This window comes from Periophthalmus magnuspinnatus, chromosome 22 (assembly GCF_009829125.3).
Source record: "Periophthalmus magnuspinnatus isolate fPerMag1 chromosome 22, fPerMag1.2.pri, whole genome shotgun sequence".
Lineage (NCBI taxonomy): Eukaryota > Metazoa > Chordata > Actinopteri > Gobiiformes > Gobiidae > Periophthalmus > Periophthalmus magnuspinnatus.
Window position 1 is genome coordinate 23,404,758 of NC_047147.1, and position 280,479 is coordinate 23,685,236.

At 45.4% G+C, this 280,479-nt stretch overlaps 17 protein-coding genes, 1 long non-coding RNA gene and 3 other non-coding genes across 28 annotated transcripts; 12 read left to right on the top strand and 9 right to left on the bottom strand.

Moving 5' to 3' along the window:
* The first annotated feature begins 2,348 nt into the window (after window positions 1–2,348).
* snx6 (sorting nexin 6) lies at window positions 2,349–12,400 on the top strand. Its single transcript, XM_033987899.2, has 14 exons — window positions 2,349–2,401; window positions 2,567–2,617; window positions 3,692–3,796; window positions 3,997–4,107; window positions 4,313–4,434; window positions 5,614–5,737; window positions 6,442–6,537; window positions 6,993–7,098; window positions 7,159–7,234; window positions 7,454–7,493; window positions 8,267–8,353; window positions 10,358–10,517; window positions 10,675–10,760; window positions 11,144–12,400. The coding sequence occupies exons 1-14, from the start codon at window positions 2,396–2,398 to the stop codon at window positions 11,195–11,197; spliced, it is 1,224 nt and encodes a 407-aa protein (XP_033843790.1). The 5' UTR covers window positions 2,349–2,395; the 3' UTR covers window positions 11,198–12,400.
* Window positions 12,401–12,661: 261 nt separating this feature from the next.
* On the top strand, window positions 12,662–37,945 carry psma3 (proteasome 20S subunit alpha 3). Its single transcript, XM_033988061.2, has 12 exons — window positions 12,662–12,743; window positions 13,338–13,420; window positions 13,952–14,075; window positions 14,403–14,504; window positions 15,335–15,408; window positions 16,072–16,144; window positions 18,997–19,062; window positions 19,331–19,377; window positions 20,788–20,855; window positions 20,922–20,986; window positions 21,259–21,306; window positions 37,935–37,945. The coding sequence occupies exons 1-11, from the start codon at window positions 12,723–12,725 to the stop codon at window positions 21,301–21,303; spliced, it is 768 nt and encodes a 255-aa protein (XP_033843952.1). The 5' UTR covers window positions 12,662–12,722; the 3' UTR covers window positions 21,304–21,306; window positions 37,935–37,945.
* On the top strand, window positions 23,094–44,888 carry arid4a (AT rich interactive domain 4A (RBP1-like)). Of its 2 annotated transcripts, none has more exons than XM_033987779.2 (25): window positions 23,094–23,188; window positions 24,531–24,583; window positions 25,011–25,121; window positions 26,241–26,306; window positions 27,445–27,535; window positions 28,465–28,544; window positions 29,174–29,268; window positions 29,454–29,571; window positions 29,893–29,972; window positions 30,062–30,138; window positions 32,020–32,180; window positions 32,378–32,450; window positions 32,538–32,730; window positions 33,432–33,708; window positions 35,219–35,457; window positions 35,716–35,871; window positions 37,483–37,564; window positions 37,705–37,858; window positions 38,019–38,081; window positions 39,720–39,985; window positions 41,356–43,018; window positions 43,889–43,984; window positions 44,096–44,179; window positions 44,293–44,439; window positions 44,564–44,888. In XM_033987779.2, exons 2-25 carry the CDS (start codon window positions 24,578–24,580, stop codon window positions 44,659–44,661), a joined length of 4,476 nt encoding a protein of 1,491 aa, XP_033843670.1. In that variant the 5' UTR covers window positions 23,094–23,188; window positions 24,531–24,577; the 3' UTR covers window positions 44,662–44,888. The 2 variants fall into 2 exon arrangements, with proteins under 2 accessions (XP_033843670.1, XP_055087033.1); XM_055231058.1 differs by having other exon boundaries at window positions 41,359–43,018.
* Window positions 44,821–48,749, bottom strand: zgc:109986 (uncharacterized protein LOC553566 homolog). The gene is made up of 8 exons (XM_033988554.2): window positions 48,646–48,749; window positions 47,995–48,116; window positions 47,622–47,760; window positions 47,433–47,554; window positions 47,080–47,190; window positions 46,854–46,960; window positions 46,645–46,735; window positions 44,821–46,025 (listed from the first exon to the last, which is right to left on the bottom strand). Exons 1-8 carry the CDS (start codon window positions 48,740–48,742, stop codon window positions 45,909–45,911), a joined length of 906 nt encoding a protein of 301 aa, XP_033844445.1. The 5' UTR covers window positions 48,743–48,749; the 3' UTR covers window positions 44,821–45,908.
* A 201-nt stretch (window positions 48,750–48,950) lies between these two features.
* On the top strand, window positions 48,951–64,056 carry srp54 (signal recognition particle 54). The gene is made up of 17 exons (XM_033988327.2): window positions 48,951–49,025; window positions 49,623–49,689; window positions 49,777–49,873; window positions 50,224–50,315; window positions 50,451–50,535; window positions 55,228–55,332; window positions 55,702–55,768; window positions 57,113–57,170; window positions 57,494–57,644; window positions 58,316–58,464; window positions 58,834–58,934; window positions 59,433–59,519; window positions 59,663–59,736; window positions 59,939–60,047; window positions 61,079–61,249; window positions 62,715–62,810; window positions 63,299–64,056. The coding sequence occupies exons 3-17, from the start codon at window positions 49,796–49,798 to the stop codon at window positions 63,388–63,390; spliced, it is 1,515 nt and encodes a 504-aa protein (XP_033844218.1). The 5' UTR covers window positions 48,951–49,025; window positions 49,623–49,689; window positions 49,777–49,795; the 3' UTR covers window positions 63,391–64,056.
* Window positions 64,057–64,823: 767 nt separating this feature from the next.
* sec23a (Sec23 homolog A, coat complex II component) lies at window positions 64,824–83,108 on the top strand. Of its 2 annotated transcripts, XM_055230909.1 has the most exons (21): window positions 64,854–64,962; window positions 66,257–66,481; window positions 67,543–67,600; window positions 67,929–68,015; window positions 68,243–68,293; window positions 69,260–69,496; window positions 69,626–69,699; window positions 69,987–70,131; window positions 71,113–71,271; window positions 71,453–71,568; window positions 71,655–71,778; window positions 73,657–73,737; window positions 73,978–74,067; window positions 79,302–79,408; window positions 79,703–79,856; window positions 79,925–80,002; window positions 80,100–80,261; window positions 80,457–80,543; window positions 80,735–80,890; window positions 82,160–82,225; window positions 82,297–83,108. In XM_055230909.1, exons 2-21 carry the CDS (start codon window positions 66,261–66,263, stop codon window positions 82,384–82,386), a joined length of 2,343 nt encoding a protein of 780 aa, XP_055086884.1. In that variant the 5' UTR covers window positions 64,854–64,962; window positions 66,257–66,260; the 3' UTR covers window positions 82,387–83,108. The 2 variants fall into 2 exon arrangements, with proteins under 2 accessions (XP_033844090.1, XP_055086884.1); XM_033988199.2 differs by lacking the exon at window positions 68,243–68,293 and having other exon boundaries at window positions 64,824–64,962.
* A 377-nt stretch (window positions 83,109–83,485) lies between these two features.
* Window positions 83,486–96,632, bottom strand: znf839 (zinc finger protein 839). Of its 2 annotated transcripts, none has more exons than XM_055230908.1 (16): window positions 95,965–96,632; window positions 94,914–95,126; window positions 94,215–94,361; window positions 93,379–93,447; window positions 92,982–93,299; window positions 90,716–91,426; window positions 89,217–89,479; window positions 87,734–87,941; window positions 87,476–87,592; window positions 87,311–87,406; window positions 87,098–87,190; window positions 86,265–86,432; window positions 85,998–86,087; window positions 85,775–85,859; window positions 85,628–85,706; window positions 83,486–83,958 (listed from the first exon to the last, which is right to left on the bottom strand). In XM_055230908.1, exons 1-16 carry the CDS (start codon window positions 96,256–96,258, stop codon window positions 83,673–83,675), a joined length of 3,237 nt encoding a protein of 1,078 aa, XP_055086883.1. In that variant the 5' UTR covers window positions 96,259–96,632; the 3' UTR covers window positions 83,486–83,672. The 2 variants fall into 2 exon arrangements, with proteins under 2 accessions (XP_055086883.1, XP_033843671.1); XM_033987780.2 differs by having other exon boundaries at window positions 87,476–87,595.
* A 256-nt stretch (window positions 96,633–96,888) lies between these two features.
* Window positions 96,889–128,957, top strand: tecpr2 (tectonin beta-propeller repeat containing 2). 2 transcript variants are annotated; one of them, XM_055230906.1, is made up of 26 exons: window positions 96,889–97,124; window positions 97,975–98,061; window positions 98,261–98,401; window positions 99,447–99,575; window positions 100,942–101,073; window positions 101,407–101,597; window positions 102,913–103,066; window positions 103,289–103,438; window positions 105,114–105,243; window positions 105,480–105,655; window positions 106,705–106,912; window positions 107,101–107,233; window positions 107,835–108,117; window positions 108,776–109,038; window positions 109,798–109,913; window positions 110,328–110,498; window positions 110,572–110,752; window positions 111,324–111,462; window positions 112,379–112,637; window positions 112,856–112,948; window positions 119,806–119,903; window positions 121,656–121,791; window positions 124,815–124,963; window positions 125,332–125,473; window positions 126,176–126,325; window positions 127,667–128,957. In XM_055230906.1, exons 2-26 carry the CDS (start codon window positions 97,987–97,989, stop codon window positions 127,831–127,833), a joined length of 3,966 nt encoding a protein of 1,321 aa, XP_055086881.1. In that variant the 5' UTR covers window positions 96,889–97,124; window positions 97,975–97,986; the 3' UTR covers window positions 127,834–128,957. The 2 variants fall into 2 exon arrangements, with proteins under 2 accessions (XP_055086881.1, XP_055086882.1); XM_055230907.1 differs by having other exon boundaries at window positions 102,916–103,066.
* A 756-nt stretch (window positions 128,958–129,713) lies between these two features.
* Window positions 129,714–131,242, bottom strand: LOC117390129 (ankyrin repeat domain-containing protein 9-like). Its single transcript, XM_033987783.2, has 2 exons — window positions 130,610–131,242; window positions 129,714–130,372 (listed from the first exon to the last, which is right to left on the bottom strand). Exons 1-2 carry the CDS (start codon window positions 131,009–131,011, stop codon window positions 129,959–129,961), a joined length of 816 nt encoding a protein of 271 aa, XP_033843674.1. The 5' UTR covers window positions 131,012–131,242; the 3' UTR covers window positions 129,714–129,958.
* Window positions 131,243–131,325: 83 nt separating this feature from the next.
* Window positions 131,326–147,725, bottom strand: cinp (cyclin-dependent kinase 2 interacting protein). 2 transcript variants are annotated; one of them, XM_055231129.1, is made up of 8 exons: window positions 147,698–147,725; window positions 147,585–147,626; window positions 147,429–147,485; window positions 147,159–147,287; window positions 132,573–132,714; window positions 132,284–132,413; window positions 132,076–132,199; window positions 131,326–131,999 (listed from the first exon to the last, which is right to left on the bottom strand). In XM_055231129.1, exons 3-8 carry the CDS (start codon window positions 147,445–147,447, stop codon window positions 131,797–131,799), a joined length of 747 nt encoding a protein of 248 aa, XP_055087104.1. In that variant the 5' UTR covers window positions 147,448–147,485; window positions 147,585–147,626; window positions 147,698–147,725; the 3' UTR covers window positions 131,326–131,796. The 2 variants fall into 2 exon arrangements, with proteins under 2 accessions (XP_055087104.1, XP_033844220.1); XM_033988329.2 differs by lacking the exons at window positions 147,159–147,287; window positions 147,429–147,485; window positions 147,585–147,626; window positions 147,698–147,725 and adding an exon at window positions 133,053–133,202.
* Window positions 133,416–140,381, top strand: dkc1 (dyskeratosis congenita 1, dyskerin). The gene is made up of 15 exons (XM_033988527.2): window positions 133,416–133,504; window positions 134,172–134,218; window positions 134,291–134,377; window positions 135,072–135,163; window positions 135,645–135,829; window positions 135,990–136,054; window positions 136,656–136,782; window positions 136,890–137,020; window positions 137,365–137,508; window positions 137,610–137,730; window positions 138,323–138,441; window positions 138,617–138,720; window positions 139,433–139,472; window positions 139,577–139,741; window positions 140,196–140,381. The coding sequence occupies exons 1-15, from the start codon at window positions 133,489–133,491 to the stop codon at window positions 140,244–140,246; spliced, it is 1,494 nt and encodes a 497-aa protein (XP_033844418.1). The 5' UTR covers window positions 133,416–133,488; the 3' UTR covers window positions 140,247–140,381.
* Window positions 134,673–134,874, top strand: LOC117391101 (small nucleolar RNA SNORD17). Its single transcript, XR_004542989.1, has one exon. It is a non-coding gene; the product is annotated as a small nucleolar RNA SNORD17 (small nucleolar RNA).
* On the top strand, window positions 138,203–138,275 carry LOC117391097 (small nucleolar RNA SNORD83). The gene has a single exon (XR_004542985.1). It is a non-coding gene; the product is annotated as a small nucleolar RNA SNORD83 (small nucleolar RNA).
* LOC117391100 (small nucleolar RNA SNORD53/SNORD92) lies at window positions 139,824–139,901 on the top strand. The gene has a single exon (XR_004542988.1). It is a non-coding gene; the product is annotated as a small nucleolar RNA SNORD53/SNORD92 (small nucleolar RNA).
* A 2,733-nt stretch (window positions 147,726–150,458) lies between the features above and the next one.
* On the bottom strand, window positions 150,459–150,768 carry LOC129457349 (uncharacterized). The gene is made up of 3 exons (XR_008649202.1): window positions 150,710–150,768; window positions 150,588–150,641; window positions 150,459–150,518 (listed from the first exon to the last, which is right to left on the bottom strand). It is a non-coding gene; the product is annotated as an uncharacterized LOC129457349 (long non-coding RNA).
* Window positions 150,769–170,537: 19,769 nt separating this feature from the next.
* Window positions 170,538–177,879, bottom strand: atg14 (autophagy related 14). The gene is made up of 11 exons (XM_033988798.2): window positions 177,302–177,879; window positions 176,342–176,404; window positions 176,211–176,253; window positions 174,921–175,002; window positions 173,892–174,129; window positions 173,322–173,539; window positions 172,990–173,107; window positions 172,644–172,734; window positions 172,141–172,226; window positions 171,792–171,963; window positions 170,538–171,654 (listed from the first exon to the last, which is right to left on the bottom strand). The coding sequence occupies exons 1-11, from the start codon at window positions 177,637–177,639 to the stop codon at window positions 171,532–171,534; spliced, it is 1,572 nt and encodes a 523-aa protein (XP_033844689.1). The 5' UTR covers window positions 177,640–177,879; the 3' UTR covers window positions 170,538–171,531.
* A 205-nt stretch (window positions 177,880–178,084) lies between these two features.
* tbpl2 (TATA box binding protein like 2) lies at window positions 178,085–181,902 on the bottom strand. Its single transcript, XM_055231046.1, has 8 exons — window positions 181,775–181,902; window positions 181,255–181,384; window positions 180,675–180,927; window positions 179,789–179,876; window positions 179,461–179,552; window positions 179,174–179,341; window positions 178,962–179,056; window positions 178,085–178,246 (listed from the first exon to the last, which is right to left on the bottom strand). Exons 1-8 carry the CDS (start codon window positions 181,820–181,822, stop codon window positions 178,170–178,172), a joined length of 951 nt encoding a protein of 316 aa, XP_055087021.1. The 5' UTR covers window positions 181,823–181,902; the 3' UTR covers window positions 178,085–178,169.
* A 923-nt stretch (window positions 181,903–182,825) lies between these two features.
* Window positions 182,826–188,187, top strand: jmjd7 (jumonji domain containing 7). The gene is made up of 9 exons (XM_033988323.2): window positions 182,826–183,004; window positions 183,396–183,549; window positions 184,509–184,647; window positions 184,905–185,028; window positions 186,023–186,079; window positions 186,210–186,305; window positions 186,923–186,999; window positions 187,421–187,580; window positions 188,027–188,187. The coding sequence occupies exons 1-9, from the start codon at window positions 182,938–182,940 to the stop codon at window positions 188,110–188,112; spliced, it is 960 nt and encodes a 319-aa protein (XP_033844214.1). The 5' UTR covers window positions 182,826–182,937; the 3' UTR covers window positions 188,113–188,187.
* A 454-nt stretch (window positions 188,188–188,641) lies between these two features.
* On the bottom strand, window positions 188,642–226,291 carry mapkbp1 (mitogen-activated protein kinase binding protein 1). 3 transcript variants are annotated; one of them, XM_055231151.1, is made up of 29 exons: window positions 225,941–226,291; window positions 222,044–222,135; window positions 216,307–216,369; window positions 215,671–215,728; window positions 213,224–213,394; window positions 211,040–211,177; window positions 210,365–210,547; window positions 208,279–208,439; window positions 206,299–206,545; window positions 205,531–205,653; window positions 204,936–205,114; window positions 203,987–204,078; window positions 202,050–202,175; window positions 200,782–200,852; window positions 200,121–200,242; window positions 199,882–199,957; window positions 199,664–199,775; window positions 199,423–199,486; window positions 198,364–198,572; window positions 198,255–198,295; window positions 196,426–196,554; window positions 195,857–196,083; window positions 195,378–195,487; window positions 193,649–193,825; window positions 193,493–193,574; window positions 192,954–193,408; window positions 191,105–191,815; window positions 190,891–190,982; window positions 188,642–190,440 (listed from the first exon to the last, which is right to left on the bottom strand). In XM_055231151.1, exons 1-29 carry the CDS (start codon window positions 226,067–226,069, stop codon window positions 190,192–190,194), a joined length of 4,689 nt encoding a protein of 1,562 aa, XP_055087126.1. In that variant the 5' UTR covers window positions 226,070–226,291; the 3' UTR covers window positions 188,642–190,191. The 3 variants fall into 3 exon arrangements, with proteins under 3 accessions (XP_055087126.1, XP_055087127.1, XP_055087128.1); XM_055231152.1 differs by having other exon boundaries at window positions 198,255–198,292; window positions 225,941–226,285; XM_055231153.1 differs by having other exon boundaries at window positions 196,426–196,542; window positions 225,941–226,285.
* Window positions 226,292–234,725: 8,434 nt separating this feature from the next.
* mgaa (MAX dimerization protein MGA a) lies at window positions 234,726–267,990 on the top strand. Its single transcript, XM_055230938.1, has 30 exons — window positions 234,726–235,227; window positions 240,600–241,702; window positions 242,739–244,632; window positions 246,264–246,402; window positions 247,159–247,551; window positions 247,661–247,765; window positions 247,839–247,955; window positions 248,856–248,963; window positions 249,777–250,867; window positions 251,345–251,618; window positions 251,978–252,123; window positions 252,470–252,532; window positions 252,851–252,881; window positions 253,323–253,372; window positions 253,467–253,526; window positions 253,770–253,809; window positions 254,486–255,192; window positions 255,869–256,120; window positions 256,995–257,304; window positions 257,832–258,325; window positions 260,301–260,523; window positions 261,289–261,818; window positions 261,910–262,026; window positions 262,257–262,368; window positions 262,859–262,989; window positions 263,065–263,129; window positions 263,571–263,962; window positions 264,295–264,480; window positions 265,346–265,459; window positions 266,919–267,990. Exons 2-30 carry the CDS (start codon window positions 240,666–240,668, stop codon window positions 267,797–267,799), a joined length of 10,062 nt encoding a protein of 3,353 aa, XP_055086913.1. The 5' UTR covers window positions 234,726–235,227; window positions 240,600–240,665; the 3' UTR covers window positions 267,800–267,990.
* An 8,906-nt stretch (window positions 267,991–276,896) lies between these two features.
* On the bottom strand, window positions 276,897–280,246 carry hikeshi (heat shock protein nuclear import factor hikeshi). Its single transcript, XM_033988373.2, has 2 exons — window positions 279,288–280,246; window positions 276,897–278,815 (listed from the first exon to the last, which is right to left on the bottom strand). Exons 1-2 carry the CDS (start codon window positions 279,618–279,620, stop codon window positions 278,552–278,554), a joined length of 597 nt encoding a protein of 198 aa, XP_033844264.1. The 5' UTR covers window positions 279,621–280,246; the 3' UTR covers window positions 276,897–278,551.
* Window positions 280,247–280,479: the final 233 nt, after the last annotated feature.

The following is a 280,479-nucleotide window of genomic DNA, read 5'->3' on the forward strand; positions in this document are numbered from 1 at the left end:
TCGTTTCTGATGCAGCTGTTTGTCTAATGTCACTTTGGGCCCAGGAAGTCTCACCCCTCACCAAAGTCTACACCAATCACAGCCCTCAAAAGTTAGTTTCACGTTTAAACCCATCTCTCCTTACTCAACTGTTCTAGCGCCCCTCGCTGGAGTTCAGTGGAACCTCTGTGTTTAAATGAAGGACTGAAATCTACCCCAAAAGAGAAACTGACAAAGTGTAACAAAAACAGCCAAAGTTTTGCCAAAAGTGTCAAAGTGAAGCTTATTTATTGTGTATGGTTTTCACACTACTACTCTTGAAGTACAAATACTACAGAATACTACAGATATGTACTCTCCTAAAGTACAGAATCCTACAGATGTGTACTCTCCTACAGACACTACACTGCATGTGTGAGTGCAGTCGTGGACTCAGACTGGATATTTAAACCCAATTTACACATGATTTCATCTCCACAATTTGAACCAAAACTCTAAAAGCCAATGCAGAGTCACCAGGTGGGACCAACGTCCAAGGTCGTAATAATCAAAAGTGAAATGGCTCAAATTAAACCACACGGGAGCTGATTGGTTTAAAGTCCTCTGAGTCACAGCTGCAGTCCCCACATCTGGATCTTGGTTTTGTACATTTCAGTTTGAGTCTTGTTTTCAGTTTGAGTCCTGTTCTGTCACTGTTCCTCGTGTAACTCCAAACTCTGTTCACAAAAGCGCCACCTGAGGGGTTCTGGGTCGAAAGTGAAAGTTTCACTTCAGAGCGACAAACCATTTTCTCCAAATGTCTCAAGTGTTTTTGTGAATGGAGTCTGCTGTCCTCCTCTACTTCCAGATTTCACTCTGTTTGGATGAGACCTGGTCTGGTCCTGGTCTTGATCTTGGTCTGGGTCCTGGTCCGGTCCTGGTCCGGTCCTGGTCAGGTCCTGGGCGAATGTCGTTGGATCTTGGTCAGAGCCTTAAAGCGACGCCACAATAAACCTGAGTGGCACCAGAGCCCCGCCTCCTGTTGTCATTTCTACGCTGCTATTACTGCTACTACTATTACAGCTACTGCTACTACTGCTACTACTGCTGAGGAAAACAGACTTTTCCTTTTCTGTTTGTTTCTGATAAAACAAACACAGATAAAGAATACACTTGAAACAGAAATAAAGTCCAGAGAATTGACTTGATACTTGAGTAATACTTGTACAAGAGTCTGTGTGGACATCCCTAGCAGTAGTTCTTGTCCTATTTAGTTTAGTTTTATTGGATAGATTGGAATATCTTGTGTTGACATATATCTGAGTCTCACAGCTGTGGTCACAGTCCTGATCTTCACATGACCTCGCTACAATAATGCCGGTAGTGGCTAAAAAATAGCTAGCAGTAATTTATCCTAACATTACTGCTGCTGCTGCTGCTGCTGCTGCTACTGCCACTGTTACTGCTATGTCTACTGCTGCTTCTGCTGCTACTACTGTTACTATGACCATTACTTGTACTGCTACTATTACTACTGCCAGGATGATCAAATGCTAGTATCATGACTGCTGTTATCACTAGGCCTACCGCTATTACTACTTATGTGTTTTCCAGTGGAAGAGATGTTGGCTTTGCTTTGGGGTCCAGGCTGGCTGGTCCTGAGGGTCAGACAATGGACCACAGCAGCAGAGGGTAAAGGTCATTACGGGGACCACTGAGGGGTCATCAAGGGTCATGAAGTCAAAAGTTCAGGTGAGGGTTCAGAGTGTCCTCTGGACCCTGACCCCAGGGCTCTGCACATGTGACTGTCTCATACTGGTATAAACAGCAGGTTATGTTTATAAAGCCTTTATATGTCACTGATTATAAGAACAATGGACATGAGCTATGTGTGTAGAGGGGAAGAACACGACAAATGTACTTAGTTACATAATATGGAATACTCAAATTCAACTGTATTAAGTGTTCTGTTTCATGGTCCAACCAGAGTACTGTATTCTGAATACGTCATAATGGTGTTTCGTCATCACAAACATACCTGGAGTATTAGTTTCATTCACATGCACATCCTCTGTTCCATCTAGTGATGACATGTTGTAATACAGGAAGTCCTCCACTGTGTTTTTTACTCTACTTAACTAAGTGTAAAAGGACCTCTAACTTGAAAACTTCCACTTCATGACATCACAATGTGGAACAGAGCATTTTGAGCTTTGGAGATGTAGACAGATAATTAAACTTACTCAAACATGAGTGATTGAAACAAAACAGCATTAGAACATGGAGCTCACAAGAGTCAGTTTCGCGTAATATAGGATATTTAAACATTGCTAATATATAAATCTAATAAATATATAAAAGATCATTCTCCTTGGCGGTGCGGTGCGTCGCGGGGCGTGATGACGCCGCGGCGCTTCCGCTCTGCTCGCTGGCGGCCATGATGGTGAGAGCTGTTTTTCTCATTCTATTTATTTCATCTTTTAATGTCTTAATGTGTGTTTTGTCGCGTGTCCGCGGGTCCCGGGCCTGTTCACGCTCTATCCCAGCCCTGCCCCTTGTCCTCCCTCTAAGCCCCGAATAACGCGCTTTTCTCCGGTTTGTTTCGCAGCAGGAGGGGCTGGACGACGGACCCGACTTCCTCAGCGAAGAGGACCGAGGGGTGAGTGTCTTCCGCTGGGTGAGAGCCCAGAGCCCCGCGGCGAGAGCTCCAGGGCCCGCTGTGCCTCCACACGGCCCCGCTGCCCGCTCCTGGGGCCTGGAGCCGCCTGTTCCGCCCTGTCTGCCCGGCTTCGAATCGCTTTAGCCCCGTTAGCTTTAGCATTAGCTCACTGTTAGCTGCTAAATCTATTTAGACGCTTGGCTAGGACATGGACGCGTCTGACCTGCGCCCCCCCCGAGTCCCCCGGTCTCTGGGACAGACTCGGGTCCTATTGGACCTTTGTCCGTCTGAGAAATTGAGACTTTAGTTTAAAAAGTTTGAAATAAACGAGACTGAGCCGGTCCTTCGTCTGTGACAGTCACATGACTGAGATTACAGCTGATGCCTCCTTTACACCGCTGTCCCTCCTCTGTACCATACTGACCATGTTTACTCTGTACCATACTGCCCATTCTTCCTCTGCTCCTCCTCTGCACTGCTGTCCCTCCTCTGTACCATACTGACCATTTTTACTCTGTACCATACTGCCCATTCTTCCTCTGCTCCTCCTCTGCACTGCTGTCCCTCCTCTGTACCATACTGACCAATCCTCCTCTGCACCGCTGCTCCTTCTGTGTACCATCCTGACAGTCCCTCCTCTGTACCATACTGACCATGTTTACTCTGTACCATACTGCCCATTCTTCCTCTGCTCCTCCTCTGCACTGCTGTCCCTCCTCTGTACCATACTGCCCATTCTTCCTCTGCTCCTCCTCTGCACTGCTGTCCCTCCTCTGTACCATACTGACCACTGACTCCTCAGCCACATGCTGTGAACGTGGATCTTCAGACTTATGCTCGTCCTCTGTACTGACTCCTCTATGTTGACCCATGTACTCCTCTTCTCTACTGAGTCGTCCTCCGTACTGACTTTTCCTCGGTACTGACTCCTCTAGACTGACTCCTCGTTTGCAGTGACTCCTCCTGTTTCTCCTTTGTACTGACTCTCCTGTACCTCGTGTTTCTCGTCTGTACCTCCTCGGTACTGACTCCTGCTCTGTACCACACTGACGACTCCTCTCTCCCGCTCCTCAGCCTCGTGCTGTGAATGTGGATCTTCAGACTGATGCTACTCTTCAGGTGGACATTTCAGATGCCCTAAGTGAGAGAGACAAGGTCAAGTTCACCGTCCACACCAAGGTGAGGTCAAAGGTCACTACAGGTCATTACAGGTCACAATTGGTCACTATTATAAAGTATATCTGTCTTCTCTTTAGAGTGCGTTGTGTACATGTCTTAAGCGTGTATGAAGTATATATGTGTGTGTGAGAATGTATGTTATATTCTATTCTATTTTGTATTGTATTGTATTGTATTATATTATAAAATGTCCCTTCCAGAGCACGTTGCCAAACTTTAAGCAGAATGAGTTCTCTGTGGTGCGACAGCATGAAGAGTTCATCTGGCTCCACGACTCATTTGTGGAGAACGAAGAATATGCGGGATATATCGTGAGTACTGCTACTGTAAATATACTGTAAATATTGTAATATACAGAAAGTAAGGGTACATAGGATATATCGTGATTACTACTGCTACTATTGTAAATACACTGTGAATGCTGTAATACTGTAGAGTATGCCAGGTACGTTGTAAGACATGGTTCAGTCCTGTTTTAGACCCAGGTCAAGACCCAGTTCAATCTGTTATGTCCAGATCCCTCCTGCTCCTCCCAGGCCGGACTTTGATGCCTCCAGAGAGAAGCTGCAGAAACTAGGAGAAGGAGAAGGCTCCATGACCAAAGAGGAGTTCACCAAAATGAAGCAGGAGTTGGAGGCGTGAGTCACACATACACGCATATACACGCACACACACGCACGCACGCGCGCGCACGCACGCACACTGAACATGAGCATGTATGTATGTATGCATGTATACATCCATTTGAACAAATTGGGAAAACCCAGATGATAATATCATGTGTTTGGAAGCTTCTGATCAAAAGACCTTGTGAAGATGCAGCTGAAGCTGGTAAGAGTGTGTCATTATCCACAGTGAAATGAGTACTGTTCCGACATGGGCTGAAAGGACACTCTGCCAGGAAGAAGCCATTACTCCAAAAGAAACAAAAAAGCCAGATTACAGTTTGCGAATGCACACACTTCATTTTTGAAACAATTTGACCATAATGATCGTTATGTTTGGAGGAAAAAGGGGGAAGCTTGCAGGCCTGAGAACACCATCGTAATTGTGAAATACGGGGGTGGCAGCATCATGTTGTGGGGTTGTTTTGCTGCAGGAGGGACTGGTGCACTTCACAAAATAGATGGCATCATGTGTTGAAATACTGAAGAAACATCTAAAGACATCAGCCAGGAAATTAAAGCTTAGGCTCAACTGGGTCTTCCAAATGGACAATGATCTGGAGCATACTGCCAAACTGGTCACAAAGTGGCTTAAGGATAACAAAGTCAATGTTTTGGAGTGGCCACCACAAAGCCCTGATCTCAATCCTACTGAAAATGTATGGGCAAGGTGGGCTACAAACCTGACTCAGTTGCAACAGTTTAGGAGGAACTATTGTTAGGAGCTTGAGGAAGGATATCCAAAACATTTGACCCAAGTCATACAGTTTAAAGGCAATGGTACCAAATACTAATGAAATGTATGTAAACTTCTGACTTTGAAGAAAGTCATGAAAAATCTCTCTCTCATTATTATTATTATTATTATTATTATTATTATTATTATTATTATTATTATGATTTAGCAAATAAGCCTAATTGATCTAAAATAGGAAAAGTTTTGTCTGATTTTATGCTAATGACAAAAGTGCATGCATCTTTTTATATAGTTTATGTTAATGGTTTTAATATATAGTTGAGAAACACTTGCTCTGTCTGATCCATCTCTCTCTCGTCTGATCCATCTCTCTCTCTCGCTCTCTCTCACTTGACTCTCTTGACTCCCCCTCCCCCCCTTTCTCTCCTGATACTTCCCCTGACCCCTCCCTTCAGAGAGTACCTGGCGATCTTTAAGAAGACGGTGGCAATGCACGAGGTCTTCCTGTGCAGAGTGGCAGCTCACCCTGTCCTCAGCAAAGACCTCAACTTCCACGTGTTCCTGGAGTACGGACAGGACGTAAGTCACATAACCCTCTGTCACATGACAGACCTGAGCAGAGAGAATGTCATGTTCTCATTGGAGAAAGAGTTTAACTGTAGATTTTATCATTTTAACGACTTAAGAGGAACAGACATTAGGAGGTTTTCATTTAATGTGTCCTCCCTCTCTTCTCTCTCCCTCTCTTCCCTCTCTCCTCTTCTCTCTCCCTCTCTTCCCTCTCTCCTCTTCTCTCTCTATCTCCTCTCCTTCTCTTTCTATCTCCTCCTCTTCTTTTTCCTCTTTCTTCTCTCTCCTTGTGCTTTCTGTCTCCTCTCCTTTCTCTGTCTTTGGTTCTTTCTCTCTTTTATCTTATTTTTTCCTTTCCTCCCTCTCCTCTCCTTTCTCTTTTTTTCTCTCTCAAGTCCTTTCTCTCTTTCTCTTTCCTCTCTCGTCGCTCTCCCTTTCCTTAGTGCTACACCTATAGGGAGGGGCAGTTAGTGCTACACTTATAGAAGGGGCTGGAACATGTGATGGATGTGCAATTGTGTAAAATGTATTGTTAAAAGTCAAAGTCTTATCCTCTTTCTCTCTTCCTCTCCTCTCCATTCCTTTCTCTCTCTCTTTCTCCATTCTGTTCTCTCTCTCTGTCTCTGCCTCTCTCCCTCTCTCTCTCTCTCTCTCTCTCTCTGCCTCTGTCTCTCTCTCTCTCTGCCTCTCTCTCTCTCTCTGCCTCTCTGCAGCTGAGCGTTCGGGGGAAGAACAAAAAGGAGAAACTGGAGGATTTCTTTAAGAATGTGGTGAAGTCAGCGGATGGCGTTCTGGTGGCGGGAGTCAAGGTGATCATGTGACCAGGGGGTGGAGCCTGTATTACCCAATGGGAAATATCTAAACTTGTGCTCCACAAACTTTGACCCTTCTCATTAGTTTGGGAACTCGTCATCCTGCTTTAGCCCTGCTTTAGCTGCAATGGTGCCAATGGTGGCAGTGGTGGTGGTGGTTTTAACCCGCACTACACGATCCTGCGGCTTTTATTTCACTATTTTTCTCCTGAAATCAAGATATGAACACTAATAACAGACAGATCAGACGTCTTCTCTCCCCAAGACCGCTTCCGATAACGTAATACAACGTAAACAACATTGCTAATCTCTTGACCCCTGCTAAATGCTTCATTAGGAGATGAACACTGAGGGTGATGTCACATGCCCTCAGAACACTTCTTTATACAGACTATGGTTTTATCTTTACACAGACCCTGGTTTGAGTGTAAATCATGTGTGCTTGTGTGCAGGATGTAGACGACTTCTTTGAGCATGAGAAGACATTCCTTTTGGAGTATCACACTAGAGTGAAAGACGCCTCAGCCAAATCCGACCGCATGATCCGCTCCCACAAAAGTAAGACCCCTGAGCCCTGAGCATCATGGGAAGTGTAGTGTGACGCTCTGTGTGTTTCAGACGCTGCAGATGACATCAACAGAATCGCCTCCACGCTGTACACGCTGGGCACACAGGACGGGACTGAGCTGTGCAAGTACGAGCCTAGAGACTCTTGTAACTGTAGGCCTACACATTATTTTACATACACATTCTCACAACTGTTTATAAGGATCAGGACTGAGCGGTGCAAGTACAAGTCTTATTACTTCACACACATGCACGTGGGGTATATGTGATCTGTGTGTACATAGTGTGTGTTTGTGTGTGTAATCTGTGTGTTTGTGAGATATCTAACCCTGTGTTTTTGTTTCAGGTTTTTCCTCAAAGTTTCAGAGCTGTTTGAGAAGACCAGGGTCAGTGTCATGTTTCAATTAGTTTTACATCAGCACAGGGCCGGCCTATAAGCAGACTAAGCAAAGCATGTACTGCATTAAAAAGCAAACCCTCCAATGTGGCTGATTTAAAACAAAGAAAAGTGGGCCAAAATTCCTCCACAGCGATGTGAAAGACTCATTGCCAGTTATTGCAAATGCTTGACTGCAGTTTTTGTTGCTAAGGTTGGTTCAACCAGTTATTAGGTTTAGGGGGCATTTACTCTTTTCACATGGGCCATGTAGGTTCAGATGGCTCTTTTTACCTTACTAAATAAAATGTATGTGAGTCACATGAAGGACATGAGCAGAGCATGGCGAGTCAGATTATTGCATTGTCTACTTTTAATTGTTTTTTTCACAATCAGCCATTAGCTAGGCTTTTGTGAATGTTTCGGCTCCTGCAGGTTTCTGCTTTATTCTTGATAAATAGTATTCAGTACACTACATTTACTTGAGTAACCCTTTTTAAAATCAAACTGAGTACAAGTTTTGGTTGAAGCTCTGCTTTGTACTTCTACGTGAGTAGCCATTATTATTTTGAGGTGTACTATTACTAGTACAACTTTTTTCTTTTGGCCTATCCACCTCTGCATTTTATAATGTAAATGTAAGCCCACTAAAGCCACATTTGTGTCCCCCCCCCCCCCCCCCCCCCCACACACACACACACATTTGGTCTACTGTTATTGTCTTATTTTACATGATTCATATAAATGTGACAAACCTCCAGACTCTGACGTTTTGTTTTGTAGAAAATTGAAGCTCGAGTTGCTGCTGACGAGGATCTCAAACTGGCTGATCTGCTCAAATACTATCTGAGAGAGTCCCAAGCTGCCAAGGTACGGGAGTGCATGTCGTGTAATCTTGTATATATTCCATTAGGTGCTTCTCTACAGGAGAAACAGAGCTCTGGTGGATTATGATGGCAGGGCATCAACAATGTAATTGTATGTTTATGTATATGTCCTGTTATATTGTAGAAGCAGAGCTCTGGCAGGAAGGCATCGTGTGTGTGTGTGTGTGGGTGTGTGTGTGTGTGGGGGTGTGTGTGGGGGGGTGTGTAAGTGTGTGTGTAATCTGTCTATGCAAGTTGTTTATGGTGGGAAGGCATCAGGTTTAATAGTATATGCCGTTGAAACCAGAAGTTTACATAGACTATAAAAAAGACACATGCGCTTTTTTTCCTCACTGTCTGACATGAAATCAGACTAAACTTTTCCTGTTTTAGGTCAATTAGGATTACCAAAATTATTTCTATTTGCTAATGCCAGAATAATGAGGGATTTTTCATGACTTTCTTCAAAGTCTGAAGTTTACATACATTTCTTTAGTATTGCCTTTAAACTGTATAACTTGGGTCAAATGTTTTGGATTTCCTTCCATAAGCTCCTCACAACAGTTGGCAGGAATTTTGGCCCAAACCCCCTGACAGAACTGGTGTAACTAAGCCAAGTTTGCAGCCTGCCTTTTACACATGCCTTTTCAGGTCTGCCCATACATTTTCAATACAATTGAAATCAGGTCTTTGTGATGGCCTCTCCAAAACATTGACTTTGTTATCCTTAAGCCACTTTGTGACCAGTTTGGCATTATGCTTTGGGTCATTGTCCATTTGGAAGACCCATTTGATTCCAAGCTTTAATTTCCTGGCTGATGTCTTTAGATGTTTCTTCAGTATTTCAACACATGTAGTCATGATGCCATCTATTTTGTGAAGTGCACCAGTCCCTCCTGCAGCAAAACAACCCCACAGCATGATGCTGCCACCCCCGTATTTCACAGTTGGGATGGTGTTCTCAGGCCTGCCAACTTGCCCCTTTTTCCTCCAAACATAACGATCATTATGACCAAACAGTTCAGTTTTAGTTTTGTCAGACCACAGGAAATGTCTGCAAAAATGAAGGTTTTTGTCTCTGTGTGCTTTTGCAAACTAATCTGGCTTTTTTTAATGTTTCTTTTGGAGTAATTGAGTAATTCTTTTGATCAGAAGTGTCCAAAGACATGACATAATCATCTGGGTATTCCCAAATATTTTAAAGTCATAGTACTCTCACTGTATGTAAACTTCTGACTTAAATTTTGTTGCCATAAATTTCTGACTATAAGCCGCTACTTTTTTTCCACGCTTTGAACCCTGCGGCCTATAGAACGGCACAGCCTATTTATAGATTTTTACAGGCTAACACCGGGGGGCACTCTCTAGCAGTAGATGCAAAAGGGAGACAAACATGGGGAAAGTTTTGATTTTGAACTGTAATTTTGCATATCATGCACACACCCTCATGGAAAACACAAAGAAATGTATATGATGCAGCTTTTAAATTAAAGGCAATGGATCTGGCCGCTGCAGTAAGCTTGGCATTAATGAATCGATGGTGCGATGTTGGAGGCAACAAAGCTTTCAGTGGAAATAAAAGCAGTGTTGGTGCTGTTTGTTTTTTTGGGGATTTTTTTCTAAACATGCAGGTATGTTCATCCCGTGTTGATGGCGTCTTGGTGCCATACTGCAGATTTTCATTCACAGTTTGAGAAAAAATGTGTCTTAAATCAAAACAAAAAAAACCCCTCTGTGTACCGTCTTTCTGTGTTAACATCTCATGTAACAACATGAAAACCTGCGGCTTATATTCAAGTGCAGCCTATATATGTACAAAGTTTATTTTCTTTTTAAAGTTAGCTGGTGCGACCTATATTCAGGTGCACTTGGTAGTACAAAATTTACGGTAATCCTAATTAACTTAAAAAAGGCAAAGTTTAGTCTGATTTCATGTCAGGTAGTGAGAAAGAAAGTGTACTTACAAAGTGTATGTAAACTTCTGGTTTACACTATATGTTGTATACAGGACCTCCTTTACAGGAGGAGCAGGGCGTTGGTGGATTATGAAAACACAAACAAAGCTCTGGACAGAGCTCGGGCAAAGAACAGAGATGTGCTTCAAGCTGAAACGAGCCAACAGCTCTGCTGCCACAAGTTTGAGAAGATCTCTGACAGCGCCAAGCAAGGTCAGAAGACTCACAGGGGTCACAGGGGTCACGGGGTCAGCAGCAAGCATAGTCAGAGTTTGAACAATTTTTAAAACTTGGAGAGGTGTGTTCGTGTGTGTGTGTGCGTGCGCGCGCGCGCATGCGTTCATGTGTTTGATTTTATATTTGTGTTCAGAGCTGATCGACTTTAAAACTCGGAGAGTCGCTGCATTCCGGAAGAACCTGGTGGAACTGGCAGAACTGGAGCTCAAACATGCAAAGGTACAAGCGCCTCCTCTTTCCTCCTCTCTCCTCCTCGTCCTCACTCCTCATCCTCTTCTCTCTTCCTCTCCTTCTCGTCCTCCTCTTCGACCTCCTTGTCCTCCTCTCTCCTCCTCGACCTCCTTTCTCCTCCTCACTTCTCTCTCCCCCTCCTCTCTCCTTCTCCTCTCTCCTCCTTGTCCTCTCTTCCCCTCTCTCCTCCTTGCTCCTCCTTGTCCTTCTCTCTTCACCTCCTCATGTTTTACCTGTCCTGAGATCAGCCTCATCAGTTCCTCCTCCTGATCCTCGCCTGTTTACCTGTTTCTCTTTCATGTTTTTGCCTTACATTTGACTCTTCTCATTTTTTGTTTTTGCATTTGACCCTCTTTCTTTCTGTGTTCCAGGGGAGCCTGCAGCTGCTGCAGAGCTGTTTGGGAGTTTTAAAAGGAAACACTTAGAACCAGTGGCTCCAAACTCTGCAATACCAGTCTGCTCAGACCGGGTTTAGACCGGTTTGGACCAGGGTTTGGACCAGGTTTGGATGGAGTTTAGACCTTGGTTTGGACCGGGTTTAGAATGGTTCAGACCAGGGTTTGGACCAGGTTTGGACCGGATTGGGACCGGGTTTGGTCAAGGGTTTCAGGACTGGGCCTTCACAGAGCTGTGTCAGACTCACCATGATCCAGGTCAGATCCAGACCGTTACCCGAGAGACTCGATGAAGTAAAGTATAACAAGCCAACCGGACTAAACCCTGGTCCAAGTCCAAATTCATGTCCAAACAAGAACTAAACCAGGGACCAATCCAGGACTTAACCAGGTCCAAACCAGGTCCAAACTTAGGACTGAACTTAGGTCCTAAACCACAATCTAAATCGGGTCCAAATGAGATCTAAACCAGGACTAAACCAGGACTAAACCAGGACTAAACCAGGACTAAACCAGGACTAAACCAGGACTAAACCAGGACTAAACCAGGACTAAACCAGGACTAAACCAGGACTAAACCAGGACTAAACCAGGACTGACTTGTTTAGGTTGGGAGTAAACGGTTTCCCTGAGGTTTTAGTCTGGTTCTGGCTCGGTCCTGGCTCTGGTCTAGTTCTGGTCCGGTTCTAGCTTGGCTCTGTCCTGGCTCTGGCTTGGCTCTGTTCTGGTTCAGATCTAGTTCTGTTCTGTCGCTGTGCTGTCGTGTGTAAAATAAACCACAGAAACATGAGTCTTTTACACTTTATTATTTCTCATTTTTACTTTGTGTAAATTTTAAACTTGATTAAAATCATTTGACTTTAGACTTTCATGTTTGGTTCATTTATGTGATCTTACTTTTTTGATTAATTGTTTAAAAGAATCTGAGTGTAGACCTGGTGTAGACCTGGTGTAGACCTGGTGTAGACCTGGTGTAGACCTGGTGTAGACCTGGTGTAGACCTGGTGTAGACCTGGTGTAGACCTGGTGTAGACCTGGTGTAGACCTGGTGTAGACCTGGTGTAGACCTGGTGTAGACCTGGTGTAGACCTGGTGTAGACCTGGTGTAGACCTGTACATTTGCTGATTTTCTTGTTTATGTTTTGACCAAAGACTATAAACTGTCACTGATCTGAAATAAAATGAGTCAAACACAATTTTAATTTAGGAAATAAATCTACAAAAGTCAAATCTACAAATGTTTTCCCTCGTTTCTACCACAACATCTGGGAGAGCATCTCTCACACTGGAACATCTGGGACGGCATCTGGCGCACAGGGATACAGGATAATGGTAGGGCATCTGACACGGGGATATAGGATAATGGGAGGGCATCTGACGCACAGGGGATATAGGAGCATGGGAGGGCATCTGACGCACAGGGATACAGGATAATGGTAGGGCATCTGACAGGGATACAGGATAATGGGAGGGCATCAGGTGCAGTCCCGGAGCTGTCCGCGCTGATCCCGTTTGTTTGACGTACGGTGTGCGCCTGCGCAGTGACACAGCGAGGATGAGTTCCATCGGCACCGGGGTGAGTGTGTCCCGGCTCTGTTTCTGTTTTTTCCCGTTAAATCGGCTCAGACTCGGCTTGGGTGGCTCTGCTCCGGGTGCAGCTCTTTTACACCTGAACATCTCTTTAACTGAGCCAGATGTGCCATTTGGACCGTTTTTTTCTCGGACTGAGCGCTGCTGCTGAGTCAGAGAGCTAACAGGCTAAAGCTAACCGTAGAAAGCTAACAGGCTAATGCTAAATGAAAACGAAACAAACTTGAACTGTTTAATCTGACGCTTTTTAAAGTTAAATAAAAAGTTGAAAATCTCCTCCCGTCTCAGATTGAAGCCGCTCATATTTTTGTGAAAGCCGAGACAAAAAGGAGCAGTTTTGTTTCTGGAACATTTCTTACTAAACCTGTGTGTGTGTGTGTGTGTGTGTGTATATATATATATATATATATATATATATTTGTGTGCGTATACACACTTCTATGGCTCACACCCTACAGCTAGATGAGTGGACACTAAAAACACATTGACATCTCTGATATTTTGAAGTAATAATCTCTGTATAATCAATCTTTAGTGTTTTTATTTTTAAATACTGAACACGTTTTAACCTGTTTTTCAGTACGATCTTTCGGCCTCCACCTTCTCCCCCGATGGGCGGGTGTTCCAGGTGGAGTATGCCATGAAGGCCGTGGAGAACAGCAGGTACACGTGCCTGTCATCTGTCTCTGCTGAGTGCTGTTCACATTAATTTTCCAGGAATTGAAGGATTGAAAATAAGATACTAATCAATTCTAAAGCTAGTATCAAAACTAGGTCCTCATTGTTCACAGGTATCGATACTAAAAAGTTCCATCCACAGGACAGAAATTAACCTTTACTGAATAGCTTCAGAATGATCTTGAGCAGTATCCACAGAACAAGTATAAATCCACACGGATTAGTATACACTCATGGACCACTATGGAACCTACCTGGGCAACTGAAGGATTACACAGATATAAGGCCACATGGGAATAGAAAAGAAAGTACTACCATTTAATGCTGAAAATCACATTATATTGTCTAAAGAAACTGTTTTTATTGTCATGGTGATGTCACTACGGAGTATCGAGTCTATTCTGTAGTATCGCAATCATGTTTGAAATTTTATTATTATGACCACACTAGCGTGGAATCCATGATACTTTGTATTTGAAGTATTTCTGAAGTACTTTGCATGTACTTTGTCCTCAGTACTGCGATCGGGATACGCTGTAAGGATGGAGTGGTGTTCGGGGTGGAGAAGCTGGTTTTGTCCAAACTTTACGAAGAGGGGTCAAACAAACGCATCTTCAACATTGACAGACATGTCGGCATGGTAACCGCACACCCCATTTCCATGATAACCTTGTCCAGGGAAACACACTACCGCACATTTCACATTCTCATAAGTTGAAGCTCCCAAAGGAAAGTTGAACAGGGAAACACAAAAACCAGGGGACTAATTCATGTATGTTATTTGTATATAGATCCAAACTTAATGTTTGTACAAATACGCACTTTATAAACGATAGCCAGTTTGAATCGGTTTAGACTGTAGGTACATCTGTGTTTATCTTCCCATGTTTATTATTATTATTCCCATGTTTCAGGCAGTTGTAGGTTTTACGTGTATATTTTCACATGTTTATTCTTTATGTTCCAGGCCGTTGCTGGGTTATTAGCAGACGCTCGTTCTTTGGCAGAAGTGGCACGAGACGAAGCTTCAAATTTCAGATCCAACTATGGACACGACATTCCACTTAAGGTTAGGGTTATTGTTGATCATACAGGGCTCACCTGTACCATCGATCGATCAATCACACGACACCTGTACCATCGGCCAACCAATCGCGCAACACCTGTAACATGGACCAGTCGCACTACACCTGTACCCTCAATCAATCGCACAACACTTGTACCAATCACAGTATTACTATGTAATATTATTTAAAATAATTTAATAATTTTATATAATAATAAATAATTGTTGACATTTTTAATGCTTTGGGACATTATGAAGAATTATGACATTTTTACTGTACATGTGTGATCCGGAGTCTAAATTGTTTGGAAAAAAAAAAAAAACGCAAGCTAGTGGGAAATTGGGTGGAGATAGTGGGTGGGTGAAAACAGACATTTTCTGGGCTCTCAAGCCTCAAATGCAAGACACTGGATACTTTGCTGAACATTCTACCATAGAGATTCAAATAGAACACCCCTCAGTGTTGTGCAGTTACCATGGTGACACAAAGCCCACATTAGCAAACACTGTAAAAAATGTTTTTAGATCAAAGTCTGAAAACTAAAGAAAAAATCCAAATTGGATTTAAACAGCTCTGTTTCAGGAGCCTGTGGTCAATATTAGTGTTTATGGTTCAGACAGAGCAGTGCTTACAGTTAGCATCACACCCCAAAGGGAATGTTGACGACATCAGCTGCAAAATATCAATACCCAAACATACTCACTACTCAAACCATGCAGCAATCAGACCATTGAAATAATGACTGGGGAACTCTGCTAGAACAGTACAGTTTGCACAATACAGCTCCTGTCATAAACTTTGTGGTCATTTGCTGTTGTGTGTGTGTCTGCAGCACCTGTCTGAGCGTGTGGCCATGTACGTGCACGCCTACACCCTGTACAGCGCCGTCAGACCCTTCGGATGCAGGTCAGACTCTCCACACTGTAAGAACCATGTACAAAGTTCAGAGAGGAGACGAGAGTGCTCACTCTGTCGCACATATACAGGTTAATGCTGTTTCAGACATTACCACATTGTACAGACCAGTCATATTTAACGCAGATGACATCACACATTCTACAGACCAATCATATTTAACACAGATGACATCACACATTGTACAGACCAATCATATTTAACACAGATGGAGCAGCTCAAGTGAATCTTGTTCAAACAGATGTGTGCTGTGACTTTAGTTTTTGGATATGTGTATGTAAAAAAATAGTCTCTTTTGTCCCCTCCTCGTCCCTTCTCCTCACTCTTTGTCCCTCCTCCTCCGTCCTCTTCCCTCATCATCCCTCCGTCCCTCCTCTTACCTCCTCCTCGTCCCTCCTTGTCCCACCTCTTCATCCCTCCTCCTTCCTCCTTGTGCCTCCTCCTCGTGCCTCCTCCTGCCTCCTCGTCTCTTCTCCTCATGCCTCCTTGTTCCTTCTCCTTGTGCGTCCTCGTCCCTCCTCCTCATGCCTACTTGTTCCTCCTTGTCGCTTCATGTCCCTCCTTGTCCCACCTCTTCATCCTTCGTCCTCATGCTTACTCGTTCCTCCTTGTGCATCTTCGTGCCTCCTCATCCCTCCTCTTGTTACATTGCAGTTTTATCCTGGGTTCCTTTGACAAAGACGACGGTGCTCAGCTGTACATGGTGGATCCCTCTGGCATCTCCTACGTGAGTTTCCTCCTCTGTGGGGGTCAGGGTTTAGATTTGTTGACCATTCCTGGACACTATATATTTTTTAAATTGACTTTAATAGGCAATAGGCTCTGTGTCCATCACTTTTATTAAAATCTGCAAACATGAAATAAGCAACCTTGTTTTTAAATGTAGAATACTTCAGTTTGTGGTGTTGTTTTAATTATTATGCCTCAAAATTAGCATTAGCATTAGCACTGAGGCACAAACATCTCTAAACACAGAAGTGTCCTCCAGGGAAACACTGATCTGAAGGTTGGTGGTTCTAGTCCTACTCAAAATAAACACAGGTTGATGTTGCGATTCCAGCTCCCACAGATGAATGGTGTTGTTGTGTCCTTGGGCAAAACACTTAATTTTGCTCCCAGTGTCTGTACACTGGTGTATGAATGTGTGTGAATGGGTGAGTGGTTTCTTGATGTTGAGCCTTGAAGATGGAAAAGTGCTGTATAAAAATGTTTTCTTTGTATAGTGTTGAACATGTGGTCAGTGATATCCACCTGCCTCACCTGCAGCTCCCTGTCCTCTGCCTCACCTGCAGCTCTCTGTCCTCTGCCTCACCTGCAGCTCTCTGTCCTCTGCCTCACCTGCAGCTCTGTCCTCTGCCTCACCTGCAGCTCTCTGTCCTCTGCCTCACCTGCAGCTCTCTGTCCTCTGCCTCACCTGCAGCTCCCTGTCCTCTGCCTCACCTGCAGCTCCCTGTCCTCTGCCTCACCTGCAGCTCCCTGTCCTCTGCCTCACCTGCAGCTCTCTGTCCTCTGCCTCACCTGCAGCTCTCTGTCCTCTGCCTCACCTGCAGCTCTCTGTCCTCTGCCTCACCTGCAGCTCCCTGTCCTCTGCCTCACCTGCAGCTCCCTGTCCTCTGCCTCACCTGCAGCTCCCTGTCCTCTGCCTCACCTGCAGCTCCCTGTCCTCTGCCTCACCTGCAGCTCCCTGTCCTCTGCCTCACCTGCAGCTCCCTGTCCTCTGCCTCACCTGCAGCTCTCTGTCCTCTGCCTCACCTGCAGCTCCCTGTCCTCAACCTCACCTGCAGCTCCCTGTCCTCAGCCTCACCTGCAGCTCCCTGTCCACTGCCTCACCTGCAGCTCTCTGTCCTCTTCCTCACCTGCAGTTCTCTGTTCTCTGCCTCACCTGCAGTTCTCTGTCCTCTGCCTCACCTGCAGCTCTCTGCCCTCAGCCTTACCTGCAGCTCTCTGTCCTCTGCCTCACCTGCAGCTCTCTGTCCTCTTCCTCACCTGCAGTTCTCTGTCCTCTGCCTCACCTGCAGCTCCCTGTCCTCTGCCTCACCTGCAGCTCCCTGTCCTCTGCCTCGTGTCTTCGCAAAAACGTCATAGATGCAATTGTACAGGACGTAGTGAAGCTAATGGTCAGTGTTCTCATTTTAATACAGCACTTTTCCACCTTCAAGGCTCAAAGCACTTTACATCAAGGACCATTCATTCACACACATTCATACACCAGTGTACACAGAGAGTCATTCTTCTGTGGGAGCTTGCAACCTGTGGGTCAGTGGCTCTGACCACTCAACCAATGATGTTTATGTTGAGAGCGGGACTCTAACTCTAGCCACTGTCGCCCCAATTGGGTAATTTATTTTAAAAAATCCGAGACCATGAACAGACATTTTATCCTAAAGGCAAATTACAATAACAACAATAAATAGAGAACAACAGGCTGAATAGCAGTACAGCACGCTAACATAACACATAGATGGCAAACTGAATAGTGTCTGGTATGTTTATGTAAGATATTAACACTTAATCAGATAACCAATCTAACATAACATGCTGGCTTGTCCACATACACAAGACACACATACACGAGGGATCTTTTCACTGATGTTTACTGTGGTCTTAGTTCTTCATTACAGTAGAAGTAGCAAACACAAAATATAACATAAGCTCTGGCTCATATTACATAAATACATAAAATTACATATGAATGCAATAATTTTACATATAAGTTGCACCCCTGGCCAAACTATGAAAAAAGGTGTGACATAGTCTGGAAAATAGGGTACTTCATATAGAGTCATTTATCTCGGGGATTATGTTTTAAAAATAACCAGCAATAGGCGAAATCCGAAGTACTCAGCCTTATTTTTTATAATTATATATATTTTAAGGCTGTAAAACCCCTCACCACACACTTTATACACTTTTCTCAGACAGTCATTTTTCACATTTCTCTCTTGTTTATCTACTATACTATGCTATACTAAATCAAAGTTTATCTCCCTTCCGCGATGATTGCTTTAAATTTGTTGTTCACATATGCCTCTGCTCCAGCGGTATCCGCAGAGGCAGCCCCTTCGTGCAGAGAAACACTTTTGAGTCCAAAGCGTTTCTGAAATTTGTCAAACTAGCCCTTGCTGGCATTAAATGGGCTTGGTACTGCGTGAAAAGTGCTTGTCGATGGCCTGAGCTCCGCATCATCCTGCTCCTCGCTGTCATGAATGTCATTGCTGTCAGCAAAGGTTTCAGGAGTCCAGAGTCACACTGTTGGCGATCAAACATTTATGTAAATTTGGCAAGCTGGACACATTCTGTACTGTACAGGACACACGGCACAGAGGAGATTGATTGACAATGGTCTATAGTCTCTTAGCCACAATGCACATTCATGCGCTGAAAAAAAAAGCATGCAAAGTTGCACTAAAAAATCTGCGAGACAGCGAAAGGTAAACCTTGTTATGGTGAGGGACAACTGTACTGCATATACTTCATATACTGCACATCCTGCTCATACACTTCACACACTTCACACACTTCACGTACTTGATGTACTTGATGTACTTCTTTTTAAAGTGTTTGATGTCTGTGCTGCAGGGATACTGGGGCTGTGCCATTGGAAAGGCCAAACAGGCAGCAAAGACCGAGATTGAGAAACTCCAGGTGAGAAATGTACTTAAACAGAGCACAGTACATGTAAAAGTACATGTAGAAGACTGTTACCGTCAACGTGAAAAACCGGACCAGTTCATTATAAAGTTATTCCTCACTTCGTTTTTTGCATTCTGAGCATCCTAATTACTCACCATGTGTTTCTAAGCACTTTTCACCACATAAATGTAATGTGTCATAGTGGTGTGTCGTATAATGTAAAACACTGGTCGTCTGTGATTTTGTAAAGCCAATAGAACATGAGGTGTCTTTCTTTCAGATGAAGGACATGACGTGCCGAGAGCTGGTCAAAGAAGTGGCCAAAATGTGAGTCACACAACAGTTTAATATTTTTAAAGTGCCTGAGGTTTGGGTCATTCTCTCATTTTGGTTTATTTTGGTTTGATAAAACCTGTTATAAATATTGTTATAGTTTTACATAAATCAAGAAATAGTTTGTGAAGAAAAGTTTAAAATGTTTGAAATGACGGGAAGTAGTGATGAAGCCACACCGAAGATGCCACACTGATGATATCCAAAAGTTCAGCACAATTTACACACTACACACTTTTCTAACACGTTACAATATTTTCCCTGTTTGGTCATTTTTTTGGAATTAAAATTTTACTTCCTGGTTTTAAATCATGACATCACACTAGGAAATTCCATAAGTGTTACCTAGCAACGGTCCAAAACTCCTAATGTCACAGATATACATGTACCACCAACACATACCAACACACATTTTTTGTAGCATGTTTTGTAGAACCATGTTTAAATTGTAAGAAAAACGCTATGTAAATCGTTTCCAAACTTTTGGACAGAATTCTCTGTGTGACGTCGTCAGTGTGATGTCATCAGTGTGGGACTGTCTAAAACAATTGTTTTAGAAAAAAAAAGTTTGAATGTGTAAATGTTGATTTATAATTATTTTTTACTTACAAATATAATTTTACACTTTTGTTTAATACTTACCACTTTGTAATTTTACAACTGATTTGAACCTTAAGACAGCAAAGGCGGGGCTAGAGGGGACTGGGGTTGCTGTGGCAACAGCTAAACTGGTTTATATAAAGTAAAGGAGTAGCTAACGCGAATTCAGACAGTGCATCACTTTTATGTGATATTATGATGTGCATTATTAACCTTTTAAAAAGTTGTATACAAAGGTAAATTGCGTAGATAACTTTTGTAGCCACACTGGCTTTAACGAGTTTTTTCAGAAAACGAGATGTTACCATTAATCAGTGCCTTATGCTAGCGGACTTTTCCCCGGCTTTTTCCTGCTAATAAGGCTAGTGTGGCATTATGAGTGGTCACATTGGCTCAAACATTTATAGCAACAACGCCACTCCAGTTAACACCTGGAGAAAGGATTACAAATTTGTAAGCGTAAAACGAAATTTGTAAGTGTGAAACGATATTTGTAAGTTAAAAAACAAAATGTTTAAGTGTAAAAAATATATATATATTTGTAATTTATCAGTGTACAAATCAACATTTACACATTCAAATTTTTTGGAACAATTGTACCTTCATAACTTCCTCTCATTTTGTAAACATGTGCAATTTTCACACAAATCTAGAAGCAGTTTGTGAAGATTATTTATATTCACAACAGGTTTTATCCACCAATTTGGGTCAAAAATTGAGAATCATAACTTGCCATTCACGCTTAAACCGCAGTGCATTCTGGTAGCTGTAGTCCTGACTCTCCCGTGTTTTGTCTTTTTTCAGAATCTACATAGTTCATGACGAGGTGAAGGACAAAGCGTTTGAGCTGGAGCTGAGTTGGGTGGGAGAAGGTCAGCGTCTCTCTCTGTTTCTTTGGTTTTATGAATGAAATCTGACCTTTCCTGTTTATGTCTCAGTGACAAACGGACGACACGAACTGGTCCCAAAAGACGTCAGAGAAGAGGCAGAGAAATACGCAAAGGTGTGACCCCCCTCCTCTGCTGCATCTGCTCCTCTGCTCTGCTCGCCTGATACTCTCCTCTGCATTCTCCAACCCTCTCCTCTTCATTCTCTGCTCTCCCCTCTGACCTTCTCCTCTGCACCCTCTGCTTATCTGACCCTCTCCTCTGAATCCTCTCCTCCTCTGACCCTCTCGTCTGCATCCTCTGCTCCTCTGAATCCGCTGCTTTTCAGCATCTTCTCTGAATTCTCTCCTCTCCTCTGTTCCATTGTTTAATTGTTTCTTTTCCACAGGACTCTCTGGAGGAGGAGGATGATTCGGATGAGGACAACATGTAAAAAGTCTGCTGGTTTTTTTTTATTCTGAAATATTTGTTTATTCCAATATTAAAATGAAAAAATAAAACACCTGCTTCTTAATTTAACAAAACAAGATCTTAAATGCAATACCAGTTTTTCCCTTAGTTTTGATAGTGAACAGAAGATGCAGTTCTAACCTACAACTTCTTATAAGGTTTATATTTTAGATATTCTACTTAAAAACAGGAAGACATTTTGTGTGAGAACGTTTGGGGTTGAAATGGTGAATAGTTTTACAGAAAACAGCTGTTATGTTGCTTTGTCAGCTGTCCATCACTGGACCATCACACCTTTTAACCTGCATTTGTAAAAACTGTTTTAATATCATCCGCTCTATCCTCTGGCCCGGGTCTCACTGTTTAAATCAGTCTGCAGCGGAGGTTACGCAGAGAAAGCGCATCTTTTCACAAACCCGTGAGAATCCGGATCAGAACACACTGTCCACACCGCCTCGTGAACTGACATATATGGTCACGTCGTCGCTCGCTTCCTGTGACGCAAACACGCACACCCCGCCACTATTCCGCTGCTGTTTGTCTCGTCAAAATCCTCCACAAAACACGCCGAAAACTTGACTTTTCAATCCAGAACACCCTCCACACGTTGAGTTTTAGCCTCAGCTCCGGCGTTCGTGTCGCTTCTACTCAGAAATACGGCGCTTGTAACTCGTATTCAAGCGTCAGCGCCGAACCCCTATCATGAGTGAGCCCATTGTAAAGATTATAAGCGTTTATGAAGTGAAAGAAACGTGATTCATTACTATAACGGACCGTAAATAAACGCGTGACTAGTTATTTACAATTCGGCAGAAATGACAAAGGAGGAAAGGCTTTACTTTAGACACAAACTAAATATGACCCCGTTCTTTGGTGAATTCGGTTAGAAAGCGGGGATTTTGGCTTTAGAACCTGTCCAAACATCGGTCTTTTTGGACATTAAAGCTCTTACAAAGGTGCGCAGTGGTTCTTTATGTACTTAGTCCAGTTTTGTCAGAGAAATCGTGTTTTTTTTCTCGCGTTTCTGACCTGATCCAGCGCAGTGTTTTGAACAGTTTTGGTTCAGCACGTACAAGGGCGGGATTCTCACCCTGACGCAGCGCACGAGGAAGCGACCTCAGCCAATCGGCGCACAGAACAAACCGCGCGCGACCAATGGTGAGGCGCAGTCTCGAGCTTTCCTCTGCGCGCGGCGGTGATTGGGTGCACTCTTAAATCCCAGGCATTTCACCCGCTGCACCAGGACTTTTCTCATATCCAGTCAATGCTCTCAGCTCAGGGGCGAGAATGAGAGGATATACCACAGAAACAACGATTAAGCTGAAGGAACAGGAAGAAGGAACAGAACCAAACATCTGATGTTACTGCCATTTTGTACATGAACTTATAAAAGACTATTCATAAGACATATTCCAAAGCGCCCCATTTTCTTCTAAACATGTCAATTATTACTTCCAAAGTTATGTTTAAGCACAGTAGCTAGGGTTTAGTCGTTTTGACAGAATAGTACTGTAACAGCAAAACAAACTGTTTTCAGAAGCAGACCCTGAGGTAGATAGTTTTCACTGTTTGTTAATATTAAAATCTATATTTAGAGTTATAATCTGCAGAAATATGTCCTGAATCCCAGATGTCCACAATACCCGCCGCACTCGGGGCAAACGCCTGGGTTCGGAGCTTCCTCTGCTTCCTCTGGAGCCGCTGTGATTGGCTCCAGCCCCCCGGAGCCTATCGGAATGTCCGCCGCGCTCAGCCACTCACACTCGGGCTCCGGGGCCGCAGCCAATGGGGCGGCGGGAAACACAGCTCCGGGCTCAGACGCCTGTTGTTCGCTTCGAGGCAGAGAGGAAGCTACTCCGTCGATGAATGTGAGTATAATGTCAATATTTCTGCCCCGGATCCAGCTCCAACTTTACCCGGCTTTAGACACGGCTCCGTGAGCTTGTGTTGCCGGCTCTGGAGGCTCGGGGGGCGGGTAAACGGGCGGTTACGGGGCGCTGTTACATCGCGTTGAATGGCAGTTGTTTTTGAGAAAATGTGAAGCCGCCGTGTCTTTGTGAATCCGCCGCGAAATAAATAAATAAATGCGTTTCTAACATTGTTTCAGGGTTAGAACCGGGCTGATGGCACCAGGGACCGCTTCTGGACCAGTTTAACCCACACAAGGAGCACCAGTGTCGGTGTGAGGTCGGTTTAAATCGCCGTGTGACACAAACTAGAGCTGGCTACGCTAAAACGAAGCTAAAATTAGCCCCGAGAGTGAACCGCCGCTTCTGACGCCGCTTTTCACCGAACTCCGTCAGTCTGGGGGAGTATTTCAGCTTTGTGACGCTGTTGGGACCCAGTTTGTGGCTGTTGTGAGCGGCCAGGCTGGTTTGGAGCTGGAGGGGGAGCACAAAGTTGGCCTGAGCGGAGCTGACACAGAGCCGTGATGGCGACAAAGCAGCGGGAAGAAAAGCTGCTCTCCCCGGACCTCCGCACTCCTTTGCCCGCGGAGCCCTCTTCAAACACCGAGCACACCGAGCGCACGGCACTTTAGCGGGACTGGAGCCGGACAGAGGCCAGTTTGGACGGTGACCGCGGGAGAGGAGGGGAGGGGAGGGGGGGTCACAGCCGAAGAATGCGCCCAACGTGACGTTTTACTCGCGTATTTAACCGCAGCAGCCGCAAAGTCCATTTAAAAGTCCAGTCTAATCCCGCTGTGCGTTCTGCCTCAGAAAACAACACGAACCACCGGGACGTAACAGAACCGACACAGCACTGACACAGGGTCACAAACTCCGCTTTTTACGCGTTTAAATCCACCAAAACTGTTAAATTTGACACAAACTGTTCCTCGTACCTGGCCTCCACAGAGCTCCCTCACATCAGCCATCTCACGACTCATATTTTTCTTGTTTTAGTCGTTCCTTGTAACCAGTACAACTTGGTGTCGATAAATATGACCGAAATGCCATGTTTTGACTCCATTTTTATATGGTAGAGGAGATGTCAACAGTCTACAGTAGTTTTAGTTGTACATTTTGATTCCTGTTATTACCCAAAGTGTCCTCTGTAAAAGCATCACTGAACTCTGGGCGTCCATCTTGTGCCTGTCCACTGCTCCTAAACTTCTTTGCACTATCCTCTTCCTCTCAAACTCATTCAGACTTGTGATTATAGCTTCATAGATCTTTGTGAGTGTTAACCTTGTCTCTGTGTCTCTTACAGTGAGTTCCACTGCGATTTCGAGCTGGACTTCCTCAAATAACAACAACATGAAGGTTAGTATCACAATGGCAAAAACACCCCAACATGTACAGGAGGAGAAGGTACAGATCGGTCCTGGATTGGTCCAAGTTTAATCCTGCTTCAGACCTTGTTAAGTCCTGGTTTAGTCCTGGTTTAGTCCTGGTTTAGTCCTGGTTTAGTCCTGGTTTAGTCCTGGTTTAGTCCTGGTTATTTATAACACAAAATGAGCTGGCTCCACATGTGATTAAAAATGTAATATAAAGCACATCAGAAAAGTGCTCTGAATATTCAAATCATCTGTGGTAAAAATGGGATCATGATTAGAGCTGCTCACTGTCAAGAGACGCCATCTTTGTCTTACTAAAGGAATGAAATGTTATTGAGTACAGTCGTACCTCCTCCCTCCAACCCCTCTTTACACCTGAATGCTAATACATTATATTATATTATTGTTCATAGGCAGTGGAGGAGCCTGCCTACCTGACAGTGGGGACAGATGTGAGTGCCAAGTACAGAGGAGCGTTTTGTGAGGCTAAAATCAAAACGGTCAAACGTCTGGTCAAAGTCAAGGTGAGTCTCTGTCTCCTCTACTCTGCTACAGTCGGTCTAACAGGTCTAACACTTCATTTTAACAACTCTGAAGTACAATTATGCAAAGCTGTATTCAACTAAATAAACTCTTGTTGGACTAAAGATGTGCTGCCAATCAATTAGTTGACTAAAAAAGGGGCGGGGGAAAAGCTGTCAAAACTATTCCATATCTCCGTATCTATTCCGTGTATCTGACCCAAACTGCACTCATAGGACTTTATCTGAAGGGGGATATCATGCAAAAACTACTATTTATGCAGAAGGGCCATGTCTGGTGGTCTCTGGTGGTTTTTGGTGTACTTTGGTGGTTTCTTGTATTATTTTCTCTGGTGCTGTGGTCTCTGGCGTTCTCTGGTGCTGTGGTCTCAGGTCTTTGGTGTTCTCTGGGGGTCTCTGGCGGTGTGGTGTCTGGTGTTCTCTGGGGGTCTCTCGTGGTCTCTTGGGGCCTGTGGTGATCTCTGGTGGATGCTGGTTTTAAAAACGGGTAAAGTCCAGATAACGATCATGATTATCAAAATACAACTAGGATTTTTGGTTCTTTCATTTATTTCATGTGTATTTATTTGAAAAGGGAGAGCACCAGACTCTTTCATGAGAGCCCTGTTCAAACACAGAACAATCCAAACCAAGACAAACCAAACACCCGCACAGGTCCATTTAAACCATTAAAACAGGAGCAGGTTGATTATAAATGTTTATTTCCACTTTATTAAAGTGCTGCAGTGGCACCAATCTATCCAGTTTTACATGTCCTTCAAATGTATTCTGTTTTTCGGAACCAAAATAACCAAAAGCTTTTTATCCCATTTCAGTTCTAGTGCACCAGTTTTTAGACTGAGATCTTGTATTAAAAGTTCAGTTTTATACAGTGTTGTTCTAGTCGACTGTAAATATCCCTGTGTTTCTGACCGGCGTCGTCTCTTTTAAAAGTTTATGATAAAACGATGAGCTCAAAGTCTAATTTTGTTCTGTCGATGTATAGCCCTATTTTAGACTCTGGGGGGCGCCATAGTCTCCTGTATTTACACTGTACAGTATTTACTAACACTCCATATAATGTGTGGTATGATCCATGTTCTTAAACTCCTGTTGTTCCAGGTGACCCTGAAGGGGGAGGGAACATCTCAGGTGGTGCATGACGACCAGGTCAAAGGTCAGCTCAGGGTAAGTCTCTGTCTGCTCCTAACCTCTCTCCCCTCCTCCTCTCTTCTCCTCTTTCCTCCCCCTCTCCCCTCCCCTCCTCCTCTCTTCTCTCCTAACCCTCTCTTTCTCTCTCTCTCATCCTCTCTCGCTCTCTCTCATCCTCTCTTTCTCTCTCTCTCCCTCTCTCTCATCCACTCTTCCTCTCTCGCTCTCTCTCATCCGCTCTTTCTCTCTCTCGCTCTCTCTCATCCGCTCTTTCTCTCTCTCTCTCTCTCATCCGCTCTTTCTCTCTCTCGCTCTCTCTCATCCGCTCTTTCTCTCTGTCTCTCATCCTCTCTTTCACTCTTGTCTCTCATCCTCTCTTTCACTCTTGTCTCTCATCCCCTCTTTCACTCTGTCTCTCTCATCCTCTCTTTCACTCTGTCTCTCTCATCCTCTCTTTCACTCTTGTCTCTCTCATCCTCTCTTTCACTCTTGTCTCTCTCATCCCCTTTCACTCTGTCTCTCTCATCCTCTCTTTCACTTTCTCATCCTTTCTTTCACTCTGTCTCTCTCATCCTGTCTTTCACTCTGTCTCTCTCATCCTGTCTTTCACTCTGTCTCTCTCATCCTCTTTCACTCTTTCACTATGTCTCTCTCATCCTCTCTTTCACTCTGTCTCTCTCATCCTCTTTCACTCTTTCACTATGTCTCTCTCATCCTCTTTCACTCTTTCACTATGTCTCTCTCATCCTCTCTTTCACTCTGTCTCTCTCATCCTCTTTCAGTCTTTCACTATGTCTCTCTCATCCTCTCTTTCACTATGTCTCTCTCATCCTCTCTTTCACTATGTCTCTCTCATCCTCTCTTTCACTCTGTCTCTGTCATCCTCTTTCACTCTGTCTCTCTCATCCTCTTTCACTATGTCTCTCATCCTCTCTTTCACTATGTCTCTCTCATCCTCTCTTTCACTGTCTCTCTCATCCTCTCTTTCACTCTGTCTCTTTCATCCTCTCTTTCACTCTGTCTCTTTCATCCTGTCTTTCACTCTGTCTCTCTCTTTAAATAAAACTGCGGTTCATGTTCTCTACTGTAGAGTCTAGAGAAGACACACGTTCTCTGTAGTCCTCTAAGTTTAACCTGTGATATTGATGTGTGTCTGCCCCTGTTTGATCTGCAGGTGGGGTCTGTGGTGGAGGTGAAGACCAACGAAGGAGGAAACTCTGAGGCAGTCATCAGCAAACTCACTGATGCCTCCCTCTACACTGTGGGTACGTACATCCCATAATGCTCTACAGTACTATAGATCCATGGGTTTCGGTCATGTGTGTTGTTGTTGTTGTTGTTGTTGTTGTTGGCCATTTTGAGGACCTCACAGTTGTAGCCTGTCTGTGCTGTTGTACAGTCATGACACGACATCAGAAAAGTGCTGAACATGGAACAATCCAAACAAATTAAATACCTGCACAGGTCCATTAAAAACATTAAAACAGGACCAGGTTGATTATAAATGTTTATCTCCACATTATTAAAGTGCTGAAGTGGCACCAATCTGTTCAGTTTTACATGTCCTTCAAATGTATTCCATTTTTCAGAAACAAAATAACCATACGTTTTTTTTTCCATTTCAGTTCTAGAGTGGCCAATTTTTAGATGGAGACAATCATGAGGTCTTGTATTAAAAGTTCAAAAAACAAGTAAGATACTGAGTCAGTCTGTTGCCATAGTCCCTTTTTATAAATGCATTTAATAAATAAATTTTATGAATACATTTATACAGTGTTGTTCTCTTGAGATCTACAGTGATGGGTTTAAACTCATCACTTGTTATGAAACAAAGGTCTGAGTGAAAGCGTGAATCTAAAGGGTTAAAGTAGAGGAGAAGTCTATATGTAGAAACAAACGTTACTTCAACAATTTTTTTGTCTGAATTTTCAACAGGACACAAGATTTGTTTATATAATAAAATGATAATTTTGACTTTAAACTGTTAGACAATTCTGAGATGTTTTCTAAAGGATAAGTTTTCATCAAAACACAAGATACTTGCAGGAGGTAACACCTTCAACAGAAGATAGATTTGGTGCATAAAGATCTGCACTTTACTTAAATGTTTTTTAATTATATAGTTTATAATGATGTTTTAAGTGTGTAGTTCTTCTGGTGTACCCAGCTAATAACATGTTTGTGTGTGTTTCAGTGTTTGACGACGGGGACGAGAAAACTTTGCGAAGGACGTCTTTGTGTCTCAAAGGAGAAAGGCACTTCGCCGAGAGTGAGGTGAGTCCCTCTGATCCTATTTCTGACCCTATAGTTGACCCTGTAGCTGTCCCTTTGTCACTGTATCTGACCCTTCTGTCCCCTATTCTGTATCTGAACCCTCTGTTCCCTCGTCACTGTATCTGTCCCCTCTGACGCAGTATCTTACCCCCCCCCCCGTCCCCTATTCATTATACCTGACCCCTCTGACACTATATTTGTTCCCTCGGACTCTATATCTGACCCCCGTCCCCTATTCACCATATCAGTCCCCTCGTCAGCATATTTGGCCCCCCGTTCCCTCTGACACATCTGACCCCTCCGTTCCCTCTGACACTATATCTGACTCCTCTGTCGTCCCTGAAACTATCTGACCCGTCTGTCCCCCTCTGACAGTATATCTGACCCCTCTCTCAGTCACTCAGCGTTTTTGATACTGATATCATCAACATTCCCTGGGGGTGTGATGCTAACTGTAGGCACTGCTCTGTCTGAAGCTCTGAGTTTTGTTTCTCAATCTGACCAGAAAAAAACAACTTATCTAGAAAGTATCAATGTTCAGTCTTACCCTCATTATACTTTTTTAAACTACCCGTCTTGTATATTCTCTTGATTCTGTGTTGTTGTTTTTTTTTTTTTCTATGAGACAGACTCTGGACCAGCTCCCTCTCACAAACCCCGAGCACTTTGGGACGCCTGTGATCGGCAAGAAGTCCAACAGAGGGCGCCGCTCCTCACAGGCCGTGTAAGTCCTCTTATATTCTTGTATTCCCCAGGGAAATGTACTGAAACTTAGTCCCTGGTTTTAGTCCTGGTCTGACCGTTCTGTCTCTCTCTGTCTCTCACTCTCTCTATCTCTCACTCCCCTGTCTCTCTGTCTCTCTCTCTGTTTCTCTCTCTGTCTGTCTTTCTCTGTCTCTCTCTGTCCAGCCCTGATGAGGAGAATGAGTCTTCATCCTCGGAGGAGGAGGAGGAGGAGAGCAGAGTCTCTGATGAGCTGCTGGGGACAGTGTGCTCTGTGGAGGGACCAGAGCCCGGCCTGGTCCTGGTGAGTCCTGCTTTAGCTGTGTGCCAGTGTAAGGGCTTCTAAAGGAAGGGCATCTGGGTTTATTCACTGTGGCGAGTTACTTTCCATTTTAAGGGCTTTCCAGAGGAGTCACATTGTAGATCCATTTCACTGAGGCCTGAGATATTTTGACTTTAAGAGCTGCTTATACAATATAAGTCCACTGTACTGTCTGCATCCAATTATAATGTCAGAGAATTAATAAGTGCAAGTTGACTTTCTAGATATGGTAGCCTGTCTCTCCTGCCTCTGTCTCGCCTGCCTCTGTCTCATCTGTCTCTCTCTCACCTGTCTGTCCATCAGGTGCTGTCTCCAGTGTGTAATGAGGAGCTGGTAGTGAAGAAGGACCACTGTTTGGTTCGCTCTTTTGGAGATGGAAAGTTGTGAGTTTTATTTTCATGAATGGTCATTTTTATAAATCACACATTAGAGTCTGTGCGAGGATCTGACCCTCTCTGACCTTTGCCCTCAGCTCCACTGTGCTCCGTAGACACCTGCACACGCTAAACTCTGCCTCCATCTGCAAACCGGAGCTCGCCAATAGACAAGGTACAGCTGCCATTTTGTTCCCTCCAGATTATGACTCAAGCTCAAAGACAGCTTCAGTTTTACCAACAAGATCACTCTATGAAATGCTCACACCTAAACTAGGGCTGCAGAAGTGTCAAAAATCACATCATTTTTGGCAGGTATTGATACTGAAAAAGTTCCATTGACCATGGACCACTGAGGGATTACACAGACATAAGGCCACATGGGAAAAGAAAGTAATACCATTTAATGTTTGATGATAAAAATTTCTTTAGACAATATACCGTGTTTTTCATAGTTTTCATAGTTTGGCCAGGATTGCGGCTTATACTCAGATGCGACTTATATGTGAAATTATTAAAATATATACTTTCTCGTCTTTGTTATTGTCACACTGACAACTGCGCAAGGGCACTCTAGGCTTGTGTACCAGTAACACAACCACCCGGAAGTGGCGCTTTGTCTACTTCCGGAGCAGGCGGAGTTGTTCAGAAGCGACTCTGAGGATGAAGAATTTAATGGATTTAGTGATTTGGAGTGAGATCGAGAGTAAACTAGCTTGTTTTTTATGCTTTAGTTATCTGATCAACTGTTAAATTCTTACGTTAACATACCAGACACATTCAGTTTGCCGTCTATGCCTCATGTACCTGTGTAGGTATCTTATGTAACGGTTGATTTATATGTTACAGTTCACCCCACTAGATGGGGCTGTTGTGTTTGTAATACATGTAAGAAAATTTACTTTACTCATTTTCTTTTATACATTTCATATTTTATTTCCCCTTATTTATTCCCCTTCATTTATTAGACCATAAATCATTTCCATTTGGAACAAAATTGTAAATGTTTAGTTTATGTTAAGTCTAGTTAAAGGTCACGAAAACTACTTCCTGTTTTCTGGTTCAGCCTTTTTTGTGCTAATGCGAAGTCTTACCTGACAGCAACAGTTGAGATTGTTGAGAAAAAATTGAAGATAAATATAAAGTTCTCAGTTCACCAGTTTGTTTACTAGCAGAACAAAGTGATATGTATATTTTCCATGCGTTCATATGCAGTTTTGTGTGTATATGTAATATGAGCCAGAGTTTGATATATTTTGTGTGTTTGCTAGTTCTACGGTGTGAACTGTGATGAAAAAGTAAGACCACAGTAAACATCAGTGAAAAGGACTCTCATGTCTATCATGTTTGTGGACAAGCCGGCAGATGTTACGTTAGCGTAGTTAGCGTCTAATTAAGTGTTAATATCGTACGTAAACATACCAGACACATATTCATGTCATTGTCTATGTGTACTGCTATTCAGCCTGTTGTTCTCTATTTTATTATTATTATAACTTACCTTTAAAAATAAAATCTATTCTTGGTCTCGGATTTTGTATAATAAATTTCCCCAAAAAATGTGACATAGTCCAGTGCGCCTTATGTATGTTTTTCTTCATTATTACATATTTATTTGCTGGTGCGATTTATACTCTGGAGCGATGTATAGTCCTGAAAATAGGATACTGTGATTTTCCACATTAAATGGTAGTACTTTCTTTTCTATTCCCATGTGGCCTTATATTTGTGTAATCCCTCAGTGTCCAGGTAGGTTCCACAGTGGCCCATGGGTGTATACTAGTCTGTGTCTTATACTTGTTCGGATACAGCTCAAGATCATTCTAAAGCTATTGAGGAAACACTAATTTCTCTTCTGTGAATGTGACATTTTTAGTATCGATACCTGCGGACAATTTATTTTTATTTTTATTTAACCTTTATTTTACCAGGCAAAACATTAAGAACAAATTCTTAAACAATGAACATCTGGTTTTGATACTAGAGTATTGATTAGTATCTGATTTTTGATACCTCTGACAGACATATTCTAAAGGGATGTTTTGTTCCTGTGCAGGTGTGAGTGCAGCCCAGGCCTTCCTCAGGACCAGAGCAGTCCCTGAGGTCTGGAAAATGGACCTGAGTCAGATCCTGGAGTCTTCATCTGACAGTGACGATAAACACAGCGATGAAGACCAAGAGGAGCAAGAGAGACGCAAGAAACGGCTTGAAGAAGAGGTCAGACTCAACTACAGCAAATGCACAAATATTACAGAACAAATACAAGATTACACCATAGACTATATATTTAAATGAGCGTTGCTAACACGCTAGCCACCGCGTTCCAATGTTCCATATGTGGTATACACACATACATTTCACAGAGTAAATACACATTAGACACAAGACAGTCAATAACCCATACTCCCCCACAGCCCGAGGAGGAGCCCGACCCCGAGGAGAGGGACCACTTCTTGCAGCAGCTCTACAAGTTCATGGAGGACAGAGGTACAACTTCACACTGCTCTTGAGCAAGATACTTCCCCATATGTCTGAGGCCAGTATTCTTATGTGTCTGTCCTCTGCTCTGCTCAGGGACCCCCATAAACAAACCCCCGGTGCTGGGTTATAAGGGCCTGAACCTGTTTAAGCTCTTCAGACTGGTTACACTCCAGGGCGGCTGCAGTGGCATCGAGTCTGGCACCGTGTGGAAGCAGATCTACATGGACCTGGGTATCCCTGTGCTCAACTCTGCAGCAGCGTACAATGTCAAGACTGCCTACAAGAAGTGAGTACGGCATATGTGTGCGGTATGCATGTGTGGTAGATACGTGTGGTATATACAGTATATACGTGCGGTATATGTGTTATACAGTGGTCCCTCATTTATCGCGGGGGTTATGTTCTAAAAATAACCCGCAATAGGTGAAATCTGCAAAGTAGTCAACTTTATTTTTTATTATTATATATGTTTTAAGGCTGTAAAACTCCACACCACACACATTATACACTTTTCTCAGACAGGCATTAACATTTTCTCACATTTCTCTCTTGTTTAATTAATTAATAGTGACACTCACGCCTATTTCATTGTTCCTCTGACTGTGCCTCTTCGTCCTGGCACCTCTTCGCTGTATTGTCGATCGAACATTTATGTAAATTTGGCTGAACACATTCTGTATTGTGCAGGAGACACGGCACGGAGGAGATTAACAATGGTCTACAGTCCCTCAGCCAATCACGACGCAGAACACAATGCACGTTCATACACTGTAAAAAAAAGCATGCAGTGTATACGATATATATACTGTTTATATAGACCCTGTGCCAGGACATTTTAGTAGGGATGGGCATATATTGTTTCAGTATCAGCTGATATTAGCATTACTAAAAAAAATCTGTAAAACGTCGAGGTGGCACAGTAAAGAGAGCATTTTGGACTTTGAAAAAATCAACTCAAATTCTTTATATATTTGTTTGTTTCCATAGATACCTTTTTGGGTTCGAGGAGTTCTGCCGCTCGGCGCTCATCACCTTCAGAACCATCCACCACAACAACCCCTGCCCTCCTCCCTCCCCAACCAATCAGAGAGCAGCCTCAGAAACCAAGACAAGCCCCCCGTCGAATCACACAGCGCTGCCAGAGCCCAAGAGCAACCCTGTGCCAAATCAGAGAACGGCAGGGGCAGAGCTTAAAGACACGGTGAAAACTGAGACTGATTCAGAGAGCGACAGTGACCACGAGGAGCGCCACACCTCCCCCAGAGTAAGTTCTCAATCAGAACTGTCATATTGATCTAATGGCCAATCAGAACAGCCTTCTTCAGCAATAACTGCACATTCCTTTATTCCATGTAACTCCCCTCCTTTTTAATCATCAAACACATGGCCTGTACATATCTTTATTCAGATTTAACAGTTTCATGTCGCACTGTTGTAAATGAGGTAAACCAGTACGAACATTTGAACGTGTATTGCGCAGCGGACTCCATTTTCTTCTTTTTTGCGTAGTCGTGGTTCATGGTGGGATATAGCAGTGCGCGAAGTCTGCATGGATGCACGCTTCGGTTATGTCCGATCTCCGTGGAAATGCTGGAAACGTGGGGCACATTTTGTCTTGCTCGTTCGTCGGGTGCATTGAAATGGGACAGCCCTTGTCGCGCTGGAAATTACGTATCTGCCCTTCGATGCACACTTCCAATGGTGATTCTAAGGCCATTTTGGCAAATTGAGACACGGCCACTGAAGCTGCTCTCCAGGGCAGACAAAGCGTCCTGCAGGGGGTGAGACTTATGGCCCGGCATAGAAAAGACCTTAGCCAGGACCCTTCTGCCCCCCCACCTCCTGCAGTGAGTCCAGAGGACAGCCCAGGAAGGAGCTGGACTTCTTGATGATCTTGTCCATCTTCTTCCTCTCCCTCTCTGTGAAGCTGCTGTTCCAACAGACCACACCGTACAGGATGGCTGATGCCACCACAGAGTCATAGAAGGTCTTCAGGAGTGGCCCTCTCACTCCAAAAGACCTGAGTCTCCTCAGGAGATGGAGCCTGCTCTGGCCCTTCCTGTACAGTGCATCTGTGTTGTGAGTCCAGTCCAGTTTGTTGTTCAGATGAACACCAACGTACTTGTGTGAGTCCACTCTCTCAATGTCCCTTCCCTAGATGTTCACTGAGGGGACAGTAGAGTGGCGTCTGCGGAAGTCCACCACCATCTCCTTGGTCTTCCCTGCATTGATGATGAGGTGGTTCTGCCTACACCAGTCCACAAAGTCCTGCACTAGTCCTCTGTACTCCACATCATCGTCATCCTTCATGAGGCCAATGATGGCAGAGTCATCAGAGAACTTCTGCAGGATGCAGCTGTCCGTGTTGTGTCTGAAGTCTGCAGTGTAAAGGGTGAAAAGAAAGGGCGGACAGTGCCCTGGGGCGCCCCCACACTACAGGTCATGAGATCAGACATGCAGTTCTTGGCTCTCGCAAACTGGGGCCGGTTTGTGAGATAGTCATATAGACATGAGACCTGTACTTTTATTTCAATTTGATTGTGAAACTTTATAAACCACTGAGGTATTAAAGCATTTCACAGATTCTTTTCTTTTAAATTGGCTTTTTGAACTTAAAAAAGTTACCCCATGGAAGTCAAATACGCCCCCTTTAAATAAATGTTCATTTGAAAACTCATTTATGGACCATATGTGTGTAAATGTGTGAAAATGTGTGTAAAGATGCCAACACAGCATACAAACACTAACCCAAACACACGTAACTGTGTTCTCAGGGCCGGCGCCGCTGTGTGCTCCCCCTAAAGGACAAACGAGGCACTGACTCAGACGAACAGAGAGAGCCACGCAAACGCACGCCCAGACAAACCGACCAATCAGAGCGCACGCCCAGGCTCACAGACCAATCAGAGAGTGGGGGCAGGCTGTCCGACCAATCAGAAAGAGGCTCAGATGACGAGGAAGATGATGACGATGAGGAAGAAGAGGATGAGCTTCCGCACCAGCCCACAGAAAGGTGAGTAAAAAGGAGGAGAGAGACGGGAGGAAATGGGAGAGGGGGCAGATGAGGGGACAAAATGGGAGAGGGGGACTGGAGAGGGGACAAAATGGGAGAGGGTGAGAGAGGGGATGAACCAGGGAGACAAGAGTGGGGACGAGAGGAGACAAAATGGAAGAGGGGGACAACAGGGGACGGGAGAGGGGAGGGGATCTGGTCTGATCCTGGTCTGATCCCGGTCTGATCCCGGTCTGATCCTGGTCTGGTTCTTCACAGGTCAGAGGAGGACCCTGACGGAGTGACTGGGACCAGAGTCCGGGTCAAGTATGGTCGAGGAAAAACTCAGAAGATTTATGAGGCTCACATCAAAAAGACTGACGTGGACAACGGGGAGAACTTCTATCTGGTGCACTACTACGGCTGGAACGTCAGGTACACGCCACACCTGTCTGCCTGTACGCACCTGTAAACTGCAAAAGGAGGACGTAGACATTTTAATCTTGTTTAACTTGTTCCTTGCGCTCACAAACTCTTGTGCTTTAAACTGGGAAATGAAACTGAGGAGGGGCGAACATAGCACACGACTGGTCAGACATTTGGACTTTACACATGACCGGTCGGATGTTTGGACTCGTCAGTTCTATGATTATTCACACTGTAGTGTGTCTCTAGTAGAATTGGGGATTAGATTGTGACGAGCAGTTGAAGGTTTATCATTACAATGATTTAATAAAGGTGGGACACCGGAATTCCTACAAATTTAAAACGAAACCATAAGAATCAAAACCCCTGACTTCAGTCTGAACAGTAAATGTCACTGGTCAGGGACTCTCTCATAACTTAAGAAATCACTAAAACTACAACTGTGGTGTATATTTATGAAACAGCCAAAATTAAATTAAACAACATTAGAACCTCAAATTATGACATTCAATCAAACGGCGTAGGTGGCCTCGTCGGCGGGTAATCTGGTGGGGGCGATGACGCAGATCTGGGGTTAATCAGTGCATTGCATTGGTGGAATATCTCGTCCCTGGCCTGATCTCGAGGAGAACGCTATATCAGTTGCGGACGAGGGCGTGGCCTGGGTACGGTGGTGCTCGCGGAGGTGCAGAGGAGACGTGGGTCATAGAAGATATATGGGCTTTTGGGCGTGGCCACTGGGTCCAAGTTATGGCAATGCGGCCCCCACAGAGAGATGGAGGATACAGAGGATAGCTTCTCAATCCAGGTCCCAGCTGGAGTCTGCCGTCTGCATTTAAGAGGGAATTTACTGAGAACTATCATATTGTTTACTTGTGCAGCCTTTAGCAAAAGAAAAGTACCTAGAAGTTTAAGAAAGTATAGCCATTAAATATTTTGAGCCAAAGAAAAATAAAGATTAGAGTTTTTGCAGCATCAGCACTCTTTCCTCAGTCCTTAGAGACGAGAGGGCAGGGGTCTCAGAAGACAGGGAAAAGGCGAAGAAGTGAAACAAAGGGACTAGTATGCACAGGCTGTCTGCGCAGTGGTTTTCTACAGCGGCCTCTGCGGGTGTTAATTATGCAAATTTGGATCCTCGCGCTTTGGGTTTGCTTTTTTTGATGTTTTATTCTATGGCTTTAGGTTGAATCCTGTCACATTAACACACTAATTAGAGATTACACCAGAATCACAGGTGGAATTAACCAATTCTCCTGTAATGAGAGCCCAGTGTTAGGATGGAAGATGCAATTTAGGTACAACCATGCTAACACTGACTCTGACAAGAACCGTCACTGTCTCACACATGGACTGAAGATACAGTGTCTCTCCCCCTACAGCATCTGAATTATGAATGACAGTGAACAAAGCACTCAAAATAAACAAAACACTCTAAATAATCTAAAACTTGTTTTTTTCTTTACTACATAATTGCATATATCTGCTTAATATATTTGAGGTCTTCTGTGTGTAAGTAAAATATATAAAGTATACATGTGGTGTAAAGTGAATACAAACGCTCACCTTCAGTGTGGACAGACGGCAGAGGGTGCTATCATGACATCTGTGCTCCGATTTCAGGTACGATGAGTGGGTGAAGGCGGACCGCATCATCTGGCCCTCAGAGAAGGGGTCCAAGAAGAAGAGGAGGGGCAAACTCAAGGTCAAAGGACACACACACCTGCTCCACGCATAGTACATGTACACACGTACACACACATGCATATTCCCATGTACACTCATACATTTGCACGCACACACAAACATACACACACTCTCATGATGGCTCTGTTTCTGCTCCAGAATAAGGAGGAGGGGCCCCCAGAAGAGGAGAGGCCCCCACCAATGAGAACCTCAGGGGCTCGCAGGGGTCGACCTCTGGGCAGCAAGAACAAAACCAATGGCCGAGCTCCAGAGACCAGACCTGACTCTGGACCCAACATGTCCAACGGAGATAGTGAGTCGTCCTCTAACCCTTCCACTGACCCTAAAGTTCTGGTTCCAGGACTAAACTTGGTCTCTGGTACTGGTACCTGCTCTGTGTAGTGTGTCCTCTCCCCCACCAATCTGATCTCTGGGAGAGCTTTGGGCCCAGTTTAAACTCTGTGTTTCCTCAGACACTCCACGCAGAAGAACCCGGAGGACCTCAGGGATGTTCGACTCAGACCGGGCCTCAAACGGTCAGTGTGGTATCTCAGACTCTAATAAGACTTAGGGACCAATGTGGTACTACTCTAGGCCTCATGATCTGACCCTGCACTGGTCTATCCAGCCACTCTGGGACACATGCATCAGAAGCAGTCATAGTAATAATACAGTCAAGTAATACAGCACCGACTTTAGTAACAAGGTCATAGTTCACATTCTAGAATGTGATTAGGTCTCAGAGGGAAGGTGGGGCCTATATAACTCTATAACTCAAAAAAAATATTGTTACTCTAACTCAAAACACCTCAAACGACACTCATATCTTTGGGCGGAATAATCACTCCACTTTATAAAGAGAACCAGGACTAAACCAGGTCACACATCTGTAATCTGACAGTTACACTAACTGTACCTGAGAGTTCTGACCTGCCTCAGGTTAAACTAGAGCCGTTCTACAGTGTGATGTCCTGATGTGATGATGTCATGTTAAACTACAGCTGCATGCGTAGTCCCTCAGTCACCCTGGTCTGATCCCCATGGTACAAGCCAAACGTTAAGTCTGTCAACTGGACAAAAAGTCTCCAAGCCTCTTCTTCAATTTTGGTCAGATTGCTGGTAGACACCACCTTATATCTATCTGAAGGGAAAGGGCTAACTAAACTGACACGGGAAGTGGCTGTTGTGTAGTTTCTGTATGCAGGCTAGAGTGCACTGTGCCTGAGACATACTTAACATATTCATTACACCCCTTAATGGGTGTTTTTCACCTACTGGCATCCTGGCCAGCTCTGTTAGCTTCCTGTGTTTACTTGGGAGTTGAGGCAGATGTGTCTGAAAAGCTTCAGAGAATTTTCAGATAGTATGAAATTGCAGTCTATTTCAAACCTGCAAACACTTTAAGACAGAAACTGGTTCATCCAAAGGGCAAAACTCCGAGCCATGAATAAAGTAATGTAGTCTACTCCATTCAGTGTAGTAGAAAGTGCAGTGAGCGTTACATTGGAGAAACTAAACAGCCACTCTTTAAGAAAATGTACCAAGACCAGCGCGAAAGCTCCTCTGGACCCCAGTCTGCCGTACATCTCCATCTCAAAGCCACTAACCACTCCTTTGGCTAAGATCTGTACCTCACTGTCTACAGAGAAAAGAAATTGTTTTAAAAGGGTGTTAAAGAAGCCTTTTTTGTTAGGAAAGGCAATCCTTCCAAGAATGGGGGCCTTAGATGTCACCTTTCCACCATATATAACTCCATCCTCAGTCCCAAAGCAAAACAAAAGAAACAAAGAGAACAATAGAGCTATCCAGGCTGCGAATATGTGTGAAAAACACCTATTAAGGGGTGTATGTATATGTTAAGTGTGTCTCAGGCGTAGTGCACACTTGGTGTAGCTCAATAAGCCTAGCCTACATACAGAAACTGTACACAAAAGCTGTTTCCAGCTCCTCCCTTCTGATGGATATAAGGTAGTGTCCACCAGCAATCTGACCAGAACTGAAGAAGCAGCTTGGATGAGCAGCCAAACGTCGTCACTCCTACAACTTTTTGTCCAGCTGACAGATTTAACTTTTGGCTTTTACTATTTACTATTAAATTAGAGCCGTTCCACAGTGTGATGATGTCATGGAAACGTAAACCTGTTGTGATGTCACTGATCTGTGTGTCTGTGCAGAGGATTCTGGGAACTCGTCGGACGACAGCGAATCAGAAGACTCGACGGAGAAGAAGCAGTTTCCGTGGCGACGGAAGGAAGCGGGTCCCAAACAGGAAGCAGAGCTGTGTCTGAAACAGGAAGAGGAGGAGCCGAGCTGCGAGGATACCCCTGACACCGTCCCCAAGCCCACAGACACTACAGCTCCCAGCATGCATCAGGACACTGCCCACAGCCAATCTGTGCAGGGTGCGGGGCAGGAGCAGCTGCCCGTCACTCCAGAGAAGGTTTGTGTTTGTCACAGGAGTTCCCACTGAGCCTGTAGTAATCTGCTTTATTTTACATGAATTAATTAGTTATTAACCCTCAAAAGACTCATAAATGAATCTAAAATGGCTCCTAAGGATCCAAGCAGCTTAATCCATGTTGTCCATGTTCTGCAGCGATGGAACCCCTCTCTAACGTGTTTAGAGATGTATAGAGCTATCTCACTCTGGCTGTACTTGCCTCAATAAACTCTTGTTGTGCTTCCGATCAATTGGTCGACTTAAAAAAGGACGTAACAAAAGCTCTTAAAAGTATTATGTAGCTGACCCAAACTGCACTCACAGGACTACACCTGCAGAAGGAGCTCATGCAAAAACTATTTATACAGAAAACAGTACAAGGATTAAACTCGTGACTGACTGATCTTGAGATAACTCACCTTTGGTTACTGCTGCTGTCCATGTAAATCCTTTATCTAAATAACATGTTAGGTGGACGTCAGGTGGACATTAGGCGGACTGAATGACTGCAGGCCCACAGCGCTAAATATCACATTTAAAAACGACTTCACTGTTTCTTTTGATTGTTTTTTGTTGTTTTTTTTTGTATTTTGACAAAAAAATATTTTTAGGTTCATTCTAGTTTTAGTTGATGAAAATGCCAGGTTGGTCAAACCACAAAATATATTTTTATTTTAACTCATGAGACCACAGACTGTATAAAGAAGTAGAATCACCCACAGCATTCAGCTCCAAATGAAGCTTACCGAGGCTAGCAGTTATAGCGGCTAATCTGGAGCCCAGTTCCATTTTTGGAATTCCGAACACGAGTATCATACCGTACCAAAGTAAGAGCCAATCAGGAGTCAGGCTGTTGAAGGCAATACCTCTTCCTGCCCGCACCACTGGTTTAGCAGAGAGTGGGCGCTTAGCAACAGGCTTGATTGACAGCATTGCTAACGCTAGTGGGAGTGACCTCGTGAAAAGAAGGCCCCTGATTGGTCAATTAATGTTCATATCTTGATTTTGGGACAAAATAGTGATTTAAAAACCCCAGGATCATGTAGAGTGGGTTAATATGAACATTTTAAGGTCAGAATGACAAGTCTGACAGCAGCAGTTACTGAGAGGGGGCGACAGTTTTTTACATAGAAAGTGTTTGGAACACGGCGGCTAGCGGGTTAGCTATGTACATTTATATGTACAGTCTATGGATCCAACATGTCTAGATGTGTTTCTGCTCTGGTTTGGGGCTCTGGAAGTGAAACATGGAACTTGGACCTAATCTCCTCTGTACTTTTGCCATCCAAGACCTATTTTTTTCAGACCTTTTGTTTAGTCTGAGCGTCGGAACCACACACGTCATATTAACCTTTTCCTCTCTGTTCCAGAAGGCTCTGGCTCCACCCACTCTGCTCCTGGACTCCTCCCCCAGACTCAAGCTCCTCCCCTCTGTCCCGCTTATGCCCCTCCCGCCTCTGTCTGAGCCTATGGTCGTCCTCCATCACTGCCTACCGCCTGACTCAGACACAGATTCCGCCTCCGAGAGCGACAGCGAGAAAGAGGAAAAGAGGCGAGGTAGGAGAGGCGAGCTGCGAGGGGAGAGGACGGAGGTGAAGGAGGAGGTGACAGAGGAGGTGAGGGAGGAGATGGTCAGGAGTCCTGCTAAACTCCTCAACAACAAATCTCCTCTGAGAGACTGGAACCTGAACGCCCGAAGCCCACAGAAGGAGCGCTGCATCGGGGACAGGTCTCCGCTCAGAGCCACCGTTCGGTCTCCAGCGAGGGACAAGAAAGAAGCAGAGAGGAACCAAGAGGACAGGACCCAGGGGGAGAGGACCCAGGGGGAGAGGACCCAGGGGGAGAGGACCCAGGGGGAGAGGACCCAGGGGGACAGGACCCAGGGGGAGAGGACCCAGGGGGACAGGACCCAAGAGGACAAGAACCAGGGAGACAGGACCCAAGAGGACAAGAACCAGGGGGAGAGGACCCAAGAGGACAAGAACCAGGGGGAGAGGACCCAAGAGGACAAGACCCAGGGGGAGAGGACCCAAGAGGACAAGAACCAGGGGGAGAGGACCCAAGAGGACAAGGACCAGGGGGAGAGGACCCAAGAGGACAAGAACCTGGGGGAGAGGACCCAAGAGGACAAGAACCTGGGGGAGAGGACCCAAGAGAACAAGAACCTGGGGGAAAGGACCCAAGAGGACAAGAACCTGGGGGAGGGGACCCTCAGATCAGAGAAGACTGAGGATGCCAGTTCTCCTCTCCGACCAATCAAAACCAAGGGAGAGATACCAGACAAAATCCAGTTGGAGAAGGCAGCGCTGAGACTGGACAAACCCCAGGGAGACCAGGGTCCACCGAAAGGTCCACCACAGGGTCCACTTCAAGAAGGCGCTGACTGTCCAAACGAAGAGCGGTGCCAAGTGGAGAGGACACCAGAGAAACGGGACCGAACTGCGTCTGAAAAACCTCCAGAACAGGAGGAGAAAGAGGAGGGAACAGACAATATTGAATCGGAGAAAACCACAGTGAAACGTAAAGCACCAGAGCAGAAGAGTCCAGAGAAGAAACTCAAGACTGAAACACAAACGTCTCCAAAAACTACAAACATGGCTGACACCGAGCAGCAGAGTGGAGCCAGGCAGGAAGAGGTAAAGATGGAGGTGCGAGAGGCTAAAGGAGATGACGAAGAGCCAGAGCAGCGAGAGCCCACCCTCCCGGAGATGGGTCCCGAGGCACTGGTATGTTATGAGGTGGACTTGGATGAGCCCGATGAGCGGGAGAAGGCGGTGAGCGCATCTGAACAGCTGCTGCTCATGATGAGAGAATCGCACCTGCACCTGTCCCCACCCGTGCCACACAAAGTCCCGCCCACACCCTCAAAAGGCCTGTCCACTCTGCCCAAAGCCCCGTCCACAGTGCCAGAGCACAACTGCACTGAGAGGAGGGAGGAGCGAGGGAATACCGGAGGAAACGAACAAGGACGCCAGCGAGGAAATGAGGACACGAACTCGAGTTCTACGTCTAATTCCTCCCACTGTGACAGAGGTGAGACCGGGACCGGACCGAGGACTGGACCTGGGACTTGGGACTGGACCTTGGACTGAAGTTTAAAGTACATATTTTACACAGCTCAAAGTAAGCATGCACACCACAGATATTACATTCAACCTCAGGGAATGTTTGTTTCTTATTGTGATCTTTGACACTGTAGATAGTCACTCTGACACGTGACAGATCACATCTGTTTGTCAAACAATGCAGGATGGTTGTCTCGTAAATGTGCATGTAAATTACCGGTATTCATGTTTGCTCTCGGAGCTGCAACTTTTTTTTGGCAGGCTCTACAGATTGGTGGCTCATCGCCTTGTTGGTCTTGTTTTTCAAAGCGATAATAATTCCACATATCAGACTTCACCTTCTTGAATGGAGGATATAAATGAGATCCACTGGCCACACTAGCCATGAGCCATAGGCACATAAGTTAACATGTTTCATTGTTATGACAGAGGGCCCCTTGTGGGCAAACACCAGAACTAACATTGTATTGAAGCTGGAAACATGAGGCAGTCTGGTGCTGTAAAGGCGATTATAATCGTATGCGATAATTACGATTATTAAAAAATGCCACCAACGATTAATTGAGGACCTTTTTGATTGCTCTTAGCGATATTATGTATATTGACCCATCCCTAGTTTTTAGTTTTAATCCCACATGTTTGACTTGAGGTTTGAGGTGGTCACTATCTCCAGTGTAATAAAGTAGTAAACTTTAAAAAAAAAAAAAAAAAAAAAACATGGAGAGGGTGAAACTTTGGTCTGTCAGGTTCATCACTACAAGACTGGTCCAAACTCGACTGGGGGACTAGACTTGGACTGGATGTTACTGTGGTTTAAGTGTCGTCTGTGCCCCTGCAGGTCAGAAGCGTGTACTGGAGGGACCCAGTCCGACTGTGAAGAAGCACAAACGGCACAAGAGACCCACTCCCCAGAAACACGACAAGAATGGAGCCGGTAATACAGGGAGGGCATCTGATACAACGGGGAGGGAGGGCATCTGAGGCACACAGGAAATGGGCCCTCTGATGCTTAGGGAGAACCGCTGACATGTTTGTTGTTGTTCAGGTCACAGCAGCGACAGTGAAGACCAGACCCACAAACACTGCCCCTCTCCCACCAGCAGGGGGCACAAGTGGACCTTGCACATTGGTGAGTGAAGCATCCTCTGACCCTCTCTAACCCACTCCTCTGCTTTTCTCCTCTGTCCCTCTCCTCTCTTCTCACCTCTGACCCTCTCCTCTGACCTCTTGTGTGTCCCTTAGATGACCTGGAGAAGATGTCTTCTTCGGAGCGTATCTCGTTTCTTCAGGACAAACTTCAGGAGATCAGAAAATACTACCTGAGCCTGAAGTCTGAGGTAGCCTCCATCGACCGCCGACGCAAGAGGCTCAAGAAGAAGGAGCGAGAAGGTCTGACTGCTGACCCCTATATCCCATGACTCTGAACCCAGACCCTGACCCCTTACCCCTAACTCTGACCTCAAACTCTGTGACTGGATAGAGACTCATTCACTTATTTACACTCTCTCTCCAGTGTCGAACACGGCGTCCACCTCGTCTTCGTCAGACGCTGCCCTGAGCCCCTCCTCCTCCTCTCCGTCTCAGAGCTCATTGGCTGTGGAGGTCAGGTGATGCTTGGCCCCGCCTCTCGCTGCCTCAAACGTTCGCCTCCAAAACGCCCCTCCCCTTCACGTAAGCGAGCCGATTCTGGCCTTATTTAGAAAGGTTCCTCTGTGCTTCCTGCTCAGTGTGTTTGGTCTTTTATACAAATCAGAGCTTTTATTTTGTAAAAAAAAATCACAAAACTTAAAAAAGTGCGACACGGCAGCAGGAAGCACACACACTATCAAAGTAAAAGTCTCTTTCCTCAACCAGAAACAATGTGGGGGGAATATTACAGGTTTTATTTTGAAATGTGATCAGTCAGATGTTTGTAGAAGTGAATGTAAAAAGGCCCAAATGTGAAATGAAGAATGTGTTGCTTTCTGTTTTGTTTTTTTATACAAGTTTTTTAGATTTTCATTTGTTTTATAAAAGTGATTTATTTATTTAGAATGTTTTAAAAGTTCATTTTGAAGTTTTAAATTGTTTCAGAAACGGCTCCCATGTTTGTGTTTGAGGAAAGATGGAAATAGGTCTTCACAACAAACAAAGATTGAACAGTCAATGTAGACTGGCCCGGGCTTGATCCTGGTGTAATCCTGGTTTTTAGACTTAAAACACTCCAGTATTGTTTTAGTTTTGTCTCATTAAAACATTAAATAGAAAAAAATGCAAATATTGAAAAATGGAAAAAGTTTAAATCTTTCTGTTGGTTGTGAAGTGACTCTGACCCCATGACCCCTGTGACCTCTGCCCCTTTTGGAGTGAGGCTTTTTTGAGGCGAACGGTGCCCCCCTGCAGTTTGTACAGAGCTATGGAACCATTTGGACTCTGTAAAGAATGATTTATAATATTTTTTAAAAAGTTTGTACTCGTTTTATCAAATCAACTGTCGTTTTTTATGTCACTTGTGTAAATAAATAAAGCCATGTTCAGAAAATAAACTTTGAAGAGTCCTGATCCTCTAGACTCGGTCGAGTCCTGGTCTAGAATGGGTTACTGTTTTGTCCTGCTTCAGTCCTGGTTCAGACCTGGTTTAGACTTGGTTCAGTGGTTTAGTACTTGTTTAGTCCTGGTTCAGTCCGCAGGAAAGCTGTTGGACAAAATTTTGTCAGATTTGACACAAAAGTTTTTATTTCCATAAAAAACGTGGAGGTGGAGCCTGGTTCAGTTTGAGATTCTGTAGTTAAATGAGCAGCTGAGCCTCATGGGAAATGTAGTCCCCGCTGCCCTGTGGTCACATGACTGATGGGGAGCTCTGATTGGCCCAGGCCTTGTCACATGACCCTGTACAGGTGAATCTGTCGAAATGCTTCATTCTGATCCGCATCACTTGACAGGAAAAGGTCATAGTTCACAGGAAGCTCCTCCAACCAATCACAGGGCAGCGTCTCCTAGAGGACAGGTGAGAAACAGACGGGTACATGGTGAGAGACAGAGACAAGTACAGGGGAGAGGGAGATGAGGAGAGACAGGTGGGACAGGCGAGAGGACAGGGGGGTATGGGACAAGAGGGGGACAGACAGGTGAGAGTAAGAAATAAGAAAGGGAGAGAGACGGGGAAGAAGAGGAGAACGAGACAGGTACAGATGAGACCGACAGATCAATGGGGGAGGGGGGAGCTCTTAAAGAGGGGGTATTTGACTTCTATTTGCCCAAAACAACATAATGTTTTGTAAGTTTCACTTAAATTTTTGATGCTCTGAGTCTCCCCTCCCTTTGCTCTTTGTGCTAAGTCATTCCCCCTTGAAATACTAAATGTCTAAAGTCGATGTCATCACCCGGGCCTTGGACAGACACAGGAGTCTGTTTTGAGTGGGTTCAGGTTTATGGCTCACTCAAAAAAGACTTGCTTTACAGTATTAGACATTACAACAGTTTACTATGACAACGACAGCATTTCAATGTGCACCATAAAAAAATTTGTATAAGATTAAAAATACATTTTTAAAAACAATTTTGTATAATACCTCTTTAAACAGTCTGTGTGAGGGACAAGTGTTTGGGACAAACCTGAATCTGTCTGAAGCACTGGTCTAAACTAGGAACTGTCACCAACAAGGAACCTTTTCTATGGAAGTTCTGGACCAGGAACCTCCAGCATCTGAAAAACAAGAGAAGAACAGCTAAAGAAAAGAAGATGTAAAGAACAAGATGAACATCTAAAGAACCTGGTCTAGGTCTGAACATGGTTTAGACCTGGTCTTAGTCTGGACTCTGACCTGATCTGTTCATGAGGCTCCAGGAAAAACTCAAAGACGTTGTTCATGATGAGAACATCAGTGTTTTGTATCAGAGTCTCCTGGGAACAGAAGTCTGCATGCAGGACCTGAAGAGAGACTGGGGTTAGTCCTTGTTTAGTCCTGGTTTAGTCCTGGTTTAGTGCTGGTGCAGACCTTGTTTTGACCTGGGTTAGTCCTGGTCCAGTTCTGGTTTAGTTCTGCTTACCTGGATTCGGTCTCCAAAGCCATACTTGTGAATCACTTGGTTCTGGAGTCTCACAAAGTCTTCATTTAGTTCCAGTCCGATGAGACGCGCAGCTGAGCTGAACACGTGACCCTGAAAACAACATCCAGAACTGGGTCAGAACTGGGCCAGAACCATGTTTAAAGCATTTAAACTTTACAACATTTCAGTGTGAGTTATGAGTAAAAATAAAAAGTACAAATAAAAAATTAAAAATAAAAAAATAAACAATGAGAGGGTCCATTTTGACTGACTGAACTTGTGTTTCTTATTATGGAGGATTGTTGTGTGGGTTTATGTGGGTCTCAACTGTTTTTCCTGGTCCTGGAACTGACCCCATAAAGAACTGCTCCAAGTCTGGACCCGACGTCGACCAGAACTCGCCCGGTCAAGTCCGGAAGAACATTCAGGAACAAGAACCTGAGCTCCGGCACCGAGAACGAGTGGGACAGAAACTCTGCAACGAGAATGAGATTAGACCTTGTTTAGTCCTGGTTCTGTCCTGGTTCTGTCCTGGTTCTGACCCAGGTCTCTGGTCTTGGTAGATCCACACTGGACACAGTAGGTTCGGCTGAAGGTCCCCGCCTCACACATTGAGTCCAGAAGGTTCTCATCAAAAAGGAAGCTGTCCACATGCACAGTCCTCCGTGCACACTCCTGAATCTGCAACAAGGAGTAGAGGAGCAGAGGAGAGGGTCAAAGGAGTTGAGGAGGGTCAGAGGAGCAGAGGAGAGGTGCAACAGAGCAGAAAAGGGGGTCAGAGGAGCAGAGGAGAGTGTCAGAGAAGCAGAGGATGGAGCAAAGGAGAGGGTCAAATAAGAGGAGCAGAGGAGGGTTAGAGGAGCAGAAAAAGACCAGAGAGTCGGAGGAGCAGAGGAGGGTTAGAGGAGGTCACACCTTGTTTTGGGTGTAGGTCTCTGAGGGCATCATGGCGTCTAGAGGTAGTGAGGACCTGAGCTCCTCTGAGATGTTCTCCAGGATCACACTCCTGTTATCCCTCAGGAGTGATTCCACCTCCTCTATAACGCACACATTATACACACACATTATACACAGGCACACTATAGCTCTACTGCATCACTTTTCCACCACCTGCTTGTGTCCATGGAGATGTTATGGCTTTGGAATGTTCTACAGTATAGCATTAAATGTATCTTATCCATAGACTGTATATATTAACTTCGTTATACAGTATATAATCTTATCAAACTTATCACCATGAATACAAGCTGGTTGCACCATCAAACCACGTTACAGATCGGTGAGAGGTGACCATGCTCACAGTAAGATTGCACCTTTTTTAAGGTGTTTTTTTTTTTTTTTTTTTTTTACTAAACACCTGTAATAGAGTAAGATATGCCAATCTGCATTTGACCCATTCTTAGTGTCTTTGGGTTAAACCTGCATTTCATCCACACTTCTGTGTCTCTGGGTTAAATCTGAAGCTGGAGTCCAGATCTGAGCCTGGTCTAGGTCAGTATCCTGGTCAGGACTCCGGAGGACCTCCGGAGGACCAGGCTGGAGCCGTTTCCAGGTCCCGTGTCTCACCTGAGCTTGTCACCCACTGCAGCAGCCTTCCCACGTGCTCGGGGCGCGTGAGCTTCAGGAGCTTTTTGAGCTCGCGCTTCGCTTCTCCAAAGTCCATCTCTTCTGCGGCCACTACGCATGCGCTTCGGGCTATTATTTATACATGTTTAAGATAAAAAATAATTATTTAAATAATCTAAACTCTAGTTAAATGAGAGAATCCTGTGAAATAAAGTATAAAAAGTATCAAAATAAATAAAACTAAAAGCCCAAACCCGCTGGTGACGCACACACGTGATAAAGAGACCGGAAGTGTCGTGAAGAGGTTCCAGCTCCTCGGTTTGATGACGCTGCTCTCCACAGACTGTACTGTTCGTGGTTTTGGAGATTTAAAGTTTAAGGTGCGTTTCTGCGCTGTGATCCGTGTTTATCTTTAAACTTTTACCTTTTATTTAACGACCTGTCTCCGCTCCAAACGCCTGCGCTGATGACACGGCACAAAACAAACCAAAACTACGCCAAAAGCTGAAGTTTAGAGGCACATCTGCGCAGGCTAATGCTAAGCTAATCGTGTCCGACATGTTGGACTGAAACAAACAACAACAAACCTTTGGAATCTCTTTTATAACCCTCTTTTTAAACCATTTAAATCTCAGAAGAGTGCGGGTCTCTTCGCGTTTTTCTGTTTAAACTCGTTGCAGCTCAGAGGAGGAGTTTTAGCCTACATTAAACACGATATATTTAGATTCTGCAGCTCTGTGATTTGGTTTGGGAGTTTCTCTTTTGGATAAAGACATACTAGTTTGAATCCTGTGTTTGACTCGTGTTTAGGTGTTTATTTGATTCATTTGTTACGTGACATTACCTGAGTTATATTCAGTTTCAGATCATGTGACGTGGGCCCGGAGTTTGTTTTGATTTAATTTTGTGGTTTCAGTCATGTGACCCTTTATCGTTATGCAGTCCATTTGTATGATTTTTCACTATTGTGTATGCAGGTCCGGTCTCAGCTCCACAGGAGGCCCGTCCTCCACAAACCTTCCTCACATTTTTCTCTGTGAAGAGGTGCGTTTGGCCTCAAACCTCAACTTTTACCTTCTTCTCCTCTGACTCTCTTCTCCTCCCCTCTGACCTCTCCTCTATTCTTCTCAGGACCCCGAGTGCAGACATCATGGTTTTGGCAGATTTAGGACGAAAAATCACCTCGGCTCTGAGGTCGCTCAGCAACGCCACCATCATCAATGAAGAGGTATTGCAACCTTTTAATCAAATATAATTACATGCCAAGCACAGTCTGTGAACATGCCGAGAAGACACCAAGCACATACCTGTACAAGCAATGCCACTATCATCAAATACAGTCTTAATCATCTAATGTATAATAAGAACTAAGCATAATAACATACTTCACATCACTACTGAAGAGGTACCACATTTCACACCCTGAAAAAACAGCTGTGTACAAGTTACACAACTTCAAATCCAATTTTATAAAGTGCTTTTCCTACAAAAATGTAACAAAGTGCTTTACCCCCTCAGAGCTGATGTAATATGGCCCTGTGTGTGTTTTGTGATCATATGACGTGTGTTTTTGATCAGGTGTTGAATGCGATGCTGAAGGAGGTGTGCGCTGCCCTGCTGGAGGCTGACGTGAACATCAAACTAGTCAAACAGCTGCGAGAGAACGTTAAGTGAGTCCCACACTGCCCCCCACAGACTGCACACATTTCAGGACATGTCTATCCCACTAGCTGCCGAGCTCCAAACAGGAAGTGAGCACGGCATCTGTGGCCTCTCTCTGACCTCTGTGTGGCCCTTGTGATCAGGTCGGCTATAGACCTGGAGGAGATGGCATCTGGTCTGAACAAACGGAGGATGATCCAACACGCTGTTTTCAAGGAGCTCGTCAAGGTCTGAACTCAAACTACACCCTCTATATGTACTCTACAAGCTCTGACCCCAAACTACACCCTCTATATGTACTCTACAAGCTCTGAACACAAACTACTCTATATGTACTCTACAAGCTCTTAACACAAACTACACCCTCTATATGTACTATACAAGCTCTGAACATAACTCTGCGTGTGTATGTAAGGTCTAAACACAAACTGTATAAGCCGTGTCCCAATTCAATGGCTGCAGCCTTCGAAGGGCCGACGAAGGGTGCTCCTCTGTGTAGCCTTCATGGACAGCAAAGGCCGTGCCGAAATTGGAAAGATAATGTTCTAATGATCAAATAGTCGGCCCATGAGCACAAGATATTATAATAAGTCTCATCCAAGTCTTATGACTAAAAATACAAACATTAAAACTAGTGTAACTTCTATAAATATGACCAATTTGACAATGTTCTTGTAATAACATTTACGAAATTACCTTAAAGTTCCACTTGAGACAAGGACTCACTACCCACCCGGGGAGGGCAAGCTGCCTTTTTCTGGTGGTCGAAAACCATGGCCTCGGATTTGGAGGAGCTGATTCTCATTCAAGCCGCTTCACACTCAGCTGCAAACCGCCCCAGTGCCTGCTGCAGGTCCTGGCTCGATGAAGCCATCAGGCCAGCATCATCTGTAAATGGCAGAGATGAGATCCTGTGGTTCCCAAACCGGACCCCCTCCGACCCCTGGCTGCGCCTAGAAATTCTGTCCGTAAATATAATGAACGGAACCAGTGACAAAGGGCAGCCCTGGTGGAGTCCAACATGCACAGGGAACAGGTCTGACTTACTGCCGGCAAAGCGAACACAGCTCCTGCTCTGGTCATACAGGGACCAGACAGCCCTTAGCAAAGGGCTCCAGACCCCAAACTCCCAGAGCACCCCCCAAAGGACACCACGAGGGACACTGTCGAATGCCTTCTCCACATCCAGGAAACACATGTGGACTGGTTGGGCAAACTCCCATGAACCCTCGAGGACCCGATGGAGAGTGTAGAGCCCAGTGTTCCATGACCAGGATGAAAACCACACTGCTCCTCCTGAAGCTGAGGTTCGACTATCTGCCGGATTCTTCTCTCCAGTACCCTGGAATACACCATACTGGGAAGGCTGAGGAGTGTAGTCCGCCCCCCAGGTCCCCCCAGTCTCTGCAGAGGAATCAGCTGAGGTGGCTCGGGCATCTGCTCAGGATGCCTCATGGACACCTCCCTCGGGAGGTGTTCCGGGAGGAGGCCCCGGGGAATACCAAGGGCATGCTGGGTCTCTCAGCTGAGGCTCGGCCTTGGGCTCCCACCTGAAGAGCTAGAGGATGTGTCTGGGGTGGGGGAAGTCTGGGAGTCCCTGTTTAGACTGCTGCCCCCACGACCCGGCTCTGGAAAAGCGGAAGAAAATGGGTGAATGGATGATGAATAAAGGTGCATTAGGTCAGTTTTTAAAGAAAGATCTCTCTATACAATCAGAAGGAACTTCTGGAACTACTTTGTCAATAGTGTCAAATATTTAAAGTTTTACAAACATAAAGTTAGTCCAAAAAAAAAAAGGAAACAGTTGTATGTCAGTAACTCTGACTGTTTCCTTTTTACTCACTCATGTGACAGTCCAAAACAAACTTATCTCTGTGAAATCTGAACAGTTGGATTACTACTGTTTAAACATTTTTTAGTACATGTAAATGAAGTAGTTGTTATCAAAAAAGACAAATAACTGTCACATCTCCCATTGAATCAAAAGTCAGTATAGACAGAAACATCATTAAAACAGAAATTCTCATTGTCATGGACAAATTGTATTTTGGTCTTTAAACATTCTGCTTTTTGTCACACACTTCAGATGTGAAGTACAAATCTATTCTCTGTAACTGGAACATTACCATGGTCCACTTCCTAAATGATAAAACAGTTTAGGTTTTCTTCAGATAAGATAAAAAAAAAACTACCTTTACTCTACTTTTAAATGGAGTATTTTTCACTTCTGCAAGAAATTTGAAGCCACACCTAAACTTTACGCACACACTACACCATTAAGGGCTCGACACACGGGCAGCGACGTCGCTCGCTCTCCATTTATTTTCAATGGTCTCTGTGCGACACCGCGAAAGTCGCTCGTCTGTCACCTCCGCGACAAGCGAAAGTCGTGCACGTGAAAACCTCGCGCTCGTGCATGTTGACGTGCACACGCGGGCCTGCGACGCGACTAATGAAAGTTGAAAAATGTTCTACTTTTATCGCTGTCGCCTGCACAACAGCCAATCAGCGAGAGTTTGATTGACGAGCCAATGCACTGTCCACTTCAGAAACATCATGGAGGAGAAAATTATACTCACGGTGTCGGATTTCCCAATTCTTTTTGACATCTCAAAGAGACTACCGAGATATATATATAAAAAAAACAGCTGCCTGGGAACTCATTGGTGCCAGGGTGAATATGAGTGGTAAGTTAACATGCGCAAATTTGTTAATTCAGATAAATTTATGGAGGCTAATAACCAAATGTAACATCAACATTAAAAAAATATATTTAAGGTTTTTACATTCAACAGAATTAGCTGCAGAATAGGGTGGACCCAGTATCGCTTTTTTTTAGTTTTGTAGAGTGCAACCAATTGTAATATTTTAGTCAAATGAAGCAAAACTTTACGAGGTTTCATTTTAGCGTCTTTTTCCCCATCTACCTCTATTAACCTCAAAATTCCCTCCAAATAAACAGCCAATCAGACGTGTAGGAGGCTCGTGATCTGCTCTGGAACAGAGCGCCACGTGACAAGCTGCCGCTAGTCGCTGCAGTTTGTCGCTGCCCGTGTGTCGCTGCACGCTGTGGTTAGTCGCTCCCCGTGTGTCGAGCCCATTAGGGCACATAAGGGACAGCAGCACACAGCATGGGCCTTGATGGAACCATAGATGCCCCACAGGTCTTCTGCAGGACCACCTCCTCCTCAGTGACTCGGGATGGGTGACAGTGGAGACATGACCCAACGCACTTAGACCACTCCGTATATCAATATGTTTGTCAGTAGTTGTAGTTGACTCAGTTGTAGTTGTAGTTGACTCAACTAGCTCTGTACGCTGCCTATTGGGACTATGGGCCTTATGGTTGGTCAGTTGAAAGTCCTGCAGAGTCAAAACCTGTAATGACAAACACATTAAGAAAGTTACAAAACTGTTACAGGTTAGGATGAAATTGGGTTCAAAAATATTATTTATATTCACTGGACATTAATATAAATGCGAACTGTTAAATTAATTCAGCAATAATACACATTTGAGAAATGCTTATTTTCACCATTTAAATTGTGATTTCAGTTTGATCATGATGCATCTTGCAGTAGTATTATTACAGATGCATCATGTCCCATACCTCATGAGTGGCAGTAATGTAGGTCAGCACCTCTCCAGCGTCTTGTTAGGTTCACATTATTGTCATCTACATTCGACCCATTTCATACATCACCTGCGTCTTATCAGCCACCAGTTCTGTAAACTTGTTAGCTTGTTTTTTATACTTTTGGTTATCTGATTAACTGTTAATGGTTAATGTCTTACATTAACATACCAGATGCGTATTCAGTTTGCTGTCTGTGCTTCATGTACCTGGGTATGTATGTGTTAGGTAATGGTTGATTATATATGTTACAGTTCACATGTTTGACCACTAGATGGTGTAGTGTGTAATTTTCCCTTATTTATTTCCCCATCATTTATAAGACCATAAAGGTGATAATTTTTTTCATTTAGAACAATATTGTAAATGTTTAGTTTATCATAAGTCTAGTTTAAGATCGCAAAAACTACTTCCTGTTTTCTGGTTCAGCCTTTTAGGCTAATGTGAAGTCTTAATCAAAAACAATTGAAAAGTAAAAAATAAACTTTACAGTTCACCGATTTTACTAGCAGAACAAAGTGATGTGTATATTTTCCATGCGTTCATATACAGTTTTGTGCGTATATGTAATATGAGCTGGAGCTTATGTTATATTTTGTGTTTACTGGTTCTACAGTGTGAACTGTGATGAAAAAGTAAAACCATAGTAAATATCAGTGAAAAGAACACGCATGTCTCTCGTGTTTGGACAAGCCAGCACATGTTACGTTAGCTGGAAACGCAGGCCATATTTGTTGGCCGCATTCTTGTGCTGTAAGAAATGGGACAAGCCTTGTCCCGCCGGAAGTGATGACAGTGGCCTTCAAATGTAACCGATGAAGGGTGCAGCTGATGAATTGGGACACGGCTATACACTGTTTATACAGCTATATCTGTGTGTACGGCCACATGTGTGTAAGGTTTGAACTCGCCAACGTTCATTGTGTGTGTCAGCATTAACCATTTGTTTAAGAAAAAGGCCCCAGGTGCACTTGGTCTGTGTGTGCGTGCAAGTGTGTTGTGATCCTTCAGTCTGCTCTCACCTCTATACCACTCTGATGTCTGCACTCCTTTGCAGTTGGTGGACTCTGGATGTTCTCTCTTGTTTCCTCTGGTTCTGTAAAGTTAAAGTTGTTCTTTTGTTCCATTGGTGGACTCTTGACATTCTCTCTCGTCTCCTCTGGCTCTGTAAAGTTAAAGTTGTTCTTTTGTTCCATTGGTGGACTCTGGACATTCTATTGTCACGTCTGGTTCTCTCCTGTTTCTTTGAGGTTCTTTAACATTCTCCTCTCGCCTCATTTGTTCAGTTGGTGGACCCTGGAGTGAAAGCCTGGACTCCGACCAAAGGAAAGAACAACGTGATCATGTTTGTGGGTCTACAGGGCAGCGGCAAAACCACCACCTGTTCCAAGGTACACACCAGTTTCACCTGTCGCACTTGTGCATGCCCTATTCACCTATTTCAGCACTGATTTAGATGATGCCATTTAAATGTTCTTCAGTCTTTTTGACCACAGCGCTGTAAGAGAGCTGGAGTCATGTTTGAACTGTTTTGTCTTCACACTAAAGTGTTCAGATGAAACTGCTTGCGTTTGTGTCTAAACTAAATATCGGCATGTGCTGGAGATTTAAGACGGATAACTCATACAAGAAAAAGTGCAAATATCGGCCGATATTTTGGTATTTTGTATAGTTATCTCCTTTTTGTGTTTTATGTTTGTGGTTGTATTATTGTTTTAATGTGTCTTTGTACTCTTGGATTTTGTGTTTTTTTCTTATAGTTGGCGTATTATTACCAGAGAAAAGGCTGGAAGACCTGTCTGATCTGTGCAGACACCTTCAGAGCAGGTCAGACTGTGGATCATATTTACACTCTATTTATCTTTTTCTCTCTGTCTCTCTTCACATTCTCTTTTCACGCTTTCTCTCTCTTCATCCCTCTCTTTCTGTGCCTTTCTGTGTCTCGCCCTCTTTTCATTCTTGCTGTCTTTCTATGTCTCTGTGTGTGTGACTCTCTTTTCACTCTCTGTCTCTGTGTGTCTTTCTCTGTCTCTCTCTGTGTCCTTCTCTTTCTTTTCTCTCTCTCGCTCTCTCTCTATCTGTGTGTCTTTTCACACTTTCTCTCTCTCTCTCTGTTTCTCTCTTTCACACTCTTTCTCTGTCGCTTTTCACACTTTCTCTGTCTCTTTTCACTGTTTCTCTCTTTGTTTCCCTCTGTCTCTCTCTTTTCACACTGTCTCTCTCTCTCTTGGGACTCTCTTTCTGTCTCTTTTCACTCTCTCTCTTCACTTTTTTTCTCTTTTCACATTCTCTGTTTCTCTCTCTCTGTATTTCTCTTTTTTTTTCTCTGTGTGTGTCTCTTTTCAGACACACTCTCTGTCTTTCTGTCTCTTTTCACTCTGTTTCTCTTTCCTCTCTCTGTCTCTCTTTTCACACTTTCTGTCTCTCTCGCCTCTCTCTGTGTGGCTTTCTCTTTGTTTCTCTTTTCGCGCTGTCTCTTTGTGTCTTTTTCCACCCTCTTTCTCTCCCTCTATCTGTCTTTGTCTCTTTTTACACTTTCTCTCTGCGTTTCCCTCTCTTTTTACACTCTTTCTGTCTGTTTGTCTCTCTCTCTCTCCCTCTCTTCCCCTCTCTCTCTCTCGCTCTCTTCTGTCTGTCTCTGTCTCCCTCTCTCTGTCTCTCTCTTTTCACTCTTTCTGTGTGTGTCTCTGTCTTTTCACACACACTCTCTTTTCACTCGTTCTTACTGTCTCTTTCTCTCTCTTTTCACACACACTCTCTCTCTGTCTCTTTTCACTCTTTCTCTGTGTGTGTGTGTCTTTTCACACACACACTCTGTCTTCCTCTTTCTGTCTTTCTCTCTTTTCACTTTTTTCCCTCTCCTGTGTGGCTTTCTCTTTGTCTCTCTTTCACTCTCTCTCTTTTGGTGGCTTTGTCCACACTTATGGAAAACTCTCTGTCTGTGTCTCTTTTCACACTTTCTCTCTGTGTCTGTCTGTCTCTCTCTCTCTGTCTCTCGCTCTGTCTCTCCCCCTCTCTCTCGCTCTGTCTGTCTGCCTCTCTCTCCCTCTCTCTCTCTCTGTCTGTCTCCCTCTCTCTGTCTTTGTCTCTCACTCTCTCACCCTCTCTTTCTCGCTCTCTCTCTGTCTGTCTCTCTGTCTCTGTTTTCACACTCTTTCTCTCTCCCTCCAGGAGCGTTCGATCAGCTCAAACAGAACGCCACCAAAGCCCGGATCCCCTTCTACGGCAGGTAAGTCCCTGTTGACAAACCACATCCTCACACTGTATCCTTGGGCAAGACACTTCCCCTGCTCTCAAACACAGTGCAATCTTCCTGCTGGGATTAAATGACAAACTTTTTGGGTTATGGGGTAGTCGCTGTACCACTGAGCCACTCATACAGGAGGCATTGATTCTCGATAAATGCTTTTGCTCCACAGATGTGATTGATCTGGGGGTTCAAACTGCAGACCACACTTTCACGTGTTTATGTCATCCTCATAGTTACATGGAAATGGACCTGGATGTTTTGATCAGATCATGTCATAGGTTGTTGATTGCTTACTTCCATAGTTACACAGAGATGGACCCTGTAGTGATCGCAGCAGAGGGAGTGGAGAAGTTTAAATCAGAAAACTTTGAGATCATCATCGTGGACACGAGTGGACGCCACAAACAGGAGGACTCTCTGTTTGAGGAGATGCTGCAGGTCTCCAACGCCGTGGTGAGTTTAATATTACACCATCTAAAACTCCACCGACAATCTACCAGACCTCCATCAAACATCTCAGATCACACTGCACCAAACTATGTACAGACACAATCCAAACCACAGGGTCCAACGCCATGGTGAGTTTAATATTACACCATGTAAAACTTAACCAGACCTCCACCGACTATCTACCAGACCTCCACCAAACATCTCAGATCACACTGCACCAAACTATGTACAAACACAATCCAAACCACAGGGTCCAACGCCATGGTGAGTTTAATATTACACCATCTAAAACACACCCAGACCTCCACCAAACATTTCACACTACACTGACACAACCAAAGACTGAGGAGATGCTGCAGGTCTCCAATGCCATGGTGAATTTAATATTACGCCATCTACAGACATAACCAGAGATGACATCACCTAAAATTGTTGCAAACCATATGGAACCTTCTAGATACAACCCAAACTCTAGGGTCCATTGCTGTAGAAACACAAAAACCATCATGGTCCAGTGACAGAATCCTTCTCTGATCTCATGTCCTCCAACAGGGTCCTCCTCAGTGGCAGTAAGAACAAGCTAAACGATGCCACAGCTCCCCACGGCAGTGGGAAGGAGACGTGGCTGCCCCTCTGACCCTGTTGAACCCGCTTGTGTTTTTGTATCTCCGTAGCAACCGGACAACATCGTGTACGTGATGGACGCCTCCATCGGTCAGGCCTGTGAGGCTCAGGCCAAAGCCTTTAAGGACAAAGTGGACGTTGCATCGGTCATCGTCACCAAGCTGGATGGGCACGCCAAAGGGGGTGGAGCTCTCAGCGCGTGAGTCTAATATAGTACTATTATACAAATATACAAAACTTATACAGTATATAAATACAATATACATAAAAACAGCACGCCAAAGGGGGTGGAGCTCTCAGCTCGAGTCTAATATATATAAACTACTATAGACATGTAATATACACAAAGGCAACAGGGCATGAGGAGTCTCATACAGTACTACATATGTGCAACTCATCTCTCTCTCTCTCACTCTCTCGCTCTTTCACGCTCTCTCTTTCACGCTCTCTCCCACCCTCCCTCTGTCTCCCTCTTTCCCTTTCTCTATCTATCTCGCTATCTTTCTCTCGCTCTCTCTCTCTCTCTCCGTCTCTCCCTCTCTATTCCTCTCTCTCCCCTGTGGTACAGTGTGGCAGCCACTCGGTCTCCCATTATCTTCATCGGTACTGGAGAACACATCGACGACTTTGAGCCCTTCAAAACTCAGCCATTCATCAGCAAACTCCTGGGTAAGAGATACTGCTTAAAGGGAAGCAGTGACACTGGTATCAAATATCGCCGCTGATCCAGGAAAATGTGCAGTATTGGTATCTGTTCCATGGGCCTTTAACTAGATGTAATAAAATGATCTACACGCAAATGTAGATCTGAAGACGTTACATGAGGTTTGAATTTTAATTCACACAAAGACGTTCAACAGTTTCTGCATAAAACACATTTGGATCCATTTTGTAGTTTAGATAAAAATAAAATGCCTTTTTCAGTCTGGTATTGGTTCTGGTATTGTTTCATATCAGATACTGATAGATATCAAAAACCAAAGTATCAACATCTCTAGAGTATGTGATCGAGCTGTAAGGATCATAACCAGACTACAGGGGGTCTAAACAGGCGTACGAGCATCTGTGTGAATGTGAGTGTCTGTGGACAGGCTCGAGGCAGACTCTGTGCAGACTCTGGGTCCTGGTTCTGGCTTTTGGTTCTGGTTCACTCTTTGTGTGTTTCAGGGATGGGAGACATCGAAGGGCTGATTGACCGAGTCAACGAACTCAAACTGGACGACAACGAAGAACTCATCGACAAACTCAAACACGGTGAGACTAGGACTAAGACTGGACGAGGGACCAGGGACAGAGACCAGCACTAAAACAGGACTAGGACAGGTCCAGGACTGAGATTGGTCTGGGGCCCAGACCCTTATGTTTTTATCCTGTCTGACCCTGTCTGTTGTGTGCAGGTCAGTTCACGCTCAGAGACATGTATGAACAGTTCCAGAACATCATGAAGATGGGCCCCTTTGGACAGATCATGGTCAGGACACAAAACATGCACGCACACATACAGGCACACACATGTGCACGCACACACATGTGCACGCACACATACATGCATGCATGCACGCACACACACAAACAGGAACACACCTGTCTCTCTCTTTATAATATTAACCTGCCTCTCTCCCTTCTGTCTCTTTGTAATATTAACCTTTGCACTTACCTGTCTCTCTCTTCAGGGGATGATTCCAGGTTTTGGGACAGATTTTATGTCCAAAGGAAATGAACAGGAGTCCATGGCTCGCCTCAAGAAGCTCATGACCATCATGGACAGTATGAATGACCAGGGTCAGTCTCATATGTGTTTACATGTGTTTACATGTGTTTATATGTGTTTTATGTGTTTTATGTACAGTTGACAGCAGAAGTTTACATACACTTCATAAAAAGACATACGCTTTTTGTCACTGTCTTACATGAAATCAGGCAAAACATTTCCTGTTTTAGGATTACCTAAATTATTTCTATTTGCCAGATTAATTAGAGAAGGTGTTTTTTGGAGAATTTTTATGATTTTCTTCAAAGGTCAGAAGTTTGCATACATTTGGTACCATTGCCTTTAAACTGGATAGCTTCTTACAATAGTTGAAGCTTCCAAAGACATGACATCATCATATAGGTTTTCCCAAATAGTTTAAAGTCATCTCACTGTATGCAAACTTCTGACTTTGAATAAAATCATGAAAAATGTGTCTTTATATAGTAAAGAAAAAATATTACATCTGTCAACTGGACAAAAACTTGTAGGGGTCAGATTCCTGGTAGACACTGCCTTATATTTATCTGAAGGGAGGAGCTAACTACACTGAAACTGGAAACTGCTATTGTTTAATTTCTGTTTGTTGGCTAGGTCGAATGAGCTTGAGCCTGAGTCATACTTAGCGTAATAATTCAGGGCCCTAATGGGTGCCGACTATGCGATGCTACCTAATTCTACGAGTATCACCGATTAAGAAAAATAAAACTGGAAAAGGAAGTGTGTCCGTCACAGTGGGCGTGTACCAGTGGAGGTGAAAACGGGGGTAGATCAACAAAATGCCGTCTTGAAAATGAGGGATTATAGATTACTCAAACATGAATCACTCCAAATACAACTTCAGAGGCTCAATGAGAAGAAACGGGTAGGTCTGATATGGCAGTATTTTGTCTCTCAGATCTCAACAATGAAGACTGGGTTAAACTCTTTAGTCAGATGCACATGTTGGAGTTCGACAGCTGGGTTTGGATCAGACTGATGATGATAATAATATTGATGATGATGATGATGATACATTTATATTGTTATTGATATTATTTTTGATATTACATATTTATTTCAGAGCTGGACAGTAAAGATGGGGCTAAACTCTTCAGTAAACAGCCAAACAGAATCCAGAGAGTGGCCCGAGGATCTGGAGTGGCGACCAGAGACGTCCAAGAGCTCCTCACACAATACACCAAGTTTGCCCAGATGGTTAAGAAGATGGGCGGCATCAAGGGGCTATTTAAAGGTACGGAACTAAATCTAAACACAGGCCAAACAAAGCCAAAAAAGGGTAAACAAGGGTAAACCTACCCTAAACCTGGCAAAAGTATCAAGGGGTAAAGAACAAATCAGTCTAAACCAGGCTGAAGCAGGTTAAAGCATTAAGGGGCTGTTCAAAGGTAAGGAACTAAACAAAGACCAGATAAGGTCAAAGCTGACTAAGGCAAGGCAAGTTTATTTGAATTACCTTGTGTACGAATTGTGCAATACAAAGTGCTTTACGTAATTAAGGAGAAAAGTGCAGAATAAAAATCTTTCAGTCATATGCACAGCTAAACAGAACCATTTTCAGCCTGGATTTAAACATTGTCAAAGTAGAGGCCTGTCTCACATCTTCAGAAAGACTGTTCCAGGGTTTAGCTGCATAAAACTGAAACACTGATTCCCCATGTTTAGTCCTGACTCTGGGCACCAGCAGGAGGCCAGTCCCTGTCCTTAGAGTGCGAGATGGTTCATATGGCACCATGACTAAACTAGCCCTAAACCAGGCCAAAATCGTCTAGAGGCTCTTTAAAAGTACAGTGCTAAACCAGGCCAAAGTGGGCTTAATTAATCCTATACCTTCATGGGGCTTTTCGTAAGTATGGAACTAAGCTGAAACAAAGGCCAAAGCTGACTAAACCAGACTAAACTAGCCCTAAACAAGACTAAACCATCCAGGGTCTCTTCAAAGGTACGGAAGCAAGGCCAACCCAGGCCAAACTTACCATAAACCAGGCCAAACTGACCCCAAACCAGGTCAAAGCAAGTCAAACTAGGCCAGACTGATCCTAAATTAGACTGAAGCCTGTGGGATAAATCTGATCTATTGTCCTTAAACCAGGCCTAGTTTGAGCCCAGCCCCAGATTTAGGACCCGCTCCCTTAAACCAGCAGATCTCTGGTTCTAATGTCTGTAATCCCTCAGTCGTCCAGGTCTGATCCACTGTAAAAGAATTCAGTTCTGTCACTGGATAAAGGTTTGCGTGAAGATGTTTGGCTGCTCATCCAAGACAAACTGAAAAAGCCTTTGGACAAGCCGCCAATCGTTTCCACTTTAAAACTGTTCTCCAGTGACAGAGTAGAGTTCTACTTTTACTCTGATTCTAATGTGACAGAACATCATGTGTGATTCTAATGTGACAGAACATCATGTGTGGTTCTAATGTGACAGAACATCATGTGTGGTTGTAATGTGGCAGAACGTCGTGTGGTTGTAATGTGACAGAATGTCATGTGGATGTAATGTGAGGGAACGTCGTGTGGTTCTAATGTGACGGAACGTCGTGTGGTTCTAATGTGACGGAACGTCGTGTGGTTCTAATGTGACGGAACGTCGTGTGGTTCTAATGTGACGGAACGTCGTGTGGTTCTAATGTGACGGAACGTCGTGTGGTTCTAATGTGACGGAACGTCGTGTGGTTCTAATGTGTCAGAACGTTGTGTGTTCAGGAGGAGACATGTCGAAGAACGTGAACCCGTCTCAGATGGCCAAACTCAACCAGCAGATGGCCAAGATGATGGACCCCAGAGTGCTGCACCACATGGGTAAGAAGTACACCAGGTACTGGGCACAAACTACCCCATCGTAACCCCGTCCAACCCTGCCTAAAACCCATTCAAAACCCAGGGTCAAGAAATGACAAAAGTGCAAACCAGTGATCAAAGCAGATTGTTCATGTTCACCAAACTACACCCATAATCAAATATGTATTTGCATGTACAAGAGCATAAGACTTACAAACGCAATGTCCGCCAGACAGAAGCATGCTAACGAGATGCAAAATGGGAATATGGGGTAGCAGCAGATGGTCATATTAAGACCATTTGGACAGTGGACTTTGCTTTAGTAACTTTTATGTTAATATAACATCTTCTCACTCTCTGCTCTATGGTTGGCTTCAAGAGGGTGGGCAGAGCTACAGTCGATGTTTTTAGCCGGTATTTGTGTATTCTTAGCCTGTTCTTGGCCTATTCTTGGCCTATTCTTTGCATGCTCTTAGCATGTTTCTAACCCTCTTCTCTCATGTTTTTAGGAGGAATGGCCGGACTACAGTCCATGATGCGGCAGTTCCAGCAGGGCGCAGCGGGGAACATGAAAGGCATGATGGGATTCAACAACATGTGACATGCACAAATACGGACTTCCTCTCATGCTCAAATAAAGACTATACAGCCCGCCCACTCCCAGACAGGGGGCAGGGCCAGTAAACACTTTTAAAAACACTCTGGCAGCGTCGGACAGTTCGCTTTTTTAATGAAGACGTTTGTTTATTTAATTGTGCTGCTTTGTTACACGGAGTGCTCTGATTGGTCGACAGAGAAAAGAAAGGGTTCTGATTGGTCAACAGAGAAATGAAAAGGCTGATTGGTTGACAGATGAGGCTTGTTTGAACAGAGTGCTCTGATTAGTCGATGGTTATTCACGATCACATAAAATGGGGATGTTATTTGTGACAATATTTTGTCAAAATAAACATTTATATTCCATCGTTTCACGTCAGTCTGTCATTTTCACAAAATCATAAAAATATGAGAAAAATCCAAAAACTGAAGTCTGAAAAATACCCTTTTGGTTGATTCTGGTGCATTTGCACTACAGTAATATTAAAACACTGTACATCCTCTGGTGTTAAATGTTGTACTTTTAATATCATTTAAACTGTATTTTCGTCTGAATGTGTCCTGCAGTTTAACTTTGGCTCAAGTGACCATTTTGATCTCACAGGGTTTTTCACTTGCTTAAATAAATGTACACCGTCCCTGTCGTCTGAATAAATTAAAAAAAAGTTGTAAGATCCAGATGAATGTGATATAATGTAAAACTCCTAAACTTTTATATATGGGCCAGCGCCACACTGCTCCAGAGTAAACACTGGGGCTTCTTAAGGTCTCCTACTGTTCTGTGTCAGCAGAAGTTTTCAAACACACAATTACAAAACAAATTACAGAATTACAAATTCTCCTGTGGAACTTGTTGTAACAGACTTCATGATGTGCCATGTTCATTTATGTAATAACTGTTTATGAAAATGGGCCATGTATAAAAGTAAACCTTCTGGTTTCTGCTCTGAGCCTCAGGATCTCAGTGAAACAGTGACACTAAAAGTGGGTCAGGAATACTTCGGTGATTATAACTAAAATCTCTGGGAACCATAGTCTATTGTGAGAACGTTATTTTAAACTGATGGAAATAAGAAATAAAACGTACATCAAATAAATTGATAGATTATGTAATAACTCTTTAAACACTTCACGTTATATTTTTATTTACGTGGCGTTACGTTCCTGTGCGTCGGAATGTGGATTTTGGAATGTGCGTCAGAGTGAGACCTCTGTTTACAGCTGCAGCGGGTTTAACGTCATCAAACTACATTCATGTGTTCCCTTTAAAATCTTAAATAAAATCTTAAATAAAACCTTTCCCCGTCAATGATCTTTTCTTTAACTCCACACAGACGTTGGTGCTCTTACATATTTATTTAAACACACTTTTCGCTCATGTTTGTGTCGGGTCAGAGTGAGCCCTCTTGTGCCTCCTCCTCTCTCTGCTGTGACGTGGCACGGCCGCCATCTTGTGCAGAACTCCACAGATTCAGCGGCTACTCTCACCGCTCAGTGTCCGCCTCCGGAGCCTCTCCCCCGGGCACTCTCTCCTGCTCCACCTCGGCCCCTGCGCTCGGAACACTGCCGCGCTCAGGTGAGTCCGGTTCCTGTCCCGGAGCTGTCCCGGTTTAACGAGAATGACGCAGCGTTTTACACACTTTAGCCTCAGTTTTAGCCTCAGTTTGGAGTTAGCCGCAGCATAAACACTCTCTGTAATCTGTTTAAATCTAACCGCGTTATTCGTGAATGGGACTTTAAAATATGCTCTGTTCTTGCTGTTTTTAAAGTCTCATTTGTAGAAGTGGTTCTTTTCTGGAGCCTGGAGCCGTGATTCTGCCTCAAGAACTTTCCCTGCTCATGTAAACTGCTCATAATCGGGTCTAGTCCAGGTTCTGATCCAGGTCTCACCCAGGTCTAGGACTGTACTGGACTGTCTGGGCCCGTGTGGACCTTAGCAGTCCTCAGACCTGGTTCTGGTCCTGGTTTAACCCACACAGATCTGGTCCTGTTTGTCCCAGAGCAGTGAAAGTCTGAGGCTTAAGTAAATAAACTTCACATTTAAGTCCACGTTAAACCCTCTGCTTCTCTCTGCTCCTCTGGCTCCTCTAGCTGTCTGCTTCTCTCTGCTCCTGTGGCTCTCTGCTCCTGTGGCTCTCTGCTCCTCTGGCTCTCTGCTCCTCTGGCTCTCTGCTCCTCTGGCTCTCTGCTTCTCTGGCTCTCTGCTCCTCTGACTCCTCTAGCTGTCTGGCTCCTCTAGCTCTCTGCTTCTCTCTGCTCCTGTGGCTCTCTGCTCTTGTGGCTCTCTGCTCTTGTGGCTCTCTACTTCTCTGGCTCTCTGGTTCTCTGCTCATGTCTGCTCCTCTGGCTCCTTTGGGTAATCTGGCTCTGCACCTCTGGCTTGATTTTTAGATGATTTTTATTCCAAAAATAAAATGCGTAAAGAATTTTTGCTCAGTTACTGTAGAATGACCCTCTATCTCCTTTCTCTCTTTCGTCCTCTCTCTCCCTGCCTCATCACCTCTCCCTCCCTCTCTCTCCTCTCCTCTGTCTCTTTCTCTCTCTTGCACCCTCTCTCCTTCCCTCTTTCTCCTCTCCTGTCCTTTCCTCCCTCCTTTTCTCCCTCCCTTTCTCTCTCTCTCCCTCTGTCTCTTTCTCTCTCTCGCTCTCTCTCTCCTTCCCTCTTTCTCCTCTCCTCTCCTTTTCTCCCTCCCTCTCTCCTTCCCTTTCCCTCTCTCTCCTCTCCTCTCTCTCTCCCTCTCGCTCCCTTGTTCTCTCTCCCTCCCTCTATCCTCTTCTCTCTCCCTTCCTCTCCCTCTCTCTCCTCACCCTCCCTTTACCTCCCTCCTCCTCTATCCCCCTCTCTGCACTTCTCTTCCCCCTTCCCTCAGCCCGATGGCATCCTTCGCCGAGTACATCGCTCAGAACGAGGAACGTGACGGTGTGCGTTTCAGTTGGAATGTGTGGCCGTCGTCTCGCCTGGAGGCCACCCGCATGGTGGTCCCCATTGCGGCGCTCTTTACCCCCCTGAAGGAGCGTCCCGACCTGCCCCCCATCCAGTATGAGCCCGTCCTGTGCAGCCGCGCCACCTGCCGCGCTGTGCTCAACCCACTCTGGTGAGGGGAAGGGCAGAGGGAGGGGCCAGGTGCAAGGGGAGGGGTTTAGACCTGGGGTTCAACCATAGTCTGTATAAAGAAGTGGACTAAGTGTGTGTGACGTCACCCACAGCGTTCAGCTCCAAATGAAGCTCATCAAAGCTAGCGGTTATAGTGGCTAATCTGGAGCCCAGTTCCATATTTGGTATTCAGACCATGATTATTGGAGCAATCAAAGAGCCAATCTGGAGTGAAGCTGTTGAAGGTAACTCCCCTTCGCAGCTGCACTGTTGGTTTAACAGGGAGCGGGCACTTAGCAACTCTGTCAGTCAATTCTTGCTGGAATAGCAGGAGTTGCCTCGGGGAAAGACGTACCTGATTTGTCTCTTATTAATGTTCATATCTTGATTTGGAGACAAAACAGTGAAATTAAAAAAACAGGATCATGTAGAACGGATTAGTGCGAACATTTTAAGGTCAGAATGATGAGTCTGACAGCAGCAGTTACAGAGAGGGGGCACAGTTTTTACAGAGAAAGTGAATTGGAGCCAGAGTTGTTTAAGGCGAAAGTGCGCCCATGCTCACTTCCTACTTGGAGCGCGGCAGCTAGCAGGTTAGCTATGTCCATTTATATATACAGTCTATGGGTTAAACCTGATCCTTTTATTGTGAACCACATTTAAAGCTACAGTACGTAACTTTCTGGAGGTGGCACTCCACCTGCATAATTCCATGGACACAGAAAATTAAAACCATACATCAGAACATTCTCCATGGAAATAGAAAGTTTATGCCTTATTGTAAAAGATTATAGCAAAAGGAACACCATTTCCATGGAAATGAGCAGGAGGAGGCCTCCCTCCATAGGCCAAGTAAGAGTCAGGTCCTTACTGTGACTGGGCTCGCATCTCCACAAACCTAACCCATGTTTTTGTTTTTCAGTGCAATAAAAAAAATAAAATCCATAATGAAAATGGTTTTATTTTTATTAAGTCTAGTTTTTGGGCCAAAGGTTCCATACTGTAGCTTTAACCAAAATAAAGTTCTAGTTTGCGTGGTGCTCACAGACTGTGTGTTTTCAGTCAGGTGGATTACAGAGCCAAACTTTGGGCCTGCAACTTCTGCTATCAGAGGAACCAGGTGAGTCCAGACCCTCCTCCAGACCCTCCTCCAGACCCTCCTCCAGACCCTCCTCCAGGCCCTCCTCCAGGCCCTCCTCCAGACCCTCCTCCAGACCCTCCTCCAGACCCTCCTCCAGACCCTCCTCCAGACCCTCCTACAGACCCTCCTACAGACCCTCCTACAGACCCTCCTACAGACCCTTTAGAACCTTCAGAAAAGGGATGGGTGTTATATCGGTGTTATTCCGGTATCTGTGTCAAACCTCAGACCGGGTTCTGATCGGTATGGGCCCATCCCTCCTGCACAATCTCAGACCAGGTTCTGATCTTTTCTTTGTCCTCTACAGTTTCCTCCGTCATATGCCGGGATCTCTGAGGTGAACCAACCCGCAGAGCTCCTTCCACAATTCTCTACCATCGAATATGTCGTCCAGGTGAGAGTCCGGGGTTTAGTCCGGGGTTTAGTCCGGGGTTTAGTCCGGGGTTTAGTCCGGGGTTTAGTCCGGGGTTTAGTCCGGGGTTTAGTCCGGGGTTTAGTCCGGGGTTTAGTCCGGGGTTTAGTCCGGGGTTTAGTCCGGGGTTTAGTCCGGGGTTTAGTCCGGGGTTTAGTCCGGGGTTTAGTCCAAGTTCAAATAAATGAAAGTTGTGCTTTCTCCTGAAGCCTTCGTCTGCGTCAATGGGACTCTCACAGTTCTGGAGCCCATGGAACAAGGCAAGACCTGAAACCTGGTCTGGACTCTGGTCTGGACTCTGGTCTGGACTCTGGTCTGGACTCTGGTCTGGACTCTGGTCTGGACTCTGGTCTGGACTCTGGTCTGGACTCTGTTATAGACTCTGTTATAGATGCACTGATCCGGCTCTTTCAGTTCCGATACTGACACTGATCCTACAGCTCTCCATATTGATCCCTGATATGAGCTGACAAAGAGACTAAAAACAGCTTTTTTTCATTTAAACAAAAATAAAATGAGGTGAGACCAAACTGATCCAGATGTTCTGGAGCTGTTTTATCTCTCAGGTAATAACAGCTGAACAACTTTGCACAAATAAAAGTTCTGAGAGTTTGTGGGCAGTTTACGCCCTCCACTGCAGTTTACATCTCCAGCCTCCTGTCTGTCAAACAGGATATGGACTGGACCCACATTTGGAAGCTGATATCTGATCCAGCAGATTTGTCAGTATCGGAGGTGATATCAGACACCAGTATCAGATCAGTGCATCCATAGGCCTGGTTGGGTTTAAGGTGGTTCTGACTTGCATAGTCTTGGTCCTGGTCCTGGTCCTGGTCGAATTTAAGGTGGTTCTGATGTGCATAATCCTGGTCCTGGTTGAGTTTATGGTGGTTCTAACATGGTGGGTTGTGTTGTTCTAACAGTCTGAAGAGGAGCTTTCTTTAATTTCATTCATATATTAATATTTCTGGGACTGGAGGATTTTTTTACTGACTCTTTTATATAAACCTGGACGATTGGAGGGCATCTGACACACACAGGGATACAGAAGGGTGGGAGGATATCTGACGCCTAGATGCGTGTTTCATAGACTTTGTATGTAAACCCAACGGCCCTGACACTGCAGTCTGAACGCACTATCACACTGGCCCCTGACTCTCTCCCTTTTTTGTGTGTGAGAGAGAGAGAGAGAGAGACAGGGCATCTGACTCTTACTCTCTCCACAGCGTGGCCCCCCCATGCCACTCCTCTTCCTGTACGTGGTGGACACTTGTATAGAGGATGACGATCTTCAGGCTCTGAAGGAGTCTCTGCAGATGTCCCTCTCTCTGCTGCCCCCTGCTGCTCTGGTCGGTCTCATCACCTTCGGGCGCATGGTCCAAGTCCACGAGCTTGGCTGTGAGGGCATCTCCAAGAGCTACGTGTTCAGAGGGACCAAAGATCTCAATGCTAAACAGCTACAGGTGAGGATAAACCACAACTCTGACCCTAGACCTGACCCTAGACCTGACCCTAGACCTGACCCTAGACCTGACCCTAGACCTGACCCTAGACCTGACCCGGGAAGGTCTCTGATGTGTCTCTCTTTTTAGGAGATGTTGGGTCTGACCAAACCTGCAGCGACTCAGGGACGAGCTCCTCAGACACAGCAGCCTCTGTGTAACAGGTAACGGCCACATATACAAATGCACACAAATATACACAAATACACGCACACACAAATATACACAAATATACATAAATGCTCATGCAAACATACATAGGTATACACAAATATACATACACACGTACATGTACATACATATAGACATATTCATACATACACACATATACACAAATACACACAGAAAAACAGTGGGTTGGGTTTGAGTAGTTTCTCTCACTTTTCTCACTCTTCACTCTCTTCTTTCTCTTTTCTTTCTCTCTTTTCTCTATCTCTCCCTCTCCCTGCAGGTTCTTGCAGCCGGTGCAGAAGGTAGACATGAACCTCACTGACCTGTTGGGGGAGCTGCAGCGTGACCCTTGGCCTGTGACTCAGGGGAAGAGGCCCCTGAGGAGTCTGGGAGTGGCTCTGTCCATCGCAGTGGGGCTGTTGGAGGTGACTACAACTCCCACAATGCATCAGAATTATACTGCACACAATAGGCTTGTTTGAGATCTGACCGTGTCAATCTGAATGTGACGCTCTGATTAGGTTTGTGTTTGACCATAGACTATATATGTAAATGGACATGGCTAACCTGCTAGCTGCCACGTTCCAAACAGGAAGTGATCATGGGCACGCATTTCCAATTCACTTTCTGTATAAAAAGTGGGGCCCCTCTCTCTGTAACTGCTGCTGTTAGACTCGTAATTTTGCTCTTAAAATGTTAGTAATAACCTGCTCTACATGATCCTTAAATCAAGATATGAACATTAATAGCAGACAAATCAGGACACTTCTTTCCCCGATGTTGCTAGCGTTTGCAACACTGTCAATCAAGCCTATTGCTAAGTGTCCATTCCCACCAAAACCAACAGTGTAGACAGGAAGGGGGCGTTACCTTCAACATCCTGGCTCAGGATTGGCTCTTTGGTTGCCATGATACTTGCAGTCGGAACTGGGCTCCAGATTAGCCGCTATAACTGGTAGCCTTGATGAGCTTCATTTGGAGTGTGGGTGATGTCACGCTCACAGTCACAGTCCACTGTACAGTCTGCATCAACGCACACAGATAAATCTAACCAGAGCACCATGTTCAGATCAACACCAATGTCTGTCTTCCCCCCGCCTTCATGGACTACACAGTTTAAAGGCATGATTGGAAATGCAGCTCATAGCTGATTGGACCTGAGATATTTTGATGACAAATGTGGTAACAAATCTGGAAATACCTCTACATGTGTCACATGTGCTGCCTGTATCCAAATAGGAAGTGATATTATAAACTTCACAAAGATGAAGAAGACTAGATTTTGAGTCATATCTTAAACATAATTGTGTTGGTTCTGTTTTGATGACATGAGTTGGACCTGTCGTCTGCACTTTAAATGGACTTTGTGTCTTTAAAGCACACACTTCTTTTTTGTCACCCTCTAGTGCACCTTCCCAAACACAGGCGCCCGCATTATGACGTTCATCGGGGGCCCGGCAACGCAGGGGCCCGGCATGGTGGTCGGAGACGAACTCAAGACTCCCATAAGGTCCTGGCATGACATCGAGAAGGATGGCGCCAAGTTCCTCAAGAAGGCTACCAAGGTACGGGTCTAAAGCGGCCGTCTAAAGCGGCCGTCTAAAGCGGCCGTCTAAAGCGGCCGTCTAAAGCGGCCGTCTAAAGCGGCCGTCTAAAGCGGCCGTCTAAAGCGGCCGTCTAATGCGGGACATACCCAGTTGTCCCTGTAGTATTTCCTGTATAAAATGGCCTCTCTGGTACTTGCAGCATTACGAGTCGTTGGCGAGTCGAGCGGCAGCAAACGGTCATATCATCGACATTTATGCCTGCGCCCTGGACCAGACAGGCCTGCTTGAGATGAAGTGCTGCCCCAACCACACCGGGTCAGTACAGCTGCATCAGAGCTGCACCAGAGCCACACCAGATAAATATCTCACATATTTGATCTCTTTTATATTTTGTCTTACAGAGGTTATATGGTGATGGCTGACTCGTTCAACACATCACTGTTCAAACAGACGTTTCAGAGAGTTTTCACTAAAGATGTTCAAGGCTGTTTCAAGATGGCCTTCGGTGCCACGCTGGAGGTCAAGGTAACCCTCCCCACACACACATACAGGTACTCCGAGCTACGCAAGAGCTCAAGGTAATGCCAACTCTAAACCTCACATGGGCACTGTCCCTGTATACTCTCTACATACAGGTGTACTCTACATATACTGCGTTAAAATGATTATCCAAATGATATTTTACTCTGATATTGCCAAATTGTCAATACAAATGACAGTCATAATTTTCAAGTCATCAACCTTTAGAGTACAATATGAATGTTACTGAACAAACCTCCCAATAACAGTATTTTTTTCAAAAATAAAAACTTAAAATGCACTGTTCCATATTATTATGCAAAATAGAATTTAAAACCATGTTATTGTTGTAAAAAACTGAAAATGGTCCTTAGTTTATTTTTCAATTAGAAGCATTAGCATATTTCTGAAATCAAAACCTATTTCAATCAAAACATCTTCACAGGTCAAGTCACATTTTAACATAGGACCCCTTATTTGAGAGGAGCTTCACAATTCCTGCATCCATTGAACTTGTGAGTTTGTGGAGATCTTCTGCTTGAATTTCTTTGCAGTAGGTCAGAATAGCCTCCCAGAGCTGCTGTTTGGATGAGAACTGCCTCCCGCCCTCATACATCTTTCGCTTGAGGATGCTCCAAAGGTTCTCAGTAGGGTTGAGGTCAGGGGAGGATGGGGCCACACCATGAGTTTCTCTTCTTTTATGCTCATAGCAGCAAATGATACAGAGGTATTCCTTGCAGCATGAGATGGTCCTGGATGATGATTTTGCAATGGAAAGCACAGTTGATTTTGTACCATGAAAGAACTTGGTCAGTCAGAAACTCCACATACTTTACAGAGGTCATGTTCATACCTTCAGGGACCCTAAAGGGGCCGACCTGCTCTCTCTCCATGATTTGGGCCCAAAACATGACTCTGCCACCTCCTTGCTGACATCACAGCCTTGTTGGGATATGGTGGCCGTCCACCAACCATCCACCACTCCATCCATCTGGACCGTCCGGGGTTGCACGGCACTCATCAGTGAACAAGTCTAGTATTAGTCTTCATGTATTTCTGGGCCCACTGGAGTCGTTTCTGCTTGTGAACATTGGTTAAGGGTGTCCAAATAGAAGGTTTATGCATAACTGCAGCCTCTGGAGGATCCTACACCTTGATGTTCTCGGGACTCCAGAGGCACCAGCAGCTTCAAATAACTGTTTGCTGCTTTGTAATGGCATTTTAGCAGCTGCTCTCTTAATCTGATGTATTTGTCTGGCAGAAACCTTCCTCATTGTGCCTTTATCTGCGCAAATCCGTGTGTGCGCTGAATCAGCTACAAATCTCTTAGATATTTCATGAAACTTAAGCGTGATCATCATACTGCTAAGGTTATCCTTGTCCAAGGTATTCAACTATTTCATGCTTTTTGGCATTAAAGAGATCCTTTTTCTTTCACATATTGCTTGAAAATCTTGGTCTCTTTAATAATGTGGAACGTTCTTAAGTATTTTTGTTTTTTTAATTGGACTCACCCGGCAAACTAATTGGCACAGGTGCCTGAGATTGATTTCACTGACCCAAAGAGCCCTGAGACACAATACCATCTTTGAGTTTCACTGGAAAACTGGAAAATGTACCTTTTTATAAGACTTAAACATAATTTGTATAATAATTTGGAACATGGTATACATGTGCATTCTCTACATACAGGTGTACTCTCTCTACATCTACATACAGGTGTTCCCTGATACAGGTGCCCTTTTCATATAGGTACTCCCTGAGATGGGTACTCTCCTCGTGTACTCCTTCCATACCCCATACAAGACTACTTTGACTAGACTATACCTGAAACTAAGTGTTTTCTTCGTAAACATATTTGGTTTAAACTCTTTCTCTCCGCAGACGTCCCGAGAGGTGAAAGTATCTGGAGCCATCGGCCCCTGTGTGTCGCTCAATGCCAAAGGCCCCTGTGTCTCTGAGAATGTGAGTCTGACCTTTACAGTATGACCTCTGACCTATCACATGGGAAGAATCACTGACACCTTTAGTGTGTTACAGTGTGACCTATGACCTTTTACAATTCTTTTATGACCTTTTTAGAATTGCTATGACATCTTGATGACATAATTTGGCGGAGCAGGGCATGACTCTGTACTATGAGACTACCTCCAGGGGGTGCTGTTTTTACACATTTAAAATTATAGCTGCTGTTGTTTACTGCAGGAGATCGGAACAGGAGGAACGTCTCAGTGGAAAGTATGTGGCTTTGACCCCAGCACCACTCTGGCCTTGTACTTCGAAGTCGTTAACCAGGTACAGTATATACGAATACTACTACTATAACATATACTATTACTGGGACTTGAGGGTGAGGCCTCGGGGGCGGGGCCTTGGGGTGTGCTTGATTGGCCTCGAGGACGGAGCTTGGTGGGCTGTGTGTGTGTGTGTAGCAGCTGTACAGGGCTAGAGTTGGTTTTTGGACCGTTTTGAAACTTGATTTATTGTGGAATGGTTTAACTGAAGATGCAGGTTTGGTAAACAGTATTATGTAAGTCTGGACACTGAGTCTAACCATGTTCACCTTAAACACTGGAGCCAAGCCAGCACCACGAAAACACCACCGTCCGGAGCCTCCTATAGACCAGTTATGATCTACCTGCAGACCTTTTTGGACCCTGTGCAGTCGCTGTCCCTGTCCCTGTGAGTAGGGCTTAAGAGCTCTTCTCATAGACCTGTTTAGACTCCACGTACTCTGGTTATGATCCTACCTGTATAGTCTGGTTTAGACCCTGTAAAGTCTGGTTTAGAGCCTGTATAGTCTGGTTTTGGTTTAAGATCAATTTCAGTTTTTTATATTCAGAAATGACAGGACAAAACATAAATCTTATCGTTAAACTTTTATTTATTTATTTATTTGAGAAGAGTCTCTAAAAAGCAGAAATCAACTTTTGGTTCAGTGCAGAGGCATCTCTGTCTGCTCCTCTCTGCTCCTCTCTGCTCCTCTCTGCTCCTCTCTGCTCCTCTCTGCTCCTCTCTGCAACTGTCTTACTCCGTTCCCATATAAACTTAAAACCAGATTGGCAAATCACGGCACAGCGCTCACAGCTCCAGGAAGTGCCGTCCCAGTGGTGGAAATCTGATTGGCCGCGTCAGGTGGAGGGGAGGGGCTTGGGCAGGAAAAAAGCTGAAGGAGGCGGGACAAGATGACACGCGCTGCCACTCGATACTGACTGAAAAACACAAACAAAACACAAACCAAGTGTCAGGCCTCCCGTCCTCCAGTGTGTCAGATGCCCTCCCATGCTCCTGTGTGTCAGATGCCCTCCCATGCTCCTGTGTGTCAGATGCCCTCCCATGCTCCTGTGTGTCAGATGCCCTCCCATGCTCCTGTGTGTCAGATGCCCTCCCTGTGGATGAACATGGGTGTGTGGGCTCATGCCGGAGGTGAGGCTTACGGCTGGGTGAGACAGGTGACTCCGGGGGTCACGGCGCAGCTGCTCAGGACCAAGAACATGGACCCCTGAGAGACCCAGGCCGGGACCAGGTCTAGACTTAGTCCTTCATAAAGACTCACAGAGAGATAAGGAGTCCAGGTGAGCAGCAATGCCCCTGTGAAAGAGACAAGTGTGTTTATCAAGCACATTTAAAACTACCACAGCCGAGGCCCCGGGTTGAAGCCCCGGGGTGAGGCCAGGCAGAGGTCTGTGACAGTCAATCTGTGCGCTCCAGTCTCCTGAGTAGATAGCTGACTAATAAAAACATTCATCAGGAGAATATTATTAGAACTATGACCACAGAGTGCGCCCGCCTCGCCTGCCTCGCCTGACTCACCTGACTCACCTGACTCACCTGACTCTTTAATGAAAGACAAACACAGCTGTCATTGTTGCGTGTAAACTCACTTTTATGAGTCTGAAAACCACCTCAGTCCTAAACTGGTTCAGATCCTCCTGTAGACCATTATGATCTACACTGTAGACCTGTTTCAACCCTATATAGTCCAGTTATGATCCAACCTGTCCCTGTAAGTAGGGCTTTAGAGCTGTTCTCGTAGGTCTGTTTAGACCCCCCTGTAGTCTGGTTATGAATCCTCCCTGTAGTCTGGTTTAGACCCCCTGTTATCTAGTTATGATTCTACCTGTAGTCTGGTTTAGACCTCCTGTAGTCTAGTTATGATCCTACCTGTCCCTGTGAGTAGGGCTTTAGAGCTCTTCTCGTAAGCCTGCGCAGGTACGTAGAAGCAGTGTGTCTCATTGCATCTGAAGGTCCCTCTTCGGGCCTGCCTGCGGGCCACGTGCACCACATACCCTTGGAGCACGCACGTGAGCATCAGTGGCATTGCCATGGAAACGCTCAGCCAGTACAATGACATCGCCCTGGAGACCGCATCTGCATCCAGCAGGCTGAGCCCGCACAGAGCGTGTGCAGGACTGTATCTGTAATACACAAAATATACATCATGTAACAGAAGTAGTATTTACAGTTGAACTGATACTTTGCAGCTGATCTTATCAACATTCCTTGGGGATGTGCTGCTAACTGCAGGCACTACTCTGTCTGAAGGTTTGTTAGACTTTTTGTTTCCTTTTATTTTTTTAATAAAGTCTGTCCAGAATGGAATTATCTGAACTACAACAGGTGAGCTGATTTGTGCTGTTAAACAAGGCCTTCTCAAATAACATTACAGTCACAAGCTAGCTAGCATTAGCATTAGCCAAGAGTTTTTCAGTTGGTCACTCTCATCTTTTTGTTGAAAATCAAACTCCTAAACAGGACCATGAATACTCTGATGGATCACAGGCTTCTAAAAATGTGCTGTTTAAAGACAGTTTGGATTTTTCAGACAATCTTAAAATGTTTTGTCAGTGTTTCCTAATGTTTGCATTGTCTCCATGGTAACATGGAGACACATTTATATTCTGTATATGACACTGTATATATGAACTGCGCGTTCTGTGCTCCCTCTCGTTCATAATGATACTTTACAGTGACATCACACTGCGGGTGTACCTGTACCTGTACTTTCCCACGCCCAGAACAGGAAGTGAAGCGTTAATGAAGCTGTAGATCCACAGAAGCAGAACTAGGATGCGGATCCGTAAGGAAGTCCAAAGGCGGTCATTACTGAGCGCGTGACGGATCTCTGAGAATTGCCCCACCGCCGCCCACATGCGAGCGTGAAGAGAGGAGGTGAAGAGGAGGATGAGGAGGAAGCCACACGACTGACACCTGAGAGAGAGAGAGAGAGAGAGAGAGCGCAAGAGGAGGTGAAGAGGAGGAAGATGAGGAGGGAGAGAGAAGGAAGCCACACAACTGACACCTGAGAGCAAGGAGAACCAAAGAGTCACTTGGAGCGGATGAGGAGGACTCACCACACCCCCTGGCGGGACACATCCAGGACTCCTGCAGCGGTGCAGTACAGAGCTCCAGGCAGCACACTGATGCTCAAGAGCAGGTCAGACACACTCAGGCTCATGGTGAAGCAGGAGCACGGTCCCCTGGAGCCTCTGGGGCTCCTGGACCTTCCGGAGGTCCTGTTCTCTGGCGCAGCCCTGAGGTCCCTGAGCTCAGAGTCTCTGGTCCAGAGGGTCAGGATCAAACTCAGGTTCCCCACAGCAGCAGGCAGCAGGAGGAGAGCGAGCAGACAGGAGTACAGGGCCCTGCAGAACCCCGGGGGCCCCCCAGAGGGGTCAGAGAGGGTCTGGAGCACAGAACAGTTCATCTTGCAGGTCAAACGCACCTCTGCCCATCCATGCACAACATTGGTCAGCAGGCCAGGCTGGGTTAGACCAGGTCCGTAACGGGTCTCGAACTGCTCTCGAACAGATCTGGAATAGACTACTCTGGAGAGTGGAGAGACTTTAAGAGTCTGGCTTTGTGCCACAAATGAGTCCTGTCTGAACCAGTTCTGATCCTGGTCTGGTCTTGGTCTTGTCCTGGTCTTGTCCTGGTCTTGGAGCCTGTCATTAGACTAAGCCCAGAGGTAGTGGATCTGCTGAGTCATGGTTCAGTTGCAGCTCTGAAAAAATCTCACAAAAATATTTTTAATCAAACAACTGAAAAGATCTAAGTCTAAATCTAAACCCACCCAGTCCTGGTTTAGTCCTGGTTTAGTCTTGGGTCAGATCTGGTTTACACCTGATTCAGACCTGGTTTTGTCCTGGTTTCATCCTGGTTTCAATCTGATTTAGACCTGGTTTAGTTATCCCTGGTTCAAACCTGGCTTTGTCCAGGTTCAGACTTGGTCCACATTTGGGTTAGTCCTGTTTTAGACCTGGTTTAGTTGCATCCAAGGGTTGCCTTCATTTAAATCCTTTTTTATTCAGTATTTTCCAATCTCATCTTCTCTCCGGTCTCTGGTCTCTGCTCTTTGGTCCTGGTCTAGACTCCGGGTGTAGACTTGGTTTTGTGCTGGTTAGGTTCCATGCTGAGATGCTTTGGACTCTGGTCTTGGTCTTGAATCTCTGGACTGGTTCAGTCCTGGTCTCTGGTCTGGCCTCAGGATTGGTCTTAGGACTGGTCTGCTGGTCACCTAGTTGAGTCCTGCTCTGGTTCGTGGTCTGGTCTCTGTTTTAGTCCTGGTTCAGTCCTGGCCTCATCTTTGCTCTGGTCTCTGGTTTAGTCCTGGTCTAGTCTCTGCTCTGGTTTAGTCCTGGTTTAGTTCTGGCCTGGTCTCTCCTCCAGTCTCTGGTTTAGTCCTGATCTCTGGTCTCTGGTTTAGTCCTAGTTTAGACCCGATCTCTGGACTCTGGTCTCTGATCTGCTCTCTGCTGTTGTGTGCAGTGAGGCTGAGGGGGCGGGGCCTGTGTAATTACCTGTAATCACCTGTGTGGCATTTCCATGGAGACACTGTCAGTCACCTGCTGAGAGGCTCATACAGCACAGAGCGCCACCCCCAGGCCTGACCCTGCTACTACACCCCCTGTGGTTTGATGTGAGCCATGTGTACTGATGTTTCAGATCAGACAGTTCAACGCTTTTATTCTTTGTTAAAGTTTAATGTGTAATTAAGTTTTAAACTACTTTAACAAAAAAAAAGTTTAAAATGTTTTTAAAATGACAGAAAGTAGACAGTCCCACACTGAGGACATCGCATTGATGACTTCACATTGAGGACATCACACTGGGAGAATTCTGTCCAAAAGTTTGGACATGATTCACACAAGAAACACACTTTTCTGACACTTTAAACATGATTCAACAAACTAAAGATGTTTTTTATATTTGTGTTTGTCAGATATTAATCTCTGACATCAGAGGTTTTAGACCAGTGTAGTAGATGGTTTCTAGGTAACAGTTATGGAATTCCCTAGTGTGATGTCATGTTTTACAACAAGGAAGTACAATTTGAAACCTAAAAAGACAAATTGGGAATGAAATTGTGTTGGGGTTTTTTTTTAATAAAATCTGAAATATAATGATCTTAACTGTTTTAGTCATGGGCATTTAATCTGGGAGGGCATCTGACTCACAGGGAAGGCATCTCATCTCCCTCTCTAACCCCCCGTGACCTCTGACTCTTTGTCCTCTGTGTGACCTCTGTGCAGCACAACGCTCCAATTCCTCAGGGCGGACGAGGAGCCATCCAGTTTGTGACACAGTATCAGCACTCGTCTGGACAGAGGAGGATCAGGGTCACTACTACAGCCAGGAAGTACGTAGTACTTGCCACTACTGGTACTTCTGCTGCTACTGATACTACTACTACTACTGCTACTACTACTAATACTAATGAACATTACTGGATACTGAATATCTGGGTAGAGGACATTAACCATTTACATGTCTGATAAAATAATTTGAGTGAGGCTTGTAGTATTTGTTTTATTATTTTTTAAGATTTGGGTGAAGCTCAGTCTCAGACCCAGAGCCTCTAACCCCATGTTGCAGTACCCTGTTGCAGTATTTATCTTATATATTTATACTTGGGTACTTGTATGTGTTATAGTTGGGCAGACGCTCAGTCTCAGATCCAGAGCATCGCGGCGTCCTTTGACCAGGAGGCGGCGGCCATCTTGATGGCTCGTTTGGCAGTGTACCGCGCCGAGACTGAGGAGGGGCCCGACGTGCTGCGCTGGTTAGACCGTCAGCTCATCCGCCTGGTACGACACAGCACCATCTACTGTCCCTACTGCCCTCTTGCAGCACATTTATGTTCTGCCTGTTTCAGTGTCAGAAGTTTGGGGATTATCACAAAGACGACCCAAACTCCTTCAGATTCTCCGAGACCTTCTCCCTGTACCCTCAGGTGACAGCTCTGCTCCTATTGGCTCTTTACTGCACACTTTAAACCTTCACCTCTCTGATTGGCTCGTTTAAACTCTCTCTCTCTGATTGGTCCACAGTTCATGTTCCACCTGCGCAGGTCTCCGTTCCTTCAGGTGTTCAACAACAGTCCTGATGAGAGCAGTTTCTACAGGCACCACTTCAACCGCCAAGACCTGACCCAGGCTCTGATCATGGTCCAACCTGTGCTGTACGCATACTCCTTCAACGGGCCCCCCGAGGTAAGAGCTCCCCCACGCGCACACACACACCTCACACCCAGGCCAACTGTGGGACCCCCTTCAAAGAGCCTAACCCTCCTAACCCAGAACCCGGTTCAGTTGTCAGACTGGTTCAGTCCCGCTTAGTCCTGCTTTAGTCCTTGTTCAGTCCTTGTTCAGTCCTGGTTCAGTACTGACCTGGTCTCTCTGTTGTAGCCGGTTCTGTTGGACTCCAGTTCGATTCTTCCCGACAGAATCCTCCTCATGGACACCTTCTTCCAGATCCTCATCTACCACGGAGAGGTACTGCGCTTCTGCTACTGCTAGTACTACTACTACTAATACTACTAGTACTAGTAGTACTATTACTCCTATATGTTATCGTGTGCTTAGCATGTGTATGTTGTATGTTACTTGTGCTTAGTGCGTTCTAAGCCTGTTCTAGTGCGTCCTGACCATGTTCTAAGTGGCGTTCTAAGAGTATTCTCTCTCAGACTGTGGCTCAGTGGAGGAAGGCGAAATACCATGAGATGCCTGAGTACGAGAACTTTAAACACCTTCTCCAGGCTCCAGTGGACGACGCCCAAGAACTGCTCCACACCCGCTTCCCCATGCCACGCTACATCGACACAGAACACGGAGGATCACAGGTACAACCGACCCACTGCAATCACAGCCATAACCAACACCCAAACCGACCCACTGCAACCACACCCACAACCAACACCCAACCTGGCCCACTGCAACCACACCCAACCTGGCCCACTGCAACCACACCCAACCTGGCCCACTGCAACCACACCCAACCTGGCCCACTGCAACCACACCCAACCTGACTCACTGCAACCACACCCACAACCAACACCCAAACTGACCCACTGCAACCACACCCACAACCAACACCCAAACTGACCCACTGCAACCAACACCCAAACTGACCCACTGCAACCAACACCCAAACTGACCCACTGCAACCAACACCCAAACTGACCCACTGCAACCAACACCCAAACTGACCCACTGCAACCAACACCCAAACTGACCCACTGCAACCACACCCAAACTGACCCACTGCAACCAACACCCAAACTGACCCACTGCAACCAACACCCAAACTGACCCACCCCAACCACACCCAAACTGACCCACTGCAACCACATCCCAACCACACCCAAACTGACCCACTGCAACCACACCCCAACCACACCTAAACTGACCCACTGCAACCACACCCCAACCACACCTAAACCCACACCCAAACTGACCCACTGCAACCACATCCCAACCACACCCAAACCCGCACCCAAACTGACCCACTGCAACCACACACCAACCACACCCAAATCCACACCCAAACTGACCCATTGCAACCACACCCAAACTGACCCACTGCAACCACACCCCAACCACACCCAAACTGACCCACTGCAACCACACCCACAACCCACACCCAAACCGACCCACAACCAACACCCAAACTGACCCACTGCAACCACACCCCACCCAAACCCAAACCGACCCCCTGCACCCGCAACCTGCACCCGCAACCTGCACCCGCAACCTGCACCCGCAACCTGCACCCGCAACCAACACCCATTTAACCCCAATCACTCCACCTAAACCAAGGCTAAGACTAACCCAACACAGAACACCGAGAGTGACAGGTACAGCAAACCAAACCTAACCCCAAACCACTGACCACACAATGACCCACCACCGACCCCACCACTGACTCACAGCCTTAAATTAACATAAAACTAACCCACGGGCCATAAAAACGGGTAAAATCAGGTAAACTCAGACTGTGACCTATGTGACCCGTCTGTGACCTCTTTGTAACCGGATGATCTGTCTGTAACCTGATGACCTGTCTGTGACCGCTGACCCCCTGTGTTTACATTGGCCTATGTCTGTCTCAGGCACGATTCCTGCTTTCCAAAGTGAACCCCTCCCAGACCCACAACAACATGTATACCTGGGGTCAGGTAAGTGACCATGTACTCTCTGACCTTTGACCTCTCTTCTCTCCTCTTCTGACCTGTGCTGTTTTCTTCAGGAGTCTGGCGCCCCCATCCTCACCGATGACGTCAGTCTGCAGGTTTTTATGGACCACCTTAAGAAACTGGCCGTTTCCAGTGCCGCCTAGAGCAATCCCACGGACCCCAAAACTGTGGACCCCCCAACAACAGTACCACCTCCAAAATGACCCCAAAGCCTAACCTTTCAACATAGGACCCCCCCCTCCCACCCCAGCTGTGTCCGGCGCTGCATAGAGCCCCCCTGGATCCTCACAAACTGTGTATCCCCCAATATACCCAAAGTAACCAGTGCTGTTTGGACCCACAAAACTCCTGTTAACCCTGTGTAATGGTTACGTCTCCTCCCCTCTGTCCTCCTCCTTTCTGTTCCTTCCCTCTCCTCCTCTGTCCCTTGCTCCCTACCCTTCTCATTCCTGTATTCCTGCATTGCTGCCTACCATTTTGTCCTCCACTCGTCTTTGTGACTCTTCTCCTCTCCATCTCCTGTTTTTGTTCACCTGTAAACCAGCTCCTGTCTCTCCTTTTCTCTTCCTCTCCTTCATCTCTCCCCCTTTCAAAACCATTTTCCTTGTGCACGTCCTCGTCTCTGATTGGACAGAAATGTGTATGAAAAGTAGGTGGGCTTTAGTTTTGGTGAAATGTGTTAAAGGTCATTTTGAGGTCACTCTCGTGTCTGACTGAAAAAATGTCTGCTGCATCAAAGCTGTGTCCAAATGTTCATTTTACAAAGAGATTAAAGGAAGTTCTGTTTAAATTATAAATGTTACTGAACTGACAAAAAGTCAATGTGTTTATTTGATAAATTTCTAATAAAAATATTATGCTGCAGATTGTGTTAGTTTATTCGACCGGAACCACATGTGGCCCCACAGAAATGTGCTGTTTTCCAGAGCCGAGGTCAGTTTCCTCTGAAACGTGTCCCTCTAAAGTCACTTTGAACTATGTGTCTGTCGTCAGCCCAGAGGCTCATGGGACAGGCTTCAGAGAGAACCAAAAAAATAAAGTATAATTTTAATGTGCATATACACCCTCCCCGTGATCCACCTAAACTGAAGACATGTTGTGATCAAACTAATCTGAATACGTGATCACAATGAACTGAACTCACCTGAGCATCACATCTGGACTTTTGCGCTCTCACTTGTGATGTAATCTAATACACTGTACACTTGTATGTTTCTAAATCGATTTAAGGGTTTGCAGAAGAACGAGACAAGCCTTCTCTTTTATTTCCTTTGTACAAACGGATTTTAACAAATTTAAAAACACATTTGATGGTGAAGAGTTTATTGGAGGAACATGAAACGATGAACAAACCCAAGCGTCCGAGTCCTGTCCGTTTCCTCGAGAAGAGAAAAAAAAACCTACAAACGTTTAAAAAACTCCTAAAACTTTACACCGAGCCAGTCTCTGCTGCGGGGGGTGCAGTCTCTGCTGCTGGGGGGGCGGGAGTTGCCGAGGAGGGCGTGGGGTCTGGTATTGTGGCCTCACATGGCGCTGGGGGCGGGGCTTCTGTCGTGGGCATGTCTGAGGATCGGTCGCATGGCACAGTAACAGGGGGCAGGGCGTCTGTAGAAGGGGGTGGGGACTTGAGTGCTTCCTCCAGTTCGTTCATTTGTGCAGTGATGTCACAGGGATCTGCCTCCTGATTGGACAAGAGCACGTCCACTTCCATTGCACTGAGGACAGAGAAAGAGAGAGGGGGTCAGGGCTGAGACTGAAGGAGGAGAGAGAGGAAACATGGAAGGACTGAGGACACAAAAAGATGAGTTAGGACTAAAGCAGAGAGGAGAGGATTAGAACAAAAGGAGAGAGGTTAAGTGTTTTGCCTAAGGACACAATGACAGCATTCATCTGTGGGAGGTGGGATTGCATGGCCAACCTGTGGGTCTGTAGATCGGACCCCTCTACCAGTGATATCTATGTCGAGAGCAGGATTTGAATCACCAACCTTCAGATCAGTGGACAAACACTCTTATCAATTGAGCCACTGTCAACGTTGATGGTTTTTACATTTTAACTGTCAAAAAAACAACTTAAAAAACAGTATCTCTCAGATCTGTGAATTCAGATTGGCCCATTTCAGGTCCAGATATGAACTAAAATAACAGACATTCTGTCACTGATGTGACCTGGCTTTGGGCTGTGGATTGAAGCGAACACAGACATGAGCATTGACACGGGAGTTTGAATGAGTTTGACTAGACCAGGGGTCGGCAACACTCTTTCATCCTTGTTCTGTGGCTCCATGTGGCTTGGGAAAATTAAGTATTTCATTTAAGTGTATTTTATTTATTTGTTAGTTGTTTTTTTATTGTAGTTCTAAATTGGAAGCTTATTGTGATCTTGAAATATTAAACTAAAATTAGATTTAATAATTTTTTGTTGCTCAAAATAAGCATCACACTCATGGAGGCTGGTATACCCGTCAAAACACTGCTTTTATCGCAAGACATTTCCAAAATAAAAACACAGCCTTTGCTGAAAAATATTCAGAGGGAGAAGAGAGAAAAATGTTGTTTGGCAACTGATACGGAAGGCTGAACTGAGGAAAAATCAATTCAAGAAGTGGATGAAGTTTGCAAATTTAACTACATATGCAAGTTTTGTGGCTGCTCAGGAAATAGTCAGGCATGGGAAGCTCTTCAGACAGAATATACGAAAGAGTCATTCATTAAGATTTCAGAACACCTGAGTGAAATTGTGCAGAAAATCAGACACGTTTGTGAGCAGCTGTTTTCCACAATGAACTATGTTAAAAACAAACACCGCTCACGCCTCACAGATGACAGCTTACAGTGCTGCGTAAAGATGAAAGTGACTTCATACAGTGCAGAGGTTCAGGAGCAGAAGTCCGTTTAACCAGGTAAAAAAAATATTTATGCAGATATTTTAGAAATATTTTTCATTGTTTAGTGACATAGTGTATACATATAGTGTTATTTTCATTTTAGATGTCAAAAAGTATTTGTGGCTCCTAATGTTTTCTTTTCTGTGGAAACCGGGTTCAAATGGCTTTTTGGGTGTTAAAGGTTGCCGGCTCCTGGACTAAACTCACCTGGGGAGCAGAGTTTGATTAGACTCGACCGAGAAGCTGTAAGTTTGTAAAAAGTCCCTGAGTTTTATCTTCTGTGATTCCTCAGACATTTTAACAGAATTAGATGACCAATAAATAAAAATAATACAAATAAATAAGTCTGTATTTCTGATGTTTTATTTATTTACCAGAGGACCACAGAAAAAACTAACCCTGTGTGAACAGGGCAAAAGGGAGGGAGAGTACAATCTGAGAGACAGGACTGAGACAGAACAACGGAGGGAGTACGACAGGACGAGAGCAGGACTGACCTGGGCTCTGGTGCTGGGGGGCGGAGCTCCTGAGGCAGAGAACTCACTGGGACAGAGGTCTTCAGGGGACTCACAGGATCTGGAACAATAGGACTTAGTAATAACTTGATGTGAACTGGTCCAGAACCCTTGTAGTTTGTGGCTCACCTGTCTTTGGAGACTCCAGGCCATTCTGATGCACCACACTGTTCTCCATCTTAAAACGCTTTGACGGAGGAAGCATCTTTGAGTTCTGTCACAAAAACATTTACAATCAAGAAGATCCTCTTCTAGACCAAATCAGATCCTCCTCTAGACCGGGTAAAATTCTCCTCTACACTGGGTCAGATCCTCCTCCAGACCCTGTAGACAGTTATAGGCCTGGACTTACCTCCATGTAGCGCACGTTCTTGGTGGAGGAGGTTCCAGGGACGACCTTCATTCGGTTCACCTCGTCCAGGATCCCCAGACACCGAGCCACCTGGAGCAGATAGGTCATGAGGACTGAGGCATGGGCATGGTCTCTTCCTGGTTCAGTCCCGGTCTCGGTCCAGTCCCGTCCCGGTCTCAGTCCAGTCCAGTCCGGTCCGGGCTCTGTCCAGTCCGGTCCCGGTCCAGTCCGGTCCCGGTCCGGTCCGGTCCCGGTCCGGTCTCTCACCTCAATGTTCCTGACTTCCAGCGGTGTGGGTGCGGTGGCAGTGGGTGTGGCGGCAGCGGATGGGGGGTTGGTGATGTAATCCTGAGCCGCCTGTCGGACCTGCGTCTGAAGAGACTCAAACTCTCGGTAAATGTCCGGAAACGAAGGGCGAGACCCTCCACGTTCCACCTGACAGAAACAAAGAAACAAACATGTAAACAAACAACTCAGCCAAAACTAAGAAAACAGTAGGGCTAGCCAGTGTGCTAATAGCCAATATGCTAACAGATGTGCAAGCGCCCATTAGGGGCCTGAATGATTATGCTAAAAATGATTCAGGCACAGTTCACACTTGTAGTGTAATGGTAAACAAACAGGTGTGTTAGTTTCAGTGTAGTTAGCTCCTCCCTTCAGATGGATATAAGGCAGTGTCCACAACTAATCTGACCAGAACTGAAGAAGTGGCTTGGATGAGCAGCCAAACATTGTAGTCTTCACTTCTACAACCTTTTATCCTGTGACAGATGAATTTTTCTTTCACATTGCACTCTTTAGCAAACACTGCTGAAATATTTTTATGATTGTCTGAACACACAAACGTGATTTAAAGAGCACATTTTCAGGAGCGTGTGATCAATCTCAGCGCTCATGGTCCTGTTACAAAAAGGTGACAGTGACTAACTGAAAAACTGTTGGTTAATGCTAGCTAGCTTATGACTAATGTTATTTAAGAGGGACTTGTTTAACAGCACAAATCAGCTCACCTGTTGTATCAAAAAACACATGTTGCCTCTTTGTCCAGGTTTATGTTCAGGCTCATTATTAGAATCATTTATAAAAACATGAATAAATACCTTGGCGAGCAGCAGCTCCCACAGACTCATGACTTTGGAGAGACGCGGAAGAACTATGTCCATGAGGTCTTCATCCTCACACTGATCCACCATCTGAACATATATACATACACATTATATAGACACACACATCCATGAGGTCCTCAGACTGATCCGCCACCTGAACATTTATACACAATGAACACGCACGCAGTATACAGTTTGACCTCTGACCTCTTGGAGGCGGTCTTTTCTCCGGTCTGCTTCTTCTTCTGCACTGTAGCTCAGTTTAGGAGGACGCCCCCTACGGCCCCGACCCAGACCTGACACCTGTGGGAGGGTATCCGAGTTAGACTGTACTCTGACACATAAGAGGGAGGGCATCAGAGTTAGTCTGACCTTACTGATGCCGAATCCTCGCCCCCGCCCACGGCCCCTCCCTCGGCCACGGCCTCGGCCACGCCCCCTTGGACGCCCTGGACCTCTGTGCATGCCCCCTCTTAGGGGTGGGGCATCCTCCTGAGGAAAGAGTAACCAATCAGAAAAGAGAAATAGAGTAGCTAGAAGCAATCAGAGCAAGGGGAGAAGTGCCAATCAAAAAAGAGAGAGCGCCAAATAGAGAGAGAAGAGGATCCTGCAGAGGGCGCTGGGTGGTACCTCGTCTTCCTCCTCATCCTCTTCCTCTTCCTCCTCCTCATCATCGTCCTCACTGTCGTCTCCACCCGGCGACAATGCTTTGGGCTGCTGTGATTGGCTGTGGTCTCCTGAGGTCTTGGGCTCCTCTGATTGGCCGTTGTCTCCTGTGGGCGGGGCCTTCTCTCCTGTGTCCTCAGGTGTGATGGGGTCTCCGTGAGTCGGGTTCAATCTGAGTATAGAGAAGACAAGTGAAGGACATGTTTAGATTCAATGTACAGAGACAGGGACAGAGGAACGTGTTTGTCAGATGATCATTTTTACACAAATGAAAGACGTTGATCACATTTTAGCAGCTGGCTGTTTGTTTCTTTGGACCACCTCAAACCAACAGACTCCTTTTCTCTCATTCTATATTTTGAAAGTCCCAGTACTCGAGTTATCACCCCAAGTGTTAAACGTGTCTCACCTCAGTACAGATATATTGTATTAACAGCTCTTGCGGTTAGAACAAGTCCACTGTGTACTATCTGCATCTCATTATAAATGGTTTTATTATCTTAGAATCATGAAGTGTGTAATTAGCATGCTAGCTTTACCAAGATGGCAAGACTGTTGTGGCCTCTTAAAGTTGTGAAAAGTGCTTATAAACTCATCGTGGTGAATAATTAGAATGTTCATGCATAAGGTAAGTGAGGAATAACTTGGGACCACTACAAATTCTTTAAAATGAACTAGATCTGTTTTCCATGTTTTTAAAAAGGTAAAAATCAGGTACAGAGACTTTAAGTGAACAGGATTCACTTTAAACCAGGAAGTGCCAAAACAACAGAAACAGATGAGTGTTATTGAGATGTGAGGATAGGTCATGAGAAATCTGGAAGGGTCAGAGGTAAAAGTGGGTGGGGCAGAATAAGGTGGACAGGTTTTTGACTATATGAAATTTGAATATTTGACATGTGAGTTGGAGGTTAGACTGACGTCTGCACGTTTCCTCAGAGGGACAGTGTATACATGCGAGTTAGAGTTATTGGTACTTTGCAGCTGGTGTCATCAACATTCTCTGGGGGTGTGATGCTAATTGTAGGGACCGTTCTGTCTGAGGTTTTGTTACTCAAGTTAGACTTTAATCTGAGCTTTGTTTTAACACAATCTGACCATAAAGAACTGACTTAGCTGAAGTACAACAGGTGAGCTGATTTGTGCTGTTAAATAAGTCCCTCTCAAATAACATTACAGTCACAAGCTAGCTAGCATTAGCACCTTTCTGTGTAAAAATCTAACTCCTAAACAGGACCATGAACGCTCGGACTGGTCACAGTGTAGTTAGCTCCTCCCTTCAGATGTGAAGTCAAAATGTGCTCTTTAAATACTAAAGTTTTAAGATAGTATGAAAATCAGTGTTAATGTGCGCATTGTGTCTCCATGGTAACTGCTGAACATTTCACTATAGACATACATGTAGAACACCCCCACAGTGATGTCACTGCAAAGTATCAACACTGACCTGTAGTGGCGATTGAGCCCTCCCACTCCGATATAAGCCTTGTCACAGCTCTGGCACTGGAAAGACCTAGACTTGAGGCTGTACCAGACCACAGAGTCTGAGTCTTCTGAGGGGGCGGGGCCTGAGGGGGCGTGTCCAGAGGGGAGTGGGGCTGCAGTGCGTCCCTCCTCCTCCTCGCTCATGTCTGAGTAATCGTCAGAGTCCGACTGATGTGAGTCTGCCAGGTCCTCTGTCTTTATGAACTTGTAATCCTTCGCCTTATACTGGAGAGAAAGAGAAAGATAGCCTGAAGCAGGACTGCTTCAGTCGTGCTTCAGGACTGAAGCAGAGACTGAAGCAGGACTAAACCATGACTGAACCAGGACTGAACCAGGGTCACTGAGCCGCAGCTCACAGACCCTGGTGAGCAAAGTTCACAGAGGCCTTAATCAGAACACAAAGATTTATGAATAAGTCACTTTTTTTAGCTCAGTAGATTTAGTCTGAACAAAAATAGTATCACGACACAGACAAGACGATTACCAAAAACAATACTGTCCTATCCACATTACAGCCCAGGGTTCCCACAACAGGCTGAATAGCAGTACAGCACTCTAACGTAACACATTTATATTTATTCAGCTACATGAAGCATAGACAGAACTGAATACATATCTGGTATGTCAACGTAAGATATTAACAGTTAATCAGATAGCTTATTTTTATGATTTAGTTAACAAGTTTACTCTCTCCAAATCACTAAATCCATTGAATTCTTCATCCTTGGTGTCACTTCTGAACAACTCTGCCAACTCCGGAAGTAGATGACGCACCACTTCTGCATGGCTGTCATACTGGTACACAAGACTAGAGTGCCCTCTCGCGGTTGTCAGTCTGACAATAACAAAGATGTGAAATTATATATTTTAATAATTTCACATATAAGTGGCATCTGAGTATAAGTCACACTCCTGGCTATGAAAAAAGTGCGACTTATAGTCTGGAAAATATGGTAATACAGATTAATTATACATTAAAGTACATCATCAAAATGATTTTCTGGAGGAACTCTAATCAGACGAAGAACTCGTGTGAACCATGGACTGTGTACAGAATATAAACAGATTTATACATGGTGTGAACCCATCACATCCACTTCATGAACAAGAAAAATGTTGACGATTGTCTGTGTTTCAATGGTTCTTACAGTGTGCCTCTCATAACAGGAACGTTTAAAAAAACAACTGCTCCAACAGGGGTCTATCAAGCTGATATCCAATAAAGAGCAAAGTAAAGTGTTGAGATGTTTTCAAGGACTAAATCTAGACTTCGAGGACATGTAAAACACATGGGAATTTAGAAAAAGGTCAGATGTCCTGGAAAAACACAAAAAATATTTTCCAGAATTTCCAGAACATGTGGGAACCCTGTCTAGTACACACCAGGGCCAAAACAAAATCAAAACAAACCCTGGCTCTACACGAGGACTAAACCAGGTTTAACCCTGGTCGATGACTCACCTTGGGAGGTCTGGAGACTCGTCCTGACCTAGTCTGGATTTTGATGGCCTTTTTCTCTTTCTTCTTGAGCTTTTTGGGTTTGAGCTCCTGGTTGTCTGCAGAGGCGCTCTGGTCTGGTTTGGACTCTGGTCTGGACTCTGGTCTGGACTCTGAGTCAGGTTTGGGAGCAGTACCAGAAACCTGGCTCTGGAGGGTCTGTGTGGGTTTGAGGGCAGAGTTCTGGTTCACACTGGGACTTTTGGGAGCAGAGTTCTGGACTATAGTTTTGGTGATGACAGTTTTGGTGTTCTGCGGTGAGCTGAGGGGGGCGGCAGTCTTTAGTGGCGCATGGACTCTGATCAGGGGGGTGGGGGCTGTGAGGGGTTTGGGCGTGGTCTTGGTGGTGATGGTGGTGCCGGTTGCCGGGGTGATGGTGGTTATGGTGGCGGTCCGAGCGGGACTCTGGACCTTAATGGTGGGTCTAGGGGGAGTCTGGACCTGGACTCGGATGGGAGAGGAGGACACAGTTTTGGGGGAGACCACAGGGACAAGTATCTGCAGTGGCTCCATAGGACTCTGCTGCAGGAAGATGGGCCCCGACTGCCCTGCCACAGACTGGCCCACCACGGATTGGCCCACTACAGACTGCAGCGTGAGCAACTGTGGCCTGGAGATCTGAGCCGACGAGTCTCCTTTGGACGGGACCTGGATCTGGATCCTGACTGGCTCAGGCTGTGACAGAAAACAGGTTTAGTGCTTATTCTCCATACCACACACAGACCATACAAAGAAGAGGACTGAATGGTACGTTAGCCACAGTGTTCAGCTCCATGAAGCTCATTGAGGCTAGCAGTTAAAGCGGCTAATCAGGAGCAGAGTTCCATATTTGAAATTCTGACGAGTATCATAGCAACCAAAGAGCCAAACTCTGGGAAAAAAGGTGCACGATTGGTCCATTATTAATGTTCACATCTTGATTTCAGGACAAAATAGTAAAATAAAAAACCCAGGATCATGTAGAGTGAGTTTAAAAAAAAACAATTTAAGACCAAAATAACGAGCCTGATAGCTGCTGTTACAGAGGGAGGGGTCACAGTTTTTAGAAAGTGAATTGGAGCTGATGGAGCCAAATTGCCCCCAACCTCACTCCTTGTTTGGAACAGAGCAGTTCGTTGGATAGATCCCTCTACTACATCATATAATCTTCTGTATTTATTTTGGTAATAAAAAACAAATGTGTAGTAGAGATGGAACAATATATGAAGCCAATATTTGCACTTTTTGGCATATCAAACATTTGGTTCAGGCTGGCCACCCCTGACCCTCCCTTAACCCCAAGGAAAAACAATGTTTTTTGTGGCCTCTTCACAACAAAGAATTACCATAAATTGACTATTGAGTGCACTTGAATATAGGCTGCACCAGCTAAACTACAAAAGAAAATTAATTTTGTACATATATAAGCCACACTTGAATATAAGCCGCAAGTTTTCATAATGTAACATGAGATGTTTACACAGACAGACTGTAAACAGAGGTTTTTTGAGTTTTAATTTAAGGCACACTTCTTTTTTTTTTCAAACTGTGCCTGAAGATCTGCAGTACGGCTCCAAGACGCCATCAACATGGGATGACCATACCTGTATGTTTAGAAAATAACAGCACCAACATGGGCCATCTGCTTTTATTTCCTCTGAAAGCTTTTGTCGTCTTTTTACATTGACTAAGTTCTTCCCACTGCCGCACCATTAATTCATTAATGACAAACTTACTTGCAGTGGCTCTATTTCCTTCTTTGATGGCCAGATCGATTGCCTTTAACTTAAAAGCGCCATCATCTGCATTTCTTCCTGTGTTTTTTGTGATGAGGATGTGTGCATGATGCACAAAACGACAGTTCAAAATCAAAACTAGTGTATTCTTCAGCACATGAGCTTTCCCCAAGTCATTTACTGGTAGAGAGTGCCCCCCAGTGGCCATTAGCCTGTGAAAATCTATACATTAGCCACACTGTTGTATAGGCCGCAGGGTTCAAAGCGTGGGGAAAAAAGTAGCAACTTATAGTCCGAAATTTAGGGTAAATAATTAACTCTATGGTGAGAAGACGCCACTTGGTGGAAGTAGAACAGGGTGTGAGTCCATCACATCATTTCTACTATGGTGCCATGGTGCTCTGCTGCATATCAGCCCAAAATATCACTTATCAGCCGTTGGCTGGTCTGGATAAACCACCACATCAGTTAGGGTTAGTGCAAGCCTTAGCATTAGCTTCAGTCCCAGAGCTTACCTTCTTCTGCAGCAGTTGCACTGGAGTGCTCTTCTGGAGGAGACTCGGGGGGCTCAGGGTTTTGGTGACTGCAGGTTTGGGGCTGATGGTCTGCATCTGGACTGGTTTGGCCTGAGTTAGACCTGGTTTAGTCTGGGTGAGTACTGGTCTGACCTGGGTTAGTCCTGGTTTAGTCTGGGTCTGCAGCAGGGTGGCTTTGGGGCTCTGTTTGGCCACATGCTGAGCTACAGTCTTCAGCTGTTGTGAGGCTCCGGTGAGTCCACTCTGAGACACCACCTGGATCTGAACTGGACCGGACTGGACCTGGGCTTTGGACACCTGAGGACCAGAGGAGTTAAAAGTAGTATAAATGAATATATAACAGTGCAGTCAAGAGAGTGGACTTTTGTGTTTATACCTGGTTCAGCACCTGCTGGAGCTGACCTGGGTCCAGTCCAGGGCTCTGTGTCTGGACTTGGGTCTGCACCTGGAGGACAAACAGGATCAGAACTAGATATGCACCGATACCGATATCACTACTATATGTATCTGCCGATACCCAATATGAACCTATACTAGTGTAGGAATGGAGAATGGCTCTTATTTCCTTTAAACACCACTTTTTATTACAGATTATACAAAACTGATACTTTGCAGTTGATATCATCAACATTCTCTGGGGATGTGATGCTATCTGTAGGCACTGCTCTATCTGAGGCTCTATTACTCAAGTTAGACTTTATCTCTAGATTGTGTTAAAAGAAAGCTCAGATTAAAGAACTGAATTAGCTGAAGTACAGTCAGTCCCTCTCAAGTAACATTGCAGTCGCAAGCTAGCTAGCATTAGCCAACAGTTAGTCACTCTCACGTTTTTGTGTATAATCAAACCATGAACGCTCAAATTGACCACAGGCTCCTGAAAATGTATTGTTTAAACACAGTTTGAAGATTGTCAAAAAACTTTGTTTTGTAGTGTGCTTGCTAATGTGTGCACTGTATCTCTTTGCTGAACATTCCACCATAGACATGCGTGTAGAACACCCCCAGCGTGACATCACTATAAATTATAAAAAAGGTTCTGTAATTGTTTTCTCCTTCACATCATGACTGAACAACTTTGTGTGAAGAAAAGTTCGAGGAGTCTATTTACAGGCTGATTTTGGCCTAAACATTCTGAGGCGTTTAGACCAAAATCAGCCTGTAAATAGTCTGATTACATCCAATTAAAGACCCAACCAGGATATCGACTCTCACCTGAGGCTGTCCTGGTGAGGCTGTGGTCAAGACCTGGGCCTGGACCTGAGTCGGGACCTGGGTCTGTACCTGGGTCTCTGTCTGGGTCTGGACCGGGCTCTGGACCACAGCTCCCTGGAGTAAAGCTGCAGCCTCTTGATCTGACACCTGAGAAGACACCAGCGTTAGGAGCGGTCTACAGACCTGTCACCACACACAACACATTTTGAAAAAATATATAATATTGAAAGGACTTTATACCTCTGAAACAATAACAAAAATGTAGGAAAATCCCAGTAAACCATTTTAAAGTTAAAAGGCCTGAGCTGCAACAGATAAATATTAGAATGGAAATGATAATCAGTCACAGAAGTGACTTATTCAACCGACTTATTCAACTTTACAAAGAAATGTACCACGACAAATATTGAGTCAAAATGTACTGTTCCATCTTTAAATCTCTACATACACTAATGTACATATGATAGTGACTTAAATCACTGTGAGAAGAAACGGTTTCTTCACTTTGTCCACTCTGTTAATCACCATTCTTGTGACCAGGTTTATCACATTTTTAACATGTTAAAATGTGACAGGGACAGGTAAAAGTGTTTGTTTTGAGCACAGAGTACCTCAAGTGAATTCTATCTGCCTTTAAATCATCGCCAATATTTTTCGTTGAAATCTTTCCCTGTGGGTCAGATGCCCTCCTTCACATACCTGTACTACAGTCTGCTTGGAGAGCTGTTCCAGGATCAGTCGCTGCTCCTCCGCCGTGAGTCCCGCCCCTTCTACCAGGCTGCCGTCTGATTGGACATACAGGATGGTGGTGTTGGCAAACTCTGACCCCAAGAGCAGCTCTCCAGAATCCAGGACTGTGATTGTCTGGTTCTGATCTGTGGTCTGGAGGGTCTGTTCTGGAACAGACATCACCTGAAGCAGCAGAGAAAAGACATCAGGAGCAGAGCCACAGGAGCAGAGCCACAGGGGCAGAGAGCCAGAGGAGCAGAGAGCCAGAGGAGCAGAGAGCCAGAGGAGCAGAGAGCCAGAGGAGCAGAGAGCCAGAGGAGCAGAGAGCCAGAGGAGCAGAGAGCCAGAGGGGCAGAGAGCCAGAGGGGCAGAGAACCAGAGGGGCAGAGAACCAGAGGGGCAGAGAACCAGAGGGGCAGATGCTTTTAGTCCAGTGGTCATAAGAATTTGAATATTGTATCATTCTAAGCTCCAGAGCGCCAGGACTCAAACTGAGCAGTGGGAGAGACAGACCTCCGGATGACAGGAGCGGCGGAGATAAGTCTAATATCTCAAACAGCGGTTTAACGGTACGGCTCGAGATAAAGCCCTAACAGGGATAAAGTTAAACGTTTATATAACAAAGAAGAATGTAATTATAAGATGGATATAAAAGAAAGAGAATAACAAGGCAGGACCCGCTAAAGAAACACTGCGACACATTACTGAAAGGCGGGAGCTTCGTTTGCGCTTAAACTTTGTGTCCACGTTAGAAACACCACCACCGCGGGTTTAAGGTCCAAACTGTGACAGAGGAACCATGAAAGAATGAGTGGAATTAAATACTTTTAGCTCCGTTCATCCTAAACTCAGTAACGTCACATCTTTGTCAAAATGTTGGAGGAAAATTGCAGTGGAGCCTGATCAGAGAGACCGGACCAAAACAATCGGAGGAGCGACTCTCGTTTATAAAACAGTATTTAGGTATTAAATATATTCTTTCAGAGCGGATGTACGCCCCTTTCGCGGGGGCGGTTCGAACCTGGAAGCTCTCTCCGGGCTGGGCGTCGGGCACCGCGGCCACTGCTTCCGAACTGTCCCCGGGCTCGGAGCTCTGCGGATCGGGTTGAGCTGGCGGTTCCTCCACGGCCGTGGTGCCGCTGTGGCCTGGTTCTGCGCTCCGCTGAGCGCCTGGAGCGCCGTCCTTCGGCTCGGGAGTCGGGTCCGCCGCCGGAGGACTATTCCCGGGAGCGCTGGTCAGTTCGGCCGGGTTCTGGAGCGGGTCGGCGGCTGGTATTGTTCTGGTCGAACCGCTGTCATCCTCCGTGTCCGCCATTTTGGATGAGCTTAATGTGCAGCAGGCGGCGGGTCGAGCCTGCGCTGGTTCTCCGGAGACGTGCGGGCTAAACGCGGGTTTATGGGGAGCAGGGCGGTACTGGTACGGGGGTAAAGCGGTTCAGACGCGGGAGCCGACAGGGGCATTCACGGATCCGCGCTAAAACGGGAAAACCGTGGGGGAAACGGTAACGGTTAGCGGGGCAGTTTTGAACTAGCCTTAGCATTAGCCTCTGCCGCCGGCAGCCCGCGAATCCCGGACTGGAGCCTGTGTGCAGAGCGGAGCCAGAGGAGCCCGGACTGGAGCCGCTGGACTGGACTCAAAACTCAGAAACTCACTGAAATTAATTTAACATCTACTACATGACAATAATACACCCCTGTTGCTCCTGTTTTTTGAATTACCTGAAGTGAAGCAAGTACAAAGTATTTGCAATATAACAGTAATAACATCTGCCACTACTGTGCTATGTGCACGTTGTGTGTAATAACTGTAACTTCTTTGTGTGCTTTATCCAAAATAAAAAGCAACAACTGTTTGTACTTTATACCCCGTCTTTTCTTACGTGTGTAGTCTGTACTGGTTCAGTCCTTACTCAGTCCTGGTTCAGTCCTGGCTCGGTCCTGATTCAGTCCTGGTTCGGTCCTGGTCCCTGCAGTCCCCCGCTCCTCCCGGAGGCTGACGCGGTTTGTTGACTTCAGCTGTACGCTTCGGGGCGATGTCAGGTGGATGTGTTCCAAGTGATGCCCCGGTGCTGTGGATTCTTCTGCCCGGACTCCAGAGCCTCTTTCCTGGCCTGTAGAGCCCCGGGACCCCGCTGAACCCACCCGGACCTTCCAGGACCCTCCCGGACCCTCCAGAGCCGCGTAAGACCGGGGATTGGCGCCGCTGTCAGAGCTAGCCTCCTGCTATAGCTAGCATCGCGAACACACTCACTTTTGTCACATTTTGATACTTAACAGACCGTAACAGACGCATTTTCATCTTGTAACGCTCATTCCTCACGTTTGGGTCTTTTAAAGACGGAACATCAAACATTCGATCAGATTATAGCGACTGACACAACAATATCCACCCATAAACGACCCCGGCTTCAACCTTGTGTCATTTAACGTATTTACTCGTGTTTTATACCCACAGAGGCTGGTCTAAAGTCTTTACAGCCTTTCAGAAGGTGCAGGAGGGTCTTCTGTGTTATTCGGCTCTGTTTAATTACATTTATAATGTCATATTTTATTTAAATATACGTTTAGCCAGCGGGAAGGAGCGACATCCTCCATAGTATTATTATTAGTCATAGTTATTGACATTGCACAGATCCTCAGTCCCGGTCTAACGGCGGGTCACGGGCCGTACGTGGGACCGTTCGTGAGGGTCGCGCATAAGTATTATTCGGCTCCGGACAGTCTGCAGTTTATCTCCCATTTCCGAAGCCAGTGCTGATTCAGGGTTTATGATTTCTGACGTTGTTTACGTCAGGTGATTGCTGCTTTATAACACTGGTCACGTGTTTACAGTGTTTCTCAATGAAAAGTGAAAGTACACACCATGTTCACCCTCTGCTGGCCTAGTTAGTAATAAACTATTATTCAGCAATTGGTGGAAGGTAGCTGATGAGGAGCAGAAGAGAGTGTCAGAGAAGCAGGGATGGGGTCAAAGGATCAGTGAAGAGTAGCAGAGGAGCAGTGGACATACTGGTGTCTTCTTGTTCTTCAGGTGGCCCTCGTCATGGCGTCAACCCAGGATTCAGTTCTGAGGGAATTCTGTCCCCTGTACTACCTCCTCAACGCCATCCCCGCCAAGGTACTGGACCAGAATTGAACCAGGACTGAACCAGGACTGAACCTAGACTGAACCTGGACTAAACCAGGGACTAAACCAGGTATGAACCAGGACTGAACTAGGACTAAATCAGGACTGAACCAGGACTGAACCAAACTGAACTAAACCAAATTTAACCACAGCAGTACTTATTACTTAGTAACCCGGCCACCTATCTCAGGTCCAGCGTGGGTTCCGGTCGGTCCTGGTCTACCTCACGGCGGTGGATTGTAGTCCGGACTTCGTTGCTGTGGGCAGCAGCATCGGCATGTTGTACCTGTACTGCAGACGCCAGGGTCACATGACCAAGTACAGCATTGAGGTACGGCATGTCCTGTGTGTGTTTAGAATGGGAAGTATGTACGTTGTATACTCTTCTGTCCTACACCTCATGTTTGTATGTACACAACCAGAGCACAGTTTGGACACACCCTCTCATTCAGTGTTTTTTTCTTTGTGTTCCTTACTTTGTACATTTGATATAAATACACACAGCACCAACTATATGAAGCAGATATATAGAATTATGTAGCAAAGGAAAAAAGTCAGGTAAATGTGTTTTATATTTTATATTCTTGCCTTTGCTTTGTCGACAGCTGAAAACCACTGGTCTTCTCTGATTGATCTTTATAATGAAATTCACAGTTTTAAAATTAGTTTAAATCTAAACCAACTTTGGCATTATTTTGAGTTAATTTGTTGGTTGCTTCCTTCCAAATGTGTCATTCATAGTTTTGATGCTTCAGTGAGAATCTACAGTGTGAATCATCATGGAAATAAAGAAGAAACAGAACTCTACTAAATATATTTCAACACGAGGAACAGAGGATTCAAATGCATATGTTAAATTATACATTATGTTAAAATATGAAATAACTTTTTAAATTTCTTATATCTTCATATATTTAATGTATTCTGTGTGCATATAAAATGTAGAAAGTAGTAAAAGTTTTAAAAAAGCATTGAATGATCATGTGTGTATGCAATGTTTTATATCCTAAATATATTACACGTTTATATGTATGTATGTGGTACACCTCAGGGCAAGTCATGTATCTATACTGCCTGAACAAAAAAAAGTCTTCACCAATATGGAATATGCCCGTTCCATCAGGGAAGAAAAAATCCATTGATGGAATAACCTGGTCATTCAGTATATTCAGGTAGTCAGCTGACCTCATTCTTTGAGCACAGACTGTTGCTGAACCTAGACCTGACCAACTGCAGCAACCCCAACCTATTTGTTTAGTTAAATCCAGGTGGCAACTTTTTTTTGTCAAGGCAGTGTATGTATGTATATATGTGGTAGATATATGTATGTAGTACACCTGAGTCATGTATACATGTATGTATATGGTACACCTCAGGGTAAGTTGGACTCGCTGACAGCCGTGAAGCTGCTTTCCTGTTTTGACGATCTGGTTGCCGTGGGAACAGCGTCAGGGCGGGTTGCTGTGTTCCAGCTCGTCTCACCTTTGCCTGGACGCAACAAACAGGTCAGTCACATGACCTGCTCCAGGGCAACTGTGGCTGCCAGGACCAGGAGAGTACCCTAATCCACAGACCTGCACCAGGATGCACCTCCACCCACATGCACTTGCTTTTCATTCATTTATTCTTTATAAGCAATTTAAATACATGTTTTATCATTCGGTGACTTCATTTTCTATTAAATGTGAAGTTTATGAATAAAGCTTTTTTCATTTTTTGCACCTATATTACCATTTCACAGATTGTACATTTAAAACCCAATACACTGCAAGATTCCTAAGAAATGAACTTGCGTTGTCTCCACTCTACAAACAGATATTTAATTGTCAACATGAAGCCTACAATGCCGTAGATATAAATACATTTTAGGTAGCCTGTTTGTGTGTTGCCGTAAGCCCTGTGTCTGGTTAAGATTAGTCTGTAATGGATAAGGTTAGGAAAAGGGTTTTGGCTTCTCTTTAGTGTAAGACTATGTTCACTTTTGTAACGTTATGTAGAAAACAGCACACAGGAAACATGGGCCTTTGGTGCTCTTTTACTCACTGTTTGTTTACTTTTAGGGATGTGTGGATGGGGTCAGTCATGTGAGGGTCCTCTGGAGGGAGGTCTGTGGGTTGGGTTCTCTGGATGGAGGTCTGTTGGGTCCTCTGGGTGGATGTCTGTGGGTTGGGTTCTCTGGATGGAGGTCTGTTGGGTTCTCTGGATGGATGTCTGTGGGTTGGGTTCTCTGGATGGAGGTCTGTTGGGTTCTCTGGATGGATGTCTGTGGGTTGGGTTCTCTGGATGGAGGTCTGTTGGGTTCTCTGGATGGATGTCTGTGGGTTGGGTTCTCTGGATGGAGGTCTGTTGGGTTCTCTGGATGGAGGTCTGTTGGGTCCTCTGGATGGAGGTCTGTTGGGTTCTCTGGATGGAGGTCTGTTGGGTTCTCTGGATGGATGTCTGTGGGTTGGGTTCTCTGGATGGAGGTCTGTTGGGTTCTCTGGATGGAGGTCTGTTGGGTCCTCTGGATGGCTGTCTGTGGGTTGTATCCTCTGGATGGAGGTCTGTTGGGTCTGCAAGCTTCTGCCTTTTTCTTCCAAACAATACAATGCTCAATATGGCCAAACAGTTCAATTTTAGTTTCACCAGACCACAGGACATGTCTTCAAAAATGAAGGTATTTGTCTCTGTGTGCATCTGCAAACTGTAATCTAGCTTTTTGTTTCTTTTGGAGTAATGACTTCTTCCTGGCAGAGTGGCCTTTCAGCCTTTCAGGTTTTGGTGGTGTTTTTGGTAATGTTTTTGTTTTATTTGTGATGTTTTTGGTGATGTTTTACTGATGTCTTGGTTGTATTTGTGATATTTATTTCTCTGTTTATTTATTTCTCTTAGTTGCGCCGCTTCGATGTCCAGGGCCTTCACCGCGGTCCGGTCACCGCTTTGGCCTGGAGCACCAACGGCATGAAGCTCTTCTCTGGAGATGATAAAGGACGAGTTGTCTTCACTGCCATAGACCTAGACCAGGTACTGGGCCAGAACTAGACCTGAACTAGACCTGGACCAGAACTAGACCAGAACTAGACATGGACCAGGTACTAGGGTTAATGGTTTAGGGCGTTAGAGGGTTAGGGCATTAAAGGGTTAGGGTTAGGGGATTAAGGGGGTAAGGGGGTTAGGGGATTAAGGGGTTAGAGTGAGACACTGCTGCATCTGCATGTGTCATTGGCTCCGACCTCGGCCAATCAGAGTTTTACAAACTGTCCCACTCATTTATTTTTGAATTCTCACAAAGAAATTACAGAGACACTTATGTTAACGCTAACAATGTTGTGCTTAAAAATCTCATATGTTTCACAGGGTGAGTGTCGGCCCATGCTGGTTTTGGAGGAGTCTTCGGCCGTGGTCCAGATCCAGTACCGCTCCCAAGTTCTGCTCGTGTCCACACTTCACCGGACCCTCCTCCACCACCAGACCCTCCTCCAGAATCCAGACCAGAACCAGGACCAGAACCCCGCCACCAAGACCATCGGCACCCAGCCCCGCAAGAGGTGACACCAACCCCCCGGGGCCTAAACATGGCCGGCCATTGAAGCCAATGGGCCGTGATCATTATGGAGTGTCTCAAGTTTAACCTTTAGGGGCTCGTTCATAACAGTTCACCTTGTTCACATCGCTCACATGCTCGTTCATGTTATACCATGTGACTGCTTTACCTCAATCAGATAATACCTGCTCCTGAAGAGTATCTGGGGAAAACCCTTACTATTGCAACTGCAAAAACACTCAAGTAGCATTCCAGTGACCTGGCTTTGAAGAGAGCTTGATCTTAGATAGAGCGTACATAGAGCGTAGCCGAAGCTAACGCTTAAAAATTGTTTTCAATTTTTGAGCTGAGCTTTTGAGCTGAGAAAAAGTTTATGATCTGAAAATGGGTAAAAATCAACATAAAAGTGGACCTTTGTAAAAGGTGGAGGTGCCCTGTCAGCGCCTGTCAGCAGAACACAAGCAGTTTGTGATTATATTGCGCTCTATGAGAAAAATCCTTTCTGGGCAGGAGGGATTTTTTTTGGTTATAGTGCCAATGAGTGGCCGCTAGTCCAACTCGAGACAGCTCTAAGAGCAGCAGGATCCTATCCAATTATTTTAATACATCCATGGTTGGGACTTCCTCTGTCTCCCTAAACTCCTCTCCCCTCGCTTCAGACACTTCCTCCTACTCCCCAGACACCACCTCCTTCTCCTCAGACTCCTCCCCCTCTCTGACCCTCTTTTCTGTTCTCTCTCCTCCCTCTTTGTAGCAGCGGTCAGTTCCTCCTTTCTCCTCTCACCCCTCTTTTCTCCTCTCACTCCTCTTTTCTCCTCCTCTCTTCTCCTTTCTCCTCTTTGCTCCTCCTCTCTCTTACCTCATCCTTTCTCCTCTTTGCTCCTCCTCTCTCTTACCTCATCCTTTCTCCTCTCGCCCCTCTTTTACTCCTCCTCTCTCCTCTTTTCTCCTTTCTCCTCTTTTCTCCTCCCTCCTCTTTTCTCCTCCTTTCTCCTACTTTTTCTTCCCTCTCCTCCCCGTTCTCCTCTTGCTTCTCTTTTCTCCATCTTTCTCCTCTCTGCTCCTTCTCCTCTTTTTTCCTGCTTCTCTTTTCTCCTTCTTCCTCCTCACTCTCCTCTTTTCTCCTCCTCTCTCCTCCTTTTTCCTCTCCCTTCTCCTTTCTCCTCTCTCCTCTTTTCTCCTCCTCTCTCCTCCTTTCTCCTTCTTTCTCCTCTCTCCTTCTTTCTCCTCTCTCTCCGTCTTTCTCCTCTGTCTCATCTTTTCTCCTCTTTTCTCTTTCTCTCTCTAACCCTCTCCACCTCTCCTCTTTTCTCCTGTAGCAGTGGTAGATTTGGCGCGTGCTTCCTCCCCTCTCTGTGTAAGCAGAGTGATCTTCAGGTGTTTGCTGCTCGTCCTGGACTCAGACTCTGGAGGTCCAATGTGGAGGGAGACGTTCAAGAGACACGTCTGCTCAAAGGGCTCTTCAGCCAACAGGTAACTCCTACCTCCTAACTCCTACCCCCTGTGTCCTAATTCCTAACTCTTACCTCCTAACCCATAAATCCTAAATACAAGAGACACTTCTGCTCAGCCATCAGGTAAATCATATCTCTTAACCATGTGTCCTGTGCTCTGTGTCCTATCCCCTAACCCTTACCTCCTAACTCCTAAGTCCTACCTCCTAACTCTGAGTCCTATCTCATGTCGTGCCCTCAGGTCCCGGGGTTAGCGCTGTTCCCTCGGCCGTCCTCCTCAGGCGGCTGCACTCCCTCAGAGAGACAGCTGGGGGTGCTCTGCTGCTTCCATCAGAACTGGCTGCTGAGCTGGAATGAGTACAGTCTCTACGTCCTGGACTATAGCACCCAGGTACGGATCTGAACCGGCTTTGAACTGGGTCTAGAACATCACATTTGGTGCATTCTGGGGGATTTCACTAAAGTTTTAGCGTGACTAAAATCATGGCTTTTGAATTAACCCTGCATATTTGTTTATAAAGGGCCTGGCCTCAGCACAGAGACCAGGCCGATTCTGTAAAATAATCCCATATGGTCATCTCAATAAAAACAGCTGTGCAGACTTCTAGGTGAAGGGTATGAAACCTTTTCTCAAGCAGGTGACAACACCAAACCAACTATTTTAGTCTTTCATTTAAAGTAACACTTTAAATTAAAGATATATCTGTTCTTGGTCTTTGGTCTGATCTCTGGTCTCTCTCTGACTCTGGTCTTGTTCTGGTCTTGGTCTCAGGAGCTGGTGGGCGTCTGGTCTCTGTTCTGGTCTCTGCTCTGGTCTCTGCTCTGGTCTCTGCTCTGGTCTCTAGTCTCTCTCTGACTCTGGGCTTGGTCTCAGGAGCGTATGGGGTCTGGTCTCTTGACTACGGTCTAGTCCAGACATGGGCAAACTACGGCCCAGGGGCCACACACAGCCCTTTGGGTTTATTAATCCAGCCCGCCAAACGAGACCAAATTATATTAAAATAGGTAAGGGTAAACCTTGTTCAATTTATCTTTTCAACAAATTGTTGATCTTTTGGCACTTGATAAAACTGATGTGAGTTTTTCTGCTGTGTTTATTTAACTGAAATTTAATAAAATAATTATTAATTTAATTAGTGCATTTGGAAAACAATTTGTACAATGAGCCTTTGCTACATGTTACAGGCCAAATCTCTAATGTATATGTGTGTGTGTGTGTGTGTGTGTGCACGCGTGCCTGGGTGCGCGTGTGTGTGCGTGTCAAATTTTAGAACCCATTGTGGCCCATGTGTCAAAAAGTTTGCCCACCTCTGGTCTCTGGTCTAGTCCCTAGTCTGATGTCTGATCTTGTTTTGGTCTCTGGTCTCTGGTCTGGTCTCTGTTCTGGTTTTGGTCTCTGATCTGTTCTTAGTCTTGCTTTTGGACTCTGGTCTCTGATCTGGTCTTCGTCTCTGGTTTCTGATCTAGTGTTGGTCTAGATCAGTTCTGAAAATGAGATCTTCCTCCGGAATGGCGATCTAGTCTTCGTCTTGGTTTTTGTCTTGATCTCTGGTCTCTGATCTGATCTTGGTTTTGGTCTCTGGTCTGGTCTTGGATTTAGTCTCTGATTTGGTCTTGATTTTGGTCTCTGGTTTCTGATCTGGTATTGGTCCTGATTTTGGTCTCTGATCTGGCCTTGGTTTTGGTCTTTGGTCTTTGGTCTCTGGTCTCTGGTCTCTGGTCTCTGGTCTCTGGTCTCTGATCTGGTCTTGATCTTGGTTCTGGTCTCTGATGTGGTCATGGTCTTGGTCTTGGTCTCTGGTCTATGGTCTCTGATCTGGTCTGGTCTTGATCTTGGTTCTGGTCTCTGGTCTCTGATCTGGTCTTGGCCTTGGTTCTGGTCTGGTCTTGGTCTCTGATCTGGTCTTGGCCTTGGTTCTGGTCTGGTCTTGGTCTCCGGTCTCTGATCAGGTCCTGGTCTTGGGGTTAGTCTCTGGTCTTGGTATCTGATTTGGTCTTGGTTCTGGTCTTGGTCTCTGATCTGGTCTTGGTTTTGGTCTTTGATCTGGTCTTGGTCTTGTTCTTAGGAGCTGGTGGGGGTGCTGGAGTCCAGTGGAGACCTGGTCTCTGTGTCCTGTTCTGAAAATGAGATCTTCCTCCTGAAAGGCGACCGTGACATCATCCGCCTGTCCACTACCCCCGAGGGAGTACCTCACAGTGAGTAACCTCTGACCCCAAATACTCCACAGTGAGTATCCTTTGACCCCAAGGCAGTACCCCACTGTAAGTAACCTCCGACCCGCAAGGGAGTAACCCAGATTGACTAACCTCTGACCCCGAGGGAGTTCTGTCTTAGTCCTGGTTCAGTCCTGGTTTAATCCTGGTTTAATCCTGGTTTAGTTCTGACTCAGTCCTGGTTTAGTCCTGGTTTAGTCCTGCACCTGTCTCTGCAGATTCGGATCTGTCGGGGCGGATGACATCACCTCTGACCACGCCGCTGACCCCAACCTTCCTGCCCCCCACCGGCGCTGTGGAGACTGCTCAGCCAATCAGAACACTCCCTATCATCACAGAGGGCGGGGCCGAGGACAGAGGAGACGAGGAGACAGGAGAGGAGGCAAGAGAGGAGGTAGGAGACGAGGAGATGAGGCGAAGAGAGAAGAAGAGGAGACAAGGACAGAAGAGAGGAGGTGGGAGAGGAGAGGAGGCGAGAAAGGAGGTAGGAGACGAGGAGAAGAGATAGAGATAGGAAACAAGGATACAGGAGAGGAAGTAGAAGACGAGGAGAAGAGGCAAGAGAGGAGGTAGGAGAAAAGGAGAGGAGACAAGGAGACAGAGGAGGAGGTGAGAGAGGAGACAAGGCGAAAGAGGAGATGAGAGGAGGTAGGAGATGAGACGGGACAGGAAGTGAGAGAAGAGTTAGAAGACGAGGAGAGGAGGAGGTAGGTAGGAAATGAGGAGGCAAGAGAGGAGGTAGGAGATGAGATGAGGGAAGAGGCAAGAGAGGAGGGAAGAGAGGAGAGAAGGGGAGGAGAGGAGGTGTGGTGTCTTAAAGCAGTGATTTCTAATTTGGGGTCAGGACCAAACTTTGTGTCCTTAAAGAGGAGGTATTCTGCAAAAATTTACTTTCTTGAGCCTTCTCCCATGTTCTAACACGTCAGTAACATAAAGAGGTTTTAGATGTCATCCATGCATATTTGCGTAATCTAGTGATCCCTCCCGGGCCTTATTGAAACCCTCCTTATGATTAGCAGTACGAGCTTGTACAAGGCTCCGCCCACAAACCTACATCACACAATAATTCTTCATAAATATACGAAAACATGATACAAAACTATACACAACAACTTGACAAACCTGATGTGATGTGCAGTAGTTTCATTAGTGGGATGCAGCTGATTGTGTTGTGATAGTGCTCTGAAGGGGGAGTGACTTAGCACAGAGAGCAAAGGGAGAGAGAGTGTCAAAAAATGAAAGTGAAAATTATAAAACATGTTAATACGTTGTTTTGGGCGAATATAGCATTTTCAAAATGATAGAAGGAAACATCGTGATCTAAATATGTTACAGTTAATACCCCATAGAAGTAAATACCTCCTCCTTAATACCCCTCTTTAAAGATCCACAGGGCTTTGTGAAAATAAATAATTCTATGACCTCATATTAACTTTAAAACAGGGGGCGGAGCTTCTCTCACGCAGCCGCAGCAGCTCGGTGACATCGTCAGTGACATCACATGACAGTCCCAGATACTGTGCTCCCATTGTTCAGGAGCAACATTCAGCCCTGCCCACAGATCCTAAATACTGCGCTCCCATTGGCCAGGAGCAGCCGGAGCTCGTAGTGACGGCAGTGAGACTGAAAAGGAGACGCAGACGCCGTCGAGGTCAGAACCTGGTTTAGACCTGGTTTAGACCTGGTTTAGACCTGGTTTACACTTGGATTAGACCTGGTTTAGACCTGGTTTAGACCTGGTTTATACTTGGTTTAGTCCTGATTTAGCCCTAGTTTAGACCTGGGTTAGACCTGGTTTAGTCCTTGTTACATCATCACTTATTCTCTGTATTTTTGCAGACAGTGGAACTGGCCAGTCGGAGGACAGCTGTTCAGACTCTTTCTTCCCATTGGATGACTGTGGCAGTGAAGGAGGAAGTGACAGGACCTCCCTCTATGGACCAGAGCCAGACCAGGACCAGACCGAGTCCAGGTCTGAATCGTATTTCAATCAAATAAAATATCACAATCTTTAGCAGATAAAACTTTTTGACTTTAATTTAAAACCAAAAAAATCCAAAGGTGACTTTATTGTGTGATATAAGTTCTAATGTTGTTTCCTCATCACAAACAGATCTAGAGTTGTGTTTTTTTCATTCACACGTTTAACACACACAAGTTCATCTCTCAAACTGAAAGCACTCTGTTCCCCCTTGTGATGTCATGTGGTAATACAGGAAGTGCTCCACTGTGTTTTTAAACTCCATACACCTTCACTAGAATCATTTGGATCATTTCAGCTGAATGAAAGGTAAAAGGAGCTGTTAGCTTGAAAACCGCCACTTCATGACATGACAAGGTGAAACAGAGCATTTTGGGCTTTGGATGTGGATTGGATATGTAGACAGACTATTAATAGTTACTCAAACATGTGTGAATGAAACAAAACACAACTTCAGGTATGTTTTTGAGGAGGTAACAACATTATAACACAGACCTCACAAGAGTCAGGTTTGTGTAATATAGGACCTTAACAAGCTTTAAAAAGTCTATGTTTCAGAATATGTCCCTTTAAACCTGTGCTCTGTCCTCAGCTCCCTGCAGCCCCCCAACTCTTTGCCCCTGACCTCCCCAGACCCAGGACCAGGATCTGAATTGGACCGCAGGGGATCTAACACGGATCTGGCTCAGACCTCAAGACCACATCTAGACCCAGTGCCTCAGACTCCAGATGTGGACCTTCTGTTGGAGTGCACCTTCTCTTATCAACACAGCCAGGACCCTCCATTAGACCAGATGCCCTCCCAGCTCTGCCCCGACGACCTGTTCATGAGAGCTGAGTCGGGACAAGACCAGGATATGAACCAGAACCTGAAGGTGGGTCTATGGTGGTATAACACACGTTTCAGCGCGTCCTCCTCCTGTGGCTTTGGCCAATCAAGTGCATAGTGCATGTGTGAAGAAGAGGACTGAGGAAGTGTGACGTCCCCATAGCGTTCAGCTTCAAATGAAGCTCATCCAGGCTAGCAGTTATAGCGGCTAATCTGGATATGTAGAATTCCGAACACAAGTATCATAGCAACTAAAGAGCCAATCACGGGTGTGACTGTTGAAGGTAACACCTCTTCGTGCCCGCACCGCTGGTTTGGCAGGGGGGCGGGTATTAACAACGCTGTCAATCTAAGTTGTTACTAGCGACACTAGCGACAGCGACCTTATTGTAGCACTAGCGACACTAGCAACAGCGACCTTATTGTAGCACTAGCGACAGCGACCTCGAGAAGGTGCCTTATTGGTCCTTAATGTTCATGTGTTGATTTGCGGACAAAATATTGAAGTAAAAATCCCAGGATCATGCAGAGCGGTTAAAACAAACATTTAAGGTCAGAAGAGAGAGAGGGACCATGCTTTTTACATAGAAAGTGAATTGGAGTCAGAGTAGACGGAGCCCACGTGAGGCGAGCCTCTTTCCCTGTTTGGAACATGTATCTGTATACGTGTGTTATAGTGTTATTGTGTGTGTGTGCATGTTCAGGCCCCATGTGCAGAGGAGCAGATGTTTTACTCCACCGTCTCTGTACTGGAACCACACCCCTGTGTCTCCAGTGACGAGGAGGACATCTACAGCACAGCGCCCCCTGTTTGTCACCAGGATGGCCTGAGCCAACCCACCAATCAGGAGCCAGAGACTACTGAGCAATCAGAGCAGAGAGAGAGGCCCCAGGAGCCCCTGTCTGAGAGCTGGATGTGCTACAGCGGGCCAGGCTCTGGAATCCTGCGCCTGCAGGTCACCGACAGGTGCGCCCCTGTCTGCTATTCAAATACTGAAATACTACTTTATCATTTTGTGGAACCTGTCAAAGGTTTAGAATCACTGAATAAGAGTAAAACCAGTTAAACTTTTAAAACACCAAATGGAGAAATTCTTAAAGACTATGACAGGCTGAAATACTAATTTTCCACAAACATATCATTATGTCATCATTATATTTAACATTTTACTAAACATTTTAAACATTTTTCCAAATCATGACATCACATTAGGGAATTCCATAACTATGACATAGCAACCATGTAGTACACTGGGCATCATACTGATTTCATCAGTGTGATGTCGTCAGTGTGATGTCGTCAGTGTGATATAGAACTCTCTACAAATTTTCAACACATTTTTATATTTTCTTCACAAACTGCTTCATTGTGTAAAAGTATAATTTATGTTAACAACAGGTACAATCCACCAACTTGAGCCAAAAATAAAGAATCATCCAAATCTGTCATACACACTTTAACCTGCTCCTGTCTCTTCCTCTTTGCTCCTCTCTGCTCCTGTGTGCTTCTGTCTGCTCCTCTTTGCTCCTCTTTGCTCCTGTCTGCTCGTATCTGCTCCTGTTTGCTCCTCTGCTCCTCTCTGCTCCTCATGCTCCTCTCTGCTCCTCTCTGCTCCTGTTTGCTCCTGTCTGCTCCTGTCTGCTCCTGCCTGCTCCTGCCTGCTCCTCCCTGCTCCTCCCTGCTTCTGCCTGCTCCTCTCTGCTCCTCTCTGCTCCTGTCTCTCAGATATCTCTGGTGTCTGGACTTTAAAGGAGGACTGTTCTTCTCTCCTCTCTCTGAGACGGGACTCAACTGGCAACGCTTCGAGGAGAACGTCCACCAGGCAGCGCTGTCGCCCTCGGGTACCTCCTGTTTTAGTCCTGGTTTAGTCCTGTTTTAGACCTGTTTTAGACCTGCTTTGGTCCTGGTTTAGTCCTGATTTATTTCTGGTTTAGTCCTGGTTTAGCCCTGATTTATTCCTGGTTTATTCCTGGTTTAGTCCTGGTTTAGTCTTGGTTTAAACCTGGTTTAGACCTGATTTATTCCTGGTTTAGACTTGGTTTAGACCTGGTTTAGTCCTAGTTTAGATCTGGTTTAAACCTAGTTTAGACCTGGTTTAGACCTGGTTTAGTCCTGCTTTAGTCCTGCTTTAGTCCTGCTTTAGTCCTGCTTTAGTCCTGCTTTAGTCCTGGTTTAGTCCTGGTTCAATCCTGGTTTAGACCTGGTTTAGACCTGGTTTAGACCTGGTTTAGACCTTGTCCTTTCCTGTTTTGTAGGGGCTCTGCTGTGGAAGGTGGAACAGCGCTCCCTCGTGGCATTGGCGTGCTCTCGGGCGGCAGGGGGGCGGAGACACTGGTACAAGGCGCTGGAGCAGGCCGTCTACGTGGACCTGAGTGAGGACTCGGCCTGGATCATCCGGACCAACGGTGACCTGTACTTGCAGACAGGTACGCCCCTGTCTGTGATTGTGGCAGAGTGGTTATCCTAAGGTTGTGGATTAAACTTCCGTATCTTTCTCAGGTCTTAGCCCGGAACGTCCCTGCTCGCGCTCCGTGAGGGTGGAGACTCCCGGTGTGTTCGTGCAGGTGTGTGTGGGAGGTGGCGTGGTCTGGGCCCTCACTGAACACAAGGCCGTGTTCTACAGAGAAGGACTCAACAGTTTCTGCAGTGAAGGAGAGAGATGGGTCCAGGACACAGTCAGGTAAAAACACACTCACATAGATACATACACACACACATGCATATACACCCCCACAGACACATACACACGTACGCGCACACACACGTGTATATACATATACATGCATATATACACACATACACACACGTACACACACACATATAGACACATACACACATGTACGCACATACACACATGTACGCACACACACACACATATACATATATACACACACATAGACATACACGAACATACATATATACACATACATACACTGCTCAAAAAAGTTAGAGGAACACTCTTTAATCAGAGTATAGCAACTTATCAATCAAACTTCTGGGATATTGATATGGGGGGGTTGTTAATCAGTTTCAGCTGCTCTGTTATTAATGAAATAAACAACAGGTGTTTTAGAGGAGCAACAGTTAGACAGCCCCCAAAACAGGAATGCTTTTCCAGGTTGATGCCATTGGTATTTTTCCCTCCTCATCAAATATATACACACACACACACAACCACACACACCAGACACACACTCAACTGATTTTGTCCTTTTTCAGTCCTGGTGCTGAATCTGTTTGTGTGTCCACAGTGAGGCCCAGGGAGTGGAGCCGGTTTGCTTGGCACTTGGACCGGGTCTGGTCTGGGCTCTGGACTCTGAGGGAAGTTTGTGGTTCAGAACCGGGATAAGTCCAACAAGACCCCAGGGCACCGACGACCACTGGTGGGAGGTGAGAGGAGGAGGAAAAAGGAGGAGAGAAGAGGGAGGGAGGAGGAGAGAGGAGGAGCAAGAAGGAGGAAGAGAGGAGGAAGAGGGGAGAGAAAGGCACCAACTATTACTGGTGGGAGGAGAAGAGAGACAGAAGGAGAGGGGAGGGGGTTAAGGGAAGATTATATTAACATTAATTCATATAATGAATGTTTTTTCCTTCCTCTCCTCTTTCTGTCCCTTTCTCTATTTCTTTCCACCTTCCTTCTCTCTCTCTTTCCTCTGCCTATCCTTCCCACTCTCTCTCTCCTCTCCTACCTCTCCTCTAACTCCCTCGCTCTCTTATCTCTCTCTCTCCTGTCTCTCCTCACCCTTCTCTCTCCCCTCCCCACTCTCTCTCCCCCCTTTCCTCTCTCTCCCTCTCTCTTTCTCTCTCTCTCTCTCTCTCTCTCTCTCTCTCTCCGGCCTCTCTCTCCTCCTCTCTATTCTCTGATTCCTCTCTCTCTCCTGTCTCTTCTCCCGTCTTCTCTCTCCCCTCCTCTCTCTCTCCCCCCTGTTCTTTCTCCTCTCTCTTCCCTTTCCTCTCTCTCTCTCCTGCCTCTCCTCTCTTCTCTGCCTCCTCTCTCTCCTGCCTCTCCTCTCCTCTCTTCTCTGCCTCCTCTCTCTCACCTCTTCTTTCTCCTCTCTTCCCCCTCTCCTCTCTCTCTCCCCACCTCCCCTTTCTGTCTTCTCTCCCCCTTTCCACTCTCTTCTCTCTTCTCACTCCCCTCTCTTCTCTCACCCCCACCCTCTCCTCCCTCTCTCTCTCCACCTCCCCTTCATGTCTTCTCTCTCCCTTCCCTCTCTTCTCTCTCTGTTCTGCCTCTTATCCCATCTTCTCTCTCCCTTTCCTCGGTCTCTCTCTCCCTCTTCCCTTTTCCCCCTCTCTCTCTCCTCAGGTTCGTATCTGGGACTATGCGGCATTGGACCAGGGTAGTCTGTTCCATTCGCTCTGGTCTGGTTCTGGGCTTGGTTCTGGACTAGGGTCTGGACTCGGTTCAGGTCTTGGTCTCAGGGGGGGTCCTGTTGACCGCGTGGTGTCCTTCCTGTCCCAGTCCTCTCAGGTCCAGCCGGCTCTGATCTGTACCGGAGCCTCTGGAGTCTGGGTTGGATCCGCCCGGAACCGAGTTCACCATCACCACAGTGGCAGGATCACAGGTGAGACCTGGTTTAGACCTGGTCTAGTCCTAGTCTAGTCCTGGTCTAGTCCTGGTCTTGTCCTGGTCTAGTCCTGGTTTAGTCTTGGTTTAATTCTGGTGTAATTCTGGTGTGACGTGTGTCTGTGTGAGGTCCAGCAGAGGGCGGTGTCTGCCTGAATCTCAGGCCCAAACAGACTCAAGACACTCAGGGAAGGCATCTGACTTGTTCTGTTGCAGGGACGTTCTGGCAGACTCTGGTTCCTCGAGGAACTGTGTCATCCACAAAATGGAGCTTCATCACCTCCTCCTCCGTCCACCCCCCCAGTACAGGTACTATACTGAGAGTACTGTACAACAAATACTATACTAAGAGTACTACTATGTCATGATGTCAGTTTCCCTGTCCTCCCGTGCTCTCTCCCCCTCCCCTACCTATGTGTCTGGAGCTGGGTGGAGTGCCTGACTCCTCCCGTGCACACCTGGGGTGCATCAGCCTAATCACCACCACCTGCTGCTGAGTACAAGAAGGCTTGGCAGTCTACACTCGGTGCCAGACCGTCCGCGTGTAAAACATTCCTGCCTCTACTCGCCCAGCTCCTGCCGCCACGTTCCAGTCCCGGTATCGCTTCCAGCTCGTCTTGTCTCCTGCTCGTCTCGTCTCCTGCTCGTCTCGTCTCCTGCTCGTCTCGTCTCCTGCTCGTCTCGTCTCCTGTCCGGTCCTGGTCTCTGGTTTGTCACCCGCTCCCCGCTCTGGTCTTCGTCTGATCCGCCTGCCCTGGTACCGCACCTGCTTCTATCCCCGTCCTGGTCCTGTCCTGCCCGCCTCTACCTGCACCGCACCCGCCTGACCCGTCTCCCGCTCCCCGGTTCCTGTACCTGCTCTTGTGACCGGTTTAAAGACTGCATTTTCACCGCTGTAAATAAACACTGTTAAAACTGCTCTGGTCTGCATCCTTTGGTCCTATCCGCACCGTTACGACAGAACGGTCTGGCCACTATGGACCAAGCAGGCTCAGATCCGGACCAGACGCGCCGCCTCACGCACTCTCACCCCGAGGCGGTGCTGGGTCAGCATGACCAATCCATTCGGACTCTATTGGAGCTAAATCAGACATTGTCCCAGCAGGTGGCACAGCTTAACCACCAGGTGGCCGCGCTCCTCGTCACCCCGCCTGCTGCAGCCGGAGCGCCGCCACGCCTCCCGGAGCCGAGAGGCACGGATCCGGAGCCGTATGCTGGACAACCTCACCTCTGTCGCGGATTCCTGTTCCAGTGCGAGTTCATGTTCCAGCAATGCCCTTCTCGTTTCAGCTCGGGGGCCACCAAGATCCGATATATATGTGGATTACTCCGGGGCAGAGCTCTCCAGTGGGCAGAGGCGCGCCTAATGAAGACGTCTGTGGATCGCCTGGATTTTAATGAATTTGTGTCCACGTTTAAGCTGGTGTTTGACCACCCGCACTACCAGGACAATGCTGCCTCCCGGTTATTGACTCTCAGCCAGGGCTCCAGGACGGTAGCGGATTATTCCATTGAATTCTGGACACATGCGGCGGAGCTGGACTGGACGGACAGCGCGCTGCGGGCTGTGTTTGTGCGGGGCCTGAACGAGACTTTGAAAGATGAATTGGTTTCCCGGGACGAACCCCCCGACCTGCGGACCCTCATCTCCCTCACTCACCGTATAGACAACCGCCTACGGGCTCGTCGCCGAGAGAGACGCCGGTCACCGGTCCCGCCGGAGCCACGCGCTGCCCCGCCCCCGCCGGATGAGCCCATGCAACTCGACAGGACCCTTGTGTCGGCCGAGGAGCGTCAACGGAGGCGTCGTCTGGCCGGGGCTTGCCTCTACTGCGGTGAGCGCGGACATTATGTGGTCACTTGCCCAGTTCGGCCAAAAGGGGGGGCCCACCAGTAGCACTGGGAGTACTGGTGGGCGAGCAACACATCCTGGACTCTTCTAATAGACTGCGGCTCAGCGCCACCCTGTGCGTTCGCACAGAGACCTTATGCGTTTCCGCCCTTATCGACTCCGGGGCTGAGAGGGACTTTATTGATGCCCAAGTCGCGGAGCAGCTCGGGGTCTACCTGGAGCCCCTCGAACGCCCCTTAAATGCCCAGGGACTCAATGGACGTTTTCTGGGGCACATCACTCACATCACAGAACCTGTCACCGTGATTCTGTCCGGCAACCACCAAGAGAACCGTCAGTTTCATGTCCTGTCCTCCTCCGCTTCTCCTCTGGTCCTTGGTTACCCCTGGCTACGCGCCCACAACCCGGTTTTCGATTGGGCCAGGGGCGGAGTTTCGGGCTGGAGTCCCGATTGCCACGCCAAGTGCCTTCGGTCCGCCCTCCCTCCGGCCGGGAGGTCCGTTCCTGTCGCTGATCCGTCCCCAGACACCCCCAATCTGTCCTCGGTGCCTGCTGAATATCACGACCTGGGGGAGGTTTTTAGCAAGAGCAAGGCCCTCTCTTTACCGCCCCACCGTCCATATGACTGCGCCATTGACCTCCTGCCGGGTGCCCCACTACCATCTAGCAGGCTATATAACCTGTCTAAACCTGAACGCGAGTCAATGGAGGACTATATCCGTGGGTCCCTGGCTGCCGGAATCATCCGCCCGTCCACTTCACCCGTGGGAGCGGGGTTCTTCTTTGTGGCTAAGAAGGACAAATCCCTGCGGCCTTGCATTGATTACCGGGGTCTGAACAATATAACTGTAAAGAATAAATACCCGCTTCCCTTACTGGACTCGGCATTTACGCCCCTCCACGGTGCGACCATCTTCTCAAAGTTGGATTTGCGGAATGCGTACCACCTGGTGCGCATCAGGGAGGGAGACGAATGGAAGACGGCCTTCAAGACACCCCTGGGACATTTCGAATACTTGGTTATGCCCTTCGGTCTCACCAACGCCCCTGCCGTATTCCAAGCCCTCATCAACGATGTGCTCCGTGATTTCCTTAACCGATTCGTCTTTGTTTACTTGGATGACATCTTGATTTTCTCGCGGTCCCCCCAGGAGCATCATCAGCACGTTCGCCAGGTTCTCCAGCGCCTCCTCGAGAATAAACTGTTCGTGAAAGCTGAGAAATGCGAGTTTCACGCAGAGGAGGTCAGCTTTTTGGGCTTCATTGTGGGGCGGGGCCAAGTAAGAGCTGACCCTGAAAAGATCCAGGCTGTCACTGAGTGGCCCGTTCCTACCAGCCGGAGACAGCTCCAGAGATTTATCGGCTTTGCCAATTTTTATAGACGTTTCATCCGGGATTTTAGTAGGGTTATCTCGCCCTTAACTAAACTCACCTCTCCTGCTTTGCCGTTTGCCTGGTCTCCTGAGGCGCAGACAGCCTTCGAGAAGCTTAAGAGACTATTTACCTCCGCTCCCATCCTGCACCAGCCCGACCCTTCACGGCAATTCATCGTGGAGGTCGACGCCTCCGACTCGGGAGTGGGGGCCGTGCTTTCGCAGAGGTTCGACCCCCACAACCGCCTCTGTCCCTGCGCCTTCTTTTCCCGGCGATTGTCCTCGGCCGAGGTCAATTATGACGTGGGGGATCGGGAGCTCCTTGCCGTAAAGCTGGCCTTGGAGGAGTGGCGCCACTGGCTCGAAGGGGCGGAGCAACCATTCATCGTCTGGACCGACCATAAAAACTTGGAGTACATCCAGTCCGCCAGGCGCCTCAATCCCCGTCAAGCTCGTTGGTCCCTCTTCTTCAGCCGCTTCAACTTTCTCCTCACCTACCGCCCCGGATCTCGGAACGTCAAACCCGATGCCCTCTCCCGCCAGTTCGCCCTGGAGGATAGCCCGGTCACCGCAGAAACAATTATTCCCTCCTCGTGTGTGGTGGCCGCGGTCCATTGGGATATCGAGGACACCGTCCGAGAGGCCCAGACCAACGACCCCGACCCAGGTAACGGCCCTCCAGGTAAACTGTTTGTTCCCGATTCTGTCCGGTCTCAGGTGCTCCAGTGGGTCCATGCCTCCCGTTTCGCCTGCCATCCTGGTGCCGGTCGCTCTCTCTCCCTCCTCAGGAGACGCTTCTGGTGGCCCACGATGGACACAGACACCCGGGCTTATGTCGCCGCCTGCCAGGTATGTGCTCGGGCCAAGGCCTCCCACTCACCCCCTTCTGGTCTCTTGCATCCTCTCCCAGTTCCTCGTCGCCCTTGGTCCCACATCGCCTTGGACTTCGTGACGGGCCTTCCCCCTTCCCAGGGGAACACGGTGGTTCTCACCATTGTGGACCGCTTCTCCAAGGCCGCCCATTTCGTTGCCCTGCCTAAGCTCCCCACAGCCAAAGAAACTGCCGACCAGCTGACCAGTCATGTCTTCCGACTCCACGGCATCCCGGTGGACATCGTGTCCGACAGAGGGACCCAATTCACCTCTCAGGTATGGCGGTCTTTCTGCGACGGTTTGGGGGCCACGGTTAGCCTCACGTCCGGGTTCCATCCACAATCTAATGGGCAGACGGAGCGGGCCAACCAAGACCTGGAGTCGGCCCTACGGTGCACAGCCTCCGCCAACCCCGCGACCTGGAGTACTCACCTGCCCTGGATAGAGTATGCTCACAACTCCCTCGTGAGTTCCGCCACTGGTATGTCCCCCTTCGAGGCATCGCTGGGATATCAACCCCCTCTCTTTCCCACGGAGGAGAGGGACCTCGCCGTCCCGTCTGTTCAGCGCCATCTCCAGCGCTGTCGCCGGATCTGGAAGAAGGCCAGGGCGGCCCTTCTTCGGGCTGGAGCGCGCACTAAGGCGACGGCCGATCGCCACCGTGTCCCGGCGCCCGTATACCAACCTGGCCAGATGGTTTGGCTCTCCGCCAAGACGGTCCCGCTGAAGACGGACTCCCGTAAGCTGTCCCCCCGATTCCTGGGACCGTTTAAGATCATGAGGATCATAAATCCATCGGCGGTGCGCCTCCAGTTACCCCCGTCTCTCCGGATTCATCCGACCTTTCACGTCTCCCAGGTTAAACCAGTCCGGACCAGCGACCTGTGCCCTCCGGCCGATCCCCCACCGCCCGCCCGAGTCATTGACGGCCACCCGGCGTTCACCGTCCGCCGCCTGATTGACGTTCGTCGCCGTGGTAGGGGCCTCCAGTACCTCGTCGATTGGGAGGGTTACGGTCCGGAGGAGCGATCCTGGGTGCCCAGGGCACGCATTCTGGACCCCGACATGGTGAGAGACTTCCACCGCGCTCATCCTGACAAGCCTGGGGGTCCACCAGGAGGTGGACCTTAGGGGGGGGGTACTGTCATGATGTCAGTTTCCCTGTCCTCCCGTGCTCTCTCCCCCTCCCCTACCTATGTGTCTGGAGCTGGGTGGAGTGCCTGACTCCTCCCGTGCACACCTGGGGTGCATCAGCCTAATCACCACCACCTGCTGCTGAGTACAAGAAGGCTTGGCAGTCTACACTCGGTGCCAGACCGTCCGCGTGTAAAACATTCCTGCCTCTACTCGCCCAGCTCCTGCCGCCACGTTCCAGTCCCGGTATCGCTTCCAGCTCGTCTTGTCTCCTGCTCGTCTCGTCTCCTGCTCGTCTCGTCTCCTGCTCGTCTCGTCTCCTGCTCGTCTCGTCTCCTGTCCGGTCCTGGTCTCTGGTTTGTCACCCGCTCCCCGCTCTGGTCTTCGTCTGATCCGCCTGCCCTGGTACCGCACCTGCTTCTATCCCCGTCCTGGTCCTGTCCTGCCCGCCTCTACCTGCACCGCACCCGCCTGACCCGTCTCCCGCTCCCCGGTTCCTGTACCTGCTCTTGTGACCGGTTTAAAGACTGCATTTTCACCGCTGTAAATAAACACTGTTAAAACTGCTCTGGTCTGCATCCTTTGGTCCTATCCGCACCGTTACGACATACTAGTACTATACTACAAGTACTATACTAAGACTACTATACTAAGAGTACTAAACGAGTACTATACTACAAGTATTTTATAGTAAGAGTACTATAATACAAGTACTATACTAAGAATACTATACTACAAGTATTATAGTAAGAGTACTATACTACAAGTACTATACTAAGAATACTACACTACAAATATTATAGTAAGAGTACTATACTACAAGTACTATACTACGATTATTATACTACAAGTACAATAATAAGAGTACAATACTACACGTTCTATAGTACGAGTGTTATACTACTAGTACTATACTAAGACTACTATACTAAGAGTACTATACCAGTACTATACTACAAGTACTATACTACAAGTATTTTATACTAAGAGTACTATACAACAAGTACTGTACTAAGAGTATTGTACTATGAGTACTATACTACAAGTACTATACTAAGAATACTACACTACAAGTATTATAGTAAGAGTACTATACTACATGTTCTATACTAAGAGTACTATACAACAAGTACTATACTACGAGTACTATACTACGAGTGCTACTGCTACTACTACTTCTGCTACTACTATGTCTGTATTACTACAACTACTATAACTACAACCCCCTACAACTAGTAAATATAGTATTGTAGTAATATTGTTGTAGTACAACGACTACGACTATTAATACGCTTACTACTATACATACTACTGTTACTACTGTAACTATAACCCCCACAACGGTTATGTTACTACTACTACTATAAATACTGCAGTACTGTGGGTGCTACAAAGACAACTAAAACTAGTAATTTTACTACTGCATTTAGTACTACTACAAAAATCTGGTCATTTTACTATTGTTCCTTAAAATACTTGTAATACTGTTACTATGATTGTTACTAAATAGGTCATTTTACTATTGTCATTGCTCCTCTCTGCTCCTCTCTGCTCCTGTCTGCTCCTCTCTGCTCCTGTCTGCTCCTCTCCGCTCCTGCCTGCTCCTGCCTGCTCCTCTCTGCTCCTGTCTGCTCCTCTCCGTTCCTGTCTGCTCCTCTCTGCTCCTGTCTGCTCCTCTCTGTTCCTGTCTGCTCCTCTCTGCTCCTGTCTGCTCCTTTCTGCTCCTGTCTGCTCCTCTCCGCTCCTGCCTGCTCCTCTCCGCTCCTGTCTTCTCCTCTCTGTTCCTGTCTGCTCCTCTCTGCTCCTGTCTGCTCCTCTCTGTTCCTGTCTGCTCCTCTCTGCTCCTGTCTGCTCCTCTCTGTTCCTGTCTGCTCCTCTCTGCTCCTGTCTGCTCCTCTCTGCTCCTGTCTATTCCTGTCTGCTCCTGTCTGCAGGTTCGTTCCTGTGGTTGGCTCAGAGTCGTAGAGACCTGTTCTGTGTTTGGGACCAAGATGGAGAACTGAGGCCGTCCTCTGTGCCACTGCCTCCTGAGGTACTTCATATACTGCATATACTACTACAAATATTACTACTACCACTACTACTGCTACAACTACTAGTACTACTGCTACTACTACTACAAATACTACTACAACTACAAGTACTACGACTACAGTACTACAAGTAGTACAACAAGTACTACTACAAATACTACTACTAGGACGTGACTAAGCTTTTCAGGAAGCAAAACCCCCGTAAGGCCACGTCCCCAGACGGTGTCTCTCCTTCCGCCTTTAGACACTGTGCTGGTGTCATATCACGTCCCAGCCTCCTTCAAGCTGTCCACCATCGTAACTGTCCCCAAGAAGCCCAGTATCACTGGACTTAATGACTACAGACCTGTGGCACTGATGTCCGCGGTCATGAAGTCATTTGAGCGCCTGGTCCTGCACCACCTCAAGTCCTTCACCTCCCCCCTCCTGGACCCTCTGCAGTTTGCCTACAGAGCCAATCGGTCTGTAGACGACGGCATTAACCAGGCCCTTCACTTCATCCTTCAAGCATCTGGACTCCCCGGGAACCTACGCCAGGATCCTGTTTGTGGACTTCAGCTCTGCGTTCAACACCATCCTCCCTGCGCTGCTCCAGGTGGATCACTGACTTCCTGATGGACAGGAGGCAGCGTGTACGGCTGGGGAAGAATGTCTCGGACACTCGCACTATCAGAACAGGATCTCCACAGGGCTGTGTACTTTCTTCCCTGCTCTTCTCCCTGTACACCAACTGCTGCACCTCCAGCCACGACTCCGTCAAACTGGTTAAGTTTGCGGATGACACCACCCTCATCGGACTCATCTCAGACGGCGATGAGTCTGCCTACAGGAGGGAGGTGGATCGTCTGGTGTCCTGGTGCAGCAGCAACAACTTGGAGCTTAACACCCAGAAGACAGTGGAGATGATCGTGGACTTCAGGAAAGTCACAGCCCTCCCTCCTCCCCTTACCCTGACGGACTCCCCCATCACCACTGTGGACTCTTTCCGCTTCCTGGGCACCTGCATCACCCGGGATCTCAAGTGGGAGCCGACCATCAGCTCCCTCGTCAAAAAAGCCCAGTACAGGATGTTCTGCCTGCGGCAGCTGAGGAAAGGCAAGCTGCCGGCCCAGATGATGGTGCAGTTTTACACGGCCATCATTGAGTCCATCCTCACCTCCTCCATCACTGTGTGGTTTCGCTGGGGCCACTGCAAGGGACAGACAGAGACTGCAGCGCAATGTGCGCTCTGCTGAGAAGGTGACTGGCTGCAGCCTTCCATCGCTACAGGACCTGTATGTCTCCAGGACTCGGGGGTGAGCAGGCCGTATAGCAGCTGACACTTCTCACCCTGGACATGGACTATTTGAGCCATTTCCCTCTGGCAGGAGGCTACGAGAGGACCAGAACCTCTCGTCATAAGAACAGTTTCTTCCCCTCTGCCGTTTGTCTCATGAACATTTTAATAAGTCATGTTTGCACTGTTGTTCTGTTGCTGCTGTGTATTTTCTACCTCTAAGTATTTTAGTTTATTTTTTAAGCATATCTTTTTTAACTTTGTGCATGCCCTTATTTGTATTTGTATTTATTCAGTGTGTTTTATGTTGCACTTTATCACCGAAGTAAGTTCCTAGTTTGTGAACTGTGTTCACAAACGATGGCAATAAAATTCTTCTGATTCTGATTCTAATACAAATACTACTATCCCTACTGCTACTACTACTAGTATTACTGCTACTACCACTACAAATACTACTTGTGCTGTCCTCTAGGTGGAGCTGTGTCATGTCTCGTCCTGTAGAGATGCACTCTGGGCTCTGGACGCTCACGGCCAAGTTCTGATCCGGACTCTGACCCAGGCCTGTCCTTCAGGTCTCACCTGGAGTCTGCTGGACCTCAGCCAGTTAGGTAAGAACCACAGACTGTATGAAGAAGAGGACTGAGGGAATGTGACGTCCCCACAGCGTTCAGCTCCAAATGAAGTTCATCGAGGCTAACAGTTAAAGCAGCTAATTTTGGAGCTGAGTTCCATATTCGGAATTCCGACCACAAGTATCATAGCAACCAAATAGCCAATAAGGAGCGAGGCTGTAGGTAACGCCCCTTTCCGTCCTGACCACTGATTTAGCAGGGAGCGGGCGCCTGTTTGGTCTGTTATTAATGTTCATATCTTGATTTAGTGACAAAATAGTGAAATAAAAAAACAGGTTAATACGAACATTTTAATACCAAAATAATGAGTCTGACAGCAGCAGTTACAGAGAGAGGGGCCATAGTTTTTACAGAGAAAGTGTGTGTGTGTGTGTGCGTGCGTGTGTGTGGGCGTGCGGGGTTGGAGGTGTCTTTGGAAGTATGTGTGCGCGTGTTTGGATGTGTGTGTTTGGAGGTATGTGTGTATTTGAAGGTGTGTGTATTTGAAGGTGTGTGTGTGTGTGTGTGTATTTGAAGGTGTGTGTGTGTTTGGAGGTGTGTGTGGCTTTGCACTCTGATTTGCCCACTGTCCTCCTCTCTTTCCTGTGATTGGCTGAGCTGATGTTTATGCTCTTCAGAATCAGCTGTCTTTATACACACACACAGTACACTCTCAAACATGGAGTGCATACTCACATATCTCTGTCTACAAGTACTACAGACACACACACAGACACACAGTACACACAGTACACACAGTACTCTAAGGACTCAGGACTCTGACATCACAGTGACGTGTGTCCCCAAAATACTCCTCAGCTGTCATCCCCCTACAGACACACACAGGTACACACACAGATACACACTCACACACATGCACAGATAAGCTGTGTTTTGTGAGCTGTGTTTTTAACATAGTTCATTGTGGAAAATAGCTGCTCAGATATTTATCTTTTCTGCACAATTTCACTCAAGTGTTCTGAAATCTTAATGAATGACTCTTTCGTATATTCCGTCTGAAGAGCTTCCTATGCCTGACTATTTCTTGAGCAGCCACAAAACTTGCATATGTAGTTGTATTTGCAGACTTCATCCACTTCATGAATTGATTTTTCCTCAGCCTTCCACATCAGTTGCGAAACAACTTTTTTCTCTCTTCTCCCTCTGGATATTTTTCAGGAAAAATATGGAAATGTCTTGCGATAAATTCAGTGTTTTGATGGGTATACCAGCCTCCGTGAGTGTGACACTTATTTTGTGTGATGAAAAATAATAAAATATAATTTGATTTAAATATTTCAAGATCACAATAATTTTCCAATTCAGGACTAAAATTTAAAAAAGAAGTAACACAAATAAAATACCCTTCAATTAAATACTTATAATTTATTTTCCCAAGCCACGCAGAGCCACAGTATAAGGATAAAAGAGCCGCATGTGGCTCTGGAGTTGACCCCCGTCATAGACTGTATACAACTCTGGACCTAGCTAACCTGTTAGCTGAGATGTTTCAAACAGGAAGTGAGGCTGGGCGTGATTCAGGTCCATGGACTCTGGCTCCAGTTCTCTCTATGTAAAAACTGTGTCCCCTCTCTCTGTAACTGCTGCTGTCTGACTCATCACTCTGACCTTAAAATGTTCGTATTAACCCACTCTACATGATCCTGGGGTATTTATTTCAATATTTTATTCCTAAATTAAGATCTGAACATGAATAACAGACCAATCACACGCCTTCTTTCCCGAGGTCACTCCCGCTGGGGTTAGCAACAGGTTTGATTGACAGCATTGCTAAGCCGTTGGTTTGGCATGGGGAGGGCACTTACCTTCAACAACCACACTCCTGATTGGCTTTTTGGTTGCTATGATACTTGCGGTCTGAATTCCAAATATGGAACTGGGCACTAGATTAACTGCAAGCCTTGATGAGCTTCATTTTGAGCCGAACGCCATGGGTGATGTCACAGTCATTCAGGAACATTTCTTGGTGCTGACTGTGTTGGTGTTCGTTGTTTGTGTGTTTCTAGAGTGCAGTCATGTGCCGGGGTCAGGCTCAGGGGTCAGGGGTCAGGTCTAAAAGTGTTTCTGGGTCAGTTCTGAGTGATGGCTATCCAAATCATGCTTCATGTTCTACCTCTGGTTCTACCTCAGATGTCATGTTCCAGATGGAACACACTGTTCAATAGATTACACTGTACTTAGATGAAATATCCAAAAGGCAATCTCACAAATGTTGAACCTATTCATTTCTACTAGAGACTAGATCCAAGAACTTACTATGTTACAACAACAACAACAACAACAACACACGTCTGTGTTTGAACAAGATTCACTTGAGCTACTCCATCTGTGTTAAATATGATTGGTCTGTAGAATGTGGTGATGTCATCTTAAATGCAGTTCAGTAATTATGTTTTAATATATTTGTGTGGCTTAGTCTCTGTCTCCTACAGTTTAGTTGTGTTTGTGTAATACTATGTTCACTAAGAAGAGCTGTCAAAAGTCAGAAATCAGATACTAATTAATACTAAAACTAGTATCGAAACTAGATCCTCATTGTTCACAGGTTTTGATAATAAAAAAGTCCCACTGACCGAAATGAACCTTTCCTGAATAACTCCATGTGGTCTTATACTTATACAGCTCAAGATCATTTTAAACTAGTATACGCACATGGACCAATATGGAACCTTCCTGGACCACTGAGGGACACAGATATATGGACACATGGGAAGAGAAAAGAAAGTACTACCATTTAATGTGGAAAATCAGAGTATATTGTCTAAAGAAAAAGTATCAGTATCGAATCTGTTCCTTAGTATCGAAAATAAGTTTGACATTTTAGTATTGTGACAACATTAGTGTATGTCTGGTGTGTGTCTGGTGTGTGTGTGTGTGGGGGGTGTGTGTGGGGGTGTGTGTGTGTGTGTGTCTGGTGTGTGTCTGATGTGTATGTCTGTCTGTGTCTGATGTGTCTGGTGTGTATTTCTAATGGTATTGTTGTGTTGTTATATCTTTAGGAGGAGTCCGCTTGGTGTCTGTATCCTGTGGCTCTCAGCACGTTTGGGCTCTGGACTCCAGAGGTCTGGTCTACTTCAGAGTCGGGACTCAACCCCTCAACCCCAATATGATGCTTCCAGCGTGGATAAGCATTGAGCCGCCTGTACTGGTGAGAGCCTGGGTTTAGACTGGGTTTAGACCCAGTTTAGTCCCGGTTTAGTCCTGGTTTAGTCCCGGTTTAGTCCTGGTTTAGTCCTGCTTCAGTCCTGGTTTAGTTCTGGTTTAGACCTATTTTAGACCTGCTGTAAATCTGGTTTAGTCCTGTCTTAGATCTGTTGTAGACCTGGTTTAGTCCTGTCTTAGACCTGTTGTAGTTCTGGTTTAGTCCTGTTTTAGACCTGTTGTAGATCTGGTTTAGTCCTGTCTTAGACCTGTTGTAGACCTGGTTTAGTCCTGTCTTAGACCTGTTGTAGATCTGGTTTAGTCCTGTCTTAAACCTGTTGTAGACCTGGTTTAGTTCTGTCTCTCCTCTCTCAGCCTGTGGGAGTACAGTTGGTGCAGATCGTGAACAGTCCCTGTGATCGGAGGCTCTGGGCGCTCGATAACAGAGGAGCTGTGTTCGTTCGCAGCGGCCTCAGCGACGAGATGCCCGTGGGCACCGCCTGGGACCACGTGCCAGGTACCACACACACATACATATACACACATATACACACACGTACATGCACATACACATGCATGCACGTGCACACACACACATGCATGTACACATATATACACAGACATATGCACACACGAACACACACACATATACACACATATCCATCAATCCATTTTCTTCGACTTTATCCAAGGTTGGGTCACGGATGCAGCAGTAGATGGTGCTGTTGTGTTTGTAATACCTGTAAGAAAATTTACTTCACTCGTTTTCTTTTATACTTTTCATGTTTAATTTCCCCTTATTTGTTTCCTCTTCATTTATAAGACCATAAAGGTGATCATTTTTCATTTGGAACAATATTGTAAATGTTTAGTCTATCTTAAGTCTAGTAAAAGGTCACGAAAAGTACTTCCTGTTTTTCCAGTTCAGCTTTTTAGGCTAATGTGAAGTTTTACCCGACAGAGCACTACTTAAGAAACAATTGAGAAGTAAAATCTAAAGTTTTCAGTTCACCGGTTTGTTTACTAGCAGGCCAAAGATATGTATATTTCACTTACCTTTAACGATAAAATGTCTGTTCTTGGTCTCGGATTTTGTAAAATAAATGTCCCCAAAAATGTGACCAGGGAGTGTGTAATATATATATATATATATATATATATATATATATATATAAATTCTAGTCTAACCAGCTACATTTGGACTGACTCTGGTCTTTAGGTCTTCAGGTGGCTCAGATCCTGCTCGGTCTGGACTCGGTCTGGGTTCGTTGTGTAAATGGAGATGTGTCTCGGAGAGTCGGGGTCTCAGAGAAGAACTGTGCAGGAGACTATTGGAGACGCAGCCCCGGGACCTGCTCCTGTCTGACAGGTGAGTCTGCTCCTGTTAAAAGCATTAGTCATCTCAATTTTTAAAAATCACTACTACTACTACGACTGAAGAAGATGGCATTTAACATTTAACACTTATAAAAACCTTTAAAAAGTAAGACTACAGGAGAAAGTCAGAAATAAGTGAAGATGGCCCCAAAGCGAGAAACGAGGGCAGAGGAGGACCTCACTGAAATCTTAAATTCTCTTAACTTCATGTCGGCGGAGTTAACCAAAGTCACCAAACAGTTAACAAAGCTAGCGGGACTTTTTGATGATGTAAAAACAACTTAAAGACTTGATAACAGCAAAGGACAAAGTCATAGAACAACTGGAGAAACAGATCGATAGTTTGGAACAGTATACGCGAATGGAGGATGTTATTATTTTTGGATTAGATGTCAAACCGCATTCCTACGCCAAAGTTGTGTAGAGAGGCAGAACCACTGGCGAGGACGCTACAACAGAGGAGCTGCAAACGCTGGAAAAACAGGTGCTGCAATTTTTTGCAGATAAAGACATTAATCTAGATGCAAAGAATATTTCTGCTTGTCATACCCTTCCCAGAGAGGACAAGTCAAAACCGGCGGTCATACTACGTTTTTTTAACCGAAAGTTTAGACAGAAACTAAAGGGATCTTTTTGAATGAGCATCTAACCAAGAAAAATGCAGAGATCGCTCGAGAAGCATGCAAAATGAAGAAAAACCACAAGAGCTCATGAGCTCTTCCATGACCTCCATGACCTCCTCCATGACCTCCCCCATGAGGTCCCCTGTACGCTCCTCCATGACCTCCTCCAAAGATCCCCCATGATGTCTTCCATGACCTGCTCCATGACCTGCTCCATACTGACTGAAATAATGGGGACTGTGCAATGAATGGAAAGTGCAATATTTTGGATGGTGCAATAATGGGAACTGTACAATGAGTGTATTGTGCCATTTTTATTTTGGCCCTTTTGTGACCCCCGGCCCTTGGGACAACGGATGGAAATTAGCCTTTGGCTATAACCCAGTATGTTTACATTCATGTTGTATCATGTCTATTCATTAGCATCCACTGTCCCAATCAAATAATAAAATAAATGACCACCTCCATGAACAAAATAGTGGCTCCTCCATAGCCCATAGCTCCAGTTCATAATTGGATGGTTTGATGATTGAAATGCATAGATAAAATAAAACTTCTATCATCTGAGGGACTTGTGGTTATAATATTATACTTGTACATTAGTGTTAATATGTTGTTTTGTTTGTATAATATTATACTTGCATATTAGTGTTAATGTGTTATATTATACTTGTATATTAGCGTTAATGTGTTGTTTTATTTTTCCTCAGTAACCCCGGGAGACGAGCTCTGGGCCGTGACGCCAAATGGACTTTTATCTCGCCGTTTAACTAAGCTCCTCCCACATTGCCCTGCCCCCTCTGCCAATAGAGGCCACGCCCCCTCTGTGACATCACTGAGTGCAGAGGACGCCGATGACGAATGGGAGCTCATCTGACACATGGACAGCCAATAGGAATGCCCGAACACTTCTCAGAGTGTAAATGACCAATAGGAGCAAAGCAACAACTAACATGGACCAATAGGAGCTCAGTTTTCTCTTATGAAACGTCTAATATAAATATTTCTCAGAAATGAAACAAAAATTGCAGAGTTTAAACTAACATTTAAAATGTCGCCAAAAGGGAAACAACCAATAGGAACTCTTCTAACCTCTGACCGCCAGGAGCAAAACCTCATGGGAAATGTAGTTTGGGCTCAGCTTCTGTTTTAAAGGGAAACTCTCAAATTTAGTGACAAAATATCATTTAACATTTAACTGAAAGAAATGTGTTACTGAATCTAAAATGGATGCCAGAATCTCAGGAGCAAAGCCTCATGAGAAATGGAGTTCCTCTGTAGTTTATGAAGTCACACCTTGATAGAAATCTGTTTCTGAAGTGGACTGGGAAATGTAGTCTCTCTGACCTGAACGGAGAGTCGGATTTAAACATGTAAAGTGTTTGGGAGAAAAAGGGTGAAACTCTGAACATTATAAATGAACTTTTACTGTGATTGTGTTTAAAGGAGCGGTTTGTGTTTAAAGGAGCTGTTTGTGTCCTGCCTCTCACTGTTTCAGAAATACCAGAATCACCACTGAACCTGGGTTTCCAGTGTCTAAACCTGCAGATAGTTTAAAAAAATTTGATTTGAAACATGACAGTCATGTGAGGCTCATTCTGCTTTCTGAATGGATAATAGTCTTGAACCAAAACACCAAATTATAACATAAATGGGACTTTAAATGTTTTTGTAATTGTTATCAGTGAAAGATATATTTTACATGTTTACCTCATATCTGGGAACAAGTTTATGAAATTTAAAGTTTCTTTAAAGGGACATGAGCTGGAGCATGGGCTGATGGGTAATGTAGTCTGTGGAAGCACTTTACTGAAGAATCGTCAAACTGCACTTAACTGTTTTAACTGTAGGTGTTGCTCTGCTGTTTTACATTTGTAACATTATGATTAATTTAATTTAAATGTTTATTTGAATGTTTACACTTAGTTTTGTTGCCACTTTTGTCTGCGTCAAATGTAAAAATCTTTGCTGAAGTTTGTTAAAGGAATCAAAAGTTTAAAAGTTTGTCCAAATTAAATTGACCTAAAACTGTGGGGGCGGGTATGGGGGGCAGGTGTGGGGGGCATAGCCAAACCCCAAACCCAGGTCTGTGTCTGTGTCTGGAGCTCTGTGTTAAAGAAGGGGTATTTGACTTCTATGGGGTATAAAACAGGGGGTATTTACTTCTATGTGGTATTACCACATAACATATTTAGACCACATTTCCTTTTGTTGTTTTGAAAATGCTATGTTATTAACATATTATTAACATGTTTTAATGTTAAGTCTAACTCACTCTAAGTCAATAATCAGCGTGCATCACCCTAATGAAACTACTGCACATCACATCAGGTTTGTCAAGTTTCTATGTACAGATTTATATTATGTTTTTGTTTATTTATGGAGAATTATTGTGTGGAAGCATGGGTGACATAAGCTTGTGGGCGGAGCCTTATACAGGCTTGTAATGCTAACCATAAGGAGGGTTTGAATAGGGCCAGGGAGGGATCACTAGATTACGCAAACATGCATGAATGACATCTAAACCTCTTTGTTGATGTTTTTGATAAGGGAACGTTACAACATGGGAGAAATATACAAAAAACGATTTAGCAGAATACTTCCCCTTTAATATGACTAATATAAAAATGCATATTATAATATATATAATATAATATTTCAATATATAAAATAATATATAAGAACTATTTTTAAACATGAACCTGGTCACAGCCTCAGAAATAAATCATAGGTCTTTATTTGTCATATTTACAGATATTTACAGAAATACAGGGAGGAGACAGGGAGGGGAGGAGTCTGGGGAGAGGGAGGGGGTAGAATCTGTATTTACACTTTATTTACATAAAAAAAATATCTTAAATGTCTAAATCCACCCCGGGCAGTTGTAGTACTGATAGTACTCATAAGGAGTCCATGGGGGTCTAATGTAGTATCAGTAGTAGTAGTTCTTAAAATACTGGAGGGAGTGGTTGCATTAGTACTTGTAGTAGTAACAGTAGTACTCATAGAAGTCCAGGAGGCAGTTCGGCGATGGATTCTGGCGCTGTCCGAGCGATGCTTCTGAGCGCGTGCAGGAGGAGAGTGGGTGGGGACCGTCCTGACAGCCAATGGAAGAGCGGTTCTCCCAGAATGCACCTGAGGTGTGGATCCAGGGGGCGGGGCGAGGGGGCATATCCGAACAACAGCAGAAAGTACACGCACCTGAGCACTTCCTGTTCCGCCCCCTGGCCTGCCTCCAACCTCTGTAGCCCCACCTCCAGTCCCGTCGCCGTGGCACCAGACGCCAACAACATCAACAGACACCGCGAGCGCCCCATCACCACGGCAACTGCCACTGCTGCATCTCCACCATCCAGGTGAGAACAGGGTGGCCGAGAGTCCAAGTACGAGCTGAGGTCGGCTGGGGTCAGAGAGGACTAAGACCAGAGAGAGACCAGGGTTAGACCAGCACTAAGACTAGGACTAAGACTAGGACTAAGGCTAGGACTGAGACCAGGACTGAGACCAGGACTGAGACCAGGACTGAGACCAGGACTGAGACCAGGACTGAGACCAGGACTGAGAATAGGACTGAGACTAGGACTGAGACTAGGACTGAGACCAGGACTGAGACCAGGACTGAGACCAGGACTAAACCAGGAGATCTGTCTCACCTGCAGCGTGTCCAGGATGAGTCGTAGCGCCTCTTGTCGGTCGTACCTGATGGCGAGCCTCAGATGCACAGGTCCAACTGAGCGCATGCAGAAGGCACAAGGCTCTGGTGTTAGGGCCGTTAGCCCGTAGCGGCGCAGGAGGGCACGTGCATAGTCTGTGCGGTCATGCACGAGCGCGTACACGAGCGCCTGCCCCGGAGACAGTGGCGCCAACTGGCCCCGCTCCCCGTCCCACGCACGCACCTCCAACCGCCTCGCCTCCTCTAACCGCCATACTGGGGCGCCGTCACGCACCAGCAGGTAGAAGGCAAACACACAACGCTCTGCCTCACGCAGCACCTCAGGGGGCGGGGCCAAAGGGGATGGGGACCGGGGGGTCAGAGGGGGGGGGGACAGCAGCATCTCAGGGCCCAATCAGGGGCTGGTCAGAGGACAGGGGCAGAGGGGCAGTTGGGTCGGCAGAGGGGGGGCTGTGAGCCGGTTGTTGGAGGAGAGAGGTTCAGTGTCCAAAGTTCAAGAATCGGGATGAAAAATCGATTCTGGAAAATTGACGATTATTGACAAGCCTCAAACATCCAAACAAAACAAGACCTGATCAGAGTCCAGATGAACTGCTGGTTTAGACATGCAGGTTTGCAGCTGGATTTCCTTTGGTCCTGGAGGAGTCCTGGTCCAATTCTTGGTTCTGGTCTCGTTCTGGTCTCGTTCTGGTCTCGTTCTGGTCTCGTTCTGGTCTCGTTCTGGTCTCGTTCTGGTCTCGTTCTGGTCTCGGTGCAGGTTGTCTTCGGTCGGAGCTCTTTTGGCCAAACTCCGGTCTCTGGACTCCGAGGTCTTTTATAGACCTGAGACTGACCCTAAGTCCAGACCTCCTCCTCTCACACACACACAGTCTCATGCACGCTCATGGAGGAGGAAGGGAAAGGGGGGGGGGGGGTCCGGTGTCACATACTGAACATAGCGGCAGAGTCGTCTTATGTAACTGTCACCAGCTCACTCTAAACCGGATCTAAACCGGGACCAGGACTAGGACTGGATCAGGTTCACAAACACAAATATAAACAGGACCAGACTGAACCAGGACTAAACTAGGTCAGGTCCAAACCCTTTTCACAAGAATAATGTTATTGTGGTGGCAGAGTGGTTAACCAAGCGTTTGGATCAGCTGGGACCCGGTTTGGGACCTGGTTTCAGAGGTCCCGGTGCCCAGTCTCCAGCAGAAGTCCCTCTAGTCCAAGTCTAGTCTGGACCGGGATGTGGGGTTCATGGATCCACAGACTGAGGTAGACCATGATCATGTCCGGACTCTCGCAGTGGGCCAAGTCCTGGAGGATCAGAGTCTTCAGGTCCAACTCAGATCTAAACCAGGACCAGACCGAGCGTGCCAAGGACTCTGCAACAACAAAAGCAAGAACAAGAACTAAACCAGGTCTAGACTAACAATAAATCAGGACTAAACCAGGACTCACCGAAGTCTGCTGTGGTCCAGGTCTGAAACAGGGGCGGGGTCAGGCCTTGGGTCCTGAATTGGTCCAGGTCCGAGAGTCCTGAGTGAGATTCCAGCAACCGTTCCATCTTAAGAACCAAACCGGACTATACCGGGATATGAGACCAGGGTTAGACCAGGACTAAACCAAGAGTAAACCAGGACTAAAACAGGACTACACCAGGACTTACCATTTTCTTCACTATGTCCTGTAGTTTGCAGCACTCGTCTTGTAGCTCCTCAGCGCCACCAGCAGGAAGAGATTGGAACAACACAGATTCTCCAACAACCAAAAGGTCCGGATTCGGCCGGGACTGAGTCCTAAAACAGAGACAAGGCGAGTCTTGTTTTAGGCCCTGGTTCAGGCCCTGGTTCAGGCCCTGGTTCAGGCCTTGGTTAAGTCCTGGTTAAGTCCTGGTTAAGTCCTAGTTAAGTCCTAGTTAAGTCCTAGTTAAGTCCTAGTTAAGTCCTAGTTCAAACCTCTTGTTGCTGATCTTGGTGGCAATGTTTAACCCTTCATTGTTCAGTTTGTCCCAGCGCAGGATTATATTGTGAAAATCTGCAGCATTGTCTTTTATTTTGCGAGCACTTCCTGTTAGAGCAGTGGACTTCCTGTTCGACCCTGAGGAAAAAGCACAAAATAATAAAAACATGAGATTTACACAAAGCTTTGCAGTGTGGCATCATTCACTCCACACAGTACAGTCCCCTCGGACAGACCAACAGTGAAGCTGTCAATCTGCACCATCGACCCCTCCCATCAACACTCACACACACATTAATGTCTGCTCCTGTCTGCCCCTGCCTGCTCCTGTCTGCTCCTGTCTGCTCCTCTCTACTCCTCTCTGCTCCTGCCTGCTCCTCTCTGCTCCTTTCTGCTCATCTCTACTCCTGCCTGCTCCTCTCTGCTCCTTTCTGCTCATCTCTACTCCTGTCTGCTCCAGTCTGCTTCTGTTTCACCTTCCATGTCCTTAGTGTGATCCGCAGACTCAGGACTGCTCTGGGTCTGTAGCGGGTCTAAACCCGGTCTCGGCCTTGGTCCAGTTCTGGTCCAGGTCTGCAACCCACGTGCGGCTCAGAGCGTGAACAGCTGCGTCAGTGTGAGAAAGCAGCGCCCTCTGCCGCTCAGGAAGAGAACTATGGGTGCGTTTGTATTTACACGTGACGCGTTATAAGTTTAAGCATTACACACATATGTATACTCTTCAATTAAACATGTTAAATGTGTTTGATATGCGTAAAGGCGCCTTAATCAGGTAAATAACACTGATAATAACACGTGTTTCTGCACTGTTGTGACCGCACGCCTCCTGCAGGGGGCGCTTTGAGCTTACCGGAAGTGCGTATCAGGCGGAAGTAAAGATCCGCAGGCGCATGTGTGGTCTGTTGGAGGAACATGGCGGCGGTAGAAGGTGAGGCTTCGTGCAGCTCCCTAGAAACTCTACAAAGCGCTGTAATCTGCGGGTTTAACGCGCGTCTGCGGCTTTAACCTTCAACCTGAGGCTTTGTGCTACAGTTTAGACTCTGCTGCCGCGACGACACGAGTTAAGACTATGAATGATCCGGGTTTTTACAGTTTCTCTGCAGCTGAGCCTCGGCTCTACGTCAGAGCCTAACGGCGTTGTACCTGTGTGCCTTTATTTTCTCTTTTATTCTTTATAAGTCGTGTTTTTCTCCCGCTCCGTGCTCCTGCTGCTCTCTCCTCAGAGCCCGCGCGCTCCTGGCTTTAAATTCTGTTTCTGCCGCAGTTTTAACGCGTCTCTGCGGCTCCAGCCTCACCACGTGTCTCTCACGTGGAGCTCTGATTCAACCATAACCCAAACGTGCTTTCACCTCTGCGGGTCTGAACTCTGCGTCATAGATGATAAACTTTAAAGCTCACGGTTTTATTTAGAAATGTAAAGTTTCAAAGTGAACGTCTCCTCCACGAGACGCAATGCACCACGTGTTTGCTCTGATCAGACTCTTTACCCGCCGGCAAAGTGTTTGGGATGTTTTCAGTTTGCTCCTCAGTTTATGCACAGGCTGCGGACACTGGAGCGTTTAAGTCTGTTTTTGTAAAATGTTTTTCCGTTTCAGTGAAAAAGAAGAAAAAGGCGAAGAAAGTGAGCGAAGACGACGTGGGGGTGAGTCACGTGAGCGGAGCACCGAGTTGGTCTTATGTTGTAGGACCTGGAATAATGTGCCTTATTTTGTAGGAGATCCAGCAGAGCACAGACTTCCTGATCAAACCTGAGTCTAAAGCTGCGACTCTGGACACATCCCAATGGCCCCTGCTCCTTAAGGTACAGATATGAAAATGCAACATTATCAAACAGTACAATGCTCAGCTGTACTTAGAGCCCTGTGGCTCACGGTGCGATTAATTTATTTAACTAGTTAAATTTCAATAATTCTATAAAACGCAGCTGCTCAATGCACAGATGTATGTAAAAATGTATATAAAGATGATGCCGAAGCACACATTCTCCAGTATCGACCTGTGCTGCTCCAGACAGTTACTCTTATTAAAGTATTAAACACATGGCTGCTGGAGGTCATGAGTGGGGAAATGTAGAACAGCGCCCCCAGGTGGAATCTGTGAGGTGATGAACCTGTTTATCCATTCTCTGAGCTCTGATCGGTTGGTGCTACGTTGTCACGGTGCCATTCCCGTTCTGGGGATGGGGCCTGTCCGTGCAGCGTTCGGCGTCTCTTCACGTTCTGTCGAAGAGACGTTTGAGCGATGTACGGAAATGCGAGTGCTGCCGCGGAGCTGGGACGAGGATATGGGACTGATCACAGTACTATACTACAACTGTGGTAATGCTATGCTTCAGTACTCTGGGCTGGGACGAGAGGAGGGGCTGATCAGACAACCATAGTACTGTAGAAGTACTATTGCAGTGCATAGTATTATAGACTAATAGTACAAGTACTATTGTACTGCAGTTCTCTTGTCTGATAATATAATATTTTAAATTTTTTTTTTTTGTGTAGAACTTTGACAAACTGAACATCAGGACAAGTCACTACACTCCTTTGCCCAATGGCAGCAACCCCCTGAAGAGGAACATACACGACTATGTGAGGTAATGCACTGCAGTACTGTTACTATAGTGGTAGTGCACAACTGTACTAGCCCATGAAGAGGAACATACAAATATGTACAAAAATGGTCCTGGTTCTGACCATAGTCTGTGTGAAGAAGTAGACTAAGTGAGTGTGACATCACCTGCAGTTTTCAGCTCCAAATTAAGCTCATCAAAGCTATCAGCTATAGCAGCTAATGTGGAGCCCAATTCCAAATTTGGAATTCTGACCACAAGTGGTCACATGTGGGGAGTCTCAGGGAAAGAAGGCGCCTGCTCGGTCTGTTATTAATGTTCATGTCTTCATTTATGGACACAATAGTGAAATGAAATTTAAAAAAACAGGATTATGTAGAGCTCGTTAATTGTGGCCATGATCACTTCCTGTTTGGAACACGACAGCTAGTAGGTTAGCCTTGTCAATTTTTATATATATATATATATTCTATGGTCCTGGTTCTGACCTGGTCTTGTGTCTCAGGTCTGGCTTCATAAACTTGGACAAACCAGCTAACCCGTCGTCTCACGAGGTGGTGGCATGGATCAGGAGGATCCTTCGTGTGGAGAAAACGGGTCACAGCGGAACTTTGGACCCCAAAGTCACAGGCTGCCTCATCGTGTGTGTGGATCGAGCCACGAGATTGGTCAAGAGCCAGCAGAGCGCAGGTAACGTGTGCTACATATGACACACTTACACAGGTAAAATGCGTGTACAAGAGACTCTTAAACAAGCGGCGCCATGTGTCTGTGTGGCCTCGTCCTGAACCTCTAAACCCCGCCCTCTGTGGGCTACAGTAACAAACAGCCAATCACTGCTCTGTTTCAGGTAAAGAGTATGTGGGCATCGTTCGGCTGCACAACGCCATTGGCTCCCAGCATGAGCTCGCCAAGGTACGACGAATACCATCAATACTGTACACAAATATGATCTTGCTAAGGTACTACAGTATGTGGACTAACACTGTATATAATAATATTAATGTTGTATATACGACAGTACTCTGCACAATGCCATCGGCTCACAGCACAAGCTTACAAAGATACTACGAATACAGTTATTACTGCACACAAATACGAGCTGCCAAGGTATTGCAGCGTGTGCTGCATGAACTGACTTTAAATGTGTATCAAATGTGTGAACATGCATTTGATCAATGAGGTTCTGACCCGAAGGGACACACACACAACGCACAGCTGCTTAGTCCGTGTTCTAACTTTAAACTAGACCTGCACTGCCTGCTCCAGCTTTTCCTGCTCTGATATTGATACTTTGTCGATATTTCAACCTTCAGCTCAAACCTCACGTGGAACAGAAAAACAAAACTGTTCCCACAAGTGAAAAACGCCCTCCTTTTAATATTGGCACAAAATGATCGTCCAGACTATCAAACTGCCCTGTGAGAGTCTGGACAGGCCTCAGGCATCTGCAGAGTCTCCTCAAACAAAACTAATCTACAAACCATTTAAAGTTCTTCACTTCCTTTGTCCTCAGGCTCTGGAGACTCTGACTGGAGCTCTGTTCCAGCGCCCCCCTCTGATTGCTGCAGTGAAGCGCCAGCTCCGAGTTCGAACCATTTATGAGAGCAAACTGATCGAGTACGACCCTGAGAAGCGCCTAGGTCAGAACCTCCTCTGCGCCTCCTCTGTACCCTCCCTCTCCTCATTCTTTCGGGTATCTTCTGGGTGAGCTGTACTGCTCCTTTAACCCTCTCTCCTCCCCTCTCAGGTATCTTCTGGGTGAGCTGTGAGGCGGGCACATACATCAGGACCTTGTGTGTTCACGTTGGGTTGCTGTTGGGGGTGGGGGGACAGATGCAGGAGCTGAGGAGGGTCCGATCAGGCGTCCTGGGTGAGAAGGTCAGTCTATAACACTCACGGACTGACTCCTGACCCATGACCCCTGACTCACATCCAGAGAGTTGAGTCCAGTCCTGGTTCTGGTCCAGAGGCTGTTAATTAATCTCTGGAACAGAAACTGCAAAAGACGAACGCAGAGCTCTGATTGGACGCTGCATGATATCAGGTTGGAGCGTTCTTATTGGACGCTGCCGCGCTCTGCTGACATCACATGGTGCCCTGGCCAATCAAAAGGCAGGCTACCAGGGTTAATGCCACGATTCATTATTGAACACAAAGTAATTTTGTATTTAAGGATAAGGTTGTAGAACATGTAGTAATTGTACATGTTTTGTGTATTTGAGGATAACCTTGTGACGATGCACGACGTGCTGGATGCTCAGTGGCAGTTTGACCACAACAAAGACGAGTCGTATTTGCGAAGAGTCATTTTCCCCCTCGAGAAACTGCTGACTTCACACAAACGTATCGTCATGAAGGACAGTGCCGTGAGTATCAGCCGAGAGGATGCACCTTAACACTATACACACACACACCGTATCTTGTGTACTTATAGTTGGAGTACATGTGTGGTTGTGTATTTGTACAGGTGAATGCGATCTGTTACGGGGCAAAGATCATGCTGCCTGGAGTCCTGAGGTACGAAGACGGCATCGAAATCAACCAAGACATCGTTATTATCACAACCAAAGGAGAGGCCATATGTACAGGTACTGCAAGTTCTACTTTATAAATGTAAAACACCTTAAACTAGTTAAATATAACATAAATGACACTTGCGCAAGTTTGTGGATTTCAATTAAATAATATAAACTAAGTCATCTTTAGTGTTATAGTTTAATTTCATAGCCTTTAATGATTTCCAGTAGTTCTGAAGTTCTGACCTAATGGTTCTTCATGGTGTACTAAATAAAAGCGGCAGCACGCCTCACAGTTCAGCCTCAGGCGGCTACCATTGGCCACCACAATGCGTCATTATAATGGTTGGGTGTGTACAATAGTGTTTCCCTTAAGGAAAAGCTATATCTAAAGGCGGTACTAGTCCAAGTACAATAATACTAATACTACTGCATGTCACAATCAAGGGGGAGGGTATATGTAAAGTACCACAAACACTACTACAGTGCTACTGCACACATCCAGAGTGCATGTGTTCAGGTACTGCAATAGTACAGGTCAGGTCCCACATGATGAGCTGATAGACTCATAGCCTCTGGCTGTGCTGACCTCCATCTATCACCCTTCTCTGATGGGACCTGTCACTCTGACAGACATGTTCTGACCCCGTTCTATCTGTTCCAGCGGTGGCGCTCATGACCACAGCAGTCATTTCCACGTGTGACCACGGTGTTGTGGCTAAAATCAAACGTGTGATTATGGAGCGAGACACGTACCCAAGGAAGTGGGGACTCGGACCAAAGGTACGGACATGCGCGTGTGTGGCTATGTCTTTGTGGTACCACATGATGAGCTGATAGACTCACGAGCCTCTGGCTGTGCTGACCACCATCTATCACCCGACTCTGATGGGACTGGACTTAGACTAAAGACCTAGTCTAGTTCAGTCCCCGGACTCAACCCATCCTTTTGTTTCAGGCGAGTCAGAAGAAAATGATGATCCAGAAAGGCCTCCTGGACAAACACGGAAAACCCAATGGAAACACACCATCGGAGTGGACCCACGAGCACCCAGAATACAGGTACATATGCACACACAGGAATACTGTTACATATGCATGCATGCTCGTAACATAAACCCATGCATACGTGCGTTATGACTCGAGCATACATGCGTACAAACACAGGAATATGGGTACATACACATGCAAACACAGGAATACTGATGAGATACCCCTCCCACCCATACTACAGGTGTGTCCGTCCACCCCACACCTTTCCTACACACCGCAAAGAATACAGTTGAGACTGTAGTAGCAGTTAATGGATTAGACTGGTTGCTCCAGAGTCTAAAAAGAAAACTATACTTTGGGCTCACAAAATCTCACTTTGTTCCTGCAGTTATTCATGTAGACGTAACTACACTTTTGGTAAGATTAAATATAAAATACAGGCACAAGGGATATTCAAACGCTGACTTTCTATATCCACACTTTACTTTCATACAGTGTTGATGCCGCAACAGTCTTTGCACAAACTGTAGAACAGTGCTGCCCATAGATGTGGCTCATTTATCCCCATGTAGCTGTTGTATTTGTAGTGTGTGTATTTATAAGATGCAGACAGTTATCCCTTTTTGAACTGCAGTGCTCTCAGAGGGAGTCAGTCTGCCACAAAAACTCTCAGAGAGACTCAGAGTGAGGTCACTGTGGCCCCACCCCCCCTCTCACTGAGGACACCCCCCCACCCCCCATTTATATTATTGTCTAATCTGACCTTTTCCCTGTGTTTCAGTGTGAAGGAGGTGAAGCAGGAACCTGAGACTCCAGCAAAGGTCAGTGTCTGACCTTTGCCCTTTGACACCACTGCATGAATCTAGTTCCTTTATCCACCGCCTGCCCCCACGCTCTGAATCTAATAGTGTGTCTAACTTTTCAGAGGAAACGTGACGACAGTATCTCGGATGCCCCGGAGACTCCTGCGGTTACGCCCGGTGACTCGGACACAAAGAAAGAAAAGAAGAAAAAGAAAAAGGAAAAAAAGATCAAAGTAGAGGCGGAGCCAGAGGAGGGTGTGGCCACAGAGGAAACAGATGCTCCAGAGGTGAGACCTGTGACCCCTGTGAGAGGCAAGGGTCAGCAGACAGCACGATCCCTGTAGTACTAGTACGCACACGGGGCACTGTGAGGAGTGATGAGACTGGAGATGGTTTCGCATTTTCACTGAACTCTGTGATGTCATCATCTCTTGGCTGTCTGACCTCAAACGGTTCAATCAGCAGTGACCCCGCCCCATGCGCTGTCCAATCAGAACAGCCAATGTTACTGCCAGATTTGGCAGATTTCACTGAGCATGTCAAGATACTCTGCCCCAAGCGTTGGAGGTTTCTGTTGTAACTAGGGACAAATCTCATTTTTGAGGTTGGTTGGGTCAGATTGGAATGTAACATGTTTAAACTAAAAAGGGCAGACCCCGCCCCACACTGTCCAATCAGAGCTGCCTCAGACTCAAACCGTCCAATCAGATCTGACCAGGTGTTTTTGTTTTATTTCCTCAGGTGAAAAAGAAGAAGAAAAAGAAGAAACAGGAAGTGGAGGGCTCTGAGTGAGAGCAGAGGATCATGGGACACTGAGTCTGAACTGAAGCGGCTCCAAGAGCAGAGTCTGGAGCCTGGACTTTATTTTTGTAAAGTGTTTTTGTAAATATCATCTTTCAGAATAAACTTTTTATTTGTATTGATCTGCCGTGAGGAGAGGCTTATGGGGGGGTTGCACCTCATGTCTTGTAGATGGCAAGGCTAAAATGAGAGGTTTGAGGCCCTCAGTTCCTGTCCCTGTCCCCCAGAGCAGCGGAGAAGAAACCTGAACCAGATGTTTGTGCACGTCGCCGGAGTTTTGGGCCCATCTCTATGTAAATGGTGAAATGAGTTCATTCTGCTCCTGATCACTGCACATTTCAGAGTATGCCACTTGAGTTTAATCTTTAAATCTTCTCTGGTGTTGTGAAGGTGCTGGCTGCAGTACAGTATAATCTGTAGCGGGAGCTTTATGGGTAGGCAACAGACTGGGCAACACATAGACTGTATGTATAAATGGACATGGCTAACCTGCTAGCTGCTACGTTCCAAGTAGGAAGCTCCAATTCACTTTACATTGGAAAAACTGGCTCCCTCGTCATTTTGGTCTTAAAATATTGGGTATTGATCCTGGGTTATTGTTTCTTTCACTGTTGTGTCTGTAACTTAAGATCATCCCCTTCCTTTGACTGCCGCCCAAATCTATGCACTGGCCCCTCACGAAGCCTCCTGCTGGGTGTGGGTCCACAGGAGGATGGCCCCACATCTCCTTTGGACTGAGCCCAGCTGGTCCCCATGGGGAAAGGCCCAGACACTATCACCCCAGGCCTGGCCTCAGTAATCCTGCTTTGGACAACATAGCTGGCCTTGATCTTAAACTCTGAAAGGGCTTTTGAACTGCTCTTGGTCTGACCCGTCCCCCACGACCCTACCAGGGGCATGAAGCCAACATAGCTTCTAGGGGTGCTCAAACCCCTCCACCACATTAAGGTGGCGGTTCTTTGAACTGTTAATATAATTCGAAAGTGATTTAGCTAGCTAGTTTTTATTTTTTTTGGTTGATCTGGGGGTTAAAAGAATGCAGCCGTCACATTAGAAACATTTGTTAGTATGAATGCAGTGACAGTTACTGCACGGATCTGTTGACGTATGAAAGTGGAACATAAATGTGCCTTTAGAAGAACAGGACCATTCTCCTGATGTTTGGTCATAGAACAAATCCAGGAAGACCAAAGGCACTGGCCTCATTTAAAATGTGGGGTGTACAGCCTGTGGGATTTGCAGGCTCTGCTCCTGTAAATATGGCTTTACTGAGTGTACAAAGGGTATAACAGCTATGGCAGCAGCTCTTGTGGACCAGGAAGGATCAGGCCTAAACGGGAACACAAGCCACGTGAAAACTCATATTTAAACGGCAGGCCTCCATTTTATTTCTACTGTAGTGTATTCATTTATCTGGTTAACTGGTTTGTATCCAGCATTGAGACAAAAACTTTGACCTTTGCTGTATTAGCTTAGCTTTTCTGTCTGTTTGGGTGTTAAGTGAAACACAAACTATGTGACATAGATTGATTTTAGTAATGTTACTTTAATAAACAATTTATTGCTTTTATAAAGATGGGAAAAACACATGTTTAAAGATGGTTTACCATTAGAAAACTGAAGAAAAAATACAAAATGGATTTAAACACATTTTCAGTAGCCTGTGATCAGACTGTGTCCATGGACAGAGTGAACTATGAGCTCGAGGGGCGTGTGTTCTGTCCCTGACTCATGTTTAGTCTTTGTGTAAAACCCACAGAGCAGGGGTCAGCAGCCTTTAACACCCAAAGAGCCATTTGGACCTGGTTTCCACAGAAAAGAAAACACTGGGAATCCATGAAGTGCTACAGAGAAAAATGTATTTTATTTATGTAATGGCAAGGCAAGTTTATTTGTACTGTATAGCACAATTTGTACACGAAGTAATTCAAAGTGCTTTACTGAATAAGAAAGACATTAAAATCACACAAAGCAAAACGTAAATAATAATTAACATTAAATTGAGCCCGGATTTAAACATTGTCAAAGTAGAGGTCTGTCTCACATCAGGAAGATTGTTCCAGATTTTACCTGCATAAAACTGAAACTCTGATTCTCCATGTTTAGTCCTGACTCTGGGCACCAGCAGGAGGCCGGTCCCTGAAGTCCTCAGAGTGTCAGATGGTTTATGTGGCTCATATGGGAGATGTTCTTTGGTGCTGGTCCATGGAGAGACTTGTTCACACAGAGCTGCTTTAAAGTCTATTCTCTGAGCCACAGGAGCCAGAGACCTGAGCCACAGGACTTATGTGCTCATACTTCCTGGTTCTAGTCAGGACTCGAGCAGCCGTGTTCTGGATGTACTGTTCTGTCTTAACGCTCGTTTGCAGAGGCCAGTGAGCAGGACGTTACAGTAGTCTAATCTACTGGAGACAAATACATGGATAAGTCTCTCTAAGTCTGGCTTTGACAGTTTACCTTTGATTTTTACAATGTTTTTAGATGGTAAAAATGCTGCAGATGTTATTGATTTGATGTGGCTGTTAAAGTTCAAGTCTGAGTCCATTATTACCCCTAGATTTCTCACCTGATTTGAAGGTTTTAGAGAGAGACACTGGAGGTGACTGCTGACACTTTCTCTTTGTTTCTGTGGGCCAAAGATGATGATTTCAGTCTTGTCTGAGTTTAGCTGAAGAAAATTGTTTTGCATCCACACAATGATCTGTTGGATGCAGTGGCAGAGTGAATCCACTGGTCCATATTCACCTGCTGCAGTTAGACATAGAGATTGAACAGGGGTCCCAGTGTTGACCCCTGGGGCACCCCATAGGTCATAGGTACTCCCTGTTTTCTACATAGGACTTGGACCAGTTTTAGTGCCGTACCAGAGATGCCCTCCCATTCCTCTAGTCTCTGTAAGAGAATCCCATGATCCACAGGGTCAAAGGCAGGACTCAGATCTAACAGGATCAACGCTTTGAGACTTTCCCTGCATCAGTGTTCAGGCGGATGTCATTTGTCCCCTTGATAAGAGCAGTCTCAGTGCTGTGGTGGGGTCTAAAACCTGACTGGAAAACATCAAAGGAGTTGTTAATTTGGAGAAAGTTAATAAGCTGTTGGTAAACTACTTTTTCGAGGGCTTTGCCTAAAAATGGCAGATTTGAGATTCGTCGGTAATTGTTCAATATTGTGGCATGAAGACTGCTCTTCTTTAGGAGAGGCTTGATAACCGCAGTTTTCAAAGCGCTTGGGAATGTTCCAGATTGAAGTGACATATTAACTATGTGAGTGAGTGGTGACAGCAAACTGTTGAGCACAGACTTTAGAAATTTAGTGGGTAACACATCGAGGCAGCATGTAGATGAACTCAGACTAGTGATGATCTCTTGGACAGTTTTGTCAGTTACTGGTACAAAGTAAGTCAGCTGTCAAGGTGGCTGCTGGATTTTAATTTGTTTTGTGGAATTGATGGCATTTTAATGTTCTGAACCTTGTCATTAAAAACACTCAACCCAAACTCATTGCACTTAATGTGGAAATTAGTTCTAACAGCAGTGGACCTGGGGGGTTTGTTAATCTGTTTACTGCTGCAAACAGGACACAAGAGTTGTTACTGCAACTTCCAATAATGTCAGAAAAATCCTTCTCCCTTGTTCTACATAAACTGGTTGTACATGTGCATCTTTTCTCTGTAAATCTTATAATGAACCTGGAGCTTTGACTTGCGCCATTCCCGCTCGGCCCTCTGGCCCTCCCTTTTCTGTGCCCTGACCAAGTCATCATTCCTCCATGGAGCTTTTTGCTTATCTTTAAACTATTTTAACCTCCATCAGGGCAATGGTGTCCAGAACATTCAAAATACTCAAACTCACAGAGTTCAACAAATCATCAACATTAGAACATGAGGCATTTTCAGTGTATCATTTCCATAAACAGTGCACCTGTTTTATCATTTGTGTCTCCTTCGAACAACAGGAACAGCCAGGGACTGACAGCCAGGGACTGACAGCCAGGGACTGACAGCCAGGGACTGACAGCCAGGGACTGACAGCCAGGGACTGACAGCCAGGGACTGACAGCCAGGGACTGACAGCCAGGGACTGACAGCCAGGGACTGACAGCCAGGGACTGACAGCCAGGGACTGACAGCCAGGGACTGACAGCCAGGGACTGACAGCCAGGGACTGACAGCCAGGGACTGACAGCCAGGGACTGACAGCCAGGGACTGACAGCCAGGGACTGACAGCCAGGGACTGACAGCCAGGGACTAACAGACAGGGACTAACAGACAGGGACTAACAGACAGGTCAGAGAAGACACAGAAATGATCAGACAGAGCAACATCCACCACATTGACATTTAAAATATTTACTCCTTTTGTGATGAGCAGGTCCAGAGTGTGTCCTCTGTTGTGGGTGGGCTCGCTGACATGTAGTCAGACCAAAGGTTTCAAGGACAGAACTGAGCTCTTTAGTGTTTCTGTCAAACACATTATCCACATGTACATTAAAATCACCTGTAATGGCTAAACCGTCAAAGTCTGTGCGTACGACTGAAAGCATCTCCATAAAATCATCAATAAAACTCAGACAGTGCTGCGGAGGTTTGTATATGACTAAGTAGAGTATGGAGGGGGATTGTTTTAGCTCCATTTTAAAGGAAACATACTCAAAACATGAAAACACTTAAAATGACAACATTTGAGTGACCAAATTATCTCTAAAAACTGCGCACACGTCTACCCTTTTTGTTTACTCGTGTTTCAGATTCAAATTTGAAGTTGGGTGGAGTTGATTCCACTAGAATTGCATTACCTGTGTTTTTGTCGAGCCATGTTTTGGTTAAAAATATAAAGTCAAGACTAAAAGAAGAAATAAAATCATTGATTAAAAATGACTTGCATAAAGATCTGACATTCAGTACAGCAAGTTTCAGATTAGTTTCAGTAGAACTGGATGTTATTTTCTTAAAGAGAATGTGAACAAAATTTCTCTGATTGGACAATCTAACTGTCCTTCTGTTAATCAGTCTATGTGGTGTAACTGTAGATACAGCTCCATCACAGGGCCTCAGCATGATATTTTTATCATGACTGTATGTCCTAAGACAGCAGAGGCCCTGTGTGTCCATAGCTCTCGATAATAACAGCTCTGGGGGAAGGCAGGGAAGAGCAAGCAGGTAGGAGTTTGGGTGAGAAACGAGGGGGGATAAATGGATACGGGGAAGAGTTCTACATAGTTGATATCAGAACTCTTGATCGTGCTATATTAGGTCTAATTCCTGATCTGATGAGGCTTTCTAGGTGGTTGAGAAGGGCCATGGATGAAGGTGGGGAGGAAGAGGAGAGTGAAGAGTCCCTAGAGGGAGTAGATGTAGCAAAGGGGACCCAGGGCTGGTCTGTGGGCAGGGGAGGTGAGGGGGGTGCTGCTGGGACTGAAACCTCTGCTGGGGCTGTCACAGAGAGGTTCCAGGCCTGTGATGAGGGCCCTGGGGGAAGTGACCCTGGAGATGAATCCTTCACTTCGGAAGGATTTGTTCTCTTGGGGAGGTGGTGACTCCATTGCTGGGGATGAACACATTTTGGACATAACTCTTAAAAAAAATACAAAATGCAGAGTTGAAGGTCTCTTTCAAGTGAATTAAAAAGCTGAACTTAAATGATCCATGTAGCAAAACAAAAAATACCTTGAGCTGTCATCCTTATATCGCCTTTGGGCTTTTGGAGCATGTAGCAGAGCCTTGATCTGAATTTTAAAAATAAATTGGAAAAAAATGCATTATGTCACTAAACAATGAAAACTAAATATTTGCAAAATATCTGTATAAATATTTATTTTACCTGGTTAATCAGACTTCTGCTCCTGAACCTCTGCGCACAGCGTCTGCAGATCAGGGCTGTATGAAGTCACTTTCATCTTTAAGCAGCACTGTAAGCTGTCGTCTGTGAGGCTTGAGCTTTGTTTTTAACATAGTTCATGGTGGAGAATAGCTGCTCGCATACGTATGTGGATCCAAAGATCGACAGGACTCCAAATGCATATTTCTTCATGTTGATATATAGGTTTCAGGGATGGGTATGGCCTCCCTGAGTGTTACGCTTATTTTGAGCGATGAAAAATAAAATATTATTTTATTGTAATATTTCAAGATCACAGTAATCTTCACATTTAGAACTACAATTTAAAAAAAGAACTAACACAAATAAAATACACTTCAATACTTTATTTTCCCAAGCCACGTTGAGCCGACCCCTGCCATAGACTGTTTAACAGAAGAATTTCTATCTACACAAAGTGAAACCAAGCACACGAGACACGAGCAGCAACATCCCCACAACAAGGACACAAAAAGGACTATTATAACAACACACTTTTATTATCACATTTATATGAGAGGAGAGGAGCAGAAGAGAGGAGGGCAGAGAAGAGGAGCAGAAGAGGAGCAGAAGAGAGGGGGAGAGGAGCAGGAGGTCAGAGGTTGCAGAGGAGGAAGCCGCTGAACAGGCTGAAGTTGCGCTGGTCGTCATAGAGACGGTAGGAGGCGGGAAGACGCAGTGACGCACTGTCTCCCGCGTTCAGCCTAATGATGGCGCTGTTGCACGTGCCACCATAGCCGCCGTGTGAGTTCAGAGCCAGACTGAAGCTGATTGGTCGATCGTTGTGATGTAAGAACACGCCCATGTAACCTTTCAGGAAGTCCACAACGCAGAACGAGAAGAAGTACAGACCCTGGACCGGAGCCAAGAACAGCCCTGAGAGAGACCAGAATCAGGGCCGGTCTAAACCGGGTCTAAACCAGGACTAATCCAGGTCTAAACCAAGACTAAACCAGGTCTAAACTGGGTCTAAACCAGGACTAAACTGGGAGTAAGTTGGAAGTCACCCGGGACTAAACCGGGACTAAACCAGGACTAAGCTTTGTACCTGTACTGGGGTCATAGGCGGATCCTTCGTTGGTCAGGATTTTGGTGAACTTTAGAATCGTCTCAGAGTCAAACGGCCCGACAGCTCCAGAGTCTGTGAGCCCAACTGAGAAAGCCACCTTCTGGACACCTGCAGGACAACAGCAACACCTATCAACACAGGGAGGGCATCTGACACTGTCTGACACACAGGGAGGGCATCTGACGTAATCTGACACAGCGAGGGCATCTAACACTGGGATACAGGAGGATGGAAGGGCAACGGACAAACCTGCGCTGGACAGCACCATGAGTCTGTCCTCGGTGGAGTTCAGTCTCAGGGTCAAGTCTAAAGTAAAAAGTACATTTAGATTTTTCCAAACTTCTTATTATAATTTTAAAGTGAAATAAAACTTAAGTTGACACTTTAAACGTTGGAGAGTTTTACCCGAGGAGTAAGTCTGCAGCTGCTGCAGTCTCTCACTCAGACCTGAAACAAGACAAAAACATTCAGTCAAATCTCCAAATCTTCAGTTTTCATTGTAATTCTGAAACATGGACCTGAGATGGAGAGAAGCAGCGTCTGCGTCCAGTCTCTCAGACCTGACTCCAAAACTGAAACAGTATTTGGCAAACTTTAGACTTCACATTTAGACTTAAGAATGACACATGTAGCAAAGTTCATTCATACAGCAAATTTCACACATGAGGAAGTCACAACAAAAGTTAAAACTCATAAAAATAAAACACAATTACAAAAAAAATTACAATATGGCCATCCCTAAAATTACTGCGCCTCAAACCCTCGGCCAAATAAAAAAGTTTTCAGTTAGGTTTTGAAGGCACTAGCAGAGTCCAGTGAACTAGAGCGGGAGTCAGGAAGGATCTAGAAGGATCTTTCTCCTCTGGCCCCAAAATGAGTGTGAAGAAACATCAGTATAGCATAGATGGTATATATAAATAGACATCGCTAACCTGCTCTCCGCCACGTTCCAAACAGGAAGTGAGGCTAGGCACAATTCGGCTCCACTGACCTGACTCTACTTCACTTTCACTATTGTTACTGTGACTCAAGATATGAACATTAATAACAGACAAATCAGGCACCTTCTTTCTGCGAGGTCGCTCCAGCTAGCGTTAACAACAGGTTTGATTGACAGCGTTGCTAAGTGCCTGCTCCCAGCTAAACCAGCGGTGCAAGCGGGAAGGGGCGTTACCTTCAACAGCCTCATTCCTGATTGGCTTTTGGTTGACGGTATGATTCTCAGTTGGCTCCAGATTAGCCGCTATAACTCTTAGCCTTGATGAAATTCATTTGGACCTGAACGCTGTGGATGACGTCACACTCACATAGCCCACTTCTTTATAAGGACTATGGTTCTGATCCAGAGACCTCAGAGTGTGATAGAGGGCAGAGGGTTGGGTGAGAGACCTCAGAGTGTGTGGTGAGCAGTGTGGAAGGAGGACAGGTCTGACAGGACTGGAACAAAGTATGTAGGTTTTTACCTTGTGAGTGGTTCCTCAGAGTGGACAGTTCCGAGCTTTGGACTGGACACAAACAAATATATTTAAGAGTTTTTCCACATTCTGGTTCCAGTTCACTTTCTATGTAAAAAGCATAATTTTGGTCTTAAAATGTTCGTGTTAATCTGCTCTACATGATCCTGGGAGGTTTATTTCACTATTTTGCCCCTAAATTAAGATATGAACATTAATAACAGACAAATCAGGTGCCTTCTTTCCAGGAGGTGGCTCCCATTAGTGTTGGTAACAAGTCTGGTTGACAGTATTGCTAAGTGCCTGCTCCCTGCTAAACCAGCGGGGTGGCTCAAAGAGGTGTTACCTTCAACAACCTCATTCCTGATTGGCTCTTTGGTTGCTATGATACTCCTGTTCAGAATTCCAAATATAGAATTGGACTCCAGATTAGCCGATATTACTGCTGGCCTGGATGAGCTACGTCTGGAGCTGACCTCTGTGGTCACTCCTCTTCTTTATACAGCCTTCGGTTTTACCTGTGATGTTCTCCTGGACTTGGGCCCTGGTCTTATTGATTCTCAGGTCCAGGTCTGAGGTCTCTCGGAACAGATCCTGGACTAGACCCAGTCCTTGGACCAGTCTTTGGTCCAGACCTGAACACCAGAGATCAGGGTCAAACACGGCCAACAGAAATACATTAGTTTAATTTAAATTAAAGGCAGTGATAAAGGCCCTCAGCACCCCTTGCTACCTAGGGGGTGCTGTAGAGTAGTTTTATATCATCAAAGCTATAAATGTTGTACATTGTTGCTTTCAGGTCGTCAATGCGCACAAATGTTTCATTGGGTCTGACTCATTTCGACGTCACCTGTGAGAAATACCCACGTTTTTATGCTTTTCAAAATTCCCACTGATTTGCAGATTAGCCACACCCACATTTTAAAATTGATCAAAAATCTAAAAAATATTTAATTGCACATGGGTCTTGGTAGTTTTACCAATTTTCAAGCCTTTTGAAAGAAATTCCAACAGGGAGATATAAAAACTAAAAAGTAAAATTTTGCAAAAATGGGGTTCTGTCCAACTTCCTGTTGGGTTTAGGATGGGGTCACAAAGAGTCTTTGTCATGACATGGGATATTTTCATGCTAAGTTTCATCTTTCTATATTTAAAAAGGTTTGGACTCTGCTTCTATTGGTGTAATGTATTTTCACTTTTTAAGGGAAATTGGGAATTTTACGACATAGTTGGATTATGTTACCATGGTAACAGGGTTGCAGATAGAGGTATGACTTCATTGGCTTTTTCGATAAGTATGGCAAGACGGATGTGTATGCCATATTTCAAACGTCTATGACAGGAGTGTCCAAACTATGGCCCAGGGGCCAAATACGGCCCTCAGAGCAGTTTTTATTGCCCCTCAGGCGTCCTGCTGAACTGGCCCAATTGATCATAAGCAGTACTTTTTAAAGCAAATTAAAATTTAATTTTTAGCACTGTGGCCCTCCGCTTAAAATATGTTTTGAGATGTGGCCGTCGATGAAAAAAGCTTGGGTACCTCTGATATTTTTTATGCAAGTTTCTAATTTTTACGTTACTTTTTTCCATGTGAGGCTTTTTCCTGATAAAATAAAGGTGAAATATGTCAAAATATCAGATCAGGTGTTTATATAAAACATTTGACAGAATTAGGGAGGAATTAGTGATACTGCAGCTCATGTCATAAACACCATGTGGTAGTAGTAACAGCAGCAGTAGTAGTAGTAGTAGTAAGCAGCAGCAGTTTTTTCATTAACTAAATGAACAGAATTGGATGTGATTGTTGGTGTCTTCTTCAGACCTTGTGCCTGTTCCTGGAGCCGCTGCAGCGCCCCCTCTGTTGAGTTTAGCCTCTCGCTCACCTCTGAACAGACACACATTTATTTTAAAAACTCTTTGGAGATGTGAAGGTCTAAAGTGTGGGAGGAGAGACCTGAGGAGAGCAGGTGGAGCTGCCGCAGGCCCAGTGCGACTCCGCCCTCCAGATCTGAAGCACAAACACACGTCACTATCCGCATGTCAGCATGATGCACGTGATGATGTCATGAAGTGCACCGTCTGATTTGTGCTTGAGTTTAGACAGAGCGTCCTCAGTGTCCTCCAGCTTCAGACTCAATGCTGAAACACAAACAAACAGTGTTGTTGGTGGGACGGGCCGATGAAGCAGATTGGCAGTCTCATTTCTGTCAGTCTGTCCCAGAGCAGCTATGGCCACAGGAGGATCTCATCACCTCTGAGTAGGGAGAGAATGTGAAACGACCAGCAAAATGTCACTTTAAAGAGGAGGGATTCTGCAAACTCTCTTTTTTTTTTTGTATCTTTCTCCCGTGTTTTAACTCTGTTCTATCATCAAAAACATGAAGACAGTTTAGGTTTTTAGAAGTCTTACCACATAGAAGTGAAATACCCCCTCTTTAATACCCCATAGAACTGAAATACCCTTTTTTAATACCCCATAGAAGTGAAATACCCTTTTTTAATACCCCATAGAAGTGAAATACCCCCTCTTTAATACCCCATAGAAGTGAAATACCCCCTCTTTAATACCCCATAGAAGTGAAATACCCCCTCTTTAATACCCCATAGAACTGAAATACTCCCTATTTAATACCACATAAATAAAAAATACTCCGTCTTTAAAGTAAAGTGTTCAGATAAAGACTTTACCAGAGACGAGCTGCTCAGAGGAATCCAGTCGGGAGAGAACTTCCCAGAGCTGAGCTGAAGGAGAGAGAGAAGAAGAGACAAAGAGGGAAGAGAGAAGAGGGGAGAGAGACAGAAGACAAAGAAAAGGAGAGAGAGAGAAAAGAGGAGAGAGAAGAGAAGAGCAGAGAGGGGAGAGAAAAGAGAGAGAAGAGGAGAGAGACGAGGAGAGGGGAGATAGAAGAGGAGAGAGAAGAGGAGAGGGAGGAGAGGGGGAGAGAGAGACAAGGTGAGGGAGAGAGAAAAAAATGGATGGAGAAGAGGAGAGGGGGAGGGGAGAGAGAGAGGAGGGGAGAGAAAAGAGGAGAGAGAAGCGCGGTGCGGGAGAGAAGAGGAGGGGGAAAAAAGGAGAGAGAAGAGCAGAGAGAGGAGAGGAGGGAGAGAAAAGGAAAGAGGGGAGAGAAAGAAGAAGAGAGGGAAGAGGAGAGAGAGGAGGGAGAGAAAAGGAAAGAGAGGGGAGAAAGAGAAGAGGAGAGACAGAAACAAAGATGAAAAAGGGGAGAGGGAGAGAGAGGAGAGAGAACCGAAGAGGGGAGAGAGAAGAGGAGAGAGAGAAAAGGAGACGGGGAGAAAGTAGGGGAGAGAGAAGAAGGGAGAGAGGAGAGAAGAGGAAAGAAGGAAGAGAAAGAAGAGGAGAGAAAGAAAAGAAGAGGAGAGAGAGGGAGTGATATGAGACGATAACTTTATGATGAACAGAATAATTCAACATAGAAAAGAAAATATGTTTAAAAACCTTCAGTTTTTCTGCGCAGCTCCTCATCCCCCAAACGGAGAGAACTCTGCAGCTCTGGAGAGAGAGAAGAGGGTGGGGCAGGGGGCAGATGGAGAGATGTGAGTAGGGAGGGGAGAGAGAGAGAAAGAGAGAGTGAGATGGGAGGTAGAGGGAGGGCAGGGAGAGAAAGTAAGAGAAACAAATGGAGGGCAGAGAGAGAAAGGGAGAAGAGAAGGAGAGGGGAGGAAAGAGAGAAGGAGGGATAGAGAAATATACAAATACATTAAAACATGTGTATACATGTGTATATATACTGCCTGGCCAAAAAAGTCAGGTCAGCTGATCTCATTCTTTGAGCACAGACTGTTGCTGAACCTGCAGTAATTATCCAATAGGAGTCTCGTGTATAGGTGTGTATGTGTATATGTGTGTATGTGTGTACCTGTGTATGCATATACGTGTGTGTGTGTAGGCATGTAGGGGTGTATGTGTATACGTGTTTATGTGTATACATGTGTATGTGTATACGTGTTTATGTGTATACATGTGTATGTGTATACGTCTGTATGTGTATATGTGTGTGTGTGTATACGTGTGTATGTGTATACGTGTGTGTGTATGTGTATATGTCTGTATGTGTATACGTGTGTGTTTATGTGTAGGGGTGTGTGTGTATGTGTATACATCTGTATGTGTATACGTGTGTGTTTGTGTATACGTGTGTGCGTATGTGTATACGTGTGTATGTGTATATGTGTGTATGTGTATACGTGTGTGTTTATGTGTATACGAGTGTGTGTATGTGTATACGTGTGTATGTGTATACGTGTGTGTTTGTGTATACGTGTGTGTGTGTGTGTATGTGTATACGTGTGTGTATGTGTATACGTGTGTATGTGTATACGTGTGTGTGTGTGTGTGTGTATGTGTATACGTGTGTGTATGTGTATACGTGTGTATGTGTATATGTGTGTGTTTGTGTATACGTGTGTATGTGTATACGTGTGTATGTGTATACGTGTGTGTGTATGTGTATACGTCTGTATGTGTATGCGTGTGTGTGTATACGTGTGTGTGTGTATATGTGTGTGTGTATGTGTATACGTGTGTGTGTATGTGTATACGTGTGTGTGTATGTGTATACGTGTGTGTGTATGTGTATACGTGTGTGTATATGTGTATATCTGAGACCTTGGGTTTGAGAGTTGAGGAGGAGGATCTGTTTAGACACAGACTGGAGCTCTTCTGCAGAGGCTGGGCAGAAACACAGTTTAAATATAAAAGTACAGATTGTATAATCAGTCATAATGAAAGTGCCCTGGTGATGTTGGTGCAGGCCTCACATGTTTAAACAACGTTCTGAGTCAGGTCTTTGGTTTGGTCCAGAGATTGTATATATTCTATTGTGCACTCTATGGTGTGGTCTTTGGTTCAGTTTGGGGTTAGGGTTAGAGCTATTGTTCACATGTTTGTGGGTTAGGGTTAGGTCTGTAGGTGGGTCTTTAGGTCAGATCTCAGATGTGTGGGTCAATGGTTAGATTCCATGGTTAGACCACATAATAGAAAGTTATGGTGTAGTCTTTGTTCTCCGAGTCAGTTTAGGGTCTGGCTCTGGTCATTGGTTGAGATCTCAGATGTTTCACTATCTCCAGTTCAGGGTTAAACAGGTCAGATGGTTCGGATGTGTCTTCAAGCTCAGACCTTTGTTCTCTTTCTGCAGCTGCTCCAGATGTTTCTCCACAGACTCAGCCTGGTCAGATTGAGCTGAAGAACACAGGGACAGGTTGAAGGTCAGATACACACTTATCTACCCCTACTTTCACCCTCATCCTAACCCCTAACCCTAACACACAGGAACCAGATTGATCTGAAGAAGACAGGGACAGGTCAGAGGTCAGATATGCACCACGCTTCTCCTAACCCTAGTGCACAGGGCCAGAGGTCAGACACACACTCACCCTAACCCCTAACTCCAACTCACAGGGATCAGACTGAGCTGAAAAACATAGGAACAGGTCAGATACACACTATCCCATGGTGGCTGTGTGGAGAAGCTCACCTTTGTTCTGTGTGTGCAGCTGTCCCAGATGTGACTCCAGAGAGTCCAGACGCACAGAGAGGACTGAGGGACACAGGTCAGATAAAACAACATAAAATATAATTATTACAATACAGGGAAAGAACCAGGACAAACGGAGCCTAAATCAGACCAAATACATGAGGAGGTTCTGGTGAGTTCTGGACTGATCCAGTGTCACTCACAGTGAGATTATTTAAATCAGTCCTGTTGTGTTTGTGTCTCGCGTTATAATCACTGACACTTGTGGATCATTATGTTATAATTTACACATTTTAAATTACAATATTCATCTCAAACGACTTAATAAAAGCAACAAGTCTGCTGACTTCTGTGTTACAAAACTGCTGTGCCCAATGGGCGCTGACGTTGCTGTAAACATCATCACAACAGAGCGCCGCATGTTCTTGGCGCCCCCTACGGACAGCTGCACATCACACTAGTGAGCAGCCCTTTTTTTTTTCATTTGTACCAAAATGACTTTGTGATGCTGCAGAATTCTATAACTGTCACTGATTAAGAAAATAAAACTGGAGAAGGAAGTGTGTACGTCACAGTGGGCGTGTATTGGTGAAGGTGAAAAGAGGGTTAGATCTGCAAAATAGTGCCTTGAAAATAAGAGTTTAAAGATTACTCAAACATGAATCACTCCAAATAAAACTTCAGACGCTCAATGAGAAACAACTAGAACAGGGTTAAAGATCTGAACAGAACTGGTTTGATTTAAAGCTGCACTGATGCATAAATATGATAAATATGAGGTTCTAGGTGTGTTCTATGTGAGGTTTTAGGTATGTTCTCACCCTTAGAGTCGTTCTGCAGATGTTCCAGATATTTGCATAGAATAATAACAGTTCAATGCGAGGTTCAAGGTATGATCTATGTGAGGTTTTAGGTATGTTCTATGCAAGACTCTAGATATGCGCCATGCAAGGTTCTAGGTATATCTGGTATGATGTTCTATGGACATTCTATACTATGTTCTAGGTATACCCTAGGCAAGGTTCTGGACACATTCCACGTGAGTTCTAGGCATGTTCCATGTGAGTTCTAAGTATGGTCCATTTGAGGTTCTAGATATGTTCTATGCTAGGTTCTATGTTTTGTTTTAAGCACATTCTATGCAAGTTCTTTGTATGTTCTATGCAATGCTCTAGACATTTTTTATGCAAGGTTCTAGGCACGATCTATTTAACCAAGGTATATTTTATGCAACGTTGTATGCTAGGTTCTAGGCATACCCAACATGATTTTGTAGACACATTCTATGCTAAGTTCCAGGTACGGTCTACGAGGTTCTATGCATGACCTAATTGGTGTTCTAGGTATGTTCTATGCTATGTTTTAGGTACATTCTATACAAGGTTACGGGTATGTTCTCACCCTTAGAGTCGCTCTGCAGATGTTCCAGATATTTCTGAGTTTGAGCAGAGGAACCAGACACTCTGCTGTGCACCGCACTCAGCTCAGACTTCAGAGCAGACACATCGCCTGAACAAAAGGAAACACATGAGTTTATTTCACTGTGACTCAAACGGGCCTCGAAATCAAATCAAGAGAAGTCAGAAATTAAATCAGCTCCACAACATGTGCTCAGAGGAGTATGAGTAGGAATCAAGTAGCAGTAGTGGTAGCAGTAGCAGTTGTAGTAATAGTAGTAGCTGTAGTAGCAGCAGCAGCAATTGTTGTAGTAGCAGTAGTAGCACTAGCAGTAGTAGAGATGGTTGCAGTATTAGCAGCAGTAGAAGCAGCAATAGTAGTCGCAGCAGTACTAGTAGTAGCAGTAGTAGCACTAGCACTAGCGGTAAGAGTTGCAGCTGCAGCAGTAGAAGTAGAAGTAGAAGTAGCAGTGGTAGCAGTAGCATGAGTATCAGTACCTTCACTGTGAGCTTGCACCTCTGTGATCTTCTCAGACACAGAGTGAAGTTCTTCTGCTGCAGCTGAAGAACAGATCAGAACATCAGGACCTCAGATTATCAACAACTCTGTCATTTCTGTCAGAATATATATTGTATTTTTGTAAGATATTTGTGACAGATGTAGTAGCAGCAGTAGAAGTAGCAGTAGTGACCATAGACTCTAGGTATTTGACACATGGGTTTCACGCTATGATAACCTTCCTCCGTGGTCGTATCACTTCAAATCCAGAGCAGATGCTGTGAGTTCACACTGTACACACAGTGATCTCAAGCTGTGTGTACATTTGTGTAATAATGAGTACATGTATGTAATAGGGTGTACATGTGTGGAATAGTGATTACATGTGTGGGTACATCTGTGTAATTGTGTGTGTGAGTACATGTGTGGAACAGTGAGGACATGTGTGTAATAGTGAGTACATGTGTGTAATAGTGTCAGATGAGGCACACAGTTCTATAGATTACATTTGTACTTTACCATAACAATGACAACAACAATGACAACAACAACAAAAACACAACCACAACAATAACACCGATCTGTGTTTCTCTAATAGAAATGATCAGATTCAACATTTGTGACTTGACCTTTTGGATGTTTCATGGTAAAGTACAGTGTAATCTATAGGGCTGTGTGTGACCCCTGACCCCATCTGGAGTATGACATAATCATGTTCTAGGGTCTGAAAACACAAACAGGACCTTTAAATATGATTATCTAATAGAATGTTGTGATATCATCTGAAACCCAGTAATAACTGTTTATTTGTGTTACGACCTTGGCTCCGCCCCTCGAGTGCCTCCAGGAGCGACTGCACGCGCTGAGACTCAGCTGAAACAGGAAATGATCATATATTATTTATAATTTTGTTTTGTAATAAGTCATGAAAAATACTATCACTGTTTATTGTCTTTGACCGCAATTAATGATAGCGCTCTAAAAAACATCCCCTCTTTAATACCCCGTAGAAGCAAAACACCCCCTCTTTAAGCGTCATTGTTTATTTAAATGTCACAGACCTGAGAGGCTGAGATGGAGCTCCCTCAGATCCTCTTTCACCTCAGAGACTTCAGCTGAAACATATATGAAGTTTAAAGACTGGTCCAGACCAGGTTTAGTCCTGGTTCAGACCAATGTCCTGACACAGTCTGGTTCTGGTCTAATCCTGGTTTAGACACGGTTCTTGGACTCACCTGTGCTCTCCGTGTTCAAGTGGTTCAGATACTGTTTTAGTCCTGGTTTAGTCCTGGTTTAGTCCTGGTTTAGTCCTGGTTTAGTCCTGGTTCTAGTCCTGGTTCTAGTCCTGGTTCTAGTCCTGGTTCTAGTCCTGGTCTTGTCCTGGTTCAGACCTGGTCCAGACCCGGCTCAGACTCGATTCCTGGACTCACCGGTGCTCTCTTGGTGCAGTTGTTCCAGATGTTCTGCTAATGTTTTGGTCCAGTTAAAGTTGGACTTGAGTTTGTTCTCCAGCTCCAGAACCTGAGCTGCAGATGGTTTCACCAGAGAACATTATTACATCAATATTCACATGCATTACTCTAGTTATGAAATACAGATAAAAGACACAAATTAGGTAATTAAACTGTTCCTCTCACCTGAGCTGTTCCTCTGCAGGAGTTCCACATGTTCCAGACGTTCCTTCAGTTCCTGATTCAGACCTGAACCTTGGTTCTTCAGGTCAGTCACTTCAGACCTCAGCTCCTCCACAGCGGCTGAAACATCACACCATCTGTTTAGCACAACCTCAGGACAAACTTAAGATTCAGTACCATAGACTTTATAGAGAAGAGGACTGAGTGAGTGTGACGTCATCCACAGCGTTCACCTCCAAATGAAACTCATCGAGGCTAGCAGTTATAGCGTCTAATCAGGAGCCCGGTTCCATAGTTGGAAATCTGACCGTCAGTATCATTGAAACCGAAGAGCCAATCAGGAGTGAGGGTGGTTTAGCTTTTTTAGCAGAGAGTGGGTGCTTAGCAACACTGTCAATCAAACCTGTTGCTAACGCTAGTGGTGACATCGAGGAAAGAAGGCATCTGATTTGTCTGTTATATCATAATTATCTGTTCATGTCTTCATTTAGGGACAAAATAGTGAAATAAAAACCCCAGGATCATGTAGAGTGTGTTAATACGAACATTTTAAGGTCAGAATGATGAGTCTGACAGCAGCAGTTACAGAGAGAGAAACCGCAGTTTTTTATAGAGAAAGTGAATTGGAGCCTGAGTCGATGGAGCCAAAGCGTGGCCAGTCTCACTTCCTGTTTGGAATGCAGCAGCAGGTTAGGTATGTCCATTTATATATACCGTCTATGGTCTCGTCATAAAATACAGAAAAAAGGCACAAATGATGTAATTAAACTGTTCCTCTCACCTGAGCTGTTCCTCTTCAGGAGTTCCACAAGTGCCAGATGTTCCTTTAGTCTCTGGTTCAGACTTGAACTTCTGTTCTTCAGGTCAGATACTTCAGACCTCAACTCCTCTAAAGTGGCTGAAATCATCAAAACCATTGATTAGGAAACAGAACATGAGACCATCTGGAGTAAGGGTTAACCACTCTGCTACCTCTGTGTTTTTGGTGCATATTCTGAGATGTTCTAAGATGTTTTGAGACATTCTAAAGGGTTGTATGAGTCTCACCTGTGCCTGTGTCCTCCAGCTGCTCCAGATGTTTCTCCACCTTCTGCACACGCTCAGATTGAACTGAAACAGAACCACACTCCACACTCAGGGCTCCTCGGCTCCCTTATCAACAAGGACTAAGTCACTTCTAAATCGGGACTAAGTCAGGACTGAACCAGGAGTAAACCAGGTCTAAACCAGAACCGAACCAGGACTGAACCAGGTCTAAACCAGGTCCAAACCAGGTCTAAACCAGGTCTAAACCAGGACCGAACCAGGTTTAAACCAGGACTAAACTAGGACTGAACCAGGAATGAACCAGGACTAAAGGATTGTGCACAGACCTGTTGCAGAGGTCTTCAAGTGAGTGATCTCTGTGCTCAGATCTGAGACAGAAACAGGATTAAATATCATTTTGTAAATACCGTAAATTTCGGACTACAGAGCGCACCTTGATATAAGCCGCACCAGCTAAATTTGAAGAGAAAATCAATTTTGTACATATATAAGCCGCACCTGAATAAAAGCCGCAGGTTTTCATATTGTAACATGAGACATTTACACAGAAAGACGCTGCACCGACACGCTTTTTTTTAAACTGTGCCTGAAAATTGGCACCAACACGACAACAACACGGGATGAACACATCTGCAGGTTTAGAAAATAAAGCTGCACCAACACGGAAAATCTGCTTTTATTTCCTCTGAAAACTTTTGTCGTCTTTTTACATTGACCAAGTTGGATTCATTGATGTCGAGCTTACGTGCAGTGGCTCTATTTCAGGGGTCGGCAACTCGCGGCTCCGGAGCCGTATGCGCCTCTTTCAGCCTTATACTGCGGCTCTGCGTGGCTTGGGAACTGACACATACACAGCTCACAGTCCTGCGTAAAGAGCCCTGATTTTCAGACGTTGTGCGCACAGGGGTCAGGAGCAACTTTGGCCCGTCCCTAATGACACACTAATAAGCTCGTCCGTAGATGTATCATGAAAATCCTGCTGGAAATCGCCACAGAAATCTATTTGATGTAGTAGCAAGTATATTATCTGCTCTTGTCTCCGCGGTGACGTATCACGTATAACACATCAGACACGACGCACAAAAGTAGAGCCACAAGCGAGTGAAAATGAGCCAAAACAAAAGTCTTTGGAGATCTTTTTAACAAAGGGGAAAAGGACAACTGAGGAGCCAGAAGAAGAGACTACGACCTCCAAGAAAAAGAAAGATAAATTTAACAGACAATGCCTACTTAAAATCTGGGTTTGTCGCTACAGGTGACTCTCACGCACAGAGTCCGCTCTGCGTAACATACGGGAAAAGCAAATAAGGCAATGAAACCTTCAAAACTGCTTTGGCACATGGAGAATAAGCACCTGGGATTAAACGATACGCTACGAGTTTTTTTGTTGTTGTTTTTTTAAAGAAACTGCGGAGTAGAGTAGACATAATCACATAATCAGCGCGATGCATGATGCAGCGGTTTGGTGAGTTGTATTTTTTTAATGCACTTAAGTTGTTTTTGCCATATTTATCTGCCACGTGTAGAAGGCTTGTCCGTGAAAGTAAAACCTACATTATTCCGTTACATTATTGTTATTATACAGTGTTATCTTCATTTTAGATGTCAAAAAGTATTTGCGGCTCCCAGTGTTTTATTTTATGTGGAAAGTGGGTCCAAATGGCTCTTTGCGTGTTAAAGGCCGACCCCTGCTCTGTTTCCTTTCTGTTTCTTTATCTTAAAAACTGCATCATATCCATTTCATGATGCGCAAAATGATCGTTCAAAATCAAAACTAGTGAATTCTTCAGAGCAGAATCTTTCCCCACGTCTGTCTCACTTTTACGTTTACAGCTAGAGAGCGCCCCCCAGGGTCCGTTATCCAGTAAAATTCCATATATAAGCCGCACTGCTGTAAAAGCCGCAGGGTTCAAAGCGTGGAAAAAAAGTAGCGGCTTATAATCCGAAATTTACGGTATGATTTATTTGTTTGTTTGAGAGTCTGACCGGTGACTATGGTTCCAAGCTCCTGGACCTGAGTCTGACTGGAGTTCAGTGCCACCTTCAGTTCAGACATGTCCACTGCAGAGAGATACAAGTGATTTTATGAATAAGACAGGTGAGACAAGTGAGACAGGTGAGAGAAGTGAGACAGCTGTGTGTCACTCTTCGCTCTGCTCCAGGACAGAACTCACCTTCTGCTGCAGATCTGAACAGGAAACAAGTTTAAATCACAAGGAACATTTATGACTCATTAATAATATTAAATAAGTAAATCTGCAAAGATGTGTCATCCATGTCCTGAGCCTGGTCCTGGTAAGGAGGACCTCAAAAGGAGGGCCTCAGGAGGAGGAGCTCAAAAGGAGGAGCTCAGGAGGAGGCGCTCAGGAGAACCTCAAAAGGAGAGCCTCAGGAGGAAGAACTCAGGAGGACCTCTCAGGAGAAGGAGTTCAGGAAGAGCTATACTCAGATCTGTTCTCCTTGTGGCACAGACCTTGTGTTTGGAGCGACAGTTGCTGGAGCTTCTCACTAAAGGACTCTGTGTGGGACACGTTGCATTCTGGGAAAGATGTTTGTGAAGATGAAACACTTAATTTTAATGTTTAAGTTAAAAGTGATTAAATCTGAGGCTGACCTGAGGAATGTCTGTGCAGCTGCTGCAGCTGAGACTCGGCCGCACAAAGCTTCGACGCAAAAACTGAAACATTTACACAAAGATTTAAACTAAATTAAAAAGATTTGTCATGAATAATCTCGCGATGAAACATATCTGTGTGAATAATCTGATAATAATAATGCTGTTTCCTCATCACAAACAGACCTAAAACAGTGTTTTGTTTCATTCACATGTTTAACACACAAACCTGCATATTTAGGCCGAGTTCTTCTCTCAAACTGAAAACACTCTGTTCCAGTTTGTGATGTCATCATGTTGTAATACAGGAAGTGCTCCACTGTGTTTTTAAACTCCACACACCTTCACTAGAATCATTTGGATCATTTCAGACCTGGAATTGCCGATGTCTATTGAACTAAAGGTAAAAGGAGCTGTTAACTTGAAAACTACCACTTCATGACATCACAGAGCATTTTGAGCTTTGGAGATGTAGACAGACTAATAATAAAAAAAGTTACTCAAAATGTGAATGAAACAAAACACAACTCCAGGTGTGTTTTTGATGAGCATTAGAACATCGAGCTCACAAGAGTCAATTTGTGTAATATAGGACCTTTAAGATGAAAAATCACGTGATCTCAGACCTGAGCTCTTTCTCTTCAGATCCTCCACAGAGCCCTCTGCTGCCCTCAGCCGGGTCTGCAGGAACAGCATCTCTGACACTAAGCCTGGGGTCAAAGGTTAAAGGTCACATACACATGGATCTAAACTACCCACTTTAAAATTCATCTAAAGCAACTACAATATGAACAGACACAAAACGAATGGACTAAACACCCAGAGAAAAATCCAGTTTAGGACCAGGTCTGGACTAGGACTATAGGTCTGGACCAGGTCTGGACCAGGACTATAGGTCTGGACCAGGACTATAGGCCTGGACCTGGTCTGGACCAGGACTATAGGTCTGGACCAGGTCTGGACCAGGACTATAGGTCTGGACCAGGGCTATAGGTCTGGACCAGGACTATAGGCCTGGACCAGGACTATAGGCCTGGACCTGGTCTGAACCAGGACTAAAGGTCTGGACTCGGTCTGGACCAGGACTAAAGGTCTGGACAAGGTCTGGACCACGACTAGGTCAGGACAGAGACTATGTGACCTGGGCTCTTCTGTGGGTCTTCAGGAGGAGACTGGGTCTGGTTCAGTCTGGACTTCAGTTCCATGAACTCGGATTTCAGACCTGCAAGAAATAATCGGTTACTCCTGGTACAGTCCTAGGCATGGTCTAGCACTGGTCCAGTTCAAGTCCTGATTTAGTCCTAGTCCTAATCTAATCCTGGTTCAGTCCTGGTCTAGTTCTGGTCTAGTAGTGGTATAGTCCTGGTCTAGTCCAGGTCTAGTCCTGGTTCAGATTTAGCTCTGGTTCAGTCCTTCACCTGGTTCAATCCTGCTCTAGTCCTGGTTCAGTCCTAGTCCTGATTCGGTCCTGATTCAGTTCTGGTTCAGTCCTGGTCCAGTCCTGGTCCAGTCCTAGTCCTGGTTCTGACCTGTATTCTCCTGCTGCAGTTCTTGGACCTTCTGCCTGGTTTCCCTGAGGTCCTGGTCCACCTCGTGGGTGAGGTCTCTCAGTTGGGTCTCCAGAGTCCGCATAGTCTGGCGTCGATCTGTGTCTCGGCCTTTCAGAACCAGTACTAACCTCCGCAAACTCCTCAGCTCGTCCCAGAGAGAGACCCAAGAGGGAGGGGCTAGGGAGGGAGGAGCCTGAGAGGGCAGGGCTGAGTGCAGGGTCCACTCAAAGGTCTGGTCTAGAATCGGGTCTGAGGACTGAGGGAATAGGAAAAATAGGAAAATTACATTGAATATATAAAGTGCCTTTAAAGAGGGGGCATTTGACTTCTATGGGGCATTAAAGAGGGGGTATCTTACCTCTATGTGGTATTAACTGTAACACACAACATATTTAGATCACCACGTTTCCCTTTGTTTTGAAACCAACAAAACCCAAAACAACATATTAACATGTTTTAATGTTAAGTCTAAGTCACTCCCCTTCAGAGCACTATCACAAAATAATCAGCGTGCGTCCCACTAATCAAACTACTGCACATCACATCAGGTTCGTCAAGTTTCTGTGTACAGTTTTGTCTCATGTTTTTTATATATTTATGGAGAATTATTGCATGGGAGCATGGGTGGGCGGAGCCTTGTACAGGCTTGTATGGCTAACCGTAAGGAGAGTTTGGTCCTGGTTTAGGTTTAGTCCTGGTTCAGTCCTTGTTCAGTCCAGGTTCTGTCCTGGTTTAGTCCAGGTTCTGTCCTTGCCCAGTTCTGGTTCAGATTAAATTTAATGCTCTTTGGGGCAGCATTGGCTCAGTGGTGTAGTTAAGTGTTGTTGTGTCCTTTGGCAAGACACATCACCTTGTATGTCTGAGTGAGTGATGGGGGTCGAAGCAGCAGGGCATCGGAACCAAACTCGAGACCACCTGATGTGAGGGCTAAGCGCTCTGCCACTGCCACCAACATTCAAACCAATGAGAGGTTGCTTCTGCTCAGACTCACCTCTAGAGCTTGGACTTCTGGGTCTCTGTATGGCACCTCTTTATTCCTGGTCTGGTCTTTGGTCTCCTCCAGATCAAAGTCTAGATCCTCCTCCAGACCAGAGTCCAGACTTGGTCCAGTCCTGGAGTCCAAGTCCTGAATGCTGTGGTCCTCGATGTGAAGTCCTGGCAGGTCCTCGAGCAAGTCCAAATTCTGGGTGTGATCTGGACTGAACCGGTCTCTAACGTCCGGTCCAAGTTCAGACCTGAGATCATCAAGGACCCTGACCCCGCCCCTACAGTCCTCCAGGTCCCGGGTCGATCTCGGTCTCTGGATCCAGTCCTGCTCTTCATGTGGGTCTGGGTGGACATTTGGGGCTTTCCCTGTGAGCTCTGTGGCCCCTGTGAGCTCTGTGACCCTTGTGCCCTCTCTCACCCCTGTGACTCCAGCTGTCCTCAAATCCACAGTGTTTATTTCATTTTTGCCTCTTCCTTTTGTCACATTTTCAGAAACCTTTTGAATTTCCAGCTCGTCGTGGTCTGGAATTTCTTGTGATACTTTCAAATGTAAATCCAGTTTCAGTGTGTTTCTTGGAGCCTCTTTGTCTCTTGGATCCTGTTTTGAATGTTCTTTGTCCTGATCCTTATTTCCTTTTAAAATTCCTCCGTCCTTTTGTCCAGTTCTGCTTTTTGCTTCCATCAGATTTCTGTTCAATTCTGGGACACTGAGCTTTGCATTTTTGGACATTTCTGAAGAATCTTGTTGTGTTTCTGAATGTTCCTCAGCTGTTCTCACTGTGAGCTGTTCATCATTTTTAGATCCAGTTTTTGTTTCAGTTTGTAGATTTTGGATTTCAGCTTGTGGCTTTATCTCATTCTCTTTTGAGTCTTTTAACAAATTATTTTTCTTAAAAGCTTCCTTCTCTGATGTGTTTTGGAGTTTGTCTTTACTCACAGGAGAATCCACTTCTGGAATGTTTTTCCAGTTTTGTGCCTTGTCAGATTTATCAGAATTCCTCAGAACCTCCAAATTCTGAACTCTCTCTGGAACTTTGATTTCCTCAGAATCAAGAAACATTCTTTTTGCGTCTCTTTTGAGTCTCTCCTCGACGTCTTGTGGTTCAGTCTGGTCCTGATCCGTCTGCTCATTTTCTGTGTCTAACTTTTCAAATTCAAATTTCACTCCATCAAGTTTGAATTCCTCATTTAGTGTTTGTACATCTGTGAAATTTCTGATCAGAATTTGCTCATTGCCTCCCTGTTTTTGCTGAGTTTTGCTCTCTTGATCTGCAGAGGTCTTATGAAGTCCTTGTCCATCGTTCTTCAAGAGGTTCTTTTCCAGTTCTGAATAGTGGGCCTGATTTTTGTCACCCAGTTTAGTAGAATTTTGAATCACTGTTTGAAAATCATCTGTAGATTTAGCCACATTTTGTCCTCTAGTTCCATATGCTGTAGTGTTTTTCTCATAAGCAAACTCTTCTCTTTGGCTCATGTTCTCCACGGTTGCATGTTCTCCAATTAAACTCCGGTTCCCAGGTCCAGAGCTGATACTGTAGGACACTCCTCCTCTTTTGTTCTCGTTGTAATTCTTCATGGAGTTTAGTGATTTCTTGTCCTCAGCTTGCAGTTCGGTTTTGGTTTGGTTCTGGTTTTTGGGGCTCATTTCGAGGTCGGTTCCATTGGTTCTGGTTGGTGATAGAACCATGGACAGATACAAAAGGAGCATAGGCACCTTCGCCATCATGGACTTCAGCTCCTGCTCTGGGCCCTTTCCTAATCCAAAGATCTAAAACTCAAACATGCACGACTATTTAATCCGCCGAGAATTTAACCCTCAACTCACCGATACTCTCCAAGGCTTTCAGACCAAGAGCAGGGGTCTGGAGGACTCTGTGGAGACTCACTGTTTTGAAAGAAATCTCCAAACATCTGCTCCACATATGTTGAACCTTCTCATTGTTTGGGATTGGGAATGGTAAAGTGCAAAGTTTGTCAGTTCTATCTCAGCTTTGACAGGACTCTGTCCTTGAGCAAGACACTTCACATTACCGACAGGCAGACCCCGTGTAGCGCCCCCTCGAGGTCTGAAGGAGACAGTGAACATTCTGATAACTCTTTGTAAATGTTTTTTTGTGTGTGTGTGTGATCGGTTTAAACTCGTGCTTCACATTTCACAGCAGATAATCCGCCTCAGGTCAGAGGTCACGTGGACGCTCACATGGACTTTCACGTGCACACCCCAAATAACCTCACAATATTCTTAGGGTAATGAGTATAGTGAGAGGGACTGGAAGAGTGTGGGCAGGTCAGAGCCCGCCAGTGCCACTTTATGAACGAGGAAACAGAAGCTTTTTACACTGAGGCGTTTGTGCAGTATCACTTCTCTTCTAAAAGATCTTTATTATCATTCATTGCATTTGTTTATTAAGACCTGAATTATCATTCACTGCAATGACTGATGAAAAATGCCAAATAAAAACACACATGGGTTAATTGGGTTAGAGTTTAACACTGCGGGGCGAGAAGGGTTTCCAGTGTGCTTAAAATCATTTTCCAGGACTTTTCCAGGACATTTTGAGTTATGTCATCATAGAATCCACAAACAGATCACCCCTTTTATATAGTCCTGGCCCAGTCCTAGCTCAATTTTGGTTCAGTCCTGGCTCAGTCCAGGTTCAGTCCAGTTCTGTTTCAGATTAAATTTAATGCTCTTTGAGGCAGCAGTGGCTCAGTGGTTTAGTCAAGTGTTGTTGTGTCCTTGGGCAAGACACATCACCTTGTACGTCTGAGTGATGGGGGTCGGAGCAGCAGGGCATCTGTCCTGGTCTGGTCTCCTCCAGATCAAAGTCCAGATCCTCCTCCAGACCAGAGTCCAGACCAGAGTCCAATCCTGGAGTCCAGGTTCTGAATGTTGTGGTCCTTGGTGTGAAATCCCGGCAGATCCTCAACCAAGTCTAAATCCTGGTTGTGATTCTGGTTTAACCGGTCTCTGAGGACCAGTCCAACCTTTTCTTATAATAAAGATGTACTCTAAGCCTCGGGCCCAACTCCACAATTACAGTCCCCAACAAAAGTCTTGTCACTTATCCATTTTGTAGAAACAAAAGCTTATAACCTGACTTTAAATTAATCGATTGGTTTTAGAAATGTCTCATATGAAAGCTAAAACCCTCCCAAATTATGCTCAATATACTAAAATAAATTAGCTTCACTGAAGAAAGATTGATCATTTAATGAACACAGAAAGGTCAGATTTTGGCAAGGCAAAAATCTTGTCGCCTTGTCATATGATGCACCCAATCCTAGATTACAGCCTCACCTGTGATCAGTTACTGATCAATCAATTAGTGGGTGTGTATAAAAATAGCCCCAGCACAACAGACCTTCACATCAACTGCAACTTGACCTCTGACAACAGCCTAAGATCCACCCTGAGACCAAAGTGTTAATTATCAAGAGGCTGAAGACCAGGATCCACTGCTGAGGTGGCTGACACCTTCAATGTGTCCCAGCGTCAAATACAAAGAATAAGAAAAAGATCTGAAAAGACTGGAGATGTTTTGGACAAGCCCAGGTCCGGCAGACCCCGCAAGGCAACTGCTCGGGAGGACCATTTTTTGATTTGAAAATCCAAGGCCAGCCCCTTTTCCACTGCAGCAGAGCTCCACCAGACCTCGTCACCTCAAGTCCCTGTGTCAACCAGAACAGTTTGTAGAATTCTGTCTTGAAATGGCCTCCATGGTTGAATCAATGCACAGAAACCAGCACTAAACAAAAGGCAATTAAAAAAACGTGTGGCATTTGCCAAGGCCCACAGTCTGCTAAAAGGATGGACACTGGAAAAGTGGCAGAAGGTGGATTTCACAGATGAATCCTCGGTTGAATTACATCACAGCCGCCGCAAATATTGTAGATCTACTGGAGCCCGCATGGATCCAAGATTCACCCAGAAAACTTAACTTTGGTGGCAGAAAAATCATGGTCTGGGGTTACATCCAGTATGGGGGTGTGCGAGACATTTGCAGGGTGGAAGGCAATATCAATAGCCTAAAATATCGAGAAGTATCAGCTACCTCTTACATTCTCAACCATAAAAGGGGTCAAATTTTGCAGCAGATGGTGCTCCATCGCATACTTCTATCTCTACATCAAAGTTCCTCAAGGCGAAGATCAAGGTGCTCCAGGACTGGCCAGCCCAGTCACCAGACATGAACATCATTGAGCATGTCTGGGGTAGAATGAAAGAGGAAGCATGGAAGGCAAAACCAAAGAATCTTAATGAACTCTGGGAGAAGTAAGACTGCTTTCTTTGCTATTCCTGATGACTTCATCAACAAATTGCATGAATCATTGTCGAACCGCATGGATGCAGTCCTTCAAGCTCATGGAAGTCATACAAGATATTAAAAATGGATCTCACAGCACCACTACTTAATTCACTGACGTTATGCAACATAATTTTGTATTTCAAGTAAATTATTTGTTCAATTTTCTGTAGGCAACAAAACTTTTGTCTTGCCAAAATCTGACCTTTCTGTGTTTGTTAAATGATCAATCTTTCTTCAGTGAAGCAAATTTATTTTAGTATATTGAGCATAATTTGGGAGGGTTTTAACTTTCATATGAGACATTTCTAAGACCAATCGATTAATTTAAAGTCAGGTTATAAGCTTTTGTTTCTACAAAATGGATAAGCGATAAGACTTTTGTCAGGGACTGTACTACAGATTCATTATACATCAAAGTACATCACCAAAAAGATTTTCTGGAGAAACTTGAGTCAGACGAAGAACCGTGGACTGTGTACAATATATAACCAGAGAAATACAGTGGGTACGGAAAGTATTCAGACCCCCTTAAATTTTTCAGTCTTTGTTATATTGCAGCCATTTGGTAAAATCATTTAAGTTCATTTTTGTCCTCATTAATGTACACCCAGCACCTCATATTGACAGAGAAACATGAAATTGTTAAAATTTTTGCAGAAAGAAAAACTTGAATATCACACGGCCATAAGTATTCAGACCCTTTGCTGTGACCCTCATATATTCAACGCGGGTGCTGTCCATTTCTTCTGATCATCCTTCAGATGGTTCTACACCTTCACTGGAGTCCAGCTGTGTTTGATTAAACCGATTGGATTAGAAAGGCCACACACCTGTCTATATAAGACCGTACAGCTCACAGTGCAGGTCAGAGCAAATGAGAATCATGAGATCAAAGGAACTTCCTCAAGAGCTCAGAGACAGAATTGTGGCAAGGCACAGATTTGGCCAAGGTTACAAAAACAATTCTGCTCACTTAAGTTTCCTAAGAGCCCAGTGGCCTCCATAATCCTTAAATGGAAGACGGTTCAGGTGACCAGAACCCTTCCTAAACCTGGCCGTGTGGCCAAACTGAGCCATCGGGGGAAAAGAGCCTTGGTGAGAGAGGTAAAGAAGAACTCAAAGATCACTGTGGCTGAGCTCCAGAGATACAGAAGATGTGAGAAAATTCTAGAAAGTCAACCATCACTGCAGCCCTCCACCAGTCGGGGCTTTATGGCAGAGTGGCCCAACAGAAGCCTCTCCTCAGTGCAAGACACATGAAAGCCCGCATGGAGTTTGCTAAAAAACACCTGACTTCAAGATGGTCTGATGAGAACAAGGTAGAACTTTTTGGCTGTAATTCTAAGCGGTACGTGTGGAGAAAACCAGGCACTGCTCATCATCTGTCCAATACAGTCCCAACAGTGATGCATGGTGGTGGCAGCATCATGCTGTGGAGGTGTTTTTCAGCTGCAGGGACAGGATGACTGGTTACAATTGAAGGAAAGATGAATGTGGCCAAGTACAGGGATATCCTGGACGAAAACCTTCTCCAGAGTGCTCAGGACCTCAGACTGGGCCGAAGGTTCACCTCCCCAACAAGACAATGACCCTAAGCACAAAGCTAAAATAATGAAGGAGTGGCTTCAGGACAACTCTGACTGTTCTTGAATGGCCCAGCCAGAGCCCTGACTTGAACCCAATTGAGCATCTCTGGAGAGACCTGAAAACGGCTGTCCACCAACATTCACCATCGAACCTGACAGAACTGGAGAGGATCCAGGAGTGAAAAACTTGCATCATTTCCAAATACTGGGTCTGAATAGTTATGGTCGTGTGATATTTCAGTTTTTCCTCTTTTAATAATTCTGCAAAAATTTCAACAATTGTGCGTTTCTCTGTCAATATGGGGTGCTGTGTGTACATTAATGAGGAAAAAAAAAATTTTCATTTTAGCAAATGGCTGCAATATAACAAAGAGTGAAAAATTTAAGGGGGCCTGAATACTTTCCATACAAACTGTATATACAGTCTATGGCATGAACCCATCACATCCACTTCATAAACAAGAAAACTGTTGACGACCGTCTGCGTTTGAATGGTTCTTACAGTGTGCCTCTCATAATCGGAATCTTTAAAAACCCAACTGCTCCAACAGGGGTCTATTGATCTCATATCCAATAAAGGGCAAAGGGAATCTGGAGAAAGGGAGGTGGTGTCTGGGGGAATGGGAGGAGTCGTCGAGTGGAAGGGAGGAGTCTAGGGAGTGGGAGGAGGAAGGAGTCTGGAGAGAGGGTGAAGGAATCTGGAGACAAAGGTGTTGTCTGGGGAGTAGGAGAAGTCTGGGGAGAAAGGAATTGTCGGGGAACAAAGACATGACAATTTTATTTTTAACTCACTTTTTTATTTAAAACTTTTTTCTATCAGAATCTACATTGGTGTTTTTGTGATTATCAAAGCTCAATTTGTCAAATTTTCATAAAAAAACAATCTCAAACAGTGTTCTCCAGCGAGCGTCAAACTGCTGACCACATGTTCAGATGTTTGCCTAAACCACTCTGGTGTATCAAACCTGTGTTCATATTTATCATTATACTTCAGTTCAGTTTGAGTTTGTGAAGAAAAGTATAAAAATACACAAGTATTTGTAAGTTGCAAAACTGTGCCTCTCTGTCACCAACAGAACACTACAGAGAATACTCCAGAATACTCAAACAGAAAGATGAAGTTTAAAGCTTCATGTCTCTAAATAAAGGCAATGTCTTTTATTTGTATTTTAAGTCTAATCACAACTATTGTGTCATTGTTTATGTTATGGTTGCTAGGTAACATACCTCTACATGGGTCACATCTGTCGCTTGTGTCCAGGCATTTACATTATAACTTTCACCAAAATGGTCAAACTAGAAAAGACAAGGCAACATTTTAATTCTTAAATCTAATGATGTTAATTTGTTTTAGAGAAATTAGTTTAATCTGTCACAGACACGCTGACCGAGATACTACGGATGCTCTGACCCTCGGCTGGGACTTCTTTCAGGCAAACTCATTTGTGACGCAAGTTGGGTCTGATGTAAACACATCTTTAGTTTCAGAAACATTCAGACTTAAACATGTTCTGACACTTTTAAAAAAGACAATATTTTACATTTCGCACTAAAATTCTGACGCAGTACCATTCATGTCCTCTAGGGTCAGGAGATGAGCTTATTTACACCAAACCCAAAGACCAAGTCCAGGATCGAGACCATCCAGGATTCAAGTCTGGTCTATGGTCTAGACCAGGACTTTACAGGTTCCTTTTGATATATACAGTCTGAGCTGGTGATGAAGTTGTGTTTTAGTCCCTGGTCCAGTCCGGATTTTGATCCAGTCTTAGTCCCAGTCTAGCGCTGTCCTGTGTATGCTCTGAACCAGGAGGTGACAGAAGCTGCAGCAGACGAGATCATTCCTCCAGTGTGAGCTGAGGGCTGAGAGACCTGCAGAGCACTCTGGGACAGGTCCATGGGCTGGGGACAAGAACAGGCATCAGGGCTAAATATGTCACATTATACTACACTATAAGATGCACACAGAGCACTCTGGGACAGGTCTGCAAATAATACTGCATAGCACAGTAGTTCTTGCAGTAGTAGTACTATAGTACCTGAGAGGGTATATCACAGAATCTGGGTGAGGGCACAGTCTCCCAGTCTGTGCCCAGGTCTGTCTCTTCGTCTGTGACTGCATCTTCTCCGCTCTCCTCTAGAGGGCCACCCTCCGGCTCCAGGAACTCCATGGACTCCTCCAGACCCCCATAGACCTCGAACGGACCCGTCCTGCAACCGAGACCAGACCAAAGCTTGGGTCAGAACCAGGTCCAGACCAGAATCAGAGCTGAGGTGAGACTCCCTCACAGTGATATTTGAGAGACAGAGGAGCGCTGTGCACATCCCTCATGTTTAAAGGTGTTATATACACATATGTTATATAGACAGGCGTCAGGTGCGGCTCACCTGCCCAGGTGCTGGTTGGCAGGAGACACAAGGAACATGAGGTTCCTCAGAGTATGGTGAGGGTGGAGTTTCTCACTGTCCACCAACTGTAACACAAACACACATACCAGGAGTCATTAAACCAAATCAAAAACAGAACCAACACACAGCAGAGGCAAATTGTATGAAAGACATGAACATCTCCTCAGCCCAGAGCACAGAGGAGCACTTGTTTTGTTTTTTTGTACAGGGAGAGGCAGAGGAGCGGCAGAGGATAGGCAGATGGGAGGCAGAGGGGTGCTTGTTTTGTGTACAGGGAGAGACAGAAGAGGCAGAAGGGCATTTGCTGTGTGTACAGGGAGAGACAAGGGTGCTTGTTTTGTGCACAAGAAGAGAGGAGAGGCAGAGGAACACTTGTTTTGTGTACAGGGAGAGGCAGAGGGGTGCTTGTCTCGTGCAAAGGGAGAGGCAGAGGAGCGCTTGTTTTGTGTACAGAGAGAGGCAGAGGGGCACTTGTTTTGTACCTGGGAGAAGCACAGGTGCAGGACGTTGGTGTTGAGTTTGTTCAGAGCTCTGGTGAATCTGTATCTGCTCAGGTTCTCTCCACAGAACTCACTGCGACAAAACAGACAGCCATCATAAGAGGAACATCCAAGAAGACACAGGCACAAGGTCCACTCTCCAACCACACAACATCATCTGGGAGAGCATCTGACACACCCATAACATTTGCAGACTAACTAGAGACATTTGACCTGCCTCCATCTCAGTCTAACACTACAGGGATACTGGAGGATGGAAGGACATTTGACATACTGGGCATACATGAGCATGGGAGGGCATCTGACACACAGAAGAATGCAGTCCCACCTGTGGCACAGCTTCTTGGGTAGGTTGATGTCCAGGATGTGGGAGAGGATGGAGGTGAGTTGGGTGGTGTAGCAGAGCGCTGCGCTGATGGTGTGAACCGGGTTCAACGGCTCCAACTCTGAAACAAAATAGGATTTTATGGTCAGAATGAGCCTGACAGCAGCAGTTACAAAGAGAGGGGCCATACTTTTTACATAGTAAGTGAAATGGAGCCGAAGTGCACCCATGATGACTTTCTGTTTGGAACGCAGCGTCTAGCAGGTTAGCTATGTCCAGAGATATAGACAGTCTATGGGCTCGCCTGACTGCAGTAGGTTAGTCCTGAAGCTCACCTGGTTCTGGGGCGGCAGGGGTGGGGCCTGTTGCCTGGGGGGCGGTCCCTGGGCTGTAATAGGCGGAGCAGTCCCCGTTGCTAGGCAGGTGCACAGAGGGACAGGTTATGCTGATGGACGTGTCTCCATTTTGATCGTCCCAAATCCAACGTCCAGAGAGATACGTTGTCCTACGAGCTTCTGCCAGCTCACTCACTGTGCCCACAGAGTCCTCCTCCCTACAAGACCAGGTTTAGAATAGGGTTAGCCCAAGGTTAGACCGGGGCTAGACCAGGGTTAGACCAGGGTTAGACCAGGGTTAGACCAGGGTTAGACCAGGGTTAGACCAGGGTTAGACCAGGGTTAGACCAGGGTTAGACCAGGGTTAGACCAGGGTTAGACCAGGGTTAGACCAGGGTTAGACCAGGGTTAGACCAGGGTTAGACCCCTCCAGAGACTAAACCAGTGACTACTTTTGAAATCTTAACTATTGACCACATCTGGATGAATGAGGAATTACACAAACAAGTCGAGATCCTTACTGCGTTACCTGCTCAATTCCTGCACTACCTGCTCTGGTTCCTGCATTACCTGCTTGAGAGCTTGTCCTCTTGCAGGCTGAAGATGTGGCTAGTGAGCTCTTGGACATGGGTTCTTCGGGCTTGGCTCAATTGCTCCAGGCGTGAGGTCAGATCTTTGGAGCGTTTGTCCTTTAGGTCACTCAGGCGTTTGTTATGCCGCTCGATTTTGTCCCGTTTTTCCTGATGGCGCCCGGCTCTTCTCTGGAGACGCTGCACCTCCTCCTGAGAACGGGACAGGAGATCCACATCTGAGGAATAGCAGGAAGGGAGGGGTTAAGGGTCAAACAGCAGCTGGAGTAGTAGTAATAGTAGTAATAGTACTAGCAACCAGTCCCTTCCACATTGTTTGAATCCAGAAGTGTCTGTAATCATACAATAGAGACTTCACAGTGACATCATGCTGGGGGTGTTCTACATGTGTCTCTATGGTGGAATGTTCAGCAGTTACCATGTTGACATAGTGCACACTTTAGCAAAGACTTTCAAAATAGTCTTAAAGTCATCTGAAAACGATACAATATGGATTTAGGGGCCCAACATGTTCAGGAGCCTGTGATCATGGTCCTGTTTCAACAAAAAGGTGACAGTGGCTAATGCTAGCTAGCTTGTGATTAATGTTATTTAAGAGGGACAAATAACAGCAGAAATCAGCTCACTGATTGTACTTCAGGTAAATCAGTTCTTTATCAAATGGGGTTAAAACAAAGCTAAGATTAAAGTCTAACATGCCTCAGACAGAGCAGTGAATACAGTTTGCAGCTGATAACATCCACATTCTTTGGGATGCCAAGTTTCAACATAGCGTGAAAAACCTCCGTCCTAACCAGAACTGGTCCGACCACATTTGTCTCACGTGACTCTCAAATACAGACAATGTCTCCTCTCCAAAACTATCACTCAGAACTAAATCTCTCACTTATTTTACCTGACATAAACAAGAGTTTGGTGCTTCAGAATCTGCTACTACTACTACAGTGCTTGGTGCTGTAGTAGTAGTAGCAGCAGCAGGAGTTGTAATAGTAGTATATAGTTAAAATACCGTTCTTGAGTTGTTCGTTGCCCAAAGCCACAGCCTCCTTCAGCTGCTGGATCCTCCCTTTAGACGACATCACCTTCCACTTCTGAGAAACATACATTTACAGAAATAGAGATTAGAGCTGGAGTATGACCCCAACACCGCCCTCTCCTCTGAGAAAAACATTCAAAATTAAATCAGGCCTATTCTGCAAACTGGAGTTTTCAGAGCTGTAATCATGTTATCGTCACTTCATCATTTACTCATTGCAAATTGTATTTAAGTTGTTTTCACACTGCGACTAGTCAGGCCGACATAAGGGAACATTTGCTCCTAGAGCAGTACTCGTGAACCCAACAGTTGTATTCTGGACTGCAGTAAACAGCCAGTCCAAAAGCTCTTCAAACAGGAGGTCTTGGAGTGGCTCTGCTCGAGCTCTGGAGCTGCTCCACCCACACTCTGGAGAGGGGCGAGTGTGGTGTGAATGCAGTCAGAGCTGCTGTTTGAACTGTTCGTCATGTTCGTGGCTCATGGTGTTTGGAATGGATGATGCACGGTGTATGTGAAGAAGACAGACCCAAAAGTAAAGTAAACAGAACCAAATCTAGAGGCACTGGAGGGCACTCCGCAGAGCCACTAACGTATGAAAACCACTGTGGGGCGCTCTTCAGAGCAGACTGAGCAATTCGTGCATGTTTGTGTATTGATTGTGTAATCACTTATTTTCAAGACACCATTTTTCCAATCTACCGTTTTCGCCTCCACCGGTACACACCCACTGTGATGTACATGCCCACTGTGACATACACTTTGTCCAGTTTTATTTTCTTAATCGGAGATACCCGTAGGACTCTGCAGCGTTTTATAGTCATTTTGGTACACATGAAAAAAAAAAGGTCTGCTTGCTGGTGTGATGTGCAGCTATCCATAGGGGGTGCAGACAGTATGTGGCATTTTGTTGTGATGTTTACGGCGTCATCAGGTTCCACTGGGCACCGCAGTTTTCCAATATGGAAGTCAGAGACCTTGTTGTTTTACATGAATATTGTAATCTAAAATGTACAAATTATAACAATCCACGAGTGTGAGATTAGAACTACAGAGACACAAGAACAATAGGGCTGATTTAAAATAAAGTGACTTTTGTGCAATACTTATGGGATTCGGTCACATGCCATTTTTGAGGACTTTGAGGACTTTTGCCCACTCACTAAATATTATATTCAATCTGAATTATTAACTGTTATGTCTAAGGCCCTCCCTGCGTTTCCCTGTAGAGCTGTAGATGTTTGACCACAGCAGAAGACTCCTCACCCTCTCGTCTGCATGGATCTTCTTGTCCATGGCCTCCATCACTCTGGGACAAAACATTTTTTATGTTAAACTCCATAAAGCACATAAAACCAGTTCTGAATTCATAAACAGTAGACCCATCAGAAACTTGCCTCCGCAGAAGCACTTCCTTCTCCTCCCTCAGCTTCTTCAGACGCTCCACTTTCTCTGAGTATCTGAGAAAAAATAATTAAAATGAGCAGATTTAATTCTTCCAGACTCATGTCTTGCATGAACCGAACCTTGACAATGATAGAAACATAAAATGTGTTCACTTTTTTTTTTTCCTTATTTGGACAGCCTTTATTTACTAGCGGTGCTCTGGGTACATATTTGGACTCTCCTCTGTCCTGAATGTGGACGGGATCAGAGGGACAGTTATTTTGGGCTTTTGAGAACAGACTGACTCTGGATTCACTGATGACAGAAAGTGTGTGTGTGTATCAGATTAAAATTAATAAAAATTACCATACCCTCTTCACCTTTCACCTACAGAAGCCTCAACCCCCTATGCACAAAAACAACATTCAACTGAACAAACCATCCTATTACCTCTCCTCCCCAGGCCTGTCCTCCCCCTACCACCTAGTCTGACCTCTCTGTCCCTCCTCCCCCTTCTCCATTGCCCTTTTCCCAGTGGTCTCACCCCTGTCCCCCCTCTCTTCTTTCCCACTGGTCACTTCTCCTCCGCTCCACCCTGGTCTCACCCCTCTGTCCTCCCCCTCCTCTTTCCCACTGGTCTCACCCCTCTGTCCTCCCCCTCCTCTTTCCCACTGCTCTCACCCCTCTGTCCTCCCCCTCCTCTTTCCCACTGGTCTCACCCCTCTGTCCTCCCCCTCCTCTTTCCCACTGCTCTCACCCCTCTGTCCTCCCCCTCCTCTTTCCCACTGCTCTCACCCCTCTGTCCTCCCCCTCCTCTTTCCCACTGGTCTCACCCCTCTGTCCTCCCCCTCCTCTTTCCCACTGCTCTCACCCCTCTGTCCTCCCCCTCCTCTTTCCCACTGGTCTCACCCCTCTGTCCTCCCCCTCCTCTTTCCTCCTGGTCTCACCCCTCTGTCCTCCCCCGGTCTCACCTCTCTGTCCCGCGGCCGTTCAGGTGCACAAAGTCCCCAGTCTGGACGCAGCGGGCGCAGGTCAGTCTCCTCCGGGACGTCCCGCAGAGAGGACACCGCTCCACAGCCACGCACAGACCCTCCGCGTCATCCACGGACTCCGCGAGCAGGCATCGCAGCGGCCCGGCCAGAGGTGGCCTGTCCCCGGTGAGAGGAGTTCTGTCCCCGGTGAAAGGTCCCGGGAGAGGCGGCCGGTCCAGAGGCACGGAGGGTCTGTCCGCGGACACTGCCGGTCTATCCACGGGCAGAGGAGGCCTGTCTGCGACCGCGGGGGCAGCGCGCTCCGGGGGCAGCGCCATGGAGCTAAGCTAACGGCTAACGCTGACTCACAGAGACATACCCGCGGAAAACACCCAATAAACCTCGGATCTCCCGCGTCCTACCGCCGCATCCCGGTGACACTCCGAGCCTGCGGTTGGTTACGGAGGTGATGTGTCAGAATGTACAGTTTAAAGGCCTTAAACCAAGTAAAACCAAGCTAACCCTCAGCAGAGGTCTCAGGCTCGGGTTTGTTTTGATGAGCGCGTGAGCCCGCCTCTTCCGGTTTACCCCAAACGTGACACTTGTTTACGATCCGACGTCACGCTGTGGGCGGGTCTTCTAGTTTAAAAACACTTTCATATTTTGATTACATTTATTCCAAATTATTTCTTTTGGCATAAGACCAAAGCGTAACGACTTATAACACTACTCAGAATGATATTTTATAAAACATTTAGCACCATTATTTGGAATTTTTGTTTTAACATATTCTTTATAGATTTTCCAGTCTTTTCTCCTTTTCAAAATAAAACTCTTAAATACAGTCCATATTTACAGAGGTCAGGAGTCACTGTTTCCTGAAACCACGAAGGATGGGGTAGATATTCTCAAAAGCCTCGTAGATCTCCTCTCGCTCCTTCGCTCCTGGAACAACAGATGCCAAACTTTAATGCTACTCGAGTAATATATCGTACAGTGTAACAGTACTCCTACTCAAGTAAAAGTTGTGCTTCCTCTTCCCACTGTAAGTGAGTCTTAAGTGACTGGAGCTTTATGTAACAATATGAAATTATTTGAACATCTGTGTTTCTGGATCCTTCAGATATGATCTAGTTTGGATAATTTTTGTGTCTGTTTGAAAATACCGCATTTTGTGGCTTATTTCATAGTAGTTTTCACCAAATACATTATTCTTACTTCATTCATTTGTAGTAGTAGTAGTCGTGGAGCACTACTTTCATTTTTTGCACTTTACATATTGCACATCTCATTCTACCCCAATAGCTTTTGCACCTTTTATATGGAACATCATCTTCCTCAAGTTTCCTTCTTGTATATGCTTGCTGTTGTTCATGTCTATTTACTGTTGATGCATGTGTACACTTTATGTCATGAGTGTGTATGTGTGTGAGTTTAGTTAAATTGCACATTTGGAGTCCAGTGGAACACAATTTCAGTCCTCCGTGTAATGTCTGTTGCATAGTGAATTGACAATAAAGTATACTTTGAACTTGTATTTTGTACTACTTGTGTAAAACTGTAATGCAGTAAAAATACTCGTAGTGTGCATATTTCTACCCCCTCTGTAGTACTGTAATACTTTATATGCAGTGACATAGTGACATTAAAGAGCAGATACCAGTGAGGACGACTTTCCCTGAGACAAAGATGAGCAGGACGATGCGCGGCTTCACCATTCTGTAGATCAGACCTGGGAACAGCTCTGGCTCATAGCTGTCACACAAACATCAACATCAAACCCTCCAAGTCCTACTACTACTACTGCAGCTACGATAGTAGTAGTAATTGCAGTAGCAGTAGTAGTATTTGGAGGAGTAGTAGTAGTTGTACCTGCTGAACTGCTGGTGTGTGAGGACCAGGCCCTCCAGACGGATGGGGAAGCAGACGTCACAGGAGGCCACCATATTCTGGATCTTAAAGTCAAGGAACCGAGCCGGAAACCCGAGCTTCTGCACCACACGAGCGTATTTACGAGCAGCCAGACGAGACTGTTCCTCACTGACAGACAACAACAGGGACTGAGCCGGGACCGAGCCGGGACCGAGCCTGGGACTGAGCCTGGGACCGAGCCTGGGACCAGTTGGGATTTGGTGGGTGGGTTAGGTGAGAGATGTTACCTTTTGGCTCCAGTGCAGACCATCTTCCCGGAGCTGAAGATCAGAGCTGTGGTCCTGGGCTCCCTGATTCTCATGATCACTGCAGCAAACCTCTGGAAAAGACCAAACCACCATTATATAGACCACCAAACCCCAACCCCACCGACACAACCTCTGTTACTCAAGTTAGACTTTAATCTGAGCTTTGTTTCAATACAAACTGACCAAGAAATTACTTATCTGAAGTACAACAGATGAATAACATTACAATCACAAGCATTAGCCAACAGTTTTTCAGTTAGTCACTCTCAACTCCTAAACAGGACCAGTCCCCAATCCAGTCCCGTACCTTAGGGTTGTATTCTGCGTTCCGCGCCTGCAGAGCGATGAATTTGAGATCCAAAGGGCAGCCCAGGTTCACCGTGGAAACAATGTTTCTAAAAAATATTGTTAAATTCACTTCTCAAGGCCTTTTAAAGCACGCTCAGACTCACTGTAAAAACTGTAGATTTAAATGTTTAAATCAGACCTGTTCTTCAAACTGTTCTGTTCAGATCCTTAACCATGTTCTAGTCGTTTCTTCTCACTGAGGCTCTGAAGTTGTATTTGGAGTGATTAATGTTTGAGTAATCTTTAATCTCTTATTTTCAAGACGCCATTTTGTCAATCTACCCCTGTTTTCACCTCCCCCAGTACACGCCCACAGTGATGTACACGCCCACAGTGATGTACACGCCCACAGTGATGTACACGCCCACAGTGATGTACACGCCCACAGTGATGTACACGCCCACAGTGATGTACACACTTCCTTCTCCAGTTTTATTTTTTAATCGGTGATACTCGTAGGATTCGGAAGCGTTGTGTAGTCATTTTGGTACAAATGAAAAAAAAAAAAAGGGCTGCTCACTAATGTGATGTGCAGCTATCCATAGGGAGCGCAAACATGAATTTGCTTTAGATGAATATCATACTTTAAAATGTGTAAATTCTAACAATGATCCATGGGTGTCACAGATTAGAACTATAGAGGCACAAGAACAATAGGGCTGATTTAATTATTTTTAAAATGTAACAAGTAAAACTATCTCAGTCCTAGTTTTTCATTCACACAAGCAGCCTTGTCAGCAGAGGGCACAAAGCAGTTTAAATGAGGATAGATGAGATGCTAGTCCGCAAACTGTGTCGCGTGTGGACTAGTGTGAGCGATGCAGGTCTGGTAGGGTCGTTCTTACTGCAGCTGAGGGATGATGCCCGACCTTTCCGTCACTGGGGTCATCGGAGTCATGGGAGTCATGGGAGTCATGGGGGTCATGGGGGTCATGGGGCAGAAGGAAGAACCAAAACCAGGCAGCCCTGTCCCCGGGCTCTGCTCCATGGTCGATGTGGGTAACACCTCTGAAGCATCCTGGGAAATGAAGTCCGAAACCACTCCATTGTCCACAGATGTATTGAGGACTGAAGACTGAGAGGGACCTGCTGCAGAGACTGAGAGAAACAGGGTCTGAACTGGGGCTAAACCAGGTCTGAACCAGGCCCGAACCAGATCTGAACCAGTTCTGAACCAGAACCAAACCAGGAATGAACCAGGTTTGAACCAGGCCTGAACTGGGTCTGAAGCAGGTCTGAACTACGACTGAACCAGATCTGAACGAGAACCAAACCAGGAGTGAACCAGGTTTGAACCAGCACTGAACTGGGTCTGAAGTGGGCCTGAACTGGGTCTAAACCGGGTCTAAACCAGGTCTGAACCAGGTCCTGTCTCTGAACCAGGAACTAAACCAGGGATTAAACCAGGACAAAACCAGGACAAACCTTGGCTGAGCTCATCTGGGAGGAAGCTCAGGTCGAGGTCATCTGTCGCTTCTGTGTTTGGCTCCACCCCCTCCACATGGTGGGCAGTGCTCTGCAGGTCAAACCCCTCCCCCAAACCGAGCCCAGAATCCTGAAAAAAACAACAAAACATACCTGTCAGATACTCTCTTCATCCTCCTTCAGATGTTGTGGTGTGTCAGGTGCCCTCCCAGATGTTGTGGAGTGTCAGATGCCCTCCCAGATGTTGTGGAGTGTCAGATGCCCTCCCAGATGTTGTGGAGTGTCAGATGCCCTCCCAGATGTTGTGGTTGGAGAATGGAGTCTGTCTTGATAAAAATGTTCAGGAAAAAAACTTGTGGATTTGGAGATTTTTCCAGCCTCTTCCCCACATCCTAGTCTGAGGTTTATTTCTAACACGTTTGCGCAAAAGTAAACCAAAGTGAACCAAAGTGAACACTGATCACATGTTTCAAATAAAATCAAAATCTCAGCTCTTTGTCAGATTTCCAATTCCACTCACATTTGCGATCGAGTCATCAAAATACCTCTCCAACGCCGTCTCGTCCATGTTTAGACCATTTTACAGGCCCAGGCTCCAGACCAGGTGAGTCCAATCCCCTAACGAGGAGCTCATCAGTCTCACCTGGAGTGGAGCAGGCACAGGGACCCGAGCATTAGATTTTTTGACTATTTACAGAAAAAAAAAACTGAAAAACAAATGAAAAACATCTTTGCCTTTAAATTGAAATCATGTGACTTGTACGTCTCTTTGCTCTGGGATGTTTCTCCAAAACGTGAATATATAATATTTTTCTGTAAATAGTCAGAAAAGCTAATGTATGCGATTCTGTTTGTGTCACATGACACAAACGCGTTCCTCAGGTCTTGTTCATAATATTTTATTTTATTGGTTTACTTTAACAGGAACCATGTGTGAGGCCATGATCTACTCACAACTGTCCATTTGTGGAGAAAATGCGATTAAAGTTCGTCAGATCGATGCTGTTTTCTGTCGGTTTGAGAGGAACAAATATAACGGGGGGGTTTCAACAGCAACATTGTTTCAAAAACCCAGCGTCAACAGGCCTATTTAAAGCTCCCGCCCAAAGCCAAAGAGCTGTTTTTAAAATGAGACACATTTCTAATTGCATTTCTGAACTAAAAACAGGAGTCCTGTGGAGTCTGAGACCGTGTTTGTGCCGGGCTCAATATATTATGTAATGTCCAAATTATTCGACATTACATAATTCTGTTTTAAGGAAATCAAATCTAGAGCCTTTTTAAAGGATAAAAATATGGAATTTACAATGAATAACGGTTATTTGGCGGCGACATTCTTCATTCTGCGGCCGCACAATGAACCAAAGCTTCTTCTTACCCCGCTGCAACTTAAATGTTCTCTTTCTGTTATTTTCTGTTTTTATATTTGTGGTAACAGAAACCTGCTCAACTTGAAACAAAATGCATGTGTACGTTTACACCTATGACTAAATCCTGCTCCTGTCTGTACCTGCCTACGACCTGCAGGGGGCGCCCCTGTCTGCACATGCGCACACGCCTGCTCCTCTGGCGTCTTTGCGCATGCTCCGTGCATGTAAACACAGGCGCGTGCTCCTGTCTGTGATCAGAAGTTGATTAGTGATCATTTATGGATTATTACAAACATAATGACTCATGTGATCGATGAGTGACGTCACGAGCATGCAGCACGTGCGGGGGAGACTGGAGGAGTGTGCACGCGAGGCGCACGGTGAGGACACGAGGAAAGGAGACAAGGAGGAAGGAGACAGTGCTCACGAACTAGGATAATAATAATATTAATAGTGAGGTTTATAGATTGAAACAAAGATGTGAAAACGCGTTTGTTCTTCATGATGAGTACTGCCCATGATCTCACCCTCAAGCAGCTCTAAACGCACTAAAAAGAAGGACAGAAGTATTTCAGTTTAGTTAAAGGTTCTGTATTAGTTTAATAAATAAACTAAATTCACACATGTTTGAGTAACACTTTATTATTAGTCTATCTACATCTCTAAAGCTCAAAATGCTCTGTTCCACCTCGTGGTGTCATGAAGTGGTAGTTTGCAAATCTGTCTCCTCTCTCTGATTGGCCCTTTTTCCTCTCTCCGGTTGGTTGTCAGAGCTGTACCTGCACAGGTGTGTTCCATACATGGACGGTGCTCCAGACCCTCTGGACTTCTACAGATCCTGGATCAGCCCAAACAGACCTTGTGTGATCCGGAACTGCCTCCAGCACTGGAGCGCCCCCCGGCTGTGGACCTACGACTACCTCAGGTCAGACTCGCCTACAGTGGGGCGCTCCCCTACAGACAGGGAGTAGACTAGGTGAGTGTGGCGCCACCCACAGCGTTCGGCTCCAAATGAAGCTCATCAAGGCTAGCAGTTATAGCAGCTAATTTGAAGCCCAGTTCCATATTTGGAATTCGAACCGTGAGTATCATAGCAACCAAAGATCTAGAGCAAGGCTGCTGCTGTTTTTGCCTGCACCGCTGGTTTAGCAGGGAGCGGGTGCTTACCCACACCCGATTGGTTTGTTCAGATTTTCATTTAGGGACAAAATAGTGAAATAAAACTTCAGTGTCATGTAGAATGGATTAATACGAACATTTTAAGGTCAGAATGACGAGTCTGACAGCAGCAGTTACAGAAAGAGGGAACACAGTTTATATATAGAAAGTGAATTAGAGCCCGAGTCCATGGAGCCAAATCATGCTCAGCCTCACTTTCTGTTTGGAATGTGGTGGCATATATATATATATATATATATATATATATATATATATATATATATATATACACACACACACACAGTTTATGGACATGACAACAGATTTTTAAGCCTGATATATTGTTGAAGAAATTATTGATAATAATATTGAAGCTTAATTATGACACAATAACGCTAGTAGGTAGAATTATCCCCAAAATGAAACTTTTAAACGTACAACATCATTAAAAAACATGAGCTGAAATGGGAAAAAAAAAACAGAATAAAGGACTAGTGTTGAGTTTATGTCTATAATGAGTCATTTATTCAATCATTAAATCTCAATGTAGGACAGAAAAATAACAAAAAATCCCCTACTCATAAAAAGAAAAAGTACACACAATAAACCCTGACCCCAAACATCATTGTTCCAACTGTTGAACGACGATTCCATTTAGTCCATACTGTGACGAGTCTAATGTGTAGTACTGCGTGTCTTATCTGTAGTATTATATCTTTGTTCCAGGCAGAAGGTGGGGCAGAAGCAGATCTCGGTGGCGGTCACTCCAAACGGTCTGGCAGACGCGGTGAACGGCGATCGCTTTGTGATGCCGGAGGAGAGGAGCATGAAGCTGAGCCAAGTTCTGGACATCATGGAGGGGAAGGTCAGAGGGTCTCCGCATGTTTGTACAGATGCTCTCGAGGAGCTCAGGCCTGATGTGCTGATCTTTAGGAGTTTTCTCTAAACCACTGCAGATCAAACCTGGAGGTGCTGTCTGGACAATATGATTCAAATCTTTTCATAAAATAATAACAGATATTTACAGTACAGGTCTCTGCTCTCTGACTGACTCTCTCCCTCATGTGTTTTCTGATTGGTTGTTGTGTTCAGCGCTGCTCTCTGATTGGCTCTTTCCCTCAGGTGTGTAAACCCGGAGGCTCAGGTGTGTTCTACGTTCAGAAACAGTGTTCAAACCTCCTGGAGGAGCTGCCGGAGCTCACCTCAGACCTGGAGCCCCATGTTGCCTGGATGAGCACTGCACTTGGTACGTACTGGGCACACTCAAAACACCCCACTCATACTGCATACTGGGCACGCTCAGAACGCCCCACTCGTACTGGCCACTCTCATGGCGCCCCATTTGTACCGGGCATGCTCAGAATGGCCCACTTGTACTGGGCAGACTTGCTCCTTTTTTTTCCTTACCAAGTGATGCCACAGAACACAGAACTTTGCCTCAGTGGGTTTGCTAAGTTTGTTTAAAGTTTAAAGTTTGGACTTTACCACATTTTGATCACTAACAAACAAGGAGAACGTTCCTACAGACTCTCACACGACTGCTCCCTGCAGACTAAGAACATTCTGGAGCTGTCACTCACCTTTTTAAATACTACACTGAAGCTCATTATTATTTTAGAAACATTTCACATCCATACATAAATCCATAAATCCATAAAACCTTTATTCAGACCAGCAGGGGTCAGCAGGGGTAAGTACCGGTAGAGGTCATCAGAGGTCAATAGGGGTCAGTAGAGGTCAGTAGGGGCCAGCGCAGACAGGGGTCAGCACAGGCAGGAGTCAGTAGGGGCCAGTACAGACAGGGGTCAGCACAGGCAGGGGTCAGTAGGGGTCAGTAGGGGCCAGTACAGACAGGGGTCAGTAGGGGCCAGTACAGACAGGGGTCAGTAAGGGTCAGTAGGGGCCAGTACAGACAGGGGTCTGCACAGCAGGGGTCTGTAGAGGTCAGTACAAGTCAGTACAGGCAGGGGACAGTACAGGCTATCCATTCCTCACTCAGCCCACCCAAAAGCTCTGACAACCAAAGATCAGTTTGAAGCATTTTACACTCCCGGCGTCTCTCCAGTTCTTTTTCTCTTTCTTTTGGTGAAAGTTAGAGCGTACGGACAGGTTTGCTAACCTGGTCTTGGCAGAACTGCGTTAGGGAAAATAATGATGCCACTGGGCATGTTCAGATGTAATGGTATGATTGTGGGCGGGATTCTTTCTCCTCCAATCACATGCTCCGTTATGTGTTTCAGGGAAGATGCCTGATGCTGTGAACTTTTGGCTCGGAGAAGAGAGTGCCATCACCTCCAGTATGAGACGCACATACAGAGACATACAGAGACACACACAGACACACACCTCTCTTTCCTTTCCCTCACCTGGATTCTCACCTCTCTACCTCTTCACCTGTCTAACGCTTCACTCTGTCTGTATTCCCAGTGCACAAAGATCACTATGAGAACTTGTACTGTGTGATTTCTGGAGAGAAGCACTTCCTGCTGGTGCCCCCGACGGACCGGCCCTTCATCCCCTACGGTAACCACAGCAACCGCATCAACCTCATCACACAATAATTACAGCAGCAAAAGTTGTTTACATTTTGTATTTTGGTTCTCAAGATGTTGGGTTGCCAGATCCTACGAATGTCCTGTGCAAAATCCAAAAGTGTGTGATGTGTCCACAGATTGTGTAAAAAAAATTTCTGAGGGGGTCTGATATCACCACAGCCTTCAGCTCCAAATAATCGAGGCTAGCAGTTATAGCGGCTAATCTAGAACCTAGTTCCATACTTAGAAATCCAACCACGAGTATCATAACAACCAAAGAGCCAATCAGAAGTGGAGCTGTTGAAGGTACAAGTCCACTGCCGCCCACACCACATTTTAAGAACAAAACGATGAGCCTGACAGCAGCCGTTACAGAGAGAGGACAGTTTTCAAGTGAATTGGAGCCAGATTCAGTGGAGCCAAATCGCGACCATGTTCACTCCCTGTTTGGAACACAACAGCTAGTGTGTTAGCTATGCCCATTTATATATAGTCTATGGATGTGTCCCAGGGTCAGGAGGGATCATAGTAAGGCTTAGAAGCCAGTAGAAGGCATCAAATCATCATTATGCCCCTGTCCATTGTATGTGTTTGTCTGTCTGTCAGGTCTGTTCCAGCCTGCCGTGTACCACCAGCGCGAAGACGGACAGTTTGAGATCATCGACCAAGAAGGGCACGAGAAGGTCGGGAATGTGTGTCTACATCTAAATCTGCCCCAAACTCTCCAAACACCTCAAGAATCAGGAGCCTGTCCTAAATCACCTTCATTGTGTGTGTTAGTGTGATTGGTGGTCAGAGAGATTGGTAGACACATCTGACCCCCATCTATCTCTCTCTGTCTCTCTCCCTCTCCCCTTCTCTCTCTTTACACCTCCTCTGACCCCTCCTCTTCTTTTCATCTCTCTCTCTCTCTCCACCTCTCTCTAAACCTCCTCTGAATCCTCCTCTTCTCTCCATTTCTTCTCCCCATGACTCCAACCTCCCTCTCTCACTCCCTCTTTCTCTCTATACCTTCTCTATACCTTCTCTGACCTTTCTCTCAACCTCTCTCCGCCTCCCTCTCTACCTCTATACGTCCTCTGACCTCTCCTCTTTTGTCTCCAGGTTCCGTGGATCCCTGTGGACCCTCTGGCCCCAGACTTGACCCGGTTCCCTGAGTTCGGGTCAGTGAGTCCACTCCAGGTGACCGTTAGAGCTGGGGAGATGCTGTACCTGCCATCGCTCTGGTTCCACCATGTGAGACAGAGCCACGGCGCCATCGCAGGTGAGACATGGGACTGCGCCTGTGTGCAGTGGAGATGTTTATTAGCTCATTTTGACTAAACAGAGACTCAGTTGGTAGAGTGCTCGTCCTCTGATCCGAAGGTTGGCGGTTCAAATTCCGCTCTTGACTTCTACATCTTTGGTCGAGTGGTCAGATCCACTGTCCCACAGTGTGATTCCAGCTCCCTAAAATCAATACTGTTGTGTCCTTGGGCAAGACACTTAACCCCCCTCACCCCCAGTGTCTGTACACTGGTGTATGATTGTGTGTGTGAATGGGTAAGTGGTTCCTTGATGTAAAGAGACTAGAAGGTGGAAAAGTGCTGTGTAAAAATATGAGTTTGTCATTTAAAAAGTTAAACTCCTCAGAGCTTTGACTGTAGTGCTGCTGATGCTTATTCAGGTTGAATTCTAATTGCTGACCTTTGCCTTTTGTTCCTCCTCCAGTGAACTTCTGGTATGACATGGAGTACGACCTCAGATACAACTACTACCAGCTGATTGACCAGCTCAGTGACATCACGCTGACGTGATGGTGACATCACCACCTCTGACCGTTTACCGCGTCCTCTGTAAATGTGTGTACAATAAAAGATTTTTATCAAACTGAAAAAACCTATGTTCTTTTTTCTTCTCAGTATTGTCCTGGTTTAAACCTGATTCTGATCTAGATTAAATCAGACCTATTCTGCAAATGTTCTAGTTGTTTCTTGTCATTGAGCCTCTGAAGTTGTATTTGGAGTGATTCATGTTTGAGTAATCTTTAATATCTTATTATCAAGATGCTATTTTGCCGATCTACCTCCGTTTTCACCTCCACCAGTACGCGAACATTGTGACATACACGCCCACTGTGACATACAGTGTCACCCACTTTGACATATGCACTTTCTTCGCAGCTATACATAGGAAGCGCTGACATTAAGTTGTTTTAGATGAGTACTGTGATTTAAAATGTTTAAATTATAATCTGTGACACCAGTGGATCATTATGTTATAACTATATAGGCACAAGAACAATAGGGCTGATTTAAGTACATAGAAAATCATCAAAAGCATAAATTCATTTTAAAAACATTTTATTAGTTCCAACATTGACCTACGAGTTAGAAACCGTTTGACCCAAATCTCGCTAAAAGTGTTTAATTCATCTTAGTTAAAAACATTATAAAACAAATGTCATGTGACCCAAATCGACCAATAATAAATACGCTCAGTTCATTCTCGAAATATTTACGTCAGAAAAGTGTCAGTCACAGAACGGACCAATCAGAACACAGAAATGTATTTAAATCTGTACAAGGAACAATCAGAGCAGAGGGTCGTCAAGAGTGGACCAATCAAACCATAGGGGCGTCTAGAGTGAACCAATCAGAGCGCAGGGGCATCTAGAGTGGACCAATCAGACCGTAGGGGCATCTAAAGTGGACCAATCAGACCGTAGGGACATCTAGAGTGGACCAATCAGAGCGCAGGACTGTAAACAAGAGGGTTAAGTTTATGTTAAGTTTAAGACCTCGGCTCTGTGCACTTTGGGGAATGTGTCTGAGGAAAAATTCAAGTTTCACAAAGAGAAAATAGTTTAAAAAGGTCCAAAGCATCAACTTGAGAAGAGAAGTCATCTCTGCTCAAAATGTAAACGTTCAAATGTAAAAATAAAGGTCCAAAACGTGCATTAGAGACAGTGGGACGCAGCAGGTAGTTCAGTACTCCACATTAAAATGACGGTTTTGCTGGTTTGAAGTTGAGCTAAAGTGCGGCTGTCCTCATTCTTGTTCATATCCTTATTTTGTCTGTTAGCTCGTCATTAACACATTTAGTTTAGCACCGTTCACAAAACTCCCAGTGGAGTGACAAAATGTCCACCGCTCTGAGTCTGAGCAAGAAGAAGCAGCTCAGAGACAGCAATTATTTTACTGTGAATGTGAAGCACTTTTGGATCAGGTAGGTTCAGTCCTTTTTCAGTCCTGGTTTAGAACTAGTGTTTATAGGGCTCTCAAGCACTTTTTCAGCAGCAATGGCACTAGCAGTACTAGTAGTAGTAATGGTAGTAGTAGAAAGTAGTACCTTTCTTATGTATTTGGTACTCTGGTACTTTTGTGTGTAAACCTTAGTACTTTTGTTCTGCACCAATTTTATCACTTGTATTTAGTGGTAGATGTGTGTAGTAGTAGCAGTAGTTCTTGTAGTAAAAGTATCTTTGTGTTTGGCGGTATGGGGTGCATAAGCAGCATCCTGTATAATAATAGTATTACTAGCAGTATCAGTAGTGGTAGCTAATGGTTGCAGTACTCAGTAATAGTAGCAGTAGTAGTAATAGTCGCAGTACACGCAGAAATGGTAAACGTATATCATATTTGGCGGTACAGGATGAGTAGGCATTTGCAGTAGTGTAGTAGAAGTAGTAATAGCAGTAGTAGTAGGTTTAGTGACAGTACTCACAGTTGTACTAGTAGTACAACTAGTAGTAGCAGTAATAGTAAGAGTCGCAGTACTTGAAGTAGTAACATTAGTACATCATATATTTGATGGCATGGAGTGAGTAGGACTCCTGCAGCCTCCTGTATAGTAGTAGTAGTAGCAGTAATAGTCGCAGTAGTAGTATTAGTACATCATATATTTGGCGGTACAGGATGTGTAGGACTCTGCAGTCTTCGGGTCACTGCTTGGACCAGCAGCAGAGAGTATTCTTCTAAAATGGCTGCCGTTCTCCCCCCCTCTGCGTTGGCCCCGCCCTCTACTCCCATGAGGCCGAGTGGAAGCCCCTCCAGCTCCACCCTCAGGCCCTGGAAGCACTCTGATAGGACAGAGATCATGTGACTGCGCTCAGGGGCGGGACTTTCAGCCGATGCTACGCTCAGCTGAAATAGAAGACGGACTTTAGTTTGAAATCCAGCTACAGATAAACAGCAGGCTTTTATTCTGAAAGTACATGGACAAACTACACAACTACATAGACTACATTGTACATAGATTTCAAAGTAAAAACCCAAATTGGGTTAAACCTGTATGACAGGTACGTGGCAGGTGTGTGGCAGGTGTGTGGCAGGTGTGTGACAGGTGTGTGACAGGTGTGTGGCAGGTGTGTGACAGGTGTGTGGCAGGTGTGTGGCAGGTGTGTGGCAGGTGTGTGGCAGGTGTGTGGCAGGTGTGTGGCAGGTGTGTGGCAGGTGTGTGGCAGGTGTGTGGCAGGTGTGTGGCAGGTGTGTGGTAGGTGTGTGGCAGGTGTGTGGTAGGTGTGTGGTAGGTGTGTGGTAGGTGTGTGGCAGGTGTGTGGTAGGTGTGTGGTAGGTGTGTGGCAGGTGCATTACCTTCCTGTACAGGTGAGTAGCTCGGCTGAAACAGCTCTGCAGCTCATTGGTCAGAGCTTCACACGCCTCCATACTCAGCTCGCCCTCCTCACCTGAGAGAGAGGGGGGAGGGGGAGGGAGAAAGGGGGCGTGGTGGAGCGAGAGAGGGAGAGAGAGGGGGAGTTCAGTAAAGTACCAAAACTTTGACCCCAAAAGTGAGTATCTGATTTCTGACCTGTCTCATGGCTGTTCTGTTGCATCAGGTCAGAGCTGCTGAGGTGGGGTCTGTGGGTCTGTGGGTCAGGGCGCAGGGCAGAGGCCGTGTCAGAGGAAAGGGGCGGGGCCATGGGCAGGGCCCTGGGGTCAGGAGAGTCGCCTTTGGAGGCAGCAGCAGACACAGTGAGGGACGGGTCAGGCTGTGTGTGTGTGTCCAGGTTACAGCTGTGGTTTGATTCAGCAGACTGAGGGGGAATGTTCCAGACTGGAGCTTTAATGTCAGAGTTAGGGGACGTAGAGTGCGTTCTAGGTAGTAGGGGGTCAGGGGTCGTAGGGTGCGTTCGGGTGAGGGGGGAGGAGGGGGTAAACACAGCAAGTATGGGTTTGTCCGGCAGAGGCTTGTTTTGGATGCGGCTCTGCAGGCTCCGCCCACTCGCAGAGAGGGGAGGTGCCACCAGTACGGGCACAGCTGTCACTGTGGCGACCTGCGCCACAGGAAGTGAGGTCAGAGGTGAAAGATCGTTGAGGCCATCGCCGATGGAAGCGGAGCGCGTCACTTTAGCCTTGGAACTAGCGGTGGGACTCATGTAGGAGCGACAGTGTTTCCGTGGCAACGTGCAGGAATCGAGCAGGGGACGACGTGGGGTCGAGGGCAGGGTCGAAGGACGCACCATGGTCACAGGGGTCACAGAGGTCACAGGGGAAGGGGAAGGAGGGGGGGCTGGGTCAGCTGTGGAAGAAACACAGAGAGGTCAGACCTGAACAGGTTTGTCAAGTTGCTGTGTACAGTTTTGTATCATGTTTTTGTATATTTATGGAGAATTGGCGTGTGGGAGCATGGGCGACGTAGGCTTGTTGTACTGCTAACTGTAAGGAGGGTCTGAATAGGGCCCGAGAGATATCGCTAAATTACTCAAGCATGCATGCATGACAAATAAAATCTCTTCAGACATGTTTTTGATGAAGGAACGTTAGAACATGGGAGAAAGATACGAAAAAAAATTATCTAATTAGTATAATACCCACAGAGTAGAGGTCACGTGTTAGGTCATGTGTGGCGTCATATGAGATCATGTTTGAGTTCATGTTTGAGGTCATGTGTGGGGTCATGTGTGGGCATGTGAGGTCATGAGGTCATGTGTGAGGTCATGTGTGAGGAGGCCATGTGTGAGGAGGCCATGTGTGAGGTCCTGTGTTGAGTGTGTGTGTGTGTGTGTGTGTACAAGGCTCTGAGATCTCACTCTTCTCTGTTTTTACACTGGGACCTGAGTCTCTTGTTTTAGAATCAGGAACAAACTAAATATTTTACACTAGACTTTTATGTTTGTTCTTTAAATGCAGCAGCTCTTTTAAATTCGTAATGTGATGTCATCTGCATAACCTCTACAGTGAACTTTTACAGTAAAACTACATCTGCCCTGGGGCAGCTTGGAGTTGGTTGAGGCAGTGTTGGTGTGGTTGGGGCAGCTTGGAGTTGGTTGGGGCAGTGTGGGCGTGGTTGGGGCAGCTTGGAGTTGGTTGGGGCAGTGTGGGCGTGGTTGGGGCAGCTTGGAGTTGGTTGGGGCAGTGTGGGCGTGGTTGGGGCAGTGTGGGGCTGGTTGGGACTGTGTGGGGCTGGTGGCTGGTTGAGGCAGTGTGGGGCTGATTGTTTGCAGCAGCATTGAGTGGGTTGTGTGGGTTTGGTTGTAAGGGTTTGGTTGTGTGGGGTTGGTTGCGTGGTGTTGTTTCCATGGACTTGGTTGCGTGGGATTTGGGGCAGTGTGGGGTTGGTTGTGTGGGGTTTGGGGCAGTGTGGGGTTGGTTGTGTGGGGTTTGGGGCAGTTTGGGGTTGGTTGTGTGGGGTTGGTCAGGGCAATAGAGATGCTCACCGCTCTCGGGCAGGAGGCTGGTCACAGACTGGGCCTTCCGCAGATCTATGTTCTGGTTCTGGGACTGGGCTCTGGACCCTTGGCTCTTCCGACAGTCCACAGGCTTCTTCTTAGACAGACCAGCTCTAAGGGGCGTCGTCTCCACTATTGCATCCTCTACTGGAGCCAACCCTGGGATTTTTGTCTGATCCTGGTTTAGGCCCTGGTCCGGGTTTAGACCCAGTCTTTGGTCCATCAGGGGTCGGACCTCGGAGACCGGAAGAGTCTGAGGCTTCTCCTGGTGAGGGTCTTTTGTCTGTCTTTGGTCTAGTCCTGGGTCCAAACCTGGTTTTTGGTCTTGGTTAAGTTCCTGGTCCTGGTTTAAATCCTGGTCTAGGGTCTCTCTCAGGGGGTGGACCTCAGAAACCAGAGGAGTCTTTCCATCGGAGCGAGATGCCAAAGGAACGGAGGAACGTCTGAAGATGACAGCAGAGGAAATTATTAAATAGTAGTTGTAGTACTTGTAATATTATTAGTAATAGTATTTGTAGCACTCATACATGTGAGCAGAGGAGTGAGAGAGGAACCTGGAGGAAATACTGAGACTCTCTGAGGAGCTGTGGGATGCTTTGCTCGGACTGCCTGAAAAACAAGACCAGGTTTAACAATCTGAACCGGTTTAGAGGACGATCTAAACTGGTTTAGAGGACCTTTACCTTTGGGCTCCGCTAAAGTCCCAAAATGCTCCTTGAGAAACGCTTCCTGGTCCGGAGTCTGAGGGACATGCTCAGTCCTATCCCTTCCTGCTGTAGTCCTGCCTCTTCCTGCCACAGGCCGCTCCTCTTCCTCCTCCAGGTCAGACGAGTTTCCATCGGCACTGAGTCTCTCTAAGTCTGGACCAGAGACACAGAACAACAGTACTGAGAGACCAGACCAGAGACCAGAGACCAGAGACCAGAGGCCGGACCAGAGGCTGGACCAGAGGCCGGACCAGAGGCCGGACCAGAGGCCGGACCAGAGGCCGGACCAGAGGCCGGACCAGAGGCCGGACCAGAGGCCGGACCAGAGGCCAGAGACCAAAGACAAAGAATCACAGGACTAATACTCTTTAACACAAAGGTGCTGGGCGGTTTTCCACCAAACAAAAGCCAGTGTTTGTTGCTCCAGAAACACACTGTTTACTAGCTAGCAGTCAGCATTTGGTTGTGTGTGGTTTCTGGCCCAGCTCTGAACTGGCATGAGTATTCCGGTTATGATCAGGGATTTTTTTTGAGTATCCTGGGATTGTGTGTGTCCATGTAGACACAGCGTCCTGACTTTAGCGTCCTGACTTTAGCGTCCTGACTTTAGCGTCCTGACTTTAGCGTCCTGACTTTAGCGTCCTGACTTTAGCGTCCTGACTTTAGCGTCCTGACTTTAGCGTCCTGACTTTAGCGTCCTGACTTTAGCGTCCTGACTTTAGCGTCCTGACTTTAGCGTCCTGACTTTAGCGTCCTGACTTTAGCGTCCTGACTTTAGACTCCTGACTTTAGACTCCTGACTTTAGACTCCTGACTTTAGACTCCTGACTTTAGACTCCTGACTTTAGACTCCTGACTTTAGACTCCTGACTTTAGACTCCTGACTTTAGACTCCTGACTTTAGACTCCTGACGTTAGTGTCCTGACGTTAGTGTCCTGACTTCAGTGTCCTGACTTCAGTGTCCTGACGTTAGTGTCCTGACTTCAGTGTCCTGACTTCAGTGTCCTGACTTCAGTGTCCTGACTTCAGTGTCCTGACTTCAGTGTCCTGACTTCAGTGTCCTGACTTCAGTGTCCTGACTTCAGTGTCCTGACTTTAATGTCCTGACTTCAGTGTCCTGACTTTAATGTCCTGACTTTAGTAACCTGGATAAACCAGTATTCCGGTTGAGAAATCAGGATACTCTCACTTGGATATTCCGATAGGATACTGCGTCTACATGCCAGAGTGTAGTACAGAATGTCCAAACTAACAAATACAGTAGGAGCAGCAACTTTCCCAAAACAACGCAAACTTCCACTATTTTATACCTAAATAGTAAATGAGTCAGTTTAATACAAGCACGTTTAGCACCAGGTTTCTACTGAAACTGTGACAGTGCTTCAAAGTCTTATGGGATACGGCTCATGACTGGAATGTGGCTCATGACCAAAATATGGCTCATAACCGGAATACGGCTCATGACCGGAATGAAGCTCATAATTGGGATGCGGCTCATAACCAGGTTAAGGAACATATCTGGGTTACCGGAGTGCATGTAAATACACACATTATTGTACTTTTCTGACTTTGCTAAACCTGAAGAAAAACATAATCAGAACTAAAACTGAGACTAAAAGTTCTGATATTTGTGTGAAAACAAACAAGTGGAGACTAGATCCAAGCTCACAAACACGCAATTAACCCAAAACTGGACAAACTGACCTTCTGCTGAGGGCCTCTCAGGGCTGGACCTGCAGCTGAAGCCCACAGAGACGCCACTGTCTGGGGAGGGTTTGTCCTGAGCGCCCCCTGCCTCCTGCACCTGGAATTCACTGTAGACAATACACATTAAACACACCGTTTATGACACATTAAACATACTGTTGTTTAATGTGTCATATAAACAACGCATAAACAACAACAGGACCGGGTCTGGTTCAGATCCAGTCTATGTCTCTGGACATAGCAAACCTGCGGGAAGGGGCATTACCTTCAACAGCCTCGCTCCTGATTGGCTCTTTGGTTCCTATGATACTTGTGGTCGGAATTCCAAATATAAAACTGAGCTCCAGATTAGCTTCATTTGGAGCTTGACACTGTGAGTGACGTCACACTTCTTTATACAATGAGTCTGAACTAAGACCATGGTCCAGGTCTGAGGCTAACCACTCTTCTACTGTATGTTTGAGGGAAGGACTTACTTTCCAGCCAGACTGACTCTGTCGTCCCATTGGTCGGGGTACAGCACAGGCAGGTCCCTCTCTGAGCTCTGATTGGCTAGCAGGATAAAGTCCGGCCTGTGATTGGTTCTGGGGTCCACCTGCAAGCTCACGGTACTGCCCAGCGCCTGACTGATCCGCTTCAGTCCCGGCTCTGGCTCTGATTGGCTATGGGAAGCGGCGTTATCCTTGGAAGGGTGGGGCTTCACCTGAGACATGAAAGTATATACAGTATATACAGTGTGTGTATGTGTAAAATATATATATATATATATATATATATATATATATATATATATATATATATATATATATATATATATATATATATATATATATATATATATATATATATATATATATATATATATATATATATATATATATATATATATATATATATATATATATATATCTTTTTATATATGAGCAGTAGTAGCTGTAATAGTAATACAAGTACCTAATCCTGTGTCTCTGCAGTGAGTCCAGCTCTCAGTAGCAGCAGTAGTAGTAGTAGTAGTAGTATATTAATAGCAGTAGTACTATAGTACCTGATCCTCTAGCTCCGGCTGCAGTGAGTCCAGGTCTCTCAGATCAAACATGGAATGGACCATCAGGACTCGGTCTGAAGGCTCTCGTCTGGTCCAGCGTTTACGGACTGGGCGGGGCTGTGAGCAGGGCTACAGAGGAAATACAAATATGTATTTGTACATAAAATTAACACATCAACAATATTCCAGTCTGTATTGCGTACATTTTTAATTAAACATTGTTAAACACATTTATAGTCTGTGGTAGTGCATTTACTGACCTCTGTTCTATATATAACCCCAATTCCAATGAAGTTGGGACACTGCATAAAACTTAAAAAAAAATACAAAATACAATGATTTGCAAATCCTTTTCAACCTATATTGAACTGAATAAACTACAAAGACATATTTCATGTTCAAAATGATAAACTTTATTGTTTTTATGCAAATATTCACTCATTTTCAATTTGATGCCTACAAACACGTTCCAATAAAACTGGGACAGGGCAACAAAAGTAAGAAAGTTGAGGAATGCTTAAAATCCACCTGTTTGGAATATTCCACAGGTGAACAGGTTAATTGGAAACAGGTGAGTGTCATGATTGGGTATAAAAGGAGCATCCCCAAAGGGCTCAGTCATTCAGAAGCGAGGATGGGGCGAGGTTCACCACTTTGTGAACAACTGCGTGAGCAAATAGTCCAACAGTCTAAGAACAACGTTTCTCAATGTACAATTGTAAGATTGATCATCTACGGTCCATAATATCATCAGAAGATTCAGAGAATCTGGAGAAATCTCTGCACATAAGCGGCAAGGCCCAAAATTAACATTTAATGCCCCTTTGACCCCTCAAGTGGTACTGTATTAAAAACAGACATGAATGTGCAAAGGATATTACCACATGGGCTCAGGAACTCTTCAGGAAACCACTGTCAGTTAACACAGTTCTTCGCTACATCTCCAAGTGCAAGTTAAAACTGTACCATGCAAAGCAAAAGCCAGATATCTGAGCTCACCTGAGATGGACTGATGCAAAGTGGAAAAGTGGGCTGTGTTTTGATGAGTCCACATTTCAGATTGTTTTTGGAAATCATGGACATCATGTCCTGGGGGCCAAAGAGGAAAAGGGCCATCTGGATAGTTATCAGTGATGGTCTGGGGGTGTGTTAGTGCCCATGGGGAACCTGCACATCTGTGAAGGCTCCATTAATGCTGAAAGGTACATACAGGTTTTGGAGCAACATATTCTGCCTTCCAAGCAACGTCTTTTTCAGGGACGTCCCTGCTTATTTCAGCAAGACAATGCCAAGCCACATTCTGCACGTGTTAAAACAGTGTGACTCTGTAGTAAAAGAGTGCGGCTACTAGACTGGCCTGTAGTCCAGACCTGTCTCCCATTGATAATGTGTGTCACATTATGAAGCACAAAATACGACAACGGAGACCTCGGACTGCTGAGCAACTGAAGTTTTACATTCAGCAAGAATGGGAAAGGATTCCTCCTGCAAAGCTTCAACAATTTGTGTCCTCAGTTCCCAAATGCTTGTTGATTGTTAAAAGGAAAGGTGATGTAACACAGTGGTAAACATGACCCTGTCCCAGCTTTATTGGAACGTGTTGCAGGCATCAAATTGAAAATGAGTGAATATTTGCATAAAAACAATAAAGTCTATCACATGAAACAACATGAAATATGTCTTTGTAGTTTATTCAGTTCAATATAGGTTGAAAAGGATTTGCAAATCATTGTATTCTGTATTTTTTTAAGTTTCATTCGAATTGAGTTTGTAATTTTAATTAAACATTATTAAACACATTTATAGTCTGTGGGGGTGCATTCACTGACCTCTGTGTCGTCTGGAGTGTTCAGTTTCAGCTCGGACACTTCTGTAAAACACAAACATTTAAACTACAGCTGCTATGAGGGCACACTACATTACCCACAATTCCCAGACCTGTGCGAGGAGGACTTTCTGTGAGCGTGTTTGGCTCCTCATCCTCGTCGCGGTCGCTGTCGGACGAGAGCTCCAGGCCACCTATGACGTTGCCACTGTCCTTGAATGCTGGTGCATTCTGGGAGCTGTAGATCTGAGGGCGGAGCTCCGACAGCCTCTGTCTCATTCTGATGGTGAGCTCAGGCGGCAGACGCCACACGAAGATACAACTGTAAAGACAGAAGAGGAGAGGAGGAAGGGAGAGGGGAGGATGAGAGGGGGGCAAAGGAAGAGGGGAGGGAGAGAGAGGAGGACAAGAGGGGGGTGAAGGAAGAGGTGTGGGAGAGAGGAAGAGGAGGGGGGACGGAGAGGAGGAGAAAAGGGGGAGAGAGGGGAGGAAGAGAGGAAGAGGAGAGGGCGAAGGAAGAGGGGAGGGAGAGAGGAAGAGGAGGGGGGAGACGGAGAAGAGTGAGCGGAAGAGAGGACGAGAGGGGGGCAAAGGAAGAGGGGGGGAGAGAGGGGAGGAGGGAGGTAGAGGGAAGAAAGAGGAGGAGAGGAGGGAGAGGAGGAGAGACGAAGAAGAGAGAAAGAGAGAGAGAGGGAGGCAGACAGAGGGAGAGAGGGGGAGGGGGAGAGAGAGGGAAAAGGAAAGGAGAGGGGAGGAAGAGACAGAGTGGCAGGGGACTGACTTTATTTATGCAGCATATAAAAATAAGCATGCAGGAGGTGCAGGCTGCACCTGTCACCGTACATACTTTATACATTCTATGGGCGCACCTGTCCACACAGGACACACCTTTAGGGGTGTAGTCATGTCACCTGTCTCTACACAGTGTAGTTTAGATGTAAGCATAGCTTTAGGTGGTGGGTGGATGCAGGTGGAGGCTCAGGCTTGCCCTTGTCTCCAAACGTAGAGAGAAGGACTATAGTGTAGGGTTAGGATTAGCTGTAGTAGATGTGTATGTAGGTGTTGTTTAGGGGTAGGTGTAAGGTAGGGGCTATACCCATCTCCACACACAGACAGCAAGTGTCTACAGTGTAGGTGTAGTTTAAGGTTAGGTGTAGTTTAGGCGTAGTGACCTGTCTCCAGATGCAGACAGCAGGTGTCTACAGTCGGAACTGAACTTAAGACTCGTCACAATCTCTGAAACACAAACATCAGAAACATCACAATGAGATCAGATGAAATACACCCAATATTCTGAGATACATGAACATGCAGCAGTAGCAGGAGTAACAGTGGCAGCGGTAGTAGTACTAGTAGTAGTAGTAGTAGTAGTAGTAGTAATAATAATAGTAGTAGCAGTAGTACTACAAGTACCTGAGTGTCCGTACATAGTAGCTACACATTCTCCACTGCAGAAGTCGAAGATGCTGATGTTCTTGTCTGAACAGGATGTGGCAATGTAGAGTCCAGATGGGTCAATCTGGACCTGGACCACAAAGACAGAAGAACATTATTTATGTTCCCACTGTGGAACATTTCATCACATTAGAACAGGGATAAAGCCCCACTGCGTGACATTAGGACAGACTGACCTTTATGAGTGTGCCGTCTTCTCCCTGAGAGCCTCGGTACATCCGCTTCTGTTTCCCATTACTGATGTTAAAGATCCTGCACACAAAAGAGTCACATGCCCTCCCTGTACTCTTTCAGGACTCCTGCAGGAGTCCTGCAAGAGTCCTGCAAGAGTCCTGCAAGAGTCCTGCAAGAGTCCTGCAAGACTATTGCAAGAGTACTGCAAGAGTACTGCAAGAGTACTGCACTCAAGACTTACCGTATACTCCGGTCCTGACAGCCCACGGCGGCGTATTTCTTCGTTGGTTCAATGTCCATGTCGTACAAAGTCGTTTTCCTCACAACGTGATGAGTGCGACTGAACTGTAGCCCCTCCTCTGTCTAAGAGAAACAGGACTGAACCAGGACAAAAGAAGGACAAACGCAGGACTAAACCACGACTAAACTAGGCCTGAGCCAGGACTAAAACAGGGCTGAGCAAAGACTAAAACAGGGCAAAAATAGGACAAAAGCAGGATTAAACCAGGACTGAGCCAGGACTAAAACAGGACTGAGCCAGGACTAAAACAGGACTGAGCCAGGACTAAAACAGGACTGAGCCAGGACTAAAACAGGACTGAGCCAGGACTAAAACAGGACTGAGCCAGGATTGAACCAGGACTGAACCAGGACTGAACCAGGACTGAACCAGGACTGAACCAGGACTGAACCAGGACTGAACCAGGACTGAACCAGGACTGAACCAGGACTGAACCAGGACTGAACCAGGTCTAGACCAGGACTGAACCAGGTTTAAACCAGGCCTACACAAAGACTAACCCTCCTCTTAAATGCTCACATTTTTAGTAGCAGTAATATAGTAATATTTGTAGTAGTATTTACAGTAGTAGTAGTAGTATTTGTATTTGCAGTAAAAGTACCTTGTGGGCTGTCCTAAAGTACACGCTTTTGTCGGCTCCACAGCTGATCATCCGCATTCGTCCCTCATTGGCTGAAACATGATGATGTCAGAGTTTATGAACACTTTTCACAGCTCTCAGACCAGAGCGGAGTTTAATGTCATAGTAAAGCTAACGACAACTAACACACTAATACACACTTCCTGATTCCCGGACAATAAAACACTTCGATGCACACAGTACACAGCGCATTATTTAGACTTGAACTGCTTACTTAATGTATTTGTACTGTATTCATTTACTCAAATACATGTCTTTACTTGTTTACTGCATGAGAGAGGAGTATATTTTTGATACTTTACAGGTGATGTCATCAGCATTCCCTGGGGGTGTGATGCTAACTGTCGTCACTCCTCTGTCTGAAGTTCTGCTAGACTTTAATTTGTTTTACCACAATCTGACCATAAAAACTGACTTATCTGAACTACAACAGGTGAGCTGACTTTTGCTGTTAAACAAGCCCCTCTCAAATAACATTACAGTCACAAGCTAGCTAGTATTAGGCATGGGACGATATTGAAATTTGGTGTCACGATTATCGTGGCCAAAGTAATTGCGATTAACGATTATATCACCATAATTATGATAAAAAGATGTTTGGCTGCTCATCCAAGGCATTTACTATGGATCAGACCTGGACCACTGAGGGATTACACAGACATGATAATTATGGGCATTGACAGTTTAAAAATGTTCTGGATATGAATAATTACAATTTTAATATTATGAATAGGTTCCATATTTAAACAACTGTTATAGTATTGTACTTTGTTATAAGTGAAAACAGTGGTCTAAAGGAGATCATCAGGGAGAAGTAGTTTTTTTCTGCACATTCTGGTGACACAATTATCTTAGTTGGAGATTATTACGATTTTATAATAAGTGCCATGAACGATTATTGTCAACTCTTTTTATCACGATAAACGATATTATTGTTTGTCGTCTCATCCCTAGCTAGCATTAGGCAACATTTTCAGTTATTCTCTCTCACCTTTTTATTGAAAATCAAACTCCTAAAAAGGGCCATGAGCGCTCGGCTTGATCAAGGCTCCAGAACATGTGCTCTTTAAATCACTTTGGGATTTTTTCTTGAATTTTCAGTCGATCTTAAAACTTTTTTGACAGTGTTTGCTAATGTTTGCATTATGTCACCATGGTAAATTGCTGAAGATTCCACCATAGACATCAGGGTGATGTCCCAAGTATCAATTTGATATTTGTTTGTTTACCTGTAAACCTCACAGCGGTGATAGAGGAGGAGTGTTCGTCGAGCGTTTGCACCAGAGAATAGTCCTCCCCCGAGTCCAACACATGGATCAGCCTATCCCTGCTGGCCGAGGCAAGCAACTGCAGACCTGCACAAAAACACACTTTATAAATGGACAAGACAAAGGCGCAAGCTGTGCATTCCAAACAGGAAGTGAGCATGGGCGCCAAGTGGTTTGTATGAGCTCTGGCTCCAATTCACTTTCTATGTAAAAACTGTGGCCCCCTCTCTCTGTAACTGCTGCTGTCAGACTTGTCATTCTGATCTTAAAATGTTCGTATTGACCCACCATACATGATCCTGGGTTTTTATTTCACTATTGTGTCCATAAATCGAGATATAAACATTAATAACAGACTAATCAGGTGCCTTCTTTCCCTGAAGTCACTCCCGCTAGCATTAGCAACAGGTTTCCTTTACAGCGCTGCAACTTTGGAACAAAGAGGTGTTACCTTCAACAGCCTCACTCCTGTTTGGCTCTTTGCTATGATGATTGGAATTCCAAATATGGAACTGAGCTCCACATTAGCCGCTATAACCGCTAGGCTCGATGAGCTTCATTTGGAGCCGAATGCTGTGGGTGACGTCACACTCACTCAACTAACTAGACTAACACACATATTATAACACACAGATAAGCACATACTGTTTATCTGAAATATGTGTGTGTCTACAGTATACAAGTCACAGGGAAGTCACAGAGGTCAGTGTTCATGCCGTTTGACTCAAATCCATACATATATGCAGTCCGCGTGTGAGCATAGAGTGTCTATGACTACAAGTCTAAGTGCTTGGAATTGAAGTGCTTATCTGTGTGTGTGTGCTTGTGTGTGTATGGGCGGTTGTATGTGTGTGGCTGTATAGACGTGCTTGTGTGTGTGCATGAGTGTGTGTGGGCGTGATTCTGTCTGTGTGTGCTTGTGTGTATATGGGCGGTTGCATGTGTGTGGTTGAATACAAATGCTTGTGTGTGTTGCCGTGCTTATATGAGTGTGTGTGTATGCACTTGTATGCGTGTGTATGTGTGGTTGCATGTGTGCGTGCTTGTGTGTGCGGGTGTATGCACGTGTGTGTTGGCATACGTGTGTGTGCTTGTGTGTGGGCTGTTGTATGTGCGTGTGTGTGGGCATGCATGTGCTTGTGTGAGTGATGGTAAAAGAGCATTTGGAGCTGAACAGGTTTAAATAGAAAAACAACCAGGATCAGACTCACATTTAGACCACTGCACTGTAGTACACTGAACCAGGACTACACCAGGACTACACCAGGACTACACCAGGACTACACCAGGACTACACCAGGACTGAACCAGGACTGAACCAGGACTACACCAGGACTACACCAGGACTGAACCAGGACTGAACCAGGACTGAACCAGGACTACACCAGGACTACACCAGGACTGAACCAGGACTGAACCAGGACTGAACCAGGACTACACCAGGACTACACCAGGACTGAACCAGGACTGAACCAGGACTACAACAGGACTGAACCAGGACTGAACCAGGAATACAAGAGGACTGAACCAGGACTACAACAGGACTACAACAGGACTACAACAGGACTACAACAGGACTGAACCCATACTGCAGCAGGACTACAACAGAACTAAACCAGGAGTAAATCAGGACTGAACCATGACTGAACCAGGATTGAACCAGGACTAAACCAGGATCAGGCATCTAGAGCTGCTCTGCCTGAATAGTCAGACCACTACACTCCAGTTAAGATGTGAAAAAAATCCAGTAATACAATAATAATGGAACATGTGCTCAAACACAAAGCCATTTATTTCAAAGTAGTACGTGTGTGTGGGTGTGTGGGGGTGTGTGTGTGGGTGTGTGGGAGTGTGGGAAGGGGTGTGTGTGCATGTGTGTGTGTGTGTGGGGGGGGTACCTGTGTCAGGTTTGGAGAACTCGAGGCAGAGGATCTCGGAGTCGTGAGCCTGGACGTTGAGAATTTCCTTCATGCTGCGCAGGTCATGGATTCTGTAAAAACAAAGATTTATCTCTGTATTAGTAGTACAGAGGCCTACATTACTACAGAGGTCTACAGTACTACAAAGGCCCACAGTACTACAAAGACCTACAGTACTACAGAGGCCAACAGTACTAAAGTATTACAGAGGCCTACAGTAGTAAAATACTACAGAGACCTACAGTACTAAAGTACTACAGAGGCCTACCATACAACAGTGGTCTACAGTACTACAGTGGCCTAAATTACTAAGGTACTATAGAGGCCTACAGTAATACAGTACTACAGAGATCTACAGTACAACAGTGGACTACAGTACTACAGAATTGCAGGTCTACATTACTAACGTACTACAGAATTACAGAGGCCTAGTACTACAGAATAATGCTTCAAACTGTGGCCTCATCTGGTCAAATGCCATTCCATTTGGGGCAGACACTTGAAAGTTTTTGATGTGTGGTGAATTTGAACTATAGACCAGCCGGGACCAGCCGGGACCAGCCGGGACCAGCCGGGACCAGCCGGGACCAGCCGGGACCAGCCGGGACCAGCCGGGACCAGCCGGGACCAGCGTCGCCCATAGACTTTCATGTAAACCTGACACCCCTGAACCAGCAGTGTGTTTCTGTGCTGTGCCCGCCCCACACTGCCAGCTCAGTCCTGTTACTTTGGCCTGTGTCCTCAGAGGTATAATACTCCCTACAGCAGATGCAGACTGAAGCAGACTGAAGCAGACTGAAGCAGACTGAAGCAGACTGAAGCAGACTGAAGCAGACTGGACACTGTGGTTCTGTGCTGCTGTTCTCATGTTACACCACAGAACAAACCAAATGTTCTTTTAAATGAATAAACCTTAGGTAAGTGTTACCTGAGCGCCCCCTGTCTGTCACCTGATGCCAGGTGCACACCGTCGGGGCGAACCTTCAGCGTCCGGAGCCCTGCTCTCTGCTCCGTCTCTGGCCCTGCCCCGTTTCCCGCGGCAACAGATGACTCCACGTCCAAAAGGAGCGCGAGGTTTTCGTCCACGTATAGGATCTTTTGCAGGTCCTGAAACCAGAAACTAGGTCTGAAATTGGGTCTAAACCAGGTCTAAACCAGGACTAAACCAGGACTAAACCAGGACTAAACCAAGTCTAAATTTGGATTAAACTAGGACTAAACCTGGACTAAACCAGGTCTGACCCAGGACTAAATCAGGTCCAAACTAGGTCTAAAGTAGAACTACACCAGATCTAAACCAGATCTAACCCAGGACTAAACCAGGACTAAACCAGGACTAAGCCAGGACTAAGCCAGGACTAAGCCAGGACTAAGCCAGGACTAAGCCAGGACTAAGCCAGGACTAAGCCAGGACTAAGCCAGGACTAAGCCAGGACTAAGCCAGGACTAAGCCAGGACTAAGCCAGGACTAAGCCAGGACTAAGCCAGGACTAAGCCAGGACTAAGCCAGGTCTTGGACTCACGTGGCTGAGGATGTTCTGGCTCGGGCCTCTTGGGTCCAGGATCCAGATCCTGATGGTGGAGTCTGAGGAGCAGGAGAGGAACGTCCCAGGGGGGAGGAGGGGGGTGGCGGAGTCCGGGTAGATCTGCAGGAATACACCAGGAATACACGGTAAAAACACTGCAGAACTTTTCCTTACATTAGAACAGGGTTACAGAGAAGGAAAGATGATTGAGCCGATGATGATTCCAGCTATATGCTTGTTTAAAGAGGGGGTATATACTTCTATAGGGCATTAAAGAGGGGGCATATACTTCTATAGGGCATTAAAGAGAGGGTATTTTACTTCAATGGGGTAACACACTGTAACACATTTAGATCATCATGTTAACTTTTATTGTTTTGAAAATGCAATATTTGCCCAAAACAGCGTAGTAACAGGTTTTATAAGTTTCACTTTTGTTTTTGACGCTCTGAGTCTCCCCTCCCTTTGCTCTCTATGCTTTCACTCCCCCTTCAGAGCACTATCAAATCACAATCGGCTGCATCCCACTTATGAAACTACTCCACATCACATCAGGTTTGTCAAGTTGCTGTGTACAGTTTTGTACGTTTTTGTATATTTATGGAGAATTGTTGTGTGGGAGCATGGGTGATGTAGGCTTGTGGGCGGAGCCTTGTACAGGCTCATATACTGATGAATGTTATATCATAATAGAATTTGCATTATAGCTGCTCTTTAAGTATAAAAACTATAACAGTATTAATATACAGTTGTAGTGCATTTTACCTCCAGGCTCCAGACGCAGGAGGAGTGGTACAGTGCAGAGTAGAGTTTTCCTGCTCTCCTGGGATCGCGCTCATGCACGTGGGGGTCGCGGGCGTTCACGTCTGGCTGGCGCTCATGCACATGCTGCAGGTCCCACACGTACACGCTGTGGTCGCTGTACACGCACGATAACCAGCCGTTTACCGGATCAAAACTCACCGCCAAGGTGTCTGGGAACCGCGACTCAGAGGACGAGCTGAAGAGCTGACTGAGGAGAAAGAGAGAGAGAGGTCAGAGAGGGGCAGATAGGAGGAGACACGGGGAGACACGAGGAGACAGGAGAAGGCAGGAGCAAGCAGGAGGAGGCAGAAGGAGGCAAGAGGAGGCAGGAGGAGACAGGAAGAGGCAGGAAGAGGCAGGAAGAGGCAGGAGCAGGCAAGAGGAGGCAGGACCAGGCAGGAGCAATCAGGAGGGGGCAGGAGCAGGCAAGAGGAGGCAGGGATTATGGGTAACCACTGAGCCACTGGGGCGACAGTGGCTCAGTGGTTAGAGTGTCGGTCCCCCAACCCAAAGGTTGGAGGATCGAATCCCGCTCAGTTCTGTCGTTGTGTCCTTAGGCAAGACACTTCACCCACATTGCCTAGTATGTGAATGATTGGTGGTGGTCAGAGGGGCCGATGGCACAGATTGGCAGCCTAGCTTCCGTCAGTCTGCCCCAGGGCAGTTGTGGCTACCATCACCAAGTGTGGAAATGAATGAATAATGACTATAGTGTAGCGCTTTGAGAGGCTTTGAAAAAGCGCATTACAAGTGTAAGCCATTATTATAAAGGATAAATGATTTTGAATATTTGGATTTTTCTGTTGTTGTGATGATCTTTTGAAAACTCGAGGTCAAGGTTCATGTTTGAGGTCTAAAATGCCTCCTGTGTGAATCAAGACTGTGAGGCTCTGGGTCAGGAGCAGATGGACAGTGTTAAATTTGGATCCCGAATAGCGACAGCAAAGCTGTTGCTATTCTTCCTGTGGTCAGCTGATCTGTGCTCCGCCCTCATGTGACCAACTCAGATATGAGAATATAAAAATATTCCCAAAGCTCCAACTTCAACTCAACAGACTCTCTAAAAGTCCTAGTTTACAGAGGCCTGTATTTCACTTATTTTAGAGGGTCCAGGTTTTGGGTCAGCAGAAGGCTGTGGTAAGGGGAGTGGGTTGTGTGTTTTGGTCCTATGTTGGCTCTGGTTCTGTTTTGAACATGTTTTCAGGTGTTGCTCACCTGGCTTTAGTCACATTGCACAAATCTGTTCCATAGACTTTTTATATAAATGAACATAGCTAATGTGCTAGCCGCCACTTTCCAAACAGGAAGTGAGCATGGGCATGAAGTGGTTCCTTCGACTCTGGCTCCAATTCACTTTCTTTGTAAAAAAAATGTGGCCCCTCTCTCTGTAGTTGCTATTGTTAGACTTTTCATTCTGACCTTAAAATGCTCGTATTAACCTGCTCTACATGATTCTGGGGTTTTTATTTCACTATTTTATCCAGAAATCAAGATATCAGGTTGACTGATTGACAGCCATGCTGCTAAGCACCTGCCCCCTACTAAACCAGCGGTGTGGGTGTTGCCTTCAACAAACTTGCTCCTGATTAAGAATCCGAGCGAGAAATCAAAGAGCCAAATATGGTCCCTGGTTGCAGATTAGCCGCTATAACTGCCAGCTTCGATGAGTTGCAACTGAACACTGTGGAGACGTCACACTCCCTCAGTCCACTTCTATTATACAGTCTATGATCTGTCCCCAGGGTGTGTCGGTGGCCTGTCGGCGGCGTGTCGGCGGCGTGTCGGTGGCCTGTCGGTGGCATGTCCGTCGTGTGTCTGACGTGTGTCCGTTGTGTTTCTGTGATGTTTTTGTGGTGTGTTTGTGGAGAGTGTGTGCCGTGTTTGTTTCGTATATGTTGCATGTTTGTGTCATTTTTGTCATGTTTTTTGCATGTTTCTCACCTGGCTTTAGTCATGGCACACACGTCTGTCCCCAGGGCGTGCGGTCTTGGCAGCGTGCAGAGGAACTCCAGGTTGAAGGGGCTGAACGCTCGGACGGTTCCATCAGAACATCCACAGAAGATCAGCTCTTCCGAGACACAGAGACATGTGGCCTGAGAGGTCTGAGAGAGACCAGAGACTGGGTCAGAACTGGGTCAGAGCCAGGTCAGAGCCAGGACTAAACCCGGACTAAACCAGGACTAACAGAGACAAAGATTAGAAACAGGTTGACTGCCTTTAAAAGTGTATTCAGTTTAAAATAAACTCATGCTCCAAATGAAAAGGAGGTGTGTCGCTGATGGGTTCTGTCGTGGTGAAACTAAACATTTTTAAGAGTTCATTCAAATTAAATGTAATATATTTTCAGTTAAAACAGTGAAATAAAAACTTTCGATCAAAGGCAAGACTTTTCTGTACAAAAGTGAATGACGGTGAGAGATGATTGACAGCTGTGTTCTGTGAAACGGAAAAATGAGATGAGCGAGGTCCTTTTAACCAATAGGAAACGTAAAAAAAAACAGAGGCGTTTCCATGTCAACCATAAACGGTCAAATTAAATCGTGAAGTGGCGGCGGAGGGGAGGGGGTGGGACTTACAGAGCCGGGATCCAACCTCTGCACCAGGACAAAACACAGATCAAGTTTACATTACACAGAGAGCCTCCTGTCACCAGCCTACAGTCCTACTGCAGTGACCGAAGAATACTTTGGAAAATGGAATACCTGCATTAAAATATATTTTGTAATGTCCTCTGTTACATGGTCTAGTCAAAGCACTGCATTCTGAATACTTTTACACTGAGATACATTTAGGATTAAAAAGAGTTTTGTGTTTGTTTCACTGTTTGTTCTGTGTTTCCATCACCTGTGTAAAACAAGAGCTGGGTGTGGTGTTTTTCTCACTGATTCTGTGCAATTTGAAGCCAAAATGTGATCAAATACTGCAATGTATCCCTTCAATTTTAGTACAGTAGCTGTACTCTAAATACTGCAGAATGAAAGAGTAACTGTGCCAGAATACAGTTACTCAAAATGAGTATTCAGAACGCATGTTCTCTGTGCATGTGTTCAGTTGCCGACGACTGCAGGACAAAGCAGAGGTCATGTTTACAGTACTTTTGTGGAGTTCAAATCTCTTTTCTTACATACTTCACCTTTAAGAGTCCTTTTGTGGCCAGTGTAGTGATGTTTAAATGTTTATGGTCAGTTAGACTGTAACCTCAGTGTTGAACTAAACTCCATGGTTTAACTGATGAAAGATGAAGACTGTTGTAACTGTAACCGTTATTACGGGTTAAAGTGTATGTGAGGTTTTCAGTTCTAATTCTGACTTGGTTTGGTGGATAGAACCTGTGCTAAATATACAAAATATACAAAAATACAGGAAGTAGCGCTGCTGTAAAAAAAAAATAATTTAACAAAATAAAGCCACTATTGTTTGTTTGTATTAGTCTAATCAGGACTATTGTGTCAGTAGGTCGTTTCCGCAGACATTAGTGGCTCTGTGGAGCGCCCCCCAGTTGTTTTCACACGTTAGTTGCTCTGTGGAGCCCTCTATAGTGGCTCTATATTTGGTTCTGTTTACTTTACTTTTTGGCTCACCTGCACAGACAGGGCCAGGCACACCTGGGTGAGAGGTGTCGCTGATATTCAGTGATGTATATATAAATGGATATAGCTAACCTGCTAGCTGCCGCATTCCAAATAGGAAGTGATCATGGGGTGCACTTCTGGATCCATTGACTCTAGCCCCAATTCACTTAATATTAGAAAACTGTGGTCCCTCTCTCTGTAACTGCTGCTGTCAGACTCGTCATTTTGGTCTTAAAAAGTTCGTATTAACCTGCTCTACAGGATCCTGGGGTTGTGTCCATAAATCAAGATATGAACATTTCTCAACTTCAACATTTCTCAACTTCAACAAAACTAGACAAGACTTATATTAAAGATTTTAATAGAACAATGTTAGCTATGTTTATTGAAAAGAGTCTAATGTGTCATATGCGCTCTGCAAATGCTCAGGTCATGTGACAGGTCATGTGACTCACCCGTAGCTCCACCCACTTGTCGAGGAGGCGGCGCTCGTTGAACTCACAGAGTAAGCCGGACGAGGTGATGCAGAAGGTGGAGGCGGAGCGTTTACCGCGACCACACGCAACGTCTGAGAAACAGTTTGTCCTGAGCTCACCGAGGAGACCCGAGCGACCCAAAAGAGGGACTGTGGCATTTACCTGAGGAAAAAAAACAGCATGAAACGTTAGTGTGAAACAGTGTGATTAAGTGGCCAAGTGCTTTCATGGAGTTTTTACATTACATTATGCAAAAAAAGTTCCACATTACTGTCACATTACTTCCAGCCTGGTATAGTAGTGGTGGTACTAAAAGTGTAGTGGTAGTATTGTAGTATTTGATGGTCTTGTTGTGGTCCAGGTACTAGAACTTGACATGTCTGTTGTTGTAGTAGTTGTATTTGTACCTTGTTGATCTTGTTGTGGTGTTACTTGTAGTACTAGTAGTGTAATAGTAGTGGTAGTAGTAGTAGCAGTAGTAGTAGTACCTTGTTGGTCTTGTTGCGATCCAGGTACTAGAACTTGTTGTGTCTGTTGTTGTTGTAGTAGTATTTGTACCTTGTTGGTCTTGTTGTGGTGTTACTTGTAGTAGTAGCAGTAGTAGTAGTAGTTGTAGTAGTAGTAGTATTTGTAGTAGTATTGTAGTACTAGTACCTTGTTGGTCTTGTTGTGGTCCAGGTACCAGAACTTGACGTGTCTGTTTCCGGCGGTGACGAAGTACGAGCTGTCGGCCGAGAAGGACACTGCACAAACTTTACTTGAGACTTTGTTCGCCGCAACAACCACGTTTTTCTGTAAGAGAATCAGAGTATGAGTAATATGATTAATACTACAACTATTACTATTAATACTACAACTATTATGATTGATACTACTACAAACACAATGTTTTTCTGAAAAAAGAGTAATAAGATTAATACTACTGCTATTATGTTTTTTTTGTAAATCTATTGAAATATAACAAACAACAAGAACCAAGTTTTTTAAAAAATACATCAACATGAACAACATAATTTGGGGGAATTTATTGAAGCTGATCAAAAACAACATCAAAATATCAAAGAATGCTAAACTCTGAAGCTCTGAGGAGAACAATTTACAGTACAGTTATAATGCACTCATATACTCCTGAGACACTCCTGAGGTACTCCTGGTCTAATGATGAGGTACTCCTGAGGTACTCCTGGTCTAATGATGAGGTACTCCTGAGATACTCTTTTGGTGCCCTGAGCTCAGACAGAGCCGTGTGTGTGGAGATGTTTCAGTCACATGAGATGTTTCAGGTTTAGACTTAAACTCAATAAAGAGAAAATACTTCACCTCAGAGAGTATCAGAGACTCCAGTGATCCTCAGATTTACTCTTAATGAAGAGTAACAGGGTAAAAGTACCTTCAAGACTCACACACAACACAGGTCCTAATGCAGTAAAGTCTGTAGTGATATTTGGACCTTTCAGTTCAGCATGCACACGGTCATGACGTGCTGACTACAGTAGTCGTAGTAGTAGTAGTAGTAGTAGTAGTAGCAGCAGCAGTAGGAATAGTAGTTTAGAGATAATTTAGTTACTCAGGTTGTCATTTGAGGTGTTTCCTTTAAAATAGAGCTAAAACAATCCCCCTCCATACTCTACTTAGTCATATACAAACCTCCGCAGCACTGTCTGAGTTTTATTGATGATTTTATGGAGATGCTTTCAGTCGTACGCACAGACTTTGATGGTTTAGTCATTACAGGTGATTTTAATGTACATGTGGATAATGTGTTTGACAGAAACACTAAAGAGCTCAGTTCTGTCCTTGAAACCTTTGGTCTGACTCAGCATGTCAGCGAGCCCACCCACAACAGAGGACACACTCTGGACCTGCTCATCACAAAAGGAGTAAATATTTCAAATGTCAATGTGGTGGATGTTGCTCTGTCTGATCATTTCTGTGTCTTCTCTGACCTGGCTGTTAGCCCCTGGCTGTTAGCCCCTGGCTGTTAGCCCCTGGCTGTTAGCCCCTGGCTGTTAGCCCCTGGCTGTTAGCCCCTGGCTGTTAGCCCCTGGCTGTTAGCCCCTGGCTGTTAGCCCCTGGCTGTTAGCCCCTGGCTCATGTTCTAATGTTGATGATTTGTTGAACTCTGTAACTTCGAGTATTTTGAATGTTCTGGACACCATTGCCCTGATGGAGGTTAAAATGGTTAAAGATAAGCAGAAAGCTCCATGGAGGAATGGTTACTTGGTCAGGACACAAAAGTGTCAATGAGTGCAATGATTTTGCAGTACAATGGTCCCTCGCTATATCGCAGTTCACCTTTTGTGGTCTTGCTGTTTCGCAGATTTTTTTAGTGCAATTTTGCGTGCTTTTTTACAGCGTATGAATGTGCATTGTGTTCTGCGTCATGATTGGCTAAGGGACTGTAGACCATTGTCCATTACTCTCCTCCGTGCCGTGCCTCCTGCACAGTACAGAATGTGTTCAACTTATCAAATTTACATAAATGTTCGTCGACACTAAAGCGGAGAGGCGCCAGGACGAAGAGGCACAGTCAGAGGAACTGTGAAATACATGCGAGTCACAATTAATTAAACAAGAGAGAAATGTGAGAAAATGTTAACGTTTATGAAATGTCTTTCTTATTCTGTAAAGGACTTTGAATTACTTTGTGTATGAATTGTGATATACTAATAAACCTTGCCTAATACGAGTAGCTGTAGTAGCATTTGTAGTAGTATTTGTAGTACCTTACTGTTCCAGACATACACAGTCGTGCTGGTTGTAGTAATATGATTAGTACTATTTGTAATATAGTAGTCATGCCATGCTGGTTATTGTGGTAATAGTATTTTATAGTACCTTCCAGTTCCACACACAGACCATCATGTCGTGCTGGTATCCAACGCTCACAATGTATTTCCCGTTGGGAGAAAAGGTGACACAGGCAACGCCATATTTATGCTCCTGCAGCTCTGCAATCTGAGCACGCTCTGTGACCTCCCACACGCGCACTGCTGGCATGTGACCACTCTGAAAACACATAACACACTTAAAACACGTGCCCACACGCTTAAAACATGATTACACACTTAAAACATGTTACTACACGTTTAAAACATGTTACTACACGTTTAAAACATGTTACTACACGTTTAAAACATGTTACTACACGTTTAAAACATGTTACTACACGTTTAAAACGTGTGACTACACGTTTAAAATGTGTGACTACATGCTTAAAACACATGCCCAAATGCTTAAAACATGTGACCACTCTGAAAACAGGACGCTTAAAACTCTTGATATATCGATACAGCAGCCTATGATATCGATATCACCACATTTAGTATCAGGATATATATCGATATTTCTATATTTTTAGCATGACCCTGATGTAAAGAGAATGGACTGACCAGATTGCATGTGAGTTTGTGAGCAAAGGTTAGAGTCTGAATGAGCTAAACATTGAATGTGTAGTAACATGTGAGATAAACATGTGGTAAAGATGCATCAGTGGAAATAGATACAAGGATTTTTAGATGAAGAAGATGGTGTCATGACGTCGGGTCCAGTCAAATGAAGTTCATTGAAACTAGCAGTTACAGGGGCCATTTTGGAGCCGTCCATTTCAAACCGCAAGTATTGTAGGAACCAAGGAGTCAATACAACACTATATTAAAAGACACAAACTTTTTTTCTCACTGTCTGACATGAAATCAGACTACACCTTTCCTGTTTTAGGTCAATTAGGATTACCAAAATTATTTCTATTTGCTAAATGACAGAATAATGAGGGATTTTTCATGACTTTCAAAGTCAGAGGTTTACAATTTAATTAGTATTTGGTACCATTGCCTTTAAACTGTATGACTTGGGTCAAATGTTTTGGATTTCCTTCCACAAGCTTCTCACAATAGTTCCTCCTGACAGAACTGGTGTAACTGAGCCATGTCTGTAGCCCGACCTTGCTCACACATGCCTTTTCAAGTCTGTTCATAAATTTTCAATGGGATTGAGATCAGGTCTTTGTGATGGCCACTCTAAAACATTGACTTTGTTATCCTTAAGCCACTTTGTAACCAGTTTGGCAGTATGCTTCAGGTCATTGTCCATATGGAAGACCCATTTGTGGCCAAGCTTTAACTTCCTGGCTGATGTCTTGAGATGTTTCTTCAGTATTTCCACGTAATGTTCTTTCCTCATGATGCCATCTATTTTGTGAAGTGCACCAGTCCCTCCTGCAACAAAACAACCTCACAACATGATGCTGCCACCCCCGTATTTCACAATTGGGATAACATAACGATTATTATAACCAAACAGTTTACTGTTAGTTTTATCAGACCACAGGCCATGTCTCCAAAAATGAAGGCCTTTGTCCCTGTGTGCATTTGCAAACTGTGACCTGGCTTTTTTATGTTTCTTTTGGAGTAATGTCCTCTTCCTGGCAGAGTGTCCTTTCAGCCCATGTCAGTACAGTCCTTGTTTCACTGTGGATAATGACACACTCTTATCAGCTTCAGCAGCATCTTCACAAGGTCTTTTTCTTTTGTTCTTGAGTTGATGCACATTTCAGCCCTAAGCATGTTCATCTCTGGGACACAGAACCTGTCTCCTATTTGTGATGCTGGACATTCCCATGGTCTTTATACTTTTGTATAATAGTTTGAACAGATGAATGTGGAACCTTCAGGCATCTGGAAATTGTGCCAAGGATGAACCAGACTTGTGCAGGTCCACAGTTCTCTTCCTGATATCTGGTCTGATTTCTTTTGACTTTCCCATGATGTTACACAAAGAAGCAGTGTGTTTCAGGTGTGCTTCAAATACATCCACAGGTTTGTCTCTAATGAATTCAAACGTTGTCAATAAACCAATCAGAAGCTTCTAAAGTCATGACATCATCATCTAGATTTTCCCAAATAGTTTAAAGGCAAAGTAATCTTACTGTTTGTAAACGTGTGACTTTGAAGAAAGCAATGAAAAATTGTCTAAAAAAATCCTTCTCTCATTATTCTGGCATTTACCAAATAGAAATAATTTTGGTAATTCTAACTGACCTAAAACAGGAAAAGTTTAGTCTGATTTCATATAAGACTGTGTGTTTTCATATAGTGTATGTCAACTTCTGGTTTATAATACAGTCTTTGGTTTGAACTGACAGAAACACTTAACTGTTTCTGGAGTAAATTAATGAAAATATAGGCTAAAGACCAACATGACTGAGGCAGATCCAGTAATGACTGAAACTGGGGAGTGACACAGTAGAAACAGTATAAGGTGTTTGTGATTCTGTGACCTCTGACCTCTCCGGTAACCACATATTTTCCGTCTGGAGAAAAGGCCAAAGTGGTGATGGCTTTTCTGAAAAACAAAGAAAAGAAATGTAACAGTTTATGAAATGCCAAACCCTGTAATAAAACACACAGACAACAGGACAGGACTAAAAACATGAAGGACCTGACCTCCACTATCAGACAACAAATACTTTAGAAGCAGACACAGACAGCACACAGTTGACTTATTTTGACCCCTGCTATTTAAACATATATCTGTTTTGGGGCAAGACATATTCTGCTCAAATACATGGGACAAATGAGGTACCAGGCCTTTAAATACTTCCTCCTTTTTCTGTTTGAAAATCAGACACAACACATCTAAAGAGGCCAAATATAAACTTGAGTCAGAACAGCCACACAACAATCTGACAGGAGAGCTCAGGTTCTGTCCCGAGAATGTGACTTTTTTTAGTATCGATATCTGCTCAAATGTGGATGTAGTTTTGATACTAGTTTTAGTATTGATTAGAATGTGACTTTTTAAACTTTTAATAGCCTTAATGTGAAGGCTATCACTGCAGAAGGGACAATCATAATAAACAGAACAGAGAAAGACAAAGAGACACAGAGAGAAGAGAGAGGACGAGGTTACATTGTTTTTACCTGGACGAGTTGAAGATGTGTTGCTGTTTGTTCTTTCGAGGATTTAGCAGCACCACCACACACCTGCCACAAGGAGGAAACATTTCATTCATACTAAAGCAATAATAATAATATGAGTAATCACTACACAGCACACGCCTGCATATTATTTTCAGCTATGACAGCATGTTCTCAAGGCATCATTTTCAATCGAGCATGTAGCTGCACTTTCATAGGATCCAACATCACATCAACACACCATTGCCTCCTATGGGCTGGAGAAGGAACTATAAGCAAACTTTCAGCGCACTCTAAGGTTTTACACAGATGCTGAATGTTGTCACGTGATGACAGGATCCCAAACCAGGACAAGTTGGAATTACTTCCAGTGAAACCTCTGCTGTTCAGCTCTGAATGTGACCTCTGACCTGTGGAGGTGTGACCTCTGACCTGTGGAGGTGTGACCTCTGACCTGTGGAGGTGTGACCTCTGACCTGTGGAGGTGTGACCTCTGCAGGTGTGACCTCCGACCTCTGTAGGTGTGACCTCCGACCTCTGTAGGTGTGACCTCTGACCTCTGGGGGTGTGGCCTTGGGTATAGACAGGTGTGGACAGAAGGACAGATGTGGGCAGGTGAGAGAATGTGGGGTCTTCTGTGATGGAGCAGAGGTTCGGTGCTGTGTCTCAGGTTCTACTCAGTGACAGGACACAGAACTGTGCTCACATTTGTCTCATGTTTATAATTATATTTGTGTTATAGTGTAAAGATCAGTTTAAATCTGTTTAAATGTGTCAAATACAGAGTCCAGTCTCACATCAGACTAAAGTCCAGTCTGACATCAGGATCAGACTCACACAGCTCTGACAGAAAACTCACCCACCAGCTAAATATCACACTGAACACAATATGTACCTACTTATGTATATATGTACACAACTGTACACACACATACATACACACAAATGTACACACACACACACACACACCCACACCCACAACACACACACATTCACACACACTAACCTGCACAACATCACACACTCATACACACACACTCTCAGAACTACACACACCGTACATAAACACAGCTGTATTCTGCACTCACAGACTCTGAGCCAAGTGCCACATTAAGAACTGTGTGTGGAGGTTCTCTTTCCTCTTCAGTGCCTCTCCTCTGTCTCTCTCCTCTGTCTCTCTCCTCTGTCTCTCTCCTCTGTCTCTCTCCTCTGTCTCTCTCCTCTGTCTCTCTCCTCTGTCTCTCTCCTCTGTCTCTCTCCTCTGTCTCTCTCCTCTGTCTCTCTCCTCTGTCTCTCTCCTCTGTCTCTCTCCTCCTTCTCTGCCGCCTGTTCTTAGACTGGAGTGGTGACTCACTTTGTCCATTCACACTTTTATAAACAGTTCTCCCAAAAGCCTTTCACAACCTCAAAACCAGGTCTAACCCAGGACTAACCCAGGTCTGAACCAGGATTGGGTCTGAATCAAGACCCAGTCTGGAATACCTATCTGGAGGATTATTGTACATTTTTTAGGTTAATGGAGGAAACCACAGACACAGGCAGAACATGTAAACTGCTCTGGGGTGAGGAAGTGTATGGGTCATGTGACTGTTGTGGCTCAAATATAAAAGTACTTTTGTGTGACATCATTGTGACCTCACTGTGGGCCAATCAGGATAGAGTGTTGGATTGCCGTGAGCCAATCAGAGTGAGCGCTGAGGAGTCGGGTTCCGCCCTCAGGTAAAATGCGTTCCTCCTCCGCTCAGGTTAGTTTCACTTTTGAAAACATGAAGTGTTCGCTGAGAATACGGTGCTCTGAAATGTGACCACGGTGCATACACTGACCTCACATCAGTCTGAAATCTCACCTCTGAAAAGAAAAGTCACAAAGCTCCATCTGAAACACAAACCTCTGACCGCGATGTGTTCAATGACTTCATGAACACTTTGAAAACCACCGGAAATATAAGTATCACTATTATTATTATAAAGGGGGAGGAAGAGGAGGAAGAGGAGAAAGAGAAGCTAAACAACAGAAAACACAGGAATCTCTGACCTCAGTGAGATCAGAGCCTGAAGTCACAACTGAACCAGGTCTGAACCAGGTCTGAACCAGGTCTGAACCAGGTCTGAACCAGGTCTGAACCAGGTCTGAACCAGGTCTGAACCAGGTCTGAACCAGGTCTGAACCAGGTCTGAACCAGGTCTGAACCAGGTCTGAACCAGGTCTGAACCAGGTCTGAGGAGGGGGGACAATAGAGAATCCTACACTCTATGTCCTGACTGAAATGATATCCTTGTTCTTATGAGCTCATCCTCATGTATGTTCATGTTCCATCCATTACATCACTGGTCCCAAACCCTTTCCATGTCTCTCTTTCCATGTCTCTCTTTCCATGCCTCTCACTGTGTCTCACCGTGTCTCACCGTGTCTCTCCCTCTTTCTCCATGTCTGTGTGTGTCTCTCTCTCCCTCTCCGTTTCTCTCCATGTCTTTCCGTGTCTCTTTCTTTCCATGTCTTTCCATGTCTCTCTCTCCCTGTCTCTCCACATCTCTCGTTTCTCTCCTTGTCTTTCCGCATCACTCCAGATCTTTCTGTGTGTCTCCGTTTCTTTCTGTGTCTCTCCGTGTGTCTAACATAAAGGTTCTGCTTGGAAACACTGTCTCCAAATAAGACTTCATACAGTCCTCTCTGGTTTAGATCTGGTTTGGACCCAGTTTAGACCCCGTTTAGACCTGGTTTAATCTCTGTTTAGACCTGGTCTAGACCCGGTTTAGATCCGGTCTAGACCCATTTTAGATCCGGTCTAGACCCATTTTAGATCCGGTCTAGACCCATTTTAGATCCGGTCTAGACCTAGTTTAGACTCTCCCTCCTGCCCCAGTCTCATATGGATACAGTAAGTCTTATTTTATGGCTCCATAAAGATTTGCACATGTGTGGCTTATTAACTGTGGAAAGATCTAAACCAGGTCTAAACCAGAGGACTGAGACTGTAAAATGACTGTGCTGTTTTAAATTATACATTCCATTTCCCCCACGCTGCATGTCTGAGATTCTTCTGCACGCGCTCAGTCCGCTCCTCTCCTGATCAGGAGAGATCAACACACTGACCTGTTTGGCTTCACTGAACTCATATCTGCAGGGAGACGTTCAAATACTCCAATCACAGCTCAGGACGGGTGCATCGAGGGCTCTGATTGGACACTGCTCTGAAGGCTCGACAGCAGCAGCCAGTCAGATTACAAAACACAACAGAACACTTTCACTGAGATGAGACAGGCACTAGGTCCTTGTCTCCTCTCCTCACATGCCTCCTTGACTCCTCTTATGCCTCCTTGTCTATATTCCTCACTCGTCTCCTCGCTCAGCCCCTCCCTCAAATTGAAGCCCACTCTGCTGCAATGCAGCTCGAGTCTGGACATTCTGTTCCTCTGAGTTTAAACCAGGACTAAAACCTGGACTAAACCTGGACTAAACCTGGACTAAACCTGGACTAAACCTGGACTAAAACCTGGACTAAAACCTGGACTAAAACCTGGACTAAACCTGGACTAAACCTGGACTAAACCTGGACTAAACCTGGACTAAACCTGGACTAAACCAGGTCTAAACCAGGTCTAAACCAGGTCCCATGTGAACTGTAGAGGTGTGCTGTGTGACACATGATGCGTGTAATCGGCTCTGATCCAATAATCCCATCAGCCACAACAGCCACAGCTAATGCTAATGCTAACCCTACTGTATAATGCTAACCCTACTGTAGGACTAACACACACAAAGACCCTGACGCTAAACCCAGAGACCAGGGAGGAGGCAAGAAGCAGAGGAGGAGGCGAGAAGCAGGGGAGGAGGCGAGAAGCAGGGGAGGAGGCGAGAAGCAGAGGAGGAGGCGAGAAGCAGAGGAGGAGGCGAGAAGCAGAGGAGGAGGAGAGAAGCAGAGGAGGAGGCGAGAAGCAGAGGAGGAGGAGAGAAGCAGAGGAGGAAGAGAGAAGCAGAGGAGGAAGAGAGAAGCAGTGGAGGAGGAGAGAAGCAGTGGAGGAGGAGGGAAGCAGTGGAGGAGGAGAGAAGCAATGGGGGAGGAGAGAAACATGGGAGAAGGAGAGAAGCAGTGGAGGAGGAGAGAAGCAGAGGAGAAGAGCAGGAGAGAAGTAGAGGAGAGGAGCAGAGGAGAGGATAGGATAGGTGGAGAAGAGCAGAAGAGAGCACCAGAGGAGAAGACCAGAGGAGAGTAGCAGAGGAGAGAACAGAAGCAGCGAACAGACGCAGAGAACAGAAGCAGAGGAGAGGAGATGAGAGGAGCAGAGGAGAGAAGAGAAGCAGAGGAGAAGAGGAGAGGAGGAGATGAGCAGAGCACACAGTAACAGAGTCGTGTTACATAACAAACAAACTCAGGATTACAACAGCAGCTCTAAAGGATTATACCTCACACAGGACTCACATGGACCTGGGGCTGGACCTGGACCAGAGTCTGGACCTAGGTCTGGACTGGGGTCTGGACTGGGGTCTGGACTGGGGTCTGGACTGGGGTCTGGACTGGGGTCTGGACTGGGGTCTGGACCGGGGTCAAAATCCAGTTCAAAGACTACTTTAGTTTTAGTACAACTCTCTATTACATGTATTAAGGTTAAGGTGCACTTAATCCCTCATAAGCAAAATTCATCCACTGCATTTGACCCATCCTTCAGAGTCTCTGGTTTAAACCTGTCAGGAGTAGTGGGACCTATCTCCAGATTTTGGGCTAGTCTTGGTCAGGACCTTAGCTGAACCATTTGAAGCATTTGACCTGTTATGCATGTTTTGGGTTGATAGGTGAGCAAACCAACACAGAGAGAACATGCAAACTGCACACAGACGCAAGGAGAACAAGCAAACTCCACACAGACACAAGGTTAACCCGAGGGATAGGTTATTTTGTATGAGCATTGATATGTGACATTATGCTGGGGGTGTTCTACATGTATCACTATGGAGGAAATTTTAACAGTTACCAGGGAGACACAGTGCACTCTGTGCAATCCCTCAGTCGTTTAGGTATGATCCATAGTGAAAGAAAAATGTAAATCTGTCAAATGGACAAAAAGTTGTAGGAGTGAAGACGTTTGGCTGCTCATCCAGCCGCTTCTTCAGTTCTGGTCAGATTACTGTGGACACTGCCTTATATCCATCTGAAGGAAGGAGCTAACTAAAATGAAACTAACACACCTGTTGTTTACAAGGAAAACAACAGGAATAGCCTGTATGCTAATGGTGTGAAAGCGGCCATTAGGGGCCTGAAATATTATGCTAAGTATGATTCAGGCACAGTTCACACTTAATGTAGCTCATCAGACCTAGCCAACAAACATAAACTAAACTTATTTAGTCTTTAGCAAACGCTGCTGAAATAGTTTTAAGATTGTCTGAAAACGCACAAAAGTGATTAAAAGAGTCCATTTCCAGGAGCCTGTGATCAATCCAAGCTTTCATGGTCCTGTTCAGGAGTTTGAATTTCAACAAAAAGGTGACCTTAACTGACTGAAAAATTGTTGGCTAATGCTAGCTAGCATTTGGCTGTAATGTTATTTGAGAGGGACTTGTTTAAGGGCACAAATCAGCTCATCTGTAGTAGTTCAGCTAAGTCAGTTTTTTATGGTAAAACAAAGCTAACAGTCTAATAGAGTTTCAAACAGAGCAGTGCCTAGAGTTAGCATCACACCCCCAGAGAATGTTGATGACATCAGCTGCAAAGTATGAATAGTATCATATGTATGTACTGACCCGGCGGGGTAGGCGAGCAGGCCGGTCTTCGGGTCACAGGACAGAGCTCTGTTTCCTGCAGCGGTGATGCCCAGAACCTTTTCCAGTGTCACCTGGAAAACACAAAAGTACAGTTAAACACACTCACATATACTCCACACAACAAATAAACAAATACACAACAAACAGACTATAAACAAACAGACAAATATAGAAAGGTGTACCATCAAATACAGTCAAATATCTCACACACACTGTCATGTTAAACACCTCCTCCACATCTGTCCATCCTCCTCACCTCCTCCACATCTGTCCAAGACTCCTTATGGTGGATCTGATCCTACTACCTTATCTCTTTTGCTCGTCAACTTGTCTTCTCACCTCCTTAAGTGCCTCTTTATGCGTTCCTTTCCTCCTCATTTTCTTCCCCTACTTCTTTACAGCCTTCCTTCCTCATTTTGTTCTCTATACTCATGTTGTCATCTTGCCTCCTTCTTTACCTCCTAGACTACTTGGACACTCACCTCGAGGCTCATGTCGCGCCTGAGCGTGTCATCAGCCTCTCGTCCAATCAGAGGGCAGCTCAGGTCGGCCTCACCTGTTAGCCACGGCGCTACCGTTAACTCCAGTGTTTTCAGTGTGAGCACAGTTCGTCTTGTGTGTTTGTGAGGGTTAGCATTAGCTGTGTGACTCCTCACATGACCCATTCCTCTGAGGCTCCTCTCTCTCCCTCTTCTTTCTCTCACGCTCCTTCTCTTTCTTTTTCCTCTCCCCTTCTTGTCCCTCCTCCTTTTTTTTTCCTCCCTAGGAAAAATTCTGCAGGTCACATGATCTATAAAGAACTGATCCTCAGGAAGTGTGATAACACCACAGCGTTCAGCTTCAAATGAAGCTCATCGAGACTAGCAGTTATAGCGGCTAATCTGGAGCCCAGTTCTATATTAGGAATTTCAACAGCAAGTATCATAACAACCAAAGAGCCAATCAGGATCCAGGCTGTTGAAGGTGACGCCCTTTCCTGCCCGCACTGCTGGTTTACCAAGGATCGGGCGCTTAGCAACGCTGTCAATCACACTTTTTGCTAATGCTAGTGGGAGTGACCTCGGGGAAAGAAGGCGCCTGATTGGTCTGTTATTAATGTTCATATCTTGATTTACTACTATTACTACTACAACTTTTACTGCTATTACTACAGTGCGCTGTACTGACAGACAAAAAGCCCCTCGCATGAATGAACCTCAACAATGAGACCAACAACAACAAACTCCCACTGAACCCCAGACCAGACCCCCGAGACAGGACAGAGACAGAGACAGGACAGAGACAGAGACAGAGACAGGACAGGGACAGAGAATGGACAGAGACAGGATAGAGACAGAGAGTGGACAGAAACAGAGACAGGACAGGGACAGAGATGGGACAGAGACAGGACAGGGACAAAGATGGGACAGAGACAGGACAGGGACAAAGATGGGACAGAGACAAAGACGGGACAGAGACAGGACAGGGACAGAGACAAAGACGGGACAGAGACAGGACAGGGACAGAGATGGGACAGAGACAGAGACAGGACAGGGACAGAGATGGGACAGAGACAGGACAGAGACAAAGACGGGACAGAGACAGGGCAGAGAAAGAGACACTATACAAACCCCAACATACCCGACAAACCGCACGACAACCCACCCGACAACACATCCAACAACTCGCCCAAGAACGCACCCGACAATACACCCGACCACGCACCCGACAACCCGCACGACAACGCGCCCGACAACACATCTGACAACCTGCCCCACAACCTGCCTGACAACGCATCTGACAACCTGCCCCACAACCTGCCTGACAACGCATCTGACAACCTGCCCCACAACCTGCCTGACAACGCATCTGACAACCTGCCCCACAACCTGCCTGACAACCTGCCCCACAACCTGCCTGACAACGCATCTGACAACCTGCCCCACAACCTGCCTGACAACGCATCTGACAACCTGCCCCACAACCTGCCTGACAACGCATCTGACAACCTGCCCCACAACCTGCCTGACAACGCATCTGACAACCTGCCCCACAACCTGCCTGACAACGCATCTGACAACCTGCCCCACAACCTGCCTGACAACGCATCTGACAACCTGCCCCACAACCTGCCTGACAACGCATCTGACAACCTGCCCCACAACCTGCCTGACAACGCATCTGACAACCTGCCCCACAAACTGCCTGACAAACCAAAGTGAAACTTAACCCAAGAGTGATGAGCTGTGACAAGTTTGAGTTTTTACCAGAGCATGAGAATGTGACACAACTGGTTTTGTTTACCTCCAAAATCTATGGTGGTGACAGGGAGGGCATCTGGCTTAAAGCGAGCTAATCATAGAGCAGATGTTTATGAAGACTTGGCCAAATGACTGTAGGGTTTAATAGTTTTACTGTGGAGCTGTGCAAAGAGTCCAATTTGAATCAGGATCAAGATTCAGTCCTGTCTAATGATCCATAGGACTGAAGCGGGACTGAAGCGGGACTGAAGCGGGACTGAAGCGGGACTGAAGCGGGACTGAAGCGGGACTGAAGCGGGACTGAACCTGGCTCAGACCTGGTTTAACCCTTAGAGAAGCAGATGCAGAAGACACAGCTCTAGTGTCTCCGATGAGGAGCCACATTACATCACACACAGATCTGATGTTACGTGTTACACATTTGTGTTTTTCCCATGTTTTTCTCATGTTTTTCCTGTGTTTATCCTGTGTTTATCCTGTGTTTTTCCCATGTTTTTCCCCGTGTTTTTTCCGCATTTATCCCGGTGCAGAGGCCAGAGCTCAAACGTGTCCTGGAGTAGAGTCAGAGCCGCTCGACTGGTTTCATTGAGTTTATCATCAATGTCAACTTCAACACACTCCAAAACAAATACTGCAGTACTCCAACACACGAGTATTTAAATAAGATCAAATCCACACATACTGCAGTACAAATAATACTTAAACTTTCAGTGACATTTACTGAACAGGACTAAAGACACTGGGCACACTTTAACCCCATACAAACTAGCACCACAACTATAGAACTATAAGGCCCAAGTACTACAAATATAAAAGTATAAAAAATACAAAGTACTGTACCTCCTACAGAGAGCATAATTGTACTTCAGCTCAGGGACTACAGTGGATATGGAGACCAAAGACCAGAGACCAGAGCAGAGACCAGAGCAGAGACCAGACCAGAGAGAAGATCAACAACCAAACCAGAGACCAGACCAAAGACCAGAGACCAGACCAAAAACCAGACCCACGATCAGACCGGAGACCGGACCAAAGACCAGACCAGAGGACCTGGTTTAGGGGTGTTTTACAGGTGACCGATATACATTTTTTACTTTTATTTTGCAAGGTCTCTTGAGATAAAGTGTCTTTTGGAGTGAGCTGGCCGAGCCACAATAATAATAATAATACATTTTATTTATATAGCGCTTTTCAAGATACTCAAAGTCGCTTCACAATACATACCAGAATAAAACAGAGCTCTCAGGTCTGACTTTAAACATAGTTTCATTCAAACTCTGCAGCATTTTAAATTAAACTGGAAACGAGAGAAAATGAGAGAGGGTCCCACTTTTATGTAACTCATGACAACATCTCACACATGTGGGATTCTCACTGAAGGAATGCGGCTCTGAAGCCAGGACTAAACCAGGACTAAATTAAGTCTATACCCGGACTACACCGGGACTAACACCGGAACTGAACCAGGATTGACTTAAATCAGAACCAGGACCAGTCTGAAGCCCACCGGGATAGCCCCTCAGTCGGTTCAGACTGCAGGCCTCTGACCACGTGACCCAAAGACTGACCACTAAGGGTCCAGTCCGTGCACCAGGCGCGTGCGTTTATGTATGTGTATGTGCGCGTGCAATGGTACCTTGCTCGCGAGCTGCTCCGGGTGTCGCGCACGCTTCTTCAGCTTGATGGAGTTGGACCTGAGCAGACTCCGGAGCCGGCTGCGGATGGTCCCCTCCGCGGCCATGTGTGCGAGAGTACCCGGGGACATGCACCTCTGAGCGGCTACTGTCTGCGCTTGTGCCCGGGGACAGGTCTCTGTGCTCGGTCACTCTCTGCGGCTCTCCCCGGTGTATCTGTGGAGCTGTGAAGCTGTGTCCATGCTGTGAGAGTTAGGCTTAGGGCCACGGAGCGGCACTCCCGGCTCTGGGCCTGCTGTAGTCCTGGTGCTGGCTTGGTCCTGGTCTGGACTCTGCGCGCACTGACAGACCGGTGTCAACACTGCAGCAGCTGACGCGCACTTCCGCCAAACTCTTTCACAGTAAATAAAAGCCTCCCCCCGGTCTGAGGACTCGGTCCTGGTCTTGGTTCAGATTTTGATTCAAGAGAAAACTATAGAAAAACGTTCAGTGCAGAGTCTTTGCTTCAAACCTGGTGGAGTCTCCATAGAAACAAAATTTAAAATTTCAAATGAATGTAGTCGCCATGGTAACCTGTAGTAAAGGATGTCCATTTGCAGCGGACATGTTGTGAGCGTAGAATTCTGCTCAAGAACTCAAATCAATTTATCGTTTTAAAGTTCCCTTTAAGATCATTAGGCTTTTTGTATTTGTATCTAAGTCTCACGTTTCACCAAACTCACGCTCCACATATCTCACTTTCTAACCAAACTCACATTCCACCAAATCACGTTCTACAAAACCCATTCTTCACCAAACCCACGCTCCGCCAAACTCATGTACCACCAAACTCATGTTCTACGTGAATTCTGTACAAACACAGTATTCATCTTTGTATTCTGTCCGTTTTTACATTATTTTCAATCATAATTTTGCTCTTGTTCCACTCATAGGATGGCACCACACTTGCCACGGCAACAGAATTATCCTATCTTGACCTTATGATATAACACTGGTTGGAAGAGCTGAAGATCTGCAGAGATCAGAAGGTGCCTCTACTTCATAGAGCAGACATGGGCAAACTACGGCCCAGCGGCCACACACGGCCCTTTGGGCTTATTAATCCGGCCCGCCAAACGTGACCATATTATATTAAAATAAATAAGGGTAAACCTTGTTCAAAGTTTTTCTGCTGTGTTTATTTAACTGAAATTTAATAAATAAATTATTAATTTAATTAATGCATTTGGAAAACAATTTGTACAATGAGCCTTGGTATGCCAAATCTCTAACTTTCTCTCTCTCTCTCTCTCTCTCTCTCTCTCTCTCTCTCTCTCTCTCTCTCTCTCTCTCTCTCTCTCTCTCTCTCTCTCTATATATATATATATATATATATATATATATATATATATATATATATATATATATATATATATATAGCCCTTCTGTCAAATTTTAAAACCCATTTCGGTCTGTCAAAAAGTTTGCCCACCCCTGTCATAGATTATACACTAGATTATACACATAAATCTGTATTATCTGACTCCATCTATCCCACACTCATCTGACTGGACTTTTTAAAGCCCCGGTGCGTAACATTTGTGGTGGCGAGCACTGAGCTCCATGTGCTCCTCCTTCTCATTGTGGAGATACAGTAGATAAATCCAGGATTAGGAAAGTCACAGGAAAACCAGGTGGTGTGGCCTCTGTGAGGTCTGTGAAAAGGCGAGCTCTCACAGTCAGGATGCATGGTGTGTATTACATTTTATATAAACTCAGAACACATCAAATACATAGAGCCCAAAATTTTGACAGGTCGTGTATGTGGACATGTTCTATAACGTGTCCTCACCGCTACAGAGAGTGCAGTTTTATTGTGAAAGGGCGTCTCTCTGTATCCGTCTTACCCCATCCCCACACACATACACACACGCACGCACTTGCACACAGCGCCCCCTGCTGTCCCTCTCTGCAGCTGCACGCTCTTTGCAGAATCAGCGTTTTTCACACAAAGACCCACAGCTCTGCAATGTGACGTTTTACCTTTAATTACGCAAAGCACAAAATTCTGACGCTACATCCGACCTGCTCACTGTTTTGTTCCACTTTTATAAATGGAATGCATAAAAGTTTATACATTTAATTCAGGAATAAACACAAAATATCAGAATGTAGGTCACAGACATTTATGGAGAAAAATCAGTTTTGACTCCCGCGGCTCTCGGTCCATCTGCGGATATGATGAATAATGAACGCAACTTCACACGCCAACAATACGTCACTGTAATGCACGAGGCTATTTATTGCAGATAATAGAAATAATGGTTTGGTTTTAAATGGGTGCTCATGTTCCGCAGGTACAGACGCGTTTACAAAAGGCCAAATAAGATGCCAAGTATCGTTGCATTTCAGATGACATCACCACATTCTACAGGCCAGATATTCATATCATATTTAAAACAGATGGAGCAGCTCAAGGGAATCTTCTTCAAACTCAGATGTGTGCTGTTGTTATCGTTGTTGTGGTTGTTGCTGTAGTTGTTGTGGTTGTTGCTGTTGGTGTTTTGCTGTTGTTTTGGTTGTTGTTGTTGTAGTTGCTGTTTTTGTTTTGGATGTTGTTGTTATTGTTGTGGTTGTTGTAGTTGATGTTTTTGCTTTGGATGTTGTTATTGTGGTGGTTGTTGCTGTTGTAGTTGTTTTGGTTGTTGTTGTTGTTGTTGTTGTTACTGCTGTGGTTGTTATAGTTGTTGTTGGTGTTTTGCTGTTGTTTTGGTTGTTGTTGTGGTTGTTGTAGTTGCTGTTTTTGCTTTAGATGTTGTTATTGTTGTGGTTGTTGCTGTAGTTGTAGTTGTTTTGGTTGTTGCTGTTTCTGTTGTGGTTGTTATTGTTGTTGCTGTTTTACTGTTGTTGTTGTTGTTGTTGTTGTAGTAGTTGTTTTGGTTGTTGCTGTTGTTTTAGGTGTTGCTGTTGTTGTTTCTGTTGTGGTTATTTTTGTTGTGGTTGTAGTTGTTTTGGTTGTTGTTGTTGTTTTGGTTGTTGCTGTTGTTGTTTCTGTTATGGTTGTTGCTGGTTTACTGTTGCTTTGGTTGTTGTTGTGGTGGTTTTACTTTCGGTTTTTGTTTTGGATGTTGTTGTTTTTGTTGTTGTTGTGTTTGTTGTTGTTTTGGTTGTTGCTGTTGTGGTTATTGTTACTGTTGTGGTTGTTACTGTTGTTGTGGTTGTTATTGTTGCGGTTGCTGTTGTTGCAGTTGTTGTTGTTCTTGTTGTGGTTGTTGTTGTAACACAGTGAGTTCTTGGCTCTAGTCTTTAATAGAAATGATCAGATTTGGTCATTGTCGAGCCAAATCAAATCAGATTTATTTATAAAACACATTTAAAAACAATCATTGCTGCCCAAAGTGCTGTACAGTATAAAGTGCAATCTAATAAAACAAAAGGTGCAAAAATATTATAGAAAAGTCCAACTAAGCTTGTGTTAAAAGCCAGTGCAAACAAATGAGTTTTCAACAAAGATTTCAAAATATTTATAAAGATTGGGCTGTTCTAATACCCAGGGGAAGACTACAACAAAAGCCCAGTGCCCTGAAGTTTTAGCCGGACCCTTGGAACATCCTTTGGTCTGCTGATCTCAAAATTCCGCTGGGAACATGAACAGAAAGAAGCTCAGAGAGAGAGAGAGACGGGCCAAGCCATTTGTCAATTTACCTTTTGGATATTTCACTGTAAAACTAGAACGTGATCAACAGAACTATGTCTGGAGAACGATCCATCTGGAGTATGACGTCATCACGTTTTACTTGCTGAACGACTAAATTAGAATGTTTTAATTTAATTAAGACATTACTTTGAAGTGAGCAAATAATTAGGACTATTACTGTTCATAAATTAATTAATTAATAATGTCCCTCAGGTGACCATCGGCACCTGGACTCACAGCGCCGCCTGATGTCCAGTCCGTGCACGTGCAGATACAGTCAGAGTGTATTCCCTCAGGTGTCCACCAGGCAGCTCTACTGAGACACACCGCTGCTCGTGTGCTCTCGTCTCGTGCAGGCGGATGATATTATTACATACCACTATAGTTCAGGTTTTCATTATTATTCTAGTCATGTGCTCATGTACGCATGCGCAGGTGACGGTGGCGTAGTGGTTTGCTCTGACTCCTCCCAGCAAGAAGGTCCAGGGTTCAGTTCACCATTCTATTGTATTGTATGAGTGAGTCAAAGGTATAAGAGAATCAAAGTGAAGTAAAGTTGTTCAAAAAGGTTTCTAAATCTGTTTGTTGAAGAAATCAACAGCTCCGTGGACAGAAATCTGCAAAAATGAGAAAAAGTCAGCATGTGGAACCCAAAGACACTGAAGGATGGGTCAAATGCAGGTTTAACACAGAGACACTGAAGGATGGGTAAAATGCAGGTTTAACACAGAGACACTAATGTATGGGTCAAATGCTGAGGACATGATTCCTACAGGCAATATTCCTGGGTTTCAGCTTTCTGGTCTGTGCAACATTTTGAGGACTTTTTCCCATTTGCAAGTTTGTTTTGTTTTTAAATTGTCTATCGCTAAGGCAGCAGTCCTCACTTTTCATCACTCTGGAACCCCTGGATACACTCTCAATATAGAACACCAGGGAGATGCAGTAGTAGAGTGGTTTGCAGTGTCTTTGTGGAGTTTGCATCTTTTCACTGTGTCTGTGTGGAGTTTGCATGTTCTCCCTGTGTCTGTGTGGAGTTTGCATGTTCTTCCCGTGTCTATATTGCTCTAGGGTCGGGGGGTCTGAATGGGGCTGGGGTCTGTTAAACTCAAATATCTGCTTTAACACTGTGTTTCAGACATCATCACATTCTACAGACCAGTCATATTTAGCACAGATGGAGCAGCTCACGTAAATCTTGTTCAAACTCAGAGGTGTGCTGTTGTTGTTACACAGTGAGGTCTTGGCTCTAGTCTTTCATAGAAATGTTCAGATTCACTATTTGTGAATTTACCTTTTGGATATTTCATGGTAAAATACAATGCAATCAATAAAACAGTGTGTGACCCCTGACCCCATACGGAGTATGACATCATCACATTCTGCAGTCTGAAAAACACCAACAAAGAGGGCACGTCAACATTTAGATTTACTTTTTAATGTTTAGATGACTAGCAGTGGTGTGGGGTTTGTAAGTTCACCCTCTCCTCTCGCAGCCAGATGGTCTCTGGTCTGATGCCCGGGTCTGTGTGTGCATTCACCCTGTCAGTGTGAGGCCTTTCTGGGATGAGGTCATCATCTCTTATAGAAGCCTTATTGCACTCATCCATTCATTCACTTCACACTGTAGACACAGCTGTGCTGGGACAGACTCACAGAAGTGAGGCTGCCAACCTACACCATCGGTCCCTCCCACCACACTCACACACCAAATTCATACTAGGCAACGTGGATGAAGTGTCTCGCCCAAAGACACAACACTGAGCTGTCACTGGTCTGATCAAACCAGCTCAGATCTGGAGACGGGGCCCGGGTTTAGCCCAGAGACTCTGAAGGTCCAAACTTGGCTCCACACAGAGGAGAAACGTCAGACCTGCTCTTGGATGTGCAGTTCCAACATTGTCTATTCGGGGGCGCTATGACTGAAAAAGAATACATTCTGTTATTGTTGGTGTGCTTGAACTTTTCTTCATCTAAACCTTCAGTCTGACTGTGTTTAAACAAATAACATTCTTTGTCCCTGCACTGGTATCGGTTCATATCAAGTATCGGCAAAATCAGTATTAGTATTGGAACTGAAAAAGTTGGATTGGTGCATCCCTAACTCAATTAATTATTATTGAGTGGCCAGATATAATCATCTTTTTTTTCTTTTTCTATCTGCATAACCAGTGTTAAAGCAGACTGAAGAACATCATTGGTCAAATGTAATTTAGCTGCAGAGGTTGATTTAGAAAAATAAATCTGTTCTTTACCTCTGACCCTGACCTCTGTTCCTGAACTCTGACCCTATGTGTGTGGATGGGTAGTTGTGTGTGTAGATGGTGTGTGGGGGGTGGGTGGTTGTGTGTGGGGGTGGGTGTAGAGAGGTTTGTGGATTGGGTTATAACGTAAAATAAAGAAATACATATATTTTTACATTTGTAGAAGTTCTGTCTCCTCCTGTCCTGTGTCCTGCACTGTCCCTTTAATGGTGGAGGGTTTGTTAACGACTTGTCTCTGTGGCTGCTTTTCCTGAAATATCGTCTCCACAGAAACAAGCAGGTGACACTGATTGGCCAAATCACAGATCACACGGTCCAACGGCAAGGTACTAAAAACACCCGTAACTGAAAAATTCTATCATTTAATGCCAGACTGTGGACCATTCAAGGCAAAGCAATAACATCTCCATAGAAGCAGATGCAGATCCTCCAACAGAAACGTTACCGAGCGCAACTTTAAACTGAACTGAAGTGTACTGGTTATAATAAAGCACTAGTGTTTGTGTTTTTTTGTTTGAAAACTAGATCCAGAGCTGTTCTCTTCATTTATTTACAACAGTAGAGGCTGAACAGGAGTAGAGTATGAACAGGACTAGGGTGTGAACAGGACTAGAGTGTGAACAGGACTAGGGTGTGAACAGGACTAGAGTGTGAACAGGGCTGAGCCTCATGGACAGAGCCACGTATCATTTTTCAAGCCCAGAATAGTGTAGTAGATTTGGGGTTTATGTTTTAACAGTGGGACTTTGTTCTCGTACTCACATCTGAGACAAGATTGAAATCTGAACTTTAAACTACAACCTGTATGTAAAGACATGTAATAACATGCAATAAGTGGGCATCTGACACACAGGGACATTTCAGAACGTGTGTAGAGGTCTAAACTACAGGGTTAGCTTAATTTAACACAGAATAAGACCCAATGGAGACACTGTACCTGACAAATGTTCTGTTGTCATTGCCACTGTTGGAAAATGAGAGTCCCAGACCCGGACTCTAAGGTGCTGATGATAAATACGTATGAAATATTAAACTTTACACACTAGTGTATTATGAAATATTGTGTATTGTTCTCATTGTGTGCACAATCAGCTGTAAGGGACAGAAGAGCACGTACATAATCATAATACTTATAATAGAAGTCAGAATAAAAATATCTCGGTCTTTCCCTGTGGGCTGTTTTTCCTGCAGAAAAAGATGAAACTGAAGACTGTGTGATCTGGAACTTGGCTGGTCTCCAGAGAGCGCCTGGGTTTAAAACTCACTTCATTATAAGAGCCATTATTACACATGCTTGTTATGACAGAGGCTCATCTGAGCATCATCTGGGCTGTCTCATGTCACACCTCCTCGTGGGTCAGTCTGCCTCGTCCCCCGGCTCCACTGTGCTTGTATTAGACTTTAGAAATGCGCAGTGATCTAGCAAGTTCAAGCTACAAAAATGTCTCTTGTGTCTTCCCTCATCTTCAGAGACGAAGGAGGACTGAACAGATGCCATCATCTCAGAAGCCATCATGATGATCGATCCATTACACACATTTGTATTCACACTGTTAAACATTTTGGCGATGCAGTGAAAAGGTGGACGTCCCACAGTGGGAGATTTAGATTCATGCTCGTGCTCCACAGTGGGAGATTTAGATTCATGCTCGTGCTCCTACTTTGAATTAGTGAGCACAATGAGGGACATACGGAACATCTCATCTCCATCAGCTCATTTCAGAAAATGAAGCATTTGTTTGTGAATCTATTAAAAGAAGATACTTTTTTTGTTTCTTTTTCCTGATTCTGTAGACAATGGCTTGTGCTTCTTTATACCTACTGTAATTGACAGGGAGGAGCCCATGCAAACTTACATGGGCCAAAAGCAAAGACACTTCGGAGTGACACGCTTCTGTTAAAACGTGATGAACTGATTATCACCTGCTCTGCCCAAAAGTACCTCCACAAGAACCGCGTGTGGCATCTGCAGAGTCATGTGTTCATCTTTTTAGGTATTTTTCTCAGGTGGCTTCAGTAAGGACCTGTGGGAGCCCGCGTCTATTAAATATATCTCCCTCCTCCCTCTGTGCGCACTGGGACAGACGTCTGTCCATAGACTGCACCTGAAACCGACGCGTGTCTGCGCCACCACGAACACAAAACAGCGCTAACGGTTATATGGGACGCATGCGCAACGAATCTGCGTCAATCACGTCGATCTGCGATAAGTTATTCAGCGCTGTCGTTCAATAAATGCGTGTTTATGTCGAACATCTGTAACAAAGCCAAAACTAAGTGAACGGTTCGACGGGACAAAGCCTCAAACAGCCCCGACAAACCCTCGTTAACAGCGGGATTCACGCACTAAAGTCTCGCCGCGTCGTTCCTTTGTTCCACAAAAATCTGCGGAGTACTGGAGCCTCCGTGATCCCAGCGCAGCCTCATCTGAAGCCTTTTGTCCTGCACAGCTCGGGTTACAACGGGAAGTACCGTAATAACACTTTATCTATCAGACTATAACTCACTAACGGGTGTGTGATCCGAACCGTGAGCTCCATCAAGTCCTCCTCTGTCCCTCTCCCGTGTCCCGCGCACAGAGACAGCAGCTCAAACCAAAATGGCTTCTGTGTCTGTCCTTTTCTGAAGGTAAAACAAGACGCAGCCAAAAGCACCTCCTGCTCCAGTCCAACTCCACCAAACACGCACACACCTCATGCAACACAGCGGACACACGCACATACATATACAAACCCACGTTTATTTGCGGTAAAATAAACATAACCTTAAACGTTTGAGCAAAATCAACAAAAACCCAGTCTCGTTCTGGCATTCAGTCTGTCACAGACGCAGCACCAGCCCCCGGTCCCTTGAAGCGAGCAAAACAAAACATAGATCCGAGTTTGAACCGAGTGTGAGCAGCCACAGAGCCCCGAAGCTCCGCGCTCCCCTCTCCGCTCTCATCCCCGCACAGAGCAGCCTGGGGCCCGGGTGTCTGCGCTGCTCGGGCCGCTCCTCCTCCTCGAGCCCCAGCATTTCTGTTCCAGGCCCCGCTACTCCTCTCCCCGCTCACAGCAGCCTGTGCCCGCGCTCCGTGCTGCTGCTCCCCGGTCTGAGCCCCGGTCTGAGCGCTCGGGACCGGGACGGAGCGGGAGCGTTTGAACCAGGTGGCGCTCACAAAATGGCGGCAGAGGAAGCTGCGCAGAAGGAGCACAAACAGGGCGTTGACGTCACGTATCGAGGCGCCGCATGCTCTTTTCTCCACTCGCGACAAAAACACGGAGAGCACGGATCTAACACGGAATAGGACGGAACCGCGCGGATTCATGTCGCGCCGTCGAACCCCGCGCTCAGTTCGATCCAGAGGAAGGTAAAGGAGGCTTCAGAGCCGGAGGGAGGTGTCTGGGGTCCGGGCTGAGGCCTGGTCCAGCCCTCGGTCTGAACCAAGGCCCAGCACCGCTGTGGGTCTGTGCAGAACCCCCGACCCGCGTGAGCTGCGTGTTTACACGGGATTAACCCCGTTTATGTCCCGGGACTGGTGGGGTTAGCCTGGTTTAGCCCGTGTTAGCCTGGTTAGCTGAGCACGGAGCTACTGTCTCAGGTGCAGTCTGAGCGACCACATACTTGCATTTGTGAGTTCCACTTTGGTCTAGGTCTGTTTGAGGCTCAGGTTCACATTGAAATGTGTGTAATTCTAGCTTGAGTTTGTATTTCGCACAGTATTTTAGAGCTAGCGCTGCAGCTAGCTGCAGCGGGGTGTGTTAGCTTTGCACAAATCCTGTAAAATGACACATTTCTCAAAGTGAACCTTGACTCTCAGATGTCAAACAGCTTGCTCTGTTTGTCCTGTTTATGTGTTTAAGAGCTGATATTTGGATTCAGATTTTGACTGGAGCTTTTCCCAGGTGAACAGGAAGTGTCCATATTTAGAACAAGAGGGAGGAATTTATAGAAACAGGCTGTAGACCCGCACCCACCGGACTGGACCAATCACAGTGAAGTGTGACTATGAGAGGAAGCAGAGGAGTCGTGTTTCCCTGAGTCTGTACACTTAAACGTATGGGAGGATGATGATGTCATGGCTCAGGTGCAGCGGGGGAGGGGTGTCAGTAATGTGGTGTAAGCTCTCACATTTCTATAAGCGTATCACCTCCACAATGTTCAGAAGTAGATGGTCCTGGGAGAGTGTTTGTGTGTTTAACTTAAAACCCCACTGCGTAAGATTTCAGTCTAAAATAAACTTAAATCAGCTACGTTGTGCTTGTGTCTCTGTAGTTCTATTCTGACACTCGTGTATCATTATGTTATAATTTACTGTTTTTTCCGCACTATAAGGCTTACCTTTAATGAATGGCCTATTTTAAAACAGTTTTCACATATAGGGTGCACCGCATTATAAGGTACATAGAATAGAAACTACTATAGTAGCTGTGTTTGTGTTATGCATCCACGAGATGGAGCTGCGCTAAAGGGAATGTCAACAAAACAGACAAGTCAGTCAGTCAAACTTTATTAATAGAATATAAAAAAATGCTCTGAAAACTTTGTTCACTCACAAAACAAGTTAATGCATTCACAATATAGTAACTCTTGAAATAGTGCAAAGCAATAACAATAACTCAACGTTGTTCAAACGTTAATTTCTATATTCACAATATCTCCCAGCCTTGTTTAGTTGTAAACACGTGAAAGAAACATGTAAAGCCTCATTTTTTCAGTTCATTCCTCCTTCACGAATCCGTCGAATTCTTCCTCTTCAGTGACTCAGTTGAACAGTTGGGTGAGCTCGACATTCAAAGTGCCTGATTTCGTCTCGTCAAAATCGACATTGTCCGTGTCGCTGTTGTTGTCTAACAGTTCAGTGACAATTCCTTCCTTCACGAAAGCTCCGAGCACAGTTGAGACTGATATATCAGCCCAGGCAGCCGCAATCCATTGGCAGATTGTGGCGTATGTCGCCCGGCGCTGTCTCCCCGTCTCCCCGTTATTACCACTATTACTTCGGCGACGCCTCTTGACTACGGGTGTCATAATTGACCAATATTGATCCATATATAAGGCGCATCGTTTTATAAGGCACACTGTGGGTTTTTGAGAAAATTAAAGGCTTTTAGGTGCACCTTATAGTGCGGAAAATACGGTACACATTTAAAATCATAATATTCATCTAAAATGACTTAATAGAAGAACAAGTCCTTCTTTTTTTTCATTTGTACCAAAGTCACTATGCGATGCTAAGGAATCCTATGAGTATCACCAATTAAGAAAAAAAAACTGGAGAAGGAAGTGTGTATGTCACAGTGGGCGTGTATGTCAGTGTTCATGTAGGTCATAGTGGGCGTGTACTGGTGGAGGTGAAAATGGGGGTGGATCGGCAAAATAGCGTCTTGAAGATAAGGGATTAAAGATTTTGTAGAATAGGTCAGTGATAAATAAGTTTGCAAGCTTGCCTCTCCACAAACTTTAGTTTTAACTTGGCCTGGTGGAGGGTCTGCCATCTGCATGTTTCTTTGGAGACTGCTTTGCCTGAAATGTTCCACAGTATATCATTATTATTATAAGTATATCATTATTCATTAAACAGATCTATCTCCAAGGAAAATGCTCTAGATTCTGCTGCTTTAAATGGAATTATGGGTCATGGCCATTGAAAATCTGACCATTTCCATTTACCTTCAATAAAACTATAAGTCCCATTCTAGCATGAGTCCAGACACACATGCACACACACATATATATACACACACACACACGTGCACACACACATGCACATACAAACACGTGGTCATCGTAGGCCTGAGGGTTGGGCGGAGCAGAGGCTGCGTGTAGGCCAAACCATACCTGGGCTGAAGCAGTCTATGCTTGGGTTCATTACATGTCAATGAGAAGAATTAGGGATGCACCGATACTAGTACCGATACTGAATAATAAGCTGGATCAGTATCGGTTCCATGTTATCAGTTCAGACAATATCCTAATTGGGCTTTAATTGGATGTAATCAGACTGTTTACAGGCTGAGTTTGGCTCATAATGTTTGAACTTTTCTTCATCCAAAGCTTCAGTCTGATGTGAAGAAGATGTCACAGTTACAGAACACTACTGGCTCTGTGTGGAACAAGTGAACTGTGTTTTAATGAAATAAGAGACATTCTGTCTTTGTACTGCTATCGGTTCATACGGGGAATCAGAACTGAAAAAGCTGGGAGGGTGCATCCCTTAGAAGAATGCTTTCTGAAGCTGCAGGTTTGAGTTCTGTCCGTTTCCTGTAGAAGCTCTGATGCTTGTGGCACATTTTGTTTCTGAAACACAGGATGTAGTTTAATTTCACAAAAGCAGATCCTACGTTGCTTTAGCGTATTTACTCACACATGCCTTTAGGATCAGAATGTTAAAAATAAAATTAAAACCGCAAGCAGTGATAAAGGCCCTTGTGACCTTGGGGAGGCACACTGCAGTAGGAGGGTTTTGTCTCTAAACCTTTGGCTGTACTGTCTGCAGTGTTTTGTACAAGATGCTTTAAAGTAGCAGTGCAGTAAACAGAAGGAATAGATATGTGATTCAAAATGACCGCCTTTTTGTTGGAAATAAGATGTGGCCCCCATAGACCTTTTTGGTTAAGGTTTTGTACTATTACAACTATTGTCTGACATTCAACGTGAGTTGAAGGTGGAGATGGAGATGTCCTTATCCCATAATTTCCATGTCATGATGTTAGGCCAATAAACAAACACAAAACTTTCATGGAGGGTTTGGTACAAACCAAGTGCCATTTTGGCATCAAATGTGTCTGTCAGCCTATGTCAGACTTCTGTCTGCGTTCGAGCTTCTGCCATTCTATGCTGCTTTGCAAACAGAGTTTCTAGTGTCAGTGTTTTGACAAATTTTGTGTTACGTCAACCAATCAGGACGTGGTGATGTATCATATAAAGCCACAAAACAACAGGATGAGTTTCAGTGGATTTTGAGCCTAAATACTGAAGTATGGAATATAGCAGTGTGTTTGTGTTCTGAACTACACTGAAGTGAGCCCATGGACGAGTCAGACATGTGCACAGCAGGGGTCGTGTGTGTGTGTTCATTAACAGTGTCCCCAACAAATAAACCAACAGTTCAAATCAGTCTTTTCAGGCAGTGCTCAAGGTTTTACTGATCTCAAGATTTTGGTGCATGTCCTGGGCGTCAGACACACATCCTAGGCAGGTCTCCAAAAGGCTGTGGCATCAACAGAAAGCAGGAGAGTCTGGCTCACCAGGCAAACATCGGACTACACTTTGTCAATGAGCTCCTAAGAGTCTCAAGAGTCTTATAAAGTTGCGTCTTTTTTTTTTTTTTTTTTACAAGTATTTAACTTAAATACACATATAAAAAAAACACTTCAGCTGGTAGCTGTTGCTTTTTCTGCGTGTATTTTTGTTCACATGTGAGTAGTTGCTAAAGAACTTCAGATGTAGGGAGATGTGATCAGAGGTTCCAAAGTTTTCAGCCCAAATGTGAATAAACCCCAAATGTCTCTGTCTCTATCAGACCCTGCATCAGTGCACAACCCCCCAGAACCTGAGGGAGACTGGGATCACAGCTTTGGGTTGTTCAGCTCCTACTTCAGAATCTGGAGTTTACTGTTAGACTGGAAAATATATAGTCTTGCAGGGTTTTCTCTTTGGCTTTGTGAAATTATCCATCCATCTATCCACCCTTCCTTCCATCCATCCATCCATTTTCTTCCACTTATTCGGAACCAGGTCGCGGGGGCAGCAGTCTAAGCAGAGAATCCTAAACTTCCTCACCCCGGACACGTACTCCAGCTCCCCCAGTGGGAGCCCAAGGCTCTCCCAGGACAGCTAAGAGACATAGTCCTTCCAGCGTGTCCTGAGTCTACCCTGGGGCCTCCTTCCGGTGGGACATGCCTGGAACACCTCTCCAGGGAGATGTCACCTCAGCTGGCTCCTCTCGCAGAGGCTCTACTCCGAGGTCCTCTAGTGTGAACGAGCTCCTCACCCTATCTCTAAGGGAGCGCCCAGCCACCCTCTGGAGGAAACTTGTTTCGGCGGCTTTTATCCACGACCTTGTATCCATGATCATTACCTAAAGCTCATGACCATAGGTGAGGGTAGGAACGTAGATTGACCGGTAAATTGAGAGCTTCATCTTTCGACTCAGCTCCTTCTTTACCGGTCCGATACAGCAACTGTGAACGCTGCACCAATCCGCCTGTGTAATCTCACGCTCCATCCTTCCCTCACTCGTGAATAAGACCCAGAGATATTTGAACTCCTCCACTTGAGGCAGAGACTCTCCAACTGCCCAAAGACGGCAAGCTTTGTGAAATTATTATTATAATTATTATTACATATCTCTGTTTCTGACCCAAACTGCTCTCACAAGACTGCACCTGCAGGGGGAGCTCATGCAAAAACTACTGTTTTATGCAGAAAAAAGTACTAGGAAACAATTTATTTAAATAAAGACAGATCAAACTTGAGAACCGTGAGTTTAATCTGACTTTTTACAGATAAATACCAAAAAATATAAAGCTCCCTCACTCACTCTTATGCTGTTGTCCCATAGAAATCATCGACTCATTCCACATTTCATGAATTTGTATTTCTTACTTCCTGCAATGTATAAATATGAAATAAAAATAAACCTCTTGTGTGCCACACCCACCTCTGAGTCTTTTGTTGCTGTTGAACTCTGTGTTAAACTGAGCCCAAACCTCAGACCTACTCTTGTCTGTGTTGCAGGACCCCGACAGACCGGACCCAGGACCTGAGGGGCCGTGAGGGGCAGTAGATGTCTCAATCCGTTCCATGGCTCAGGCGCAGCAGAGAGAGATGGTGCTGCTTCAGGAAGAGCCCTGTGGCAGGGCGCCCTCTACTGGAGGGTACAGGTGGGGTATGGAGAGGGGAAAATCGAGCCCTCACCCTCAGAAAGAGACCAGACCGGAAGAGAACCTGCCTCCGGAGTGTGTCCTCCGGGGCATCCGGGTCACTCTGGACAACAACAGCATGTGGAACGAGTTCTATCGCTGCAACACGGAGATGATCGTGACCAAACAGGGCAGCCGCATGTTCCCGTACTGCCGCTTCCGCTTGTCGGGCCTCAGCCCCCATAAGAAGTACAGCCTCCTCATGGACCTGCAACCGGCCAACGGCCACAGGTACCGCTGGGGTGGGTGCAGCTGGCAGGTCTGCGGCAAAGCCCAGAGTCCCATTACAACGCCGCCCTTTGCCCATCCTGACTCCCCCGCCTCAGGCCAACACTGGATGCAGAGTCCGGTGTCGTTTTACCGCCTCAAACTGACGAGCGATGCAGACGACAGTAGCGGGAATGCAGTGCTGCACATGAACCAGCTCTACCTGCCACACCTGCATGTGGTCCAGACCGACAGGACCAAAGAGGTCAAGCTGAGTGGGCCTGGAGTCATCACCTTCACCTTCCCTCAGACAGAGTTCATGGCGGTGTCGGCATATCAAAACACTAGGCTCACACAGCTTAAAGTGGAGTACAACCCATTCTCCAAAGGCCTAAAGGACGACACTGCAGCAAAGGGACTCAAACAGCACTGTAATGAACCAGGCCCAGAACAGAACCCACTCAAGAAGAGCCTCAAGTCTCTGTTAGCAAACCACAAACCCAAGAGCTCCAAACTTGCAGAGCCTAAAGGAGAACCTAAAGAACAACAAGAGGTTCCAAAAACCTCCACAAACCAGCTCAAAACCACCTCCACAGATCAGCCCAAATCCTCTTTCACAGAACTGTCCAAGTCCTGCTCCAAGGACGAGTCCAAGTACAGGCCCAAAGACCGGTCAGAGCCTGCAGCTAAAGGCCCAACAGAACAAACCTGGTAAGAGCCAAGGTCTAGAATGGTTTCAAAAAGGGTTTAATAAAGACTGTTCTATCGCTGTGTGGGTCAAACCTTGGTCCTTGTTTAACCTGAGCTTCTTCTTGCAGTTGTCCCTTCTGAGATGTACAGTTGTTTTCTTCAGGTTTTTAAGTTAAGAGAAGGTCATAGGGTGAAAAAGTCACTGACAGCAGGAGATGTAGGTTCTGTATTTGAACAGAGCGCCCATGAAAAGTTGACCATGGAGAGTCTGAGTGCTCTCACTGGAGTCTCTCTGTATAAATAAATACAATAAAAATCATGTGATTTCAAAACATGTGACAAGGCAGATTTAAGGTTACAGTTTTATTATGATCGCAAACCCATTTGTTGTTTGCCATACAAATGGCCCACAATTTACTACTGAATATCTCTGAACGACCCAAAATAAAATTTCATCGAGGGAAGTTTAAGAACATAGAGCAGATCGAGTCATCAGGGACAGTGTCAGGACAGTGTGAGGAGAGTAACAGCCTCAGAACAAAAGTGTCTCTCCTTTGCTCTGGAACATTTTCTGCCATATTTGATGTAGAAAGTTCGTACTATAGCTATCTCCAAGCAGGGTTGCCATGGATACAGGAAAAACAAACTGCTCAAATCACCATCACAATTTAACTTTTGCCTTTACACTGTGCATGCTGCACTTCTTAGTTGGTCAAAATCCCCAAATATGAATTTAAAAATTTAACAAAGATTTTAAGATTTTTTTTTATTTTATTACTTGGTGTGCAAGACAGTCAGCCATAAGAGCAGCCAATCATGGCCATGGAAACCAAACGTTTTTTTTAGATGAAACCCTATAGATCAAAGGTGATGGTTGTCTTGGTTAATTTGAAACACGATGCCTACCAAAAATACAGAGCTCTGAAAACATCTGAAGTCTGAAAAGAATAGTACCAAATCTAATCACAGTGTCCACACTTTTAGGTCCTCAGATCCCTAACACTTGTAAAATGTCTCTAATTCTGTATATTTCCTGTTTCATATTTCCCTCCTGTAGCCACACTTCTCGGCCATCACAGAAGTTGTTCTCGGAGCGAATTCGAGAGGCGCACGTGGCTCTGCAGCGGTGTAACCTAACTCAGTATGAAGTCCATAGCATTTCCTCTGAACAAACACCAAAAAACTGTATGAAAGACTCTGAAAAAGAGGGAACAAGAGCTCAAAACTGTACGAAGAATGCAGAGAAAGTGAAAAAGGATTGTTCCATTTCAGACAAAGACGACTCAAGGGCCGAAGTCTCTAAGGAGAATAAACCTGTAACGTCGACCGCCTCAAAATCTGAATCTTCGTCTGATGTAAGAGTTCACAAACGCCCGGCCACATTGCCTTTGTCTGCGCTCGGGTTGTTCCTAAAGCAACACTCCGCAAAATCAAAAAAGACAAAAGTCGAAACGGAAAATACTAAAGGCTCAAAACCAGAATCACAAAAAACAGAAACCAGACTTGAACCATCTTTGAGCAAGTCTAAAGACATTTCTGACTCGCTCACAGTAGCTGAAGGCAAAGGACCTAAACAAGAATTATCAATAGAGAAAGCAGTATCTCATAAACCAGACCATAAGCTAAGACTGTCCTCCAGTTCAACCAAGAAACAGGAGAATTTCACACTAGAATTTCAGAATTTGGAACATAATTTGTCAAAAGAAGAATCTGATTCTTTGCATCAGTCAAAGCAAGAATCATATGCAACAGACATACCCAAATCAGAGCCTATGTCAACAGAAAGGCTATCAGAATGTTTATCAGTAATTCTACCAGAAACATCTAAGCAGGTACAAAGTGTTCCAAAATTTCGAAAGAAACCGAAATCACGTAAAAGGTCCAAATGGCACAAACCAAAACCAAAACAACCAACTCAAACGTCTCATTCAGTGCTGTCTTTGTCTGAAAGTTTATCGTCTAAACTCACTCTCTCAAAGAATGTTTTTGGCGATGTTCCTAAAACAAACCAGCATTTAGATTCTCATTTAGAGGAGCAAATGAAAGAGACTGAACCTTCTCAGACTGACCTGTGTTTAGCTTCAACCTCAACAGTGTTACGAACCTCTCCTCCGCCATTCTGTGTCCTCCCCTCCATTTCACCTCCTTTGGCTACAGTGTTACCTGGCTCCGCCCCTCTCTCCTCGGCTCCTCTGCCTGATCCGGAGTGTGCCAGGTTTGGGTTCGAGCCACTCTCTCCAGCCAGTTCCCCAGAACCTCTCCCTAATCTCCCAGAGTCATTAACCTTAGATTTAGAACCACCCGAAGTCCCTAAGAATATGACACCTGACCTCGAGAAAGACGAGGGCAAAATGGAGTTGTCTGTGTTTAAGTGGCATACTGTGTTACCGCCGCCAGAGCAGTGCCTGGCCGCCCCCTTCTCACCATTTCAACCCCCCGTTTCCCCCCCTGCGCTTAACTCTCAGTCTGAAAACAGCGCCCCTTCTCTGCCGCCCGAAGCCTCTGCGTTTCAGGAACAGTCTTTACCGTTTCCGGGGGAACTGTCGCCTCTCGCGCTTCAGTTTCCGGTGTCGCCCACATTTTCTTCGCTGGACGGAGACGCACTTTCCCCAACTGATCTCACGGAGCTGGTGCATTTCTTTGCGGGCGCTGATGCTGATTTGGGGATTGGGGATGATTTTTCGAACGCAACAACAGAAGAGCAAATGCCGCAGGTTATGGAGGAGAGGCCAGAGGAGAGGTCTGAGGAAAGGCCAGAGGAGAACGTAGAGCTGCAGGCGGAGAAGAGAGCTGATCAGAAGAGGCCAGAGCACACACCCAGAGGACAGAGGAGCAGGAAGAGGAGACGAGGAGCTGCTAAAGTGGAGCTGGAGCCGGACTCGTCGTACGCTGTTATGAAGCCCAGTCTGGAGGAGGTGGAGGAGCAGCTGTTTGTTTCATTCACCTCAAAGGTAAAAACACAGTACAGTCTCTAATGTCTGTGTAGACCCTCAGTCGTCCAGGTCTGATCCATAGCAAAAGACCAAGTTCAAAATCTGTCAACTGGACAAATCAGAACTGAAGAAGCGGCTCGGATGAGCAGCAAAACGTCTTCACTCCTACAACAGTTTGTCCAGTTGACAGATTTTGAACTTTGTCTTTTGCTATACAGTCTCTAATCCTAAAATTGCCTATTCAAATCCCACTTTCAACATAAAGATAATTGGTAGAGATGTCAGACCCACTACCCACTGGTTGGTGGTGTGATTCCAGCTCCTACAGTTGGTGATGTGTCCTAAGGCAAGACACTTGACCCACCTGTCTGTGTAAACTGGTGTGTGAATGTGTGTGTGAATGGGTGAGTGAATGGATGAGGGGTTTCCTGATGAAACGCGCTGAGTGCCTAGACCATAAATGTAGAGTTATCGACAATGCTACAGCCAACATCTCACACTTTCGTTCACTCAAGAAGTTAAGTGGCAAGTGTTTCTGAGAGAATGTGACGTCACCAACAACATTAAGCTCCAAATGAAGCGCACCGAGTCTAGCAGTTATAGCGGCTAATCTGTAGCCCAGTTCCATATTTGGAATTCCAACTGCCAGTATCATAGCAACCAAAGCGCCAATCAGGAGTGAGGCTATTGAAGGTAACACCCCTTCCCGCCCACACTGCTGGTAAGCACTTGGCAACGCTGTCAATCAAACCTGTTGCTAACGCTAAGCTGGAGCAACCTTTGGGAAAGAAGGTGCCTGATTTGTCTGTTGTTAATGTTCATATCTTGATTTAGGGTCAAAATAGTGAAATAAAATCCTCAGGATTATGTACAGCGAGTTAATGTGATCATTTTAAGGTCAGAATGACGAGTCTGACAGCAGCAGTTACAAAGCGAGGGGCCACGCTTTTTTTTTTTTACATAGAAAGTGATTTGTAGCCAGAGTTGATGGAGCTAAATGCTTCCTTCCTGTAATCTGTGGTCATATTACACATTCATACACCAGCTACACAGGTGGATTAAGTGTCTTGCCCAAAGACACAACAGCATTATAGGCAGGTGAGCTCATATTCCTGGGGCACTCTCTAAACCTCTCTTTGTGATCTGCCTGATTCTTGAGATCACTATTCTCTGATCATTGTTCTAATGTTGTTTCCTCATCACAAACAGACCTGAAGTTGTGTCTTGTTTAATCTATACATGTTTAACACACAAACCCTGCATATTAGGCCTATATATTTGTTCTCTCAAACTGAAAACACTCTGTTCCACTTTGTAATGTCATGTACAGGAAGCGCTCCACTCTTTTTTTTTTTAAAGTCCATACACCTTCACTATAATCATTTGGATAATTTTAGTCCTGGAATTGCCCATCTCTACTGAACTAAAGGCAAAAGCCATGTGTGAATGAAACAAAACACAACTCCAGGTATGTTTTTGAGGAGGTAACATCATTAGAACACGGCTTAAATCTCACATGAGTCAGTTTTGTGTAATTTAGGAGCTTTAATGGTAAAGGCCCGAGAATAGAACCGCAAACCACAGTCTGTCTTGTGAGTGATTGTGCTGAAGGACACAGTTCTGACATGGTTGTTGTGTCCATGTTTCAGGAGGCGTTGGAGCTTCACATTGGAGACTCTCCAGAAAACTCTCAGACTGGCCCTGCCCCCTCAGCTCATACTTACCCTGCACCTTTGTGTCAGACTGGCTCCACCCCCTCGACGTTTGGCTCCAAAGACACAAGCGGCGGTGAGTTTTTTTAAGGATGTTTATAAATCATCTTTATCACAGAGTTCATGACTAGTTTTGATGACACTATGCCGAGGCGAGTGGTAAGGCTAATTTAGAATTGATGAATAAAATAAATGAAAATACAAATGTCCAACAGCACCCCCTGGGATAGACTCATAGTTAGCACTGGCACGGAGGCCGCACAGGATCATAGTTAGCTTTAGCATAGAGGCCACATACATCGAGACAGAAACAGAAGATTTTATCAGGTCAAATTTATTCATTTGATGTTTGACACATTCACAATTGATTTGGTTGAGATCAAATGTTTTACAGTGTTTGTGTCACTGGATCTCGAATTACATTAAGCTTAGAATTTAAGGCAGAGAAAAGCAGCAGATTTCATCTCGCTCCACAACCTGAGGATCCAGATGTTACTGAGTGAACCCTATTGGCCTGTTTAAACGCCTCCATGTCCCGTCATTGGCTTTATTTTGGCCCGGTCACTTGCAAACATACACCAACCGCACGCTAATCACAGGGCACATGTTAGCGCTAAAGACGACATTAGAGCCAATCCCAATAGTTACAGCCTATTGTAAATCGTTCCCGTCGTACCTGACAACATGGAAGAGCGAATGCAATGCTCAAACAACAAACGGAGGGGTTTAGGGTTTTTATAAATGCCATTCTAGTGCCGCCTCCCAGTGAATTGCTTAAGTCTATAGTGTTAATGTCATGTCAGTGTCATGTTTTAACCCTGTGCTTGTGCAGTTCCAGAGAGTCTGAAGCAAAACCGCCCAGACTCTCCTCCTGAATCCTCCACCACACAAGAACAAAACGAGGAAACAACAGAGCGCAAACAACACAAGGCCACAGGAGATAGGGAACAAAACAAGGAGTCAGGAGAGAGGAAACGACATGAGGAACCAGAGAGGAAACTAAATAAGGAACTGGGTGAACCCGTACACAAAACCGCTGCTGCTCAAACAAGGATCTACCACGAGGCTACGGCTAATGAGAATGCTAACGAGGAAGCTATCGAAGATGTTATCACTAACAGAATATACCTGGAGGATGCACAGAATCAGGAACTGTCCAGAAAAAACTCATATCAGGAACCAGCCCCAGAGAACTCTCACATCCAGCAGATCTCAAAAGAAGACAGTGAGTTTTCTGTGGACTAACATTTTAGTAAACATAAAAACTAAAAAACATGTTAACTCATTCCATAAATCAAAATAAGTGAACAGTCTTTCTCTCTTTCCCTCTTCAGCCTCTTTGTCTCTGGACAAGCAGATCTCTGAGTTTCAGCAGCTTCTTCTCAGAGATGTCAAGCTCATGAAGCACAAACAAGTGATCCACCCGGTGTTACAGCAAGGTACTGCACCTCCTCATCTACTCTCATTTATATTTTTTTTATCAGTTCATAAAGTTTATTTTTGTCTCCACAGTGGGTCTGAAGATGAGTCTGCTGGACCCCTCCCTCCCTGTTGACCTCCAGTACCTGGGCATCCCTCTGCCCCTCCCCCCTCCACAAACCAATCAGGAGCCGAGTTCAGCCGACACAGGTGAATACGCTCGGAGGAGGTGCCATGTGCTCAGGAGTCATTCTGTTGAGAGTCTTTACTGAAGCCTGAAGCCCTCCACAGGCTTTTTCTTGTATAAACGATTAGTTATCACATGTGGTCTTTATGGTGTGTGGAGTATCTGTGTGCAGTGCTTGACTCCTCCCCCTCTCTCCAGGCTGTGTCTGAATGTCCACACTATTCCCTACAGGGGGCGCTATTTAGGAGTAACGCCATTTTTAGTGGTGTCCGAATGTCCAGTTGGTGAGAAAATGGAGCGCTCAAAATTTGCCACAGTGCACCTTGAAAAGTAGTGTTCACTAGACTGGTCAATATAGACCACAATGCATTGTGAGAGTTGGAAAAACACCAGTGACAGAGACAGGACCTGGACGTGGACACAGCACAACCAAATGAAGCAGATAAAAGCGCTGGTTTATCACACATCCTGATTATGAGTGAAACATTCTTAAATAAACTATCATGATGTAAAGGTGCTAGTGTTAGCCGCCTTAGCTCGAGCTGTTGAGTGAGAATTACCACATCTCTCTTTACTTGAGATCCAGTTTGACATAAACATGTGAGATTATTATTAGTCAATAAAGACTTGCCAGTCCAATCTGATCAGTATTTTTTGTCAGAAATCAAGTTTTCATCAGAGTTTAAACTTTGAGTTTTTTTACCCAGACCCATAGTCACATGACCTGAGTGTAGTGAGCTGTGTGTCTGAGTCGCTCTGTGAATGAGGCTCTATAGAGTCCACTAAGAGTGCAGGGCTGTGGAGTGACTGAGGGGTCGGGCTGGGGGACATTCGGACACAGCCCCTGTCTGACCCCATCATATACTTCCTCCTGGTTTTATGATGGTCTGATTTTCGGCCGTATTCTGTATTCTCGTCTGTAGGAGGTGTCAGTGGAGCCTTTGTGTCCCGAACAGGAAAAACCACCGACGTGACTCAGATCAAAGGATGGAGAGACAAGTACAGCTCTGACTCAGTGCTGTCCCCTGAAGGTGAGACCATTTATACAGACAAACCTCCCTATCAAAGTCTGGCCTGGTCTCAAGCTAAGCAGGTATGGACTTGGATGGAAGACCGTTGGCACCAGGTGCCACAGGGCGGGCGGTCATTGTGTCCTTAGGCAAGACACTTCCCCCACATTGCCTAATGTGAATGTGGTGTGTGTGTGTGTGGGTGTGTGTGTGTGTGTGTGTGCATGTGCATGTGAGCACTGATGATGGGGAGGGTCTTTTCTGTGGAGTGAATGCACAAAAAGTGACTGAGCGTTTGGAAAAGAGCTGTATCTGTGCCTGTGAGGGCCACTAACATCTGGAACAGTCTTCCTCTGCATTTAAAGGAGAGCCCTACACTGATCAGCTTTAAAACACAACTGAAACTATGGCTGAAAATAAACCAGTCATGTGACCATTAGACTTTTGTTTGGGCTGTTTGTATTGCATGTTGTATTTTTTATGTATTTGCCTGCCTAGGGACTATGGATGAAAACTAACTTTGTAGCTAAAATTCGGCATATTTACATCTGTTTTATACTGATGTTCATTAATGTGCATTGTCCCTATCAAATAAATAAATAACTATAAGACAAATGGAGAACTGAACCAGGACTGAACCAAGATTAGACCGGGTCTAAAACAACTTTAAACCAGGTCTAAATCTGGACCAAACCTGGACTAGACCAGCTCTAAATCAGGTCTAAATCAAGACTAAAGCAGGACTAAACCGTGGTTGGACCCGGACTAAACTAGGTCTGAACCAAATTCAAACCAGGACTGAACCAGGACTGAAATCTTTCCTCCTCTCCACAGCGGCCCCTGTGTCTGAACCAAAGAAAAACCTCTCGGCGTTCTGCAGCGACATGTTGGATGAGTACCTGGAGATGGAGGGCAAACTCATCGACGAACGTGCTTCCTCGTTCACGACCCATGACCCCGCCCCCTCCCCTGTGACCTTCGATCTCCCCACACACAGCAAGAGCTACGTCCGCGTGCTAACCAGTGTGCTAAAGGCTAACCCAGTGGCGGACAGCAGCACCAGTGACCTCATCTCTGGCTTCGTCCCTCCCTCCAAACGCCCTAAACCTCCACCAAACCGTGCTGCCAAGAAAACGTTCAAACAGAGGAAGAAACTCACGCGCAAAGACGAAAACTACAAACTCACAACAAATTATGAGGAGCAAAGAGGAATGCAACCTGGAGTCCAGAACGTGGAACTGGTAGACGCCAGGAAACTCAAGACTTTACGAGAGAAACGGCGCTTGTTTAAGGCGGGTTTTGGGTTCGACAATGAAGCTCAGATGATTCAACAGAAAAAATTTGGAGAGACAGATGAGGCTTTGTGTTTAGAAACCGAAAACACGGCAGACTCATATGATTATGATTTCACCGAACCGCTGTCTCACTCACCCAAACTACAAAAGAACCAGAAGCACAGGTCCGACAGTTACGCCAAAGAGAGCAACTCTGCTTTTGATTCGTTTTCGGAGAGTTCCAAATGGAGCGAGTTTGATTTCGACCACACAGAGCCGATCTCCGAGCCACCCGAGTTTGGACTGAAACAGGGCAGACGCCGAAGGAGGAGGCGGAGGAGGTCAGAGGAACTGGAGCTAATGGCGCCGCTCGAGTCCGATTCTGAACTGTGCAACGAGGAAACTGACCAGAAACCGGCCATTCGGAGCCAGAGCAGGCAAGACAAAGCCAAGCAGAGAGAAGAGGAGATGGAGACGCCTAATCAGAAGGAGCAGGAGCCAAAGCAAGCCAATCAGAGCTGGCCACTGATGACGAAGGCACTGGTGAAGCAGAGGGACCTGGAGCAGAGAGGATTCTGGGAAGGAAAACAGCGCACCTACATCACCCACGAGCGTGCGACTGTGGCCCTCAGCTCCCTGTTCACAATCAAGGTACTGGCAGAGTGGTTAGCCCATCTCAGTTTCTGTTGTCTGCTCTTTGTATTGACAAACTCAATTTCTCAAACTCAAAGTCAATCTCATTTAGTTTAGGATCTTGGAATGACAATGTTATATTTTTGCATTCTGTCTTACTTCCTCAAAAAGACTTTATTTATTAGAGAAGAGAACTTTATTTGTCCCACAATGGGAAATTACTGTGTTGCAACGCAAAGTTGAAGAACAACCTGAAACAGAAATACTCAATTAAAAATCACGATAAATAAGTATTAAAATCTGCTTAAATCAAACCAATCAAACCTCTGTCTGTCTCTCTCTCTCACTCTCCCCCTCATTCTCTCTTTCCCTTCCTCCCTCTCTCTCTCTGCTTTCTCTCTTTCTCCCCTTCCCTCCCCCATCTCTACCCTCTCTCCCCTCTCTCTCTTTCTTTCTCGCTCTGTCATTCCCTTTTCCTCCCGCCCTCGCTCTCAGGGTTTCGTGGCGGAGGACCCTCGTCTCCCAGTCCGCCTCGCCCCCCGCCCGGCCCCTCGCTGTCTGAATGACTTCTGTAGACTGGGATGCATGTGTGCCAGCCTCACCCACTGTGCCCGGAGCACCCACTGCCGCCGCGCCCACTGCATGCTGCGCTGTACCTGCCTCAAACAGAAGGTGGTGCTACTGCGCAACCTCGACAACTCTGACAGCCCCTCCCCTCGTTACCCCGCCAAGAAGAAAAAGAGGAGGAGGAGGATGAAGATGGCCTACGGTGAGCCAGATGTCCTTCTTGTGTGTCAGATGATGTCTCCATAAATACACAAAAATGCTGCCCCTCACATCATGTTTGTCAAGTTGCTGTGTACAGTTTCATTAGTGGAATGCAGCTGATTGTGTTTTGGGCGAATATAACATTTTCAACAACAATTTTTCAACAATAAACGGAAACATGGTGATCTAAATATGCTATATGTTACAGTTAATACCCCATAGAAGTCAAATACCCCCTCTTTAATGTACTTTAATCTGACCAGTATCACAATATTTATCAAAGAATTCACACAGACTCTTGTGAATTTTCCCATTTCAATAATCTGTGCCATTATGGAGGATTATCTTGTCTGTGTTCAGTTCTGAAGGAGGCAGAGAGCGTATCCCAGCCCGCTTCTCCAGTCCGGACTCTGTGGGTCAGAACCAGGGACCAGGACCAGGACCTGGACCTGGACCCAGTCTGTGTCCCTGCTGCGTCTGTGCTCCAGTGGCACACAGCAGAACAGGTGAAGTCTCCTTTTTAAACTTCTCTGAAGGACAGGTCAGGTTTTAAAAGAACCAAAGTTGCTAATATATAAAAGAGTTTTGAGTTTCCAAACTGTTCAGATCTTTAACCATGTTCTAGTCATTTCTTCTTGTCCTCTGGAGTTTAATTTGGAGTGATTCATGTTTGAGTAATTTTCAAGATGTAATTTTGCTCATCTCAGGTGGAGGGGAAAGCTCACAGTATGGACACAATAAAAACTTCCAAATGAAGAAAAAGCATGCCTTTATTTCAGTCTATGTTGGTAAAAAGTGTCGTACTATGGCTTAAAAGTGTACATGTTTCCTGTTTGTTCACGTTGTCCTCAGGCAAGTGAAGAGGGTCAGAGCTGCGCCAGAATCCGGAGTTTCTCTGAACGCAAGCGCAGAAAAGTGAGAAACTGAGTTTACTAAAGATCTTTCTCTTAAAACATTTATATAAACTCAAATAGACCATGTGAATGTCACTGTAAACTCATATGAACCAGTTTAAACTCACTAATGTGTCTCTCACTCTCTCCCGCCCTCTCTCCCCTGCTTTCTCATTCTCTGCCTCTTTCCCTCCCTCTCTCTTGTTCTCCCCCTCTCCCTCTTTCCCCCTGTCTCCTCCACCCCCTCTCTCGCTCTCTTCCCCTCTCTCACTCTCTCCCTTCCTCCCTCCTCCTCACTATTTCTGTCTCTTCCCCCTCTTGCTCCTCCTCCCTCCTGAAGCAGAGGCCTGGTTCAGAATCCGTTCCTGCAGGTGAGACACACCTGAATTTTACATTTGAAACATAAAATACCAGAATGTTTGTACCTCATTTTTACTGTTAGTTCATTTTCATTTATTTTCATAGTTCATTTATTCCTCATTTACCATATGTAAAGCAGAGCATCCTAATTATTCAGCACGATGAGTTTATAAGCACTTTTCACAAATTTCAGAGACCAGTGTAACAATATGTATGCTAACCGAGAATACAGACAGCACACAGCAGACATATTTTGACCTCAAAATCTGTTTAAAAACTATTATTTTATTATTTATTATATTATATATGTATACTGGGGCAGGACACATTTGGCTTAAACACATGTGAAATGCACACTGCCTTAAATTGTATTGTTATCACAGTAGTAATTCAGAAGAGGCTCTTTGGTTCTCTCCTGTTTAGTCCTAACCCTGGTTCTGATTCTGTTGCAGTTCTCAGCGAACATCTGAACAAAGAACCGAGCGACCCCACGGTAACCACGGTAACCAGTGTTTCACCTTTTTATAAGAAGAATGCATTCACACTGAAGATTAAACCGTGTGTATGGGATTTACTGAGGTGTGGTGGTGTTTCAGGAGGAGAGCCGAAGCTGCGCACGAATCAGAGCGTTCACCGGCCGCACTCCGAGGAAACAGGTCCGTGAATGTTTCTGAATGTGTAAAAGTGTGTTCATATTAAACATAGACTGTATATATAAATGAACATAGCTAACCTGCTGGCACCTTGTTCCACATAGGAAGTGATTCCAAATATGAAACGGGCTCCAGATTAACTGCTATAACTGCTAGTCATCCGCTTCATACAGTCTATGGTTCTATGGAGCTCACACCGATGTACTGACTCATGTCTCTAATGTTTCTGTTTATTTTGTTCTTCAGCAGAAAACTCCAGAGTCAGACAAACCATCGACTCCATCAGGTCAGACATTTAAACTGGAAATGTCAGAAATGTGTTTAAAGAGGTGTTTTGAAAACTCATCAAAAACATGAGGAGGTTTTAGGTGTCATCCACACATGTTTGACTATTTTGGTGAACCCTTTTTACAGTTTGCAGTACGAGTCTGAACAAGGCTCTTCCCATAAGTCTACGTCACCCATGCTCCCACACAACAATTTTTCATAAATATACAAAAACATGATACAAAACTGTACACATCAACTTATCAAACCTGATGTGATGAGCAGTAGTTTCATTAGGGGGATGTACGTTGATTGTGTTGTGATTGTGCTAAGTCTCTCCCCCTTCAGAGCACTGAGAGCAAAGGAAGGGAGACTCAGAGCGTCAAAAACAAAAATTATAAAACATGTTAATATGATGTTTTAGCCAAATATAGCATTTTCAAAATGATAAAAGGAAACATGATGATCCATATGTTATGTGTTACAGTTAACAATCTCTTTTTAATACCCAATGGAAGTAAAATACCCCCTCTTTAATGCCCCATAGAAGTCAAATACCACTCTTTTTGTTTTTAAACCTCAGTATGCAGAACATTGGCTCTTTCCCGCTGCTCCTCAGTGTTTAGTGGCTGTGTTTTGTTTTGTTGTGCTTCATGTTATGATTCTTCAGTTCTGTTTATGTTTATGTCTCATAGGTCCTGCTCACTCTGTGCCCAAGCGCCTGGTGCTCCTGGCCAACTGTCACTGGCAGAGTGAAGGTGACCGCATTTCTGTGCTCAAAGTGCTCTGTGAGGCTCTGGCACTCGGATCTCTGGAGCGGCCATTTTGGATTGGCCCCTACTTCATCTCCCCCTTCAGCCCCACTCTGGTGCACAAGGACGGAAAACCCTGCACAGAGATCAGAGTCCACATCTCCACCCCCAAAGCCTACATGGCCACTGCAGAGAAAGAGAGGAGGGAGGAGACGAGAAAGGAGGAGAGCAGAGAGGAGGAGACAAAAGAGGAGACAAAAGAGGAGACGAGAGAGGAGGAGACGAGAGAGGAGGAGACGAGAGAGGAGGAGACGAGAGAGGAGGAGACGAGAGAGGAGGAGACGAGAGAGGAGGAGACGAGAGAGGAGGAGACGAGAGAGGAGGAGACGAGAGAGGAGGAGACGAGAGAGGAGACTCCTGAAGCCAAGTCCAATTCGGAGAAAAAGAAAATTGGTGAGGAGAAGGAGGAGCAGAGGAACAAGGAGACGAGGGAGGAGAGAATAGAGGAGAATGAGGAGGAGAAACCCAAAGCCTGCATCCTTGAGAAAGACAGGAGAGAGGACAAGAAAATGGAGGAGAGGACAGAGGAAAGGAGAGAGGATGAGGAGATTGACTGGCCCCAAGATGAAGATCAGCCGGAGCTGTCTGAGGTCAGTTTACTTTTACTGCACTACAACTTAAATCAGACCTTTTCTGCAACTGGTCTTTTCAGAGCTTTTGACCATGTCATTTTTTTCTCATTGAGCCTCTGAAGTATTTGGAGTGATTCATGTTTGAGTAATCTTTAATCTCTTATTTTCAAGACACCATTTTGCTGATCTAGCCCCATTTTCACTTTCACTGGTACACGCCCACTGTGATATACACGCCCACTGTGGAGTACACACTTCCTTCTCCAGTTTTATTTTCATAATCGGGGATACTCATAGGAGTCGGCAGCATCACATAGTCATTTTGGTACAAATGAAAAAGGCTGTTCACTAGTATAATGTGCAGCTATCCATAGGGGGCGCTGACAGTATGCGGCGCTTTGTTGTGATGACGTTTACGGTGACGTCAGCTCCCACTGGGCACCGCAGATTTCTAATGTGGAAGTCAGTGAACTTGTTTCTTTTATTCAGTCGTTTTAGACGAATATTGTGATTTAAAATATGTGTAAATTACAACATATTAGTCGACGAGTGTCAGTTATAGAACTGTATGTCTTTAAATCAGTTGTGATTGTGTCTCTGTCGTCCTAATCTATTTTTCCTTTTTGTTTTGATAATGGTCTGTCTTTTGTAGAACGTTACTAATCCTCATTTCCATTTCATTTTTTAAATATAGCCTGAAGATCAAGGGGTGGAGTCTAAAGATAAAAAGGCAGAACATGATGACCAAGAGGGGTGTCAAGAGCAAGGGGAGGAGCCTGGTGACAGGAAGGCATCTAAACCACCTGAGGACCTGATTGAAGACCGTAAACAGGATGTGAAGTTCCCGTCCAATCAGATCGTGGCTCTGCCTTTTCTCACAAGTATCAGTCCAGCGGGATTCATGTCTGCAAGTCTGAAGAGAGGGAAGGATGACAACTGTGTACAGGTGAGAGGAGGAGAGAAAGGAGGAAGAGAGGGAGGAGGAAGAGAGGAAGGAGGGAAGGACAACAATTATGTACAGGTGAGAGGAGGAGGAAGAGAGGAAGGAGAAGGGGAGGGAAGGACAACAACTGTGTACAGGTGAGAGGAAAAGGAGAGAGGAAGAAAGAGGAATGAATGAGGAGGCGGCGAGAGGGAGGAGAGGGAAGGATGACAACTGTGTACAGGTGAGAGGAGGAGGAGTGAATGAGGAGGAGAGAGGGAGGAAAGGCACGGACGACAACTGTACAGGAGAGAAGAGGAGGAAGAGGAGGAGAGGGAGAAGAACAACTGTACAGGTGAGAGGAGGAAAGAGGGAAGGATGAGAGAGGGAGGAGAGGGAAAGACGGAAGGACGACAACTGTGTACAGGTGAGAGTAGGAGAAAGGGGAAAGAGTTGAGTAGGAGGAGAGGAGGAGACAGGGAAGAACGGCATCTGTTCAGGTAAGAGTAGGAGGAGAGAGGAAAGAGGCGGGGATAGGGAAGGACAACAACTGTGTACAGGTGAGAGGAGGAGGAGGAGAGAGGGAGGAGGAGGGGAGAGGGAAGGACGACAACTATGTACAGGTGAGAGGAGGAGAAAGGGAAGAACGACATCTGTACAGGTGAGAGTAGGAGGAGAGAGGAAGGAGGTGGGGATAGGGAAGGACGACAACAGTGTACAGGTGAGAGGAGGAGGAGAGGGGAAGGAGTTGAGTAATGGTCTTCTTTAGTCAGAGCTCACTCTTGGTCTAGTCTTGGTCTAGTCCTGGTCTAGTCCTGGTCTAGTCCTGGTCTAGTCCTGGTCTAGTCCTGGTCTAGTCCTGGTCTAGTCCTGGTCTAACCCTGGTCTCTTTCCTCAGGTCAATGGAAAGCTGTACCCTCTGGCTAAAGTGCAGTTGGGTCGAATGGGCGCGCTTCATCCTGCGAACCGATTGGCCGCTTATCTGACTGGGAGAGTGGGCGGAAGCAGTAGACCTCTAAGCTCCGCCTCCCCACTCGCCACTGCTTCACCTTTGACCTCTGCACCCAACACAATCCTTCCTACCTCCACCGCGAGTACCACAGTTGGACCCAACCAGAGCTCTGCGCGGCCCAAACCTGAGTCTGTGGCCGGGTCTGGGTCTGGGTCTGGGTCTGGTCCCAAACCTTCGGTGCCCACATTTCCACCCGGTAAATCTCGTCTGTAGGAGGCTTTGAAAAGTTACATAGTGCTTGATCTCTATGGAGACAAGCAGGTGACGACACCAGGCACAGTTACTAAGTCAGATCTGTGGAGCTCAAGCCCTTGATAATTTTTTAGTCCTACACATGAATAAATGCAAGATAGATTTAGATTTGTGTATTTATTTTACTAAACTAAATCTGACACTAAAGTCCTGATTTAGTCCTGATTTAGTCCTGATTTAGTCCTGATTTAGTCCTGATTTAGTCCTGATTTAGTCCTGATTTAGTCCTGATTTAGTCCTGATTTAGTCTTGATTTAGTCCTGATTTAGTCCTGATTTAGTCCTGATTTAGTCCTGATTTAGTCCTGATTCAGTCCTGATTCAGTCCTGATTCAGTCCTGGTTAAACATATAATAATGATTAGAGATGACCGAATCCCAATCTCGATTCAAATTGCAGTTATTTTCAGGTGAATAAAAAGCTGTACTCTCTGGCTCTGGGAGGGCATCTGACTCTTTTGTCTCTGTTTCAGGTTCTCAGGTGAATGTTCGTCCACCTCCTCCTCAGGTCCTGATGATCCAGGTCCCAGGTCCCAGCTCGGCTCCTCTGCAGCAGATTGTCCCCATCTCCTCTGGGTCCCTGGCGACGATTCCGCCCTTCTCCCTGCCCCTGTCTGCCCTCACGTCTGTTGCTCCCATCGCACCTGTCACGTCCACCACTCTGCCCCTCTCCACTCTGACCCCTGCCCCTTCCCTCCCCTCTGGCTCCACCCCCTTCTCCTCCCTCACTCCTGTCGCACCTGTTGCATCTGTTTCCTCCACCAGCCTGACCTTCTCCACTCTGACTCCCGCCATCTCCTTCCCCTCCAGCTCCATCCCCCTCACCTCCCTCACTCCTATTGCCCCTGTCTCCTCTGGCTCCAACCCCATCTCCTCCCTCATGCCCGTCACTCCTGTTGCACCCGTCGCCCCTGTCTCCTCCGGCTCCCTGCCTCTGGCCCAGACTCGGACTGTGCTTGTGCCTCAGGTGGGCTTTGAACTATACCCAAGTTTTGTGTTATGCTTATCGTGGTCATAATCAGTGTTGGGCATCTTACTTCAAAAATGTAATTAGTTATAGTTACAAGTTACTTCTCCCAAAAAGTAACTGAGTTAGTAACTCAGTTACTTTTTGGGAGAAGTAACTAGTTACTAGGCAAAGTAACTATGCCGTTACTTATTATGTTAAAACAATAAAAACACAACAGATGTGAACCTTTAACATTTATTTAACTTTAACAGATTGCCACTATATTGTGTTTGTTTACAAGTAAATTATAGAATGTATCAAAAATAAAAAATATATAAAAAATGTTATTTGAAGTGCAAATAAATCAACATGTCACGCAATTTCAGACAACTGTACTTCAAATATTTTCTTCATTATAATACTGAAAAAAATCATTGCAATGTATTGCAAAACTAAGGCATACAAATGTAAACCATGAAAAATAAGACAAAACCTTTAAGCTTTTCTGGCCACACACTGTAATTCTCTGTCCAGTATTCAAATATTAATCACTCTCATTTCAACATAAACTGAACTTTATCCAACTCTTTAACATTCATTAAAAGATTCACACAGTCCCTCTAACACGTATCTATTCCTTTATTTATCTATCTATCCATCCAATCAGCTGTCGATGCACGTGTGGACAGGACATCATTTCCCATCATGCATTAAGCGTTTGTAGTCCATGCAGGCGGCCGCTGGCGGTGGAGAGCTGCTGCGCTCGCCTTGCTCAAAAACTTCCCATTACCGGCGCACAGGTTATGTCAGCGCAAGTCGGTGGCATCTTGGACACAAAACTAAGCGGCATGCACCGCGCACCAATCGACGCCAATAGTATCTGCGCCCGCCTCATCTCAAACAAGCCTTTTACCTCACCCCGAGCCGCGTTGCAGCTCCTCGGCTGAGAGACTCTGATGAAGAGAAGAGTGAACTGAATTAAAAGTAACGCGCCACATTTTATAGTCGGTAACGGTAACGGCGTTAGGACGCTGGGAAAAGTAATTAGTTAGATTACTCCGTTACTGAAAAAGTAACGCAGTTAGTAACGCCGTTATAATGTAACTCCGTTATTCCCAACACTGGTCATAATTAGGGATGCACTGATGGTGATATTTGTATCAAATATCTGTCCAGAGCCCGAATAATGAGTAGGATCAGTATTGATTCCATGATATCGGTTCAGTCGATATCCTAATTGGGCTTCAGACTGTTGGACAGGCTGAGTTTGGCTCAGAGCCAAACTTCCGCTCCACAAATGTTGAACCTTCTCATTATTAGTTTGAGATCAGCTCCACAAACTTGTCATATTAATCTTGTGTTTTTAAGTCTCTGATGACGCTCATGTCTTTAAGCTTGAATAATGGCTCCACTTCATTAAGAGACTGTGGAAGAATCATTTGACTTTTGTTCATTTACACTGACACAGCAGACACTGAACTTTGAGTCCATTTTTGTTTCATGTGGATAGGCCAATAATTTCACAGATATTAACCATAAACCTGGTCACACATCTGTATCTGACAGTTACACAACAAATACACCTGAGAGTACTCACCTGTCTCAGCTCAGGTTAAAGTGAGTACGACAGGTTTAGACCATTCTCTCATTTTGACTTAATCTGGAGTCTGGTGGATAAAACCTGTTTTAAACCAATCCCACACTGATGACATCAAGAGAGCTTTAGGCCAGTGTACCACATGGTTGCTAGGTAACAGTCATGAAATTCTCCAGTATGATGCCATGATTTTCAGTCAGGAAGTAAAAGTTTAAACCTAAAAAATGCCAAAGTGGGAAAGATTTATAAGATTCTTCTCAAAATCTTAAATGTAATGATTTTAACAGTTGAAACAGTTTTATCAGTTGAAATGAGTCCAACTTGTGATGTGTGTGTTAAACCAAGGGGATTCTACAGTGTACTGATGACACATGAACACTCTTGTCCTGTCTTTAGGTCGGCTCTCCTCAGACCCTGCAAATATCTGGTCCCGCCCTCTCTGGTCCCGCCCTCTCTGGTCCCGCCCTCTCTGGTCCTGGAGGGCGCTTGTTTCGTACACCCGATGGACGTCTGGTGCAGCTGATACCACTCCCACAGAAACCCACCTCCTCCATGATCCACAACAACAAACACATGATCATCTACAGAAGAATGAAGAACAAGAGAGGAGAGGTCACATGTGAGTCCAGTCTGAGATGCACAGGACCTAGTTTAGACCTGGGTTGAACCTGGTTTAGACCTGGGTTAGACCTGGTTCAGTCCTGGTCTAGACCTGGATTAGTCCTGGTTTAGTCCTGGTTTAGTCCTGGCTTAGTCCTGGTTTAGTCCTGGTTTGGTCCTGGTTTAGTCTTGGTTTAGTCTTGGTTTAGTCTTGGTATAGTCCTGTTTAAGACCTGGTTTAGACCTGGTTTAGTCCTGGCCTAGACCTGGCTTAGTCCTGGCTTAGTCCTGGTTTAGTCCTGGGTTAGATCTGGTTTAGGCCTGGTTCAGTCTTGGTTTAGTCCTGGTCTAAACCTGTCTTAGTCCTGGTTTAGTCCTGGCTTAGACCTGGTTTAGTCCTGGTCTAAACCTGTCTTAGTCCTGGTTTAGTCCTGGTTTAGACCTGGTTTAGATCTCGTTTAGTGCTGGTTTAGTCCTGGTATAGTCCTGGTTTAGTCCCAGTTTAGGTCTGGTTTAGTCCTGGTCCAGACCTGGCTTAGACCTGGCTTAGACCTGGCTTAGACCTGGCTTAGATCTAGTTTAGACCTGGCTTAGACCTGGTTTAGTCCTGGTTTAGACCTGGTTTAGACCTGGTTTAGACCTGATTTCGTCCTGATCTGGACCTGGCTTAGTCCTGGTATAGTCCTGGTATAGTCCTGGTTTAGTCCTGGTTTAGTCCTGGTTTAGTCCTGGTTTAGTCCTCATGTTTGCTAGTTCCATTAAATCTCATTACCTTCTGTTCCAGTGGTTCCGGTCACCGGCCAATCAGCAGCCTCTTCACCTGGGACAGTAAACCCCGCCTCCTCAAGTGTGTCCTCATTCGTGAGCCCGAAGTCCGGCTACTCCTTTAAATTCTTCCCCGAGAAGAGCACCAAGGAGAAGGTGGTAGTGAGAACATCTGAGGTGGTCCCCAATCCTGCTCATGTACTCAAGATCCTGACCAAAACCAGCCAGAACCAGCCCAAAACCAGCGAAAAACAGCCAAAAAACACAAATCAAACCAGAAGCGAGGAGGAAGAGGAGCCCAGGTCTGTCTTTAAGGGTGCAGAAGAGGGCCAAGGTGTAGAGGAAGAGCTTGCAGTGGACTTAAACGACTTGGATGTGATCTGTGTGGATGGCGAGGATGAGCAGAGGAGAGAGGAGCAGAGGAGAGAGGAAGAGAACCAAGACGCCGTCGTGATCGTGGATTCTTCCAGTGAGGAAACTGAAAATTCGTCAGACTACAACAGCGGTGATGATGAAACTCGCCAGAAGAAAAAAGACCTGGGACGAAAGGTAAGAGAGAATCAGAGGAGATGATCAGAGGAGCAGAAGAGAGGGTCAGAGGAGGAGAGGAGCAGAGGATTCACTGTGGTTCTATTGTCAGATCCATAATTTGTCAGAGAAGATTCGACGTCATGAAATGGACAACCTATTCCAGACTCTGAGGAAAGAGGTCGGACTGGAAGACCCGCTAGCATCCAGAAAACTGACCCTCAACAAGGTCAGACCTGCTGTAGTCCTGGTTTAGTTCTTGGCCTAGTTTTGCCTTACCTGGTTTAGACCTTGGTCAGACCTGGTTCCGTCCTGGTTTAGTTCTGGTTTGGTCTTAGTTTGGTCTTAGTTTGGTCTTAGTTTGGTCTTAGTTTGGTCTTAGTTTGGTCTTAGTTTGGTCTTAGTTTGGTCTTACTTTCTTTCTGCTGCAGTCCTGGTCTATAAGCAGTCTCTCTCCAGGCTCAGGCGCTGATCCAGGATCTGAGGACCACAGAGAAGCATCTGAGGAGCCTAAAGCTGCGACTGAGATCCTCCAGAGATGGCCTCCTGAACAGACTCCTCCCACACACAGGTTAGACACATACCCTCAGCTCAGACGCACCCCCTCCGATCAGAAATTCCCCCACAGCTCAGATGCGCCCCTTCGGCTCAAACCCCTACAGAACAGGCTCCTCCCACACCACATTCTCAAACTTTACTTTTTGAAAATCTATGGGGAAAAAAGAACTAGTGGTTAGTCAGTGTTGAGTGGGTTTTTGGGTAAAGTCCCTCATATATAATTAATCATTATCAAATTTTGTCAAATCAGTTCAACCCAATCAGTTAAGTGGGAACAGGACATTACAGGCCAATCAATCTGTTTCTATTATAAAGTTGTTTTTGTGACATATTGCAGTTTACACGGAACAAATAAGAAAAAAAGTTTAAAATATTAAGCTTTTTAATATCAAGCTCCTTGCCAATAATTTATCAGGATTCAGAGTTTTGAAGTTGGTTTAGAATATGAGTTTAAACCCTGGACTAGATTGATCCTAATAACCTCATATTCCCTGTGTCTCCAGAGGAGCCGGCGGTCCAAGCTCTCCTCAGAGAACACAGACGCAGGAAGGACTCCATGGTTCCTCGAGAGGATGATGTCATCGAGGTCATTGACCTGCAGAGGGCAAAGCCACGCCGCAGGAGAGCCAATCAGGTGAGCGCATCAAACTGTTACTGCTCAGTCAGGAGACCTGCGCTGGTGTAACCTGTTCTGATTGGTCGGTTTCAGGCTGAGGATGGACAGATGGATGTGAAGGTCCAACGGCAGCTGAAGACACTCATCACGGACCAGAGGTTTTGCTCTTTGACTTTATATGTTGAGTTACCATGGAAACTCACCATCACTACTTTTACGTCACAGAACCCATAAACCTAAAACCAAAAAGAACAACTCTTTAGTTAAAGAGGGGGTATTTTACTTCTATAAGGTATCAACTGTAACACACATCACAACACAATCAGCTGCACCCCACTAATGAAACTACTGCACATCACATCAGTTTTGTCAAGTTGCTGTGTACAATTTTGTATCATGTTTTTGTATATTTATGGAGAATTGTTGGGTTTGGGCTCGGGAGAGAGCTCTAGATTACTCAAACATGCCTGAAAAAGTTTTAGATGTCATCCATGCATGTTTTTGATGAGGGAATGATGTTAGGACATGGGAGAGCGCTCCAGAATGTCAATTTTGCAGAAGACACCCTCTTTAAGGCTTTTTAACATTCTCATTAACAGCTCTGAGGTTTCGTTAGAAGAGGAACAGCAAAACTTGCAGGAGGAGCTTCAATCGACCAATCCCACACCAGCAAAGACTGCGACATCATCTCCTGCTAAAGCCCCACCCCACACTGTGACATCATTTCCCACCAATGTCCCGCCACTCCATGCTGTGACGTCATCTCCAACCAAAACCGCCGCCTCTCCCTCTAAAGTCCCAGTCACCAAATCATCATCCCCCATTAAAACTATGACATCATCCCCAGCGAAAGCCCCACCTCCCCATGCTGTGACATCATCACCCGTCACCCTCATCATTACCCAGAATTCCACACTACGGCAGAGGACAGTCCCAAATATTCTATCTCGGCGCAAGACAAGCGCAAGCTCTGCCTACAGTCAAAAGGAAGGTGAGTCTTGGTTCAGTCCCTGGTTCAGTCACTGTTTAGTCCTTTTTTAATCTTGGTTTAGTCCTGGTCTAGACTGGTTCAGTCCTGGTTCAGTCCTGGTTCAGTCCTGGTTCAGTCCCTTTTTAGTCCCTGTTAAGACCCTGTTTTAGTCCTGGTCTAGACCGTGGTTCAGTCCTGATTAAGTCCTGGTTTAGTCCTGTTTGTCTGGTCTAGTCCTGTTCTAGTCCCTGGTCTAGTCCATGGGCTAGAGCTGGTTTGGTCCTGGTCTAGTCCTGGTCTAGTCCTGGTCTAGATCTGATCTGGTCTCTGGTTTATCTCCTGCTCTCCTTCAGGTCCTCAGATGCAGACTGTTCTTCCTCCTCGTTTTGTGATGACTTCGTCTTCATTACCAGCTCCAATGTTTCAGGGACAGGTGTTACCGCGGCAACAGCTGGTACCTGCGCAGGTGCTCCCCCCTCGTCAGGTGCGCCCTCCTTGCCAGCAGGTGGTGACACTGCAGCCTGTGCTCCCGTCTCCAGGTAAAGCCCCATGCGTAATCGTGGCATCTTGTGACTGTAGAAGAGTTGCCATAGCCTGATTTGTCACATTTTTCACACTGAGCATGCCCAGATACTTTGGTGCTGAGGCTTCTATAGTAACTGTACTTAGGACAAAGCTAATGTTTGTGATTGGTTGAATCAGATTGACTCTTAAATATAAAGTGTTTAAACTGTAGTTAAACTGTTGATAAAGTCTAGAAAACTGAAGTTTGTCAGAAGAATAAACTGTGAAAGAGTCAAACTTTGATCTGAAGATATTTGAGCTGAAACACACGTGTGACTACAGCTACAGAACACTGGATAAACACGCTTAAAACAGTTAAACGGGTTAATTTAAAATAGCAACAAATCAGGCAGTGACAATATTAAAATTCTTAAACATATTTATTTAAAATGAGGAGTGCTCAGATTCCATTGATCTCTAAGAGATACTCTGATCCTATTTTAGCTCCATTCTACAGGTTTAGGCAGACACATTAACCATAGATTTTTTTATATTTCTCCCATGTTCCAACGCTGTTCCCTCATTAAAAACAGGCCTGACGAGGTGTTCAATGTCATTCATGGTTGAGTAATGTTGCGATCTCTCCTGGGCTCTATTCAATCTGTACACAGCAACTTGACAAACCTGATGTGATGTGCAGTAGTTTTATTAGTGGGATACAGCTGATGATCTTGCTTTTAGTGCTCTGAAAGGGGAGTGACTTGGCACAGAGCAAAGGGAGGGGAGATGCACTGACAGAGATCAGTAGCATATTAGATGTAGTTTGTGTGGGTTTGTCTGAGCATGTGCAGATTGGGGAATGACAATTCTTATTAAAAAAACTGTACTTCTTCTCTGTAGCCATTGCAACCGTGGCCCTGAACCTCTCAAACAATCAACAGCTATCCTCTGGGCACCGGCTCTCCCCAGGTGACCTGATTACCTGCAGTGCCCCTCTCCCCATCTCTAACCCAGGTAACCCCCCCACAGAGCTAACCACTCTGCCACTCGCACATACTCTTGTGTCTTCCATAGACTGCATGGAGCTGTGAATGCAATACCACCACACCGATACCACGTCGACACCACCATGCCACTAACACCAGGCTAACACCATCATGTCAAGACCACCACGCCACTAAGACCACCACGCCACAAAGACCACCACGCCACAAAGACCACCACGCCACAAAGACCACCACGCCACAAAGACCACCACGCCACTAACACCAGGCTAACACCATCATGTCAATACCACCATGCCACAAAGACCACCATGCCACAAAGACCACCACGCCACTAAGACCACCACGCCACAAAGACCACCACGCCACAAAGACCACCACGCCACAAAGACCACCATGCCACTAACACCAGGCTAACACCATCATGTCAATACCACCATGCCACAAAGACCACCATGCCACAAAGACCACCACGCCACTAACACCAGGCTAACACCATCATGTCAATACCACCACGCCACAAAGACCACCATGCCACAAAGACCACCACGCCACTAACACCAGGCTAACACCATCATGTCAATACCACCATGCCACAAAGACCACCATGCCACAAAGACCACCACGCCACAAAGACCACCACGCCACAAAGACCACCACGCCACTAAGACCACCACGCCACTAAGACCACCACGCCACTAAGACCACCGCACCACTAAGACTACAACACCACTAAGACCACCACGCCACTAAGACCACCACGCCACTAAGACCACCACGCCACAAAGACCACCACGCCACAAAGACCACCGCACCACTAAGACCACCACGCCACAAAGACCACCACGCCACAAAGACCACCACGCCACAAAGACCACCACGCCACTAAGACCACCACGCCACTAAGACCACCACGCCACTAAGACCACCACGCCACTAAGACCACACCACTAAGACCACGCCACTAAGACCATGTCAACACCATCACGCCAACACCACCACGTCAACACCACGTCAACACCCACCACTCCAACACCATGCCACTAAGACCATGCAGTCACCACCATGCCAACACCATCACACTGGCAACTCCACACCACTACCACCACGCCAACACCATCAGACCGTCACCACGCTAATAACACCATGCCAACACCACCACTATGCCACTAGCACCATGCTCACACCATCAAAGCACCATCACTACGTCACTAACACCACACCAACATTATCACGCTGCTACCACCACGTTAGCACCATCACACCGCCAACACCCTGCCGCCACCACCCTGCCGCCACCACCCTGCCGCCACCACCCTGCCGCCACCACCATGCCGCCAACACCCTACTGCCAACACCCTACCGCCAACACCCTGCCGCCAACACTCTGCTGCCAACACCACGCGGCTAACACCATAACGCCAACACCATGCTGTGCGATTAAAAAAAACATTGTCTGTGTTTTTCAGGTGGGGAGTTGAACCTCGTACACCTGGTTTCTCCTCAAAAGGCCTCCACCCTCCCCTCTCCAAAACCACAACTCCCATCGGCCCCTGCTGCTACTTCTGCCCCACCCACAGTCACACAGACTCCTCCCACTGGGCCTCCGCCTTCTAAAGACCCTTCTCCACTTGTGGCTGGTCCCACAAAAATTACAGATCCTCCACCTTCCCCAAAATCCCTTTCTCCTCAGAAAGCAACGGGACAGTCTCAAACACTACAGCTCCCGTCAGACTCTGCTCCCACTGCTCCAACAGAACAACAGTTCCCATCAGTCCCTGCTTCCACTGCTCCAACAGAACTACAGCTCCCATCGACCCTTGCACCAACTGCTCCAACAGAACTACACCTCCCATCAGCCACTGCTCAAAGGAAAATTAAAACCATATTGAAACACATACCTCATCCTACCTCCAAAAAAACATTTTCTAAAAAGGAAACAGTCCAGTCTCCAAAACTACAGCTCCCATCAGCTCCTCCTCCCACAGAAACTACAGATCCTCCATCTTGTCCTCTTTCTGCTGCTCCTGTCCAGCCACAGCCTTCCTCCCCCACAGTGCACCAATCAGAGCCCACCCCACAGCGATCTGAATCCGCCGCCTTCTCTCTGGACAATTCACAGCGCCACTCCTCTCTCATCCAATCAGAGCCCTCCCTGGCATCGCTGTTGAGTGAGATCGCATTTTTAAACCAGAATTCAAAAACTTCACCAAATCAGAGCCCGGGTCCAGCCTTAGCCCCGCCGCCACTGGTGAAACTGTCCAGTAGCAGCTCAATAAGCAGAGAAAAGGCCAATCACAGCTCAGGGGGCGGGGCCTGGAGGCCGATGCCAAAGCTACGCCGGCTCTGATTGGTTTAAGGTACATCATAAGATTAAAGGGATACTGCTGTACAGCGCCACCTACAGTTCAGTTTGGGACCAACTTTGAGCCTCAAAACTAGGCAAAAGTTCTGTAGAATAAAAAAGAACCGGGGACTGAACCGGGGACTGAACCGGGGACTGAACCGGGGACTGAACCGGGGACTAAACCAGGGACTGAACCAGGGCTGCACCTGTCTGTAATGCTACACTACAGCTGAACAGTCTGTGGCGCTCTAGAGCCTTTGTGGACGAGTTTTGCACTTTTTTTGTGTTAAGTTTTTCCTCAGAAAAACTTAAATATAAAATGCTCTGGTGCCTGAGACTAAAAATACTAAAGGAGCACATTTATGAGAGCAAGCTTATAATAATAATAATAATAATAATAATAATAATAATAATAATAATAATAATAATAATAATAATAATAATGATAATTTTCTAAGTGCATGGGAACGGTCGGACTTGTCAAATGCAGGAAGAGGAAGTCCAAAGCAGTTCTTCACATGCTGTGTTTCAGAATAAGTTTGCTCCTCATTCAGTTTTATAAGAGTTTTGTATTTTTTTGTAAAACTTTGTAAATAATGTATGAAAGTGTAATAAAGGTTCTCTGACTGAAGCTTTTGCCTGGTTTTGTCTCATTTTCAGTTTCCAGCTGAAGCAGAGCAAGTGATTTACACAAGGCTGAATCTGGACCATTGTGGCCTGGACTTTGGTCGTGTGGAAAAGTGGAGACTGTCTGTAAGGACCTGAGCATAGACTCTGTATACACTTTATAAGGATCTGAGCTGGTCTTCCATACTGCAGTATCTAAATCAACCTGCGAACGGCAGCAACACACCTCTGGGCATCTAGCCTGCCAGAAACATATACAGGAAGAACCACAGTGTTAGGCGTTATCATGGATGTACAATCAGACCTAGACATTCCCCTTCCTTCTCATGGATCTATTAAAATAACTGGATGGGGTCCTGCTGCTTAGAGCCGTCTCACGTTAGACTAGTGGCCATTCATTGGTACTACAATAAAAAAATCCCTCCTGCCCAGAAAGGATTTTTCTCATAGAGAGCAATTTAATCATAAACTGCTTGTGTTCGGCTGACAGAGACAGACAGGGGCTGACAGAGCACCTACAGTTTTCACATTTACGTTTTAAAATATGTTTTATGGCTCTCTGTTTTATCTTGAAAAGTTTCCACGCATTTGCGGTTTATTTTGGCACACCAGAAGTAGCCCTGTTTTTCACTTCCTGTTTTTGCATCAGAGCTAATAGAAGTCATGTTCACCTGCCACACTGTATCCTGAGCCAGCACAGCCTGTATGTTGGTAAAAATACAATCCCAATTCCAAGGAAGTTGGGATGCTGTGTAATACTTAAAAAAAAAAGCATAATACAATGATTTGCAAATCCTTTTCAACCTATATTAAACTGAATAAACTACAGTGACATGATATTTAATGTTCAAACTGATAAACTTTATTGTTTTTATGCAAGTATTCACTCATTTTCAATTTGATGCCTGCAACACGTTCCAATAAAGCTGGGACAGGGGCATGTTTACCACTGAGTTACATCACCTTTCCTTTTAACAACAATCAACAAGCATTTGGGAACTGAGGACACTAATTGTTGAAGCTTTGCAGGAGGAATCCTTTCCCATTCTTGCTGAATGTAAAACTTAAGTTGCTCAGCAGTCCGAGGTCTCTGTTGTCATATTTTGTGCTTCATAATGTGACACACATTTTCAATGGGAGACAGGTCTGGACTACAGGCCAGTCTAGTAGCCACACTCTTTTACTACAGAGTCACACTGTTTTAACACGTGCAGAATGTGGCTTGGCATTGTCTTGCTGAACTACACTAACACACCCCCAGACCATCACTGATGCTTTGCGCTGATAACAATCCAGATGGTCCTTTTCCTCTTTGGCCCGCAGGACATGATGTCCATGATTTCCAAAAACAATCTGAAATATGGACTCATCAAAACACAGCCCACTTTTCCACTTTGCATCAGTCCATCTCAGGTGAGCTCAGATATCTGGCTTTTGCTTTGCATGGTACAGTTTTAACTTGCACTTGGAGATGTAGCGAAGAACTGTGTTAACTGACAGTGGTTTCCTGAAGAGTTCCTGAGCCCATGTGGTAATATCCTTTACACCAGGGGTCCCCAAACTTTTTCCTGTGAGGGCCACATAACTTTTTGCTTCTCTGATGGGAAGCCGGGGTCAGTTTGTAACAGAAAAAGTATGACAATTGCAGGAGTGCCTAAATGTAAAAATGTATTGTTTTCCAGAAAGCCACACATAATCAAATAACCCTTTCTGGATTCTTCACAGAACAAAAGTCAGGAAATAAATAATAACACTATTAATGAAATAAATAATAACCAAATTACCCTCCCTGGGTTCTTCACAGAAAAAAAGTCCTTGGAACATAAACCTTCTGTTGTGCCGTGCACAATCTTAACAGGTCCAAGTTCAGCTTAGTTGTCAGAGCAGAATCTTTTACTTAAATGACTCATATGAGCAATCTCTCAACGTTCTTGTGTTCCTTCCTTTTACTCCTTTTGTAGGTTCCAGTAGGCTTGTAGACATTGCTGTTTGCAGCTCTCTCTCATCAACTTCCCTGTGAAAACCACAAAGCAAGCAGGCTGAGAAACTGAACTATGTGATACAGCACCTACACAGCACAACCAGTACCACTACCAGTATGGTTGTGGAGATGGATTTTATCCCAGTAGATCTTATTTTGATTATATTTGTTTATACTCAGAATGACTCATTAAAGTCAGAAAAGTGAGCTTACCTTTGTATGTTCATCAGTGTGAACTGTGGGCCTGCATCTGGCTGGTGAGAAGTTGAATGTCAGGTTCCATTTTAGTCACTGCCAAACACTGATGCAGATGTTCATCTGTCAATCTTGATCTCATTGGGGTTTTCAGCAGTTTCATGCGTGAAAAGGTTTGCTCGCAGATATACGTGCTGCCAAAAAGTGAGGACATCTTCATTGCATGTTTTCTGATGTTAGGGTACTTGTTGTTTGGGGAGGGCAGCATAGAAGTCAATGAGACTGTTGGGCTTGAATGCGTCTTTCAGAACATCACAGTTCTGTAACTCGGCCAACTCAAACTGATAAGAAGGCTGGGCTTCATCAATGTCGGCAACAAAGGGGTTCTGGAAAAGACGGATTTCTTTCGCATAAACATGTAGTTCACGGAATCGCACACCGAACTCCGCCTTCAGCATTTCCAGTGCTTTCACACACTTTTCAGCTGGAAACGGGACAGCTGGGTTCTCTGCAGAGAGGTTTTGTGTTGCAGGGAGATGGATGAAGCTGTACTTTTTCACTTGTCCCAAAAGCAGCTCTAGTTTCACATCAGATGCATTTATGTGGGAATACATGTCGCAAATGAGTATCCCTTGGCCTTGTAGCTGCAAGTTAAAGCTGTTCAGGATTTCTGTCATGTCTGTTAAAAATGCGAGGTGCCATATCCATTCTGGGTCGATCAGCTCTGGCACCGTTTTGTTTTGTGAATGAAGAAATGCGTTAATTTCGAGTAGCAGCTCATAAAAACGCCTCAAAACTCTGCCCCGGCTCAACCATCGGACCTCTGTGTAGTACAGCACATCTCCGTGCACAGATTCCAGTTCAGACAGAAACTCTTGGAACTGCCTGTGTTTAAGTCCCTTTGCTCTGATGAAGTTTATGCATGACACCACAACCTTCATGACAGAATCCCACGTCAACACTTTGCAGCACAGTGCTTGCTGGTGAATTAGGCAGTGGACTTGTAGCGGGGTGGTGAGACCCCGTTCTTCCATCTCCCAGTTCATGCGTCCTATTAGACCCCGAGACATGCCCACCATACTAGGAGCCCCGTCAGTTGTGATGCTGGCCAGCTTTGACCAGTACAGGTCTAATTCTTCCATGGTTTGGTACACTTTGCTGAAAATATCCTCCCCCGTCGTAGTCCCTTTGAGACTTTGGAAGGCTGCCAGCTCCTCGCACATCTCAAAGTTTGCACTAACTCCACGAATAAAAATGAGCAGCTGCACTGTGTCCTGCACATCCGTGCTCTCATCCAGTGCTAATGAAAAAAATTCAAATTCTTTCGTCTTCTGCTGCAGCTGGGCATATACATTACCCCCGATTTCTTCAATGTGTCTGGTGATTGTACTCGCTGATAGACTCACGGCATTAAAGACGTCTTTCTTCTCAGGACACACCTCCTCCGCGACAGCGTTCATGCATTTCTTGACAAACTCTCCATCAGTGAAAGGTTTACCGCTGCTTGCTATCAGTTGAGCAACCCGAAAGCTGGCCCGAACAGATAACTGGTTCAGCTGAGCTTGGCGTACAAATGCATTTTGCTGAGCTAACAGTCCACTTTTTAGCTTTGAGAGTTTGTCTGCTCGCATTTGGCCTTGCAAGCTATCATACTTGTCTTTGTGACGGGATTCATAGTGCCTCTGCAGATTGTATTCTTTGAATACCACCACCACCTCTTGACAGATGAGACAGACAGCCTTTTCTTTGCATTGAACAAAAAAATAATCGTTTGTCCACTTCAGGTTAAATGCCCTGCATTCTGAATCAATTTTTCTCTTATCTAACCTTTTCGCCATGATTCCGTTCTCTTTGAGAGGGGCGGGTTTAGGATTTTTTTTCTGGGGGTTGCCAGATAGGGGCACAGACCGCAGAAGGGTGGAACAGAATGTCACATTACATGTGTTTATGAAATAGTTACTAATAATTAATAATGAAAATAGTTCATAACTAAGCAACATTTTATTGCAAAAGTCCAACTTTATTATCAAATACAAATATACATATATGAAAAAAAATCAAAATGCTCTCTGGTATTGTTCAGGGGGCCGGAATAAATGTGGAGGTGGGCCGTATCTGGCCCGTGGGCCGTAGTTTGGGAACCACTGCTTTACACATTCATGTCTGTTTTTAATACAGTACCACTTGAGGGGTCAAAGGGGCATTAAATGTTGGTTTTGGGCCTTGCCGCTTATGTGCAGAGATTTCTCCAGATTCTCTGAATCTTCTGATGATATTATGGACCGTAGATGATCAATCTTGCAATTGTACATTGAGAAACGTTGTTCTTAGACTGTTGGACTATTTGCTCACGCAGTTGTTCACAAAGTGGTGAACCTCGCCCCATCCTCGCTTCTGAATGACTGAGCCCTTTGGGGATGCTCCTTTTATACCCAATCATGAGACTCACCTGTTTCCAATTAACCTGTTCACCTGTGGAATATTCCAAACAGGTGGATTTTAAGCATTCCTCAACTTTCTTACTTTTGTTGCCCTGTCCCAGTTTTATTGGAACGTGTTGCAGGCATCAAATTGAAAATGAGTGAATATTTGCATAAAAACAATAAACTTTATCAGTTTTAACATTAAGTATCATGTATTTGTAGTTTATTCAGTTCAATATAGGTAGAAAAAGATTTCCATATCATTGTATTCTTTTTTTTTTTAAGTTTCACACAACGTCCCAAATTCATTGGAATTGGGGTTGTGTAATAAGTCACATCTATGCACAAATATTTATATGCTTGTACATTTTCAGTTGGTAAAGAGAGGTAGCTAAATTTGGGGTTTTGCATGTTGGCTTTATAAGCTATGTTAGCGCCGTATGCTCTAAAAACGTTATATTATTCTAAGACAATGCATGTGCTTGTTCCTTGCAGTTTTAGCATACTTTCATTCATTCAAGACCCATGCTATTCAGCCAGCCAATAAATTCTTCAAAGATTAAACCGCTGTGGTTATTATACTGGTTACTTGCCTGCCTAGGTGCACATAGAGAAGCACCGGGGGGTAGAACAGTAAAAAGGCTAGTGCAAATGGCTACTGCAGGAGGAACAGACTTCAGATCCAAGTGCAACGATGCAGCCAGCGGAGTAGGACAACCTCGAGATCCTGTCTACCTGCTCATCCAGATCAAGTTCCAGATCCTACAACTCACTCACCAAAGCAGCAGTGGAAGCACATGCCAAGGCTGAAGCTGTGCACGCTAGAGCAGATTTTGCACATAAAGAAATTGAAATAAAAATGAAACAAGCGGAACTAAGTGCTACATTAGAAGCAGCAGAAGAAAAGGAAGCAGAGGCCGCTCTAGATGAACCCAATCATCAGAAAAGCAATATCAGGACTCAAAGCCAGGGGTCCAGATCTATACCAGCCAATAAACTGTCATCCAGCATGTGGTTAACAGGGCCAAAGTTTCTTTTAAAACCCACTGAAAACAGCTCCAACCATTAATTTCAGCTGCAAATCCCTGACACAGATGTTGAGGTCCATCCCTTGCTCACCTCTGCCTCAGGTTTCACCACCCGTCTGGTCTCCAGACTTTTTTTCTCCAGCTGGCATTCACTTAACAAAGCCTTTGCCCATTTGGTCCACATTGCCCACACCTTCAAACAAAAGCAGCCAGATGGACAATGTAAAGAGTGGCACATTTGTCATGAGCTCACAACCTCAGACTTTTAACAAGCAAAAGTGATGCTCATCAAATTAGTCCAATGAGAAACCTCAGAGGAGCTCAAACTCATAGAGAGAAGATCATTCCAAAGACAAGTCTTCTCTCAGAGCCCCCCCCATCTTAACAAGTTAGGCATGTCTCCTCAGGGTTGGAGGGCGCCTCCTCCACTCTGAACTAAAAAATGTTGAAAAACATCCTTTGAACATGCCTTGTAAAAACCATGTGCCATGAACAGATCAGAGACCAAGAGCGTCACCTTCCAGAAGGTGTAGTAAGGTAACACCAAATCAACAGTCTCATTTACTCATGTGTAACTTGTTGCAAGTTAAGGGGTGCTGCTCAGTCTCAAAGTAACCTTCAGTCTCTCTGGACATCACAACCAAACTTTTTTTTTTTTTTTTACCTTGACACTGGAATGACTGACGATGCAACGCTGGACGATAGGTCCAATGAAATTGTCGGTGAGGAGGTCACTGTTGATCATGAGCCTGCTAGACCAGTGGCTAAAGAATGGTCAGAAACTTGCAAACTCATAGAGACCGAGCCACTCTGCAGATGTTAGTCCCACTGAAAGAGGATGTGGACCTGCGGATCAACGGCTGCAGGCGCTTCGTCATTGGGCCAGACTCGTGGAAGATACTGTAATGATGGTGGAAGGGACAGGAGCCACCCTCATCAACAGTCCATTCAACTACATCTGTGGCGTGCAGTGGCACGCCCTGTATTGCTTTAAGATTGTAGTGGAAGATCAGGACAACTCTCAGATCCACAGTCAGACGTCTGACGTGGTGGTGTACCATATAAACCACCAGCATGGCTTCAGGATCAGCCACTCCTTCACCGTGATTGACACTCCGGGGTACGGGGAATGTGCGAGGGCTACAGCGCGACCGAGAGCGTGCTGAGCAGATCAAGAGGCTCTTCAGTGAATGCTCCAGCGCCTCCCTAGTTCACCTCATCTGCTTTGTAGCTCATTCTTCTTTGGTGCAACTCAAACCTGCTCAGAAGTACATCTTCGACTCACTGCTGTCCATCTTTGGCAAAGACGTCACAGAAAACAACCGGCTAAAAGCTGCTGAGCTGAGTGGACTATGTACATAAATACAGGACTGTGTACAACAATCCAAACACTGAAATGAACATAGAGCTGCCCACACCACATGGCATCATCTCGTTGCAGTCCGAAGTCCTCGCAAAACCAGTCCAATTTTGAGCCGATTCCTGATATCCAGTCTTTGACTCCTGTGACCAATAACCAATATTTACCGATACTTTTAAAACTCATCAACCAACTGCGATAGAAAATTAACACAAAATAGGCAAGGTAAGGCAATTTTATTTGTAGAGCACAATTCGTACACAAGGTAAGTCAAAGTGCGTTACAGAATAAGGACATTAAAATCACAATATTTTGCATTCTTCAAAATCAAAGATCGGATCTTTTTTCACCATTTATTGTGTTAGTGTGTTACCATTAAATACAGTGTTAAAATGACGTGCTGGCAACAAATACAACAAATCAAAGCATAAATAAACACAAATAATCATCATAAGCTTAAAAAAGTGCAGATTAAAAACCTTTCAGTCGTATGCACAGCTAAACAGAACTGTTTTGAGCCTGGATTTAAACATTGTCAAAGTAGAGGCCTGTCTCACATCTTCAGGAAGAATGTTCCAGGTTTTAGCTGCATAAAACTAAAATGCTGATTCCCCATGTTTAGTCCTGACTCTGGGCACCAGCAGGAGGCCGGTCCCTGAAGTCCTCACAGTGTCAGATGGTTCATGTGGCTCATGTGGGAGATGTTCTTTGGTGCTGGTCCATGGAGAGACTTGTTCACACTGAGCTGCTTTAAAGTCTATTCTCTGAGTCACAGGAGCCAGAGACCTGAGCCACAGGACACATGTGTGAAGTACTTCCTGGTTCTAGTCAGGACCTGAGCAGCGGTGCTCTGGATGTACTGTTCTGTGTTAAGGCTCGTTTGGAGAGGCCAGTGAGCAGGACGTTAGTCGTCTAACCTACTGGAGACAAATGCATGGATATGTCTCCAAGTCTGGTTTTGACTTTTTACCTGTGATTTTTGCAATGTTTTAGGAGGTAAAAAGCTGCAGATGTTATTGATCTGATTTGGCTGTTAAAGTCCATTATTACCCCTACATTTCTAGCCTGATTTGAAGGTTTTAGAGAGAGAGAGACTCCAGGTGACTGCTGACACTTTGTTTGTGTGGACCAAAGATGATGACTTAAGTCTTGTCTGAGTTTAGCTGAAGAAAGTTGTTTCACATCCACACACTGATCTGTTGATGCAGTGAGTGAATCCACTGGTCCATATTCACCTGCTGCCAGTGGGTGAAAATAAAACTCAAAATGAATGAAATGAGAGTGAACACAAAATAAATGTCACACAAAAATATGACTTTAATTATTCAAATCCATATTTGTCTTTAAATAAAATATATAAATAACCTACAAACAATAAACTACAAACCTTCAAAGCCAGTTTAAGGGCTGGATAAGTTAAATTTAACCAAGACTCCAAGACTGAGATTCAGCCATTTCTAATGGTCAGTAACCAGCTTTTTAAAGAGTTTTTTTTTCATGGGGTATTAAAGAGGGGGTAATTTACTTCTAAGGGGAATTAACTGTAGCACAACATATTCAGATCGCCATGTTTCCTTTTATTGTTTTGAAAATACTATATTTGCCCAAAACAACATATTAACATATTTTATAAGTTTCACTTTCATTTTTGATGCTCTGAGTCTCCTCTCCCTTTGCTCTCTGTGCTACATCACTCCCCCTTCACAGCAGTCACTATACAATCAGCTGCATCGCACTAATGAAACTACTGCACATCACATCAGGTTTGTCAAGTTGCTGTGTACAGATTTGTATCAAGTTTTGTTTATTTATGGAGAATTGTCGTGTGACAAAGTGGGTCTTTGTCCCATTAATCTCACCTTCATTATATTTATATAAACTTACACCTGTTACTTTAAAGAGATTTTTTTGATTAAATTTATTCAGTTCAGTTAAACTCATGCATCCATTCTTACCTGAATCTCCACATGGTCCAGACAAAGAGGCCATTGTCAGTCATTTTTAAAGCCTTGGGCGAGGTCTTAACCAGACCATGTGGACGGGAGGACTGGTTTAAGACTGGTTTAAGCTATGTTTAAGTGTTTAGTTTTATTTTAAACTCTTTTGGTTAAAGGGACTTAGGCCCTCAAAAGTATGCAGTTGGTTATGAGATTCTGCTAAAGTTAAACCTAAGGCACCTGTGATTAAATGGTATTTACCTGTGGGAGGTGCTTCCTGTTTGGGAGAGTATTTAAGCAGCACAAGTCAGTCTTTCGGGAGGACTTCAGTGCAGTTGTGGCATTTGGTTGTTTTGCAGATTTAATTTAAGTTGCTCATTTTATGTTTCGTGTGAACAGTTTGTTATTTTCTTAAATTATTTAGCATCCAACCACAGTCGTCTTTTAAATAAATATGTCTTGTAAAAGACCACTTATTTATGCACGTCTGCCTCCTACTTTGACCACATTGGGCCTGTATCCCCACAGGGAGCATGGGTGACATAGCCTTGTGAGTGGAGCCTTGTACAGACTCGTACTGCTAAGCATAAGGAGGGTTTGAATAGGGCCCGGGAGAGATCGCTTGATTACTCAAACATGTATGGATGACATCTAAAACCTCTTCAGGCATGTTTTGATGAGGGAACAGCCTTAGAACAAGGGAGAAAGCTTAAAAAAATGTTTTGAAATTTAAAAAAAAAGTGTATAATACCCCCTCTTTAATGTAGAGGTCTTCAGCCAATCAGGAGTCAGGAAAAGATGGTGGAGCAGAGCAGACAGAAGTCGAAGGAGGAAAATTTGACTATTTTTAGCATTAATAGGCACTGATTTAAAGTTAAAGTTTAAATCTGAGCTTTTGCTGCAATCCATAAAGAAGTGACTTAACTGAACTACAGCAGGTGAGCTGATGTGTTGTTACACAGAACCATGAATGCTTATATTGATCACAGGCTCCTGAAAATGTGCTGTTAAAATCCATTTTGTATTTTTTCTTGTCTTGTGTTAAGTAACATGTGCATTGTGTCACCATGGTAACTGCTGAACATTCCTCAATACACATACATTCAGAACACCCCCAGCATGATCACTGCAAATTATCAATTCAAATCACTGTTACAGCATTCCCCAGTGCAGGCACGTTCTGGTCTTTGGTCCCAGTTCAGGTTCAGTTCTTCCAAAAGTTTGGGTTTTGTGCCAGGCGTCTCTGGAAGTTCTCGTACCAGCGCAGGAGGCAGCTGGAAGGCACAAAACTCTCCGAGGGGTTAGGGGTCATCTGGGCCTGTGTGACCGCGAATGAGGCTGCAAAATTGTACAAACTGTCCAGCATCTTTTGTGTAAACTGAAGGAAGGAGTCCACAGAAGAAACAGCTGCGGAGGAAACAGGACTCTGCTGAGCAAGCTGGTCCAAGGGCTCCACCGACACGCCCACCTGGAGACAGAGAACCAGATGAACATACAGTTAAACAGATATACAACACACAATCAGAGTGTTTACAGGTTGAGTTCGGCCCAGAACACGTCATAATGTTTGAGCTTTTCTTCGTCCAAAGCTGTTCAGTCTGATGTGACGGAGATATCACAGTTATAGAACACTACTGACTCTGTGGAACAAATTAACTGTGTTTTAGGGAAATAAGGGACATTCTCTGTCCTTATACTAGTTTTGGTTAACATCGGATATCGGCAAATACAAAGTCAAAGTATCAATATAGGTATCAGAAGTGGAACTGAATCAGTTCAAACCTACTAATACAACCACAGGGGAGAGAGACAAGAGGAACTGATACATGAGTTACAGTGGGCACCTGAGCCCATTGTAACACATGTATCAAAAGGATACATGTGTTATCCCTCTGATACATGTGAGACTCCCCCTTTTCCCCCGAGCTCCCCCCTCTCACCTGGGCCACGGTAGCGGAGGCGGCTGGGGCCATGGAGCCGAAGGGGTGCGTCCCGCCCTCCCCGGGCTTGAGGCCAGAGATCTTGAAGATGGCGCTGGGTTTGTCGTTGGTGATGAAGCCGAGCAGCTGCCACACCGCTCCGCCGCTCGCAGGGTCCGGGAAGGAGAAGTACACGGCACCGCCCATGCCCGCGGGGAATGGCACCGTGCCCAGCATGAACACCACCACGTGGTTCACCTGCTCAAAGTCCGGTAAATTAAACACGAACTTATCCGAGGCCACCGGAACCGGGTCGGTCTGAACGAGCCGGCCCGCCACAATACAGCCGAACATGCTCCCGGTAGAGCGGGTCTCAGGGGGGAGGACACGGGACTGAGGGTCACACGGGCGGGAGTAGCTTTAGCTCAACTCCAGCGGCTAACGGACATTCCTCTGAAGTCAGCCCCAGTCAGGTGCACCCTCCGCCGGTGTTCAGCTAGAGAATCCTCGCTGTAGCTCTGGAAAAGCCCGGTAACTCCCCAGCCCCAAAGAGAGATGTCTAAAATGTATTTTACCAGATTGCTCGGACCTGATATGACTGAAATGCGCTTAGATTAGCATGTAAGCACAAAGCACACTTCCAGACCAAAGTGTAACCCGCCTTCCTGTCACCTCTCCGGACTCTCACTTGAAAGACCCGCGGCTGTAGCTTTAGCTTAGCTGTTAGCTTAGACTTAGCTTAGCCCGTTAGCCTCCAAACTTCCCGGTGTCTTCCATAAACCCGCCCGACTTCAGCTGCAGCCCGGAGCCTGCTGTGTTCTCCAGGGTTGCACCGGGTACGAGTGACGATAAGTTCGGTGACAGGGCTCCTTCCGTGGGTAAAATTGCACCGTGGGGCCGTAGAAAGTTCCAGTAGAGGCGTGTGAGCTCTGCTGGTTCTGGATGGTTCTGCCCGGGGGAGGAGGAGGGCTGTGGGCTGCAGCAGGAGCCAAGTCTGGGACCAGTTACTTAATTTAGACTAGCCTAGTATACTAAAAACTACATGTTAAACAAATAAATATAAAATTTTGATTAAATGATAAATTTAAAAAAGAACTTGCAGTTTTACCATTTTTGCATTTTTTTACCTTAATGATTTTTAGGGACTTATTCACTGACAAAATATTATATTTACTCGACAGCAGAATAGTCCACATGTACAACAGCAGAGTGT

Bases quoted from the DNA above. Each gene is read 5' to 3' on its own strand.
- atg14 (XM_033988798.2), bottom strand. From the start codon at position 177,639: ATGGCGCTGCCCCCGGAGCGCGCTGCCCCCGCGGTCGCAGACAGGCCT. The intron at 172,227-172,643 runs GTACAAAACAAG...TTTGTGTTACAG, and splicing joins TGCACCTGTGCTTCTCCCAG to TTGGTGGACAGTGAGAAACT. The intron at 171,964-172,140 runs GTGAGCCGCACC...TCTCGGTTGCAG, and splicing joins GCCAACCAGCACCTGGGCAG to GACGGGTCCGTTCGAGGTCT.
- srp54 (XM_033988327.2), top strand. From the start codon at position 49,796: ATGGTTTTGGCAGATTTAGGACGAAAAATCACCTCGGCTCTGAGGTCG. The intron at 50,316-50,450 runs GTGAGTCCCACA...CCTTGTGATCAG, and splicing joins CAGCTGCGAGAGAACGTTAA to GTCGGCTATAGACCTGGAGG. The intron at 58,465-58,833 runs GTGAGTCTAATA...CCTGTGGTACAG, and splicing joins GGGGGTGGAGCTCTCAGCGC to TGTGGCAGCCACTCGGTCTC.
- zgc:109986 (XM_033988554.2), bottom strand. From the start codon at position 48,742: ATGGACTTTGGAGAAGCGAAGCGCGAGCTCAAAAAGCTCCTGAAGCTC. The intron at 46,736-46,853 runs GTCAGAGTCCAG...CTTGTTTTTCAG, and splicing joins GAGCCTCATGAACAGATCAG to ATGCTGGAGGTTCCTGGTCC. The intron at 46,026-46,644 runs GTTTGTCCCAAA...CCTGTCCTCTAG, and splicing joins AGTGCTTCAGACAGATTCAG to GAGACGCTGCCCTGTGATTG.
- arid4a (XM_033987779.2), top strand. The intron at 25,122-26,240 runs GTGAGTCTCTGT...CTGTTGTTCCAG, and splicing joins AACGTCTGGTCAAAGTCAAG to GTGACCCTGAAGGGGGAGGG. The intron at 44,180-44,292 runs GTGAGTGAAGCA...TGTGTCCCTTAG, and splicing joins CAAGTGGACCTTGCACATTG to ATGACCTGGAGAAGATGTCT.
- znf839 (XM_033987780.2), bottom strand. From the start codon at position 96,258: ATGGCGGACACGGAGGATGACAGCGGTTCGACCAGAACAATACCAGCC. The intron at 87,596-87,733 runs GTACCACCCAGC...CTCTTTCCTCAG, and splicing joins AGGATGAGGAGGAAGACGAG to GAGGATGCCCCACCCCTAAG. The intron at 86,433-87,097 runs GTATTTATTCAT...TGTTTCTGTCAG, and splicing joins GGGAGCTGCTGCTCGCCAAG to GTGGAACGTGGAGGGTCTCG.
- snx6 (XM_033987899.2), top strand. The intron at 2,618-3,691 runs GTGAGTGTCTTC...CCCGCTCCTCAG, and splicing joins TCAGCGAAGAGGACCGAGGG to CCTCGTGCTGTGAATGTGGA. The intron at 4,435-5,613 runs GTGAGTCACACA...CCCTCCCTTCAG, and splicing joins ATGAAGCAGGAGTTGGAGGC to AGAGTACCTGGCGATCTTTA.
- hikeshi (XM_033988373.2), bottom strand. From the start codon at position 279,620: ATGTTCGGCTGTATTGTGGCGGGCCGGCTCGTTCAGACCGACCCGGTT. The intron at 278,816-279,287 runs GTGAGAGGGGGG...CTCTGTCTCCAG, and splicing joins CCTCCGCTACCGTGGCCCAG to GTGGGCGTGTCGGTGGAGCC.
- dkc1 (XM_033988527.2), top strand. The intron at 137,021-137,364 runs GTCAGTCTATAA...TGTGTATTTGAG, and splicing joins CAGGCGTCCTGGGTGAGAAG to GATAACCTTGTGACGATGCA. The intron at 137,509-137,609 runs GTGAGTATCAGC...GTATTTGTACAG, and splicing joins TCGTCATGAAGGACAGTGCC to GTGAATGCGATCTGTTACGG.
- psma3 (XM_033988061.2), top strand. From the start codon at position 12,723: ATGAGTTCCATCGGCACCGGG. The intron at 12,744-13,337 runs GTGAGTGTGTCC...CCTGTTTTTCAG, and splicing joins TGAGTTCCATCGGCACCGGG to TACGATCTTTCGGCCTCCAC. The intron at 14,076-14,402 runs GTAACCGCACAC...TTTATGTTCCAG, and splicing joins TTGACAGACATGTCGGCATG to GCCGTTGCTGGGTTATTAGC.
- tbpl2 (XM_055231046.1), bottom strand. From the start codon at position 181,822: ATGGACGAGACGGCGTTGGAGAGGTATTTTGATGACTCGATCGCAAAT. The intron at 179,342-179,460 runs GTAACATCTCTC...GTTGTCTGTCAG, and splicing joins GTCTGCACTGGAGCCAAAAG to TGAGGAACAGTCTCGTCTGG. The intron at 179,057-179,173 runs GTACAACTACTA...TTTGTGTGACAG, and splicing joins ACACACCAGCAGTTCAGCAG to CTATGAGCCAGAGCTGTTCC.
- cinp (XM_055231129.1), bottom strand. The intron at 132,414-132,572 runs GTTTGAACTAGG...TCTCTGTTTTAG, and splicing joins ACCAAGATCAGCAACAAGAG to GACTCAGTCCCGGCCGAATC. The intron at 132,000-132,075 runs GTGAGTCCTGGT...TTGTTGTTGCAG, and splicing joins CTGGACCACAGCAGACTTCG to AGTCCTTGGCACGCTCGGTC.
- sec23a (XM_055230909.1), top strand. From the start codon at position 66,261: ATGGCATCCTTCGCCGAGTACATCGCTCAGAACGAGGAACGTGACGGT. The intron at 68,016-68,242 runs GTGAGAGTCCGG...TTTCTCCTGAAG, and splicing joins CCATCGAATATGTCGTCCAG to CCTTCGTCTGCGTCAATGGG. The intron at 82,226-82,296 runs GTAAGTGACCAT...TGTTTTCTTCAG, and splicing joins ACATGTATACCTGGGGTCAG to GAGTCTGGCGCCCCCATCCT.
- mapkbp1 (XM_055231151.1), bottom strand. From the start codon at position 226,069: ATGTCCCCGGGTACTCTCGCACACATGGCCGCGGAGGGGACCATCCGC. The intron at 204,079-204,935 runs GTAACACTTACC...TTGTTTTTACAG, and splicing joins GACAGACAGGGGGCGCTCAG to AATCCATGACCTGCGCAGCA. The intron at 200,853-202,049 runs GTAAACAAACAA...ATCATGTTTCAG, and splicing joins CACCGCTGTGAGGTTTACAG to CCAATGAGGGACGAATGCGG.
- tecpr2 (XM_055230906.1), top strand. From the start codon at position 97,987: ATGGCGTCAACCCAGGATTCAGTTCTGAGGGAATTCTGTCCCCTGTAC. The intron at 106,913-107,100 runs GTCAGAACCTGG...GTATTTTTGCAG, and splicing joins GAGACGCAGACGCCGTCGAG to ACAGTGGAACTGGCCAGTCG. The intron at 121,792-124,814 runs GTAAGAACCACA...TTATATCTTTAG, and splicing joins GCTGGACCTCAGCCAGTTAG to GAGGAGTCCGCTTGGTGTCT.
- LOC117390129 (XM_033987783.2), bottom strand. From the start codon at position 131,011: ATGCTGCTGTCCCCCCCCCCTCTGACCCCCCGGTCCCCATCCCCTTTG. The intron at 130,373-130,609 runs GTGAGACAGATC...CTCTGGTCTTAG, and splicing joins TCATCCTGGACACGCTGCAG to TCCTCTCTGACCCCAGCCGA.
- mgaa (XM_055230938.1), top strand. From the start codon at position 240,666: ATGGCTCAGGCGCAGCAGAGAGAGATGGTGCTGCTTCAGGAAGAGCCC. The intron at 250,868-251,344 runs GTACTGGCAGAG...CCTCGCTCTCAG, and splicing joins GCTCCCTGTTCACAATCAAG to GGTTTCGTGGCGGAGGACCC. The intron at 265,460-266,918 runs GTAACCCCCCCA...TGTGTTTTTCAG, and splicing joins TCTCCCCATCTCTAACCCAG to GTGGGGAGTTGAACCTCGTA.
- jmjd7 (XM_033988323.2), top strand. From the start codon at position 182,938: ATGAGTGACGTCACGAGCATGCAGCACGTGCGGGGGAGACTGGAGGAG. The intron at 184,648-184,904 runs GTCAGAGGGTCT...TCTTTCCCTCAG, and splicing joins TGGACATCATGGAGGGGAAG to GTGTGTAAACCCGGAGGCTC. The intron at 185,029-186,022 runs GTACGTACTGGG...TATGTGTTTCAG, and splicing joins CTGGATGAGCACTGCACTTG to GGAAGATGCCTGATGCTGTG.